Source organism: Meriones unguiculatus, chromosome 7, assembly GCF_030254825.1.
Source record: "Meriones unguiculatus strain TT.TT164.6M chromosome 7, Bangor_MerUng_6.1, whole genome shotgun sequence".
Lineage (NCBI taxonomy): Eukaryota > Metazoa > Chordata > Mammalia > Rodentia > Muridae > Meriones > Meriones unguiculatus.
In genome coordinates, this window is record NC_083355.1 from 4203171 (window position 1) to 4442251 (window position 239081).

Genomic DNA, 239081 nt, shown 5'->3' on the forward strand with positions numbered 1-239081 from the left:
TGGCCTTCAGGGACAAGGCCTGAGTTCCACGCAGAGTCAGGGCCTATCAGGCATAACACACAGCACAGCTGGCCATCTGGGGGAGCATTGCTGCGTGGGTGCGGCCCCAGCGAGCAGTCAGGTACGCAGCGCGCGTGGCCTTGCGGCGCAGCGTGCCAGGTGGTGCGGGAAGCCCGCAGCCGTGCCAGGCTGGGCACAACAAAAGCCGGGGTTCTGGGGAGGGCTGGGCTGCGCGGGCGACGCGGGAGGAGGGCTGCTGGGAGCGCCCGGCCTGCACTGGCCGCCAGCCACCGAGAGGAGGAGCAGAGGATCCTCGGAGCGCAATAAAACGGCGGCTCGGCCCGAGCCCGCAGCAAACACAGCCATAGAAGGCAGCGGAGGAGCCGAGCCGGGCTGCGCTCGCTCGCCGCCCCCAAGCCTCTTTCTTCTCCGCCGGGTGCACTGCCCCGCGCCCTCCCCTCGCCGCTTCCCCCTTTGACAAAGAGGACAGAAAGTTTGCGCGGGGGAGCGGGCCAGGTGAGGAGGGGCGTGCCCGGCCCCCCAGCCCGCGCCACAGCAGCCGGACACAGGCCCCCAGCGCGCCATGGGCGCCGCGGCCCGCAGCCTTCGGCTGGCGCTCGGCCTCCTGCTGCTGACCACGCTGCTGCGCCCGGCCGACGCCTGCAGCTGCTCCCCGGTGCACCCGCAACAGGCGTTTTGCAATGCAGACGTAGGTAAGCGGCTGTACCCGGGTTCGCGCGGCCCACCTCCCTGGCCGCGCGGCTGCCTGGGGCTCCCTCTGGCATCCTGCAGCTGAGCGCCCCGAGAGCACTTTCTCCCGCCCCTGTACCCCTTCCGCACGCTTCTCTCTTTTCTTTCCCTCTCTGAGCTGAGGGAGGCTTGGCGACCTCAAAATTCCACCGAAATTCCGCAGCAGCTCCGGCCCCAGGAAAGGGAGCCAGGGAACGCTTGGGTGTTGGCAGGCGGCCTCCCTGGGATGCCAGCGCTGGGGGCGGGGGAGTGGGGGACACGCGGGGTACGGTGGCCAAAGGACTGGGAACCCCGGGAAGAAACTTCCACAGGTGAGGTGCTGGCTGAGTGGCGAGGGCTTCTCTGCAGCCATTTGGGAGTGTTTGCCTTAAGCAGGGCGGAATGGAAGCCCCCTACGCAGATCCCGTGAGCTCAGAGGGACAGAGGAAGGCAGCTAGAGTCCACTTTCCTGCTGTGCGTGCCCGGGAAGGCCCCACCAACAGAACCAGGAGGGGTTCAGGAGCCTGAGTGTTTGCTGCTGTTGACTTTTTTTTCCAGAATGAACACACACACACACACACACACACACACACACACACACACGGCTACTTGCTGACTATGGGGCCACAGGGCTGTGTGGCTGCTTAGATTGCCCAGCATATGTGCTGCCCTCAGGACTCCTTAACCCAAATGGTGGGCACTGGCGAGCCAGGTAAGGGGAACGTAGAGAGGTACACGGCCCTGGAAAAGCTGGTAGAAGAGGGAGGCTTCCCTCGGAGTTGACCTCGGAAGGCCTCTCCCGCATGGGCAAACGCAGTTACCCAGGAGGTGAGACTCTGGTTCCCAGCCCACCTTCCTGGTCAGTCATCGTCTGGCTTTTCTCTCTCATCTGTCTCTGTACCCTGTGCCCATTGCCCACACAGACCAAAACCACAGTTGCTCAGTTTCTTCAGGTGTCAGAAGTGCCTTCTTGATGCCCTTTCCTGTGTCTCTTTGCCCCACCCTAGTTGGCTCTTTGGAGGGTTTTTAGCTTTGATGCTGCCCAACCCGGCCCACCTGGGCATAGGGTATGGTGAGGGCTTGTGGAGGAGTTTGTGAACACAATCTGATTTGGGGGAAATTAGATCTTTTGTCTAATGCCGCTTTGTGACGGTCAGCAGGATTTGGGGTGGAGGAAGTGGCCCCTTCAGATGAGGGTGTCCTTTGGGAGTACAGGCACCCCTAAGGGCCCTTTGTGGAGAGGCCGTACTTCTGACCAGCAAGTTTGGGGGAACTCAGAGAAAAAGCAGCATGGAGGACTGGGGTTCTGGTTTCCAGGGGTCGGGTGGGAAAGAGCTGGCTTGAGATGCGCACACTGTTAGCTGTGAGTTGGAGGATGCTTAGAAAGACTCTTCTGTCTTTGCCAAGGCAGCACCAGGCTGGGAGCTGCACTGGCCTGGCCTGGATCAGAGGTGGGGCCTCTGGGCGCTTGTCAGTGCCTACAGGCCCCTTTCTGCCTAGATTCCCCGGCACTGGTGGCCGAAGCATTGCATCTAAATCATCACGGAGCCAAGACTTTGAATTCCTCCCAGCACAGGGGCCCGACCCCACAGCACAGCTGTGACTTCTGTGGCTGCCATGGCAGATGACCACGAATGGGTGCCCCAAAGCAGCAGAACCGACTGTCTCATGGTCCAGGCCTTCAGAAGCCTGAAATCCAGGAGCTGGCTTGCTTTTTGGGGGTCTGAGAGAGGGTCTAGCCCAGGCCCCCCACCCAGTTTGGAGGGGGGCGCTCCTGGTACTCTTTAATGCTCTACACACAGCCATGCTCAATCCCCTCTTAGAAGGATACCAGCCATTGGATTCAGTCTCTGCTCAAACCCACTTTGGCCTCCTTACATCATCAGAGACTTCCAAACAGGGTTCCAGTCACCCAGGTTCTGGGTGACCGTGAATTTGGGGGGAGCACTGTTGGACTCAGCACAGCAGGGTGTTCTATCTTAGTTCCACTCACCCCTCCTGGGATTGACCAACTTGACTGGAATATAGCTCCTGGGCGATCTTGCTCTTTGCAGCACGGCCCTGACAGGGGTCTGTTGGATAGGGACTGCGATGAAGCCACCAGGTCTGCCCCAGAGTCCTGTTCTCCTGGAAGTGGTACCAATTTGTGCCTTGCTCAGTGGGGCGTCCTGGTCTGGCCAGGATCAGAACTGTCCATTGCCGTCTCTTAGCTTTCCAGGCAGATCCGGAAGGCCTGAGCCAGACTTGGATAGCTGTAGTTTTCAAAGATTTTGTGCACCCAGAACATGACCCAGGAGCCTGGCAAGGAGTAATGTCTGGGGTTAGTGAAGTCTGGCTTTCCCTGTGGTTACTGCCAACAGGCAGCTTTATTGACTAGCTCAGCCTCTGCCCAGGAATGGATTCCTGGGAGAGATCTGGAGCCACGGTGGGCCAAGAGAATATGACCTTCGGATGGAAGAGATAGGAGATGGCCTGGCCCACTCTTGAAAGGCCCAGGTCTCTGCATTTTCGGGTCAGGACAAGCAGGAAACACATGTCTGCATCCTAGCACTGCTCAGGCATGCTGCTGGTCTGATTCTCTCACCTAATGGAGTCTTTCACCGCCCACTGTAAGCCTCGGGCAGCACCCCATGTGAACGCTGGAGTGACCAAATCCTACTTGGCAGGCCCCAGCTTCTTTGATTGCTATCTGGCATCAAGGGTGTTTGGGAGTAGAGAAAAAAAAAATACACCTTCTCTGCCCAGAAAGTGAGATCTGAAGCCACAGTCAAGTCCCAAAGGGCCAGGTACTGGGTCCCAGGGTGAGCAAGGTGAGGACATACTGGCTTTCAGTGGGGCCTGTTTGTATTTGTGTGTGTGGTGATGGAGACCAGAGAGGTAGGAGTGTCCACTCGAGAAAGCACGCAGCACACGCACAGTAATGAACCTGTGTTTGTTGACCAGTACGAAAAGAGAAGCAAGGCACTAGCAGGCCCTGAGAGCTTTGCAGGGCTTCGGTGGATGGTGTGTCTCTGAAGAAACCAATGGCAGCAGGTGCAGGGAAATCAAACACCAGGGCAGGTCATGGCAGAGGTGGGTTTAAAGGTAGATGTTCAAGGTTAGTTGGCACACGCAGACCCTTGCCAGCTGCCCCCGGATTGCCAGCGGGAGGCATAAAGGAAGTCAGACTTTGTGCGGTTCATGAAAATGATTAACCCAAGTGATAAGCTTGCCAAATTCAAGGGGTAAGCATGTAGCAACTTGGAATGGGTTTGCAAGTTACAAAGGTAAAGATTCTGGCGGCCACTGAGGAGGGGGCTGTAGGAACCCTTTGACTAGTGTCCCAGATGGATGTCTGCTGCTGGAATCTCAGTCGTTGGCAGCTCCCAGGGCTGGAGCTACAGAGGAATGAATAGTGCCAATTTATAGTGCCAATAGAGCAGGGAGGTGTGGACTCTCCCACATCACATGCTGAGCTCAGCGCCAGCCTGGGACCTGCTCAGGCCTCTGACATTCCTATATCCTGGTGGGCTGGTCAGTTTCCCGGCACTGGGCTTCCTCCACCTCACCTCCTGGTCCCCAGGAGGCTCTGAGCAAGAGCTGGAGCCTGGATCTGGCAGGAGACTGCTGATACCTAATGCCTAAGACTGTGGGTGGGTGGACTACTTGCATCAGAATGTACTTGAGAGATGTGTTTCAGGCCCCCGGGAGTCTCAAGGGGTGAGGGGAAACAGCAAAAGAAGAAACGAAGGGAAGAATAAAGATCCAGGCAGGGCTCATGTAGGGGCCCTTCCCAGGCCCCCCTCTGGCTCTAAGGCTTGTGCTGCACGTTCCCTGTGCCCCTGGTACACACACACATGCTACTGGCATGCACACACACAAGCTTCCTGGGACCAAGCTTCCTGTGGCTTTGATGCTATTTCTCCAGAGGGAGGAAGCAAATTGTGGAAGCTAGGCAGAGTGGAGGGCACAGCCAGGGAAGGATTGCCCCAGGCGTGGCTAAGTGCTCACTGAATGCTGTCAAGAGTGAGCATCTTTGGTGGGTGGGCTGGATGGACGTGAGAGAGGTGCACAGTGGCCGAGGAAGGTGGCCCAGGTGCCGCTGCAGACTAGCGTCAAGCCCCTTCACTCTGGGTGGTCACGGGGTCACATGGTGCATCCTGTCCCACAGTGGACGCACAGCAAGCCCCTGAGGACACTCAGGCTGTAGATCAGTGACCCGGATCGTGAACACCTGGAGCCTTGACGCCTGGGTGTGGTCAGTGGGATTTTAAGGCTGCCCAGGCAGTTCTGCTGCTGTTCTGCCTGAGCTGGTGTGGGGCAGTGGGATCCGTAGGACAATGTGACAACAGCAGAGGTTATAGGCGGTGTGATGAGCCAATGATTAATGGCTTCCTCCCTGATGGGAGTGCTTGCCCAGGGTCTTGGTTTGGTTGCCAGATCTGCATGTGAACAGGGGAGCCTGTGAGTGTCCACAGGTGTGGCAGAGGGGAACCCAGCAGGTGAGATACGGTCAAAGGATAGGGAAGAAGATAGGCTTCTAGACTGAGCATGGCCACGATGCTCAGGGTGTCAGGAGAGACTGCGGTGTAGAGCTGGCACCTGCTGTCCTAAACCTCCTAGACTCACTCGACTGAACACCCACCCCGCAAGTCTAAGCAAGCTGGACTCCATACAGCCTGCTGTCCCCGCCTGCTGGGTCTCTGTGGTTGCTCACGTGTGCAGGAGTGGAGGGGGAGAGTCTGAGAACTCCGCACAGTGAGCTGCTCCTGGCGGGCTGGGTCAGATGAGTATCTTAAAGCTGTGGCGTCCCTGATGAGGCAGACTGGGGAGGTTCTCTGCTATGTAAACTGAGGGGTAGCTTTTACAAAGAGGGGGTCTGCGTATGTGACCGCCTTCAGGAAGGGGCCCACCCTTGGTCAGCTGCAGCTGCTTTTCTGCCTAAAGCTCCGGTTTGGAGCGATGAACCTCTGCCCAGTGTGTGGAGGCCAGCTGTGGCTGTGTGGCTTAGACACCTGTGGCCCCAGTGCGGCCTAGACACGTGTGGTCCTGCCCCCATGTGGCTATGTGGCTTAGGCACCCATGGTCCTCCGCCGAGTGACTATGTGGCTTAGCCGCCTGTGGACCCTGTGTGGCTGTGACTTAGACACCTGCTTCTCTTGTGGTTTATTCTTCTAAGCATGTACAATTGAGGAGTTGCATTTGGATTGCTGACTGTACACAGAGTTCTGTGACAGGTGCTCCAGAGAATTTTAAAAGGATGAGTCAGCCCCAGCACCTGCCTTGAGGGAAGTAAAGGCTGGAATATAGCTCCTGGGCGATCTTGCTCTTTGCAGCACGGCCCTGACAGGGGTCTGTTGGATGGAGGGATGATAACAGGCTCTAGGCGATCCTGTGGTGTGGATCTTAGCAGGCCAGATGACCCTGTAGGTCAAGGGGCCTGCAACAGAGAAAGAAGAGCCTGGGGTGATTGCGGTTGAGGCTTACCCTGTGTAGAGCTGCAGGGCCTGCGCTGCGGGTGGGACCCAGGAGGCTTTAGACACTGGAGGAGGATGGGAGCAGTTCCTAGGCAGGAGCCCCACGAGGACACTCTATCAACCAGGGGCCAGTGCCAGCACCTAAACCAGGGTTAACTAGGGAGAAGGGCCTTGCGGCTGCACACCCACACTCTGGAGTAGGCGGGCAGGTGTGTCCTAGCCTGGCCATCTAGTCAGGCGGGACAGGGCTTTGTGAGTTCTGTTGGGCTGTGGGCCTGGGTGGGGAAGTGCCCAGTCAGCTCTTTAGCAGACTGTGGAAAATGTAGGGGGAAGGGGCCTGTGGAAAGAACAGGAAATGGGGGAGGAGCCAGTATGGGTGGGGCGCCTGCATTTACAGGGAAATGTGGCCAGAGGCTGGCTCTGCCCAGAGTGATGGCCAGAGACCAGCGCAATGACCTTGGCTTGAGTCCCCACCTCCCGTCCCATCTCGGAAACGGAGACAGTAACTCACTCTCGTCCCTCAGATTGTGGGCGAAGGAGGAAGGACAGAAGCCAGTGGCTCAGGAGCAGAGCCTACTGGTGGTGGTGGCCAGGACATTAGCTTCTTCTGTGCCCAGCTGGACTTGCCTCTCAGTCCTCATTAACCCTCGGCCAATACTGAGGCTCAATTGCAGGTATCACATATTGGGGGTGTGGGGAGAAGAGAGAGGGACCAGATGTCCTGCTGCCTCCAGAGGGGAACAGCTGCGGTCCTGGGAGGTAGGCCAGGTGACCTCTGAAGGAAGGGAAGACAGGGTGACAGTGACAAAGGCAGCTGTTGGGAAGCATCAGGTGCTCTTCGCCGCCTCATTCTCTTTGTCACCCCCATTCTGCATAGGATAAAATGCAAGGCCCAGGGCTGGCAAAATGGCTCAGTGATAAAGGCTCCTGCCACACTAGCCTGGCAAGCCCCGGGATCCATATAAAAGTAGGAGTAAATGAACTACAGAGTTGTCCTCTGACCTCTGCTTGTGTGCCCACACGCAGTCACACACACACACACACACACACACACACACACACACACACGCACAGTGATAATAAAGATTTTAAAAAAGCAAAAATCCAACCGGGGTGATGAAGGACCCCGCCTCAGGGCCCTGCGGGTAGGAAGGAGGTCTTTGAACAAGAGTGATTCTAGGTTGGTGCCCAGTTTGTACACACATTAACCTGGAGCAGTCCCTGGGAGCATGGGATCCAGGAGTGCCCTGAGGAGGGATGGAATGCCGAGCAGCAGCCGCCTCTGTGAGGTTTGCCTGCCCGTCTGTTGGCAGAGATGAATGTGGACACAGTTCTTAGAGTGAAATAGTCAGCTGCTGTTTGCTGTACAGCAGATTCCCACCTATCCAGAAGGAGGTCCGGAGTGGGTCAGTTTGGCCAGCCCAGGTGCAGCCCGTGTACTAAGCATGATCACTCCCAATTCTTGCCCAGTGTGGGACATGGCCTTAACATGCACATGCTCAGGAGCCGCTTTAGCAACAGTGGACACTCAGATGAGGGAGCCAAAGAGTACAGAAAGTGGGAGGGCGGAGAAGAAGATAGAATACAGGAAACTGGGCCTGGGCGTCTCTGTACAAGCTGTGTCTTCCTCCAAGCCAGTTTATTACAGCATCTTAGGGCCTATTTGTGGGTGTGTGGGGGAATGGGACAGAGTCAGCAGAAAGCTATCATGCAGCGAGACACAGCAGATCAGTGTTGCACAAGGGGAACACGGGACATCACACACAAGCACACAGTGGCCTTGGAACAGTGAATCCAATCTCAGGGTGGGAAGAGTTGGGTTCTTAGGGTCTGAAGCACAGCTCCTCCAGGGCCCTGGCCACAGGCCCTCACTGGCTCTGCCAAACACAGTCCTAGTTTCAGGCTGGGAACTATGTTCCTTCTCCCTGCAGCAGGGCCACAGGGAATGCCTTGGATCAGCCCAGTCCTCAACAGCCACCACCAAACATGAACCCACCATCAGCTGGTTTCTACCCTTGTTTTCATAGGCAACCACTGGCTTGGTAAACTTGCTGATGATCTCCTGGCTTGTTTCTTTTTTGTTGTTTTTTCTAGACAGGGTTTCTCTGGGTAGCCTTGGCTGTCATGGATTCACTTTGTAGACAAAGCTGGCCTTGAATTCACAGAGATCCATCTGCCTCTGCCACCATGAGTGCTGGGATTACAGGCATGCACCACTTTACCCAGGTGGCTTTTTGTGTGTGTGTACGTGTGTGTGCATGTGTGTGTATGTGTGTGTGTGTGTACATGCGCTATAGTCAGAAGAGACCTTTCAAGAGGTTCATCTTCCTTCCTTCCATCATGTGGGGTTTTAGGCATTACCTTGGGGCTAGTGTATTTTGACTTTGATAAGGGCTCTGCTTGTCGGCATTATTTGTTATTGAGGCCTGACTCATGCTCTGTACAGATCACTCCACTAAAGCGAAAGCTTCGTGGGAGCTGAGGTGATGGCTCAGGGACAAAGAGAGCATACTGTTGTTCCATGGGATCTGAGTTTATTCACAGCATCCAAGTCAGGTGACTCACAAATGACTTGCTCCAGGGGATCCTATGTCCTCTTCTGGCCTCTGTGGGCACTGCACTTACACGCAGTATACAGACATACATGTTTAAAGCATGTGACTTTAATGGCTCTCAAGACCCTTCCAAGATGACCTGTCTAGTTCACAGCACCCAGAGCACCCAGAGGGCCCTCCTCGGAGGCTTCCAGAGCAGCCTTTTCCCAGAGGAACTGGCCCTTCCCTGTATTGCCAGGCACACTGCACATAATCATGTGTGTGACACATCTCGGTGGTGTGACTTGGCCCCACACAGGGCAGCTGACATCTGATATTTCCCTGGCCTCTTTCCCACGGTTGACAAAATCACTCCCATTGCTGGGCAGATGGCCCATTGTAAATAAAGTTTTATTAAGACTGGGCTCCGTCTGTGGCTATATAATGCTTCAGCAGTGGAGGGTTGGCTGAGGATGGCAGAGGCTGTGAAGACCCTTGCAGCCTGAGTCCCTCAGAGGTTCATCCTTTGCAGAAAATCTGTCCTTGGCATCGACGCGGATGTAGCTTTCTGGTTTGTGTTTGGTATGGTAGTTTCATCCCGTTACCTGTAATTTCTAGAAGCAAGCAAGATGACTTGAGAAAGGAAGCCTGTGGGGCTGTTTTCCGAGCTGACCCTGAAACTGCAGTAAGTCCCCCAGACTCCTCCTGGGGTAGTGGTGGGTATGTGCATCTTGCCAAGTCTGGTTCCTTGTGCAGATTTTCCTGTGGGATAGTGCCGGAGGCCTTCTTAGTGTGTCTTCAGGGTGAGCATGTGATTGAGACATTTTGTGCTTTTCCAGCCTGTGGTTGCAGGTGGCTCCGGCTTTCCCGGTGCCCTGTTGGAGTTCACGTACCTTCTGGAGGCGCAGCAGAGCTGACTGTGGCAGAAGCAGCCTCTGCCAGGCACCTGATTATAACAGAGACCTGCTTAGGACACTGGCCCGCTGGTTCTTAGCCAGGGAAGAGGGAGAGGTGTCTGGAGAGAAGGCCCAGCCTTCCATGTGCTGACTGAGACCTACCGTGTGCCTCTTGGGCTGTTTCCTCTTCTCTAGCAACAGGCAGGAGGCTGTCTAACAGACTCCAGTAGTAGAGTAGAGAAGGTGTTGCTGGGTAAAGTTCTGGAAGACGGGGTTATGATGTCCTGAGGGTCCCCACGGGTTGCCAGCATTGCTGTGTCCATTCTAGACCTCTGAACTCCTGGGGCACCTGGGGCTCTGCCCAGGAGCTGTAGGAACAAAGGCTCGGGGTGCCAGGAAAGGCTATCCCCCACCGTGCTGGGATGGAAGCACACAGTGTCCCTCTCTCCTTCAGGGACACCTGAACCCAGCCTGGCTTCTCCCCGTCCCACCCTCGGGAGATGGAGCACAGAGGTCTGTGACTTGTCCAAGTTCATCAGCACAGGGGCAGTGCCAGGAGTGAGACCCCAACAGGAGCAGGCTTCCTAGCTGCTGTATACAAGGGTGCTGTTTTGGGGTAAGAGAAGGCTGGGTGTCCTTCCTTGTGGAGGCTTGGCGACAAAGATGTTTTGTCTCAACGTACGCCTTCTGGAGTCTCCCATGGGAGTGCTGGCAGAAGCACTCAGGATTACAAAAATAAGCCCGTATCCAGGAATTTTTTTTTTTCCCTGAGAGAATTGGTAACAGACACCACTGAGCATTTGGTCACAAGTTTATTCAGTCTTGCTTTCACGGGGGGGGGGGGCGAGGGGGGGCTAGAAGCACCTCCTTATGCAGTACCTGGGGCCGTAAGTGAATGCCCTGCAGGTATGACATCAGTCATGTGGTGCTGGGATGAACTCAGGACCTCCTACACCATGGCAGGCTAACACTGAGCATCCTTTCCACAGCTCGGTGTGGATATTTTAAATTAAAATGTAAAAGTGAGGACATATAGGAAATCAGGCTCCTGTTGGCAAGTGCATCCTTTTTTCCTAAAATGGACTTGAATTATACTTTGTTTTAAAGTTAGTACTTCTCATGATTACCTAATAACACAGAGCCACCAACCTTGTACCCTCTAGACTTGGCTGGTCTTGGCCAGTGTGGCCTGTATTGTTTAGTACAGTGGATGTTTGGGTTTCTGTTTGTTTGTTTGTTTCATTATTGTTGTTTGAGACAGGGTCTCATGTAGCCCAGGGTAACCTCGAACTATCCTGACTCTCCTGCCTCTGTTTCCTGAATGCTGGGATTACAGGCATAGTGCTACCACACCCAGCTTGGCGGTGTGGATTCATTTTGTATGTTTGCATGTTTACGTGTGTGTGCCAGTGTGCATATGTATAGAAGCCAGAGATCAATCTATAGTATCATTCCGTCCAAGCCATACAGGTTGTTTTTGTTTTGTTTGTTTGTTCTTTGAGACAGTGTCTCTCACTGGCATGAGCCTTATAGAATAGGCTAAACTAGCTGGACACAGAGTCCCGGTGATCCCCAGTGTCCACCTGCCCAGCGCTGGGCTTACATGAGCTCTCCACTCTTGGCCTAGCTCCTCTTTGTGTGTGTGTCTGCTTCTGTATACATGCATATGTACCTGTGCCTGTGGGAGCTAGCCACCTTACTTTTAGAGCTAGGTCTCTTGCTGGGACCTGGGCCTCATTGGTTAGTCGAGGCTGGCTAGTCAGTGACCCTCATGGGGTCTACTCGTTGTCTGGACTTCTCAGCACAGGGATTACAAACATGTACCCCACCCCCAAAGTTTCCAAAGCTTTTTACATGTTGCTCAAGATCACATTTAGGCCCTCATGCTAACCCCGCACCAGGCTGGCCCTGCAAGCACTTTGTCAAATTGAGCCATCATCTCTCCAGCCTGCTGATCAGATTAATAAAGAGCTTGAGACGTGGTGTCAGGAGAGCCAAGGTGTGGCAGGGCTGGGGGTGGCCACATCACCTCCATTCCAGGGCAGACTCAGAGAGACAGTGATGGAAACTGGCAGCAGTTAGTGGTTCGGGGCAGACTGCAAGTACGACCTGCCAAAGGGCCAATGTATCCTAGACACCTCTGTCCAGGAACTTTTCTCTGGGTGAAGGGCTGATATAAGTAAGACCAGGAGGAAAGAGAAAGAGACACGAAGGTCAGTCCCAGGGCTGTATTTGCACCCAAGCAGAGAAAGAATGCGTACATTTTCTGGGTTCTCAAGCTTAGGCATAGTGGCTCAAGAAGTCTGATTCAAAGATGACCATGTCCAGAAACAGCTCCAGATTAGCCAGCTTGCCGAGTCCCTCAGCTCAGTTAAGTTGACAAAGAAAATAAACCATCATGAGTATGAGAAAAGGGACCAGAATGATGGAGGAAGATTTGATAGAGAAACTTTCTCCTGTAGTAACTCACATATGCTGGCCCAAGACAGTGGGCTCTCCCAAAACTCACCCAACCCAGCCAAAGCCCTTGGCTCCAGGCTCAGCTCTCCTGATCCTGTGTTCTCCCGCACCTCGGCCTGTTCTGCAGTCCACTTTTCCTCATTGGGAGAAACTTCGTAATCAAGTTGCTCTGACTCTTAAAAAAGGCAGCTTCCCCAAACTAAACCTCTCAGTGGTCTTATTGTAAAATGATCCTAGAAGCAGGGTCAGGCATGGCTGGATCTGGGTTCTAGGCAGGCATAGGAGTGGCAGAGGGCCAGGAGCTAGGATTCGTTCTGCCTCAATCAGATTCCGAGAGGTGTTGGGAAGAGGCCCGTACCCTCGGCCCCCATCCAGCCAGCTGCTGCCTCTGCAGGAGAAGGGGAGGGCAGTGTCTATCAAGAATGTCCTTTTAATGTTCTGACAGCTGGGGCAGACAGCACCGTCTGAGGAGGTCATAATGCTGCCAGGCGGGGCAGGGAGGATGTCCTCCGCACAGTGGCTGTGACCTAAGGCTTCCTCATTTCATGGCCTCTGCTTATCAACACCTCTTCAAACAGGCACGTTCAAGAAGCTCACGGCCGTGGGCCCCGTCACTTGAAACAAACTGCTTTTCTCACCTTCACGGCCCTACTGCTTTTCTCACCTGGAAGTTTGTCCTCTGACTGGCCGGTCTCTGTCCTTGACCTCACGCCTGAGGTGATGTCACAGCACAACAGCTCTGCTGTTCCCATGACAACGGCCTCTCATAGTTAACCAGCCAGGGCAGACAGGACTGCTGGCAGAAGTGGGAGGATTCCAGCTCACCTGGGTCAGTGGTCCCTGAGGCCCCACGTGGACCACCTTAGGACAAAATTGTGGTGTCTGGCCCTTCTCCTCTGGGAGGGGGGTTCTTTTTGTGCCCCTGGTGTGGGGGGGCATGTGTCTGGGCCACATGTTCTGATACAGATTTAAAAGTCCATCTTATAAAGAGGGTGGGGGTCGAGGAGACTGTAGCTGCTTTAGGAGGTGTCGGGGGTCATTAACAGAACAAGAGAAGCAGCTGGGCGCCCCTGACTGGGCTAGGAGCTTGGAAAGCAGGTGATGAGCAGCACCCCTATATTTAGTAAGGCACCAGTTGGATCAGCTGCAAGTGCCCCTCCTGGTTGGTGGAAGCCGGGATCCTGAGGTCAGAGGTCAGCTTGCTACAAGGTCTGTCTTGGGAAATCCAAGCTTGTTCCTCATCCCGTCAGCTGGCTGCCCTGCTTTCTTAACTTGGTAGAGCCCACCCCGCCCAGGGGGAGCATGGGAAGATGGCCAAATGTTAGTAAGAAGCCCCACCCCCAGGATCTGGGTGAAAACCAGCCTGTGTGTGTGTGTGTGTGTGTGTGTGTGTGTGTGTGTGTGTGTGTCTCGTAGAGAATGGTTTTTAGAAGCTAGAACTCAAGAGAAATGGGGTTAAAACATTTCTGATGTTTATTTCACCTGGGCATGGCTTGGATGCCTCCAGTGATGGGTGTCTCACTACCCGCCCGATGATTTCGAGACAGCCCTGTACAAAGTGCTTCCTTTCACCAGGCCAACCTTTGCCTCCCTGTAATGTGTCCTCGATAGCCTGGCCCAGTCATCTGGAGACACACACAGTAAGTACAACCCTCACCCACCCCCATGACTTGCCTCACATTGGGGTGGTCCTCACGGTATGGGAGAGGCTGCCGTCACCCCCTTCACAGATGAGGGACTGAGGCAGCACGGTTCAGCACCTTTCTCTGGGTGCACAACATGCCCCCCGCACTCCTCCAGCCCTCCAGACACCGCTGGCTTTTGTCCTTGTCCTTCTCAGGGCATTGCTGGCATCCCTTCTCCCTGTCCTCTTTCCTCCTTTCCCAGAACCCTCTGGGAAGAAAGTCTTTACATGTCTGGCCAGCTCACCTCAGCTCCTGTCCATTTCCCACTATCCAGTGTATTCCTAACCATTTCAACGCTTAAATTGTGCTTTTCTTCCTCCCCCACCCCCTGAGACAGGGTTTCTCTGTGTAGTCCTGGCCATCCTGAAACTCACTCTGTAGACCAGGCCAGCTTCCAATTCAGAGATCCTGCTGCCTCTGCCTCCGGAGTGCTGGGACTAAAGAGCTGAGCCACCGGGCGTGGCTCTCAGTATGCTTTTCATTTGTTTGCTGGGTTTGTGTATGCCACATCAAGTTTCTTCCTCCCTTGCCTTCTACCATATATTCTGAGACAGGGTCTCTCACTAAGAGCTCTTTGGAGACACTGGCTGGCCAGTGAGCTCCAAGAATCCAGTCCCTGCCTTCCTACACTGGGATCACAGGCATGAGCTGCTGGGCCCAGCGATTTTACATGGGTGCTGGAGGTCTGTTTCCAGGTCCTCATGTTTACATAGCAAGAGCTTTACTGACTGAGCCATCTCCTCAGCCCGTCAGTGTGCCTTTAAAACAATTATCTTGTAACCTTGTCACATGGCTATCCACAGACCCACGTCTGCCCAACAGCTTTTGGACCCTGACTATTGCCTTTACTGTAGATGTTGGCTGAGCTCCCTTTGAGCCGGGTGCCATTCTCACTGACGGGGGCCATCTTACCTGCTGCTAGGGCAAACTGGCTGTGGAGACAGGGTGCAGTGGCCCTATCGCTGCACTGTCCCTCTTTTCCTGTGGGCCCAGGCTATCCAGGCCATCCACCACAGGGTTCAGTCCTTCTCTGACTACAGATAGAAATTAAACTGGTGCTTTGGGTGGCCATGTGGCTCCCAGCCACAGGCCGTGCTTTGGTCCCCCAAACCTCCATGTTCTCAATTGCTGGATTTGGTGAGATTTGTATGTGTTCCTGTTCGTTTTGCCTGGGAATCCAAGCTGTTGAAAAGTCTTGTGATCTAGGCCTGATGGCACTGGAGGGGCATAGGCAGGAGGACCACAAGCCGTAGGCTGGCCTATGGTGAAACCCAATTTCAAAAAAGCCACACAAGAGTGGTCCAAGCCGGAGCCTTGCAGCTGATTACCTGTCTTCCTTGGAATCATCAGTACCCTGTGAGTGTTGTGTTTCAGGGTGCGTGAGCTTGGAGTCAGATGGCACCGGCCAGGCCCGCCGGCCCCTGTGCTCCTGTTTGCTCTTAGGTCGGATTCAGTTGTTGCACATACACTCCTGTGGTGCCAGGCCACAGAAGTTTAAGTGGACAGGTCGCTGTCACGGAAACGGGGGACAGTTACAGCCAGTTAGGAGAATGCAGGCAGCTATGCAGAGTTGACTGACATTTGGGAGTCAGTTTAAGAAAACCTTGTTCTGTGTACCTTAAGAGCCCTTGGGGGTCCCCTGTATTGTCCCAAAGAACGAAAAAGAAAACACAGAGCATTGCCAGGTGAAGGGTGAACTGTGTGTGCCATGTGCCAGGCACTCTTGTGAGACAGTGTCAGAGAGCTTGCATAAGAGTGCAAGGCTGAGCTGCATAGAAGGGCTCCCTCCGGCTGAGGTCACTAAGCCTTAACTGTCTGTGTATGCTTCAAAAACAGTGCTGGTGTCTGAGTCCTGAGTGTACAAGCCATTGAAGAGCCACTGTTGTGGAGTGGCGGGGAGGGGCGGGGCAGGAGTCTGCAGATACAGATGGAGAACCCACATGGGCACAGTTAAGGCTCTGGGCAGCAGTGGGCCCTGGGGCAGGAGCCAGCAGGAGCTGACGGGCAGCATGGCCTGACCCTGCTGCCATCCCACAGGCTGAGATTGGACCTCCCTAGCGTGGAGCCCTGAAAATTGCTAGTGTTTCAGGGGTGCGATGCTGCTGCCTGCGGATGGTATTGGAGAATGGCTGGCGAGGACAGCGGTGGGGGGTTAGAGGTTGCCTCGGGTGTACTGTACTGAGGAGGTTGCAGGCAGAGAGGTGCAGGGGTGGGAGATGGGGAGCCTGTAAGCAGTCCTACAGGCTCAGCTGCTGTTGGGGGGAAGGAGTGAGAGCTACGTGTTGAGAGGGAGCAGGTGGAACATCTGGGGAACCCAGCGGCCCAACTGTAGCCTGGGTAAATACCCAGAATGCACGCTGGCTGGACTCAAGCCTCAGCGGCAACCAGAAGACAGGCCCAGCCGAGACCACAGCTGATGCGCCTCCTGGAAGTAGCCTCCAGCCCTGGCCCCCGTCTGCGGGTTAGGAAGCTAGATGAGGGTCTTCCTGCTGAGATTTGAGACCTTGGCACTTGCTGGGTCAGGGCTGGATGGCCTTAGGCAAGTTACTTCTCTGCTCTGCATCATGGTGCACCTCCAGACAGACGAGGGGATGTGTGTGAAGCCTGGGAGTGACAGGAAGTCCACCTGCTCTGTGGCCAGCCTGGCTTTGTGGTTATCTTTGCTGAGTCCACCCAGCTAGCCCCACTTGGCTCTGTCTTCACAACTACCGCCTGGCTAGGGCTAAGCGTCTGTATAAGAGCACACGCTTCTGGGATGCCCCTGGTATCCCTAGAGGTGGTAGCACTCACTGGTGCTGACCTGTGTCTGGGGAGGGCAGTGGCATCTGCTGTGCTCATTGTCTAGTGAATGTTCAGGTCACAGTGATGGTCAACCACAGTGGGTTTATCCCTGTGGGCACCATGTACCTGGCAGCAGGGGCGTGTGGCAGCAAGGTCACAACAGACCCCAGCAAGTAGAGGGTCTGGTGGCCGCTATCTGGCTGTGTGACTTTCCTCGTGGACAGACCTGGGCATCTACGTGAGGTGGACACCAGGATGACATTCTGCCCTAGTGAGGCAGAACCCACACAGGTCAGCTGCCGGACCCCATAGCCTGCTTCTTGGACCTGGCTGGCGTGAGCCCATTTTCTGGCTCCTTGTGTGGCTTCTAACCGTATGGCTCTGGACCCTGATTTCACAGGGGCAGGCACTAGACATTTCCTCTACCCAAATGCTCAAAGGCACGGGGATGTCCTTTGAGGTGGGGGGTGGGGCTGAGGGTCTTCCTGTTTGGCTCAGGTGTATGTGCTACTGGTGGCTGTGGATGACATTTGGTGTCATGCTGGTGAGGACATCATGTGAGCAGGCGCCTCTCCTCAGCAATCTCAAGCTCAGCGGGGATCCTCCCCAAGTCAGAGTGAAACCCTCTGGTCACAAGATAGAATGGGGGAGGGGCACAGGAAAAAGGAGAAAGACACTGAAGACATGGCTGGGACTCGCCGTGGGGACACGTGTTCCTAAACTGTGGCGTTAGCTATAATTTCCCCAACTTTAGCCCAAAGATTTCTCCATGAGGATGACAGTTACTGCCTGAGATGGGGACACTTCTGGGTGGCAGAGATGCGGCAGGTCTCAGAGATTGTCACCTGTGAGAAAGGATGGGAACCACCGGCTTCAGGCTCAGAAAAGACTTTACAACTTTGGAGGGATTGGTATCATCAGAGAGACAGCCACAATAACACAGTTGTGACCATCTGTAGCAACAGCCCTGTGGCTATTCCCCGTGTGGGTAAGCTTGGACCTCTGTGTGAGAGGCACGTTCACACGCACTGCCCTGGGGTCTGAATTACTCTTTCCTCTGAGCTTCCATTTGTCCTGGCTACAGACATATCTGTGCTCATTCCCAGTCACTCAGCAAGTCTATGGCCAGACAGAGCACCTTGCCCTGTTTCACACGCCCGCCATCAGGGTGCAGAGTTTGTGTCCCTGCCTCCTCCTGATCCACAGCCATTCTTGAGTGTGTGAGGCAGACACACTGCAGCTCCAGCCTGCCTTTCTCTGGTGAACATGGCCCTCAACCATCTTCTCATGTGCTGTCTTAGCCATGCATCTGTCTTCTTTGGTGAACTGTGTCTTTTTCTTTAAAAAAATATTTTTAATTATGTTGTAGTTGGGATGGAAGGGGTGGGGATGGGGATGGGTGGTGGGGGTGGGGTGAGATGGGGGAATGAGTGTGTAGTTGATGGGTGTAGGGGCAGGGCCATGGGATGTGCACATGAGTGTGACACCCATGGAGGCCAGAGGTGTCAGATCCCTTGGAACTAGAGTTACAGGCTACTGTGAGCCATGCCAGTGTGAGGGCTGGGAGGTGAACCCAGGTCCTCTGGAAGGTGCTATGCCACCTCTCCGGTTCTCTTTGTGTCTTTTTAAAAAACATTGATTACATGATTTTTTGTGTGCATATCCTGGTCGAAACATGTGTAGGAGGGAGAGGACAGCTTCCAGCTGCTGGTTCCTCCTTCACAGGACCCTGGGGACTGAACTCAAGTCACCAGGCCTGCACGGCTTTACCTGCTGAGCCGTCTGGCTGGCCTCTGTTCTTTAGCCAGTTTTACAGTCAGCTTGTCTTCTCGTGGCGTTGTGTAAGTGTTAAGGACTGGAGTCACTCACAGCATCTGTTGTCTTGAACGTTTGGCATCTGCAGACGCTCAGAATTTCCCTCCGACGGCATTCATCTGTCTGCAGAAGCACAGGCTTTCCTTCTGACGGCATTCGTCTGTCTGTTTCTCTTTTAGCTGTTTGGTTTTTCCTATTACATCTAAGACATCTTCGCCTAATCAGGGCCATGAGTATATATACAGGTTTCCTTCTAAACGCTAATAGTTTTAGACCTGACAATAGGTCTATAAAGGATCAACTGTGAGTTGATATATTTTTTTTAATATGGTGTGAACAAGGGTCTGGGTTCCTCCTCTTTGAGTGTGGGTACCTAACTGTCAGAGAACCATTTTGTTAAAAACAAAAAACCCAAGGGGTGGGGGAGAACAGGATTCTTTTCCATCCTGGATTGCCGTTCCTTTGAAAGAAAACCTCAGTTCCTGAGGTGAGGGTCCTGACTTCCTCTGGTGCTCTCCTTTTGGCCGCCATGCTGGTTGGTAGGCTGGTAGGTGTAATAGCTGCTGCTGTTTTAAGAACATGGTTCTAATTGCCTGGTGTGGCGCAAGGAGCTCTTGCAAGGACATATGCATCCACATCAGCGATGGTGTGACTAGCAGTGGCTGGTCAAAGGCCTTGGTGGTCTACCCCGTCAGAGAGGGCCTGCTGACCTCTTTCTAGGTATGTAATCTGGCTCCAGTGTTCCCCTGGCTCCTTGCCTCAGCTTCCCCATCTGTGAACCTTGGGTGGTAATAGCACTTTTCCTCCCAGGGCTGTTCAGGAAAAAAAAAAAAATCTGTGCTGTAAATGGCTGTACATGCCTACAAGCTCAGCCCTCCAGGGGTTGAGACAGGAAGATTCCAAGTTCCAGACCAACCTGGGTACTTAGGGCGAGCCCCAGCTCAAAAAAGGAAACCAGCACGATGGCTGCCTGGTGCACAGAGGAGCCTGAACTGTGACGTTAGCAGTATGGGACATGCTGAGCTGCTTTCTGATGGCTGTGGCTGACACTGGCTTAAGCTGCTCAGCCTGCTTCTGTTCGGACTGAAGGAAAGGGCAGTTGGGGGCTCTCCTTGCAGGTGTGACTCTATCCCCTTGAGAAGCGCAGCTTCTCTAGGAAGGTCTGGGCAATGCTCAGGCCCTTCTGGTGTCACAGAGATACCCAGCCCCCTGATAATATCAGTGGCAAGCTGAGCTTTGTGAGGTAGCATAATGCCTCCTCCTCTCTGTCTGGTGTGTATGAGATCTGTGAAGCAAGCACGGGCTCCCTCCCACACACCTGCCTGCTTATGTACCCTGTTCTTATAGACAGGCACACAGACGTGTATGTGGCTGCATCTCTGTGTGGTTTTTACTGATTTCATGTGGCAAGAATGCATGTATGTACATACCCCTTCATGCACACCCCTGCTCTTAGACAGACAGGTATGTGACACAGATGTAACTCATAAGCATGCATCCGTATACACAGGCCCCTGCGTACACCCTGCCTGCAGCTTCTTCTGCCCCTTCATCCTTCACCTACAAGCAGCTCTGTCAGCACAGGCCAGGCTACCCTGCTCTTATTCCCACCTATCCTTCCCCTGGTTTGTTCTCAGCTGCTCCTTTGTGGACTGCCCCCCACACACACACCTAAGTCCTAACCTTGCCTCCTGGGGTGCAGGGTTCTTAGTCGCGGGGCCACCCTGTGCCTTTCTGGATGTTTAGTAGCATCCCTGGCTTGTCCCCAGCTGCAGATTGCAATGTAGCACCGCCTATGATGTGATGACAAAAATCATCTCCAGACATTACCAGATGCCCTCTGCAGTCATACCCTGTGAAACATGCATACCAGGAGTCAGGGAGAGGGTGCCAGTGGGCAGAGGTGGGGGACAGATCTGGTGGTCGTGTTTTTTAGTGTATCCCACGCTGAGAGTCCCATGTACACTTGTCTCCGAGGCCTTGCCCACTTTTCCCTCCAGCTGTCCGAAGTGGCCCGTGCCCTCCTGGCTTTGTAGGTTTGCCTTGAATCTCTCGCCTTTCTGTGGGTGCCCCAGGCCCTGCAGCTTCTGCTGCTGGCCACAGCCGCCTTTGCTTACAAGTGTGTCTGCAAAACTCACAGAAATGCAGAGAGACACGGAGCAAGCATCCCTGCCAAGTTCCTCCTCTGAGGAAGGCTTGGTTTTGAGGCAGAAGCCCACGACGATGCAAGTCCGGGACAAGGGCGACGTCACCCTGCAGCAGTGGAAAGAGCAGCAGCTGCAACGCCTGGCTGAAGAGCTGAAGGCAGAGTGGCAGGGGGCCCGGCTGCACGAGGTCAGAGACATGGAGCGCCTCTACGTAGCCCATCTGTTGGATGAAGCAACAGGGAGGGCCCTGGGACACGACCTCAACTCGGACGAACTCTACCAGAGAAGAACAGCAAGACATATGAGGGCTAAGGAGAGAAGCAGAGCAGCCTTTAGAGGGGAGAAGGGCCGCAGGGAAGAGCACCCCAGGCACCACCACAAGTCTCGGAAAAAAGCAACGTGCTCACAGAGACGGGGTTCTACCAAAGCCCGGCGCCCAAACTCCAGTGAGAAGGGTAAAGGGAAGCGGGTATCTTCAAGTAAGAGCAACGGTGGCTACCAGCCCTTGGGCCCTCGGGCCAGCAGAGCGGCAGACCTGGCAAAGCTCAACCCACTATTAAGTAGTGCTGAGGAAATTGAGTGCATGGAGGAAGTACAGAAGGAAATATCCCGGGAGGGGAGGCGACTCATAGGAAGGGAAACATCACGCTTTACTCAGATCATAAACTACAACTCCAAGGACCGGTATCTGAGGGACAAAACACCTGACCTGGAAGAGCCCCTCAGCTCCACCTTCAAGCAGGAGGCCACACCCCAGGTGTCTCAATGCAAATGCGGCGGTAAGAATCAGTGGCACAAAGAGATTGAGTCTGCCTTCGAAGAATTGTTTAACACAAACAGAAAGCTGAAGAAACAACTGAATTTACACCTTGTACAGAGGCTCAAGGCAAACTGGAATCCAGACGAACAGCAGAGCTACTTAGATACTCAGGGTGAGAACAGCGACACCCTGAAAGAGGAAAGAGCAGTGGAGACAGAAACTGTTGATTCTGGGAGCCCAGTGGAGCCGAAGGTCCGTGAGACATGGTCCAAAAACAGTCTGAAAGAGTTGCTAAGTGAGGTCGAGTACCCCAGGTACCAACAAATGGCAAAGTACCCATTAAAGAGTGAGAGCATGATGGTGCCTGTTCCCAAGGCAGAACCACCCGGCGAACAAGATGACTTGTTCTCAGGAAGCCCACTGTCAGAACAGGAGCCGCCCAAGCCAGCCGAAGTGGAGGAGAAACCGGTAGACTCTGTAGCAAGCTGGATAGCTTTGAGGAGGAAGAAGGCAGAGCTGGAGCAGAGAAGGCAGAAGACACTGCTGGAGATGACAGAACACCCGGACATGAGCTTGGAGATCCACTACCACCCGGAGCTGGAGGAAGAACGCAGGGAGCGCCGGAGGATGCGCTTGGCCATCCTCAAGTCTTACTCCACTGGGGCCCAGCCCCCAGGCTCTAACCACAACATTTCCCTGGACAGCTGCCTTCTTGATGAGGAAAAACAGAACCAGATGATCCACGACCTTCAGCAGCACATTTTAGAGCAAAGCAATTTACACAAGCAGTTTTTGGAAAAAGCCAGGAAGCGCTTGCAGGAGTTTCAGAAAACATTTTAAAGGCAGACCCACCCGTGATAAATACATCCCTGAAGGCCGATTTGCCTGCACCATGCCTGTGTCTCCTAAGTCTGTTTGTTCGCGATCTCGGCAGACTCCTGCCTCAGAAGCAGCAGGATCCTTGTGGTCCTGAGAATGTGTCTAGCTTGTGTTCTGCAGACAGAGTCTGTTTTTATGGGCTGTGGGTACTCATGGAAACCCCAGGTAAAATGGTCTCTTCAGATGGTTTAGCCAAACACTGGGCTTTTAAGGGCATTCGGGGTCAGATAGGCATGGTTTCAAAAGATACGTCATTGGTTGCCTGGCCTCTAGCTGAGACAATGTCAGAGCCATTAGCTAAAACCTCTCTCCTTTAGGAGAACAAAAACAAACACAAAAGCAACAGTGTTTAACAGTATGTGCATTCTTAGAACCTTTACTGGTAGGGGGCAGGCAAGCCCAACCCTGCTGGGTGACTCCATCTGGAGCCAGTGCTGATGTGGGGTCTCTGTGGGAGAGGAGAGACCCGGGTGTTGAGTTCCCTGATCGTAGCTTTTCAGACTCTGAACCAGCAGCCCTGGCTGTGGGAAACACATGCCGGCTAGGTGGGGATCAACAGACTTTCTCTGCAGGGCGTAGAGGGTGAATGCCCTCGCTTGGCCAGCTGGCGTCTGGCCACCACCCAACTCTCCTTCTGCGGCCTCAGAGCAGCTGAGGAAGGGCTAGGCTGTGGCCTAGAGGAGGCGCATAGAATGCTCCATAGGATGCATGAGGCCCCACGTTCAATCTCCAACACTACAGTTGGGGGTAGCGGTGGGGTGGGGTGGGGGTGTACCACGGAGGATGTACCCAGGAGTGGGCATGGCCAAGAACGACAAGACCTGACTTCCTGAGGCAGTAGCTGCTGGCTGTGGCTCCTAGTTAGTTTCTGAGCCTTTTCTCATCTCTCCCCTCCCTCCATCTTACTTTCACTGCCTTCTTCCAGATACCTTGATGGATCATATTTGATGGTGATGCATTAGTAATATAGGCCTATAAATGGCCATAGTTAACTCTTATGTGTATTTTGTAGATAATATCAACAGCTTTAAGTATGCCAGCCGAATCCATGACCCTAGGGGAAGGAGAGCTAAAAACAGGACCTCTGCCGTGTGTTGATTTTCATAAACCCGTTTCCTCCTCAGACACACACCTGCCGAACCCTTCAGCACATAGTTGTGCACTAAACATGGTTGGTCATGGGTGGGTTTCCTCGGGGTAGAAGCTCCTCTTCCCTGCTGTGGTCTCAGCCTCCTGACATTCAGCCACAAACACAGAGCGTGCGCTCACTCGTGTTCATCTTGGCATGATGATCCCATGGGGCTGTCAAAGCCCGCCTTCCAGGATCCCAGCTGTGTCTGTGCCTCTTTCTGAAAAGAGAGTTATGCAGCCAGTGCCTTTGGATCAGGGGTCTGGTGCCGAGAAGAGTTTTCACAGTCTAACCCCAGCTTTGGCACCAGCTCTTGTTTAAAACGCTTTTGGAAGCTGCAAATGAAAACGTGCAGCTGGGACGTAGGTGGGAGGGCTCCGTTTACCACCCCTCCGCTTCCCGTTTGCACCATTTCTCCTGAAAGAGATCCATCTGCTTTTCTGATATTTTTCATTTATACCGGGTGCCAAACCCTGTCCCTGACCCTATCCATAACTCTGTCCCTCAGGAGGTAAGCAGTGAACAGGCACGTGAGGGCTGTAGAAGATGCAGCAATGAGGAGCCCGTGTGAGGAGGGTTGCCAAGGGGCTTGGCCAACAGCAAGATGAGACACTGGCCCTGTGGATGGTTCTGAGCACCCTGGGCCCAGAGAGCTCATACTACCATGCCACTCATTTGGCTGGACCCTAATAGCATCCCACGGGGGTTTGAATTTGCCTCATATTTCTCAATCACCAGACCCTGTTCCCTCTCGATGCCTGCCTGTCAGTCGATGCTCAGGGCTGCATGACACGGGACACCCTGCAGTGTCACCTCTGTCCAGGAGAACTGAGTGGGTGCGGCACCCCTTGGCCTGACCCTGTGGTCACGGTTGGACCTCACATGGCATCACTGGGCCTCCTGACTTAGCTGGAAGCCACAACCCGTCAAGCTGACACAGCTTCCCGGAGCACACTGTTTTTGTTTCCATTTACAAAAATGGTATTTGTGGCCCATGCTCTGAGCAAGAAGTCACTCCTCTTGGCTACACTGAGCTAAAAGCAGGTGTAGGGATGGGCACTAAGTCCTGAAGGAGGATGACTCATGTCTGCCCGGACAGTAGCACCTACACTGTCTCTTGGCAGCAAGGGTAAGGAAACACCCTGCCCTCTCCCACCTGTCTTAGAGAAGGGGGATGGGCTAGTCCTGACCCCGGCCAGTGGTGTAGGTAGTAAATGCAATCCCTAGGAGCTCCTCCCCCTAAAAAGATGGCTTCCCCAGTCATGCCCTAAGGAAATATCATGGCTGCCTTCCCGTCTCATCCTCAGAGGTTCAGAAGTTTGTATAGACCCTGTTTTCACTCTCTTGGTTACACTGAGACACCTGAGTGGCAATGCAGAGGCCTTGGGTGTAACCTGGAGCCTCCTAGGTCCCTGCTCTCTTCTTAACCATCAGCCTCCACAGAAGCCAGTGCACCATGGTGGGAAAAATAAAGGCTGTGCCACTCCAGGTGCCAAACAAGGGAGGGGTCAATGCTCTGACCTTCCCCAGTCCTGACACTCCACCACCTCCCTCATACCAGCCAACTCTGCGATCGGCGTCCACATTCTTGACACAAGTATTCGTAAGGGGACACTTTTGGTTCCTGCTGGTACCACTCAAATCCCTCCTGATGCATTGGTTACACAGACAGCTTCTCCCTAGCTTGTGTTTCTGTATCCACATGGTGTAGGGGGCAGAATTCCTGCTACATACTGAGTTGATCAGAATCCTGATGGTCAAGCTGCTTCCCATGTGTTTTCTCTGAAGCACCTGGACTCAGAAGACTCCCCGGGGCCAACCGCTCGGTGGGCAGCCCTCTGCTGAAGAGGTTTGCAGGGCAATAGGAGTATCACTGTTGGGGCGGAGTGCCCAGCAGGTGAGAGATCCAAGTGCAGTGAAACCCCCTGCCTGCACTGCACACTGTCACATGGGCTAAGCCAGTCAGTCGTGCCCATAACGATCCAGTCGAGGCACACCTGGTGCAGTCCCCAAGCCACCTACCCATGTGCGTAGCCAGCACATGTGCACATGCCAAGAGTGTACAGACAGCAGCCTCCAGGATCACACACCTGTGAGGGGATGGGTGTTGAAAAGGGGCATGATGTTGGGAGTGGGGGCAGGAACCTTCTTTAACCTTTACTGTCCCTCCAACAAGTAGAAAATGGCAAGAGGTCAATTCAGACCTCTGGGGCCACATGGGCCAGCCTCTAGCCAGTCTTCAGAGGATCCAGACTGGGACAGCTGTAGGCCCTGAACTGTCTGGCTGGAGACTTGAGGACTGTCCTGGATGTTTGTCCACACTCCATGTCTTGGGGAAGGGGCTGTACTGAAGAGGGGCTAGGGCATAGGAGCCGGCAACCTGCTGTGTCCCTTCAAACATGGTGTGTGGATGCTGCTCACAGCCTTAGTGTCCCCTCTTGTGGACCAGAGGCTGTCAGTGCTGAGCAGACACCTAGGGTCCAGACACTCTGGGTTTGCTCCTGGAAACCAGTATGAAGAAAGATGACCTCCTGCTGTCTGTCCGCAGCAGCAGCAGCAGCAGCAACAGGGGAATTGGAGGAGATCCTGTCTGCCTGTTGTCATGTCTCTCAGCCCCTTCCTCAGTGCTGTGCGTAGAGGGCTTACAGGGGTTGGCAGAGTCCTGGGGACCTTTCTAGGCTTTCTCTGCCTCCTGCTCTGCCCTGCCCTGCCCTACTACTACCCAGCTTGCCTGGCTTCAGGATTTACTGGGCTGAGCTTGGCTGCACTGAGGCCCTCCGCTTCTTGGCGGAGAAATTGCCGAGCAGCCGCCGCCTCCACAAAGCCACACTGTTCTCAGCAAACCCTCCCAGGAGCGGGACGCATGTTTTTCAAATGATTCAGCAGCACGTGAATGGGAAGGGCCGCCCTTAAGGCCCTGACATGAGATCCTGCTGGCCCACAGCTGGAGAGGAAGGGTGGTAGGGTGTGGGCTTGGCTCCACCAGGCCTGAAAGGGTAGAGCTGGGGTCCGGGGGGCACGAGGCAGCTGGAGGGTTGGGCCAAGACTGCTGCAGCTTTCTTCTGCTCATGTAGATGTGCCGTCGCCCTCCCCATGAAGTGCCAAAGCAATGGGCAGGAAATGGAGATGGGAAAGCTGGTCTCCATGGAGACGGGCATCTAGCGGACAGCCGCCCTCCTATGCGTGTGAGCACACTAGAATCTGAGCGGTGGGCAGGGAGCCTGCTGCTAGGCAGGCCTGGCACATTCCCAGCCACCAGTCCACAGTGTGGCCCACAGCTGAATGCTGTGCAGTCCCCTGGTCAGAGCCTTGGAACCCCCTCCCCCTCCCATCCTCACCCCCAGCCACACCCATCCACTCGCCTTGGCCTGAGCTGTTATAGATTAATAGGTTTTGACCTCATCCTGAGTAGGCTTAGCCCTACCCCAAGGCCAAGACCCTGTTTGGTTTCACACTCCCTGAAAAGCCCCGTTGCTGCCTATGAGGGAACAGGTCATCAGATTTGGGGGTGTCTGTGGGAGGGGCGGGTCTCACCTGCTGATGCAGGGAGGTAGTGCTGAATCCTGCTCCCCAGCTCTGGACTGTTTCTAATTACTGAATGACAGCCCCCTTTTCCTTTTTAGGGAAGTGAGAGAAAAATAATTTGGAGGAGGTCTTTTTCCACTAACTAGAGTGGCTGGGTATGGGGGGAAAGACGAGGCAGAGCTCAGTAGACCATCTCAACCACCAACAGAGGGCACTTTGAGGTGGCAGAAGCGGGAAGGGTAGTCACCATGAGGCCAGAGACATCAGGTAGAGCTGGAATCCTTGGAACCTGAGGCCGAACCTGCCTTTCATCCCTTGGGACATCCTGGCTGCTCACCCATGCCTGTATCCCCGAAGGCTGAATTGTGTGGCCTCAAGACCTGGGAACAAGAGCAGATCTTAGGGCCCTAGAGCAAACCCCCTCTGTTGGTCAGCATCCACCATTCCTGGCATCCACCAGCTCCTCCAGCCAGTGAGGTCCGCCGTTGTAAGGAACAAGGGAGATCCGCCAAGGGGTCTTTCCCATGCCCTCCACAGCCCTGCTCAGGTCCCAGAGCTCTCCACAGACGGCACCTGATGACAGTTGTCGTGGGACAAAGCCAGGAACCATGTGGCTGGTCTTACACCCCAGCGGAGGCTGTAGAATTGGGACACTGGGGTACACCTTCTTCCCTGACTTTCAGAGTTAAAGACAAATTAATTCAGGTTCAAAGGTCAGGCAGCCTTTGTCATGTGAGCACATATGGGTACCATGATGTCCACTCTAAAGGGACAAGAGACTGACCCCAAGTGGCAGCCACAGGATCTAGCTGTGGGTAGAATTGGAAATGAGGGCGTAAATGAGAATTGAAGGTAGAGCTGAATTGAGGTATGAGTGAGAAGGCCATGGCACAGTGTTTTCCCGGGAGCTTAATAAAGAGACTTTATGACACCCCCCCCCCCCCCCGACAGACTGGAGAAGACCATCAGAGACTCCCAGGCTGGGTTTACTCTGGAGAGCATATGTTTCTTTTATGGTCCCTCTGAACTGGTTGGCATGAACTCTGCCAAGAAAAAAGCAATGGAGCAGCTGACCTCAAGAGGACATTTGCAGGGGGGCCTGAAGTTACTACATTTGCATCTCTGGGATGAGGGGGGTCTTTCTGTGGGAGATCCCCCTACCTTGATGCCAGTGGCCTTGAAACAGCGTATCTCTGTCTTCAGTTGACCCCAGTCTAGCTGCAGCACTGGGGAGTCCCCCAACCCTGAATGATTTGGGCTGGCAGGGTCTCAGCAGACACAGAGCGAGGCTACCGTTCCCTCTCCCAGCTCTGAGGAGGAGGAAGCGCTCTGAACTAGCTTTCTATGTTTTCTGTGGGGCCGTGCTGGCCTCATGTCACAGCAGATCCCTGACAGGTAGGGCGGCCTGGCTGTGACCCTCTGGTGATGCTGAGTAGATCTTTTCAGCCTCAGAAGACGGGTTTTGAGGCCTCCAGGTTCAGTTGTGCTCGGTGTGGGAAGCCCAAACCAAAGAGAGGGCGCGAAGCGGGAGCCGTCCGTAGGATGTAAATATTCACGTGGCGTGTGGAATTGTCCCAATAACAGTCAGTGCACAGCAAGGAAGACTCTTGCAGGCAGCCTTCCTTCACCTTATGACCCTTCGGTGGCCTGTGGGTGTGGTGCGGTTTCCTACAATGTTGTTATGGATACTAGAAAATTCAAAAGTTGTTGGCAAGCTGGGTGTGATGGCACGCCTTTAATCCCACCCGGCACTTGGGAGGCAGAAGCAGGTGGAGCTTCTGTGAGTTCAAGGCTAGCCTAGTTTACATAGTGAGTTCCAGGGCAGCCAAAGCTCCATAATGAGAGCTCCTCTGTATACACTCGAATAAATGTTGGATTCGTGAATGGGTCCTTAGGGCTCAGTGGACCATGTAATGGTGACCCCGGGGTCAGACAGGTGGGAGGGAGAACTGTGGTTCTGTACGCCACAGTTGGGATCTGTAGGGAGGGTAGAATGCTCCAGTGGCCTTTAGCTGTGGCCGTGGCCTCCAGGGTTTCTAGCAGTCCCCTCACAGAGAGGATGGTAGCGGGACAGCCCAGCCTCTGTTGGCTTTCCTGGGCAGTTGTGATTCCATCTTCGGCTCATGATCAGTGACCTTGACCTTCCACCCACCTAGCTCTTCTCCATTCCCTTCTGGCTGGGTGCACTGGGATTGTTTCTGCAGGCTCCTCTAGGGGGAAGTGACATCATGGTGTCCTCAGCTGGAGGGATGGGGGTAAGGGCTCTGCGGTTGTGTGTGCTTTGAATTAAGTCAGAGCTTGTGCATTCCAGTAGCATCTGGCAATGAATTTGTCGGCCAGTGCAGTGCTCTCAATGGCAAACCCAGATGTTGGGTTAGCTGAAGGAAAAGAGGAAGAAGCAAATTTTGAGCTGCAGGGGCCAGTGACAGTGGTTGGGGCACAGAGCAGTTAAACAGCGCTCTCCTGCAGCCATGTCCAGCTCCTTGGGTAGGTAGCAGGACAGGGCCGGATGTGGCTGGTCCCGCATGGTGTCTGCCCCCAGCCTAGCATATAAGTATCCAGTCAATAGTCACCCATGCCTCGCTCAGATTCCTTGAGCCTCTGCACTTTTCTGTCCTTCAAATGTCCCAGGAAGGTTGTCCATTCCTTGATGTGGTTTTCCTTTTTCTACTGCCCCAGAGGTCACAGTGATGACCACTGCTGTGTGTAGGGGTTATACTTCTAGAGAATTGTCTAGTTCCTGTCCTTTCCTGTCTGTCTGTCTGCCTGATGCCTAGAGCAGAGCACTCCCCCCCCAAGTGGGGCTGTGAAGGCTTTTACTGGCAAGCCCTCCCCATTCCCCTTCTCCCCCAGGCTGTTGTCACCTGGTAACGGGCATCAGTCAACAGTGATGGCCCTGTCTTGCAACGGGAACACTATGTGAGAGGGGAGTGTCCATCCAGCCCTTAACCCAGATCTGTGGTCAGGGTCTCCCTGGCTAGCCAGAAACAGCCCAGTTGTCAATGGAGATTGGGCCACCTCTGCCCCTCCCCATCTCTATAAACATCCCTGGCCTGCCTTCCCCCAAGTTAAGTTTCTGTCCTGAAAACATGTGTCTACTGTAGACTCTCAATTCATCCATCTCTTCTTTTCTGAAATTTTCAAAAAAGAAAGTGTATATCCCACAGCCCTACCCTTCTCTCTCTGCCACACTGTCCCTAGCACTCTACCCAGTCACTAACCCTCCCCGTTGCCGTCACCTTATGATGCAGGTGGCGTCTGTGTTAGATGTGAGGTCAAGTGGCCTTGGAGACCACAGTGGTCAGGCTCACCAGCACCTTTCATAGACACTTTCACCCCTGATTACTTCTCAGCCTCTTGGGCTCATGCCAGGGAATCGGGAAGTCGGAGGCATCCTCGGTGCTGTGGGAGAGTATGAGACCTTTTGGCTGTTTGGAAGTCACTGGGCTTATTTTCTGATTGCCAAGTGGGTGGTGCATTTAGGGAACTTTCATTGTTTTGTGTTGAGGCATGGCCTCAAGTAGCCCAGGCTAGCCTCAAACTCTATAGTAGTTCAAGGGAATGCTAAGATTCCAAGCATGTGCCATGTCCGGTTGTATATGGTGGCACTTGAGCTAAGGGCTTTGTGGATGCCACATAAACCCTCCACCGACTGAGCAACAGTCCCAGCCCTTGGCGAACACTTTGGAGCAGCAAGCATTGTGCAGGATAGTGGGCGGCTTCTGAGAAGCAAGGCTAGGACATTCGTTAGACAGGTAGAGTTGGGCCGCTCCTTTGGGTCCCCTGCCCTCTCTTGTCTCTGAATGCTGTACGGAGAGCAAACACTGGACAGTGTCTGCTTGTCATACTCACATATTTGCAGAAGCGTGTGACGATGGCTGTATAGATGAATGTAGGCTGCCATCCCGAGGCAGTCAGGGTCAGCCCAGTTCCCTCGGTAGATGTTTTCTGAGCCCCAGCTGTTCGGTGGCAGAACCTCTACCTGTTAGGACCTCTCAGAAGACGGGTGCACGCGCGCTTGCGGCAGAATGTGTGGGAGATGAGCAGCCACTGCGGGGGGAAGACAGGAGAGGGCTGTGTCTGAAGGCTGAGACCTGGAGGTGGCATCCTGGGTACGAGATTTGTTCTGTTCTGAGGCAGGACACATCTGGGTATCGGAGCTCGTGGGGGCCAGGGAGCATGATAGATTAGGAAAAAGGATAAGCCAAGTGCAGATGCTGTAGCCCTGGCTGTCCTGGAACTAGCTGTGTAACCAGGCTGGCCTCGAACTCGGAGATCCGCCTGCGCCTGCCTCCCAAGTGCTGGGATTAAAGGTCTGGACCACCTGGATGAAATTTTAAGTGAAGGTGTGTTTTTGCAGGAAATGTTTATGGGAAGGTCCAGAACAGGAGAGAGAGCTTTCTGTTCTGGGGTGGCCTGCCAGGTGTTTTTCCCCAGGTTGTGGCTGTTTAAAGTGAGGCTTTAGGCTGGGGAAACAGGAACCCGTGGCCAGGCCAGCAGTGACTCAGATGCAGAGAAGGACCCAAGGACCGATGTTAATGGGCCTCAGAGTAGGGTGGGGCCTGGGCTGCGGTGTGGGACAGTGGGGAGGGAGCTGGAGTGTGCTGGGGTCTGAGGAGCAGATGGCACTCCCACGTGCCCAGACCTCCCTGCCTCTGTGGGAAACAGTCCTGGCCAGAAGTTTCCAAGACTCAAGCCGACCACTGGAGACTCTGAGCCGGCACTGTCTGCTCCTTGTCTCTGTCTAGCGCGTGTGCTCAGTGACAGAGGCTCGCCCAGAGTGACCCCACACCACTGTCATTTGAAGGGCAAAGCTTTTAAAGCCATTAAAACAGGCCCCGACCCAGGTAATAACCTCAAAGTAAAGAAAAGGAGGGACCCTGCCCATGCCAGGATCTGCTGATCCTCGGAGGAAGGGTTTCCAGGGAGGGACCAGGGACTTAATTCCTAATAGAAAAGTCCTGTTAGACATGACCAGGCTTCAGAATATTCTGGAACTTTCCTGGGCTTTCTCTCCCTACCATTTCCATGCCTGTCACCTGGGATGCAGTTCCGGCAGGACCTGCTTCCTTGCCATCTGTGTCTAAGGCTTTTCCGGCCACACTAGCATTAGTAACCAGATCCATAGCCTGCATAGTGTACCTCCCAACTCCATGCCTGTCACACCTCTCATACAATAAGCGTTACAGAAAGCCATGTGTGGGGGCACGCACTGGTAATCCCAGCACTGGGAAGATGACAGGAGGAACCCAGAGGCTTGCTGGCCAGCCAGTCAGGCCTACCGAGTGAGCTCTGGGCCACTGAGAGACCCTGTCTCAAAAAGCAAGGCAGAGAGCCAGTGAGATACCTCTGTGTATAAAGGTGCTGCCTGCAAAGCCTGCTGAGTTCTGTCCCTGGGACCACGTGATGGGACGAGAATGGACTCCCACAAGCTGTCCTCTGACTTTGACGTATTGCCTGCAGCATGCAAACCCTGACCACCACCAATAAATAAAAATGTAAAAAAAAAAATTACCCCCCCCAAAAGGCAGATGTCACCTGAGAAATGAAGTTGACCTCTGACCATCACATGCAAGTCCAGTCGGACATTCTACATGGAAACTTCTTTTTTCTGTTTTGCTAGGGAGGGAACCTAGGCCCTCTTGCATGCTAGGCATGTGCCCTGCCCTGAGCTGTACCCACAGGGCACTCCCCAGATCTGGATAAACCAGGCTCCTTGCAGGTAGATGACTGCCCAGCTTCTCTAGCTCCCGAAGTCTTTTGAGGATGAAGTGATGGAATGCCAAAGCCCTTCACTGCGCATCACCAGCATTACCTGAAGGAGCAGGATTGCATGCCAGGCTGTTTGCCACCACTAAGTTTCTCTGGCCACCGTAAGGAGGAAGAACCAGCCCCGAGGCCACAGCCTGCCGCTCGCAGCCGCCTAGGGGAGGACTCCAAGCCTCTGCATTTGTCCGCGTCAGCACAGGATCCATTTGGGGACTTGGTTTTGGTTGGTCTGTTTTGTTTGAGACAAGGTCTCACTTTGTAGGCCTTGCTGACCTGGAACTCCCTATGTAAACCAGGCTTGCCTTGAACTCACAGAGATCCACTTGCCTCTGAGCCCCGCCAAGTGCTGGAATTAAAGGCATGTGTCACAACAGCTGTTTGGTTTTCAGTTCTGTCTTTTGAGACAAGGTCTCATTAGCCCAGGCTGGCCCTCCTGACTCTACCTCCTAAGGGCTGGTAAGTGTGTATCACCATGCCCGGTTTTATATGGTGCTCGGTGCTAGAGACTGAACACAGGCCTTGTGCAGGCCAGGCAAGCACATACTGACTGAGCCATATCCCAGGCATAGTGAAGAGCTCTTGCTGACAACCCCACCATGACAAGTAGAGGGGCCTCCTCTCCTTGCTGTGCCAGGCCATGAGTCCCCTGCCCACCCCCCGACCCCCCGCCAGGTTACATACAGCAGGTGTGCACTAGGCTCCCTTCTCCTAGCACCCCCACAGGGCAGAGCCTGGATCCTGGCCCCCGAGGCTCTGCTCACGTGTGTCTCTTTGTTTTGCAGTGATCAGGGCTAAAGCAGTGAGCGAGAAGGAGGTGGACTCCGGGAATGACATCTATGGCAACCCCATCAAGAGGATTCAGTATGAGATCAAGCAGATAAAGGTGGGCTCTGAATGCACGGGAAGCAGGGCTGGGCCCCAGAACCCCACTCAGTCACCCCTAGGCCGGAAAGCCGTGGGGCAGGCACAAACAAGTCCAGTTCTCGAACATGAGAAGCCCAGCAGAAATTTTAAGATCTCGATTGTCTTAATCACTGTCCTCTGTTGTGAAGAGACACCAGGACCAAGGCAACTCTTGTAAAAGAAAGTATTTAACTCTTATAAAAGAAAGTATTTACAGTTTCGGGGGTTTAGTCCATGATCATTGTGGTGGAAAGCAGACAATGGTGGCACTGAGGCAGTAGCTGAGAGTGTTACATCCCCATGCACAGGGAGCAGGCAGAGCAAGAGAGACATTGGGCCTAGCATGGGCTTTTGAAACCTCAAAGATCACCCCTACTGACACACCCCTTCTGACAAGGCCATACCTCCTAATCCTTCCCAAACAGTTCCACCAGCTGGGGCCCAGGCGTTTAAAATACCTGAGTCTATGGGACCATTTTCATTCAAACCAGCACACTTTAAGAGGCTTAGTCTGACAGGCAGGGATGGTCAGCGGTTGCTTTCCTGACTGTCTGGGCCACTTACTGAGGAGCTGTCTCCTCCGATGGACAGAACTGAAGTCAGAGAGACTGCAGATGGCAACCAGGATGGCTGTGGTAGTATCTGCTTTTGTTTCCAGAGTACTTTCCACATCAGGACAGATGGGAAGAAGCTCACGTTTGGGTGGGGAGGGGTTAAGGGAGAGACTGGGGGTGTGGCTCAGTTGGTAGAATGCTCACCTAGCCTGCTTTGAAGTTCTGAGTTCCATCCCTGGCATTGCAAAACTGGGTGTGGTGGTGCATGCCTGCTGTGATGGTTGACGATTCTGACTTGTTGTTCAAACAGAGACAGCTGGTTCCTCCAGCGTTAGGGACAGCTTTGTAGTGGTTGTGTCACCTCAAGGGGATGACCAGCCTCTCAACGCCAAGGCCTCTTTATGAGGCAGAGAAGAAGGTAGCCTTTCATAACATCCTCATTGCTTAATGCCCAGGAAGTCACTCTGGCCCCTTGGAGTGGCCTCATTTGAGACACATGAGTAGACGGTCACCCTTGTAACGTTTCTTCCTGAGGGTTAGGGAAGCTCCTCAAAGCCACTGTGTCTTAACGTTTTCATTGTCTAGGAGGGGGACAGGAGGCCGAGGGCTCCGTGGTTAAGGGGGCTTGCTGCTCTTCCAGAGTCTAGGTCCTCGCACCCGTGTCAGACAGCTGGCAGGAGGGCTACAGCGCCCTCTTCTGGCTTCCGAGGGCACCTGCACACACATGGCAGCAGATACACAGACACCTGTGGATAGAAATAAGAATTAATCTGTAAAACCAAAGGAAGGAAAAAGGAAGAGAGAAAGGAGGAAAGAAGGGAGGAAAAGACACAAGAAAAGCCTCTTTCCGGAGAGTTGGGATAGGTAGGAGTAAAAGAGGAAAAAGTGTGGGAAACCCCCCCCCACACACACACACACACTCAGGTGCTGGAAACCGTCTTCCTCAGTGGGACAGCAGGTGTATCTTGAAGAGCTGAAGTGGGTAAGGCATGGAGAAGCCAAGCCCTCCCATGACGCTGTGGTTTGTTCTGGCTCCAGGGGCCATCTTTCCTGCCTTCATTGTCATAGGTAGCCAGTGCTTCGCCCAAATCCCCGGAAATAAACAGGGTGGTGTAGTTCAAGCCTGTAAAGCCACCTCCCTGGCTGAGACAGGGGAGTGGAGAATTCGAGGCCTAGCCCTGGCTACCAAGTGAGAGTTTAGTCTCGGGGTGGGGGAAAATTCTGGAAGTAGAGCTGGGGTGTAAATTATTGGGCTCAAGGCCCCAGGTTTAATCCAGAAATGGGGGAGGGGAGTGGGAAAAAGAAGATTAAAAGAAAAATCCACAGCAAACAAATTAACCCAGTTCCTGGGAACAGACAAAGATGTGTGACCCACTCAGGAGTGCTCGCCTGAGAGCCCTGCCCTCGGCGGCAGGGCCACCCAGAACACCTTCGAAAAAGCAGAGGTGGCTTGTGAATCCGTGTGGCATTCCCGTTTAGCCCTCTGTGCACCGCCGGGGGGTGAGGGGCACGCCTGTGTGCAGCCGGGCATCCCTGTTCCCGTCATGCTCTGCTTGGGAGCCATACCTCTGCTTACACCTGCCCTCCTGTGTTTTGCAGATGTTCAAAGGACCTGACAAAGACATCGAGTTTATTTACACGGCCCCCTCCTCAGCAGTGTGCGGGGTCTCGCTGGATGTCGGCGGGAAGAAGGAATATCTGATCGCAGGTGTGTGGGAGCTCAGCCTTGCCCCCTGGGTGCTGGATCCAAGTTCCCCAGCACAGGCTCAGAATTCCTGGTCCCTAAGGAACAAGCTTCCCACACTGCCCTCTAGGGGCGAACCGGCCAAATTGCATTGAGCCAGGGACTGCTGATAGCCCTTGTCCTCTAGGGAAGTGCCTTTGTCTTGCCAGTACCTACCAGAGCCACCAGCCAAGTCCTCGCCTGTACAGACGCTGTCTGTGTTAAAGCCCTCTCTAGCAGCCACATTCCTGGGAAGGCCAGCAGCAGGTCCTTCCCTGGGAACTGGCTGGGAGATAGGGAGGGGACTTCCCCTTTTTCCACAGAGATTGCACAGATCCTCTGCCTTGCTGTTAGGGGGATGTTTCCGTGATGTGAACCCCCAGTGCAGATTTGGGTTTGCCTTGGGCACAGTGATTAGCATGGGCTCCACTTGCAGCACCCCGCAAGAGCCAGCGGTCATGGGCTGATTGGTATCATATTGGCAGCTTAAAAGCAGCCAGAGTAGGGGCATTTCTGGCACAGAAATCGTCAGCTACTGCGGAGAGAGCCTTTTTCTCCTGGGAGAGCTGGTAGATCGCCCTCAGCACCCCTGCTGGCTCTACCCAGCCTTTAAAACAGGATTTATGTCTGTGTATATGGCTACTTTGCTTCCCTACCCCCCGGGATTCTCTGCAGCCAGGTGCCCAGGCTGTGCCCAGGCCAAGTCAAGGAGCATCTAGGGCTGGAGCCTCCCCCTGGTGGAATCCATGTGTGGTCCCAGCTAAGAGCCCATTTCTAACCAGAACCTTCCCTGACAAAGGCCGGAAGTTGACAATAGCTGGCTGGTGCGTCCTGGGAAACAGGCATGGCCATCTCTCGTGCACATGGACACTGGGACTGTTCTTTACCTCCTGGGGCCAGACCTGTCAGGCCTGCTTATTTCTTGGCTGTCCCAAGCACAGGCACTGCTTTCTGTTCCATGAGATGGAAACCAGCCTGCTGGACCTTTAAGGGGCTCCTGGGTAGGCATGATAACTGGGTAAGCCATGCTTTGCTGTGAGGAACCCTGGCACAGTGACTGCCACAAACTCCTGCTGCATGCCGAGTACCCTGGTCACGTGAGGGAGCTGCAGGATGACTGAGCAGAAGGGAGGGCGGGGACTTCGGGGCAGCAGTCTGATGATCATTGCAGGGGGCTGCAGTGTATACTTGGGGGCCCTCTTCTGCAAGAGCCAGGATCTGGGTCCACACGAAGCCTGGGGAATCAGTCCGCAGGAGGCCAGGTAACTTCAGTGACACCACAGGTTCTGTGGTGCTGAATCCCTGTCATCCACCCTGGCCGTCACAGCTTTCCCACATGCGCCATCTGTCTTGTGCTCTCCACACCCCATCCCCAGGCCTGTCCTCTCCTCTTCTGCCTTAGAAGACTGCCACACAGACAGCATAACCCAGGTTTTCTAGGCCTGCTGAGACCTGACTCCACTGTAGCGCCAGGTACAATGCAGATTAAAAGCCCCCAACGTCAGCCAGGAACCATGTGCCTGTCATCTTAGACTGCATCACACTTGCTGCCCCAGACACATGGACACATTTTAGTCTCCTGACTGACCCCAGAGCACAAAGTCAACAAGACACTTTTAAATAGGTCGCATACTGTTTTAAAAACTGCACTAGTGACGTTGGGTATGGTGGCACAAATCTTTAATCCTGGCACTTGGGACGCAGGGGCAGGCAGATCTCTGTAAGCTCAAGGACGGCCAGGTCCTATACAGTGAGACTTTATCTCCAAACAAACAAACAAACAAACAAACACAAACCACCACAAAACTGCAGTGTCTGGGCCAGCTAGACAGCTCGGTGGGCAAAGGCACTGGCCGGTAAGCCTGACAACCCCAGTTTGACCCGCAGGACCTACATGGTAGAAAAAGAAAAATAACTCTTAAGTTGTCTTTTGACCAACACACATACACACACACACTCATCCATACACACAAAATAAGTGGAAGTAACAAAGACCACAGAAGATATGTAAAAGGTAGCGCGCCTCTATAACTGTGCCGAGCAGAGGACTCAATGGCACTAAATCTCTTCACAGTAGTTTGTAGCTGTTGACATCTGTTCGGGGACTGTGTCATCTTCCCAAACTACGTCCCCCCCTCGGGCCCTGTCTTGCCCTGGGTCCCGGCCCCCACCTTCTACTCTCAGTTTCTCTGAACTTGCCCGTTCTAGGTACCTCAGGGTTCTAGAGGTGTGTATCCTTTTGTGGCAGCTTATTTTACTAAGCATGATGTCAGGTTCCATTCGTGTTATAGCAGGTGTAAGACTTGCCTCCCTTTTTACATATGTACACACACACATATCTACACATACACATACGTGCATACAAACATAAAATATACGCATATATAAATCATAAACACATGTGCACACACACATGTACATACCAGTTTACATACATACACACATGCATACAAACACACATAATATACACATAGACATGCATATACACATATACACACCCATATACACATACCCATATATACATATACACATACACACATACATACATACATGCGATGCCAGGGCTCTAGTACTGAGTTTTATGCTCACCCCCTGTTCGGCTGTGAAAATTTTTTTATGTGATGTTCTTTCCCGTTGAATTTGACAAGCGATGTCCTATTTTTGATGTTTCCATTAGCTTTCCAACTCAGATGTCACGTCATATCTGAAGCTGAAGCCCCGAGGGCTTTCGTGGTGAAGGGGAATTGATGACACCGTTGCTTATTTCACTTATACGTGCCTAGATGCATGCCTGTGGTGGCATATGAGTGGCAGTGGTGGACAACTTGAGGGTGTTGGCATCCACTGTCTACGCTGCAGGTCTCAGGGGTTGAACCCATGTCCACATGTTTGGTAGCAAGTGTTCTTCCACACTGAGCTCTCTCATTGGCCCGGTGGAGGGAATGAAAGATGCCAAGAAGTCTCCGTGCTTTGTACACAGAGAACAAACTAGTATAGTGAAAAGGCAGCAGGTGTGCCATGTGCCCAGGTGTCACCTCTGAAACACACCTGCTTGGGTTTGAACTGGTGGCCAGCACCTGACAAGCCAGCGCCCTCGGCCCAGTGGCCTGAGTCATCCTTGCCTCCCTGACCTGTAGTGGGGCACTTGTTGTCATGTGGAAGCGAGAGATGGCCGAGACCCTGGGCACCTTTACCAGGGCTTATGCCACAGTCATGAATAAGTGTGTTTCATAAGTGCAAGGTCGCAGGCATCTGTGTGTGTCATGATGAATGAAAGCCAACGAGTTAGTTAGGTGGTGTCCCAGTTGTGAACAGGTTAGCCACGCAGCAGGACAAGGACGAAGAGTCTACAGAGGACCTCAGTAGGAAGCCACCCTCAGGCCAGGTGTGCTGGCGCATGCCTGTAATCCCAGCACAAGCAAGCAGATCTCTGAGAGTTCAAGGCCAAGCCTGGTCTACAGAGTGAGTTCCAGGACACCAGGGCTACACGGAGGAACCCTGTCAAAGAAAAGAAAAAGAAAGCCACTCTGTGGGACTGGGGAGATAGTCCCCTGGCAGAGGGCTGAAGTTCACTCCTCAGGACCCCCATGAATTGAGAGATCCCAAATTGAGAGAGGTCTCTCAGTGAGAGACCGGGTCTCAAAAAAGATGGTAAGCAATTAGAGAACACGGCCAACATGGACATCCAGCCTACTTGAACATACACACTATATACACAAACACATACGAACATGTACACATGCACACAAACACACACTGCACACTCATGCACCGCACGTACACACACACACACACACACACACACACACACACACACACACGCACACACAGCCATTCTTAGACTGCTTACAGGTGGCAGTGTGCTGCTTAGGACAACCAGAGTGAGCCATGTGAGCCTGGCCAAGTGTGATTCTGCTAAAGGGACCTCTTTTTTATTGGTGTTCACTGATTATACAAATAGTTACGGGCCTTCAAGATGGCTCAGCTGGTAAGGGCACTTGCCAAAGAAGCCTAGTGACGTGAGCTCAGCGCTCAAGCCGGTGTGAAGAGCAGACAGTACAAGGTTGCTCACTGTCTTCCACCTGTACTCTGGTGTGTAGAGTGCCCATAGCCATGTAAACATCATACACACAGTGACTATTTAAAAAAGAGTCCCTGTGACAGCTTCCTGCGTGGATGTGCTGTGCTTTGATCTGGGGCTGGAGTGATGGCTCAGCCATTAAGAGTGATTGCTGTGCAACCGTGAGAATCTGAGTTCAGATCCCAGCACCCATGTAAAAATCCAGGCATGCCCTCACATGTGGACGGGTGTGGCAGCTGCAGATGAGGGAGTGGGGAGCCCTGTCCCCTTCATTGTTACGCTCATAAATTTTCTTCACTGAGTGCTAATTTAGTTTCATTTGTGTTGTGATAAAATGCCCTAACAAACTCGGGTGTGGTACGTTGTAATAATTTTTAAAATGGCTGTTATTAGCCCTGTGATTATCACAGTGGTATTGTCTAACCCGCTATCACAAATAATAAGACACAGACACCTGTCAGGTTTTATAACTGCCTTATATACCTTAGGCCAAGCAGATATTCCTACCTACCTGGTCTGAATCATCTCGCCATCCATTTCCCAGCCCCCATCCAATGCCATCCCCTTTACCATCCTATCTTCCACCCATAATCTTATAAATATTTGCTTTTATTCTTCATCTGGACCTTTTCATGCCATTAGTGGAGTCCTTCCTCCCAACCCCATGTGGTTTCTTCTCCAGGCTAACCCCTCTAGGCATCCTCATTCTTCCTGTCTTCCTCTCCATCTATCTCTCATGATCCTCTCTGTCCTCCGAAACTCGGGAACCTTAGCCATGCCTACCCCATCCTGCCCTGCCCAGATTTAGGCTGTTTAATGACCCAATCAGGTGTAATGACTTAGGCAGGTTTACAGAATGAGAATGGGTATAAGCAAATCTTGAGGGTCGGCATTAGAACAACCCCCAACAGTGGGGGTGCACACCTTTAGTCCCAGCACTCAGGAGGCAGAGGCAGGCGGATCTATGTGAGTTTGAGGCCAGCCTGGTCTACAGAGTGAGTTTCAGAACAGCCAAGGCTACACAAAGAAACCCTCTCTGGAAAACAAACAAACAAATCAACTTAGAGGAGGAAGGGTTTATTTTAACACATAGTTCCAGATCATAGTCTCTCAGTGAGGAAAAGTCAAGGCAGGAACTTGAAGCAACTAGTCAGGAGCAGAGAGGGAATAAATACATGCCTGCTTACCTGCTTGATTCGCTTATATAGCTCAGGACCCCTGTCTAGGGAATGATGCCACCCACTATGGGCTGGGTCTTTCACCATGGGTTAATTAAGACAGTTCCCCACAGACAGGTCCACCTGCCAACCCAGTGCAGACAATCCTTCATTGAGACTGTCTGCCCAAGTGACTCCAGATTAGTTCAAATTGCAATTAAAGCTAGCTACTATAAGCTAGCTTTAATGTTCTCCCCTTTGTCTTTTGTTTTTGTTTGTTTTGTTTTCAGACTTGGTCTTCAATTCATGATCCTCTTGCTTTTACCACTTTGTACCCCACCACACCAGGCTCAAACATGCATTGTTCTTTATTTTAAAAATTGGCACATGCCTTTAATCCCAACATTCAGGAGGCAGAGGCAGGTGGGTCTCTCTGAGTTCGAAGCCGGCCTGGCCTACAAAATGAGTCCAGGACAGCCAGGGCTACACAGAGAAACCCCCTTCTCAAACAAACAAACAAACAAACAAACAAAAATGGGGGGGTGTTGTTTTGGTACGAGCTCAGGAATAGCCGCACACTGACCACTGAGCCACCAGACTCAGATTGATGGAAGTTTATTGAATGTTAAACAAAAGCTGGCTGGTCAGGGCCATGATGTGGACTTGGGAGCCAGACAATGATGTTGCTGTTTCTAAGGCAGGTTTTCATACAAAAGTAACCAGGTGTAGGAATTAGGGGCGGGGGCAGCATTTCATCATTTTGACTAGCTAAACAATTGATTTTGTTCCAAATGCATTATGTTATGTCTCAGTAGCCAGATAAAGCACTTTAAGCTGATTGGCTGGGATTCAGGGTAGGGGTGGGGCCTTTCCAGCTTTCTGGGAGTAAGGAGCATAGCAGGATGTTTTGATCTTTAACTCAGGCAGAACAAGCATTTATCATCTATTGTTTGATTTTAAGCAGCAAGTATGGAACTATGGAATTGTGTCCTGGTTTCAGGCACATAGGCCTGAGAGCTTGAACTTAATTTTACCTTATGATCAAAATGGACACTTGGAGGCAAAATGGCTTCTGATATACTTAAGGCTAGAGCAGGTGTTAACAGAAGAGTCATAGTTATGCTAAGAACTAAAGTAGGTCTCTACAGAGGGGCTACAGAGTTTAAGGAGGCTACAGCAGTTTCACTTTATGTATGTGAGAATGAGGATGAGCTGGGGGGGTGGTTTGCAGTGCCCACAGGGGCTAGGAAAGGGTATCATCCCTGAAGTTGGAGCTGGATGCTGGGAACTGAACTCTGGTTCTCTGGAAAAGCAGCCAACGCTCTCAACCACTGGCAGTCTCTCCAGCCCCAAAATGAGTTATTTTAAAACTCAGAAGAGCTAGACAGTGGTGGTGCACGCCTTTAATCCTAGCACTCGGGAGGCAGAGGCAGGCCGATCTCTGAGTTCAAGGTCAGCCTGGTCTAGAAAGGGAGTTTGAGGACAGCCAGGGCTACACAGAGAAACCCTGTCCCTTTTTCCCAGAGCTGAGGACTGAACCCAGGGCCTTTTGCTTACTAGGCAAATGCTAGCTAAATCCCCAACCCCTGAGAAACTCTGTCTCAAAAAACAAAAACAAAAGCAAACAAACAAAGGAAAACCTCAGAGCAGTCCAACCATGGTGTTATCAGAGCTGTATGAAAATGCAGGAGGAGACCTGTCCCTCACACGAACCTGTGACTCTCCCCACAGGAAAGGCAGAAGGAGACGGCAAGATGCACATTACGCTCTGTGACTTCATTGTGCCCTGGGACACGCTGAGCACCACCCAGAAGAAGAGCCTGAACCACAGGTACCAGATGGGCTGTGAGTGCAAGGTGAGCAGCTTCTGTGTCCTCACCCCCAACCCGGCTCGGCCATCCCCCAACACACACCCCTGCTTTGCCATCCCAAGGTGTTCAGGCAAAAGACTGGGGCGGGGTCACTCTCCAGCTCCTCAGGAGAGTGGGACCTAGCTTTGAAATGAACTCTGGGAAGGTCTTGGCTACAAAGCCTTTGGTCCCAGGTCCCCAGAAAACTGTGTGTTTTGTCCCTGACACGGAAAATGTGGAAGATAAGGGGATGTGGAGTGAAACAAAGTGTATAACTCAGTCCACGTGACTGGACGCTTCTAAGAAGGAAAGCTCCTGGAACAGGAGATCTTTGTGGGGAGAACAAAGCCCTGGAGATGTTTTCCTGCTGTGGACAGGTGTAAACATTGTATGTCCAAGAGTGTAGGTGTAGTTCCCAACATCCTAGACTTCCATGCACGCGTCTCCGTGAACGTGGCATTGAGAATTCTGGGGGCATTTGCCTGTCACCTGAGAATCTGCCCAGAGGTGGGGCTAGCAGAGTTGTAGACACACACATGCTTAGACGTGACCAAAAAGGGTGAGATCGATTCCCAGATTTGGGGTTGTGTCAAGTGCGAGGCACTGCCATGTCCATGGTCCCAAGGCCTTTTCCCTCACCACTGGTTGGCCAGCGTCTGTCCCTTCCTGCTACCAGGAGTGAGTCTGGGACTGGGAGCTGCCAGGAGAGTTCTATCCGATGGGTCTGTGGTAGCTGATGCTTTTTTTTTTTTTTTAATGGTGCCGCCTTCCCTTCTGGCTGGTGCTACCCATCAGTTGGTTACCAATGATGTGATTCCAAGCACGGAATGTGTGCAGACAAATACATGCCAAGCGTGGCTCCTCTGTTCCTGGACCTTCAAAAGCAAATACTCATTGGGCATGCTTATACACCACATTTGGGAAGCTGAGACAGGTGGATTACTGAGTTTGAAATCAACATGAACCGAAGAGTGAGCTCCTTGCCAGAGTGAGAAAAAGAAAAATGGTCTCAGAAAAAAAGAAAAATGGGCTGGGAAGTAGCTCAGTTGACAGGCTGCTCGCAAGAACACATGAAACCTGGGTTGTCCCTAGCACCACCTAAGCCAGGCGTGGCGGCACATTTCTGAAATCTTAGCATTTTGGGGGCGGGCACAGTCAGTCACAGGTTGTCTTCTGCTACACAGCAACTTCTAGGCCAGCCCAGGATACATGGGACTGACTCAAGAACAAACCAAAACCCAAGCTTCTTTCTTCATCTCCGTGTGGCTCGAGGTGGACACTTGAAGCTCCACCACAATCTTCCGTCAAAAAACCAGTGACCTGTTGACCTGACCAGATGCTTTATAACAAGCATGGGAATTCTAATCTGTCTTCCAATGTAAGCCGCTTGTGGCGACAATACTTTCATGAGGGACTAAGCTGAAACTATCCCCTAAAAAAAAAAAAAAGTGGACCATGTGGCCCAAAGCAGAAGCGCAGCTGTCACACCAGGGTTAGGGAAGTAGGTACAGAGGCCATGGCATGCACACGCTTCCCCCGGGCCTGTTGTGTACGGGCACAGGGTACTCAGCAGGACCAGTATCCTTGAACACCTTCAGTGGGTTGTGTTCTGGAGGAGTACCAGGTGCTCTTGGCCCTGCCTGTTCCTTGCTCCAAACTAAACCTCCCTGCACGTTTCTCCCCAGATCACACGCTGTCCCATGATCCCGTGCTACATCTCCTCCCCGGATGAGTGCCTCTGGATGGACTGGGTCACAGAGAAGAGCATCAACGGGCACCAGGCCAAGTTCTTTGCCTGCATCAAGAGAAGCGATGGCTCCTGTGCGTGGTACCGCGGGGCGGCACCCCCCAAGCAGGAGTTTCTTGACATCGAGGATCCGTAAGCGGGCTTGACAGAGCCCCTGCGGCCAACTGAAAAGCCTCTGAGGGTTTAGACTGGTCCAGCTCTGACATCCCTTCCTGGAAACAGCATGAATAAAACATCAATCATCCAAGTGGGTTCACGCTAGTGTGATTCTGCACCACCCCCCTATTTTCCCTAAACATAGTAGTGGGCCTGGAGGGACGGCAGGTCAGGGTCCTGCACCCCCTCCCTCTGCCAGCCTGAGCACTGTGTGCCTCAGTCTTTGATCCTTGGCATTGTCATGTACAGCAGACAGGTGGAATTTGAGGGTCCCCTAGCCCTGAGGGAGAGCCTGGGAATGTGCATTTTGCAGAAACTCTTGAAGGTTGTTGTAAGACTGTGTAGCCGGCCTACCAGGTCCTTTTCATCCTGAGAGGGACATGTCCCTCATTTTCTGCAGTGGCCACCCCTTGGCCCAAGATCTTGGGCCCTTGCAAGTGCCCCTGCTCCCCCTCCCCAATCTCTCCTGCACCTGGTATGGACTCCCAGCAGCGGGGACGCCCTTAGGTCCAAGGGTAGTCCTCCGGCCAGTTTTGTTTGTCTGGGAGTCTCAATCAGCCCCATGAATCCACAGACTTCAGTGAATGGGAGCCCACCCTGAGCCGTGTTTCTGGCTTCAGCCAAGTCATTTCTGCCCTCCCCTCCCCCGCCCCTACTCCTTCCTTGGTAGGGATCTGTGAGGTTTCATGCTAGGGGCAGGAGTCTGTGGTGAGGGGTGTTTGCTGTCCTTGTAGTCACTCCTAAACTTCTTACAGGCTTCAGGCGTCAGGGTTGAGCAGCAGGGCTTCCTGCTCTCTGTAGCATCACGCCATGCCACTGTTGGGGTGCGGGCAGCGTTCCCGTTTTTTTTGCACAAACTGAAGATGTAAAAGGCCAGTCCTTCTAGGCCCCAACAGAAAAGTTCTGGCGTGATCTCCCTGATAGACTGGCAGGCGCTGCTGCGTGTGGACTTGTGTTAAGTGTTACTAAGCACAAGAATTCCCGGGGTAGGGAAGACCGGGAGGCGGGCGCTCTTCTTGCCACGCCCCCAGGATGATTTGGCTTGCTTTTCGAGCCAGCTCATTTCCCTAAAGGTGAACATAAGGCCGAGAGGCAAGAGTACTCAGCTCCGCTTCTGTCTCTTAATGTCACTTACAGACCTTATAGGGAACTGGGGCACCTACTTGCTCCCTAAAAAAATTGATTTTCGGATGCCAACAGGATGGGGGTTAAGACAGGCAGATTTTTGTCACTAACAGTATAGATAGTTGCTCTTCCTCCTACCCATGTCTTAAAAATAAGCTGTCCCGAGGACACGCATGTATATTATCCAAACATGCACGCATATGCTCACACAGACTCTGAAGTCTGCCGCCTGCGAATGGTCCTTTTGTAAAATGCTTCCAGAAACCTCTCTCCTCCAACCTGCCCCTACCATCAGAAACCCCAAAGAACCTGTTAAGGACTGTCCGCCAGCCCCCCCTCCCTACCCACGCCCCCACACCAGGACCTGGCCAGCCCTAGGACGCCCAGGAATCAGTCTGCCCGCCGAGGCCACTGTCATGGTGTGCAGTGATGTCGTCCTGGGATGCTGTCGTGGACCAGCCCACCAGACGCTGCAGTCTAGCCCAGCCTGCCTGCTCGCTTCCTGTGCGGTGGTATCATATGTAACAATGCCCATTTCTGCTGACTTCTTGACATGTTCTGGTTTGTCTCTGCCGTTCGCTGTGAGCATTTTTGTGCTGTGTTTATGCCCTTGGTAGCATTAGACTTTGCACTTTTTTGGAAACAAAAATGTTTCAGCATCAAGGAAGCATTTGACCCAGAGTGGAAAGCATGGCATGGTGGCTGGCGTGGGACCGAGGAGCCCTTCTAATCTTTCTTTGAGTTCTTTGAACATCTGTTTTTCCAGCCTCCTGTCTTTTGTGTCTGGTTCGAATTATTATGAAGGAAAGACTCGAAGTAGATTGGTTCTAAAAGGTGGCCTTTACACTTCCTACTCGTGATGGTTGTCCTAGCCGGACCAGGCGGATGAGAGGAGAGCAAACAAACTATTGGGACAAAGTGCCAGACGGCAGCTGAGCAGCGGCCACGCAAATGCCTTCGCAGCAAATCAGTTGCAATATATGGTTTAAGGTGTTGTTTAACTTCTGTTCTAAGCACTGGGCTTTCCTCCTTCTCTTCCCATCATGCCGGAAAATCGAGGTACTTCAGGTGACGTTTACATGTGGTTATTTCCAAATCTCTGCTTGATGCATATTAAGACATATCTGTGAGCTTGCTGCGTAACCTAAAGCTTTGTTGGCATTGTTTCTGTTTGAACTGTTGGTTACTGGGGGGGAAGCGCCGCGTTCATGCTGGAATGTGAAGTCTGAGACTTACGCTTCCCCCCCCTCCCCGGCAACGCATGAGCTGTTGAAGGTCAACAAGCCAACTGCGCGTGTTTCTGATGCTTTGTATCAGTTTTTATTTTTATTTTTATGAGTGATTGCTCTGTCAATGGACAATAAACCGTATTATCAAAGAGAAGGTTGACTCCCCGCGTGGCTCTTTCTGTTTTAGCTGAGGGATGAGGGCCGGGCCCCTGCTAGCTAGAGGGAGGGGAGTCACAGAGGGAAATGAAGGTCAGAAGGCATTAGAGTTTTGAGCCACCATGTAAGTGTTGAGAGCCAAACCTGGGTCCTCTGCAAGAGCAGCCAGTGCTCTTAACTGCTGAGCCGCCTCTTCAGCCCCTACTTGTGCTCTCTTTAATAACTGAGAGGAAGAGTACTGCCCAATAAAAATCACATTCAGCATGACTGACACGATGGCTCAGCTGGTGAAATCAAAGTGTTCGCTGCCAAGCCTGGTGGTCTGAGTCCGACCTCTGGAACCCTCATGGTCAGAGGAGAGACCCTACTCCCACAAGCTGACCTCTGACCTCCACATGTACACACATGAGTATACATACATACAAATAAATCCGTGTGATTATAGTTTTTAAAATGTGAGCCCTGCAGATGTGCTGCTGTGCAGGTAGAATTCTGGCTCTTGAGAAGCTGGGACATGAGAATCGTGAATTTGAGGGTAAGTTGGACTATATAGCCAGACTGCCTCAAGAAAAAAAAAAAAAAGATGGTAAATGAAAATCTGAATTGACGGAAAGATGGGGTGTGGGTTGGCAGCACAGGAGTACTTCTGTAGGCATTGCCTAGAAATCAAACTGACTGCTAAATTCTACTGGTGGGTCAACCACTGTGTCTCATCTTGTCCCTTTTAAGGGAAGTCACAAGGAAACCAGGCACAATGTTCAAAAGTCCTGTGTGTTGTGGGACTTCTCCTGGGTAGATGTGAACAGATTTTTATTCACTCTGGATGGAAAACCAATGGCAAACCATAGAAACAGCCCACCAAACCCACTATGATGGAGGCTGAAGGTGTGGCCCAGCAGGCCGTGAGGCCCTGGATTAGATACACCTGGTATAGAGGCACATGACCATAATCCTGGCATTCAAGAGGTAGAGAGGCATGAGGATCGGGAGCTCAGAGCCACCTTCAGCTACATAGTGAGTTCCAGGATAGCCTAGGCTACCCAGGACTCTAAAAACACAAACAAAAGCCCAGCAGTCACTTGAGGACCCAGTGAGCTTATCGGGATTATTTACAGGGGCACGGATGACTCAAAGGCAGCTGCATCACCGGGAAGGGCGCCCCACCCTAGCTGGTGCTGCACCCCTGGAAACCCCTGCTCAGTCTGAAGGCAAGGTCACCAGATTCTCCTCTCCCCAAAGACTGCTTACTTCTTATATCACCCGGGGAAGTTGGGGTATTGTGAGTCTTCTCACTGAGGCTTTGGAGCCTCCTCCTAGCTCTAGGGGGGAACATGTCCGCTCAGAGCTGTCTGGAGGTGGTGGGGTATTCTTAATGCCCCAGCAATGAGCTCTTAAGCCTAGCCCCCACCCCTGCAAAACCCAGGCAGGTAATAAATCTCCCAGGAAATGTGGTGTCCAGCGTTTATAGTCTCCCACTTCCTGGCAAGTATTTCCTACTTTCTAAATTCAGTTGTCAGTTCATCTTGAAGTTATCTGAAGAAAATAAGCCCACTGGGTTATGGTGGTTTGATCCTATGCTTTAATCCCAGCACTCGGGGATTGAGGCAGCCTGAGTCTGAGGCCAGCCTGGCCTGTGTAAGTGAGTTTCAGGTGAGCCAAGACTGCACAGTGAGAGCCTGTCTCAAAAACAGAAAATGAAAAAAACAAGCCCAGAGTCAAAGAATAAGGAGGGGAGGGGAGGGAAGAAAGAGAAGAGATATAGGTGGAGAGTGCTACAAGGGGGATACCTGTTGCCCTCCTTCTGTCTTTGCACCCGTACACTTGTGTGCATATACATTAGACACACATACAAGACCACCAAATCAGATTGAAAATCATGACTCTCAGGTAATCTTGGGTACACATTTGTGAAGGGTTCTGGAGAACCTCAGGCAAGCTATGCAGACATTCCTGCCTTGCCTGGTCTGTGTCCAGATGATCTTCTCTTCAACTTCTAGAGAGAGCTGGCCCCTCCTGTCCTGGCTCCTGGGCCTCTGTCTGGCCCTCCCTCTGCAACCCTCTTCCTTGTTCTCCTTGCTCTTGCTCTTCATTCCCTGCTCAGGTTCTTAAGGAAAGCGCCACACTTGCCGAAGGTGGCTAAAGTGTGCCTGTCCCCTGTAGGCCTCATTGTGAACACTGGATCATCCCAGTAACTGGGATGCATTTAGGACCCATGGGGGAGGGTGAAGGAGTTGACCAGACATGGGATGTGGGAACAAGAAATATGCTTAGTGCCATGGATGGGGCTGTTGGGAAGGGTGTGGCTCAGTGTCATAGGGGCTGAGGTCATTGGGAAGGGGTGTGGTCTCAGGAGAGTATGAAGGCCATAGGTCAAAGGCCTGGGACCTTCTGAGGAATGGAAGAGGCTACAGACTCAGGGTTGGGATCCTCTCAGCAAGTTTCCCATAACACCTGTAGGTCCTACTGAGGATGAATATTGGAGTACATGGGAGAGGTGTGTAAGGGCAAAAGAGCACAGGGCTTGGGCCAGGATCGTAACTCTAGCTACTTAGGAGGCTGAGGCAAAAGGACAGAAAAGTCCAAACTAGCCTGTGCAACTTAGCAAGATCCTGTCTCAAAGAGTGAACCCCCCCCCCCGACACCCTCACCCCAGCAGTGGGCAAAGAGACATCTTGTTGGTGGTGGTGTTGTATATCAAGTCGGGGGCAGAGACATGGCAGTCCTTTGTTTACCCTGGCTTGGTGGCCAAAGCCGTTGTATGCCTTAGACGCATAAAAATCAAATCAAACCCAGGCAGCACAGCCATGGGCGGGCCATAGACACACAGAGCCCTGCCTACCACCCACAGCAAAGCAGGGGAGGAGGAAGACAGACAAAGACCTGCCCGAGGGAAGGCATAGATACCCACTTGCTGGAGGGTGTCTCCCAGAGGCTCAACAGCCTCATGGCCATCCTTCAGCAGAAGCACCACAGAGTATGTGCTGGACAGATGGGAGAGAAAGGGAATTGGAGCAGCTGGAGCAGTATGAACGGAGATGGAACTGCAGGCTGAAGAGGAGCAGCCTGTTGTGAGTGGCCAGCCTAGCCACCCGGGGCCATAGTGAGGCCCCAGCCTGAGCTGCTGCTGAGGGCCGTGTCTGGGTCTTTGGCTATACAGTGGCAGGAGTTGGTGTTAATCTCTGCGGCTCATATTACCCGTAGAGAACGTGGGGATGTCCCTGGTTGGGGCCTCACGGGTGTCCAGGAGCTGTGCAGAACTGGCCAAGCCCCTCATTGGCTCTGGGGTTCTGGAGAGCCGGCCCCACCTCTCACCTGTGATAACACTCCGGCTCTGCACCTTGCCCAGGCAGCCCAGGAGAGCTGGCCGTAGTGGGGGGTGGGGGTGAGCCGGCCCCAAGGCGTGAGTGTGGGAGAGCTGACTCCACCACTCATCTGCCGTGAGCACGTGAGTGTAGTATAGGAGTTCCCATGAGTGTGTGTGAGCAGAGTGCTGAGAAATTGAGTGCACGGAACATACGGCGGTGAGTACTGGCGGGGGGTGGTGGTGGTGGTAATTATTCCAGACATATGAAGGTTGTGTGCATGTGTAGGTCTGGGCGGCAGCAATCCCTGGGGACCACATATGTATGGAGAGTCCTTCACTCAGGGGAAGGACCCTGCCAGCCTGGGCACAAGCTGGCTAGGGGCCCAGAGAAGTTCCAAGGGACAAGCTAAGGACCTGGGAGCCCAGGGGGTTCCTGTCTAAAACACTGGCCGCTTGTAGTCTCACTCAGGCCTGGGGGTGGCTGATGTATCCCAAAGATACATCCCAAAGGGAGCCCCACATGACTGAAGCTAGGATTCCCAACCGCCACTGCGGGAGGCATTAAATAGACACACCTTGCTAGCACAAAACAAAACGTGAAAATATGAGCAGCCTTGCCCTGGCTGTGTGGAAGACCCCACAACAGTCTCTGGGCTTGCTGAGGTCCTCAGGGACTCCATCCTGGCCTCTGCGGTGAAGGAATGTGTTTCCTGCATTTCATTGTTGCTGTTGTTACAAGGCTGCTGAGCGCCTGGGTGAGGTGTTCACTTCTGGTACCAACCAGTGACAGTGGCATAGGAAAGGTTTTCCCCAAGTGATTGAGCCTAGCAGTGTGGGTTTTTATTTGTCTTAGTCAGACTTCTGGAACAGCAACCCTAATGGGCAAGAGACAACCACCCTGAACCTGGCCCTGTCTGCACAGGTAGGGACGGTGACACACAGCACCGTTGTCCCTGAGGACCTGAGGCTCTGAGGACTGTGCAAGTGAGGACACTCTTTGTCAGAGGCCCATGGCCCAGACTGTCAGTGCGCGTCATGCCCTCTGACGCCTGGCTGTTATAGAGAACAGGCTCTGCGCTGAAAACCCCATCTGAATGGCTGTGGAGCTCGGGCGGCACCCCGGATGGAACACAGGCTCAGCAGAGGTGAGTCCCACCGTCAGCACAAGGCAGGTTGTGCCTGGTTGGCACCATTGCCCATGAATGACAATTTCAGGGCAGCGGAAGGTCAAATGGATGATTCTGCATCCTAGAAGATCAGTTGCTATGGAAACTCAGGAACAAGGTGCCCCCTTAGCCTGCTAGGGCTGCAGGGAGCCTACAGCTAAGCTGGCAGAATTAATGCAATTTGGAATAGCCATCTCACATGCAGAGATAACAGCAGTGCTCAGGATGGGGGAGGGAGGGTCTTACTTTCTTTTCTACTGATGTGAAGAGACACCACAATATATAAAAGGAAAAAGCATTTGAGTTAGGAACTCTCAGTTCCAGAGGATTGGAGTCCGTTACCATGTATGGCTGCACACAGGCAGCCCTGGTGCTGGGGCAGCACCAGAGAGCTTCCATCTGAGCCACAAGCAGGAGGCATAGGGAGAACTAACTAGGAATAGCATGGGCTTTCGAAACTGCCAACACAGAGCTCACATCCTAATCCTCCCCAAAGAGTTCCACCAACGGCGTGGGGAGGAGACATTCAAATATATGAGCCCATGGGGATCATTCTCATTCAAACTGTCACAGGTGGTGTTAGGTTTTGCATTTTTTTAAATTTATTTTCGTGTGGTGTGGGGTGTGTGTGTGTGTGTGTGTGTGTGTGTGTGTGTGTACACTCACCTGTAAAGGCCAGAGGTTAACATCAGGGTGTCTTCCTCAGTTGCTTCTCTACCTTATATTTTGAGGCCAGGGCTCTCTCTGAACCTGGAGCTTGTATTTCAGTTAAACCAGGGAGCCCCTAGGAGCTGCCTGTCTCCCCTCCCCAGTTCTCAGGTTATAGATGTGCACAACAATCTCAGGGTTGTAGATGATTGCTTGGGTTCCTGCAATCAGCTTCTCATGCTTACCCAACAAGCACTTTACCCGCTGAGGCATTGCCCCAATTCCTGTCCTGGTGTATGGAGACATCGTACAATATCCAGGAGCTGGGAAGTTGTGTGTATGTGTGTGTGTGTGGGGGGGGGGGGACTGAGTCCATTTTGCCCTGATCTCCAAGGCAGGGAGCAGACCAAGTAACTATTGAGCAACAAAGTTACTACTCTAATAACGCATCTTTTCCCCAAGTAAAATCTAATTCCATTAATTTAGGGTATATCTTCAAAACAAAGGTGCCCTGCTAGGCATAGTTCGTCATGCCTTTAATCCCAGCTCTCAGGCAGGCAGATCTCTGTGAGTTCAAGGCCAGCCTGGTCTGCAGAGCAGGGCTTCACAGTGAGAAAAACAACAACAAAGCATGCTCCTTCCTTTTCAGCATCTCTCTTGTTTTCTCTCTTAAGATTCAGAGATTGTTCAGTTGTCTTATCTGAAAGTATCTTGCTTTGCATTTTGTCTCCTCCAAAGACATTTATCCACAGTGTGTCCAGAGACATCGTGGTCTCTGGCTCTTGGGAGTTATGGTAGGGACAGAGGAGAGGTTCACAAAATAGTCCAAAAGAATGGCAGGGAAGGAAGGAATCCAGGGAGACTTGAAGAAGGAGGCAGTGCCTGAGCCAAGGGTTGAGAGGCAATGGGAAAGGGGATTCCTGGCCAAGACCAGCTTGAGCCTGGAGCAGGGATTTCTGGTTGGGGCAGAGATGGAGTATCTGGATTTGGCTGTGAAGAATCCAGAATTCAATGTCTTGAGGTTGAGGTCAGCTTGCGAGGCAGGAGGCAGTTAAGAGGCTCACTCAGCTTCTCAGTCAGTGCCAGGGCTCAGGGAGCAGTTTCAGTCAGGGGGGACATGCATGAAGCTAGACCAGGCTGGCCTTGGATTAGCCATGTAAGTGCTGATGACCCTGAACTCCTGATCCTCTACTTTTGAATGCTGGGATTGAGTTAACGGCTACTGCCATACCCTGCTTAACTATGTGGTTCCATTTGACACTGGAGCAATGCGTTTGGCTGTTCTACTGATATTGATGAAGATGGTGAGGGACTTTTCTTTTTTAGAAGATACTTGTTTTTATTTCATGTATATGGATAATTTGCCTGCATGTATGTCTGTGCACCAGTGTGCATGCTTGATGCTGCAGAGGCCGGAAGGGTGCCCTGGAACTGTAGTTACAGTTGTTAGGATTGATTAAATTTATTACCTGCCAAATGAGCTACTGACCCTGTCTCCCACCACCACCACCACCACACATACACACACACAGATGAGAAACCAAGCCCTGGGTAAGAGAAATGCCCACAGTAACAGAGTAATTAGGGTGAAGTCTCACGCTGGGTGCCAGGAAACATGGTGAGACACTGAATTAGCCAGGGATTGCATCAGGCTTGGGCTAGCGAAAGCAGCTCATTGTCTCCAACCTAGAAGAATGGGTTTATAGAGCCAACTCCAGCCAGGGCAGGAATAGTGGTCAGGGGACAGGAGAGTTAGTCTAAATAACTCTCTGGAGGGTTGGGGACTAGAGTGATGGCGCAACAGTTAATAGCCCACACTTCTCTTACAGAGTTCGCCTGGCAGTGATGGTGTACGCCTTTGATCCCAGCACTTGGGAGGCAGAGGCAGACGGATCTGGGTAAGTTCAAGGCCAGCCTGGCCTACATACAGAGTGAGTTCCAGGACAGCCAAGGTTACAGAGAAACCCTGAGGAACAAACAATAGCAGCAACAACAAAAGAGTACCAGAGTCTGGTTCCCAGCCCTCACCTTGGGAGCCCACAATTTAGAGCTGCCTCTAATTCCAGCTCTAAGAGGGGGTGGGACACCTCTGGCCTCCATAGGCCCTGCACTCAGGTAGATATACCACCATACAGACATAATTAAAAAGAATAAAATATTTTAAAAAATTAAGGTAACATTTTTCTTTTTACTTTTCATGTATGTTCATCTGTGAGCGTATGCCACGCGTGGAGGAGTTACAGATGGTGGACGACCACGTGTGGGTGCTGGGAAGGCCTTGGCAAGAACAGTAAACCCTCTTCACCTCCGAGCCTTGTCTGTCTCTAAAAGGGGCACTTTTTACATACTACACATGTAAGCTGACAGGATTTGGGCTTTGTCACCACTATTTCCGCCACCACACAGACACTTTTTAGTGTTCTTCTATGTGGTCCAGGATAACACATTCCCCAGGATCCTCCAGCCACAGCCACTTATATTAGGGGGTGAAGTGGCTCTTGTTTTGTCTATAGACGAAATCCATGTATCCCACGGATGACTCTTAAGTTCTGGCCATCCCCCCCTCCACTCTTCAGAGTTGCAGTAACTGCTTTCTTGTGCCACCAAGCCTGGCTCATGTAGTGATGGATGAAACCCAGGGCCTCATCCAAGCCCCGCTTGCCGGCTTTTTCAAAAAGACACCAGCAGCCAAGAAATTAACGAAGGGTGAAATCTTCATAGCCTGGGTCCCTGGACGGCCAGGCTATGTACTGTGCCTGCGCCCATCGCAGGCTCACAGACCCAGCGCCACTCCGCTCAGTCCTGAGCCCTGAGCTCACTGGGCCTGCGCACTCCAGGTGTCCGGCACGCCGGCGGAAGTGACGCAACCCTACGTACTCGCGGGAACCGCGCCAGGACACAGCGGGGTCTCTGCGCTCCCGGATGCTTCCGGAGCTTTTAGCTCTGCGCGCTTGCGTCATCGCGCAGACTGGAGGGAGAGGTGACGTAGGCGTCGCGAATTGCAGAGAAGGGCGGGTCCAGGGAACCGATTCAGATGAGCTCCTCCTCTTAAAGCTAGCAGGGAATCTCACGCGGTCTCAGGGACCGCTCCGCAGTGCGGCTCCTTTAAGCGAGGTGGTGACACGTGTGTGAGGCTCCGGAGGCCCGGATGGTGCGCGTGCAGGCCCGGCCCGGAGCGGACGCTATTGCTGCGCGGGCCTTCCGCGGGCCGCTGAGAGGCCTGGGAGGCTGAGGTCGGGCGCGGCGGAGCGCAGGTGCCTCCGCGGGGTTTGGCACGAGGCAGGGCCGGAGGTGCGCGCTCCTGCCCGCGGGGTTTGGGGACTCCACGAAGGCTGACAGGTGCGTGGCCGGCGCCCGCGAACGCGGGGAGAAGAGGGGACGCGCGGGACTGGGATCCCGGGGAGGACAGGGCACGCGAGGGGTGTAGGGAACACTGGAGAGGGTTGGGGTGCGAGAGGCCTGGAGGATCAAGGGATGCCAGGGACCCCCAGGAAGGGACAAGTGCTGCGACGGGTGCCTGCGAGCCCTAGCGTGGCCAGGGAATTGCGTCAGTCTCGCTCCATCCCAGGATGCTTCTGGAATCAGGGGTCGCAGGGATCCGGGTGACCCCGCGGTTGCTCTCTCGGAGCGGCTGTTCCTTTGACGGTTCCCGGGGTTGCGCGTCTGGGCGGAGGCAGAGCCGTAGTCCAGCATGCAGTCTAGGGCTGGGTCCATCCCTTGACGCGGATCCATCCACGCCGAAATGTCACATAGCAGGACAGCATTCTAACCGAAACGTCCATTGCTTCTGGTGTGTGTGAGCCTACCTGCGTCTGTGGCGTGACCCTTGGTGGCGGGGATGGTTAAAGAGCATCCTAAAACAGGGAGGGATGTACCCCAACAACGTGCGTGGTCTAGCTTAGCAATGGATGCCAGAGAGTCGTGTGCTTCAGCTGTTCCCGGCCCGGAATGCTCTGCTGTGGGAACGTTGGAGACCCCAGCTCTGTCTGCCTCCGTCACCAGCTTAAAGTGATCCTGGGAGTCTTCGGTAAGGTTTTCTTGGAAACCAGTTTAAAGAGAGGAGGGAAACACTGTGTTTAAATGGTGTTTGTCAGAAGGGAGTGTCCTAGTCCTGAAGAGACCTGGGTAGGAGAGAGCATCCCTCAGTCACACGTGTGCTGCGCGTGTGTGCGTCAGAGGGCTTGCTGGGAATTACAAGAGCATTTTTCTTGCTCCTGCATCACACAGCTATATCTTTCAGGTAGAATTGTAGAGACTTTTCTGCCATAACTTCAAAAATTATCCTGACTGAATGAGCCTGACTTAAGTGTAAGGCCATGTGGCGAATGACTTTGGGTTAACGCTCCCATTTGGTCATCCTGGGCCCATGTTAGGCCAGGACATAGTTCTCAACCTCCCCACAGGCAGGTGTGACTGATGTGTGGCCAGGGTCACTTTCAGAAGACAGGGATCAGAAGACAGGCTGCGTCCCATCTGTGTCCTCTTGGTGGAGGCATTGGAGGGATGGAGTGAGAGTTCTGGGGCATGCTGCAAGGGAACCTGGGAATAGGGAGGTGAATCAGGATTGGTCAGACAGTTGCTGAAGCCTCAGTTGTGTCAGCTGTGCTGTCCTTTGCGTTTGTGTGTGTTTGAATAGATGCAAACCTCACGGGATTGAGTCGATCATAGATGGGAACTGAAGAAAAGGTTTATACTTGGAATTTCATAATTATTGAGAGAAACAAAAGCCCCTTACTGGCTAATGAAAAAAAGAAGTTTGAGATTTTTTTTTTCCTTATTATTGCCTCATATCTTTGGACATGATATTCAGACTGGAGTTGCCCCATGGGTGTGGGGAGTGTGCAGAGTGTGACGGAGAGTAGAGGGCCATGTGTGCATGTCATAAATTCAGTATCTGTTAGCACAACTGCCCTCTGGATCAGTGTGAATTCAGCATAGAGATTCCTTTTTTCTTTTCTTTTTTTTTTTAAGACAAAGTCTCGCTACGTAACCCAGGCTGGTCTTGAATGCTTGATCCTGCTGCCTCAGCTTCTTGAATGTTGGGGTTACAGGCGTGCATCTCTGTGCCTGGCTTTTAACCTCACTGATGCTGTTTTCCTGATAGAAGGTCACAGTTCACACAAAAAAGCAACTGAAGAGGTAGCTGGAGAAGCCAGCCGTGGGTGACAGTCTCCTTGCTCATCCTCCAGGTGCTGGTGCCTGTTCTGGACTCTACACTGGGCAGTGTTGGTGACTAAGCAGGCCGAAGTCCAGGTGGAGCCAGGACAGCTCCACCCCCCACCTTGAGAACCCGGTTCCCTTCCCTGCTGCGGAGAGAAGCAGCTACCAGGCTCAGGCACCCCAGGTAAGGCCTGGAGGGGTCCTTGTCTCTTCATTTCTTCCTGGGGGTGAAAGTCTTGCTGGGTCCCATCACAGAAGGACTTGCCATTCTTGTGCCAGAGGCCTGGTGCTTGCTTCGTTCTGTTTTTGTTTTTTGATTTTATTTATTTGGGGGTGTAGCAATTTTAGGGGTACATGTGTAGCTGAGTCTTGGGTCGTCAGGGTAGTGGGGCTCATCTGTCTGGTGTGAGTGAGCAGGTTCAGGAGCGGATGGTCGCCAGGTGGGTTGAGAGTTTGGAGGCAGGCGGGGTGGTACGAGTGTAGCAGTCAGGTGTCGGGCTCCTCTTTGGGACGGTTTCTGTGCTGTTGTCCTGGTGGACCGTGCCTCTGTTAGGGACTACTGTGAACTAGGCATCCTGGCTAATCAGTTTTGCTATAGCCACCTTCCCAGTTATTTTGCTCTGTTTTACAGTCCAAGAATGAGGGCTGTGTGAAAATAAGTCACTTTGTCCCTGGAGCTGTAGCAAGGGGACACAGGTCTGCCTGTGTTGGGTTCTATGTTCCTGCTGCCTACTTAGCTTTTCTTAAGTTCTTCAGTCAGGTTTAGATCGTGTGTGTATGTGTGTGTCTGTCTGTCTGTCTGTCTGTCCATCTGTCTAATTGAGACATGGTCATACTCTGTAGCCCAGGCTGGTCTGGAATTCGAAGCACTCCCCCTGTCTCAGCCTCCCATGTGGTTGGAGTAAGCCAGCACTGAGCAGCCATGCCCAGCTGAGAGAGACAATCTGTATATGCACTGCCTAGTATAAACAGAATGGCCAAATGTAAGGTCAAAGTTCACAACAGCTACATGAGAGACGTAAAAAGGTAAAATTGATTTTTGTAATATATTTTATGTGAACCAGAATAGGTAAGATACTGTCATTTCATCATGTGCCAGTTGTGAAGCTGAGGTGCTCTGTGTTGTTTTCTTAAAGTAACCATGGAAACCTGATGGTGACTTCTTTATTGCTCTCAGCCTGGACAGGCAGGTGTGTTCCATGTGTCAGTAGTGAATGTTCCCCCTGGCCTCTGTAGAACACAGAGACCTGTGTAGACACGCCTGGCCATCTGAACTGTGTGTGTGTACAAATTACTGTTTTATTTCTTTGTTTTAAGAGGGGGTCTTGCTGTGCTTTCCAGCTGGCCTGGAACTCTGTTAGGCAGGCTGCCCTCCTCACTGAAATCCACCTGGAACTCCTCCCAAGTTTGGGACTAATGGTGTGTGGACTACTCCTTGGCAAGACTTCGTTCCTTTCATTTTCAATTATACATATGTGTGTTTGTATACATGTGAGTCCAAGTGCCTGTGGATCCTGGAAGAGGGTAGTGGATGCCCTTCAGCTGGCTGTGCATGGTTGTGCGCTGCCTGACATGGTCCTCTGTAAGAGTGGTATGTGCACCGAGCCTCTCCACCACCATCCCTCACTACTCATCTTTCACATTTGTTGTGGAATCCTCGTGTGTGAGAATTAGCCGTCCACCATTTTTAAATAGCTGCTGGAAATAATGCCGATTGCCACATGTAGAGTTGCTTGCTGTGCGTTTAGCTGCCCCTGTGCATTTTGGGTAGCTGTCCTGATGGCTGCTGTGCACGGTGAGCAAGCGGGAGGAAGCCATGTGCTTAGTCCAAGATGTAGCTGTTCATGGCTCCGGGGTCTTCCCCACCCCACAGGAATGCGCCATGCCAATCGTTGATAAGCTGAAGGAGGCGCTCAAGCCTGGCCGCAAGGACTCGGCAGAGGATGGGGACCTGGGCAAGCTGCTGGCCGCCTCTGCCAAGAAGGTCCTTTTGCAGAGGATTGAGTTCGAACCAGCCAGCAAGAGCTTCTCTTACCAGTTGGAGTCCTTGAAGAGCAAATATGTGCTGCTGAATGCGAGGGCTGAGGAAGCTGGCCGCCACAGGAATGGAGATGAGCCCCAGGCCAGGAGAGCAGGTACTGGGGCCAGGTGCTGACCAGTGTGCAGCTGTTTTGGTGACTGGAGTAGTTCTGGGTTTCCAGGGCTCAGTGGGCTGTAGTAATAGATGCCATGACACAGGGCGAGTGGAAGGAAGTCTGTGTACTTGGACGTTCCTTGAGTGTGGCCTGCATCTTTAATGAGGTCAGAAAGTAGGTCCTGAGAAATGGCATGGCCGGTGAAAGCCCATGAGAGCTGAGAGCCTAGCCACTCAGAGTCCGCAGCTTGAACCCACGTAAATGGCCAGACTTGTGTGCTACAGTATACCTGTGGCCCCAGCACACCTAGTGAGCTGCAAAGGGAGACAGGACAATTGCCAGGAAGTCATGGACTGCTAGCCTGGAGCGTGCAGCCAGCAGGAAGAAGGATAGGACACACTTGGCCTCACCGTGGGAGGGGAAGAATTGACTCCCCCAACACACATGCCATCTTCCACTCATGGATATACCCATAATTAATTTGAGGAGAAAAGAAAATGGGAGTTGAAAATCTAGAAGTTGGGTAGGTTCTCGGTGCATAAGAGTGGTGCAGAGCTAGTACCTGCTGCTTCTTCTTGCCCACAGGGTTCTTGAGCTCTGGACTAGGCAATCTGGTGGGCTCCTGGGACGGCCTGGTCTCCTTTGTTCTCTCATTTCCTTCTCGTCTAGGCACTGAGCGCGTGTCTGGAGGTGATGGAGTCCCTGCCCCACAGAAGGTGCTCTTCCCCGTGGAACGGCTCTCCCTAAGGTGGGAGCGTGTTTTCCGTGTTGGCGCAGGGCTGCACAACCTGGGTAACACCTGCTTCCTGAACTCCACCATTCAGTGCTTGACCTACACACCGCCTCTGGCCAACTACTTGCTCTCCAAGGAGCATGCGCGGAGCTGTGAGTGGGGCTTACGGTGGGGCTGTGCTGTGAGTCATTGGGCCAGATGCTCTCCTAACTAACACCAGCTAGATGAACCCGCTGTTCTTTCTGTGTGACATGTAGCGTGAAGTTAATGGGACTCCATGGGAATTTTGCCCATTCTAGGATGGGCCATTCACGGGTCCCGCTCAGGCAGGAGCGGGCTCTCTAGAGAGGGGTTTCAGAAGTACCTCTGCACTGTGTCTGCTCAGCTGTCTTATGTGTGTAATGAACCAGAATATTTAATATACACTGCAAAACATGCCCCAAAGTAGAAATTAAAGTTGGGTGAAAAGGCTGGCGCAGTGGCTTAGCAGCTTAGCAGCTGTCAACGTCTTGCCCCAGCTGAGGGCCCCGATCTGATTCTGGTGTCTACACGGTTTCTCACACGGTCTGTTCTTATCTGATGGCCTGTCTGTCCTCTCTGAGCACCAAACATGCATGTGCACATCTGTGCTTGAAGACCCAGTACTTACTCCTGTAAATAAAGCTTTCTAAGAAATTGGGATGGAGAGATGGGTCAGCGCCTAAGAGCATGTACTGTTCTTGCAGAGGGCCTGAGTTCAACTCCTAGCGCCCAGACTAAGTGGCTTCAGCTCCAGGGATGACATCCTTTCCTGACCTCTGTGGGCATGTGTACTCAGTCGTGTGCACATGCCCACCACACAGACACATAATTAAAATAAAGGGCTGGAGAGATGCTTTGGTGGTTAAGAGCATTGGCTACTCTTCCAAAGGCCCAGGGTTCAGTTTCCAGCACACACGATGACTCACAAGTGTCTGTAGGTCCAGTTCCAGGGGACCTGTCACCCTTCAGGTGATGGTACACAGTGGGCGCAGACACATGCATGCAGACAAAATCCCTATGCCCATGAAATAATTAAAATCTTACATAGGAAATAAAAGTAATAAATGTTTAAAAGTTGGGTGAAGTAAACTATAATATCAAAACTAAATAAAATAGATGTGAATAATAGTGCTCACTAATAAGGAGTGTAATGCTGGGGTTGGGAGATAGCTCAGGTGGGAGTGTGCTCATGGTGCATTGCTGGGAGGCAGAGGCAGGCCCATGCCTGCGGTTCAAGCCAGTTAGGGCCCTGTCTCAAAAGTTGGACCACTCCTGAGGAGCAAAGCACACACACAAGAAAGGTGGGCAGTGGATAAAAGCCCTTTGAGATGGGAGCAGCGAGACTCCACAAACTGGGATGATTTTATCAGAAGAGAGTTGTGAGACTTAGCAGGAGCTAGCTCATGACTTCAGCTGCAGTTCCAATGAACAGAAAAAGAACACTCAGTAGTTTACGCTGTAGGGGTTCTTAAACCTAGAGACAGGCAATATGAGAAAGAAGACCGCTGTCCCACCTTACTAATGGACTTGTTAAAGCCCAAGCGGCTTGGGCAGCTGTAGCAATTGTTTAGAGAAGCTTGGGTGCCTGCGGAGAGTGCAGGCTTACTGTAGGAAAGCCTCCAGCAGATGCTGTGGGCTCAGCGTGCTGAGAGGGCCTCCCGCCTGTCTGTGGCCCAGTTCTGCAGCTAAGCAGCTGTGTCTTTACAGTGTCCTATGACTCTCTTCTGCCTGCTGTTCCTGCTTTACAGAATCTTCCATACAGAATTATAAGGATGAAGTGAACTCTGTCAGGGGCTTGCTGTTGTATCACTTGGCACAGGGATGTCTGTAAAAAGTGGCTTGTTTTCCTCTCTGGGTGGTCAGGTAGTTGCTGTATTGGTGGAGTTAAACAGTCACCTGAAAAAGAGGCCTCCCTGAAAATGGTGGCGATGACGACAAAACTCAGGGTAGTGACAGAGAGCTTTTCTTTTCTGATCGCGAGCAAAGGGACCAGCATTACCGACAGTAACCTTAGAAGTGTGTGCTGTGAAGTACAGAGGCATGTGGGTGGCCAACCACCCGCCACCTCTGTGCAAGACTGTGCTAGCACAGAACTTTGGTTTGGTTTGCTGTTTGTTTTACGAGACAGGGTTTCTCTTTGTAGGCTTGGATGTCCTCGAACTCACTTTGTAGACCAGGCTGCCCTCAAACTCACAGACATCCATCTGCCTCTGCCTCCTGAGTGCTGGGATTACAGGCGTGTGCCACCATACCCATCTGAGAACAACATTCTTTTTTTTAAGATTTATTTTTTTTTTTTATTTTATGTGCATTGGCGTTTTGCCTGCATGTATATCAGTGAAGGTGCCAGATGTCCTGGAACTGGAGTTTCAGACAGTTGTGACCTGCTATGTGGGTGCTGGGAATTGAACCCGGATTTTCTGGAAGAGCAGCCAGTGCTCTTAACCACTGAGCCATCTCTCCAGCCCTGAGAACAACATTCTTGTGCTCTGAAAACAGTATTCTGACCAGGAGCAGCAGCAAGGTCTTTTCCTCCCAACTCTCAGGAGACAGAGGCAGATCTCTGTGAGTTCCAGGCCAGCCAGGACTATATTGTAAAATTCTGTCTCAAAAAAAAAAGGGAAAAAAAAGGTATTCCTACATAGGTCACTAAACCCACATACATGTACATAGGTTTTTTTAAGGAAAAAGTTTTATCTAGCAAAAAAACAGCAACACCACCAGCCCACCTTCAACTGGAGCGTAAGTAGTCTTGTGTAAGGGGGCTCAGTGGTTAGAGCACAGGCAGTTCTTGAGAGGATCTGGCAATTCCCAGGACTTATGGTGACTCACAACCATGTATAACTTGATTTCCAGGGGATTTGATGCCCTCTTCTGACATCTGAGGGCAACAGGCATACACACGGTGCACAGACATACATGTAGGCCAAATATCTATTACACATAAAACAAAAGTAAATAAATGTTAAACAAACAGTACACATAAGTATAGTGGCTTCTGAACGAATCTTGCTAATATGATGTCCAGAGGGTAAGAAGGTGAGAGAGTGTGCATGCATGTGTGTTTGTGTGTTCACATGCATGAACTGATACCAACACAGGCAGAGGAGCAGAGGAGTATGTTGATTGTCCATCATGTTGTTTGCTCACTGAAGCAGGATCTCTCTGGGCTAGGATGACAGGTCAGCAAGCTCCTGGGATCAGTCTGCATGTCACCACGCTGGGATTATAGCCATAGGACATGAGTGTTGGGGTGTGAAACCAGGGCCTCTTGCTTTCGCAGCAGGTGCTCTTACCCAGCTCACAGATAATGAAACTTTAGAGAAAAATGAGAGGCTGACAGTCATAGGGAGGGAGGTGCTTAAATAGCAGGCAGGGCCAGAGGCAAGTGGGGAATACAGGGACGGGGTAGCAGGAAGCTGGACTTCAGGGGCACTCTTCCTGAGAAGAGTGAGTGTGGCAAGGGCAGCATCCTTGTCCAGCATGTGTGGGGCCTAGAGCTCCCTCCGAGGGCTGCTGAGAGTGTCCATAGCTGAGGAGAGGCTGGAGGTGCTGTAAGAGTCCTCAGGCCTTGTGGTCTCGGTAGAAGATTCTCCTATCCAAGTTCAGCAGCGCCTCTGCTTTTTCTTGTCCTTTCTTTTCCTGTAGAGCTCTCTTCCATTTTTGATTTTGCTCCATGGGAATCTTGCTTGTTTGTTTCTTTGTTTTGAGACAGGGTTTCTCTGTATAGCCCTGGAACTTGCTCTGTAGACTGTTGCTGTACTTTTTTATTTATATTTCTTATTTTTTTTTCTCCCTACTACACCTCAATCCCTCCATCACCCCAACATCAGGTGGAGAGAGAAAGGGTTAGTGGGAGAGGGGCCCCAGTTCTCTTAGCTGCTTCCTCTGGTCAGGGTTGTTGGGTTCCTTAGAGCCAGTCAATCTTTGCAACCAGGAGCAGCATTGTTCTTTATGGGTTCTGGCACTTATTCTCTCTCCAGAGCCCTCAGATTTAAACTATCTACAGCTGGCAAAGAGCTCCTCTCAGAGCCTGCACGAGGCAAATAGTCTGCTGCTGTGGACCATCTGAATCAGTCCCATATCCTCCATCTGGAATCAAAACAAAAACATGTTTACATCCACAGCAGTAGACCAGGCTGGCCTCGAACTCACAAGAGATCTGCCTGCCTTTACCTTCAGAGTGCTGGGATTTAAGGCATGCACCACCTCCGCCCAGCCTCCACAGGAGTCTTTTTGAGCCATTTGTCAGCTTTGTGGATTGATTTAGTTAAATGTTGACATAACTGAATCCTGTTCACTTGGCACAGGTGTGAGTGTTGGCAGCTCTGGGCCTGTCCTGTCCACCTGGGAGCCCAGGGTTGTGGTGGGCTGTTGATGAACCGTCTCCGGTGCTGAGGAGAAATCACTGGGTTGGGTTGAATTTTGTGTGACAAGATTGTCGTGTACAGGGCTGTCTCTAGCAGCTAACCTGTGCCAGGTAACCAGTATTCAGAGTTATAGCATCGTTTTAACTAAAGCAGTCCTCACCAAGCTGATGAATTCCTTTGGTCCCAGAACTTGTAGGTTGATCCCCTGGTGTACAAGGAGGCAGGCGTTAGGAAAGCAGACTGCAGGTTTGTCGGATAGCCAGCATGCCTTGCTGAGCCCATTTACCCTGGCTGTGGTGGTGTGCAGATGGTAGAGTGAGCACGCAGATTGGATCAGACAGGCCTGCTGCAAGGTCAAGGACTTCATGAAGGATAGTGGGGAGTTTGACCACAGTATCGGTGTGTCACTTAACAGACTGCCCGAAGCTTGGCGGAGAAGGGTTGGGTCGTATTCCTTCTACATTCCTATTTAAAATAGTCACAGTTTAAAGGCAGGAATGTACCCCTTCTGGTGTAGTGTCTAATGAGAAAGTAGCCCATTCATAAAGAGCAGGAGGCAGGCCATCTGGCTCTTGGCTTGCTAGTCAGTAAGCTTCCGTTGAACTTCTCTAGGCTGTCACACATATTCTGTGTTGCTTTTACCCTGCAATCGGAGTAGGGATGTCACTGTGCATTCTCTGGAAATTGCTTGCCCTGAAGTTGCTTCTTACCCACTGCAGGTCACCAAGGAAGCTTCTGCATGCTGTGTGTCATGCAGAACCACATGGTCCAGGCCTTTGCCAACAGCGGCAACGCCATCAAGCCTGTCTCCTTCATCAGAGACCTGAAAAGTAAGAATGGATATTTGGTTGAACATCTGCCAAGTGCTTCCTCTGCAGTTGGAGGAAGGAGGAGAAAAGCCATGACGGAAGTCTCAGCAATGAGCATGTGTGGAAGGTTCCATGCAGCAGCATGGACACTTGGGCCCAGGGTTTCACTGAAGGGAGGCTTTCTGCCAGGCACCACTTGGAAGAATAGTTAGGTTTTAGCCAGGTGGTAGGCTGTGTTTGAAATCAAAGACAGGTGGCTGAGCACAAGAGCTGGGCAGTCGGGATGTGAATGTGGAAGGGCATCAGAGGGGCCAGCTGCTGTGTGCTGTGGAGACCCTGCTTTCTAGTAACAGAAGGGCTGAGCTTCCTGTCACTATAAGCTGTAGCACTGTGCCTTGATGTGTTGGCTCTTGGAAAAGTGGCCTCTGGCTGTTGACCACACAAAGTCATAACCCTTCTGTATCCCTTTCTTCTTCCTCCAGAGATTGCCCGGCACTTCCGATTTGGGAACCAAGAGGATGCACATGAATTCCTGCGGTACACCATCGACGCGATGCAGAAGGCCTGCCTGAATGGCTATGCTAAGTATGTGCCTCAGTTCCCCACACGCTCTCTGCCGAGGACACCTTTTCTACGCTGGGGGCAGCACCACATTCTCATGCTCACAGCCTTACATCTCTAGGCTGTCTGAGATTGCGGGAGTGTTGGCATCCAGGCTCCTGACTCTTGCTGCCCTGGGACCTGGACCACTTGGTTCTAGAAGCCAAGTTGAGGGAAGGGCTCTAGACTATCTTTAAAAGTTTATCTGTGAGCCAGGCATGGTGGATCACTGTGAGGCCAGCTTGGACTACAAAGTGAATCCAGGACAGCCAAGGCTACACAGAGAAACTCTCTCTGGAAAAAAGCAGAATTCCAGACGTGCACAGCACCTCACATGCACTGACTTCCCACGTGAGAGAGTGGGCCGGGCCACTTCCCAGTGGTTACTCTTTGCAGCTGCATGGATGGGCTGCTGGTCATTCACAGAAGGTGGCCTTGGCCTATGAACTGGCCCTGCACTGGCGTCCTTCTGGAGTCTCTGTGGAAGGGGATCCGGCTGCTGGAGGTGGCTTCACCCGCCACCTTCTGCTGCCTCTCATCTCCAGGGTGCAGTTCTGTGGTGTTGACTCTGCTCTGACATTTTCCCACAGTTCTGGTCTCTGGTTGTTTTGTCTGTAGGCCCAGGCCAAGCCTTACTTGATCTGCTCTCTGAACACATTCTCCATCCTAGAAGGTTGTTCCTTTGTTTCTTTCTGCACTTCTTTTCTTCTTAGACAGGGTAATGGGTAGCCAAGACTGGTCTTGAACTCTTGATCCTTTTGCCTGTGCTGGGATTATAGTGTGCACCTCCATGCCCAGATCCAGCTTTCTTGGGTGTTTTTTGTTTTTCTCTTTCTTTCCTTTTTAAGGTTTCTTTTTTATCATTTTTATGCCTGTGGCAGGGGGTGGAGTTCCCCTGGAGGCCAGAGGAGTGTGTCAGGAGGGTGTCAGATTCCCTGGAGCTGGAGTTGTGAGCCACATGACATGGGTGCTGGGGACTGAACCAAGGTCAAGAGCAGCCAAGCTCTTCTAACCACTTAGCCCTCTTACAAACCAAAATGAGATGCATGTTTATCTTATTTTGTTGTTAGCACATGTTTGTTTATTTGAAGTTTTCCGTCAGGACATTTTTTCTGTCTCTAAGTGTCTCAAGCTGTTTAGTTCAATTTAGACTTGGTTGTCTCTCTTCTCTTCAGTGCTTGCATCTGGGGAGGGTTTCACCTGAGGTGCGCCCCTTCTGGTTTGTTGCCATTTTTTATATAGACTACCTGTGCATAGATTGAGCTGCCTGCGATTCTTCACTCCAGAGGCCACCTGACCTCCACCAGTGATGTGCACCTTCTTGCGTTGGTGGCTTTCTCTGGAGTGGCGTACCTGTCACTGCTCAGGGTCTTAGGTTTAGGGGGATGACCCTTCCACTTTCGCCTTCTTCCTATGTTTCTGCAGGCTGACTAGCGGCCTCCTCCAGTTCTCACAGCCCCTGCCCCTGGGCTGGTGGGAGCTGCGTCTGTGTCCCTGCCCTTGTCCCTGAGCAGTGGCCCTGTGGATCTGCCTACTCTTGCCTTTCACTATGGCAACCTTTCACAGGGTTGTAGCCTTGCAGGTTTGGGGAGTTGAATTGTCCCGTTTCTTGGTCAATAGTGGTGGTTGTTTTTTTTTGTTTGTTTGTTTTGTTTTTCATCACCTGTCATTGCACAGCAAAACTTTGTTCTAAATGTTTTGGGATCGGCATCTAAGGCTCACAGTAAGGCCTGGTGCCATCATCCACTCGGGGCGCAGTGAACTATTCAGCATGGGATCAGCATGATGTCGGCACAGGAGATGGCCATGGGGGTCTCCACATGTAGCACGCACAGCAGCAGTGAGGCTGTCCGGCCAAACCAATAATAGTGCCTTCAGGGTGCAGGCCACACCCTAGCATTGCTGCAGTCGTCTAGTGAATGCTGCAGGGCCATAACTAGTCCCAGAGTGGAGTGGGTCAGGGTCAGTCAAGTGGACTGCTGAACAGGAGGAGCTGCTCCTGGCCCAGCAAGGAGGGCGCTGTTAGTGTGCCTAAGCCCAGGTCTTGCTCAGGAGGGAGCTCAGGAAATGGGTGGTAGGTGGGGGAAGGATCTCCTGATCACTGTCAGCTGGTCTGGTGTTGGCGGGAGGGTTGAGGGTGCTGGCTGTGAGCAGCACCTTGCCCTGTGCCTCCTCTTCATGGCTGTGGCCTCCTTTCAGGTTGGATCGGCAGACTCAGGCTACTACCCTGGTGCATCAGATCTTTGGTGGCCATCTCAGATCCCGAGGTAAGCAGATGTGTTCTCCACCCTGCCAAACAGCTTTGCATGTGGAGCCAAGAGGTCGTCAGCCCTCTCTGACAGATAGGCCATCCCCCTCGCCATGAGAACCTGAGCACATGGTGGGAGCTGGAAGGCACAGGCCCCATCTTTCTGCCTGGCTGTCCTCGCCGCTGTAGGACTGTGCCCTGAGGGAGCTGAAGAAGCATGGATGTGAGGTGATTGTGGAGCTTTGAGAGCTCCTTGGTCCTCTGCATGAGGCCTGTGATCTGCCGCTGCCAGAACCTTTCCCACTGGAAAGCAGTGGCCAGTCAGGCAGGCCTGATGACACACCTGGCATGACCTGTGTCCGAGCCTCCAGTTGATGGGTCAGTCACTTTTTGTGAGAGCTGGGTTGAACATTCTAGACCTGAGGTTCAAGGTTTGGGGCTGGGTGGTGCCCTTGGCTCGCGATGCCCACTGCCTCTGTTCTGTTGCAGTGAAGTGCTCTGTGTGCAAGAGTGTCTCAGACACATATGATCCCTACCTGGACATAGCGCTGGAGATTCGGGTACGCCTGGGCAGTGGTCTGTGCTCCTGGGGGCAGCACGAAAGGGAGGGTGTAGGACTCAATAGTGAGAACTGTGAGTCAGAATAGACACCGAGGGCTGCTCGGCTCTCCTGCAGCCTGCTTGGCTCTCCTGCAGCCTGCTCGCTGCAGTGGTGCCTCTGCCGCACACAGCGTGGAGAAGCCAACGTTTGCCTCTGTCCAGCCTTTTTCCTAAGCAAATGCCTTTCAGTTACAGTAGAGCTGAGTTTTGTGTGGTCTGAGGCACAGAGACAGTGCCTCGCACTGGGGCTTGCAGAGAAGGGGTACCCTTTGGAGCAGGCTCTTCTCTGCTGTCACTCTTCTGCTGTCAGCCTGCCCTTGCCTTTGCTGGGACCTTGAGTTTCTGAGCCAACCCAGCTGCAGTCACGGCACAAGTGCCTGACTCACGGGAAAGACCTCACATGGCTGTCACCTGTCACCTCTAAAGAAGGGCACTGTCTGCTCCTATGGTGGGGTGGGGGTGGCTTAGCAGGCCAATTTTTATGCAAGTCAGGTTTTATCACTTGCTGCCTCAGCTTGAAAAAACCTTAAATCTAGGACTTCTGGAGTCAGGCTTTTTTATCTGCTCATTCTGTTCCATTTTTGTCCTCCTCAGCAAGCTGCAAATATCGTGCGTGCTCTGGAACTTTTTGTGAAGCCAGATGTCCTGAGCGGAGAGAATGCTTATATGTGTGCTAAGTAAGTGTCATCTGCTTGCAAGAAAGTGGTCATCCAGAACACCATAAGTTCTGCCCGACCCTCCTTCAGGGTGACCCCCCAGCAGCCTGAGTGGCAGGAAGTGCTGAGGTCCATAGCTACTGCTCAGCCAGCACCTGTCCCTGTGACGAAGGCTCCGCTTGTTGGAGAACAGTGTGTTCTCCCTGTTGTCTGGGGTAGAAACTGAGTCAGAGGCAAAGGGTCTGGCCTGACATGCCAAGACCCCGCCCCTGCTGTCTTCATCTTAAATGAGACTTGTCTGCAGCTCCTGCTTCTGTCTCAGCACAGACCGTTGTCCTTAGGAGGCACATCCTAGGTGGGTGTTGGCATGGAAGTCGTTTCAAAGCTGCACCACTAAGAGCACATCCACCCCACTTCGCAGCGTTCTCCTGCCACAGCACTGGTGGTTTGTGTTTGTTTTTTGCTTTGTTTTTGAGGCAGGGTCTCCCTGTGTAGCCCAGGCTGGCATCACACTCATAGATTGATCTGCCCTACCTCCTGGGTGCTGAGATTAAAGGCCAGCACAACTGCATTGGTCATTTGTTTTATTTTTGTTTTCTTTTGAGACTGGGTCTTGCAAAGTAGTCCTGGCACTCACTTATATAAACCAGGCTGGCCTTGAATTCACAGAGATCCTCCTGCTTCTGCCTCCCAACTGCTGGGATTAAAGGTGCAGACCACCACGACTACATTGGACTTTTGTTGTTGTTTTTATCCCTCTTTAAATTTGCTTCCCCTGGCTTGGGAGAGTTTGTCTCTTGTCTCAGCTTCTGCCCATTTCTTATGTGGCTCTGTGTGTATGACCACATCTTCCCCATGTTACCCCAAGTCAGTCTTCTGCACCCGTCACATTGGCTGCTGGCTGAGGGCGTCATTTGCTTCGGGACTTCTGAATGTCTCTAGCCTTTGCTTCCTTCGGGTGTTCTCTTTACTTCGGAGCGTGTGGCTTTTGGGTTCCCGTGCCCATTGGTGCAAACTTCCTTTATTAATGCTGCAGGATAGCACACTGTAGAGCATAGCACTAGCTTTCCACTCACTCCTGTAGGTGTAAGAAGAAGGTTCCAGCAAGCAAGCGCTTCACCATCCATAGAACGTCCAACGTCCTAACTCTGTCCCTCAAACGCTTTGCCAACTTCAGTGGGGGGAAGATCACCAAGGTGAGTGAACCCCGCCTGTTGAGACCTCTCCCCTGCTCTGTCACAAGAGCAGTCCTTGGGAATCTGCATTTCTTTCTTTTAAATTTTCTTTTCTTTTATGTGTGTAAGTGTTTTGCACGTTTATCTGTGCATTACTTTTAAACCTGCTTTCAGAGGCCAGAGAGAACATTAGATCCCTGGAACTGGTTACAGACGGGAAGTGCTGAGAATTGAACCTGGGTCCTCTGCAACAGCAGCCACTGCTCTTAGCTCTCTCCAGCCCCCCCTTAAAGACAGGGTTTTGAGAGAGGGTCTCTCTGTGTAGCCCTGGCTGTGCTGGAACTTGTTCTGTAGACCACAATGGTCTTGAATTTAGAGATCCACCTGCCTCTGCCTCCCGAGTGCTGGGATTAAAGGTGTGCACCACCACTGCCCAGCTATATTTTTTTGTCCGTGTATACATCTGTGTATACATCTGTGTATACATCTGTGTACATCTGTGTGCCATGTGTATACATCTGTGTATACATCTGTGTATACATCTGTGTACATCTGTGTGCCATGTGTTTGCCAGAACCTGCAAAGGCCAGAAGAGGGCGTCCTCTCCGAAGCTGGGATTTTTGGGTGCTTGTGAGTGCCCACCTGAATTCTGGGAACTGAACTGGGTCTTTGGGAAGAGCAGTAAGTGCTCTTAACTCATTAAGCATCTTTCTGACCCCACACATAATGCATTCTTACTGGTGTTCCTCTAGCTTCTGCCTACCTATTCTTGGGGTTCCTTTAATAAGTGAGGTGAGGGCTGGAGAGATGACTCACCTGCTCTTCCAGAGGACGTGGGTTCAGTTCCCAGATGGCAGCTCACAACTGTCTGTAGCTCCTGTTCCAGGGAATATGACACTCTTATACAGACATACATGCAGGCAAAATAGCAATGTACATAAAAAATAACAACAAATTATTAAGAAAAAGAGGAAGAAACCAGGCAGTGGTGGCACACAGCTTTACTCCGAGTGCTCAGACTGGTCAAAGCAAACCTTTCTAAGGACAATAACCCGCATTCCCGAGTGGGTGCTACTTGCCTTTCCTTCTCTAAACAGGATGTCGGCTATCCCGAGTTCCTGAACATGCGTCCCTACATGTCGCAGAGCAGTGGTGACCCTGTCATGTATGGGCTCTATGCTGTCCTGGTGCACTCAGGCTACAGCTGCCATGCTGGACACTACTACTGCTATGTGAAGGTGAGTGGCGACCTGGCTGAGCGCTCAGCCGCGCGGCAGGCAAAGGTGAGCGGCGACCTGGCTGAGCGCTCAGCCGCGCGGCAGGCAAAGGTGAGCGGCGACCTGGCTGAGCGCTCAGCCACGCGGCAGGCAAGCACACTGCCTTCTGCTCTGTGGAAGGGCTCACTCAGCAGGTGGGTGTGGTCACGGCTGCCACACGCAAGCCTCGTCCGCCAAGTTCCCTCCCAGTACACAAGGTGGAAGAGCAGAGCTGACTCCTGCCAGCCATCCCCTGACCTCCACACTAGCATGGTGGACATGCACATGCCTCCCCCCATAGATAGATAGATAGATAGATAGATAGATAGATAGATAGATAGATAGATAGATAGATTGCACATGCCTCCCCCTTGAGAGAGAGAGACAGATAAATGTAAATTGTGAAGGTTTGTTTTTAATTTAGCGCTTTGGTAAACCATGCCTTTGTAACTTCAGTATTCTGGAATTGAGAATTTGAGCTCAGCTTGTGGCCCACTTCTTGATCGCTGTCTCTTGCTATAAATATGTTGATATCTCTCACTCTGCTGCTCAGGCCAGCAATGGACAGTGGTACCAGATGAATGACTCCTTGGTCCATTCCAGCAACGTCAAGGTGGTTCTGAACCAGCAGGCCTACGTGCTCTTCTATCTGAGGTAAGGAACCCCCACGCTCCCTAGAACTGACTATGCCGGCCTGAGCCTGGGATTGTCCGAAGCCCTTTGCTGTCTCTATGCTCCTGGGAATTTGCTAGAGGGGAAATATTTGGGCTCCTGTAAGGAGCTTGTCCTCTGGGAAGAACCTTCCAGCCAAGCCCTCTGAAAGCCCAGTGTTTTTGTGGCGGGGGAGTAAAGAGGTGGTGCTGAGGGGCAGGGCTCCAACTACCTACAGCAGTGGGTGGGCAACTGTTATGCTGTTGCCTTAGTACAACCTTTGGCTTTGTGTGGCAAGCATTTCTCTGGTGAAGTGACACCGCACACTGACTAGATGGGCACGCCAGATCTTAGGGAGCCACCGACAGAGATCCTCTGTCCCTGAGGCATTCTTGTCACACGGTGCCCAGTCTTGGTCAGGCTTTGGCACTCTCTGGCTTGCTTGCTCCTTGAGGATGTGCTCTGGAAGGGCTCTGTGCACTCCCATGTCTGAGGCTTCTCTCCAGTATGTAGAAGGCAGAGGGTCAAGGCAGGGGTTCTGAGCCTGCCTGAGATACTAGGGCCTCGGATGCTCTTCTTTTCCTGGTCACTTAGAAACAAGCACAACCTGAGTTTCTATTACTCTGAGCTTGTTTGCATCACATTCTTGGCATAAGTGAAGAAATCTCTTGACTCCTTTCTTTCCTCTGCAGGATTCCAGGCTCTAAGAAAAGTCCTGAGGGCCCTGTCTCCAGGGTGGGCTCCACTCTTCCTAGCCGTCCCCATGTCATCCCAGATCACCCCAAGAAGAGCCCTGGCAATGGGATCGTTTCCTCCCCGCTGATGGCAAAGGTACTGTGTAAGTGGAAGAGCTGGCCAGCCCACCCTTCTTCCAGCACTTCAGAATTACAGGCTCTCCTCTGAGGACCTTGCCGTGTGGAGGAAGCTGTCGGCTGGCCACTATACCAACTGTATTTCTTAAGTTGGTCATCAGCTGTCTCGGAAAGGGAAGGGTGGGGCTGTGGGTGCTCAGGGCTCAGCCACTGCCCAGGAGAGCTGGACCAGCTTGGCAGGCTGACTGAGCACGGGGCTTCTGGGGAAACACCTCACTGTGTTAAAGCTGATGTCCTTGCTTTATTCAAGACCTGGTGTTTCTTTATAGTTCATTGGTGCTAGACACAGACATGCCTGTGAGTTAAAGGATGTGATGTCTGTAGTATAGGCAAATGATTCAGAATAGAAATGTGTGTGTATATATATATACACACACACACACATACATGCACAACAATAAACTCATCTGTGAACTTCTGGGTCTCTCCCCTAACTTCCCCAAAAAAGCTATACAGAGAAACCCTGTCTGGGAAAGAAAAAGTAAAATTAAAAAAAAAAAAAAAATTGTTTGTGGTAGGGGCTGGGAGGGGTGTTGCCCAGTGGTCAGTGTGTGCTCAGCTTGTGAGGCCTGAGGTCCCAGCTCTGCTCATGTCTGTGCAAACAGAACATGCTCACCTCATGGTTACAAAGATGTGAGGCCTTAGAAAGCAGCTCCGCTTGTGTCTGTGCAAGCAAAGAACACACTGATGGTTACTGTGGAGGGCAAGGGATGACCCAGTGAGGACCACGGCAGTGTTTGGAAGTAGACATATGTTTCCAGTACAAGAGAAAATGCAGTTTGTCCACAGGAGTTGAAGTTAACGAGATAATCCACAGCCCAGGAATTGCGTTTTCAATAAATTGTTGGCAGGCCTGCTAAGTACAGACAAGATTGTAGTCTTTTAAGTGCTGATTGTGTGAGACATTGCATGAGCCACGAGGACCATGGTACCTGAGGAGGAGATGCCGGGAGATGTGTTCAGGCAGGAGGTGGCCATCGGGAAAGGGTTACAGATAGTCAGGTAGTAGATTATATAGTAGATTGTGTGTAATGGCCTTGACTTCAGGATGCCAGAGGGCCAGCACATTTTTAGTTCCTGGAGTAAAGGTGTGTCAGAAAGCAGGTTTTGACTTGGAGAGTGCTGCACAGGGCAGGACCCCCTTCCAGTGATGTATGTAGCTTCCCGGGAGACTCTGCTCAGTTCTTCAACCAGGGGTAGTGAGAGAAGCCCTTGGAGGTGTGCTGTGGTGCATTCTGCACCTCAGTTCTTTGAGATGGGCAGACGAAGACGTAGCCAAAAAAAATGGCTCCCTTTTTAAAAAAGATTTACTTATATTTTATGTATATGGGTGGTTTGTGGCCATAGCTGTCTGTACATGTACATGCAGTACCCACAGAGGCCAGAAGAGGGTGTTGCATTCCTCAGAACTGGAGTTAGAGTTGGTTGTGAGCCACCTGTGTATGCTTGGAACTGAACCCAGGTCCTCTGGAAGAGCAGTCAGTGTTCTTAACCACTAGGCCAAATTCCTCCCCCCACCCCAAGACTCACTCCCTCTGACTTACAGAAGTGTGAAACTTGCTTCTAAAATATCAAATGTATTTTTCTTTGTTGGCAGATATAAAAGCTTAGAAAGAAGTTTGTGTTTTGTTATTGTTTGTTTCACTGCTGCAGGGGGAATGCAGCAGGAAACCATCAAGAGGCTCATGAGTGCCGGGGTGAGACCGTAAACAGGAAGGGAGTCCCCTGTGTGGAGGGCTTGAGACAGGTGTGAAGAGGCCTTCTGGGGACAGTGTTTACACAGTGGGCCTTGTTTTAGCCTCCCCTTGTGCATTCTCAAGTCCTGGTGAGATCCTGCTACTTTGGTAGTAAGGACGGTAATAAAGTGCAGCCTGCTTTCTATCCAAGTACCAGAGAGTCTCCCGTTAGCCGGAGTCCAGTTTGCTCCCAGTTCTCCTGCTGAGAGAGCCTGTGTTGGCTCACCATGTTCACTGGCCAGTGCCCCCTGGGCTCTGATGACTTTCTGTCTTGGTCTTCTTTAGCGACAGGACTCTGTGATGATGAAGAAGCTGCAGGCCCCTGAGGAGGTGGGAGTGCCTGTGTCCAGGAATGGCTCTGTTCCTGGTCTCAAGTTACAGAACGGATGTGTTCCTGCAAAGACACCTGCCGGGTCCCCTTCCCCGAGACTCACCCCAACACCCACACACACGCCCACCATTCTGGACGAGCCTGGAAAGAAGGTGAAGAAGTCAGCCCCACAGCAGTCCCTGAGCGCATCCCCGACCACTTCTCAGGGCTCTCCTGGGACCAGCGAATCCAAGAGCCAGCGGCCTGGTTCCTGGGCAAGCAGGGACACCATCTTCTCTACCTCACCAAAGCTCCTGGCCAAAGCCATTACTAATGGGCACAGGCTGAAGGGGGAAGGCAATGGTGTGGACCTGGAGAAGGCAGCCTCAAGCAGCTCGAGCCCCGAGCACTCTGCCAGCAGTGACCCTGCCAAGACCCCACAGACCCCAGAGGGCAGAGCTGTGCATTTCTGTGACTCTCAGGGAACAAACTGTCCCACCCCTGGCCATTCCAAAGCGCTGTTGAATGGGGTAGATCCCAAGATGGTGAAGCTGAAGTCGCCTGCCCTGAGCAGCACCACCGAGCCCACAAGCCTCATGTCTCCTCCACCAGCCAAAAAGCTGGCCCTGTCGGCCAAGAAGGTGGGTGTGTGGGGGTCTGCTCTCTGGAAGTGCCCTGGGACTGGACGAGTGAGGGCAGGAGGACAGGGAATCATGGTAGACGATGGCGCTTCCGCGCCTTCAGGGGACCTATAGGCCTATTGGCCCAACAGTGTGCAAGTTGCAAAAGGGCTGTTTAAGGTGGAGATGGTTTTGAGGAGACCCCAGTTATCTGGTCCCCTCAGGTTGCTGGTGGTCTAGGCTGAGAGAACTAACCAGTGTTCTATAGATGGAGTCTCCTAGTTGAGCCAAAGGAAGAGCTGTGGGCCAGCAGGCTGCTCTGAGCGGAAGGACAGCTGATCCTCCTGGAGGAGGGGAAGGGGAGGCTGGGGAGCCCCCACTCAGCTTGTGTGGGCAGTGAGTGATGTGTGGGTACTTTGCGGGCTAGTTGTTTAAATGTCTTTCCTTTTCCTTTTTATTTCTAACCAACAACATTCTCTGGTTCTTCTTCTGCCATCCCCTCTCTCCACCCCCTCCCCTTTTTTTATTCTGTCCCTTCATTCATCTTTCTGGGATCTTTTATTTATTTTTATTTCTTTTTCAATTTTATTTTACCTCTTCACTCACGGAAACCTTTTTTAGACCACCAAGTTTTTATTTATGTCAATAACTGCAGGCCAGCACCCTACGGAGGGCGACCGGCAATGACATCCGTTCACCTCCCCCCTCAGCACTCTCCGACCTCACCTACCCCATGAAAGCCACCCACCCCGTCGTTGCCTCCACTGGGCCTGTCAGTAAAACCAGGTGAGCTTGGGCACATGCCGCTGGGTGCTGACTCCTGTCCTGCTGTGGTTACGTGTATGTGGCTGGTGAAGATTAGAGGGCAGAGGCCCCTTTCCACCTCGTCTGCTATGAGACTCAGCTGGGCAGAGCTGGTTCAGTCTTCCCGGCTCCAAGTCTGGCGTTTTCACCTGCCTGCCTGCCACAGCACACTGTAACCTGGAGTGCTGCGCACTGTCCTGGCTGGTAGCCCCTTAGAAAGTCACAGGGTCCCCTGTGATCATGGGACCCCTGCAGTGACATCTTTCCTGCTAGGGTCATCCTTCAGCCCCTGGCTGCTGATTGCAGGCCAGTCCTTGAAGAGGGAGACTGGGTTCTCAGGTGCTGTAGAATTCCTCAGGTCCTTTAACATCATCCATGGATGATCTTCCTGCCCCAGTGAGGTGCTAGAACCCGTGGTGCTTGTGTCCCTTAGGAGTGCTGACAAATCTGATACACGGTCATCTGTGCTCATGGGGACCCACATGCCTTGGCAGCTGGGAGATAAGACCTAAGAGAAAGTGAAAGTGAGGTTCTATGGCCCTCCTCCAATCTCACTCTTACCGTCAGCCTGTTCCACAATGCCCTGAGGGTGACATCTCCATTGCTGCCCACACCCAACATGCATATATATGGTCCAGCATAACATTTGTGGGGTGTCCTTAAATGTTAACGTTCCCAAGTGCTGAGACATTGGGGGGAGTTGTTTCCTTGTGTTCTTTGTCTGAGCGGGGTCTGACCATGTAGACTACATATATAGTCTGAGGCTGGCTTCAGACTCGGACCCTCCGCCATCTGCCTCCTCAGTGCTGGGTTAAAGCTCCGCACCACCACACCTGGCATAAACTAGTATGTTCTAATTGTTTTTTAGATCTGTGTGTGAATGTTTTTCCTGCATGTATTCTGTGCACCATGTGTGTACCTGGTGCCCACAGAGGTCAAAAAGGGGGAACTAGGCACAGGTGGATGTGAGCCTCCTTGTGAGGGCTGGAACCTGAATCTGGGTCCTCTGCAAGAGCAACAAGTGCTCTTAACTGCTGAGCCATCTTTCTAACTTCAATGTAATGTGTTTTGGGGGTTTAAGGTTTTTCCTTTTTTGTTTGTTTGCTTGCGTGCTTTTGGGTTTTCTGTGTAATCGCCCTGCCTGTCCTGGAACTTTATAGACCAGGATGGCCTTGAACTCAGAGATCCTGGAGTGCTAGGATTAAAGTTGGGTGTCAGTACGCCTGGCTACTGAGAATATTTTTTAAAGCTCTAGCAGACAGCACTCTAGAGTGACGCTAGTACAGGGGGCACAGCAAGTTTGTTTTGGTTTGAATGATGGCAAGGACGGTCTCCATGAATTCACTAAACCTTTGAGGTGACCACCCAGGCATGCTTTGTGTGCTCATCCCTGCCTTACTCCTAAAAGTAAGTAATGAAATTGGGTTCCCAGTCTGCACTCCCAGATTCACAGGAACATAGTCATGGATGATGTTTGGCTTGTTTCACTGTTCTTGGAGTGCTCAGTCCACAGGGATACTGTGGCCTCTGGCTAGTGGAAGATAAATCTGGACAGGTGTTCTTTGTTTCATTTTGTTTTGTTTTTGCTTAGTGATATTTCACCTCTTAACACATTTGAGTTGAAAACTGAAACATTAAGATTCGGTTGCTTGTTTTGTTTTTTGTGTTATTGTTTACTTTGTTTTGAAAGAAGGGTTTTTTTTGTTTTGGTTTTGAGACAGGGTCTTGCTTAATATAGCCCTGGCTGGCTTGGATGCACAGATCCACCTGTCTCTGCCTCCCGAGTGCTGGGATTGAGGCCTGCTGGGTTTGGAAACGTTCCTTGTAGCCCAGGCGGGACTCAGGTGCATGTTGGACAACAACCTGAACTTCTGATTGTCCATCCTCTATTTCCTTGTTCTGGGATCACAAGCAAGTGCTGCCACACACATTTTCGTGCACTGCCTGGGCCTTGTGCATGTTAAACAGATGTTTCTTTGTGTTTGTTTTTTGTCTGTTTTAAGACAGGCTGCCATGTGGTTCAGGCTGGTCTTCAGTTCATTTAGTAGTCAAGGCTGGCCTTGAATGCCTAATTGTCTCGCCTCCATCTCTCAAGGACTAGGATTGCAGGTATTTACCATCATGCCTGAATAAGAAAAAACTGGAATTGATTATCCTCTGATCTGTGCTGGATGGTAGCCCAGTACATTGCTTCCTTGGCTGCCTAAGGTTTTCGGTTCAATTTTCAGCACTACTTAAAAAAAAAAAAAGCCTCATTGAGAGACATATATTGCTTTTATTAACTCTGATTTTATGTAGACTGAATTTTGTTAGCCCACCTTCAAAAAATGTGGAGTATGTGTGTGTCTAAGAATTACAGAGAAAAAGTAACCTTTTAAAATTTGATAGTGAGCTGGGAATGGTGGACCTCACCTTTAATCCCAGCACTTGGGGGGCAGAGGCAAGCAGGTCTGAGCTGGAGGCCAGCCTGGTCTACAGAGCAAACAACCAGAGCTACACAGACCTTGTCTCAAACCCACCTCCCTACCCAACTTTCAGGTGTGGAGGGAGGCGGGGTGAGGTCAGCAGAAGAGTGGCTTTGATCAATTCTCCATAATGACTCTCCCTGTGCCCCTTGTCCACAGGGCTGTTGCACCTGCCCCCGAACCATCTGTCCTCCTGAAGCATCCTGTCCGCCCCCACTCTGCATCACTGTCCAGTAGTAGCGCCAAGCCCTTAGGGACATCCGAGCCACAGAGCGGCTGCTCCTCTGCCTGGACCCCCCTGCCTCAGGTCAATGGACACTTCATGCCCCAGTTACACCAGCTGCCAGAGGCCAGCCAGGCCCTGCACAGCCCCTGCAAAAAGAGGAAAAAGACCCCCGATGGAGATCCCCAGAGACTGAGCACAGACACGCACCTCCCACAGTGCCCCAGGGGAGCCCCTACAGCAGCACGCAGGAAGAGAAGAAAGAAGAAGTGCCTGGAGGACGTGGCTGCCACAGCTCCCCAGCAGAAAGGTCAGCCGCAGGACCAGCCTGGGAGTGCCAGGGGCCGGAAGGAAGAGGGCACACAGCCCCAGGTAAATGGCCATCAACTGAGTCACATCCTGGACAGTCACCATGTGAGCAGCAGGAAGAGGAGGAAGAGGAAGAGATCAGAAGGACTCAGCCAGGAAGCCACCCTGTCCCAGGCTCTACTACAGCATGGGTAAGGGCTGGGATGCGCCTGTGGCCTTCCCAACTGGTGTGGGTATAGAGCTGGCCTGGACGTGTGGAATGTGTCAGTGGGTGCCAGTTTCCTTCAACGGTGGAAGAGGACATCCACAGCTAGGCCATGGCCATCATTGCATAAGGAAGGCCAAGCACACGGGGCCAGGGTTCCCCAGGACAGGCTGTGGGATGAGGTGGAGTTGCAGGAGCGTCCTTTATGTGTGGTGTACCTGGGCTGGGTAGAGCAAGAGGGACCATGTAGCGTCATGCTAAGTGTGTCACTGTGGACAGCAAGCTTCACACAGCACAGCCAGCTCCTCAGCTCAGTGTGGAATGAGTCACCATCACACAGCGCTGCCAGCAGTCCTCAGGAATGTTGAGGCACAGCTTTGGTTTTTATTTATTTGTTTGCTTATATACATCGCTGTGAGGGTGTCACATCCCTGGAACTGGAGTTATAGGTAGTTGTGAACTTCCACATGGATGCTGGGAGTTGAACCAAGGTCTTCTGGAAGAACAGCCAGCTCTTAACTACTAAGCCATCTCTCCAGCCCTATTTAGTTGTTTTTTTCTATTTTTTTTAATTTTAATTTGTGTGTGTGTATACATGCATTTGTGTGTAAGTCAGAAGACAACTTGTAGGTAGGTCTTAATTCCCTCCTTCCACCATGTATATTCTAGGGATCAAACTCAAGTTATCAGCCTTGATGGCACTTTTACCCACTGAGCCATGTCAAAAAAAATTTTTTTTAATAATTATTTGTTTGTGTGTGTGTGTGTGTGTGTGTGTGCGCGCGTGCACGCGCGCGCGCATGTGAGCATGGTTACATAACATGGGTCATATGGAGTGGATAACTTGAGAGAATAGTGATCAAACTCAGGTCAGCAGGTGTGGTGCCAAGTGCCTTTAATAGCTGGGCTGTCTCATAGGCTTGTGGCTAGAGCCCCAGCCTTGCCTTGGTGTCTATGCAAGGCTGACTGGCTCCCTCCCCTGGTTCCCCACAGCTGCTCTCCTGCAGACCACTGTGAGCCCGAGGCCAGGACAGAGTTGCAGAGAAAGAAGAAAAGAAAAAGAAAGCACGAGGCACCACAGGAGGAAGAAGAAAATGAGCACCCAGAAAGCCATTGGAGTCTGAAGCCCAGTGTCAACCCAGTCCCTGAACTGAGCATGAATGGCCATCCTTCTGGTGACCGCCTGGGTGAGGACTCCTGCTGACAACCACAGTGGTGCTTCTTACTGTTCCTTATGGCAGGCCACTGGGAACACTAGCCACAAACACCTGAGATGTAGTTGGGCATGGTGGCAAAAGCCCGGGAGGCAGGCAGGCAGGCAGGCAGGCAGGCGGGGCTCCAGTCTAGGATCCAGACACCTCACACTTCTGGGCCTGTGGGGCAGCTCATCACTATGGTACACACAGGGAAAAGTGCTCACGGACGGTTTGGAGGCCAGAGAGAGCAGAAGGGTGGCCTTGGTCCTGCTCTTCGCCGGGAGGATGAGCGCCCAGTGACCTGAAGACCTCCAGCAATGCCTGCCTTCTAGAGTCTAGGCCTCCAGAGCTTGGGCCTGTAGGGGACTTTGTTTGTTTTTGTCATTTTCTTTTCTCATGAGTGGACAAGATTATCGCTATAAATCAAGTACCTGGGGTGCCATTACCAGGATGTGTGCTTGTTTCTTCGGTGGTCTGATTTTAGCTTGTCCTCTGCCTTCAGGGCTGGTGCAAGCGCCTCTCGTCGCCTGGAACAGAGATAAAGAACCCGATGTGGTCCAGGAGTTGCTCCGGGACTCATGTGATAAAGCTTATGGGAAAAAAGGTATGGCTCTGAGGCAGGGCGTGCACTTCCAAGAGAGTGGGTCGGGGAAGGGAGTGGGTCCCAGTGTGTTGTGAGATGTGGGAGACTGCACTGCCTAGGCTTAAAACTCCAGCTGGTGTTGCATATGCTGTAACCTGGCCCCTACTGTGGCACAAAGGCAGGTTGTGTTCACAAATAAAAGATCTGAGGCCCAAGAGCAGGACAAAGTGGGGAGCACAAACCCCAGGCCAGCTGAGCAGAGTATCCGGTCCCCAGTCCAGAAGCGCAGGGTGCCAAAGCCCCGGCAGCACTGTTAGCGGTCCTGCTGCTGGCCGTGTTCACCGGCAGACTTGGAGCATGAACAAAGACGCTCTTTGTCTGACGTGAGAGCAGGTCACAGAGGGTTTGCGGTGAATGGGAGCACACAGTGGTCACCCCCTTGGGTTGTGTGTCCCCTTTTGGGTTTGACTGTTTCTCCGTAGTTCGAATAGCTGGGCCCTGAGAAGAGTCTGCAGGGTGACTGGGACCCACAGGCACTGACAGGGTGTCTTGTACAGTTTTGACCTGGGAAGGCGAGCCTTCAGCCGTCAGTCAGGACGCCATCAAAGACAGCAGACTGGCCAGGATGCACACCGTGGTGGACGACTGGGATGAAGAGTTTGATCGAGGGAAGGTACAGTGGTGGCTGGGACATGGGCTTGGGGCAGCGGGTGCCGGTCTGCACGCGCTCCGACAACAGTTCCCAGTGCAATCATGCTCAGGGCAACTGAGGCCAGCTGGGGTCAGCCTTCTGGGCGCCCTCCCTGCTGGGCTGTTTCTCCTCGTGCACCTGGTACACTGGGCAGCCATGGAGTGGGGATGGGGGAGCCGTGGGTGCCATATGTGGCATGGTAACTGCATCTGTGTCTAGGAGGCACATGCCATGTGTGCAGTGAGAAACCTCTGAGGCCTGGAGGAGCCCTCTCTGGGTACTATGACACTGTGATTCTTGATGTAGGAGAAGAAAATTAAGAAGTTCAAGAGAGAAAAGAAGAGAAACCTCAATGCCTTCCAGAAGCTTCAGAGTCGACGGAACTTTTGGTCTGTGACTCATCCTGCTAAGGTCACCAGCCTCAGCTATCGTCGCTGAGCTTGATGAGGTTGTTAGAGGTCAGCCTGGGTGTGTCTATCTGCTGTGTGTAGTGGCGGGCTGTGTATGTGTCTGTCTGTGGTGTGTATCTGTATATTTGGTGTATGTGCCTCTGTATTGTATGTCTGTGTCTGTGTTGGCTTATATGTGTGTATCTGTTGTATTTATCTGGTATGTGTGTGGTTTATGGTGTATGTGTTTATCTGTAGAATTTATGGGGTTAGTAGGGACCTTTTCCAGCACCTACCCTAGCTCCCAAATAATGACACAGACACCTATTAATTAGGCTTTTTCAGCAAGCCTTAAACTCTTAACTGGGCAGGTACTCCTTACTTGTGCTGGTCTGGCTGCTCCCAGCATGAGCCCTTTGTCCTCTCCCTCTTCTCTCTTCCTCCTCAGACCCCTATCTGAGACCCCCCAGACTGGGAGTGGAAGTCCCTCCTGCTCTCTCTCTGCCCAGTCATTGGCTGTTCAGTTTCTTTATTAACCAATCAAAGATAATTGGGGAGTAATTTTTACACAACATTGAGACCAGAATTTCTTCATAGAAATGCCCATATGCAGACAGATCTGGGACACAGAAATCAGCATCTGAACATATCATGCACAAGAAGATCTCCCAGCATTGATTTGTGGGTTTGTCTTGTGTGGCTGTGGTGTGTATATGTTATATATCTGTCCATAGTGTCCATGTCTAATATGTATGTGGCATGTGTGTATGGTGTCTGTGAACATTGCTATATGTGTTGTCTGGTGTGTGTTTGTGGTGTATGTGATGTATGTGTGTTTGGTGTCTTGTGTGACTGGTGCAAGAGTTTTTGGGGTGTGTGTGTATCTCGTGTCTGGCATGTACTAGTTATTTGTAGGTGTGACTATGTCTTAAAGGGTCTGTGGCTCTAAGAGTTGTCATGGTCTCTTTTCTCACCAGTCTCACCAGGAAGACCAGTGTGCCTGTGCCACAGCATCCCAGAGCTGTCCACTTGGATCTGAGGCGTGACCTTGTACAGACTCCTGCCCTGTGAGCCTGCCATGTGGAGGCTCCTGGTCCCCCTGTTTACAGATAGCCAGCGCAGCAGCCCTGGCGCTTCAGCTCAGGGCATCTGGTGGTTTCGTAACGAACCTCACAAGAGAAAGCCTGACCTGCGGAGACATCCTCCGGTAGACCCTGGGGTCCAGGCAGGAAGACCACCTGTTCTGGTCTGGGTCTGTCAGAGACAAGGGACCGAGGCCAGCATCTCCGAGCACGTCCTTCACTCAGAATGGTGGCATGGTGGTGGTGTCTCTTCTGGAGACCTCCTCTGCTCTCCGAAGCTGGAGCTATCCTGTGGCTCTCCCCTCAGAGGGGCCTCTGTGTGACTGACTGTCAGCCGCAACAAGGAGTAACCCTGGTGACTGCACTGCCCCCACCTCCAACCCCGAGTGCTTCTCCTCCTAGAAAGCAGCAGCTGCTGGGGCTGGGGGAGCCATGAAATGTGTGCCAGCCCCTCTGCCTCTAGGGCTGCCATCCCTGCCTGGGAGACTTTTCTGAGCTTCTACATTTGCCATAACCTGTGGGTCTCTGTCAAGGTGGTGGTCTCTGGAGACGAATCCTCCATTATTTTACTACTTATGATAAAGCGTTTATTTTTGACCAGGCCTGTGGCTACCAGTAGCCATATGTTCACCTGATATGCAAATACTGGCTGCATTTGCTCATTTTTGTGAGTGCTTTGAAATCGATAATGATTGCCTTCCCTGTCTTGCTCAAGCTGTCCCTGCGACTTAGGGTTTAATAAATAAGACTTCTCTGTGAGGGCAGTATTTCAGTATTCTCAGTGAGGGAAGACGGCACCCAGGAGGTGGAAGGTGCCGGAAGGTTCTTGGTTCCTAGTAGGCTGTTTGGGGATGCCCTCTCAGTCTGGGCCCCTGGGGAGGGGTGGGGGCTGCCTTGTCAGTTCCATGTGTAGCATTTTGCTCAATTGCCAGCTCAGGGCCTCACTTGCTGCAGATGTGGAAAAAAAGTTGTTGCCTCCTTGGCACGGAGGTAAGGTCATGTTTCTATGTGGATGTTTCCTTCCTGTTTGTTTCTTTCCCTTTAGAAATAAAGGGAGGAACAGCAGTTCCATGGTGGGCCTGCTGGGTGAGTCTTCCAGCTGAATGTGCTCTGTCTCTGTGTGGGTGGGGGATCTCATGTCCAGGAGCACTGTGGGCTCCATGTATTGTCTTGCAGGGAGTCAGGCCCCTTCATGGGCAGGGATTGTCATTTCTCTTGAGGTGTGTCATTGCTTCCTATAGCAGCTGCTTCTGGGGCAGTAGATGTCTTCCTTTTCCTGTGACGTTCTCTAGTTGAAAGGTGTAGCTCTGTCAGTACAGAACTGACCTGTCTCCGCGTTTCCTCTAGATGGGTTCCTTCTTTTGTCTGCTAGATTATACATTGTGAAGTCTCTTCCAGGGGAGTGACCCGCTGCCTCTTGGGCAGTCCCAGCGCCCGCCTGCCATCCTGATCTGGCAGCGAGTTGCTGTCAGTGAGGACAAGTCCTTTCCTTAGACGCAGTTAGAAGCAGGCCTGGGGCATAGTGCGTTCTTGGTGAGGTAATAACTAAAGCTTTTCTGAAAGTGGTCACTTTGTTGGATCAGATCAAATCAGTTTGCACTTGGCAGGAGAGGTGGTTTAGGCCCACTTGCAGAGGGCCAGCTCCCTGGTGCCTCTGTTCTCGCTCACCTGCCTGTTGTTAGGGGCTGTTACATCCTACATTCTTGTGTGGCTGCATCTGTATGTGTAGGGGATCCCCATTCTCTTCCACTTCCTCTTCAGGGCCCCCAGATATTGCCAAGATTTTGGTGCAATAAAGTAATGCAATTTTTTGAGAGTCCTTTCTGTGTCTGCCTTTTTCTTTCCTTTTTAAAAAGGTGCATCCCAGCAATGGCCAGGCTGCCTCCCCAGGTCAGGGGGACTGTTTTCATGCTGTGCTCTCAGGTGACATCCACAGCGGGGCTGGGGAGCACCATTGCTCGAACCTAAAAGTAAGGGCCATTTTGAACAATGTACTGAGATCCCGTCTCAAATTTTTATTTTTAAATAAAAGGTTTAAAGAGGTTTATTTAAACTTATCTCATAGCTGTATTTGTTTAAAGGTTCTGTAAACCTTGGGGGTGATTTGAAATGCATACTGGATTGCACAGACCCAAATCAGGCTTACTCCACCAAGCAGAGCTGCTCTGTTTTACTCAGGGTGTGAGGTTGCCTCGTGGATGGCGGGATGAGGATTGGGATCTGAATTTGACTTACATACTGGTGGAGAACTGTCAACATCTGTTGTCAGACACAGACATAAAGAACATTAGGCAAACTGTAGAAGTGCACCAGAGTTCTACTGTGGGGCCAGTTAGTTTATTGGGTTCACCTGCGGAACGTGAGTGACTCCAAGGCAGAAGACTGCAGGCCTGGATGATGGCTTCCGGCCCCCCTGCAGACCCTCTACGGCCTACGTACTCCAGCAACCCCTGAAACCACAAGTCCATGTGCAGTTATGGCAAAATGCCATGCAGCCTGGTAGGCACAGGGGCAGGTAATGGGCATAGGTGAGAATCGGCGATGCCCCATGGGGGGCCCACCAGTGGGGTCGTCAGCTGCCACTGACCGGTTTTGAGGGTCTTGTACCCCAGCTCTAACAGTGGCTGTTATGTTCTAAGGATGCTGCCGTACCATGCAGTTCACATCAGCAGTCTCCCTTCTGACCTGGTGGTGGCACAGCATGCCAGCGGCTTGCCCAGCCGTAGGTTGAAGGCATAGTGACAATACACTTGTGTTTTGTGTGGGCTTGGGGTTTCCTCATTGACACAGGACTTTGTTAAGTGTGTATGGAAATGGCCACGTCCATCTCGACCTCAGTGGTTTTGCTCAGCAGAGCATCTGTCCCGGAAGTTGGGAACAGATAGGTCTTTCTGAGGGTGCCTATGGTGGGAGGTTCCAGTTAGAAAGCCGCCCTTCTGAATCCATGGCTCAGGTCTGGACAGGTCCTGGGCAACTTCTGATATAGTGGCTTTAGGGACTTCAGAAAGCTCCTGGTCTGCCAGGTACAGGGAGTTTGGTCTTTGGCGTAATCTTCTCAGCTATTTATCCAGACAAGATAAGGACAGACAAGTGTGTGTGAGATGAGGCCAGTGCTGGCCACAAAGCAGAGGAACCAGGCTGCCCAGGCAGTGGTCAGTAGCCTGACACTGCTGAGCAACAGTGGTGATGAAGGTGCTAGAACCACCTTTTTAGTGCCACTTTTACAAATCCTGGCTGGCTCTGGTATATCCAGTCTACCGGAAGTCAAGCAGATAACTTGCTGGCAACAGGGGGTTCTAGTCTATGGTGGATGGAGAAAGGTGTGGCCAGTTCTACTGGAAATGCCCGGGAAAAGGGTAGTGTGAGTGTTGACATGAGGTCAGCCTGGGCTCCTGGGATCACTCCAGGCAGTGATAAAGGTGACCTAGGCAGGCAGGACTGGCTAACCTGGTCTGACTGGCCTCTGACACCCAAGTTGACAGTGTCTGCACCTGGGAAGGGATGGGGTATGAAGGATGGCCAGGCCTGTGAGAGGCCTAGAAGGCTCCCAGGCGAGAGACCCACATACGGTACTCATTACTTGTGACGAAGTGCTGACAACAGTGACTTAAGAAAGGGTTTGACACTGTTTGAGCTTACAGTTCAGCCTGACAGGGAATGGTGGTGACAGGAGCATGCATGAGGCAGCTGGTCATGCTGTATCTCCACTCAGGAAACAGAAATGCCAGGGCTCAACTGGCAGTTTCTTTTTATACAACCCAGGGCCTCAGCCTTTGGAATATTGCTTCCCACAGGGTGGACCATCTCACCTCAGTAAACCTGTCGCTGTCACTGGCCTGCCTGCATATGTGTCTCCTGGTTGATTTTGGATCCTGTCAGGCTGGCAGTATTAACCACTGCATGGGTGACATGGTATGGGCACCATGGTTCTCCAGCCTCTCTCTGCAAGTGCCATGGTCTGCAGCCATAAGAAGAGGTGCCTCTCTGGGATGGGTTAGGCCCCTGCTTTGTCTCCCATCCAGGAGTGGACCTTGCTCCCGTCATGCCCTGCCCGCCTCCCGGCTCTCTCCTATGCTCAGAAGACCCCGTCTCACGGTCTCATACTCTCTTCCACACCCAGCTCCCTTGACCATCTAGTAAGCCTCAGCTTCTTCCTCTGTGTTCCCCTCTTTTTTCTGCTTTGCCCTCCTCACTCCGTTTGTGGCCCCATTCACTTCCCGGCTGTGGTGTGTGTCTGCCCCAGGCTTTTCTCAGGATCTCCTGTCATTCCCAGTTCCTCTCATCCACCATTCAGGGAGAGCCAGTGGGCACTCATACAGATCTCACACCACTGGGGTGGCTCCCTGGGACACCCTGCTGGCAGGTGTGTGGTCCCCTTTAATTGTGTGTGCTCTGCCTCGGACCACAGTCCCTGACTTCAGCCAGGCGCCTCAGGTCAGGGGCCAGCTCCTCAGCTGACCAGCCAGAGACAAGTTGCTTAGGCCCGATGCTCTCCAAAGAGAGCTGCTTCACCTGGTTCCAGCTTTGCCGAGGTTAAGGTCAGGTTCAGCTGGGGGAGGGGTCTTTTGTTTTCTTTTGAGACAAGGTTTCTCTGTGTAGCTCTGGAACTCACTCTGCATGTAGACCAGACTGCCCTAGAACTCAGAGATCTGCCTGCCTCTGCCTCCCTGGTACTGGGTTAAAGATGTGTGCCACAACACCATCTCTCCTGCCCCTCATGACTGTGTCTTCAAATGAATCTAAACCTTCATCACTCCGTGCTAAAAGGGAACATTGTTAAAATAGACCTTGCATGGTTTGGCTTCTGTTTTTTAATTACAAGTATTTATTTTGTGGGGTGCAGACACACACCACAGGGCACTCATCAAGGTCAGACGGCGTGTGGGAGTCAGTTCTTTCCTTCCGTGGGTTCAGGGTGGAACTCGGCCGCCTCACCCCTACATATGATCCTTTTGTTCATATGATATTAGAAGCAATCCCTTTAAGGGAATGCCCGCACACCTTGATGAGTGAGCCTGGCACTTTCTGTCATATGTGGTTGCAGTTAAGTTGTTCCCGTTGTCAGGGACAGGTTTACTGTCTTTAGCCAGGACCTAGCTGGTAAGATTTGTTCACCGAGGGAACTGGAAAAGCTAGTGGAAGAAGCATGACTGTGAACGTGCTCTACGCTGCTCAGGAAACAGGCAGCCCTTCCCCCAGCACCAACGCACTCTTGCAGAGCCAGGGCTCCAGTGCCTCTTTCACCCATTTGGCTTTCCTGTGCCTTCCCAGGGCCCCACCCCGGCCTCTTTGTCTTTCTCACACTTGAAAACATTTTGGTGAAATCAAGCTGGAAGCAGAGCAGTAATTCTTCTCTCTGAAGTGAACGCCCCAACATACGTGGCACGCGGCCAGCTGCCTTCTGGGGGGCACAGGGACAGTTGGTGACAGCTGGATACAATCAAGTTCCATTACAAACACATTTTAAGTGCCATTCACACACAGGAGAAACTGCACACTTTAGCAAAATAAAATCTGGGGTTTTCAAGGCAAGACAATGCCCAACTGGGCCTGCGCAGCCTTTTCATGTATGAGCACCTCTTCTGAGGCCCACAACTGGCATGTGCAGCCCACAGTGGCTCCTGGCTAAGCTTTGGGGTCCCTAGTCCTGAGTGAGAGGCCTGTTCACACATCCCACCAAGGTGGGAGAGGCCAAAGGCTGGCCTCCAGGAAAGCTTACCTTGCCTCAGCTCAGGCACTTCCTTGAGTCTCAGGGAGCATGAAGGACCCCTGACAGGGTCAGGCACAGCACTTGTTCGTTTGATTATGAAGCAGGTGTCTTGATGGAGTCTCAGGCCTTGCCAGCCCTCTCCAAAACCTCTGGCAGTCCATCTTGGGCTGCTGCCCAGTAGGCAAAGGTTGGTCACACTTGTGTGAATGTAGCCATCTGGCTTCCTCATCTGCCTCCACTGGCACCTGCGCTCACGTGCCTGAACCTCCACACACACACATAAAAATTAAAAATTGACATTTGAAAAGATGGAATAATTCATCTGTGTGCACGGATGTGTATGCCTGCATGAGTACATGTACCAAGTGTGTATAGGAGTCTGGGTCAGAGTCATTGGAACTAGAGTTACAGGCAGTTATGCACAGCCCAATGTGGATGCTGGGACCTGAACTTGGTTCCCCTGGATGGAAGAGCAGCAAGTGCTCCTAACCGCTGAGCCATGTTGCCAGCTCCCAAATAAATGTTAAAACCACAGAAACACAGGGAGCATGCCTAAAACTGGACGGCTTAAAACAATGGGAATGTGTTCTCCGGTTCTGAAGGGCAGGTGTGGACCTGCAGCGATGCCTTCTCTCCGGAGTTGCTGGGGGAGGATCCTTTCAGCCTCTTCCGGTTGTCCCACGTGATCCTCCGGCTGGCGTCACCCAGGCCTCTGTACCTCTTCACACGCTTCTCTCGACTGCCTGTGACGCACAGTCCCGGAGGACTAGGGTTCACTCTAATGGCCTTCTCTTGATCACATCTACCAAGCCATGGCCACGTAGAAAGGCTCTACCAGGGAGCCCACAGGGCAGGACCTAGCAGAAACTCTGCTCATGCGCAGCTGTGACCCCACTGTGCGCTTAGAAGGAACCTATGTGGAATGATTGGCTGTATGCGAGCAAATGTTGTGTATGTGTATTTTGATGAAGGATGTCCGATTGCTATTTTGTTTTTTATTTTTTTTCCACTTCCTACAGCTTAGAAATCATCTGCTATCACTAAACAGAAATCTGCCCCAATCCTTTTTTTATATGTAAACATAGTAAAGCCACTTAATGCTCTTACACATAGAAAATGTTATTTAATGTGCATATGTGTGTGCCGGAGTACACCATATGCATACAGGTGTCAAAAGAGGGTGTCAGATCTCCTTAATCTAGCATAACAGGCAGCTGTGGACTGCTGATGTAGGTGCTGAGAACTGAACCTGGTTCCTCTACAAAGGCAGTGAGTGCTCTTGACAGCTAACCATTTTCCCAACCCACTTCTTTGCTATTCAAATCAAAGAAACAAACCCCAACACTACCACAAGAATATTTTGGGCTATTGTTGCTAAGTAAATTATTTCTCAACTCTATTTTTTGAAATTATAATGAAAGGCGGAGGTTGATGGAAGGGTGGTAGACTGTATACTTTTAAAAATTATCAGCTAGTAGCTTCAAATCTTCAGGTCTGTGTATATAGCCTGGAATAACTGCAGAAACCAGGAACGTAAAAAGGGGGTGATTGAGGGGTGCGGTGGGAAAGGAACAATAGGGGAATACCAGGGTACTCGTGACATGAAGGAGGAAATAGGAAAAATGGAGGTTTCTAATCAGAGACAGGGGAAATACAGAAGAAAGATGGAGAAGGGTAAAATAACAGTAAGGATGTCTGAAGAAGTCATAAGGCCTACTACTGCTACTAACTTATACATATAAGTCAGTGTATAGTTTCAATAAAATCTCCCATCTGGGCTGACAATTCTCCCCCTCTGAAAGCCATAGACTAACAAAAGAAAAGAAAATCAGGCATAAGACGTTGAGTTTTGAGTTGCCATGGTTGTCCAAGAGGCTGCCAAAACATTCTAGGCAGTTAATCTTAGCTACCCGCCCCCAAGATAGTAAGTCCCTGAAGAAATCACACACTTCAGACCCCAGAGGCCCAAGGCTGGAACCAACCTCAAAGCCACCTCAAGGATGAGCTTTCAGAGTACCGGAAAGCACCGTGCAAGCTTCCAAAGGAGAAGAACAACCAACAGTCCTACCTACCTATGACACCTATGAACCACAACACGACCAGTATGGCAGATGAACCAAGAGTGCAGTAGTAGCACAAATGTTGGTGGTGACCAAATGCTCTAATCAGACTTGATACAAGAGGAAATCATGCCTGAAACTAAAAACCAAGTCCCCAGTGCTTGTGAAGTCATGCATCTTAGAGGAGAACCCACAATTGTCACTTTACTAAACCAGCATAATTCCTAACTACATTCTACATCTTTTTAAAAATGTATATGGGTGTTCTATCTGCACATATGCCTGCATGACAGAAGAGGGCATCAGATCTCACTATAGATGGCTGTGAGCCACCATGTGGTTGCTGGGAATTGAACTCAGGACCTTTGAAAGAGCAGACAGTGCTCTTAACTGTTGAGTCATCTTTCCAGCCCTCTAATTACATTCTAAACAGTTGTCCTTATATCCACAGGTAAGTGTAGTTCTTATTTCTAATCAGGGATATGAGTTTTGGTTTTCCTTGCAACAGATGGAGACCATTACAGAAAACCACAACTGATCAAAATGTAGAGTTGTGGAGCCCAGGCCCAGCTGATAATCAGAAATCCTACACCTGAGCCTCAGGAAAGAGCAGGTGGAAAGATCACCAAGACCCAGAAGACTGGGGAGTTTGCTGTAAGATTGTGTCCCCTAGAAAGGTCAGAATTTAATCTATGAAGCCTCACCAACACAAATGTCTAAACACAACCCAATCAAGGACACCACCAATTGATGGGAGAAGGAAAGCTCAGAAGGCCTCAACCCTAGTGAAGGAAATTACAGGTAATTAAGGATTGCTGAAAATGGGACAGAGTCTTCTCAGGAGAAGAGCACATTTACTGGTTGTCCAATACCAAATGGTCAGCCCTAAAAACACACAGACAAGTAACTATGCAGAACGAGCAGGTTGTTTTTATATAGTTAGGAACAGAAACACACACACGTAAGAACAAAAGGGTCATGAATTTGAAAGAGAGCAATGGGGGAATACATGGGTGAATTTGGAGGGAAATGGGAAATGATTTAATAATATTAGAATCCTAAAAGATGTTTTTAAAAGAGTGACATTTCCAAGAGGGAGGCCTGTGGTAAGGATATATAGGGAAACAAGAGGGTGATATGGGTAAACTTTTTTTTGTTTTTGAGACAGGGTCTCTCTTTATAGTCTTGGCTGTCCTGGAACTCACTATGTAGACCAGGCTGGCCTTGAAATTCAGAGATCTTCCTGCTTCTGCCTCTTGAGTGTTGGGCTTAAAGGTGTGTGCCACCACCCCACCATGATAGATAAACTATATGTTTCTGGCTTTTCTTTTTGCTTTTGTTTTTCTAATGTTCCTAGCATAAGCAAATAAAGTCATCAGAGGCAGATACGGTGGGTGTCCTTATTGGGAGAATGAGATGAACAGGAACCAAAGGTGTGAATCACACGCCACCCAAATAGTGAACTACATGTGAAGGTTGCAGAAGATTTAAAAAGGGGGTGGGGGTGGGGATGGACCGGGGACAAGGACTTGAACCTGGGAAGAGTAAGGCAGGCACGCGAGAAGTCAGCATGGAAACTGGCAGAGTGAGTCGGATTTCTAGCAAACTACAGCGTTTTGTAGAAGCATATGGTAAAGTGTGAAAAGTGCTAAGCATTCTACAGACATACAAAGATGTGGACAGACACATTAAATGAAAACTTGTCAATTGGAACAACCAGCAAAGAGCACTCCATAGTGAGAGGTCGAAAGAGGCCAAACCTATTTTTTTTAATTAAATTTATTACTTTGTGTGTGGGCATTTTGTGCGCATGTGTGGCTGTACACCATATGCTTGTGGTGCCCTAGAAACCAGAAGAGGGCATTGGGTCCTCTGGAGCTAGAATTATGGACGGTTGTGAGCCACCATATGGTTGCTGGGAATCAAACGTGGGTCTTCTGCAAGAACAAGTGCTCTTATTGGCTGCACCATCTCTCCAGCCTCTTCAAACCTATTTTAATATTCTCAAAAAGAAAATAAAAAAAGAAAGAGATTTGTTTATTATTTTACGTGTGTTTGTCTGTCTGCATGTGTACCACACACTTACCCAGTGCCTTTGGGGGCCAGAAAAAAGGTATTCAGTCACCTGGAACCAGAGTTACTACAGTGGGCTGCCATGTGGGTGCTGGGCTCTGACCCTGGGGCCTCTGCCAGAACAGGAAGTGTTCTTAACTGCTGAGCCATTCTCCAACCCCATCTTTTTATTTTTGTTGCTATTTATTTTGTGTACGGAAGTGTACCCATCTCGGGCAGCTTCCAACCACCTATATCTCCAGCTCCAAGGAATCTGGTGCCCTCTTCTGAACTCCATGGATACCTTCACACACATATGCATACACACAGAAGCATTCACACACACACTTATGAAAGTCTTTAATATGCCCTGCCTTCTCCACCTCCCCTTTAATCTCTATCTCCGCCCCCGCCCCCATCCTTGCGGGGAAGTACGCACAGACTCACTTCAGCACAGCACAGGGCCAAGCATGAGGCAGTGCAGTGTGTGTGTGTTGGGGGTCTCAATGCAGTGAAGCGGCACAGAGATTTTGAGCAATTACAGAGTAGGCTGACACACCTAGAGGAGAAAGGAGGCCGTAGCAGAGAACATGGACTGGGAGAGAAGGACCCACAAGGAAAGACCCGACTCCCCTTCCTCACCTGTGGTTGGTCTCACCCCTTCATGCCCCTCAGAAGTCCAGAGGGTCCCACGAAGCTTTCTGAAGCTTTCCCGGCAGTAATTTGCAGAGAAGGGGGAGCTGCGGAGGGAGAAGGCTAGTTCTGGGGAGCTACCCTTCTGCAGTCTTTGTTTCAATGAGGAAGACGCACCCCCAAACTTCCCACTGTCTCCTTCAGTCCCTTTTTACATTCTTTTGACATACTTTGAGGTTCAGTCTATGTTGTCCTCCTGCCTCAGCTTCCAGGCAAGCTGGACTAATAGGCATGCAACAAGCATGTACCACTACTCAGGCCTTTCTGAATATTATTATTATTATTATTTTGAGGCAGGGTTTCTCTGTGTAGCCCTGGCTGTCCTGGATTTACTTTGTAGACCAGGCTGGCCTGGAACTCAAAGATCCACCTACCTTCTCGAGTGCTGGGATCACAGGCATGCGCCAGCTTACCGGCTGTGGAATTCTTTTTAAATGGCCATGCAGGGCCTTGATGGGGTAAGGAGTGTTTGCACGGTGTACTGGGGGACATCCTGGACAGGGACCACCACCTGGAGAGGCCCCGGCCCATGTCGCGACGTTCTCTGAGATGCAGCCTAGGGCTTCTCACATGCTAGGCAAGTGCTCTGTCACTGAGCCGCAGTCCCTACCCTAAGTGACACTTGTGTAGAGTTCACAGGGCAGGGTGTTCCCAAGGGCCTTTCCAGATCGTTAGCTGGTACTTCCCCTGATTAATTCTGAAGAGACCTCCTGCTGAATAAATGCCATAACCTTCACAGGAGCAGCCCCTGGCCAGCACTGCACAGGAGGATCAACTCGTCCTCACAGTACAGGCTAAAGAAAGCAGTGGAGCCTGAGTTGAGGATTCTAAGGGAGTGAAGCCTGCGGTCGTCCTCTGAAACTGGACCCAGGTCGGAAGTATAAGCAACGAACTCGGATAAGATTAGGTAACTTCCTCCTCGACAATCTGGAGTCCGAGGTGGATTCAGCTAGGGCCACCTACCCTTCCGTGGCACCCATGACCTTGGGCCTCTGTAATCACCGGGGTAGCTGGACTGTGGGCCAGGCCAGCACGTCCTGCCCGCGGCCTACGCACAATTGTGAAACTCGAAACCCGAAACTCTGCCCCGCCCCGTGGCGAGTAGGGGGTGGTAGGGGGCGGTACTTAAAGGCGAAGGCGTGGTTTGGGGCGGGGTCATACAGGCTGCGCGTGCGCAGATACCAGCCAAAGGCTGCAAGCTGTGGGGGGCGCTGAGAGGGCGTTTGCGCACGCGCGCTTTTGTTGTGGGCGGGACCTTGTACCGGGGGCGGGGTCTCGGGAGGCGCGTGCGCAGGCGTGTGCTGGGCAGTGCGGGCGCGGTGCGGGGGGCGGGGCTCCGGGGCTCAGAGCTTGTCTGAGGCAAGCTAGTGTCGGACGGGAATCGAGCTGTGGGAGGTCAGTGGCGGTCGTGGGGCCGGAGCCGGTCGCCGGCACCATGGAGGACGACGACAGCTATGGTGAGTGGGGCCGGTCCGCAGCCCCTTTCGCGCGCTTCCGCTGGCGCCCGGTGTCCCTGGGATGGGGCTCTGGGCGCGGGGCGCGGAGCTCTGGACGGCGGCAGTGCGAGGGCCCGGGGCTGACTTGCCAGGCGCTCACAGGCCTGAGGGTCGCCGGGGCTGAGGGTCACCTGGGCCTGAGGGTCGCCGGGAACTAACTGATGGTCATCCGGGCCTGAGGGTCGCCGGGAACTGAGTGTCACCTGGGCCTGAGGGTCGTCGAGGCTGAGGGTCACCAGGCCTGGGTGGTCGGGGGCAGGGGTCGCCGTGGCTGAGGGCACCCAGGGGGCCGGTGGTGTTAAACCGGGTCCGAAGGTCTTCGGGACCGGGGTTACTCGGGCCTGAGGGTCGCTGGGGCTGAAGGTTTTCGAGTCTGAAGATCCCCGGGAGGGCTGTCACCGAGGTTAGAGGGTCTTCGGGGCCGGGGTAACCGGAGCGATGAGGGTCGCCAGGATCATCAGGACGCAGAGGAGGCCCGGGGCGGCGAGGGGTGCCAGGGCCGGCTGACCGTGGTTGGAGTCTCTGAGAGTCGCCTGGAGTCGCCTGCTGCTTGTCACCCACTTGGCAGGCGCCGCGAGCAGCCACACGCCCGGCCTGCGTTCCCTAGGAGTTTCCGGCTCTCCGGGGTGTTAGAAGTTACGTGCCCCATCCAGTTCTTTGTTTGGAGATGAACACAGGTGGCCTGACCGGGGCCTTTGAGCCGGGGGACGTCGGCCAGGTTCATGCTACTATCGCATTGTGAATTAGCTCAGGTCCCCACGGCTGTCAGTTAGGACCTGAGCACACTTGGCAAGGAGTTTGAGCTGTTTGCCTGAAGGTAGACGGAGGGTAATGACACCAGTCCACAGCCTCCATCATGACAGAAGCGATTCAGATTCTCTGGCTAACCTTGGTGTTCGTAGTTAGCCAGGGCTCTGGTCCCTCAGATGGTCTGCAATCTCAGGAGTTGTAGAAGGTTATTTGGAATGCTTTACGTGGTTGTTAGTATTGTTTCCAAAGAGAATGGAAGAAAGAGTGGCAGGCAGAGCAAGTGGCGAACTTTTCTGGTTTGGCAGGGAAGTACAGATCAGGAACTTAGCATGCGTATGGGGTTTAATAGAACCAAATTCTAGTTTATTGCCTCACAGGCAGCATTGCCGCCTTATACTCTGCCAAGGAATATTAAAATGCCCAAAGGGAAGCATGTTAGGTCTTTGTAGGTAAGCCCTTAGAGAGCTCTGACCTGGTGAAGTCAGGAGGCTTGACTCTGGGCTTGGGATGTGTGGATGCTGTGTTTCCCCGAATGTTAGAGGTGTGTGCCTGTTCAGTGGAAGAAAGGCCAGCCAGCCTTTGCTGCCTTCCAGGTAAGAGCAATGTGTGCCTTCCTTTGTGATTGAAAAGCTATCACCTGCTGGCAGCCCCCCAAGAGATTGTTCAGCCTCTTTGGACCCTCTGGGTTTTCTTCTGCTGGAAACTTTCGCAGGCCTTACCCACTGGTCTTTTCTCTCCCTCCTGTCATTTGTTGCCCCTGGGTGCGGGGGTTCTGCCATGCTTTGTTCTTGCCCTTCCCTGGTGTTACTGCCTGCTGGATGAGGCAAGAGGCTACTGTTCTGCTTGGTTTTAATAGTGACTGCTTTGACTCAGGCATGATTTGTATTTGGAAGGGAAAATGGAAGCCGAGTGTTTTTTAGTTCCTGTTACTGCCGGGAATGGAGGACTCAAACACAAATTTACCTTATAGTTCTGGAGATCAGAAGTCCAAATTAGGTCACACTGGGCTGACACCAATATTTTGTTTGGGCATAATTCCTTGCAGAGGCAGGAGGGAAAAGTCAGCTTCTTTGCCTTTCTTAGCTCTTGAGGATGCTTGTTTCCCTGGGTCTTGAAAGCCGGTGAGTGGATAGCATTTCTCCACTTTGTCTGCTGGCTGTCCTTTCACGATGAGTGTCGTCACCAGGATAACCCAGGATAAGTCTTGTAGACATCCACAACTTCAGCCTGCCTTTTGTCATATGAGGACATACTTTTAAAGGTTTGAGGATTAGGGGGTTCACATCTTTAAGATATTTAAAATTATATTTATTTATTTATTGTGTGTGGAGGTCAGAGGGCATCTTACAGGAGTTGGTTCTCTGCTTCCACTCTGCCTGTCCTGGGAGAGGCAAACTCTCTCACTCTCCCAGATGTGGGCATATTTGCAAGCCATTGTTAGGAGAACTGCACAGGGTGATGAAAAGGAAATTTATTGTCCACTTTATAAGCTTTTACATCTTTTTATTTGGGAGGAGCTAGAGGGATTAAATACAATAAAATTCGTTGAGTATCATATAGTATAAAATGATCATGTGAAGGCTGAGAGTAGCTCGCTCTCTTTCTCTTCTTCTCTCCTTGCTTCCTCTCCTTGGCTTTCTTCCTCTCTCCTTCCATCCCCTCCTCGTGTCTTGTCTTCTCTCTTTGCCCCCTTCTCTTATTCTCCTCTGTACTTCTTGAATTGAGGGATCATTTCTCTGTGATGCCTGGAATAGCCTCAAACTCCTAGGTTTATGTGATCCTCCTGCCTCAGCCTTGTGAATAGCTGGCACAATAGGTGTGTTGCCTCCGTGTCCCTCTGTGTCTAGCCAAGCCTGCCAGTTTGGTTTGGAGTACAGAACTACCAGTTCCCCTTGGAGGATTTACTTGGACCAGTTTCCACATGTTAGGAGGAAACACTTGCTGAGGATTCATGAAGCATACAGGCATGCTCAGAACCTCTGTTGTTTTCTTCCACACAAACTTCTTAAGCCATAATATTTGGTTTTTAAACTAATAAGAGACTTTTCATGTGGCTTTGACAGTTTTACACACAAATGTTTTAGCCAGGTTTGCCCTGCATTTGCTCCTGTCTGCCTTTGTGTTGGCCTTGGGCCTTTATCACTGTTCTGTGGGGAAATGCATTTGGATTACAGAGCTATCTGTTTGGTATTAAAAATAAAACCTTTGGCACCCAACTCAGTTATAGTATGCTGAAGATGGAGCGTGCATACTTAGAGGGTCTTAGAGGGTTGCTGTTCAGTTATAGGGACTTTCAGAAGCAAACAGTGAGGACTTTCTTGACTGCAGGCCTTTAGTATTTCCTAGGCAGAGATCATTGGACAACTACACCTGTGTGGGCTGTGCCTTTCCTGGTTCTAAAAGGAACTCTGGGATGGCACCTTGGAGTTCTGCCAGACTGTACTGTTGGCTTCTGGCACAACTGTTTATGTTCAGGTGTAAAGTTAGGATTTATATGCACCTTGTTTGGGACACAGGCACTGGGCCTGACTGGAATCAGATAGGGTTCTGTGTAATACTGCACAGGGTTGTGAACATAGCCATGTGAGGCCTCCCCAGAGGCCTTTTTCACCCTGCTGCACAGTCATGGTCATCAAATCGGGGCTAATTCCTGGATTCTGTTAACTTTTTTAAAAAAGTTTTTGAAGCAAGGTCTCATGTAGGCCATGCTCACCACAGAGTCACTATGTCTCTCAGATGTCCGCCTCCTAAGTACTGGACTCCGAGGGTGCACATGCCCAGCTCAAACGCTGTCTTAAGGATCATGTCCATGTCCATCTAATTCTGTTTTTATTTTGTGAGTGTTTTGCCTTCATGTATATATGCATACTATGTGTGTGCCTGGTCAAAGGAAGCGTCAGGTCCCCTGGAACTAGAGTTACAGAGGGTTGTGAGCCACCGTGTGTGTGCTAAGAATCAAAACAGAGCAGCCAGTGCTTTTAAGGGCTGAGCCAACTCTCTAGCTGCCTTCCGTACCCCCACATATGTTTTGTTTGTGTAGCCCTGGCTAGCCTACAACTTGTTAGGTAGACCAGGCTGGCCTTGAAATTACAGAAATCTTGGCTTTTCCAGCACTTAGATTAAAGGTGTGCACCACAGTGCCTGTCTTCACCATATAGAAATTTAAGAGGAGAGCCCTTGGAATCTCTCCCTCACCATAGTAAACACGTTAGACACCTTATTTCTACTGTCAACACGCAATTGATCTTTATGTTTAGGAGAGCTTTTAAGTGAACCGGAAGCTTATCTTTTCCAGAGGTCTGCCAGGAGCCCTGCACGCATCCTGCTCCGGAAGTGCTGTCATGTAATCTTCATATTGAGCTCTTAGATCCAATGCAAGCAAAGTAGAACCAATTTTTAGTTACATTATCAGTATATAAGAAGAGTTGAGAAAAGCTGGGTTTCAGTTTCTTGGCAGAGCGTGAGAAGTGAGGTAGAACACACAAGAGAACAGTTGATTTGCATAGCATGTGGAGATTGCTGAAGCGCAGCTGCATGTGTGCTGTCTCTGGCTTTGGCTCATGAGGGACGTGTGCAGAGGATACTCAGCTCCAGGATGGTGAGATAAAAACAGTTGTAGCACCGAAGGCTTTCAGGATTGCCTCTCATCTGTCCCTTTGTCCATCCTTGCCCCATTGCTATGATCACTGAAGACCTCCAGGATCTGACCTGGTTTCTGTGACCTGGTTTCTTCAGGTGTGGTGCCTAAAGTACAGGAGTGCCCCAGGACAAGAGCGCTGTGGTCTGTGGACACAGAGCTGTCCTGAACTGTGGGAGCCTTGCCACGGGAGAAGCAGGGCAGGTGTGGAGGATGCAAATGGTGGTCTGTGGTGAAAGCAAGGCCTCTGGCCAGCTGTAACAATTTTATTTTATTTTTAAAAAAAATTTATTCATTTATTATTTATATAGTACTCTTCCTGCATGTATGCATACACACCAGAAGAGGGCGCTAGATCTCATTGTAGATGGTCACTGGGAATTGAACTCAGGACCTTTGGAAGAGCAGACAGTGCTTTTAACCACTGAGCCATTTCTCAAGCACCTGTAACCTAATTTTATGAGCCCAGGGCCCTTGTAGGTTCTTCAGGAAATGGACTGAAAAGAGAGTTGTCTCTGGTTTTTGGTGGAAAGGGTTGTAGAGTAGAAATAATCACTATCTACAAGAGGAAATCTATGTGTTGTACTACAGCGGAAAGGAGAATTTATATCCAGATGTAGAAAGACTGACCATGCTACACAGTTAACAATGGAGATTCATGTGTAGGGGTGTCCAGAAGACTGGAAAGCAATATCTATCTATCTATCTATCTATCTATCTATCTATCTGTGTGCATATATATATATATATATATATATATATATAAAATCTTGTGAGTGATTTTAAAAATCAGCTTTGAAAGAGATAGGATTAGTGATTTTCTAAAATGCCGATGTTTTAAGAATGGTGTTCATGTTTCTCACCATTGGTTGATCTCCTAGTCTCTCTGAACACTCAAACAATTGGCTTTTTTGTCTCAGGGAGTCTTATTACTTCTTTACTCATCAGCGTACACCCTCAGTTTCCAGTTCTCAGGCTCGAAAGCGAGAGTTGTTTTTGCCTTCATAGGGTCCCTACACAAGACAAGACTGACTTGAAGATTTTGTTTCTTCTTCTTGCCTTCTGACCTCAAGCCTTGTAACCTGATTTTCTGTGTCCAGGGCTACTCACAGACTGTGTGTAACAGCCTCTGAGTGAGTATTTTACGAGGATCTTAACTAACTCAGGATCTCTCCATATTCCTCTTGGGATAGACTCTGAGAGAGTGACAGGGATATCCAGGGAGACTTCCCCAGTAGTCATGATTTTGCATCAGAACCCTGGCAGGATGAGTACCCTCCATGGCTGGTCTTTAGGTAGAGCATGACATTTCCTCAGCCATCGCTTGGGGCAGCTCCTGCTGGAGCTCTTGGTTCTCACTGGCTTCAGACTTTTTCCCACAAGAGGGAAGAGATGGACCTTAGCAAGTAGAGATGGGGTCTGTACGGCTTGTCTTTGCTCTCTGTAGACAGTGAGGTGCAAGGTATTCTGGACAGGACAGGGAGCATGTGGCATTTGGAAGAGAACTGGTTTTGTGTGTGTATGTACGTGTGTGTGTGTGTCTCTAAAACAAGCTGTGGGGCCTAGGGTCTCCTATAGGCTGCTTAGCAAGCAACCTTAATGTGCAAAGTTTGAGGTTTGCTTTCATTCTCCATCCCAAACAGGAACACTGAATCTCCTGGGCGTGTTTGACCATATATAGAACCACGTTTCTTTGTTCTTCCATGATCTGAATAACTTTCATTGTTTTCAAATTTAGTTACACACTAACAATTTGGCTTGAAAAGAGCAGTTATTCAAATTGAAGGCTTTCTTGGAAACATAAGGCTACCATAGTTACACATTCCTGGGGCGATGTTAGCATGTCAGGGAGTATAAATATATTTAGAATAGTTAGAGTTCTTGATGCATGGTGCCAATTTTCTTTTCAAAAGGACTGTGCCAGTATGCCCCATTTCTAGCCCTGTGGTTGCGTGTGCACATAAGTATAAATAAGCCTGGGAGGAGGGTCAGCATCTGAAAGCTTTTCAATAAGAACTGATGTAGTGGTCCTCAAATGATACCTCAAACATCTGTTGATTCCTAGCAAAGTTGTAATATTTGTGTATTATGAGCTGGCTATAGGATGATGGTGCCCTAACCAATATGAACTCTTTTTAATGGCCTCTGTCAAATCAACTGATTTACATATTTTGCTCACTTTGATATTTTAAGCACGGGAAAAGTAGGTGTCAGTTTTGATGGGAGCTTGAGTCAGATTTTGGTCAATTTTAGTTGCTTTGAACCTGCCACTGATTTTGCTCCTAAAATTAAATTTGTTCTACCTTATATGAGTCTCTGAAAAAGTTCAGGAGCTTGCCTCTAGAGCAATGGTTCTCAACCTGTGGGTCACGGCCCCATTGTGGTTCAAAAGACTCTTTCATAGAGTTGTTCAGTTCATCATTTTGTTCCTCAGAAAACACAGATATTATGATTCATAATAGTAGCAAAATTTCAGTTACGAAGTAGCAACCAAGATAATTTTGTGGTTGGAGGTCACCACAACATGAGGACCTGTATTGCAAGGTTGCAGCATTAGGAAGGGTGAGAACCACTGCTCTGGGGGAAACACTGCCAATTGAATGGGCAGGGGTCTGGTTTGTGATGACAGACAGCTCTGTTGGGTTTGGAGGCACTGGACTCTCTCCTTTCTGAATATTGCATGAGTCACAGGAAACACTTTTGTCAGGTAGACTTTTGTCTTCTCTGGAGCAGTACCCGTGACCAGGAAGACACTTACTCTCCAGTCTAAACCAAATTGTCTTTTTGTTTCAAGGGCGCAGAACCAGATGAGAGGTCACTTAGGGGCAGGGCAGCCCTGACCAGCAAGCTTCAGAGGTTGGAGAGCCGATAGATCTCTGCTTTGTGCCCCTGGCCAGGCTTCCTGCCACACCCAGGCCCCAAGATGAAAGTTCTGCAGAGTGGGCTTCCAAAGAAAGTTCTTGCCTGAACGTGTCCGCACTTCATCACCAGCTACGGCTTGGTTGTCTAATTATTGCTGCTTAGTTTCAGTTGCAATAATAGAGGCCTGGAGGAGGTGGAGAAGCATTTAGAGATGTTCAAGTGAATCCCACATCCTTTGAAACTGCTGGTGATGGTGTTTTGCTTCTTTTTGCCCCAGGAGCCAAGGGCAGTGGGGATTTTACCGGGGGGGGGGGGGGGAGGGTGATGCCAGACTTCCTGCCACAGTTGACTGGGGCTTGTAGCATTGTGACAGTACCTTCCTGCTTGCGGCGTGCTTGTGTGTACCCCCTTATTTTTCTTAGGAGTCATGTTTAAGGTCCCTGTTGATTTTTGGTGCTGTTGTTGTGAAGGGGGTGTTGTTGAGAGCTTTCCTGGTGACATCACTGGCCTGGTTTCCAGGAGCTGGTCCTAACTCTGTGTTCAGTCAGCAGGTAGTAGTCACTGCTCTGCTCCATGCAGCCCAGTGTCAGGGGGGCTTTGGACATTAGAGAAGGACATGGGCATAAAGCAAACCATGAAGGAGCATGTCAGAGTGGATGACAGGCATTAGACGGGAAACTGTCCCCGAGGAGCTGGACTGATTTGGAAAGGCCAGACGGGGTTAAGTGATGAATGTGGCAAACACAGCAGGCAGAGGGAGAGCCAGGCCCGGTGGCCTAAGCTCCAGGTATGCTGTGGGCCTGGCAAAAGGTGGAGGGAGGAGGCCTAAGTGGCCAAGAAGGAGCAGGAGCTGTGTGTGTGTGTGTGTGTGTGTGTGCGTGTGCGTGTGCGTGTGCGTGTGCGTGTGAGTGTGAGTGTGCGCGCGCGCACGCGTGCATGCATGAGTGCATGTGTCACAGGAAACCCTTTGTCAGGTAGACTTTTGTATTCTCTGGAGCAGTACCCGTGACCAGGAGGACACTTACTCTCCAGTCTAAACCAGGTGATTGTCTTTTTGTTTCAAGGGCGTAGAACCAGATGAGAGGTCACTTAAGGGCAGGGCAGCCCTGACCAGCATTTCATTATACTCAGTGTACCATCATTTCATTATACTTAGCATGTATTCTAAAAAGATCTGTGAGTTAGTCCGGCGCTGAAGGCACAACCTTCCATGTGGATCATGGTGAGGGCCTAACTTGGGGCAGTGGAAGTACAGGAGAGAATAAGTGTAGTAATGGGCAGGAAGCGGACATAATTAGTTATTAGTGCAAGGGGGGGCACAGCATTGAAAAGGTGCTCCAGTTCCTAACTCTGAGTGACTGCTTGGAGAACAGCTGGATGCAGGAATGAACATACTGCAGGAGTCTTTGGAACTTTAGAGACAGCTGGATTGGAATGAAAACTGAGACAGCGTACATGAGTGATGTTAGGAGCTGATGAGAAGAGGGCCAGTGGTGGCATCTTGGGCACAGTCCTGCTGACAGGCTGGAGAGAGGCAGAGGACTAGAAGAAGGCTGAGGTAAAGCACAGCCCTTCTCAAGCTACTAGACCGTAAATGGAGAGAGCAAGAGGGAGGCGAAGGTGTACCAGGAGCATGCTCGGTAGCTGGGAGGTGATGCAGAGTGGAGAACACTTTTTGCTTTTAATTTGTAGTCCAGGTGGGCTTGAGCCCCCTCTGTCGCCAAGGGTGACCTTGAACCTCATCCTCTGCTTGCTAAGTGCTAGAATTACAGGTATGTACCACTATGCCGGGCTATGGTGCTGGGACGGAGCCCAGAGCTCTGTGCATGCCAGCTAAGCGCTCTACCAACTGAGCCACAGCCTCTGCCTTTACCAGAATTAAAAAATGGCCATTTGGTAGTTGTTGTAGGCCAGTTTTGAGTTAGACAGTGTGCCTTTGTGCTGGACAGTAGGGGTGGGCTCAGGTTTCACTTCTCCTGTGTCCTGTGTGTGGCAGCTGCACACTGCATGTGCTTCTGGAATCTGTTCAGCATAAGTTACTTTCTCTTGAATTCTTTGAGCCCCTGAAATATAATCTCCAACAGCCCTAATGACTGAAAGCAGGAGCACATGTTGAATTTTAGTGAATGCTGGCGGTTTCAGCACTGACCAGACGCCCTTGTCATCTAAAGTCATCAAGGTAGCTCATGCCCTCTCCATTCTGGAATTCCCTCGATACACCACGAACATTTTTTCTTTTGTCACCATTCATTTGCCATTCTAGTAATACAGGCTTGAAATCATAAGATCTCTCCCCCCCTTTCTTCCTCTTTCCCTCCTTTCTTCCCTCCTTCCTTCCTTCTCCTTCTGTGTCACTCTACCCCCCTCTCTCTCTGGTGTCATCCTCAGAAATGCCATCCATCTACCTTCTTTGACGTAGAGGGTTCTTTTATTGGCCTGTAGGTCATCAATTAGGCTAGGCTGGCTGGCCAGTGAACCCCAAGGATTCACCTGCTTCTGCCTCCCAGCCCTGGGATTACCAGCACAGACCACGACTCCCATGGGTCCTGGGGATCAAACTGAGGCTCTCTCTCTTTCTTGTTTGTTTGTTTGTTTGTTTGTTTGTTTGTTTGAGACAGGGTTTCTCTGTGTAGCTCTGGCTGTCCTGGAACTAGCTCTGTAGACCAAGCTGGCCTCGAATTCAGAAATCCATCTTCCTCTGACCCTTGAGTGCTGGGATTAAAAGTGTGCACCACCACTGCCTGTCTGGGAAAATTATTATTTTATTATTTGATATGTATGGTGTTTTGTCTACATATATGTGGAGACCAGAAGAGGCAAACAGATCTCCTGAAACTGGGATTACAGATGGTTGTGAGCTGTCACGTGGGTGCTGGGAATCAAACCCAGGTGCTTTGGATGAGCAGTCAGAGCCAGTGCTCTTAACCACTGAGCAAGCTCTCAGCCTTTTTCCTCTCCTTTTTTTTTTTTTGTGTGTGTGTGCTCTAAATTATTTTCTATCTGTCTGTGCACTTGTCCTTATAAGTCATCTTAAATAAATAAATATCTTCTCTGTATTAGAATACTTGCTTTGAGAACTTAAAAAACAGAGGTCCAGTTTTCAAAAAACTCGTAGGATGGTTGGAGAGTTGACTATTTTCAAGAATGTCTGAGAGTTGTGATGTTGCCTGGCACAGACTGTGGGGCCTCCAGGCACCTGGTTTCCATCATGTTCTGGGTTGAGGTGGGAACTTCCCTCATCGGGGTTACCTTATGGACTGCTTCTGCCATGGTAAACTGCTGCCACTGGGCACTTGCTGTTTAATCACCACTGTGAGGGCCTTCCCCCTCCTCTCCTTCGTACTCCTAGGTCTTCTTCCTCCTCTCCATGCTCCTTCTGCTCACCTTGCTCTTGCCCCTGCTACCTTTCCTTTTCCCTGCTGGTATCACCAGGACCTTGGACCTCACTCTCTCTAACTCAAAGCCACTCTTCCAGGGGACTTCCTTCTGCCCTTGGCTTCTTCACCTGCCCACACCTGTTAGTACACACTTTATTTATTCTTTTTATCCACATTTTAAACTTTTTAATTTTCCCTCATAACTGGGCACAATTCCATGTCTCAGCATGGCCTGTGTTGCAGGTTACTGAATCATTTATATTGATAGAGCTGTCTTGCCTCTAAGGTTTGTGGTGTTTGTGGGGTCACAGGGAAGGGTACTTTCTGTCTCCTGAGCTTCCTGGTAGTAGTAATTTGGATGAGCCCATGTCCTTTCAGGTGCCACCAAACAGGTTGTTGGGGTGGCACCAGGGTCATGCAGCCTGGTCTTTGATTCCTGGGACACTACAGGTGGGGGGGAGGTTGGGCATCTAAAGCTTAGGAGAGGTTCAGATGCCCAGCTCCATAGACTGCCTGTGACAAGTCTGCTCTGTCTGCCTCACAGGCACCTAGCCTTGCCGTGGCTGAAGATAGAGGCTGCCCATGGGAGAAACAGAGCAGAACCAGGTAGTTACCATCCTAGAGTCTGTGTCGCTGAGCGTTGACTGCCCAGCTTCCAGAGGAGAAGCAGGTTTTGGTCAGGGTCATCAGTAATCCAGAGAGCTCAAACACTGCAGGCTAAGGATGAACTTTGGGGCTCAGGTCCAGAACTGTTAAGTAAGGATGCTGCCTTTGATGGACTTTTGCAAAATCAGATTTGCCTGTTTCCTAGGCTCAGGTGTGGACTGAGGGTCTCAGGAGCATGTCCAGGTGCCCTGGGAACACCGATGCCTTGTGTGGCTGCCTCTCTTATGAGGGTGACTGCCTGACAGTGACACTGGGTGGATGCAGCTCTGGATACCCTTCTCGTGCTCTAATCGTTACCTGCCTTCTCTGATTTTGGCTGACATGTTAAAGAGCAGTTTCTTCTTTACCTGGTTTCTAACTACCACAGAGACATAGGTCTCTCTGTTCAGACTGCAGTGACAAAGCACGGAGGGGGTGAGACTCTGTAAAGTTCACCAGGGTTAGACTTGCCAGGTTTCCTATACAGCAAGTGACCGTCTGGCCTCCTGGCCTAGGCTCTGCCTCCAAAGGAAGCAGCACTTTAGGAGTGCACCACAGGGCAGCAGGAAGGCTCCTCTGTGTCTGGGATGTTGCACAGAGGCCCAGCTGCAGTGACTTCTGACCCTGCTAGCCCCACTCAATAAACAGGACTTCCTCTCTGTTATCTGATCCAACCTACATGCTTAGGGCTCAGCACATTGGCTCTAAGGTTGTTGACTAGATCCTAAAATCTGAATCAACATAGGCGCTAAAGTCACAGGATTGCTCATAGCAGTTGTGAGTCCCACTTGGAACCAGAGCCCTTGTGTCTCATGCACGTGACTTACTTTCCCCTTCTGTGGGGCTGTGCTCTCTTTGGAGGTCTGGTTCCCCACAGCTGCTGTGGGGCAAAACAGTTAAGTCTCTCACTGTTGCTTGTTGGGAGAGTGAGGAGACGCTTTATGCTTTTGACTTTCTTTCTTCCGTCTTTCCTTCCTTCCTTCCTTCCTTCCTTCCTTCCTTCTTTTCTTTCCTTTTCTTTTCTTCTTTTTTCTTTTTTTGAGACAAGGTCTAACTATGTAGCCTCTACTTGATATGTAGATCAGGGGTGGTCTTGATCTGCCTCCCTCTGCCTCCTGAATGCTGAGAGTAAAGGTGTGTGTGCCCCGGATCATTTTGTGCCTTTGAGATTTCAGTACAATTTTTTTAAAATGGGCATTGCTTGAAAAATATAATTATTCTGTACTTGAAAGATGAGGGTACCAAATATATTATTTAAGAGGTCTAATATAACCCATGGAAGGTGGAATAATTTCAGAAACATCATGTTTAATCCCTTAAAAAGGAATTAAAAATTAATAGTTGAGTTTTTAAATTTAAATTTATTTTTTATAATTTATTCACTTTACATCCCAATTATAGCCCCTCCCTCGTCTCTTCCCAGTCCTGCTCCTTTATTCCCCTTTATTTCCCTCCACTATTTCTCAGAAAGGGAGGGCCCTCCTCCCCTACTATCTTATTCCAGCCTATCAAGTCTCATCAGACTGCCTGCATCTTTTTACTTTGTAGCCTGGCATTGCCCCCTCCCCCCACTAGGGGGAAGTGATCAAAGAGCAGACAACAGAGTCCATGTCAGAGACAGCCCCTGCTCCCCTTACTACGAAACCCACATGAAGATGGAACTGTTATTGGAGCTGTCTATTGGCTACATCTGAGCAGGGGGTCAAGAGTTGAGTTTCTGTGTGTGTGATTTTTAAAACCTCAAGAACACAGCTAGGTGGACATCTAATGAAATGATGCTTTAACTAGGGGGTCTTTTGGGCATGTAGAAGGAAACCAAAGTAAATGCTCCATGTGTCAGCTTCTCACTGCTGTCACAAGTGGTGACAGTGGCCTGTCATTTTATGCCTTTGAAGGCAAAAGTCTAGTCTCATGGGTAAAATAGCAGCCCAGCATGTCCTGGTCTTTTCTCATCGAAGAGGATGGTTCCTGGTAAAGGCCAGTGTATCCTGACTCTCAGCCCCTCCCTCCACTTCAGAGCCTGCAGAGGCCAGTGGAATCATCCTTGCATCCTGTCATCGACAGGACCTTTGTTCATCTCCTTTTATGAGACTTGCGCCCTAGGTGACTGAAGATCACCCCCTCTTCTGTGGGCAGTTTCAAGTCTCCTGCTGCCTCTCTGGGTCCCCAGGATCAGGATGTAGACATCTGTAGGTTGTTGTTCTGTATGCCAAGTATGTCTTGCTGTTTTTGTCCTGGGTGTTACCTGAGGGCAGGCAGTGCCACAGCAACACCGAGTATTGTTGGATTGATCTTGTCTAACTTTCCTAAGCATTTCTACTTTTAGAAACACATTCCCAATTTAAGGGGAAGGGCAGCATGATCCTTACGGCCTGCACTCTAGAGCTCATCAGAGTGCAGGGCCACAAGGCTGTGTTGTCATTGCCCTCTTCCAGAATACATTTGGTTCTCTTCTGTTTTCAGATAGCGGAAATGTGTCTGAACAATGGGCCTGATAAGAAAGGGAGTTCCTTATTCTGTAAGGAACTATTGGCAGGACATTGTTCCGTGATTGTTTCCTCAGATGTCTGTGCTTTTCCCACATTGAGTGGGCACATTGTGGAGGAGGCAGGGGAGTTGCTTTTGGTCTTCCGTGGAGTTGTGTTATTACCTTCTGCTCTGAATAGATGAAAGGCCAAGTTTCTATCTACATATTGTTGTCCTTCCCTTTCTGGCCATTGTCTTAACCTTCCATTTTCTCAAGCATACAAACCTGTGTGCATAGCGTTGTAATAAGGGGAGTGTAAACATATGCCCTTAAAAAGTATGTAATATGCCCTTAAAAGTCAACAGAGAAATGTGGTTCATAGCAGTGTGGTTCTGAAAGGGTTCTAGTCAGTTTGAGGAATCACAATCACTTTAGTTTCTTGTGTTATCATATCCGTAGGTCAGCTGTTTTCCACACCAAAACAGGTCAGGAAAGACAGAAAGAAAAAGAACAGATCCTAGAAGGAGAACTTATCTCCCTTGCAGAAGGCAAGGACTTTAGTAGTTTGGATTCAAAGGTGGGAAGTGCTGGGATACATGCCTGGAGGAGCCATACAAGGTGTTAGTCCAGGTTCTTCCTAGAGAGTGTTAGGTGTGTTTTGGAGCGTATGTTGCTGAGTGGAAAGCAATCTTTAAAGTCGTACCATTGAGAAAATGACCATATCCACTTATACTTGTGTCTACACTGAAACATTTTTCTTCTTAAAAATATACCAGGTGCCAGGCATGGTGTTGGACACCTTTAATCCCATCATTTGGGAGACAGAGGCAGGTGAATCTCCGTGAGTTTGAGACCAGCCTGGTTTACAGAGTATATTCTGGGACAGCCAAGGCTATAACATAGGGAAACCCTGTCCTGAAAAACAAGCAAACAAACACACAACATATATGTGTGTGTATGTATGTGTGTATGGTGGCACACACCTTTAATCTCAGCATTTAGGAGGCAGAGGAAAGTGGATCTCTCTGAGTTCCCTGACAGTCTGGTATATATTGCAAGTTCCAGGAAAATCATGGCTACATAGAGAGAGACCCTGTCTCAAAAAACAAAACAAAACAAAAAGCAGGGGAGAGGAGCAGTGTAGATTAAGAGCACATACTACTTTTGCAGAAGACCCAAGTATGGTTTCCAGCACCCATATCTGGCAAATTACAACTGCCTATAACTCTAGCTCTAGGGATCTTGTAGCTTCTTCTGGCTCCTTGGGCACCCATGCTCATAACCATTATGCACATAATTAAAAATAAAATAAGAATATATATTTTTAAAAAGCAATTCATCCTAGCTTTTCAGTCTAACCATATCTAATAAACCAAGTTAATTCAGGCTTGGATCTAGGAATGACTGAACACACACACAGATATAAATACATGTATATAGTTATATACTTTTAAGGCTTGACATTTTGGAGAACCTAGATAGAGCACCCAACCCCAGGAACCTGAGAGTATTCTGCTCAAGGCCCTGTGACTGGCTGCATAGGCTTCAATGGCATGGGCTGGCCAGCCTTCATTACACACAGAGATTGTATTGAACGAAGGCAGGAAGGCTTTTGTGCCCATCTCTGCTGCACAGGGCGGCTGTGCAGCCAGCCACTCTCCCGCTGTAACTCTCTAGTCTGATTTCTGTGGTGTTGCTCTGGGCCACTCAGAATTCCCCTTAGAGAGTTTTAAGTTTTCAGAGGTTCTTAAGAAGAGATTCAGCAGATCAAAGGAGCAAAAAAATAACCAAGCCTGGCTGCCTTTACTCCTTTATTATAATTACCAAGTTTAACTGCCTACCTACTTTGGCTTCCTGAGTGCCTTTGTGTGGTTTTTTGTTTTGTTTCTTTGAAGAGATATCTTCCTTATATGCCACTGCTGTTGCTAGGCAGCCCCTGGATCAGTGCCAGCTGTGCTAGGCAAGGGCCCTGGTCTGTGCATCAGAGGGGAAGTGTCCCCCAGGACCCCTCTACCTGATCTGCTTGGGTAAGGGAAGTGCTTAATACTGCGTGCCAGGCACAGGAGACCTTGAGAAGATCGAGGCCAAGTTGTTTGCTGTTGGGGTCTTCTGGGTGGCAGTTTGTATTTTTGTAGGGTCAAGCAGGTGGTGTGTCTTACTTGGCAATAATTGTGCCTTCTTTACTGTGGCACTTGGGTAAATTCTGAAACATTATTATAGAAGTATCCAAAATAAGCAAAAATAGAAGAGTGTGTGATCTGCATTTGGCTCTGTTAGCGCTGGATATGATCATCTTTCAGGTTTTCTCTTGTGCATATTCCTACCTGTTCACTCTCTTAAGTCTTTTCTAGAAAATATGGGATGTTTTGTGGCTTGAACTTTAAAAAAACATATTTTTTACACATGTGTGTATGTGTGTTAGTGTATATGTGTATGTATGTGTGTCTGTACTGAACTGTGTCCTTTTGAACACAAGTGCTCTTAATCCTGAGCTATTCCACAGAACCCCCCTTTGAAATATAACATTTATTTATTTATTGTAACATTGCCTTAATGTAGCTCTTTTTATTTTTTAAGATTTATTTATTTTATGTCTGAGTGCTCTACCTGCATGTGTAGCTGCCTGCCAGAAGAGGGCATCAGATCCCTGTATAGATAGTTGTGAGCCACCATGTAATTGCTGGGAATTGAACCCAGGTCCTCTGGAAGAGCAGACAGTGCTCTTAACTGCTGAGCCATCTCTCCAGCCCCTTGATGTAGTTCTTAAAAATCTTTTTTAAAATCTCAGTATTGGTGGGGATTAACTTTGTTCTATAAATCTTGCTTTGTGTCTCTATCAGTCAAAATTATAGCTGTTTCTTTCCAAAGTTGTGTGTGTTTGTGATATGTCTGTGTGATTATATGATTATGGAGGTCAGAGGTTGACGTTGGATGTGTTTCTCTGTTTTTCTCTACCTCTGTTGTTGTTTTGAGATAAGGTCTCACTGTGTGGCCCTGGCTGGACTTAGAACTTGTTATAAAAATCAAAGGCATCAAAGGTTGGCCTTTGCCTCAGGCTCCCAAGTGCTGGCATTGAAGGTATGTGCCACCACTTCCAGCTTCACCTCATTTTTTGGAATAGCGTCTCTCACTGAGCTCTGCCAGACAGCCTGACCCAAACAATGCACTCCAGGAATCTAGCTGTCTTCCTTCCTAGTGCTCATGCTGCTCAGCAGGCTCCTGCTGCTGCACTGGCTGTTTCCACGGTGCTAGGGATCCTAACTCGGGTCCTCATCCTCAGGCGGCAAGCGCTTTATTGACTGAGCCATCTCCCTAGCTCTACCAGGTCATTTTTCAGCCCACTGTCTCAGCAGGTATCTCTTAGACACCTTGTTACAGAACCCTTTCCCTGTGGAAAGTGTACCTTCTCCTTATAGAGCACAGATGAAAAACCACAGCACAAACCCACCAAAATTTAACCTAGACAGCCCGTGAGTTTATCAGGCTTACTTCCAGAGGACGGGTGAAGGCTTACTTACGGGAGATGCGTGACAAAGTGACCACAGCACTCAGAAAGTCTTATCCAGCATGGACAGCTTCACCATGGCTGTATAGACAGAGTCCTCCCTCCAGTTAATCTTCCTTCTTCTGCTTCCTTTAGCACATACCAAGACTGTGAGACCCTGGGACCTAGAGTAGAGTTGCATAGAGATGTCCAGGATATGCAGGGGGAGTGGCCAGAGTCACGTGACATTCCAGTGGCCTCCCCTACCCTTCCCTCAGTGAGGGAACATCAGTGGATGGCAGGCCAGTCTTGGTGCTCTCTTGCAAGAAGTCACAGTGGCTATGATGAAGATGACAGCTGTTTTGTTCAGGGGACCATGCTCACAACCTGCTGTTTTGGGTGTGCTTCACAGGCATCAGACGACTGTCTTCAGAGAGGCTGCATTCTAGTTAGATAAAAGAACAGGTGTGGAGTCCTTCCTCAGCCTCGGTGATTTGAGCAGCTGGAGTGACAAGAGAAAGAAGAAAAGGCAAATGCGCAGACACACAGAAAAGCTGGGGTTGGCAGGGCTCCCTTCAGAGAAGTCTGTTCCCGTGGACCCTCAGCATATTATTATATAGCATTGAGCAAGGAAACTGAGGTTGGGCTACTGCATACAGCATACAGCTGAACGGGGAGTCAGGCTTAGCTAGATAAAAGCAGTGATCAGGCTGTAAACATCTGGTGGGGAGGAAAGCTACAGTGACGTTTTGTGTTGGACACACTTTCAACATTTGGACTGGGAGGGAAGACCATTTCCCCGTGGGTCAGAGGCAGGGTCCTTCATATGGCCAGCTCATGCCAACTACACACATCCATTCAGGATTTCACACACCCAGGGTTCTTGTGTTCCCCATGGCTGGGGACATTTAGCCAAGGGAAGGTGATGGATTCCATAGAGGGGACTGTTTAATCAGCAGCATATGGAGTTGTTGAACTCAGATGAGTGTTTCTTAATGGTTAAAACCAGGGTGACATGATGTCTGCCTTTCTACCCCTGTGACTAATCCTCATCTGCATTTTGCTGGGCTTGTTGAGCACAGGCCTGTGGTTGAACTTTTCCTACCTTGTCAGCATTCTTGTGTTCCTTTGTGACTGACAAGGCATATTTTATAGAGGCTGTGTCCTCCCCAATGTGCTAAAGGCTTTTGAAAGGTTGTCTGCTAAAGTCATTATTTCGTGTTTGGTAAGGAAAGCATTGCCTGTTGAGGAGCAGCCAGTTGAGAGAAGCTCAGATAGCTGGGATTGTAGCCCAGTAGTGGAGCACTTGCCCGACACGCATGACAGGGTTTTGCCTTCAGCTTCATGAAAATAAATGGCACCTCCTTGGTAGTTCTGTGTCCATGACATGTGTGACACAGCACAGCATAGCTTCTGGTGGTCATTTGACCCTTTACACCTAAGGAAAATAGGAACCTCTCCTGTCGTCAGGTGGCCTTGGCAACCAGCAAGTCACACATAATCACTACTCAGTCATTAATATTATAGTGTGTGTGTGTGTGTGTGTGTGTGTGTGTGTGTGTGTTGTGGGGATAGAACCTGGGGTCTCAAGCATGCAAGGCAATTGCTCTGACACAGCTTTGCCCCAGCCCTAGAGGAAGTCTTTCTAAAACTCACTGAGAACAGCTCCACTGTTTAGGGGGATTATTTAGTGTTGGGACTGCCAGGTAGATGAATGATCTTCTGCTTTGGAACGAAGTTTTTAATTATAGGTTATTCTGAGAGTTAGTGATTTGTATCCCTGATGAGTTGGATGGCAATAATTATATTTAAGTAATTATCCTAATTTAAATTTTGGAGAAATTGGTCCTTTAATAACTGCAGTATGGCAGATTGTCATTATATACTGTTTTCTGTCTAATTGTTATTATTGCTTAATTAATGTTGTGATCTGCTAGATTCCCCAAGGTCAGTTTGTAAGCCCTGTGGTTAACTAGGGGAACTAGTAGTCATCTGACTGTCATTTTTAGTCCATCAGCTTCATTCTCACATTCTTGGTGTCACCCAGTGTCTTCTGCTTCAGACACACACTTTAAGTCTCTGGGAAGTAGAGTGTGGTGACACTACCTCAAGTCCCAGCACTACAGAGCTCAAGGCAGGAAGATCTTGAGTCTAAGGCCAGCCCAAGCTCCATAGTAAGAACCAGGTTCAAACAAAGAGGGCTTGGCTGTGGCTCAGTGGCTGAACACCTGTGTTTCATAAGGTACTGGGTCCTCTCTACAGCACTAAAACACTAAGATACTTGCCTTGATAGCAAGAGAACGATAGTTTTTCCCCTTCCCTCCCAAGCTCTGAATTTCCTAGAAGCATAGGACAAGAACTCAGACAATGGCAGTTAAACTATCAGCCCTATAACTCTGGGAAAGGGAAAAGGCATTCCACCTAGCTTTAGGCATCTGGGAAATAAGCTACGGATTTGTAAAATTCTCTGTTTCTTCCACAAGATATAATCTTAGATATAATCTTTGAACCAGATTCCTTAGAGCTAAATATCTGATGGGCTTAGAAAGAAAGCCCAGTGGGTAAAGATGCTGCTGAGACTGATGACAAGACTTCAGTCCCCAGAACTCAAGTGGCAGAATGAGAGGATAACTTTAAGTTACCGTCTCCAAGGTAACCCCAAGTTATCTTCTGATCTCCACATGGGTACCGCAGTACGTTCTTAATCAGACTTGCACATACATAGACGCTCTCTCTCGCTCTCTGAATTTGTTAGTGTGAAATAGAATGAAATAACTGATAGCCACACGTGCTCCCCGTGCTTTTGATGTCTCCCAGAGTGTTGATGTCAGGGTAAAGTGGGCTCTTAGAGCAGTCTCTGCATGGACACAGGGCTGTGAAGAGCTCAGGATGCCAGCGAGCCCATTTCATGGCACTGTGAAACAAGGTGGCAGATGTCAGCTGTCACCCCAGAAACACATGTCTTTATGTGACCCAATAGAATCACAGTTTTGACATTTTTGCTGATATTTAAATGGCTTGCCAACAAGTGCTAAATTGCTCTAGAGCTGTGTGCTGGAGTGTGGTGCTGTTGGGACACGGGACAGCACTTGTTTCTTTGGTTAATGGTAGCTTCTCTGATTTGCTTCTAAATCTCATGGGCATATCTTTGGAACGGGAAGGTTTTTGTTCCTGTTGCTATTATTTGTTTTAAACAAGGATTTAAACAGTGGACTAAGTAAAATGTTGGAGAACTTTATGAGTAGTCATTTAAGAAATAGATTTAGAGGTGTTTTGTTTTGTTTTGTTCTTGTTCTTGAACCAGCTGCTGTTTTCTAAAGCAATAGTTAGACCAAACGGGGCTATAGGCTCTGTTTAACATCCATGACCAGTGTCAAGGGGCTGCTGGCCTGGCTGACCTCAGTGGGACTGTTTGGAGCTCCATGGCTCATTGCCTGCCTCTGACTGGGAGGATGGGTGGAGTGCATCATTTTGTAACATTGGTCTTGTGGTTTTACAAAGAAGGGACTCTGTGATTAGACTGAAGAAGAGGGAGGAAACAAGAAGGGGACATGTGCTACTGTAATCGGAAGCGACACAGCAGAGACCCCACCCAGCCAGCCATACTGCTCTGAGCTGCCAGCAAACTGATTTCATAAGGGAGCTTAAATTTTGCACCATAACCAGCTTTTATGATGATGGCTAAAAAAAAATTGTCTTAAAACCCCTAAAGGAGTTTGGTTTAGACATGCAGAGAAAAACATGAAGCATTTTAATAATCTCCCTCTTCCCCTTCTTATGTCCTGCATTCTCTGGGTACTAAAAGTACCAGGAAGATCACTCTAGGAACTAAAAGCTACTTTTAAAACACACTGCAGGTGCCCGTACTGTTTTACCGTTAATCCAGCCACGGAACAGATTTCTCTGTGTCCTGACCATAAGTGTTCCTGTAGTAACTACCTTGTTGAAACATTTGTTCCCTGGTGGCATGGTCAGCACCTCGACCAACCCGATGATATACTTGCTGGGTGGCACCTAAGTCACAGACGCTGTTCAGTGGAGAACAGTGCTTGTAAGTCACAAAAACAAAATGCTTAGAGGTGAAGCTCAGAAATCTAGGCCAGAACTCTGTTTCCTTTGTGTGGTCATGGTTGACAGACGGCTGAGAGAGGAGCCTCTGGAGTAGACTTTGAAGGATAGTAGGATCCAGAAAAGCAGAAAACACTGATCAAAGTGGTAGACACAAAAATTAAAGATTATGAATCATATGGAGACATTGATGAATACTCAACAGCAGAACCAAACAGAAGAGCCAAAAAATGCAAAGAGCCTAAAATCCCATCAACAGGTCAGTAGGGAGAAAGAGGGCAGTATGCCTGTCTAACGAGGATTATTGAGCCATTAAAGTCATGAAAAAATTTAGAGTGGCTGAACCTTGAAGAGAGATCAGTGATAAAATCAGCCACAAAAGGCCACATGTACACAGCAGACCTGACCAGACAGAAAGGCCAGTTGGTAGTTTCCAGAGCTAGGGTGATAGGAGTGTGCATGGGGCTTCCTTTTAGGGGAATGGTGCTGGGAACCAAACAAACCCAGTTCTCTGTAAGAGCAGCTGGTGTTCTAAGGGCTGAACCATCCCCTAGTGCCCCGGTTTTAAATGTTACTATAAGGCTGTTCAACGCTAATACAATTCTCAGGTTAAAGTTCTTTTCAATTATTGTTAGATCTTTGTATAGCGGAACCCATAGTATTCATTCCAGTGTTCTGCTCTTCCCAAATATGATAGAAGGTTACGAGGACCACATGGTCTCTGTCTGTCCTCTGTAGCCTTTCCTGGAACTACTGATTGCATCTCGGGATTTGTTTGTTTGTTTATGTATTTATTCACCACCTCTGCACCTTTTCTGCCCAGCTGCAGTGTTTTCTGCCTGCTCCCCACCTCCTGGCAGGCAGTCCTTCCCCTGGATGATCCCACAGTCTTTCTTCTCAAGATTGGCTCTGTGAGCATGGTGACACACACCTTTAATCCCAGCACTTGGGTGGCAGAGACAGTCAAATCTCTGTGAGTTCAAGGCCAGCCTGGTCTAGAAAGTGAGTTCCAGGACAGCTAGGGCTACACAGAGAAACCCTGTCTCAAAAAGCCAGAAAAAGAAAAGAAGAAAATCAAGAGTGGTTTTTCTGAGAACTTTGTGTTTTGACTTCCCTCCTGAAGTGTCCTGGAACCATGCCACCTTCTGTGTGGGATCACATTCAGGAGCTGACGATCCCTTGTCTTTCCTGTTTTAGGTGTCAGTGATATTCTCAGAACTCTCTAAAAGTTCCCCAGCAAAGGGTGTGTGAGAGACTTGCGTTCAAGTTTCCATGTTAGAAATTGCCTCTGAATCTGCAGGGTTTTGTTTTTTTTTTAAGTGAAAAGTCTACTGATTTGAAGGGTTTGTGTGTGTGAATATAATGCTCAGGGGCTTCCTATGCTGCGGTTTTGTTTGCCAACATACCAGAGTTTAGAAACCTCGGCTGTACTTTTGATGGACTTTTGGACAGCTTCCAGTGTTGCTGTGAATGCTACAAGAATGTGACGCTCCTGTCTGGTAGTGCGCATCATTTATGCAGAAACGAATCCTTTCGCCTCTGGTCACATGCCATCCTCATCACCTGTTAAGAGTTTTATCTGGAGAGATATTCTGAGCTCTGTGTCCTGTGCCAGCACTGTGACACCCCAACCCCCAAGACACTGGGTTATGGTTTGCAGTGTCACTGAACCTGGGGTTCACTGAGGGAAACTGGCCCCCTTAGTGTGCTTCAGCCTTCTATGTGTGAGCTCAGCTCCTTTCAGCTTCTTTACAAAGTCTTTCAGTAAGATTTTAGATATTTTTTTTCTTGTAAAAGTTTTTGCACGCTGTGATAAATTTACTCCTGGGCACAAGTTACTGATGGTGGGCATCCTTCATTTTCTCTAGTCTTTTATTAAAGATTTTTTTTAATATATATATTTATATGGGTGTTTTGTGTGCATGTACATTTGCACATCAGAAGAGGTCATTGGATCTCATGGGACTATAGTTAGAGATGGTTGTGAGCCATCATGTGGATGCTGGGAATTGAACTCAGGACCTCAGGAAGAGCAGCCAGTGCTCTTAACCACTGAGCCATCTCTAAAGCCACCATTTTCTCCAATATTTTTTAAAAAATATTTTTTAGTGATTTATTTATTTTTAGTTCATGTGCATTGGTGTTTGGCCTGTATGTATGTCTGTGTGAGTGTGTCAGATCCCCTGGAACTGGAATTCCAGACAATTGTGAGCTGCTATGTGGGTGTTGTGAATTGAACTTAGGACCTCTGGAAGAACAGCCAGCATTCTTAACTACTGAGCTATCTCTCCAGCCCCCATTTTCTCCAGTTTTAAAGGGAAAGTTTATATATATATGCACGCACACACACACACACAAACACAAACACATATTTCAAAGCCAGGTATATGGTCCATGCCTGTAATTCTAAGTAAAGACAGGAAGATCCTGAATTTGAGGTCAGCTTGGGCTATATAGAGAAGGTTTGTGACTAAAAGAAAGAAGAGGAAAGAAGAGAGGAAGGGAAGGCAGATAGTAGTTATTTTAAGAAGATAGATAGATAGATAGATAATTATTGTAAGACTTTCTTGGTTTTGGTTTTCCAAAAGATTTTTTCTCATTCATAAATAGACATTCAGCTTTTTAAATACTTTTCTACTCGTACGTATATCATATTTTAAAAATATATACAACTAAATCAATTAAATTGTCTGGTGAGCCCTATCTTACATGACAGATATTATTTAGCACTTGAAGTATATAACACACATACAAAATATCTTCATTTTTATATTGATTACATGTTGAAATACTTTTTCGGCTATGGGAGTGAGGTGCAGGGGAAAACACGATGGAAGGGCACCCAGGGCAGGTGGCTCTGAACTCCTTTCACTCCTGAGCTTGCTTTATCTTTAGGTAGAGATGATGATGGTGGTGGCAAGGATGAGGTGACCGAAGAGCGCCTGCTGTGCTTTGGTTATAGCTCAAAGAGATCAAGAAGTCCTGCAGAAGTTTCTTTGTATTTCTTTGCAAACTGGTCCATGTATTTAAAACTTACCAATGGATTCTCATACTGCAGCTCCTGGCCCTTTAGCTAGTGTAACAGAGCTTGCCACCCACCTGGCAGTGTCATGACGGGGTTTCCTGATAGGACTTCCCATCCTGTCTCTCAGTTTGTCTTGCCTCCATCCCTGCTTCTTATAACCCACTCTCTGGAGTAGGTTCCTTGCCTGAGAAGAGAATGAGGTTTGTTCTGACTGTGCACATGGTTGTTTTCAAAGAATACAATAATGAAGAGAGGCGGGAGGTAGAGTGGAGGGTTGAGAGCCAGGCATGCTGCATCTTGAAGGGCTTCCTGTCCTCTGCAGCTCTGTCTGAAACTGTCCTTGCTGCCATAGGGGCCTCCTCACCCCAAAGGTTAGATAGGTATTTTGAGATGGTGAGCTTTGTGCAGTATTTATTGTCTCTAGATCGCCTGTGAAGTAAATCCCAGATGTTGCCAAATTCTTGGTTTTTTCAAAAAGTGCTTTTTGTTTTCCTTCTCCAATTGCTTCACTGTTCCTATGGGGGCAATTTACTTTGTATTCTTCCTTGGAGCTTGGCGTTCCCTGAGCATCAGAACCCAGTCCTTAACTGCTGTGTGGTCATCTGTTTTAGTGCTGCCATCCTTGTGTCCTTCAGTAAACTCCACACTTGAGCATGTGGTGACAAAGTGGCAGACAGAATCACTCTTGAAGGCTCAGCAGTTTGCTGAATCAGTGCAGAGCATTCTGGGAATACTTGACTGTAGTTATCCTGGGCAAGGGGACACCTGCCGGACAACGGGTAACCCTAAAGACCCAGGGAAGGTGGCATGGTGGTGTAAACCTGTGCCAGCATTGGAATGCAGGGGCAGCAGTGACTTCAAGGCTGTCCTGGTCTACATAGTGGATTTGAGGCCGGCCAGGGCTACATGAGATCCTGTCTCAAAGCATCAAGGGTGAACAAACAGAAAACCCCAATGGACTCTGTTGCGTGCTTTTTGAGCACTTTCCTCTAGTGGAGCTACCTTGCCGTGCCACAGGGTAAGAGGATGCACTCAGTCCTGATGCAACTTGGTATGCTGGGGGGGTGGGGCTCGCCTTCTCTGAGGAGTAGGGGAAGGGAATAGGGGAAACAGTCAGGGACGGTGGGGGGTGGGGACCGGGAGAAGAGGAGGGAGGGGACCACGACTGGGAGGTAAAATGAATGCATTAAAATTGAAATTGAAAATTAAATTAAATTAAATTTAAATTGAAGAAAAACAAGAAAAAAGAAGAGCGAAGCTTAAAACTGCCACATAGTGACAAAGTGTAATTCCTAGGTTATGGTTGCACTGAACACATCAAAGGTAAGGTAACAGACGTGTTAGCAACAGTGCATTCATTTTGCCAGCAGAGGGCAGCATAGATTACCTCTCTAGTACAGTGGGTGTTTTTTCTTTTTTAAACTTAATTATTTTTTATTTGTTTTACTTAAAAGATATTAAACGTACCATAGCATCCGTGTTGATGTGTGGTGTGAAGATTAATTCAGCCTTAGCTTTATCATTCTTCCCTGTGGCTCATACTGTGTGTTCTCGGCCATGGAGGAAAGTGTCTCCTCAGCACCAGGAGCATGTCAGGGAAGTCTGCAGGACGCCTCTTCCAGCGTCTCTGGACTGTGGTCAGCTGGGGCCTTGTGTCATTGCCTCCAGAGAGTCACTGTAGCTGTGAGTCTTCCTGCTGTCTGGACCTCGCTGTGCCCCAGGAGAACTGTGATCCTCCCTGAGAGCATGTGGCAGGGCTGTCCTCGGTACAGAAAGGGAGCCTGGGCCACACAGTGCTCGCTCTGGGACACTCTGTGGTGCCGATAGTGGACTGTCTTCCGAGTCAGAGCAATCTCGGTCGATTTACTGCACCACACCTTTCTGTATCTTACTTCTTCTTGAAAATGTCAGTTGCCCTTCTTAGAAAAATAAAACAAGGGCTGTTCTTGGTGGCACACCCTTGTAATCCTAGCACTTAGGAAGTTGAGTTTCTTGGGATGTGAGTTCAAAGCCAGGCTAGACAAGTGAGAACCTGAAGAAGGGGGAGGGCCAGGCAACATATAACATAGATAAGGGCACGCATTAGGTTTGTGTTCATTTTGACACGCTTTGACTCTTTATTTTGATAATCAAAGTCCTACAATTCTGCCTCATAAAGGCTTGTCCTGCCAGCCATGAGAACGCCACAGGTGGCCAGGTACCAGAGAGGCCTGTCAAGGAATGGGCTTTGGGTCCCTTATCCTTCATCTTCTTCCCTGGAGGGCACAGTTCTTGGTATGCTTGACCCTATCGGTGCTATTTTATGCTGCAGTAGAGTTTGACAATTAATCAGGGACAGACATAGGACAGGAAAAAGTGACCCTCTTGCCACTGTGGTAATTTCATCCAGAGCATATTCTGTAGGCAATGTTTATTATTTTTATTTTTGGTCGTGAGCCTATCCTTTAACAGCTGAGCCATCTCTCCAACCCATTTATTTATTTTTAAATGCTAAGTAGTGGTTTCATAAAAGATGTATGTGTAGATATACTCATGAGTAGACCTGTGGAAAAGCTAAGCCATAACCTTTGAGCCAGGCAGGAAGTGTGCTCGAGTTGGCGAATTAAGCATGGTAGTGGAAGCACAGACTCTAATAAACTATCCACAGCCAGAGTCATGGCAAGTTGGCCTGTGTTGGGTATCCTCACGGTATCCATTTCAGGTAGGTAGGAGTAAAGAGTTAAATATGTCTAAGGAACTTAATTATTTGGAACCATCTTGAGTCTAGAGCCCTTCATCAGCGTGAGGTATCAGTCACGATAGCTTCAACTCGCTATGAAGACAGCTAAGTAGTGTGCTGTGTGGGATGCAGGAAGGATGAGTGAAGTCTTGCCCCCCCCCCCCGCCATGGGAACACAAGAGTAAATAAATATGAAAGATGACACCATACCAACCTTTCTGCTGCTTACATGTCTTCCAGAATACCATGTTGTATGCCTTAAGTATGCGCAGTAAAACTTATTTTAAACACAAATAAACTTGCATAGGAATGCCCTGACACATTATTTGAGTATGAGTAGCTTTCAAATGTCTTCTTCTACTTGGCTGCTTTCATACTCATTATAGGGCCTTCCCCAGACCCTGTATCTCCATGTCATCTGAAGCGCCATTCAGATTATTATCAATTATCAATTATCAATTATCGTTGATAATTGGTCTGCTTTTGTTGTGTCAAGATGTACACAGGGACTTTCCCACAGTTCCCAGTCAGGTGCCTGCACAGCGACCTTTCCAGGAGGCTGCATTGCACAGGCTGTAGACAGGCCTGATATGTGTGAGGCTTCTGTACTCCAGCGCGATGCACAGGCCCTGCTATGTTAGCTAGGTGCTGTAACTGCGCAGACTGGGCTGGCCATGAACTAAGAGATCCACTTAACTCTGCCTCCCAAGTGCTGGGATTGAAGATGTGTGCCGCCACGCCCAGCTAGGATGCTGGAACAGCCTTCAGGTTCACAGTTCCAGTTTGGAAGATAGATTACTGTGTTGTTTGTTTGGGCATTGTGTCGGATAAAACCTGGCATAAGCTAGAGGAATCCTCTTTCACTGATCTACCTTCCTGTTTATGTAGACTCCTGATAAGCTACTTAGTTTGGCCCTGAATGTACTTGGTAGCATGGGAATTAGGCTTGAATTAGTCCTTTTCTCTCAGCCTTTTAAGTAGTTACTATTACAGGCCTGTGCTGCTGGGACCATGGATGTCGTTGTTTAGACTTTGAGATAGGTAGTCTTGCTGTGAAGACCTCAGGTGGGCCTCTAGCTCATGATCCCCCTGCCTCAGGCTTCTGAGTTCTGGGATTACAGGGGTAAACTGCATGCCTTGTCTAGTAAGGATACTAAATTATGTGCTCATCTTCCTGAGCCCAAAGCCAGTGCTTTGGGAGTTAATGTCTGTTTTGAGAACTTAAGGCAGATTTCTTAATTTCCTTTTTTAGTTAACAGAGTTAATGTGCAGTAGTTTTAGGAAAGCAGAAATGAAGCAGAGGGCAGCGTGGAATGGTCAGGGGGTTTCTATTGTGTTGGTTTGTAGGGCAGCTTTTCTGCTCAGGCTCACAGAAGCTAGGACTTAGGCTCGTCCCCTGGACTACCAGAAGACTCACGATGAGCCCAAGTAAGGACAGTAGCTGTTGTATGAGAATTATACTAACAATGGATCATTGAATGGTGCAGGTGAAAGTTGTGAAGTCCCAAAACCAGGGACTGTGGGACAGGGCTGTAAGGAGCCATAGAGCAGGGGCAAAGAGTAGGGGTGTGAAGTTCTCATTTGCAGAGGATGTGGAGTCACAGGGACCCAAGCGATAAGGCTGTGAGATCCTGAGAAACAGGACTATAAGGGTTCACGGGGGCGGGGGGGGGGGTTAAGGGAGAACTGAGGGAGGACTGAGGGAGGACTGGGAGGCAGGAGCTGTGGATCTGCCTGTAGCCTGCCACTCAGAATATGGAGTTTCGTATTTTTAGCTCCTCAGGCCTTGACACTTCACACTTCCATGGAGTCTGAGGAGGCCCTGGCACTACCTTGGATGTAAGTAGAACAGGAATTTGACCCTTTATTGCTTAGCTGTCCTTCTCTCATGGCAGCTTCTCAGGTCACACTCTTCTACCTGGGCTGCTTGCAGTCTGTGCTCTTGCCAGCACCCAGGGTGGTCTGTCACAAAGGAAGTCAGATGTGTCTGCTCTCTCCAGAACGTGACAGCGCTCATTCATTTCACCCAGAACAGAAACTGCCATCTTTAAAACAGCCCAAGGCCCCCTGTAGCCCTTCAAAGGCCTCTGCCCTCTGACCTCACCCCCTTGCAGTCTTTCCTGCTCCCCACTGAACTTGACACTCTCTAGAGCTCTAGAGCATATGTCCAGGAGTGGCAGCCACTCTGCTTTTGTATGTTCCCTCATCTTCCTCGTCCCACACAGTGGAAATGCTGTGGCCATTCAGTCCTTGATGCTTGATGTCTCTGCAGCCCCCACCTACTGTGCTCAGGGACCCTTAGTGGGTGAAACAGTAGAAAGGAAAGCTTATAAATTTGATTGATTTTTAAAAAGTGTAAAACTGAAGATAAAAGTGGAGTTAAAAAATAAGTGGCAGATTACATTATACATTATAAATGTTCTATTCAGGCCTACAAACTAGTAGGAAGGATGGCAGTACAAAACAGAGCACAAGGTATGGGCAGCAGCTCACAGAACAGAGGTGTTCTCACACTGCAGAGGTCAGCAGTGGGAATGTCCCTCCCTGTCAGTGCAGGTCAGCGTGGGCCTGTCTGGACACACTGAACACCAGGAAGCCAGACATGTGCTGTCCCAGTGCCAGGACACAGGAAACAGACATACCCTGTTGCTTCCAAGTCAGGGCCATCTGGGAATCAGACCTGAAGCCAAAGGTAGAGACAGGGTTAGGAACCAGTAAACAGGTTTGAAATGGAGCAAAATGGAACAATACAGGATTCTTCGAGGGCTGAGGTTGGAGAGGACACACACCCCACCGAGGGTTTGGGGATTAGACAAGGCAGGCCATATCACAGAGAGAAGACTTAGTGAAAGCCACCAGTGCTGCTGCTGCTGCTTCTTCTTCTTTCTTTCTTTCTTTCCTTTCTTTCTTTTTTTTTTTTTTTTTTTTTTTTTTAGAGACAGAGTTTCTCTGTGTAGTCCTGGCTGTCCTGGATCTCACTCTGTAGACCAGGCTGGGCTTGAACTCACAGAGATCTGCCTGCCTCTGCCTCCCAATGTACTGCTTAATTTTAGCTGTCAACTTGACACAGCCTGGAATCAACTGTGAGAGGAGGGAATTGAGAATTAAGGGCTTGCCTAGATCGGGCCGGCTGATGGGGGCATGTCTGTGGGGATCTCTTGTTTTTTAGTTAATTGATGTAAGAGTTCATGGCCCACTGTGGTATACCATCTCATGGGCTGGGCCCTAAAGCTAGCTGAGAAAAAAGTGAGCAGACAGCTTGGGCATATCCATTCCTCTCTGCTCTAGGCTCTGGATGGGATATGACTAGCTGTTTGAGTTCCTGCCTTGGCTTCCCTGAATTGAGGGCCTGGATCCTAGAATCTTAAGCCAAATACACCCTTTTTCCCCAGAGTTGCTTTTAATAGGGGTATTTGTCACATTAACAGAAATGAAACTGGGACACCACCCAGTGATGTCATGGTAGTACTTTGTGGCTGTTCCGTTTTAACTTGTTATTACAGATAGCTGGCCTAGGAGCCTCACCGCCTACCCCAGGAACACAGGGAAGGATTTTCTGAATCAAGGAACTCTACATGTAAGCAAGTCTTACTGGGAGAACGAGAGCTGTACCCACAGCATGTGCACAGGGCACTGAGATCAGGCCTTGCTTAAAGAAGACACATGACACCCTTTACAGTCCTGGAAAAAATAGGGCTACAGGGATGGCCCAATTGGTAAGGTGTCATGTAAACACGAGACTCTTCATTCCATCCCAGCTCCCCTGTACAGTCAAGTGTGTAATTCCATTGCGGGCAGAGCTGCAGCCAGGAGGATCCCAGGGGCTCTCTGACCAGCCAGTCTGGCTGAATCAGTGCACTCCAATGGCTCAGTGAGAGACCCAGTCCCAAAAATAAGGTGAAGAGCTGGGCATGGTGGTGCACACCTTTAGCCCCAGCACTCAGGAGACAGGGGCAGGCAGGACTCTGTGAGTTTGAGGCCAGCCTGGTCTACATAGTAAATTCTAAGACAGCTGGGACTATGTAGAGAGACCCTGTACCCCCCCCCAAAAAAAAAGAAGAAAAGAAAAAAAGTGAAAATCAACTGAGGAAATAGGTGCCCCACTCGACGTATGCGCCTGTGAACACACAGGCACGCACACTCACCAACTAAAATGAGGGGTCTGTAAACAGCATGCAACACAGCTGTTAACCTTGCGCTGTGTGCACGTGTGTGTGTGCGATGAGGGACAGTATAAACAATGCATATTGTGTATACAAGAAGGCAGGCCAAACCTTACAGGGCCATCGGTGGTTATCACTGCGGGAGGGGCAGACTGCCTGCTGCTGTTTCCTGCTTTCGTCTGTAAGTGTGCGTCATGAACATCATCAAGAACATGCAGGAAAGAACATCTTGATGTGAAGCACCAGTAACTAGGAAGGGGCAGTAGTAAAAGTCAAAAAGTCCCTAATGGCCATTGCAACCCTGAATGAAATGAACACAGCTAGAGGGAGGCATCCTAACACCTGATTTCAACACACACTGCAAAGCAACAGTAAGCCAAACAGCACAATATTGTCACACAGATGGTGAAACAGAAATGAGAACCCAGCAGTCACATATTTGCAGCTGTCTGACTTTCAGCAAAGGCACCCAGCAAAACTGGGCATCCACAGGTAGAAGAATGAAACCTGATGCTGTCTCACCACCACAGTCAACTCCAGGTGATCGAAGACTTGAACCAGATTAGAAACTACAAAACCACTGAAAAAGCAGGGCAGCACTGTTAAGATAGTGACACTATGGATAAGATCCCCAAACAAAAGCAAAAATAGACCAGTAGAGCTTTATCAAACAAAAAAGCTTTTGAGAAAAATATGTGTACTGTGTAGAATTTAATATCCAGAATATATAGGGAACCGAAACCACATAGAAGGAGAAACCTAATTAAGGACAAGCCAGTGTCTGGGCATGGTGGCACATGCCTGTGTCTAGCACTTGGGAGGAGGAGCAGGAAGATGAAAAGTTGAGGTCAGCTATCTTTGAGTTTGAGGCCAGCAAACTCAGACTGCATGAGGCTGCCTGAAACAAAGAGACGTAAAGACAGAAAAACAAAGAGCAGGAGATTGAAATAGGCCTCTCTTTAAAAAGCGATACAAACAGCCGCAGGTACCCTCGGCATGGTGACATAGGCCTGTATGCAATTCTAGAACTCCACAGTCTTAGGCAGGGGTTGAGAGCTCAAGGCCGGTCTGGGCTACAAGGCGCACCTCGGTCTCAGACAAGCAAACAAACAGAAATCTCAAAGCCTGGCAACCACAAAGACAAAAATATTTAAAATGCTCACTATCACTCGATCATCAAGAATGATGACCATCAAGGGTGATGACGGCAAAAAGCAGCAGGCACAGAGGTAAATTAGTGCAGGCATTGCAATAAATACTGCGGAGGAAACGGAACAGCCTATGTGCCAAGCTCTTTACTATGGAGCCATTTGGCTGACCTGCTTATTTATTTATTTACTTACTTACTTATTTTGGTTTTCGAGACAGGGTTTCTCTCTGTAGCCCTGGCTGTCCTGGAACTCCCTCTGTAGACCAGGCTGGCCCCGGACTCACAGAGATCCTCCTGCCTCTGCTTCCTGAGTGCTGGGATTAAAGGCGTGCACCACCACATGTGCCTTTCTGATTATTATTATTATTATTACTGTTATTTACATTGATTGACTGATTGCTGGGGTTGGGGGTTTATCCGTGCCATCACTGGAATGTGGAGGTCAAAAGACAACTTGTGGAAGTTGGTTGTCTCCTTCAGCCTTTACATGCATTCTGGGGGATCATCAGGCTGTGTCAAGCTCTTTATCCACTGGGCCTTCTTGCCAGTCCCACATTTTATGATGAGAAGAGTTGGAAGTTTCCCAACACACAAGATATAATTTAAGAGCAAGGAAATGCATTATTCATCCTAATTTAGGAGCTAAACATTGTGTGTATGGAGTTATAGGAACCTCATAAACACGCTAAAACTACAGAGATCAGAAAAGGGTTGCAATCGACCTCAGTGTGACTGGGAGTGCGCCTGTCAGTTTTCTCATCTCCGGGCCTTCTGTTTTTAGCTGGAACTTAATAGCGTGCTGTGGTGATTGCCATCCTTGTCTTGTCCTGTGGATGTTAATGTGCTGCTTTCTCACTGGGAGATGACCTGGTTTTAGGTGCTTCTGTCCCTGGGAAGACAGGAGGTGAGGCAGAAAGTAGCAGCTGCTGCATCCTTGCACGGGTGGGTGAGGACAGGGTGGGCCCGCTGCTGAGCTGGGTGATGACTCAGTGCCGTTTAACAAGCTGGAAGGTGCTTGTGCCTCTTCAGGAACTGGGTGGTGGCAGGGACTGCTGTGACGCTTGCAGAGGCTGCAGGCTAATTGGTCCCTGTGCCACTAGCCATTCCTCTTGTAGTCCGGAAGCAGCTGTGAGCTGTCCTAGTGGCTGGACAGCTCCCTGGTAGGTGTTCTCAGCTACACCCAAGCACAGCCCAGGCAACTTTGCTCAGGACACTTTGCTGCGTGAGGTGGCGGCAGCTCTCCTTTGTCCCCAAGCCCAGCAAGCCTGTCCTGTTCTGAGAAGCCAAACAATGGTTCTTAAAGAAGGAGAAGGGGAGGATGGTGAGTCCCAGCCACAGACTAGGAGGTCTGGGGTGGTGGGGTGGTCTCTTTGGTCTGAAGGTCTCTTTGGACTCGGGCACAGTTAGAGTGTGGTTTTTATCCTGTTTATTTCTGAAGAGCTGCAATGTGCTGAGCAAGATTCTGGGGGTATGTGTGCATGTGCGTGCATGTGTGCATGCTATGTGTGTGTGTGGTGTGTGTATGTGAATAGATATGAGGTTCTAGGTGGGGTAACAGGAGTCACCCAGGCGTTCTTCCAGCCCTGGCTCTACCCTGAGCTCTGTGCACCACAGTACACATTCCTGGCAGCATGCCACCTTCAGCTTGCTGACCATTTACTGCACCTGAGGAGCAGCTGGGTCCCAGCTTTGCGGTTATGCTGTCAAGACTCAGCATCAACAGTTTTTGCTTTTCCTAAATGAAGTGTAGCAAGGAGAGGCTTCCTCTTTCTTTACTGGTGAAGACTGAAGTCTCATGGTGTCTGTTGTACTTCCCTCGTCTTCCCCAGCCCGCGCTGTGAATGGTGGAGCTGTGACTCAGGAGCCCAGACTCTGGGCAGTCCCCTTGCTGTGCCTGGCTTGGCTCAACTGCAGTGCTTCAGCCCTGAGGCCAAAAAGGGCGAGTGTGTCCAGCTGCAGCTAGGTTGGGTACTAGAGTAACCCTGACATGGCGATGAGTGCTGCCAGGAACCCTGGTCGTCTCTGACTTCTGTCTCCTGGCTTGTGAGCATACACTTGAAGGCCCACCTCTAGCTGTCCCTGGCATAGGGCTGCTTGGATAATTCTATTGTGGATATAACTCCTGGGTGAGAAGGATATGGCATCTTTATTGTAGTACCTTTGCTGTCAAAGAGGGGGACAGTAATGGGGACTGTGGCCTGGCTGGGGTGAGCTGCCAGCTGGGAGCTTTTGTTTTTGAAAGGTGAGTCCACATTAGCCCAGGTATTGAGCTTTGAGAGCAGAAGAGGACACAGAATAAAATACTAGAATAATCAGAGTGCAACTGACTGGCCAGGCCAGGCCAGCACTGGCTGCTATGCCACATCTTCGTGGTTTCTGGCTGCTAGTCCTTCTCCCAGCTTTACACTTTACACTCAGGCTCACTTTAAGCCGGAGGAGTCATGGCTGTAATGTGTAGCATCAGATGCCCTCAGTGTGGGTGCATGCCTAAATCCAGGGCTGGGGTTGTGGGCCTGGGGCAGGGATCAAATCAGCTCTGCTTTGAATGAACACTGAAGAGCCAGTGCCTCTGTTTTCCAACCCCTCCCTAGTGTTTCCTACTTGCGACAAAAGGGAAGGAGCATTGCCCTTTTAACCATTGTTAAAATACATTCTCAAGATGTAGTCACAGAAGCAGGACGGCATTTAGGTGGGTGTAAAAGGAAAGGGAACAAGTGGAGTTTCCTGTGGCAAGCCCCAAAGGTCCCCACGGAAGGGAGTGGGTGCTTCTCACAAAGCCCCTACTGCTTTCTAGAAGCCCCTGCTTCTTTCTAGAAAGAAGATCTACTCTTCTTTCTAGAGTCTATGGCTGCTCTCACCCTTCTTGGTACTTGGCCCCTTCCCTGTCTCTCCAAGATTCACTGCCCCAAGTGCGTGTCTGCTCAGTGATGAGGGCTTTGGACAGACAGGCATTCAGAAGTCAGGTACTTCCGGTGCACACTTCAGCCTTGCAGCTTTCACCTCCTTTTCTGTGCCATTATCTATTTATGTGCCTGCATGTATGTCTAGTGTCCTGGGTTAACAGAAGAGGGTATTGGATCCCCTGGAGATGGGGTTATAAATGGTTGTGAGCTGAGGGTCAAACCTGGGTTCTCTGGAAGAGCATCAAGTGCTCTAAACCACTGGGTCATCCCTTCAGCCCTTTACCTCCTTTCTTATGTATACTAGTAATGGGTTGTTCTCCAGCATTGTGTATTTATTTGCCTGTGTGAGAGTTACCAGTATAATTAGCTGGGCACTGTTTTCTTAACTGCCCTAAGTAGATTGGCTGTTTGAACTTATCTGTGTATGTGGAGTCCCCTTGATTTGCTTCCGAGCCTTCTCTTCAGGATGGAGTCCAGACTCCTTAATGTGAGCCCGTTTCCCTCCATAGCACGCACTACGGATTCTTCCTGGGGCTCTCTGGTCTATTCTGCCCCAGGCCCTGACCTATAGTGTGCCCACTATCCTTAAGTCTTCTTACCTTACTTGGGGTTCACCATTCTCTCAGCTTCTCCATTTGGGGATTGTCATTAAGTCCTAGATCTAGCTGGCCCCTATGTAGCATCTCAGCATGTCCTGGGCATGCACAGATGCTGTGCCAGGTTGTTGCTGCCACAGGCTTGCCTGCCTCTCCCTACTGGCAAGGCTGGGTCTGGAGCTATTTAAGTCCCAGCTCCAAGCACAGGCTGCGCCCATGGCAGATGCTCAGCAAATGCTAGCTGAATGAGTCTGTAGGTTTCAATCGGAGAATAAATTGCTAAGGACCAGTCAGGGGTCAGGAGTGTGAACTGGGATGTAGGTGTTGGAGCAGTTCACCATCAGGGAGCAGTTCAGACCTAAGCTTGATTGTCAAGTTAAAAAAAAAAAATTCCCAAAACATCTGAAGCTGTAAGTACCACAAGGGCACAAAGCAGTGCTATTTACAGGAAAGCACACCAAGTAGAGTTCGTGAGCTCCTCTCCGGCAGAACACTAGGCTAAACTGCTCACCTTGATCTTAGCTTGGCATCTGCCCTGCTTGCTCGCTTGCTGCATCCCTGTGACCTGTGTCCTGGCTTTGGAAAAGCTGCTTGCTGGTGTTAGAAGGGAGCCCTAAGGTGCTGGTGCTGTGGATGAACACCTCAGATGCTTCTCAGAGCAGTGTGTGCTCTCACCCAGTTTTCAAGCAGGAGCATGTTTGACATTGTGCAAAGCACACATCAAAGCAAGAAGCCCTTGTCACCATCTGCCATGACAGTGTTGAAGGGCTCTGCTCTGGTTTGAGCTTTACCGGCCTCCCTGTTGAGCATAGCAGCCTCGAACGCACACAGCAGCCTTGCACCTTTCTTCTCAGCAAAGGAACAGGACAGAAGCGAAGCCATGCACTCTGCTTGATGACAGTCAGCCTTCCCCACTGCCTGAGGCCTTCTGCCACCCCACATTTCCTCATGTAAAAAATGAAAGCTAGGCTAGCTGCAGATACCCAGGACCCACAGACCAGTTAGAAACGAAGCTTGGGAGGCAGAAAGTGGAATTAGATTCTAAGAGTCCATTATTGAAGGGAAGAAAAGTAGGCTTGAATCTGGAGTATCCAGAGCCCTGTAGGCTTGCAGAGTGATCAGCAAGGACAAAGCCGGGAACTGCAGAGGGAGTGAGCAGGGTAGCTCAGAGGCAGCACCCTCCAGTGTCCAGCCAGTCCTCCCACAGCCCACAAAAACATGCTGAAATGGGGGCGGGAGATTTCAAATAGTGTGCTGTTGGCTACATCAAAGATGGAGAGTTAGACCTTCTGGAAATATCTGGGAGTTTCCACCTCTCATTTTCCCTTTGGACCTTGACAACCTTCCAAAAGCAACTTCACTGAACAGTGTTCTGTTCTGCTGTCTGCTCTCCCATCTGTCTGCTGCTCAGCTGTGCTTTCCTCTTAGGACAGACTCTAGTGAACACTACTTCCCTTGCCCAGCCTCCCAGGGTCCTCAGCCTGCAGGGGTCTGTGTGGCTCCAGCTCAGAGCCAGGTGTCACCAGCAGCTGTGTAGTCAGATGTCCAGAGCTGGGAAGTGCCTTTGCAGTTATCCAGCCAGTCCCTGGTCAGCTCTGAAGTAAGAGCGATGGCCTTGGCTCCCAGGAGAGGAGACCTCTGATCACTGAGCCCCTAACAGCCAAGAATCAGCTGGTCTGCCCCTGCTGATGTGAGCCTCTTCTGTCTGTGGAAGTTATCAGCTGTCTTTTTGTTTTTCCTGCTTTCGTGTGGCAGGGACCATGGGGGCAGGAAATTGAGTCCTGCTGCCCTGCAGATGGGCTGTTGTGGGAGGGCCCACCCAGCACGTCCCTTCATTTCTTGAGAAGATAAGGAAGTCATGTTTCCCCTAGGCCTGGTTTCTTCATAGTTTATATGGAAGCAGATCTCAAGAGAGATCTACTCTTCTTTCTAGAGTCTATGGCTGCTCTCACCCTTCTTGGTACTTGGCCCCTTCCCTGTCTTCCTCTTTGTCAGGAATCTGAGCAGTGAGTCCACATGCAAGGCCATCAGTGCCACCACAGCAGTGTCGCCAAATGGGACACTGATAGTGGACCAGTGCTCAAGAATGTGTCTAACACTGAGGAAGGGCTCAGGCTCTGTCTGGGCAGAGTTGCTGGAGGAATTTCTGCATCGTCTCTGAGGAAAAGCCTCAGCAGCAAAGATTGCATTTCCTGTGAACCAACTTACAGAACAATAGCAAAGGAGGAATCAGAGCTTACCCTTTTCCATGAGCCACCTTTACGTGCTGGCTGCTGATGGTGGCACTCACAGATGTCCACCAAGCACACATCACATATAAGGAGGACTCTTGACAGTGCTGCCTGGGGCCACCATGGGTCATTGCTACATTTATAGAGTCCCTCACTTTCTAGCCACCATATACAGTACTGAAAATTTTTCAGTTTTTACAGTCTTGATGCTGTAGCCGTCAGGAAAATTCTCTCACACAAATTAAGAATCCAAGTTTAGTTCAGGAAGCAGACTCGGATTTCTAGATGGAAAGATCTGTGTGTTTGAGGTGCTACAGAAAGATGCCCCACCTGTCCACATGGCTGGGAGCGCAGAGAGGCAGGTAGTTGTGCTTTTGTTAGCATTTCTAGGATAAGTGAGCCTGAGCATCCTTTTGTGTTCAGTTTCTTGTGCTTCTTCTTGAATCTGCCACTTATATCCCTTGGAGACACAAGGCCTTGCTTCTCTTCCTGTCCCTCCTCCCACCCCAGCTCTCTTGGGCCTCCCTTGCTACATGCAGTCTCTATCCTGTCCAGCTGCCACCTCTGCACAGGGCAGGAGGTAGATGCTTGCTGGGAAGGGAAGAGATGAAACCTGCTACCCCGACCCCCGACTCCCTACCCCACACTGCTCTGGCACCTGAAGCAGAGGCTAGATGCCTGAGCCTCCATGGTTACTCCCCAGTCTTGGCCTACTGCTAAACAGCAGTGACTGCAGTGGGGTCAGCCGTTGGACTTGCTCTGAAACTGGGGCTCCACATAGTGTCTTCAGTTGTTGCCACTGGGACCAAGGACAACTCTAAAGAGTGGGATCACTCTACTGTGATGTGCCAGCTGGGTCTTTTCAACTTGGCACAAGTTAAGTCATCTAGGAAGAAGGACCCTCAACTGAGAAAATGGTTCTATCAGATAGGCTGGCAGGCAAGTCCATGGGACATGTTCTTGATTAATGATTGATGTGGGAGGGCCATGGTGATGGTACCACCTGTGCACATGTGGTCCTAGCGTATATAAGAAAGTAAACTCAGCACCCCCAGGGACAAGCCAGTAAGCAGCATTTCCACCATGGCCTTTGCGTCAGTTCTTGCCCTAGGTTCCTGCCTGGCTTCTCTTCATGGTGGACTAGAAGCTGAAATAAACCCCTTTCTCCCCAAGTTACTTTTGGTCATGGTGTTTATCACAGCTATAGAAACCTAATGAAGGCATGTGAGGTAAGGGTGGATATGGCCCCTCTCAACTTTCTGACCCTCGTTGAACAAGAGTAGATAGCAGTCGGTGGCTTCTTTGAAAAAGCATCTCTGTAGTTTCTATTCTTACTGAAGAGGCCCAACGCATTTTTAAGTATTAAGAAATTCAGAACCCCCAAGATCAAGAGGTTGAGGGTCACGGCTGGGCAGAGACTCTGTGTCCATTGTGTTCCTAGGGCCTTGTGTGTAGAGAGAGCCTGCAGTGAGGCAGGAGAGAGGGACGGGCTAGCGGTGTGTTTGGAGGTTTAGGATCAGGTAAGGATGGCGGCTGAAGCCACCAGCAGCAGCAGGTGGGGAAGCACCTTCTCTTCACTGCATTTGGAGTTTCAGCCATCTGTCCCTGTTCTTACCTCCTCAAACTGGAATGTCTCCAGGCCCTTTACTTCCCAGGCGCCTCCTTGCCGCTTTCACTCTTCCGGAGTGTTTCTCTCTTTATCTCAGCTCAGCTCAGCAACAGTGGAACCAGCTGTCTAAGTTAGAGTCAAAGACACCAGCCCAATTCCAGCTTGCCTTCCAGACTTTTCCCACTCGGGCCACCCTTCTGCCTCTGTTCTCCCCTCCCAGCCTGGGCCCTCTTTCCTTCCTGGTGAACCCTACAGCTCAACAGCAGTTTTGGCTCTTTTATAGGGTCACTTTAGACTGATGTATGCCACCATTCTCTGTCATCCAGCCTATAGCATCTTTTTGTAAGAGAAATAGTGAAGTGAGATCTATTTGAGGGTGGAGCCCCATCTCGCCAGCTTTGTGTCTTCTTCCATGGTCACAATAGGTCCCTGATTGATGTGTTGGATTATTAGTCTAAAACCTTTCATTTTCTCCTTTGGGATCCCTGCTCTGTGAGCAGGTTTTTCCTTTGTTTTTTTGTTGTTGACTATGCTTTCATAAACTTGGTTGTACATTGACTTATTTTAGCATCTTGTTTTCTTTTGATATGGGAGTGGCTTTGTTTGCAGCTTTTCCGTCTACTTCTGGTCTGCTGGCTCCCTGTACCTTACTGTTTGTACCTAGGGCTGTGCTCATACAAGCTTTTGCGACCAGCTTCATTTAGCATGGTCACATGTGCTGTGACTAAAGCCAGCAGAAGGTCCACTAAGCATTTGTATTGGAAGTGGCCACATGAGGGAGAGCCATGCGAGCTTTGCATGTTACAGCTGAGCATATGTGGAAAGGATAGGTCAGGATTCACTTAGGTGTGTGTACACCTAAGAATCTGTCACCTCAACAAGATGGATGTAGCCCTTGGAACTGTGAGAAGAGCTGCAGATATGTTCAGTGTAAGGTACCACCTGGAGGTGAGCATGCGAGGGAGTCATGGCTTGTGCCATGCAAACAAATCTGCAGATGCTGAGTCGAGATGCTATTGGGCTAATGCTAATGCACATGGACTAAGCAAGGAGGTGCCCAGGTAATCAGGGAGTCTCCCTGGAAGAAGTGGGCATGCACAGTGTTGGATTGAGCCTCCAAACAAGAAGAAACAAGGAAGACTGGACTTCTCGGATCTGGCAGAGCAGAGAGGGTAGAATCTCCAGACATGAGAGGCAGGGGAGACAGGAGTCCAATAGATGCAGCCAGCAAGATTCTCTGCTCACATTTTGTTGAAAACCCGAAGGCTTAAGGCAGAAATGTTCCAAGTGCTTTTAAGATTTTTTTAAAGAAGTACCATCATTTTGGCACTAGCTGGTCGTGTAGTTATGGCTGTTTTCAGAAGGCATGGGCTGGAATGGAGCACACTGGAGTGGGGTCCAGTCTGGAGACACTGCTGTAATGATGCGGGTGCCTGTCAGCACTCTCTGTCCACATTCTCCAGCTGGGTGAGCCCTGCACAGGGGACAGCTGTGGCTAGAAGGGTGGCCTCAGATGGTCATTCTCTAGTGCAAGAGACTAGAAGGAAGAGAGTCCTGGGATGGGGATCCCCTTTGTTACATATCTGGAGTCACAGTTATTAACCAGGGCTGTTCCTGGGACTCTTAGCAATTTCTAGAGACATTTTGGTAGTCACACCTGGCTGAGAGAGGCTTGCTGTGGCATCTAGCTAGAAGAGGCCATGGGTACTTATTCTTGTCCCTCTTGGCTTCTCACCTTTTGTCTCCTTGGTGCCTCAGCACTCCAGAGCACATAAGGATAAGCACTGAGTGATGTGCTCTGAACAGCCACAGGGCTCAGAATCAAGTGTGCGCTGGCCTAGTGCAGGGTGTACTTTCTGTTTTCTCTCCTTGCTGATCTGGGGCTTGTTTAAAAGCCACCTCTTCCCTTCATAGTCCCAAGCAGTGTTTCTGGGTGTGTCAGCAGTCCCTTTGTAGCCCCTTGACATTAGGCCTGAATCTGTGGAATTTTTATCCTGGGCCCTGGGATCCCAGTTGGCTTACGTAATGGGTCTCCAGCCTTGTGACCCTTGCCATCCTTGAAGAATCAGAGACACTGCTTGTGTCTAGGATGTAGCGGTGTTTCTTGTCATCTTCCATCTTATATAGTCATCCCCAGAAGTAGTCTACCTGGCCCTGCTACTCAGGGCACTTGGCACACATGGTTCACGTCTGGTAAAGAGCACATGGGTGCCAGCATACATGCACAGCAGAAGGTAAAACGGCTTTGATATCCCACGTGGAAGGAAGAGATCCTCCAGGGGTGGGTCTTGTAGGATGCTGCCTCCTAAAACCCTCCCAAATGGCGTATCAGGGAGAGCAGGCTGCGCTGATCTAGAACTAGTGCAAGGACTGAGGTTATGCCACATAGGTGACAGATGTTTAAGCCCCAGATCCAGTCTCTTGTTTGAGAAGGCATTGCAAGTATGGTTTACCCTCTTTCTGGAGAGAACAACCATCAAGCTTTGCTTCTAAGGGGGAACAAGAAAGCAAATGCAGCCTTATGAGCAAATGCTAGCAGTGCCTCCCCTCCCCCAGGAGGCCAGGAAGAGGGTAGTAGGAGGGGCGGTGTGATTACATTCATGGAAATGAGCCTGCTAGGAGAGGAGCCGCACACCGAGTGTCAGCTGCTGCTGCAGCTCCGTGCACCCTTCCCCATCCCCGGGGCTGCGCCAGCCTTCCCCACCAGGCTCTGCTCACTCCCGCCCGCTGTTTGGCCATTCGGCTTTTGTCTCCTCTGGACGCCTCCTCCCCTGCCCTTGTGTGCTGGCACACAAATGCTGTCCTTGCTCCAGCTCTCCCTGCACCCAGAGCTGGGAGAGCTCCGGGGAGCCTGGGCCTGTGGGATTGCTGTACAGATCCACCATGGCCTCTGACATGGAGAACTGCGGACCAGCTGAGGCTTTGATGGCGCTGCTCAGGGCTTGACAGGACACTGGGGCCACAGGAGAAGGGACACGCCACTGGTAAGAGCCAGGTGGATGGCACATGGAGTGGGTTTGCAGTTCCCCCTTGTTCTGCCTAGATGCAGCCTCTCCCACCCTGCACCCCATACCCTGCAGCAGGCAGAAGGAGCTGACGTGCTCCGCTGACTCTGCATGTCTGTCCTTGGGTTTCCATCCTCTGCTCGCTCCTCTCAGGGATTTTCCACGGTGCTTCCGGATAAGTATCCAGTGATTTGTTGTTGTGTCTTCTTGTCTTGAGACTTAAGAGCAAGCCAATAACCAATTCCCAACTCTGGGTTTGATTAGGTTAAAAAAAAAAAAAAAAAGGGTAGCAGAGAGCCAAGGGGCAGATTCACAGCCGGGCTCTCCCCTCTAGATCTGCCGACCACTTGGGGCTTCTGCTGACTCTGGACTTTTGGACCTTCCTAGTCAGGGGCAGCCGGGGTTCCAACACACAGAGAAGAGCAAGGTTAGATCCTTACCAGCTGCTAGACAGAGAAAAAGCTTAAGTATGCAGAAAAATTCAAGGTGTGTAAAGGACTTGTGTGTAAATAATATTTAAAGAAGAGGTAAAATGACAGAGAAGTGACTTCTGAGAACCCCCACTCTTCTTCTGTTTGGGATGAACAGGGGGTGTGGTGGCCCGGCTGTGCAGTGTGATGGTGACTGTAGCTGGCAGGCACCAGAATGGCAGTGCTTCACCCAAAAGACAGTGTCCTCTGACCCCCAGAGGAGGGTGAGCCGAATGATCTGGGTTTCTGGTGGAATAGGGAACTCTCCAGCTGCCCCAAGAGCTAAGGACCCAGGGCTGTCTCAGAAGGGTTCCAGAGGCTCTTCCTCATGGAGGGGATCCCAGCTTTGTCCTGCGTAGAGAATGCAGGAAGCTGCTATGCATCCTGGCAGTGTCACTGCCCCTGCCAGGTGTTAAGAAGGGGTAAGGGTCTCTCAGCTGCATGTTTGTTTTAATAAAGCTGCATTCTTAGGATAAAATTTGATGACTTAGTTCCTGTTACTACCTTGAAATTTGACCTCATTTCCTTTTAGTGAGCTGCTTAAATCATAGCATGCAATGCAGTCTCTAGGATTTATTGGATTAATTGCGTTGATTCTTTTCTCTAAATCATAGTACACATTCCTGTTCCATGTCTACTCATGAGGAAACTGGGGAGAGGAGAGGTCGTGTTTTGCCCAAGGTCACAAAGAAGACAGGGAAGTCCTGGCTGGTCCTGAACCTGCCTCCTTCCTCCTTCCCTTCTTTTCCTCCCTTCCTCCTTCCCTTCCTTTCCTCCTTCCTTCCTTTCCTCCCTTCCATCCCTGAGCAGTGTCCCCTTCTGAATTCACCAGGCAAGGCTGAGGCAGAGGCTGTTGTTAAGGTATTCATCAGAGGAGCTGTCCCTAAGCCTTAAGAACAGCACCAGTCTTCCCTCCAAACGCAGTCTTTAAAGGACTTACTTCTAGGCAGAGGTCTGGTGGGTTTGTCTGGAAAGAATGTAAACTAGAGCGTATAAATGTCCACATTGGCAGTTTGCCCACAGCATCTGTGTCGAGGGTCATTTGTGCTTGCTGCATGAGAATTTAACAGGCTTTGGTCCTGTAAGTATGTGAATTTCCTTTAAAACTCTTATACTGCAGGAGGGTAGTGAGACAGAGTAGTCTTTTAAGGGCCAAATCATAGTTAAAAGGATCTGAAGTAGAATAAAGAAGATGAAATGTTGCCATTAAATGTTCTGTTTATGCTGGGTGCAGTGGTGCATGCCTGTAATCTCAGCACTTGTGAGTTCAAGGCCAGCCTGGTCTACAAAGAGAGTCCAGGACAGCCAAGGCTACACAGAAAAAAAATTCTGTCTTGAAAAAAACAAACAAAATTTTCTGTTTATTTTTAATGATTGCAAAATTCATATAACATAAACATTACCATCTTAACCATTTGAAGTAGTTAATGGTGCTGAGCATATTTAAATGTGATGTACATATCCCCAGAACCATGCAACCCTAAACAATTGCTACTCCGTCCCTATTAATCTTCTCAACTGACCTTCACTTCCCAAAACCCTCACTACTTTCTCTCTCTATGAGTGTGACCCAAGGACCCTTGAGTAAGGGAAATCCCACAATGTCCTTCTTGTGACTGGCTGTCCCGCTATCTTCAGGGTTCATCCAGACTGTAGCATCATCAGAATTTTCTTCCTTTTAAACCCCTGATGGTACATTAAATTTTAGGAAGGACTGCAAAGGTTTTGACCCAATAGGAAAGAAATGGCATTGGTTCTCCATCATTGAAAGATTCCGTAAAGGTGATGGGAGCGTAATATGCTGCTGGCACCAAGTGGGTTACTAGGCCTCTGAGTATGATCATACCCCTTTCCTGGGTCCACCTTCCTCATTCTTGGACCCTGATGACTCTCCTGAGGACTGGAAACAACTTCTGGCTTGCTGTGGAGCCTGTAGCATCAGGCTTTGTGTTTTTCATCTTTTGCTGTTATCTGAAAGATGCTTGGAAGGTAAGTTACATTCTTAGTCCTTCTGAATGACTCAATCCCATCACTTGTGAATGAAGAGTTCTTTAAGTGTGGGAAAACAGACTCCCCAGGCCAGTATGGCAGTGATCAGTAAGAACTTGGTCCTGTCTTTGAATCTGCAGTTGCTTGCTTCTGTGCCAGCCCCTCCTGCCCTGCTCTGCTTCCGTGCAGTTTCTGACTTACCGCAAGGCACAGGGCTTAGGGCTCTCACTCTCCCACTCTGGTGTGAGAGCCATGCTCCACCTCAGAGCATTGCTTCAGGAAGCATCCTGTCAGCTTATTCTTTGCTGAGGGGAACACATTGATGAGAAGCTTGCCGAGGGTCACACAGCTGATGAATATGGACTACAGGTAACCCAGCAGCCCTGCTCAGTCCCTCAGGGTTGCAGTGGCCTGTAGACATGGCCCTCATTAACATGCACTCCTAAACTTGTCCATGGCCTCATTCAGGTCTCCTCTAGGACTGCTGCTCTTCCAGTCAAGGAGAGTCTGCCACTCAGCTGCAAGGCAGCAGAAGCTGTAGGTTGGGTGAGCATCTGTAGTATGTAGGCAAGTGAGGAGGAAAGTGAGCTAGACCTGCAGGTGAAGGGACCTGGCTCAGGACAGGGTGCCCACTGAACCAGCTATCCTGTTTCCTGAGCCTGATGGGTACATTGATGGGTGGGTAGTTCCCTCTTACAGAGATAAACTGCTGCTGAGCACTGCTGTGGCTGCAACATCTAGGTTTTTTCCAGTACTTTGAAAGTTTTCAAAGTGTAAGTCACTGGGAGACAAAGTGATATGAGCCTCTGGAGGGGACAGACCCTGGCCTTGTTGCTAAGGTCATACTGGTCAGGTCTGTTGGAGGGCAGGCAGTTGTTGCCTGGTACTGTGGAGGTGCTGCCTTCAGGGCTCTTCACACTGTGGTCCCTGTGGGCCTCAACGGAAGTTCCAACAGCAGCTTCCTGTATCTGTGCTCTTGGAACTTGGAATATCACTCTTCTCTCAGAGTGGGTGCTGGCTCTGTGGGGTTATAGGGAAACTTGGCTTCATCTGAGGACCTCTGCAGTTCTGGGCTGTGCTTAGGTTTGTTGGAGGTGAGCAAGAGGTAGGGAAAGGATGGGGAGGAGAGAAAGGAAATACCCATATGCACTCTCAGTGTTCAGGAAACTGTCCAGGTCCAGGATAGGAAAGGGTGGCTTAGAAGGAGGCTATTTGGAAATATGGGGAACCTTAAGCCTGGGCTGGGGGTATTGCCATGGTAGCTATGCTTTATATTTATCTGCCTCATGGCAAGGAGAATGTAGATGTTCCAAGAAGGCTCAGTTCTTGGTTACTCTTAAATGCCTCCCTGTTTCTACTGTATTAAATGTAGACCCGTTTTATCCACTGAGAGGCCGGGGCTCTGTGAATATTGGTTAATAAGTATGAAGGAGGTGGGAAAGACAAGACAGGTTGTGTGTTTTCAAGCCAGACAGAGGAGCAAGAAGACCTGAAAAAGCAACAAGAAGGAAATCTCCATTCCAAAGCATGCCTGGACCCCTCTGATTTCACAGCACCCACTAGGGTTGGTTAAGCGCCATGCATTTGAGCAGTAGCTGCTGAATGGAACCTGATGTCACAGGAGCTACATTTTCAATGGGACCTCATGGCACACCACTGGCAGCTGTCATGGGACAGAGAGGGGATTGCAGGGCGTTAGACCGGCGCCTGCCATCCTGTGCACATTTTCTGGTCCTTGGCTTGAAAAGAAGGTGCCGTCCCTTTAAGACAGTCCTCCTTTGTATGTGCTGGCTGGACCATGTTTCAGCTCTGGGTTTCTGCCTACAGTTAAAATCTGCAAAGCAACATTTAAATAAATAAATGAAAGCTTCCCTTGTGTGGCTTCTGCATTCACAACTCGGCACAATGGCTCCTTGTTGTTTGGCCACTTTAATCCCCTTCATTAAATCGGAACCTGGGAAAGGATGGATGGTAAGGAGACCAGTGCTGGACTGTGTCCTCTGCCTCCCGCAGGACACCTTACAAATTAACCTTAGAGCATGGGCTGCTCCAGCATTGGCAAGGGTGAGTGATGTTGTGACAGGAGGGCTCCTCCGATCTGTCTCCATTGTCTCAGACTGTGGTGAGGACAACCTGCTGTCCTGCCCAGTGGCCTTTCTTTTAGAGAAAAGGCTTTAGCCGCCTCCTGGCACAGAAGCGTCGCTGTAGCACGTGGCAGTGGGGGAGGGGGAAATTGTTTGTTGTTCTGCCATCTGGCCTGCCAGAGAATGCTTTTATGCAGTTTAACCCCGGCGGTCCACAGGGTTAGATAGCCTTCCCTGTTGGTGCCCCCAGGTCCAGTAGATCGGGTCACCCAGTACCCCTCATCCTTCTCTCCCTTGTCCTCAGCATGGCTCTGTTACTCATAGCATCTCTGTCATCAGCCAGGGTCACAGGAACCTCCACACCTCCAGCACCCAGCAATCATTTAGATTCTTTGAGGTAAATGGAGCAATTGCTGGCATTTGTTTTTTTTCTATGTCACAAAGGCTTGAGCCAAAGGTTTGGTGTGCTGGTGGGGTTTGGTGTTGCACTGATGAGGCTTAGTGCTATGTTGCTGAGTTTCTGCAGAGGAAAGTCCTCTCTAAAATATTAAATTCCCTTATCATAGAGCAAAATTCCAGGAAAATAAAAAGAGATCTAGATTCTTCTCCTCCTCTTCCTCATCTTTCTTCTCCTTCTCTTCCTCTTCAATTCTTAGTTCTTCTTTGAACCAAAATGGAAGAAGCATTGACTTCAGGTTATTAAATATTACAGAAGAAGTAACTTAGAGATCACATGATTAGTGTTATCAGGAGACTGGATCAAAATAAATGACAACAAATGTCACATTTTTATGTTTTATTTTTAATATCTTTATTATAACTGCGAGCTGGCTAGAAAACATTTGTGTCTGGATGCAAGGACACAGGCCTTTCCCCTGGAAGCGCTGGGTTAGTGTGTCACACATGTGACATGTGAACATTCATGGTAGTCCCATCGCTCTAATCTCAGACCTAAAGCTCCTTGGTGTCAGTTGGTGCCGCCTGGGTTTTCAGTGTTGGTTACTGTGACAGAGCTGGAGATGAACCCCTGGCCTCCTCTGTGACAGACAGAGGCCTTAGTTCGCCCTCTCTTCTTCTGAGTGGCTTGCTGTGCCTTTTCGTTCTTTTACTTTACCTTTGCAAATCCCAGAAGTGTGTCTGCACTGTGGACTTCTCATCCCTGGTCTCCACCCGGGCTCTTGCTTCCTTTGTCCTTCTATGTCTGCAGTGGGGAGCTTGCCTGTCAGGTGGCCCCATCCTGTCACACCTGTTTCATCCTTCATGGTACCACTGTCACCATGATAACAGCTATTCTTCATCCTTGGTGAGCATTTTACACTTTGCAAACAGGCTGATTCTGAAGGAAAGCTAACAAACAGCAAGTAGCACAGGGGCAAGAATTCAGACCCTGAGTGAGCTGCTCCAGAACCCCTGGCTACCCACACCCCCACTCACCTCCCCCACAAGGACTGTGTCCAGATGTGTTTGTTTTTTGTTTGTTTTTCTTTTTGCAAGAACTTTTCATTTTTTTAAGAGAAGGTAGCATGGTGCCTTCCCATTTTACAAACATTCCCTAGTATCCCTTGCTGGGATTGTAGACATGTACCACATACGCTCCACATTCTTTTATTTGCAGTCTGTTTTGTTCTTTGTGATACCCTCTCCGCAGTCCACAGCTGGCATGCCAACCTGTTCTACGTGCTCTCTGCCCCACGCCAGCTGAGTTGTTTGCCATCCTTAGGCTCCTGAGTTGGCCCTGTCCCATGTCCTTCACTGTGTTCCTCTTGACACCACTTTTAGACCATGTGGCCAGGAGTCTGGCTCTCCGCTACTTGGCCATAAAATGACTCTGGCTTGTCCCCCTCTTGGCTGGGGATTGGGGGTCCAGTCATTTTCATTTTGAATTTGAAGACCTTTGCAGTCCTCATTGGAGTTTGTAGATCTCTTCAGCTGTGGCTGATGAACCCCACTACTGCCCTGTAGAGAGGTCTTTGCCCATCTTGAGGACGTGAGTGCCCTGCACCAACACTTTGCCCACTAAATACCAGGCAGAGCTTGAGGCATCTTAGTTACAACCATTACCCATCACCAGCTGCAGCCCAAAGTATCAAATGGAAAATTCCAGAAACAAACAATTCATAAGCATTCACTTGCGTGCCATTCTGAGTAACAGGATGAATTTTGTACTGTCCTGCTCTACCCTTCTCTGTCTGTGACCCTCTGTAATGGGGAGAAACTCTTAACTTGTTTTGTTGCTTGCTGTACCTCAGGTTGCCAAAGGTTTGGCTACAGTGTAGGATTGTTTCTGGGCCAGACAGAAAAATCTTCCAATGTGGATGTACGTGTAGATAAAACCAGTCTGTCTGTGGGTCTAGAAGCCTGCTGGGGGTGTGCCCCTGAGAGAAAGGGAACACATCTCTATTGCACTTCCTTCTCAAGTCAGCCACAAAGTCGAACAGCATGTGGCCGAATGAATGGTTTATGTAGTCTGTCTGGAGTGGTAGGGACTTGGGGTGGGGAGCTGTGTTGGGGGAGGACTGGAGATGTGGGGAGAGGGACACTTTGTTGGTTCTAGTGCTTATTGTTCTTCTGACAGAGGCATGCTCAGATGAGGAACAGTCATTGGGGCCTATGGCAGTGTCTTGATGAGTGTGTCTTGATGGTGGCACGCACTCTGAACATTCAACCCAGGCTGGAAAGAGTCTCAGAATCCTAGCTCCCAGAGTGAAATGTTGTTTTCAGTTTGCTGTGTGCTTTTCTAGATTTTCTTCTCTGTGTGCAAAGAATTCTCACCCCACCAAATGGCACTAAGGTGCTCATGTTGCTTTGCAGTTCTCCTGGCTCCACTTTATGTGCCAGAGGCAGCTCCTGTCACTTCTGACCACCTGGGAACTGAGGGCTGCTCTCGCCCAGCAGGGAGGCAGGAGACTGGCTGGGCAGATATTTAAAGGCCTCTCACTCTCCTCACCACGGCTGGATCACCTGGTGGCATCTTCCTCCTGTTCTCTGTTTGGAGCTGTCTTTGCTCAGCTGGTCTAACTCTCTTCATAAACCCACAGAGTGATTCCTAGCTGCCTGTTATTTCCAAAATTGGCTTCTGGCTTCCTTCACAGTCACAGTCTTTGGAATTTTTGTTAGTTTTTTTGTGAGGGGAATTCATGGTGCCATTTCTGTCTTTGCAGTTCCCAGTGACCTGACTGCAGAAGAGCGTCAAGAACTGGAGAACATCCGGCGGAGGAAGCAGGAACTGCTGGCTGACATTCAGGTTGGAGGGCTTTTGGGAGGCTGAATGTGTGTCACAGGATGCTCTGATGGGCTGGTGCTCCCCATAGTTGTGGGCCAAAGTACAGGGATTAGTGGTCGCCCTGACTTACCAGAAGTCCAGTCTCAGAGGGGCTCTCCCTCCTGCCATTTACCGTGGCTAATGTGACTCCTAACTAAGTGTTCCCAGCTGACATGCCAAGAACGCAGGCCTCAGGTTTGTTAGTACCTTCTGTAGGTCCTGACTCTAACCTGCCAACTGAGGGCATGGGGTACAGCTCTAGTTTGGCTTTTTTTTTTTTTTTTTTAAAAACTTCTGTTCCTTCCTGGTCATGGGATGAGAACAACCGCACTTTCACAACTTCCTGTGAGGACCGGATGGTGTCTACAGGGGATGAGATGATTGCTGACTGTAGACAATTATTGTTTCTCCAAGTCTTTCTGTCAAACTGCAGGCTGTCTTGGAAAAGAAAGGTGTAGGAGCCATGTGGTGGGTTATTTTTGCTCTGAGAAGTTGGATGCTGTTCTTCTAAAGCCCTTTGTAAGATTTCAGGGGTGAGAAAAGGAGGGCCCCAAACCGCACAGGGCTGTGAGAGGACAGGCCCGCTTGCCATTGACGACTGGAACTATTACGATGGTTTCCCCGCTTCTCTGGCTCCTGTTTCCCTGGTAACTTCTAGGAACATGGAGGAGCTTTTACCCCACCTGCATGGAGACAGCCCCTCCTGAGTAAAGGAGGAGGCAGTGGCTGGTAGTGAGTGGTCGGCAGACTTTGTGGGACAGTCTCCTGTCCAGTTATGTCAGCGTGAGGCCACAGGCTAGGTCCAGCACAGCCTCTGCGGGCCCAGACAGCCAAATGTGTGGGTGCCTGTATGCTGTGAGCGCCATCACACCTGTGCCTGGAACTGCAGACTGTTCTGAAAGACTGTATCAGAGTGGCTGTTCTTTAGCGAGTACACCTTTTTTTAACACAGTGCTTGGACCTAGCAATCGTCCCTTGCCCAGGAACTCTGGGCTAAGTAACTACCTTCCCACCCTCGCAGTCCTAAAGTGCTTATTATCTGGTGGGAGCCCAACAGGTTGGTAAATACATTCTCCTAATTGACCTCTTTGGGGTTTCTGCGTGTGCTTTGTGCGTGTTGTTCTGCTGTGTTTTGGGGACAGCGTGAAAGGCTTTGGTCTGCAGCTTTCCTCCTGGTAACTCCTTCTGTTTACAGAGGCTAAAGGAAGAGATAGCAGAAGTCGCTAATGAAATTGAAAGCCTGGGATCCACAGAGGAAAGGTAAGTCTGCCCTGCTGCCGGGTGGGCCTTCTGGGTCTAGCTCCCAGTCACCCATCCTTCCCCACATGCCCTGGCACATTCAAGAGAAAGCAGGTTTTGTGCCTTATAGTCCTAGCAGGTACACAGAAGTCTTTATGTCCTGCTCCTGAGCCCTTGCTGCAAGGGTCTGAACATAGGAAACTTTCTTTTTTTTTTTTTTTTTTTTGACACAGTCTTTCTACATAGCTCTGGCTGTCCTGGAAATTACTATGGCGACTAGGCTGACCTTGAGCTCACAGAGATCTGCTTGCCTCTGCCTTTGTTGGTACTAATGGTATGCTCCACCATGCCTGGCCATAGGAAACCTTTTATGTATATAAAACTGAACCAGAAAATTCAAAGGCACTAGAAGAAACTTAAGTCAGTGGTTCTCTGCCTGTGGGTCACAACCCCTTTGAGGGTCAAGTGCCCCTTTCACAGGGGCCACATATCACAGATCCTGCCAATCAGATATTTACATTATCACACACAACGGTAGCAAAATTAGTCATGCCATAGCAGCCAAACAGTTTTATGGTTGGGGTCATCACAGCATGAGGAACTTCATTGGAGGGTCGCAGTGTTAGGAAGGTTGGAACCGCTGGCTAAGAGCTCATAAATTGTGTGTAGATTATTGTAGTTTCCTCTTGTTCTCTACTCTATAAATCTTTTAAGTTTCTGTTACTTTTGTTTAACAGAAAAGCTTAGTAAGCACTGCTAATAGGATTTCTGAAGGCTGGTGTGCCCACCTGTGTGTGGTGTAATGTCAAGTTCATTTGCACCTCTTTATGCTTAAGGGAGAAGAATGTGAAAACAATTACAGTGTAAAATGACAAGATGTCAGTGGCCGGTTCTAACTGGCTCACTTGATAAGCAATCTGCTTTCAGTTCCCTCTGTGTCTGTGTTTGCCTAAGCCTAAGCCTCCCTGTCTGCTTCATAAGGTCCTTTGGTTTGTTATTTTAAACTTGTGTGGGCAGTGCTGTTAGGGATGAAGGGGCTTTGTCCTCCACAGTCAGTCAGACACTGCCAGCCTCTGGGCTGTCATTTAGGGTTGCAGCTTTCTTACTTTCTATTAATTTTTTTTTTTGTAGATTAAAAAATTTGTACGTGTATGAGTGCTTTGCCTGTAAATGTATCTATGCACTACCTGTGTGCCTAGTGCCTTGGGGAGTCAGATGAGCATCAGCTCCCCTGTACCTGATGGGTGGTTATGAGCCATCGTGTGGGTGTTGGCAACTGCACCTGGTCCTCTGCAAGAGGAGCAAGTGCTCTTAATGGCTGAGCCATCTCTGCAGCTCCTTACTGTCTATCTAAAACAAACGTAGAAATCGACAGATTAAGAGTTCGTCTAGACTTAAAACTTCTGCTCTTAGAAAAGACAACATGCCAGGTGTGGTGACACATGCCTTTAATCTCAGCACTTGGAGGCAGAGGCATTAGAATTTCTGTGATTCTGAGGCCAGCATAGTCTACAAAGTGAGTTCAAAGACAGTCAGAGCTAGATAGTTAGACCCCCATCTCAAAAAACAACCCTCCTCAAACAAAACAAAAACACAGGCTAGGGATGTGATTCAGTGCTAGAACACCTGCCTGGCATACGTAAGGCCCTAGATTCAACAGCCCCCATCAGCAGCCCTCCCACCAATGAGTAGGAAGCTGCTAAATGAATACGCAAGTAACAAAGTAGGAGGAAATAGCTATGATATGTATATCTGAGAAAGACTTGTCTAGAATAGACATGCATGTAATGCCCATGCCGTAACATGGACACAGCTCAGAAAGATGGATAGAAGTCCTGAGCAGATCATGTATGCAAGAGGTAGTATATATAATAGATGTATGCATAAAAGAGGCTTAGCACTGTTAGCTACAAGGGCGAGCAATGTAAAACTACTGTATGCTACAGCTCCACATATCCTAGGATGGCTAGAATCAAAAGGCTGGTGGTACCTGGTGTTGGGATTAGTAGCAAGAGTAATATGTCCGCATGCAAGAAAACAGTTTCTTAAGGTACTCAGTATGTGTCCGGTTCTGACACCAGAACACAGGTATTTACTCACGAGGTTGAAAGTACGTCCACAACAGCCAGTCCAGCACTCCTATTAAAATGACCATGCCAGGAGCGTCCCCAGTGTCTCCCAGTAGGTGAACATGGAAGGAGTCTGGGGCCCTGGGCTGTTATTTGGTAGTATCAGAGGAGTGCACTGGTCTACTGCAGTAGCATGTGCAGGCGCCACAAACAGACTAGAGAAGCCACTTGTGCAATGTGTGCTCAGTACCACGTGGACAGAATACATACTTCTGTCATGAAGCTCTGAGACAAAACAAACAAACAAAAAACCAGGATGTACCATCAGAAACGCTAACAGGCTTCAGACAGAGATCTGACCAGAACCTAGCAGGAAGATGGGAGCAGGCCTCATGAGAGTGGTGGTCGCCAGGGCAGGCACACCTGGAAGAACTGTGAGTGGGCACTTGGGCTGCTAGCATTGTACCGAGCAAAACTATCCCTGGATAAAAACAAAAATTATTCCCTTTTTCCTGGTTCTAAGTGGATGTTTTAAATGTTAAAAATCAAATTTATTTATTTACTTACGTATGTATCTATCTATTCATTTATTTAGTGGAAGCAGGCACACCTGTCACAGCACATATGTGGAAGAGAGAACAACTTTCTGGAGCTGCTTCTGTCCTGCCACGTGGGCCCAGGGGATTAAATTTAGATCATCTTCTCGGCTACAAGCCCCTTTACCCGTGGAGCCACCTCACTATCTAGGAATATAGATTTATTGCAGTAAACGGGTAAAAGATGGAAAAGCATGAAGAAAACAGATTTCCTAGAGTCAGCAACCGAGAGAGAACCATGATTAATACCACAGAATACTTCCTTTCTGTGTCTTTGGTGCCTGCATACATACTTGGAATTCAGGATACTGTTTCCTCCATGTCCTATGGGTTATCACAGCCCCAGTGTACTGAAGGCCCCAGCACTGTGAGCAGCTAGGCACTGGGAACACTCAGCTGGTGAGTTTAAGAAAGCCAGCTCTCTGCTCCATGGAGTCCTGATCTGTCCGTCATGCACTAGAGGATCAGGGCTGGTTTGGAGACGTCCTATCTGATTAGACCAGAGGATGCCACAGTTTTGAGTAAACAAGCAACACTGTCATTACGAAACTTAAAGCATGACGAAGCCCCTTCAAGATAACATATAAGGGCTGACAAGATGGCTCAGCACATAAAGAGGCTTGCCTTGCAAGTGTGTTGATCCAAGTTCAACTTTGGAACCTGTATAAAGGTGGAAATAGAGAACTGACTGCACAAAGCTGTCTTTTGACTTCCACACGCATTTGTAGGTGTACACACACAATATTAGTAAATAAAAATGTAAAAAAAGGCAACATAAAGAAAAAACCCTACTTTCATGAGCCATACTTCAGTTATTTATGGTTTAAACTCAGAAGTTTAAGCTGGTTCTCCAGAATTGAAGATCCTGAAAGGGGAGCTAGTCTGCGGATTCTGGGCATCTGTGTAGTCAGACTTTACTCATTCTGGCTTCTCGACAGGTGGTTGCCATGCTTGTAATCCAAGGCCTGATTCACCACTCTGTAGCAGTAACTCCAAACATGGTATAGGAGTAGAGGCAGGATAACACTATGAGATTTACAGGTTTCTCAAGTTGACGTGCTTGATACAGCTGGTGTGTGCACAAGGGAGGCTGCTGAAGCCGGGACAGGACTGACCCATAAGCCCTGATGATGCTAGACAGCCACCTACAGTGACTATCCCAGCCGTCATAAACAGCAGTGCTAGACAGGTAGGGACAGGAGCTGACTCATGGAGAACTGGGAACTTCAGCCAGCCACATCCTGTGAGTATGTCAGGCAGTCATAAGCCGCATCACTGGATGGCTAGTGAGGAGGTGATTCATGAGAAACCAGTGAGGTTAGCCAGTCACCCCTGTGAGCTCTGGGTTCTGGACTTGCCAGAGGCACGGGAAGCTTCCATAAGGGACTAAACTTAAGTCAAAGGATGCCAAGGTCCCTTGTGGATGGTCATGTGCCTTAATGCTGTAGGACCTCCAAGTATTGCACACTCATATAGGAAATCACCCAGCAGCTTTTTTTTTTTCTTTGTTCTTTGAGCAGGGCCTTTCTATGTAGCCCTAACTGTCCTGAAACTCATTCTGTAGACCAAACTGGCCCCGAATTCAGAGATCTGCCTGCTTCTGCCTTCCAAATGCTGGGAGGTATGCATTACTACCATTGGGCTTTCCCAGTAGCTTTTTCTTGTTTGTTTGTTTGTTTGTTTGTTTTTCTTGAAATAGCATTCCTGGATTTGGGGAAAATGTGATTAGATAACCTGAAACTTATTCCAGTTCCAGACCTTAGGCCAGCCTGGCCAAGCATGCTGGCCCATACCTGTAACCCACTTGGGAGGTGGAGGCAAGAGGATTGCTGTGAGTTTCAGGGCAGCCTGAGCTATTGAGTGAAACCCTGTCTCAACCAGGAAAAAGAAAAAAGAAAAGAAAGACTTTCTACCTTTGGGGATTCAGCCAGTGCTGATATGCTCCTTAGACAATAAATAAGTGGTGTTGGAAGTTTAGCTCAGCTTCAGGAGTGGGTTGGGGAGACAATAAGTTATTTGTGAGCAGCTCATTTGTTCAGAAACCATCAAATTACTGTTGCTGTTGTGTCAGTGCTTCCCAAATGCACACCAGATCTACAGGAGGATCAAAAAGGCCATTTAGACTGTAGCCCTAAAACCTCTGAGTCACTCAGTGGCCCAGAACCTGTAACTCAGCTCATCTGTGGTCGGCAGGAGCCCTGAGCCCTTCACAGATGCACTGGGTAAGAGTTTGCTCTGGCAGGGCCCAGAGCCATGTGTGTGAGTGAGAGCTCTCCCTCTGTGTCTGACTCACTCTCCAGCCGTCTCAGAACCACAACCTGAGACTCATGGTGAGAATCATTTGTTCAGTCTGATACACCGTTCAGAATACTACTGCTTGTTTGTACAGCATCTTAAAAAGTTAAATATAAAAGTACTACATGACATGTCTAGAACAACCTTGACCCTTCTGCCCAAAACAAAGGAGAGCATGTCCACATAGGGTGGACACATACTGATAGCAGCCTGTGCCTGATGACCCCACACTGGACTCTGCATTTTTCATCTGAAAAGCCAACGGAAGGTGGACATGTAGAAATAGAAAGGAGTGTTGAACCGATGAACTGTGACGACAATGTGCTAAGCAAAAGAAGCCCAGAACAAAAGTCCAGTTATACCATGATTCTGTATGTATGAAAAGTCCTGAATTAGGCAGATCTGTGCTCACAAGGTAAACTGAGAGTTCTCCAGGGTTGAAATAGGAATGTGGATGAACTGGAAATGGGAGTGGGGAATTTTGTCAGACTGATGAAAGTGTTCTAAAACTAGTTATGGTAATGGATGGTTGTACAACTGAGTAACCTTACTAAAAGCCTTTCAGGCCTACACTTAAAGTAGGCAGATTCTACAATAGTTAGACAACGACGTTTAAAGAAAAAAACATTCTAAGAGAATCCATGAATGTAGAGAAAAAGAGGCAAGTGAGCATGAGCCTGGACCAGGGCTTCATCTGACCTTGCTTAGTTGGACCAAATTGCTTCAGTACCCTTCTAGACTAATCTTCCCAAACTGTCAGTGGCTGCACGTGAGGACAGCTCCAGCCTCCCAGAACTTCCTGCTGCCAGGGCACTAATGGCTACACTTGTCTTTCAGGAAAAACATGCAGAGGAACAAACAGGTAGCCATGGGCAGGAAGAAATTTAACATGGATCCTAAAAAGGTGAGCAGAAAAGGAAGTGACAGAAGCCCAGAGTCTTAAGGTGGGGCTTAGTGATCAGGTAGAAACCAGAGGTGGTTTTTTTGTTTTGTTTTGTTTTTCTAAGCTGCTTTTTCTGAAGTAAATGTTGACTTGAATCTGGGGCTCTGGTTCCTAACCTTGAAATGTCTCCATCCCTTGTGTTCACTTGTGTTGTTTATTGGACACAGGCTCCAGGGCCACACTCACTGAGGCCTTTGCCCTCCCTCCATTTCCAGCCATTGCAGGCCAGCATCACTCACTGGCTCTTTCTGGTCTTTCTGCAGGGGATCCAGTTCTTAATAGAGAATGACCTGCTGAAGAACACTTGTGAAGATATTGCCCAGTTCCTGTACAAAGGGGAGGGGCTCAACAAAACAGCCATTGGTGACTACCTGGGGGAGAGGTGAGGCATTCAGAGAGGGTGGTTAGAATCATGGGAAGAAATAAGCTCCCTTAGGAGCGAAGTTCATGGGATGGGTGACCGAGTATGAGGGCAGCAGTAGCCATAATGGTATCAACTTACCTGTCTAGGGCACGGAGGTGCCTTGCTTGTTTAGTTAGCAAGGGGAGCCAGTCTGATGTCCTCCTGACCGTGGATGGCCAGGCTTGAGAGGCCTGATGGCCGGGAACTCTGGGAATACCATCCGCTTGGTGTCAGGGGTCTGACGTTTGTTCCCTCCATCTCCCATCTGTTCTCTGGCAGAGATGAGTTCAGCATCCAGGTCCTGCACGCCTTTGTGGAGCTGCACGAGTTCACGGACCTGAACCTCGTTCAAGCCTTGCGGTGGGTGTTGTCAGCCTGGCACCTTGGGCGAGAGCGTGTCCTTCCTCTGCGCTGTGTGATCGGGGTCCTGTCGCTGGAGGCGGTTGTGACTGTCCTAGGGAAGCCGTGTACATGCCTTCGAGTGGGGAGGCAGTTGTTAGGACTGTTTCTCAGTCTTGGGGGTGAAAGGACTGTTCAGTGTTTAAATATTGAAATTATTTCTGCTGTTCAGAATAGAAAACCCTTTAAGTTCTTAAAATAGACTAGGTAGCTTTGTCTTTCATAAAAAAGAAAAAAATCAGCTTTAATTTTGTTTTGTTGTTTTGGTTTTTCAAGATAGGGTTTCTCTTTGTAGCCGTGGCTGTCCTGGACCTGGCTCAACTTTATTTTATTTTATCATTTATTTATTTATTTATGTATCTATCTATTTATTTATTTATCTGTCTGTTTATCTCTTTATCTGTCTACTTATTTAAGTTTTTCTAGACAGGGTTTCTCTGCGTAGTCTTGGCTGGCCTGTAACTCGATCTCACAGAAATCCGCCCTCCTCTACCTCCCGAGTGCCGGGATTAAAGGTGTGCACCACTACCTATCTCTACTTTACTTTTTAACCAAGTTTATTTTGTGCCTTTAAAAGACATTGTCTTTTTCATTTTCTCTGCTGTGGTATAACTTCTAAGATTATTTTTGAGCTATGATTTTAGTAGATTAAGTATTGTAGAACTAAACTGTGGCTGTGGGCCCATGTAACTTCTTACAGGGTTCCATTGTGATGAATCCTTACCTGAGAGTTCATTTTAAGTGATTGACATCTTTTAAAATTCTGTTGTTACTCTGAAGAAGGGCCTGTTCTTTGGAATAGGAAAATCTCGGCATCTCAGTTCAGTTAAGGCCACAGTGATAGGTATGGCTAAACTTGCTTTGGTTCAATTTCTGTAAAAGTGGACTGAAGCCCCTCACCTTCCTTTACCCTCTGATAGTAAAGGTCCCAGCAGCAGAACAGGTCAAAGCAATGCTCCTTCTTCACCTTCAGGCAGTTCCTGTGGAGCTTCCGGCTCCCCGGAGAGGCTCAGAAGATTGACCGGATGATGGAGGCCTTTGCCCAGCGGTACTGTCAGTGCAATAATGGAGTGTTCCAGTCCACAGGTAAGTGAGGGGAGCCTGTGTGTGTGCACGCACGTGTGCGCACAGGGGGCTTTTCCATGAGGGTCTCTTCTTGACAGTGGAGGATGGCTAAGTCAAGAGGCCGAGTCCATGCCAAGAACAGTTACTAAATGGTGTATGTAGCAGTGAGTTGGAAACATCCAGAAAACCACCACTGAGGTGCAATAAACGCCCAGTGTGACTTAGTGGTAGAGTACTTGCCTCATGTGCAGGAGGCCCTGGATTCAGAATTACAAAACATGTAACTATTAAACATGTCTCTAGAAGCTGGCTGCTGTGTAGCATGTGTCTGTCATTCTAGCTGTTCAGGAGGCAGAAGTAGAATTATGAATGTAGTTAGCTAGGCTACTTAAGCAAGACCTTGTCTTTAAAAGAAAAAATATCTCGTTCTTACGAAGATGTTGGCATGGGAAAATTAAAAGGTTAACAAAAAAAAAGCATATGTATGTGTGTGTATATGTATATACCTGTCGCCTATGTATGTATATATCCTGTATGTATGTGTGTATATATGTGTTCCTATCCCCTCTGTATGTATGTGTATATGTATGTACCTAAACCCTATGTATGTACTTTCCTATGTGTACATATGTATATGTATATAGCTATCTCCTATGTATGTATCTATCCCATGTGTATGTCTGTGTCTCCTATGTATCTATTCCATGTGTATGTGTGTATATGTATGTACCTTTCCTCTCTATATGTATCTATCTTCTGTGTATGTATAAATATGTACTTATTCCCTTATGTAAGTATCTATCCCATGTGTAATTTCAGGGGATAGTCTGTAAAGTGATTTTTATGCTCACGTTTGTTTAGAAAAAATAAAGCAGGACAAATATTACTAAATAGAATTGTGGGTAATTTTTATCCTTTTGTAGGTTATATTGGTTTGGGGTTTTGTTGTGTATCCCTAGCTGGCCTTTTATAGAGCAGACTGTACTGGAACTCACAAGAGATCTGCCTCTTGAGTCTGAGAGTAAAGGCCTGCTCTACCATGCGCAGCCATTCTATTGTCTGCCTGTCCTTTATGTCTGAAAGCATGAGTGTCTTCAGAGCTCTCATGTGCCTTGCCCCTGGGGATGTGTGGACACTTGGCTCACCCACTTGTCCTGCCCATGGTTTTGTATTCCTGGTCTTACTTGGTGTCTCCTGCCATGGAGAGATATTTCCTTTGCTCTCACGCGCTGTCCTTCTCTTCTCTAGACACTTGCTATGTCCTCTCCTTTGCAATCATAATGCTGAACACCAGCCTACACAACCCTAACGTCAAAGACAAGCCTACGGTGGAGAGGTTCATTGCCATGAATCGCGGCATCAATGATGGAGGAGACCTGCCCGAGGAGTTGCTCCGGGTGAGCAGGGCCAGAGCAGCTTCATTTCAGCTGGCAAAGCATTCACTTAGAACAGGATCATTTTTGTAGGAGAAGAAACAGAAGGATAACTTGCTGAGTGCTCTCTTAATTCACTTAAAATGTGAATTTCACAAAGGCCAGCTGAGAAATCAGGAAGGGGAAGTGGTTCTAAATCTGAAACTAAAAGCTTGAGCAGGCTCCAAGCTGCTATTTTTTTTCCTCTTAATTATCTACCAGGCATCTTATTTTTGTCCCTGTGAGCTGCTGGAGAGTAGAAAATGGCCATGTTCTTCTCTAGTTCCTGTGCCTTACTCCAGGCTCACAGTGAACGCCTGTGAAATGAGTAGAGAGAGAGGGAGGGCAGATAGGTACTTCTGGAATCAGACATGCCATGTCGTCTTTTATCCCAGAATCTCTATGAGAGCATAAAAAATGAACCCTTTAAAATCCCAGAAGATGATGGGAACGACCTCACTCACACGTTCTTCAATCCAGACCGAGAAGGTTGGCTGTTGAAACTCGGTAAGTCACCTCTCCCGGCTTGGGGACCCTGCAACAAAGCTCAGGAAGGAAGACTGTATGCTCACAGGCTTGGGGGGTGAAGAAGGGGGCAGGCTACAGAGACTCCTGGACACAGAGTCTGTCCTTATACACATTGTTCACATGTATCTGGGCCCTATATGTCCACTCCCAAATAGATAGATGACCATATTCTGACCATATTCTTTGAGGCACTTTCCAGGGACCTGGTCCATCCCCGTCTCTGCCCCCCTTACTCTTGGGAGGCTGACCAGCCATATCCATCTCTTTACTTCCCATCCCAGATTTATCCCTGGCACTCCTGCCCACCCAGTGCATCATCACTTCCCTCTGCATCTGGCTCCCACAGGCAGTGTGCATGGCAAACCTAGAGCCCTTGGCTGCAGCGCAATCCACGGCACTCTTCCTCATGCTCTGGCAGTGGGCCCCTTTCCAGTCCCAATCAGCCACATTGATGATTGTGTCATTCAGAAAGGCCGCAGGTGCATTTCTTGTCCTTCTGCCAGAAGTGAGCCTGCATGGTTAAGATTTATGGTCATGCCTTGCCAGGAAGGTGACAGAGTAACCAAACAGAGAAAAAAAAAATGGGTTCTCATGCACATTTATGTCTACCTGTGATTGCTTTACTGATTCTCAGACAGAGAAAGGTCGATAGAGAGCATGCTCCAGTTTCCTTCTACCTTGGCCTTGATGCTCTGAATCCCATATCAGTAGGGCAGACGCCATTAGGGCCACTCCTCTTTCATCTGTGCTACTTGCCCTGTGATCAGTGGTCATCTCACTCTTGGCCATTACTGACAGCATCCAGTAGATCTAAGATGACACACCCTCTGTGGTTAACTTGTCCAGAAAGCTTAGGCTTGACATTTCCTTTCAAAGGCCCAAAGCCTGTGTTTATACATGACGGTGCATAAATTCCCTTCAAGCACCGCTTCACTGATTAGAGCCTTGCAGGGTCTGGACGTGGCCGTAAGTCAGTAATCTCTAAGCAGAAGGTCTGAAGAAAAGGCTCTGAAACGTTTAACCCACAGGCGACCTTCTGCTCCACATTCTTCTTGCCCAGCAGAGAGAGTGAAGGGGAAATGTGCTGGAAATTTCAAAAGTGTGTTTAAGTGTAGATTTACTTCCCCCTCCAGGGAAATTTGTTTCCATGTGAATGCTAAGTGTTAGCTTTGACAGCTGAGATACTAAAATTAGAACAGAGATTATCTTGGTTCTTGTACCAGGATGACATGCAAATTCATGAGGCATCCTATATTTTTTAAAAATCAAAAATTTAAGCTGAGTGCAATGGTGCACACCTGTAGTCCCAGACACTTAGGAGACAGAGCAGGAGACTCCCTAGAGCCAAGAAATTGGGGCCAGCTTGTTGGTAGAGCAAGGCCTCATCCCAGAAAATAAAGGTTTGACAGTATGCGACTCATTCATTGTGGGGCCATTGCTTCACTTTTTCTAACCTCCTAGACTCTTGGTAAGGTGTTTCCATTGTGGCACACTGAGGTTCAGTCCTGTGTGTCTGTGTGCTGCACAGGGTAGGGCTTTGTGCCATCTGTAGTTGTCTGTATATGTCCCTGTATGCAGAGAGCCATAAGCATGTGTGTTCTTGTGTACACACATACATGTATCTGTGGGTGTACGTGTGTGCATACGTGTGTGCATCCTTGCACACATTTCCAAAAGTGATGGGTGTCTTAAAAAGGACATTTACTTTCACAAAAGTGCACACCCCCCTCTTAGCTCTGGATTGTGAAGAGTCTGGCAAACACTGGCCTTACAAAAATGGATTTGCAGCACTGTTAGGCCAGATGTGGGTAATGCCTCCAGTCTTGCCGTACACGTGGTGGTCCCTTACTCATCAGTGTTTTCAGGTCTGCCTCCCTCTCCAGGCATACATAAATATGACTGGTACGCTGCACTTTAAGATTAAGGAATCGGGTTTGATTTCTTTGTTTTAATTTTCTTTTCTCCCTCATTTATATGTTTCCATGATTTTGGCTCTCCTTTTCCTTGCCCCAAACTCCAGGAGGTATGTAACCCTGCAACCTGCTCGCTCACTCTGCCCAGGCCACTGTCATTGCTGCAGCGTTTTTTTAATTTTGTTATTTTTGGTTATTTTGTTTTTTAATTGCTGGTAGTAGTGTTAATGCTGCTTCTAACTTACTGTACAGTCCCTAGGGAACTGGCCAGGATAGGGGTTTGGGCAGTGTTCACATTTCCTCTTGGTGGAGGAGAAAGGAGTACTGCAGCTGCCAGGTCAGAGGTCAAGGAGAACTGCAAGTAGCCATGCAGTCCTAGCCCAGAGCTAGCCAAAGAAGGCAGAGAAGCACTGGCTACAAGCTCATGGGAATTGTTGAATTCAAATTGACATCCATGCATCAACCTGATCAAAAGCAATTTCTGAAGTGAGGAAGCAAAGAAGAGGGTGATACCTTGTAACTGCCCAAAGCCATATGCTTCTGACACCATGGCTGACAAAGAAGTTAGAATACGATTAAAGAGATGACACTTGGGGCATTTGCCTTTCCATGAAAAAGAGAAGTGTTGTCTTCTAAACTCACAAGTGGAAAATTTAAAACCTCAAACCCAGAAACCCCTACCTGCAGTCCTTGGATTCCATTTCTTGGGTAACAGGGCAAGCCTCACAGCCTGGATCCTCTGTCTATGTTTCTTCTGGTGCAAACCCTCCTGTTTCAAAGATTCAACCTTAAAACCCAAATTGGCCTCTTAGTTCTCTGGTTGCCAATATGGGGAACCATTTGGAGGAACCAGAGTGCTCCTCGGCCTGTGCGTGAGCATGGCTGGAGCAGAGCCGCCTTAAGAGAACAGACACAGGCATTCCTTCAGTGCCAGGCCAGGGGCCAGACTGCTGCGGCAGTGCCAGCTGTTCTGTCTAAGGGAGGCATGAGAGGCCCTGCATGGGGGTGGGGGTGGGGGTCCTGTGAGTTCCACAGGGACTGTCCTAGGCGCACATCGATCTGTCTGCTTGTCCCATGTCTGTTTTTCTTTCCACGTGGAATTGTTCTCCGTGGGCCCACAGCAATGCTTTCTGGTAGAGGGCTCTGTGGGGCAGCCAACTGTCCAGGGGACATAATGAAGCTTTTCCCAGACAGATCTTCCCAGCTTTGCTTTTCTTCCTTGATTTCCTGCCATCTTGTTTCTTTTGGTATCTAACTCACTCTCTCCATCATTTTCTAAATCCCACTATCACCTGGGGTAGTCCTGTGACAGAGCGCATGGGAGGTCAGCATGGGTTGACCATCCTTGTGTACCAAGCCCTGTGTGGAAAGTGGGTTCCCTAAGAGGCTGGAGGCTAGATGCTCTCAAACTCAGAGATGGGAAAGGGTCTGCTCTAAGACCAGCTGCCTTCAGTTTTGAACACATTCCTTGTCTTCCCTCTCATTTTTCCTAATTCTTCCTAGTTCTCCCTGTCATCATCATACATGTCTATTACTCCTACATCTTTCTCATTCATGCCACTTAACCTTGGGGTGCTTCCATGAAACTTACAGACCACCGTGAGGGAGAGTGCCTCACTACTGTACCACACAGGAGGGGTGGTGGTTGGCACATGATTACTTGTGGCACACCCCACCTGGGAACCTAGTTCTCAGTCACTTAGAATCACGTATTTAAGGATGACTGCTTACATGTATTTTTCCACGCCTCCAGCTCAGACATGCAGGCAGAGCTGTGAAATAGCCCAGAGAAGTCTAGGCTCTGGCCTGTTCTGCTGGGCCTCCCATTTCAGGGACGAGGCAGCAGGCAGACACTGGCATTGGAAACAGTCACTGTAACATGACCCTGCTCTGCATGTCTGTTAGCAATAGGGCAGGGGAGAAGGTTTGGCAGGTCCCTCACTTCCCTGCCCTCTGTGGAGACTAGAGAAGTGGTACTCTCCATAGTTGGGCTCTAGCAAAGGGCAAGTGCTAAGGATCAGGGGCAGAGTGTGCTTATGCAATGCCATGTGTGTATCATCATGGGAAGGCCCTGGGTAATTCTGAGTGGTTCGTGTCAAGACAGTGTTTCCCTGACCCGAGGTAAGTGGGGGAAAGTGGGGATCCTGAGCATGATGCAAGCGAGGATGTAGCTTCCCTCAAAGTGGGCACAGTTGAGCACACCCACCCACCCCTAACCCCGTACCAATGCGGGATAGCTTCATGGACCCTGCGCTTTGCTACTGAAATCTTATTACCATTGAAGAGAACTGAGGAAGGCTGGAGCAGCTGCTAATCACCACCTCCTAGCTGTTGGGGCTGTCTCTTCTAGTAACTTAGATTTAAGGAGTCACATGCGTCCACCTGAGCCATGAGCCCAGGTGGACAAGCCAGTCCTTTCCTGGTGAAGGAATCCTGCTTTGATTCGCACCCAGAGCTCTGGGGACATGACTTTCAGGACACTAACTGAGGGGGCTAAAGCCAGTATGGAACTTCACTACATGTAGCTGGGGGAGGGGAAGCTATGGGTTTGGTTGTAAGGGGCTCACAGTACCTCACTTTCTGTATCTTCTCTCCTGTCACTTCCATGGAACCCCTGAGGTGCCCATGCCACCTGCATCAGGATGCTGGCCCCTCCCTTCCTCCTTTCTTTGCCTGTCTCTATCACACAGGCTGTGGCTGGCTTCTCCAGCCTAAGGTACACTTGCATTGCACCATCATCGCCCTGGGTCTTCCTCCCTAGCCCATGCTCTCATCTTGCTGTCCAGGACATCTCAGGGTGTCACCTGGACACGCTTGCTCTGCTTGTACCATAGACTTTCACTCTGTGAAAGATGCTTCTGTCTTGGCTGTGTCTTGTCACTGATGTAATTTTTGCCATGGTCTAAATGTTCTCCTGATACCCTGCCCCACCCCACCCACTTCCTGGGAAGAGAGCTGTGTGTGTGTGCGTGTGTGTGTGTGTGTGTGTGTGTGTGTGTGTGTGTGTGTGTGTGTAGCATGCACCTGCCTGGGTGTCTCTTGTCAAAAGCATCTCCTTTTTGCTCTCAGGTGGCAGGGTGAAGACCTGGAAGAGGCGCTGGTTCATTCTGACTGACAACTGCCTTTACTACTTTGAATACACCACGGTGAGCATCTGCTGGTCCGCCGGGGGGAGGCCAGACCAGTCCTCTGCTTCCCAACACTCCAGCCGAGCACAGCTAGAGGAGACCCTGGGGAGATGGTCAGAGCTGCCCTTCTACTTCCATGGGGGCAGGGAGGAGCTAAATCTCAGAGTAGAACACCCTCACAAGGATGTGGAGGGGCTGGCCAGGAGGGTGGCCCAGAGCCAGCCCCCAGTTCTAGACACGACAGGAGGCACAAGTCTTAGAACAAGTCTGTGAACAGTGTTGGGGGCTTGTTGGGAACTAGGCTGGAAACATGGAATTTGGGTCATTTGCTAAGAACCTAGTGAAAGGGATAAGAGTTGTGACTTGGTGAACTCAGATTTTCTATGGTCTCAGAAATGCTGAAGGATTTGATTCAGAAGAAATAGTTCAGTGGTAAGAAATAGAGGAAAAGGAGCAAAACAAAAGGGGAAGGAACGGTTCACTTGAGAGAATCTGGAGGTTTGGGAAACTGACATTTCCTTACACCATGGAAGTTCTGTTGGTGTCTGTTCACTGGGACAAGACTTCCCTGTAGGAGTGCGTCACATACAGGTGCCCTTTGTTGTCATGGGGTAAAGAGTACACAGTAAAACTCCTCTGGACGTCCTGTGGGAGAGCACCCAGAAAGCAACAAGCTGTTGGTGCTCAGACCATGACCTCCACTGGTGGCATGGTGCGGCAGTGTTCCTGCAAGCAGAGGCAGTTCTTCTCACATTCGGGTTAGACTTAGGTCTCCAACTAGGTCAGTAGAGGTAATTTAGCTGGATCTTTAATGAGCAAGTTATTGATCCCACTGAGAAAAAGGGTCGAAGCCTCCTCTGTGGTAGAGGTGGAACAAAATGGTGTTTAATAACAATTTAAAAAAATCAACAGGAGGATTACCACAAGTTTGAGGCCACCTTGATCCACATAGTGAGTTCCAGGCTAGTTTCGTCGAGTTACAAGTTCAGTTCAGTGATTCATGCTGAGGACATGATGGGAAGCTGTTCTCAAGGCGTTGCTCCTTAGGGCCCCACTCATGGCACCCAAGTTCTGCAACTAGCTTTGCTTTTTTGTACTTAAAGCCTTTTCAAACACCAGAGCAGTACTTTAAATACATAAAAAACTGTAAGAAAGCATCTCTCTGTTTCGTTCCCAGAGTGTTATGGACAGAAGGCTCAATAGTTTCCTTCCGGGGCTCCCCACCCTTCCAAGCCCTTCCTTGATGTGGCTTTATAGTGTCTAGAGTTTTCCTAGCACAGGCTTTCACACAACCCTAGTGAAACTGAGTGTTTGGGGCTGAGGACAGCCAGACCAGGAAACGGCACAGCTGGTTTGGTCATGTGCCATCTGGCAGTGGGAAGAAAAGAACAGCTGGAGTTGCAGAGTGCCTGCAGCCTGGGCATGAGATCAGCCCACTCCACCCTTTGGCCTGGAGGAAGACGCAGGCTGATGCAAGTAGAAGCAGAGTGGTGAGAGGAAAGAAAGTCTGCTTCACACGAGCTCCCTCCAGTTCCCTGAGGACACTATGGAAAGCACAGACTGTCAAACACCAGCCCTCAGAGACTCCAGGAAGATAGCATGGAGTCACTTGAATAGGGACCAGAGTGATCGAGGCAGAACAGGACTTCAGCTCATGAGAGCCAAAGCTGTGTGTTTCTGAATCACTATAGGGTTGTGGTGTTGTTGCTCATTCTTCAGCAATTCTGTGTAAACTTTAAGGGGTAAGGCGCATTAACTAATGATGTCCTCACTTCCTGCAGGGAGAGCAAATGCCATAAAGTTAGGTGCTAGGGACAGGAGATAATTTCAGTGCCAGTGACTTCTACAAAGTCAAATTTTCGATGTATTGGTTGGATTCTTCCCAGGATGTAGAGGGTTGGGGGGTGCAAGTAGGAGAGCTGGATGCTGACCTCCTTCACTTAAACCTGAAACACAAGTGCTGAGCTCAGCAGGCCAAGAATGCTGACAGAAGGTGCAGTGCTGAAGTGTACAGGTGGGAGAGCTGCAGCATCAGACACTGAGCTGGGGCACTAAAGCAAGACTCCCAAAGTGTGGGCCTTGTGCTGAGGCTGCTGCCAGCCACACTGCAAAGCAGGGCCAGTGCTGAAGTGCTCTTAAACGTAGAACTCACAGCGTTCCCAGGTACAAATGGATGCTTGAAGAGACCTGGAACTCAGACATACTTACCTGATGCTAAGGCAGCCGGAGCACGGAAGCAGTGTGGACACACAGGGTCGACACTGAACTGTGCCAACACTGGGACCCTGTGTCTGTGGCACAGGCTGGGGCATTAGAAACCTGGAAAGTATCAAATGAAGTTAGTGATGACAGGTTAGTGAGGACAGTTACTTCGTAAGCAGTAGGAAGAATACTTCATTTCAAACTGTCAAAGCTGAATCACATGACACCTTTAAAAACAGAGTGACTAAACACCTAGCAGTTTTTATAAAGCTGCTCCAAGAATGGTCTTTGTGGCAAGAAAATATTTACCTTGAAATTCTGTATTTTTCCAATTCTGCTTCAATTTTTTTCCCTTTTTAAAAGATTTTTATTTATTTATTTTTGTTTGTTTGTTGAGACAGGGTTTCTCTGTGTAGCCCTGGTTGTCCTGGAACTTGCTGTTTAGACCAGGCTGGCCTCAAACTCAGAGATCTGCCTGCCGCTGTTTCTCCTGTGCTGGGATTAAAGGCGTGCACCACCACACCCAGCTTTGATTTTTTTTTTTTCTTAATAGCACATCTTTTATGAAAATACTATGTGAAATAGCCTGTCCTCACAGACCTGTTTCTTTCTCTCCAACGCATTAGCCCTCAGCCTCTTGCCCATGTGGTCATCATTAGTGATCTCTCATTTGGAATGTTTTTAAACTTTCCTTTATTCATTTTTGCAGTATTTTAAGTTTCTTTTTTATAATGAGCAGGTCATATTTTTGCAACAATAGCAGTACTTGCTCTAAGAAATCATATAGGCCAAAGCCATCAGTGCTGGTTATATCTGTCCTTGTGGGAAACGCCAATTATTTGTGGTAAGGTGTGCCAGAGTCTACCTAAATTGGTGTAGAATCCTTTGCTTATTTTACTTTTGGTGCTTGGGATGTGACCCAGGTCCTCCTGCTGAGCTGTTCTTTGAGCCACTGGACATCCACATGCCACAGAATGAAAGTCCTCCACAGGGACCCCATTTCATATTTTGGACTTGACATTGTTAGCCAGGAACATACTCTCAATGTTGGGATCCAGGATTCTTAGTGCTCTCCAGCTTCTGTGGCATGCACAGAGGTGAGCGTGCTGGCTTGCCTCCGCCACTGTCAGCCTGCAGAACAAATTCGGGGAAGTTAGCAGAGGCCCAGTGGTCTCCCTGGCTGGTCCCAGGGCCTCCTGAGCTGGTTCTCACTCCTGCTCAGAAGATGGTATAAACCCTTTGGTTATAGCCACACACTCAGAGCACGGATCATGTGCCATACACATGTAGCTCACTCCCTCAGACCCCTGCAGTCTAAGAGATTAAAGAAGCCACAGCTTCCTAAGGGTCTGCATCAGGATGGCTTGACTCAGCCCACTCAACATCACACCACTTAAGAGTTCAGGCATTGTGAGGCCTGGAGATGACAGTAGAGAGGACAGAAAGAGGAGCGGGGAAGTGGGCTGGCTGGGAACTGTTGAGGAAACCCAGTGGTCACTCTCCCAGTAGCAGTCTAGAGACTTCTCCTGTAGATAGGGGAATACCGTGAGTCTCTGGACCAAGGGATCCGCTTAGCACCGCTAAGGCTAGGGTATTGTATGTGCGTAGGAGGGCTAGGGAGACTGTGGGTGAATGTGCTATCTTCCCTCCTGTAACTGCCATTGTGAGTGACTGATGCCCCTGAAGAGGGCTGTAAGGGTCTCAGGCAGGCTCTGTGGTTAGCCCTGTGAGAGGAACCTCCTGAGAAGAACCTGCAGTCCACAGCTTACTCTTATTCTGCTTAGTCCACTGTAGTGACAATTTAGGAATTTTGGTTTCTTTAAACAACACAGAAATATTATAAGAATATGTTTTTGTTTTAATCCCAGGTGTGGGGATCTGGGGCAGCTTCAGACTGTCTGCAGCAGCTGACTGTGGTTTGCTCTAGCAGAGGCATGGTTTTGCCAGCTGCAAATAGTTTCTGCAGTGATGTGATGTTTGGAATTCTGGGAACTTTTCAGAGGGTTTATAAATGCTAGTGCCCCAAGAGGCAAGGTTGGTAGTTCCAAGGGGTTGGTTACAGCGCTCAAAGAGGAAAGGAATTCAATTCAGGGATCTCTCTCTCTCTCTCCCTCCTAGATCCTTCTCTCTCTAGTGATAGAGGTGAAACTGGGGGAGGGAGGATAATGGGAAAAAGAAGAACCTAAAAAGTAGCAAAGAATAGCTGCAAGCAAAGAAGAAAGAAATTAGATACAGGGGTTTCTCTCCCCGTCCCTGATCCTTCTTTCTCTCCTATCTAGTAATGGGATGAAACCGGCAAAGGGGGGGGGGGATAAAGAGTGGGAAAAAGAAGAACTCACAAAGTAGCAAAAGATCAGCTACAGTCCACCACTCTCCAGTGACACAAATGGTAGGCTCAGATGGCTAAGAGGGCTTCTGACTGAGAGCAGGAGGAGACCAAAGCAGGTGGGAGGAATGCCATGTGGGGAGCTTGCTACTATTCTCCTAGAGATGCCCATGGCAGCTGGGAGCCAGGAACAGGGACACAGTGAGACCAAGTACAGACATGCTCTGGAAAATGAAACACGTCAGTCATCAGTGCAGAAGGCTGGAAGGAAACATAAAGGTTTCCTAGAACGAGTACAAGGACACAGGAAATGATACTGGAGACAAGAGCTAGCCCAAGAGGTCCCATGTGACCCAGAGAGGATGGCAGCATTGAGAAGGTAACTTCAAATCGTCCCCAAGTGGAGAATGTGCTTCTAGGCTTAAATAGATGGTCACCAAATCCATGTCCTTACTGAGTCTCTGTACCTAGAGGACAAAGAGAAAAGCTTCAGGCAACAGAAAAACTTAGTACAGCCTAGCCCCAAGAACTGAAGGAGGTCCATGTGTTACAGTCTGGAGGATGCTCTCTACCCACACTGCTAGATCCAGCCAAGCCCTCAGGTGAAAACCTTCCCAAACAGGGAGATTTTAACAGGGTTCTCTGCCTTTCATACCCTTCCTTAGAATGCTGGTGGAAGACGAACCCTGTCGAATGACAGTTTTCCCCAGCAAAATGGGGAAAATCTTCTCTGTGGGAAGTGGACTCAGGCACTGGAATAGTGGACAGCTGCAAACTCCGGGACATGTCACCAAGCCTGGAGGCCACCTGGCTGTGGGAGGGATGTTACCACAGAGTTAAGATTAGGGGACTACTCAATGTGAATTAGCCCGAGAAAGGAGACTTTGACAAAACGAAGCACATGCAATTGATTTTGGTACCATTTTGATGGAAAAATAAGCACACACACTGCCCAATTAGATGATTTTTGAGTTGAGGGAAAGAGAGCAAAGGTGGAATAGGTTCCCTGGTGCAGACTAGCTGCTGTGTGGCACAGCCTGAGGAGCAGAGTGGTGCTGACAAGAGGCCAGCATACCTTAGCTCAGGCAAGAGGAGCTTATTCCCTGTAGGTGAACCTCAGATAGTGTGACCTAAACTCAGTACTAAACAGTTGGCAAGAGGAGGATAACTGTTCCCACAGAATTTGGGGAAATATCTAAAAGACATACCTGTTTGTTTTTATACAGTTATAGAACTGGGTTTGTTTGGTTAGTTGGTGGGTTATTTGTTTGTTATTGAACATTGTACAGGTGTAACTCTGATTAGTATGTTTGAAAAGCAACAGGGCTTGACCAAGGTTAGCTAGCTGGTAGGATAGAAATATGTCCATGGTAAGGGCCTTGGCTGGTGAGATAGACAGTACCTGAGAGTGCCAGTTGAGATGGAGGGAGGTGTCAAGGTCTGTCCAGACCTGGGTTCAGGCACCTCTGTGGATCTTGGAGCAGCTGTCCAAAAGACAGTGTTACCCTAATAATAATACACTAATAATGATGATGATGACACATCAAATATCAAATTCAGGTGATATGCAGTGAGCAGGAGGAAATTTGACACTCAGTTGGAGCCCCTTCATCAGACGCGGGCAGGGGTGCCTAGACCTAGGTTGGGAAAGGCTTCCAAGAGTTAGTGGAACAGAACCAAGGCTAGGAAAAGGGAAAGGAACACCAGACAAAGACATGGAGGAGGGGAGGCTCTTTCTTAGGTAGCTGTTTTCCAGCTTGAGGCCTCATGGGTCATTGACTGTCAGGTACACTTTGATGACACCTGCTGAGCCCCTGGCCTTTTTATCGGCAAAAGGCTTTGAATTTTCCCAGCCATGCTACACTCTCCTGACCCCGGACCTATTGTACAACCCAAATGAGGTCTGGAGCTAATCTGGGAGCTTTATGCCTGAGAGGGAGGAGTCAGAACGGGCTGAGGGAGGAAGAACAGGGGTTTCCTCAATGGGGAGTCAAGTCTCTCTGCTGCCCCTGCCCAGGATAAAGAGCCCCGTGGGATCATCCCCCTGGAGAATCTGAGTATCCGAGAGGTGGAAGACTCCAAAAAGCCGGTGAGTATCCCTGCTACTGTGCCCAGGGCCAGCAGGGATGGCGATAACCCACCCTGAATAGAGGGGCCTAAGACAGACCCGAGAGCCTGAAAAACAAAGCCCTGTTGTTACCTCCCACTGTTTTGCTTATCCTCAGTTTTCAAGTGAAAGAGAAGACAGGTAGCCTGATAGTTCTGTCTGCTGCAGTGGCGCTCACTGACTTTGAGACTGCCTCTCCTGACAGCTCAGCCAGCTGTGACATCGCAGCTTGCTGCTGATCTGTTAATTCTGGAGCACTATCTGGCTTGGGGGCAACTGAGCCACAGCCGTAGACATGCTCCTGTCTGTCAGGAGTGGAGCCGGATGGCTCCAGGCCAGCATCTTAGCCAGCACGGTTGACACCCTGCAGTGGCCTCTTCTGAGCTACTTTCTCCATAGGAAAAATTGTGTACATGTGCCCATTTGCACAGGTGCATGTGTGTGTGTGCAATGTGTGTTCACTTATGCCCGTAAGGTCAACCTTAGGTGTCATTCCTCAGGAGCTGTCCACCTTGTTTCCTGAGACAGGGTGTCAAGCTGGCTAGGTGGGCTGGTGGGGAAAGTGTGACACAAATTCTGGCACAAGAACCAGAGTGCGGATCATGTGTGTCTGTAATCCCAGTGCTCGTACAGTGAGGAGCTGGAGAAAGGAGGATTTCCCGAAGCCATGGGTTTGCTCACTGAGTGTGTGCAGGGAAAAACAACAAGGAGACCCTGTCTCAGACAAGGCACAAGACAAGGTTTCCACCGGAGGCCGTCCTCTGAGGTCCATGCCCACACGTGTACTCACACTTACACACACACACATGAATATTTGTTTTGAGACTGCATGGCCCTGGCTAACCTACAGTTCTCTGTAGACAAGGCTGGCCTCAAACTCAGAGATTTGCTTGCCCCTGCCTCCTTGAGTGCTAGGTTTAAAGGTGTGCACCACCATGCCTTGCTTTTTCTCTTTGCTTCTTTTTCTTCTTTTTAATGAATTCTTAAAAAAAGAGAGTCCCTGTACTCCGTGCGCCAGAGTGCCTGGAGTACATGACACCAAGCATGAAGAGAGCCTGCTTGACCTCTGGCCTCTACATTTATCCTGCATATGTTTGCCCACATTTACACATATGCACACAATGAGAAAGACACACACAGACGAAGAACAAGGTGTTTTATTGGAAGCTGGGGTTTGCCTGTTGGCCTAGGCTAGCCAGCCCTAGAGTCCCAGTGATCTGCTAGTTTCTACCTCCCGTTGTTGACACTTCAAGTGCATATGTGTGCCAGCACACTGGGATTTTTGTTTGTTTTTGGTTTTCAAGACAGGGTTTCTCTATGTGGCCGTGGCTGTCCTGGACCTAGCTTTGTAGACCAGCTGGCCTTGAACTCAGGGATACACCTGCCTCTGCCTCTCGAGTGCTGAGACTAACGGTGTATGTCACCACTCTGGGTCCACACCTGGCTTTTTAAATGCAGGATCAAACTCAGGTCCTCATCCTTCTTTAGCAAGTATTTGCCAACTGACTTATGTCTTCCACCCTAAGAAAACACATTTTCTGAAGGTATTCTCTGATAAACGTTCCTTGAAAGTAAGAGTAAAGAGTGTTTGGGAAAATAAATAACATTTTCTTTGGTCAGCAGCTTCCTAAAACCTGACTGTCACCTTCTCATTTTCTTCCCAGAACTGTTTTGAACTTTATATCCCTGACAATAAAGACCAAGTGATTAAGGCCTGTAAGACGGAGGCTGACGGCCGCGTGGTGGAGGGGAACCACACTGTGTACCGCATCTCGGCGCCCACTCCTGAGGAGAAGGACGAGTGGATGAAGTGCATCAAGTAGGTGCTTCCTCGCTCAGGATGGCTGGTCACGGCTCCTCTCCTTGCAGCCCCGTCCTCCCAGCTCTGCCGGTGTGCAGGGAGGTTCCCAGCTTGCTTCCCAGCAGGCCTTTGGATTCCTGTGTCTCAGAGCATTAGTAGGCTGTGCCTTCAGCTAGGCACCCAGAGTAGGGACAAGTGGCACCTCCCTGCACTGTGAGGGGGCCACATCTCTTCCTGGGCCAGCTTAGTGTGAATAGCACTTGGCTTTAGTCAACCTTTTCATCCAGTGAGACCATTCTCTTCATTATAGATACAGAAACTAAGGACCAGGGGGGCTGGAGAGATGGCTCAGAGGTTAAGAACACTCTTTGTTCTTCCAAAGGTCCTGAGTTCGATTCCCAGCAACCACATGATGGTTCCTAACCATCTATAGTAAGATCTGGTGTGCAGGCAGAATGTTGTATAAATAATAAATAAATCTTTAAAAAAAAAAAAAAAGAAACTAAGGACCATAGGTTATGAGTATTGTAGCAGGTCACAGAGCAGTGATGCAAGGTCATGAGGCAGAGCCCCAGCCCTTCACTGAATGAAGGGAGATTCTTGAAGTCCCACAGTTGTGAGCTTTACTTCACGAACAGGGACTTTCCAGTGTGGCATGTGACTGGAAATAGGCTCTGCAAAGCTCATTGACACCGTTATCAGCGTGTTCCCTAGGAGTCACATGAAGCCCGGCTCTTGGGAATCCTTCTTCTTGCCCCAGGAAAACAACCACTGAACACTCTGACTCCCCCACTCTCTCGGCAATGATTTCTTCCAGTAATGGATCCTCAGACATAGTCCTGAGCACTTTGGCCATCAGGAGATATCTTCCTTAGAAAGCTTTCCTTGTCACCTGGGCCTCAGTGACCTGGAGAGTGAGGAAGACATGCCTTCAGGTCCCAGGCTACCTCTGTGTCCTCAGACAAAACATGGCTTCTGCCCAGCTACAACCCTTGCTCAGGACCTGCTCATTGTCTACTGTAGTGTTGAGTACTTCCAGCCAGTGCAGTGCTTTAGATTAGACAGAGGATCAGTAAATGGCCGAAGATTGTGACAGTGTGCTGCTGGGGAAGGGTTGGTGAAGATGCTTGTCAAAGTTCCTAGAGAAAGGAGCAGATGGGTGGGGCTGGGACCCTGTCAGCAGTGGAGTCTTCGGGGAGTATTGCCTGCCTCTTCTCTGTGATTCTGGACTTAGAGGGCTGCTCTGAGGACCTTGGTAGAGCGCTGAGGCCAAGACTCGCTGCCCTGACTTAGGTATTCTCCCCAAGTGACAGCCGTTCTGTCCACAGGTGGGCCAGGCTACAAGTTGCACATGAGGAGGCCCAAAACAGCCTGTCCTCTGAGCATGGCTATGTGTCTGGGAGTGACCAGAGGCCAGGGAACGGAGAGCACAGTGCGTGTCCTGTGCTCTTCATGTCAGCTGTCAGAAGTTCATTCTGCGTGGGTTAGCATGGGAGCTGGGACTGTCCTCTCAGTCCAGGAGCTGTCTGTCTGACCCTGACTCAGTGTTTGCCCTGAGTCATACCACATTCTGCCTGGCCTCAGGCTGGCCTGGGTGGGCCACCACTTTCCCACATTGAACACACACTGCTTCTGTCGTGGAATATGTTTCAGAAGGGGCTCCTTCCCTCAGTGCTCTTTCGAAAGAATTTTTGACTGCTTTTGTACATTTTGACTTTCATATAAGTTTTTGCTGCTGTAGTCAGAAAAATGGAGTATTCTTTAAAGAACTTCTTAGATCCTTGTGGATGCCAGGCCTCCTTCTGGGGCTACCAAGTTCTTGTGACACCCTCCCCAACAAATATTCTTAATGCTTCCCTGGCACTCTGGCTCAGCCTCTGTGGAGGATGTGAAAATGCTGGAAGCCCTGTCCCACAGTCCCTGTGTCCCCAGCCCCAGTAGAGATGGCCAGTGGATCATAAGCCCCACTGCACAGATGAAAGCCTGAGGTACAGCAAAGCTAAGAACATGGACTTGGAGTGGCAGGCTGGGTTCAGCCTGCGTGCTGCCTCAGGAGGATGCTGTGCGCGGCATGGGTGGGAAGCCTTCCTGTGCTCCTGCTGGAGATGAGGAGGGGTAGAACGAGAGCGCAGTGAGGGAAGTAGACTTCCCTGGGGGAAATATATTGTAGAAGGCAGCTCTTTAGTGGTTCCCCGCAGCCTAAGAGAGCTAGTGGCATTGCTTGGGTCCATCTCAACCTGGGTCCAACAGAGTCCAGTCTGCAGGCAGACACTTGGAAAACCAGACTTGCCTGCTGTTAGCCATGGGGAACCTGTGCCTGGCAGGTGAGGAGAGGTGTGATTTCCAGCTCTGAGACTCTAGTAGGCCAAGATCTCAGCACAGCGATGAAGAGGGACTTAAACATGGAACATAGTGTCTGGTGCCAACCCAGTTCTTACCACCATTTCATGGCATATTTTCATCTGGGCACATGGGTACTGCTGTACAGGGCCAAGCAACCTACCAGAGGGGTTAGCCACCCCACACAAGCCAAGGCGGAATCCCCTACACCGTGAAAATGAGAGACCTTCTGACTAGCACTATTCCTTTGGAGGCTGAGCCCTGTGGTGGTGAGTCAGCTCACCACACATGCACACACACACACACACACACACACACACACACACACACACACACACGAGCAGGGAGAGGAGGGAGAAAGCAAGCACTTGCATGTATGTGCTCTGGAGGCTCCAGGTCACTGGTGACCCACTAGAACTAATTATCACACAGATTCTGCTTCCCTAGAACAAGCACCACCACTGCCTGTGCTCGCCCCTCTCCACGCTGGGGAGGCAGCCTGGCTGGTTCCCTGTCATCCACATGGAGCTGGAGTGCATAGTCCCTGTGCAGCCCATGCCAGCCTCTCAAACACCGTGTATGCAGTGACCTGTGGCATCTGTTACAACAGGGCACTCAGGGCCGCAGAGGGCAGTCACCAAATCCCCACCCTTGGGACTCAGCTGAGGGATGTGTAATGGCTGTGCTCTCAAATGTTAAGTAGCATTTGAGAAACCCTACAGTTACTTTGTTACATGTCCCCTCTCTGTCCACCTTGAGCTGCCATGTGGGCAGAGTGGGGGCAGAGTGGGGGTGGGTGTCCTGGTGACAGCTGGCAGCACCGGCTCCTGGGACAGCACAGGCTGGTCTGCCCCTCATGCCTGCTCTCTCCCTTTTCTGTGCTCCAGAGCTGCCATCAGCAGAGACCCTTTCTACGAGATGCTTGCTGCACGGAAAAAGAAGGTTTCCTCCACAAAGAGACACTGAGGGGGCACCAGGGCACGGAGACGCCGCGGCCCTTTCTCCTGCCTCCCCCAGAAGGCACGGTGGAGCCAAGCAGAGGAGAGCAGAGCGCTCTTCTGCCAGTCCCTGCCCACTCCTAGAGACGCGCTTCAGCTTTTGCAGTTTTTTGAGTGGGAGAAGGGCGGGCAGTGAGGGCTGCGGCTGGAGACTGCTGCCGCTACTCGTGGGCTCTGGAGCCGCTCAGAACCGCTGCTAGCAGCAGAGCAGCGCTGTGTTGCGCCTCAGTTCCGCAGGGCTGATGGCAGCACACCGAGTGCTCTTTACCTCGAAGTGTTCCTGGCCAAGGGCCTTCACCTCTGCTCCATAAATGCCTGTGAGGATGTACTCGTATGTACTAAGGAGACAGGAGGAAAGGAAGAGAAGCCACGCACTGTAAAGCTTTATTTTTGTTTTTAACGCAGAAGTGAACGTAGCACTGCACTCGGCCCTCCTGCGCCCTGCTCGTGGAGCTTCCCAGGAAAGGGGCTCTGGGGATGCTGGCACCCCAGGCTGCTGCCTCGTGACTGTGTGGGCAAAAGGGGCAAAAGCAGGGCTGCTGGCAGGGCCCAGCAGACATGGGGAGGCCTTCAGACCCCGGTAGGGCAGCAGGCAGTGTGGGCAGCTCCTGCCCAGTGCCTGTAGGGCAGGGTGAAGGTGGTTAGCTCCTTGCCTGGCCCTCAGTACCCAGGCCCACTGCGCTTTAAAGTGGAAAGTCCGCATTTTCCTAAGAACCAAAACTGTGAGGGGGTCACCCATGGTGCCGGGTGACGACTGTTTCATAGCTGGTTTTTCTTTCTCCTCCCCAAGAGCTCCACTCCTCGTTCTAGAGGAAGGAGCAGGTTTTACCTGATCCCCTTGGGGCCTCAGCCTTTTCTGCCTCAAAAGCCGCCCCAGCTGGACTATTCTGGTGCACTCTGTGGTGTCCTCCAGGAGCAGGGGCCTTGCTCAGCAGGGTGCAGTGTAGTCAGGCAAGGTGAGGTGGCCTTTCTGTCCCCTTGCCCTCTATGGCATGGCATGCCACAGCACATGTATGAGTCAGCCCTGGCCTCCTAACTCAGTGTGAAGGGAGCCATGAAACGCAGCATCTCCTGCCGTTCTCTCAGGGACTCTCAAGGGCAGCTCCTGCTCCTTGGCCAGGGCCAGCATGCCAGTCCAGGCAGAGCAGGTGGCAGGCGGTGTCTTGGCACACTCCTCCACGTGGCCAAGGCCTTGGTGGCAGAATGCTGCCTCCAGGCAGGTGGAGGAGCCATGGGTCCCGCTGGGCTGCGTGAGCTCAGCTCCTCTGATCTCAGAAGGAGGTCAGCATCTCTGGAAATAGCTCTGCAGAGAAGGGTCAGTGTGGGGCAGCACTCTGGCCCCTTCCTATGGATCTGGCATCAAGTGGCTTCAGGTGCTCCATGCTGGAGTGTGTGAAGGTGACTGTAGCGAAGAGGGTCCAGGCTGGAGACCTGAGCTTCCTGGTACAGAACCAGTCAGTGCCAGCCCAGGTTGTGGGGGAGTCGGGCCAGTGCCAGAGCCCCTCCTGCACACCAGTTCTCACAGGTGTGTCCTGGGCAGACCAGCACCTGGCTCAGTATCAGTCTATTTATCAGAGGTGTAAATAATCCATACCTAGTTTTTCTCCTTTTAGATTATTTTGTATTTGTTTAAAAAAAAAAAAGATTTGTCAAAATACAAAGAAATGACTGAAAGTTGTTGACAGGGTTTTTTAAAAATATTATTATTATTCCAATTGTTTTTTGTTTGTTTTTGCCTTGTAAACTAGCTCCAAGGAACTGCAGCAAATAAACTCCAAACCTGCCCAAACCACTCTCATTGTCCGCTCCACTGTGGATGTCGTTTGTGGTTAAGCCTGGGGTTGGGGCTGGTGTGTTCCTGTGCATGGGTATGGGTCCATCCTAAGTGGGGGTAATTAAAACCGCAAGTTGGGAAGGGGCTGTTTTCTGCTGTGGATGGCATAACAACACAAGAATGGCCTTAACCTTTGCCCCTCTGTCTGGGGAAGAAACTCAGCTTCAAGGAAAAGTGACCACAAGAGCCAGCTGTCTGCAGCATGGCACAGCATAGCCCTGCCAGGCAATTGAGCAGGGCCAGGAAACAAAAAGTTGCTGGGTACATGATTAACTGGCTCTGAACCTCTCTGCTTCCTTGCTTCTTTCTCTCTCTTTTTTTTCCATTAAAAAAAAAAATATGTATTTATTTTGAGACAGGATCTCTTGTATCTCAGGCTGGCCTTAAGTGCAGCTGAGAATGACCTTGAACTTCTGATCTTCCTGCCTCCATCTCTAGTACTAGGATTATATTCATAGAGATCTACCTGTGTCTGCCTCCCTAGCACTGGGATTAAAAATATGCACCACCACACCAGGCTGTATCATCTTAATATTAAATCTCACTCTCCAAACATGAGATTTTTGTTTAGGGCTTCTTTGGTGCCTTTCAGTGAGGTTTCATAATTATCAGTATGTCTTACACCTTGCAAACATGAACCATGCCCAGTATATGCAGTGCTGGGGGTTGCTCCCACAGCTTCCTGCATGTAAAATACGCACTCTGCCAGCCTGAAAATCAACTGTTTTCAATGCGTTAGCAATGAACAACACAAGAAAGGAAATGAAGAGAACCGTTTGGGGCTAGAGAGACGGCTCAGTGATTAAGATCACAGGGTCCTCTTTCAGAGGACCTAAGTTAGATCCCCAACACCCACATGGTAGCTTACAACCACCAGTAACCCCAGTCCCAGAGGACCCAACACTCTTTTTTAGCCTTCATGGGCACTGCACATGTGTGGTACACAGACATACATGTAGATAAATTATACACAAAAAATAATAAAAAATAATAATTTCACTTATTACCAGAAAGAATAGAATGCTCAGTGTTTTCAAAGTGTCAGACATACCATTATAAAACATCATTGAAAGGCACCAAAGAAGACCTAGACGAAAATCTTGTTCAGAGAGCAAGATTTAATATTAAGATAATACAGCCAGGTGTGGTGCTCACACCTTTAGTGTCAGCACTAGGGAAGCAGAGGCAGGCGGATCTCTTGTGAGTTCTAGGCCAGCCTGGTCTACAGTGAGTTCCAGGACAGCCAGGGCTACACAGTGAGACCTCATCAAGGAAGGAAGGAAGGAAGGACATCCACAACTTAAAAACACACACACCCCTCACACATACAGGATAATGTTGAAAATGACAGGATACTTCTGTGGCTCAGGTCTCACCCCCTCCAAAACCCAGCTTGAAACCGAGTCACCTGCTGTTGAGCCTTAAAGATGGGCTCAGTGAACGGTGTTTCACGTCTCTATTAGGGTGAGAAGTAAGTGTGCTCCGCCTGCCCTTTCTCTTGTGTTTCCTAACCTGGTCCTAAGGTTTGCTTGAGAAGCATTCCTCCAGAGCTCATGCCCTAGCTTGGTGTCTAGCTATTGTGAAAGGTTCTAGAGACTGAGAGGCGGGACTTTGAGGAAGCAGGTCAGGGAGGACATAGTTTCAGAGACTGTATCTTGTCCTCTCTCCCTGCCTCCCATGTGCCATGAGGCGAGCAGCCTTTGCCATGTGGTCCTGCTGTCATGATGCTTCACCTTACCATATTGGGATCACCAAAGACCCTGTGCCGAAACCTCTGAAGCCCTGAGCCAAGTGAACAGTATCCCTGTTCGTTACAGGTATTCAGGCCATGTCCGGGGAGAGCTAACAGCCTGGTTAATTCCATGCTCAGCGAACAGACCACTTACCTGCCACTTGATCAGGGATGACATTGTAAGAATCAAAGGTGTTGTACCCTTGGTAGCCGAAGATGTGTCCTGACAGACAAGAAGCAGGCACATGCCAGAACTGCCCCAGCAGGGACATTATTCTTATCCCCTTTAATCCAGGACTCTGACTCTCATTCCTTGACATTTGATGACATTTGCTTGTCTCCTCTCGGTTTAAATTTTTGTACATATTTGATCAAGACGAATCTGCTGATGTGTTTCACATGGCTCTTGCTGCATGGCTGCATCCTGTTCATTTAGCATGAAGTCAGTATTAGCAGAACCCCCCGTCTCTATGGTCACCTTAGCTCTGGGCTCTGTCCCTCCATCTCCTCACATTTAACTCTTTCTGCTCCATGAGATGGGCTCAAGCCCTTGGCTGAGATTTTTCCTTGGTCTGAGAGCCAGAGTTGCAGTGTCTTCTGCTGCAGTCGGTCAAAAATGCTCTGTCCCAGAGCTCTTCTCTCCTTAAAGCGGTCGTACCACTCTTCACTGAACTTCTTCCACGCATCCATTCAACGAACACCACCCAGGGTCTGCTGACTAGGAGGCCAACTACTATGTCCAGGACTTCAATCCAAAAGGTTGTTTTCTACTGACAAGAAGGCCTGAGGCCCCTGTGGCAGAAATAGAGCAACCTCAGGAGAGCACAGCAGCTGTGCTGGGGCCCAGGGCAGGAACGGCAAGGCTATACAGTTTAGGGCAGCCATGTTGGGCAAACATGCTTGAGGCTCCCGACTCTTCTCTTCCTGAGCAGCCCAGAGGAGCAGACTGTTGAACAGTGATCACTTTTTTTATTTTTTTATTTTTTAAGTGTTACTCATAGGCAGTGACACAGAGTGGCTTAAGCAGAAGCAACGCTTTCGGAAGGTAGGTGACATGGATGGCTCCCTTTTGCTGTGCTGGCCACAGGAGGTGACATCACTGTTGGGCAGCGTTTTGCTCTGTCTGGAGGCCCTCCAAGGCTCCAGCCTCTCAGCCTCTCAGGCTGTGTATCCCTGCATGGCTTGTTTGCCAGCTTTGAGCCTCTCTCCACAGTACTGTGTATGTGGCCCTGAGCGTGACAGCCACACTCAGTGTTAGAGGCTCTTGGGCCCAGTAGAAGATAAATGCAAAAGCGTACCCATTGGGACCAGCTTTCTCTGAAACTAGCCAATGTGAAAGGATGCCCAGAGGAGGGCCATGGGAGGGCCCAGCTCAGGTCATCTCAGTGTTCATTTGCCCGTCTCATCTATGGTTCTGGTCCTTCTGGTTAGAGGCTGTCTTAGTGAAGAAGGAAAACCAGTGCTTGGAAAATGAGGTTGGTCCTCCCAGCATCCAATGCTTAGCAACCCGGGGCAAAGTGGTGGGCCTTTTAGCCTGATTCTGAGGCTAAGAGCTGTCTCAGGCTGGAGCAGGAATGTGGGGTGCTGGAGTACAGGTAGCAGAGGAGCACCAGCACCCTGTCTCCATCCCAGATCGCTTCATCACATCAGAATGTGGCACAAACCTCTCAGGTATGTATGTGGGAACTTAGCAGGACTCAGGCCAACAGGGCCAGTCATGGGTATGTCATTGTTTATTCTACCGTTCTCTGCATTCTTGATGTGCGAGTGTGTCCACTCAGACTAAAGCTTGGCTCTTTTCGCCTTGTTTGTTTTGTTTGTGTGTGTTTGGCTCTGGTTTTAGTTTGGGTTTTGTTCTTTTAAGACAGGCTCCCTGTGTAGCTCTCACAGGTTCCCTATGCAAACCAGGCTGATCGTGGACTTGAGCAGAGCAATCCTCCTGCCTCTTAAATCCCAAAATCTGGGCTAACAAGCCAGTGCCACTATACCCAGCCTTGGTCCTGTCTGTTGGCTCTTTGCTAATTAAGAATCTCACTTTAAGGAACAAGAGGAGAAACATCTCGGAGTTACCAAATCGGAAGGAAGCCGATTGCTGGAGCTCCTGAGACTGAGCCCTCCCTTGTTGGGAGAGGGGGGAAGAAGAAGGTCAAGGGACTGAGGGAACATCCCTGACAACTAGACACAGTCACACCTGTGGGAAGTGAGGACATGGTGCCTTCCTTCAAGGCTTTCACAGCCAGGTGAGTGAAAGCATAGGTGACAGTGAGAGAGGCAACGGTGTTGACAGAATGCCATCCTGATGCTGTAAGCCTGTACTCCTGAAGTCTGACAGAGTCTGTGAGAGCAGGTGTCCAAAACTCAGCTGCAGTCTTCCAAGGGGTGGATTTACATCCTGGGCTTGATAAGTCAACAGCCACGCCATGCCAGCTATGTTATTAGAAGTCCCAGGGACTCGGCTGGTCATGCCAGTCCTGCCCACTCAAGGCTGCCCTGATGAAATGAACCCACTCATGGAGAGGCTAGCCTTGTCCTCGGTCAGGCCCCTCTTCTACACGCGTGTGTGGCATATGCCCTGGAACTGCCACACCACGGAGTGACACGACCTTGCAAGAGCCATGCTCTGCAGTTCCCTGTGGGTTACCACCTTGTCCCTCCTGCCGTCTCTTCCCTCTGATGCCCTCCCGTGGGGCATCCACCTGGCACACACACGGTATTCTGCTATTGGTGAGACCCTCGGGCCGGCTCGAGAGCTCCGTCCTGGTGAGCACCTTGGGCCAGGGCTCTGCAACAGTGCCCAAATCATTCGTTTGTTTTTATTGCTTTGTTTGTTTTTTGTTTGTGGTGGGCTCTCAGCTTTTGTACCCTTTCCTTTATTAGACAGGGCACAGTGCATAATTGCCTAAACAATGCAAATTGTGAAAAATATCCGTCAGTCTAGCTGACATAGCTAAGCTTCAGTGAGGAAATGTCTTCCAAATGAAGAAAGAATTTTTTAAAATTCACTTTTGTTTTATGTGTATGAGTGTTTTGTCTGCATATATGTGTACCACGTGTTCCTGGTACCCATGGAGACCAGAAGGGTGTTAGATCCCCTGGAACTATAGTTCCAGATGATGATTAGCTGCTATGTGGGTGCTAGGAATTGAACCCAGGTCCTCTGCAAGAGCAGCAAGTACTCTGGGCCATCTTTCCAGCCCCAGAATTTTTCTTTACAAAAGCTACATATGGTGTTGAACATGGGAATTAAATATTACTATGCAAGTGAAACTGACCTAAGGTCAGTATCAGATCCCCCAGAACTGGGGTTACAGATAATTGTGAGCACCTATCATGTGGTGCTGGGAACTGAACCCTGGTCCTCTGGAAAAGCAGCCAGTGCTCTTAGCCACTAAGCCATCTCTCTAGCCTCCCACAATCCTTGCCGTGAGATGAGAGGACGTGGTCAGAGAGTCAGTCAGAACACACGCAGGTGGAGCGCAGATAAGCGCCAGGCGCCCCTTCTGCTCCAACCACAAGAGGATAATTGGTACCAGCTTCGCTTTCAAGAGGCAGGGCAGAGGGACGAGATGGTGACACCAGGAACTAGACAAGGCAGGGACTGTGATTCGGAGAGTAGGAAAGCCCTGAGCTGATGCAGCCCAGTGCCCTGGCATGGAAGCATTTTGGCGCCACTGTTTTGAAAGGTGAAGCCAGGGACAGGGGTATTCTTAACAGTCTGAGGCAGGAACATCCAGAGTCCTGTCTGCACATGGGCTGAAATTTTCAGTCTGAGTCATAAAGAAAAGGATGTGGTTTGGCAGGCTGCAAGGGTCCTTGCTGTATATCTGTTCGAGGTCTGAGCTATGAGCTGTGCAGGGGCCAGCAGAGGTGTATGGGGTCCTGGGGAGCCAGTGTGCTGCTGGAGGTCTAGATATTCCAGAAAGGGTAGGCTTCCCAGCTGCCCAGTGGAGAGGCCTTGCATCAGGTATGACCCCAAAAATCTGCCCCAGGTCTTCCCAAGACCATGTTCAAGCCCACAGTGGAGCTCCCAAATAAAGAAGAGAGGAAGTCCAATGAGATCACATGCCAGCTCTTTACAGGAAGGCAGCCTAGCCTAGAGCCTATCCTGTCATCCACACTGCAGCGCGTTAAAAACAACGAGACAGGCTCAGAGCTGGGATCATGCAGCTGAAAGACAGGAAAAACAGCAAACAGACTGCTCAGTAATCTAAGGATGAAATCTATTATTACACAGCGCCCAATAAAATCACCAGGACAATCTAGTAGGGACAGCAAAGCCTTTTCAACAAGAAGCATGGGAACCAACCGTGTAAGCTCCAAAATATTTCAAGACAGAGTGTGACTTAATCTCCAACATAAAGCCAAGACACTTGTAAATGAAAACATAAACGAGCATGTTTATGACCATGGAGTCAGCAAAGGTTTCTTGAAGGTGGAGCTAGGCTGGACCACTTTCTGACATCAGCGACCAAGGCAGGTGCTTGGCCTGCCTTTCTCGTGGGTTCCGGATCGTGGTGCTTGCTGCCGAGAGGAAAGCCATGGCACCCTCCCAGGCAGACATGCATATTTAGTCCTGCTACGACTACCCAATGAAGGTGTTAAGTTCAAGAAAAACTGAGATGTGTGCAAGAGAGGCCGGCCCCCAGACAAGACAGGCCCCCCAACAGATTCCCAGAAGCCAGTACAAAACGGAAATGGAACAGGAAAACGCTGCTGTCTGCCGCTTCCTTGGGGAAAGTTAGAACTCGTTACATGAGACTGAACAATGGATGTTGAGATCCATTCAAAACAAAACTCATTACACGAGAAATACTGAATAATGAACCTTGAGTCTTGTGTTTACAAACCAGGAAGCTGAGAACAAGGAAGGGGACCCTAGATCCCCCCAGCTGGTGCAGTGAGGAACCAGGCCTGTTGAAATAACTTGCCTTGTGTTACAAGAATCGTCTGAGAAACCTAATGTGTATTTATGAAGCCGAAAGGGTTTTAGAACTGAACAAAACTGCCAGGGCAGCTTAGTGCCCCCTGCTCGCCTGTAGGATGAGGAGACTGAGACCTCTGAGGTGGAGGTCCCTGCACCAGGTCACCTGGCAGCCTGGCTCAGCGTTAGGAAGGGTGGACTGTACTGGGAAAGCGAACCTTGCAGTCCTGTGCTGTGCTGAGAGACGCCTGCTGAGATCACTGTTTTTTGTTTCGCTGGCTAAATTATGCAGACGTAAAAGGAATCATCTGTGGTAATATGCCTTACTTTAACAACAAATTATTCTAAACTAATGACTCATGTGGCTTCCCGCTACAGTGGCTTTGGCTTTCCTTGCATCTCAAGTTAGTGAGGGGTGTCCTTTCCTTTCAAAGTACAGGGCTCCTCCTGGGGTGCTGTGGCCCTTGGTTAAGCCCTCGTGTTGGGGTTCTCAGAAGCCATCTTAGTCTGCTATCATTGGCTGCGCTAGAAGCAAGGATATATGGTAGGTCAGCATGCCCTGCATGTGCTGCTCCAAGGCTTCAGGGCCCAGCCAACCTGCCCACACTGCCTCCTGTCCGTCCTCCTGTCTGTCAGCCTGTTAGTCTCACACCAAGCTCTTCTCTCACCCCTGATGTCCCCAGCCTCGCCGTTGTAGCCCTGGCGTCCCTCTTGACCCTAAAGCCCATCCTCATTGCAGCACGTCAGCAGCTTGGAGACTTCACTGCGGGCCCATCGCCCTGCCATCCACAGAGCGCTGGCTCCCACATCAGCACTAGCTGGTGTTTCCTAGAATAGGACCTGAAGTGTGGCCCATTCCCACTGTACTGTGTAGCAGCTTGCTAAAATACAGGTCTCAGCCCGTTCCTGCTTCTATAACAAATGGTACTAGAGTCTGGATGATCTATAAATGACAGAAATGGATTGCTCACAATTCTGGAGTCCAGGGGTTGAGGGGTCCAAGGTCAAGGCCAGCACTAGAGCCCTGACGGCTCAGTTTCCGAGATGGCACCTTGCTGCTGTGCTCTCGTGTGTTGGAAGGTCAACGGCTCCTCTGCCCCTCTTTCATCTCGTTTGAAAGAGTGGTCCCTCCAACCTACTTACCCCAAAAAGGGCCCACCTTTTCACACTACCACGCTAGGGATTCAGTTCCAACCAATTCTGTAGAGATGTCACCTCAGAGCACGGCGATGTGAGAGGTATACTGAGACAAACATGTGACGGGCACACATGTTTAGAATGTCGTGGTGGTGATTGAGAGATCCTGGGACCCAAGCCTAGACAGTGAGCTGCTCAGAGTGGGGACCAGCCACAGCTGGATGGGTTTCAGGCAGCAGGCCGTGGGATGCCAAGGAGAGGAAGCCGGGTCTGCTGGGTCATAAAATGGAAACTTCACAGATCAGTTTCCTCTCCAGAGACATCTCAGAGACAGAATTTTGGACAGGATGAAGTGTCATTCTGATGCATCTTGAAGGAGAGAAAAGAAAAACAAACAAACAAACAGATATTTGAGGGGCAAATTGTCCAGATACAAGGAACTGAAAACTGACCGTGTAAGCTCCAACCGTGTAAGCTCCAAAATATTTGTTGTTTTTGTTTGTTTGTTTGTTTGTTTTAAGCCAGCTTTTTAAAAGTCCTTCTGTTGAAACCCTGCTTTACATTTGGCTGGTTGAACTCTGCATTGAAGGTAGACAGAGTGCTTAGCTGTGAAGGACATTTGAGTCTTTGCCCTGGCTCTCAAATCAAGATGGCTGAAGCACAGAGGGGCGGGACTCGGGAGATGGCTCTGTGAGTAAAGTGTGTGCAGTACAAGCATGAGGACCCGAGTTCAATTCCCTGGAGCCCACACAATGCCAGATACGGCAGTACACCCCTGTAACCTCAACCCTCCTATGGCAAGAAGGAGGTGGAGACAGGAGAATACTTGGGAGTTCTGGAGCCAGCAGCCTGGAGTACGATGCAGTAAGTAACAAAAGACCCTGTCTCAGAGGGGGTGGAGGGTGAGGACCAACCCCCAAGGCCGCCTCCCCCCCACACCCAGTCTTTACACGAGTGCCATGACACATGATACGCTTGTACATGGCACCCACACCACCCCCACACAGAGAAGTTGTTCAAGTTCACGGAAGTGAGAGAACGGAGGAGAACTTCACGGGGAGTGGGAACTGAACTGGTCCCTGCTGAGCCTGGCAGCCCTTCCCTTTCCTGCAGGCCTGTGGTGGCCTCCTAAACACCCACTCACTCTCGGCCAGCACCTGTCTGCACAGCTGCACTCTGGTGAGCGTCCTCGAGGCTCTACGTGTCTGTCTGTCCACCCCCTTCAGGCAGCACTGGATGGACCTAGTGCAACCCGGAGCACAGGACCATTCACAGTGCTCTCGGCAGACCGCAGTCCAAGACGCATGTGGTGTGTTCCCTCCCGTCTCACCCTCTGGTGCACGTCTTGGGCCTGTATGTAATCGCTGTTTAGCTTTCCACGACTGAGAGCTTTGTGGGGGGGGGGGCAAAGGGTGTTGCCAGCCGGTCCCTGCTGGTCTACGAATTAAATCCGGTCATGTCATGTAAAACGTAGTTAAGCAAAACCAACACAAAGACCTAAAAATGTAGGTGATTGGGATTCATTGCACTCTGCAGCCAGGCTGTTGTACAATAATGCGTATAATAAGAGTGTAATAATACATGGTATTATTAATGTAATAATCATATAGAACAATGTGTACTAACCAGCGCAAACAACTTTCAGGTCTGCACATGTGCTCAGCACATACACTGTTGGTCCACCTGTCTCTGCTATCCCACCTCCCATGAAACATTAGCTCCTCACCTGCCCCCAGCCCCTGCTGATCCTGACCCCCGTGGTCCCCGTGAACCGACCGCTCGAGGGACCTCACAGATGGCAACAGATGATTCTTGGCTTTCGGGACTAGCACGTTGCACTCTGCAGGCACCATCACGCTTCGTCTTGCTGTTTTGGGCATCGGTGGTGCTTTATTGATGGGTTCAGTGTCAGCTTCTTCAGAGGTGCCCAGGAGAGAGGACTCGCTGTTCCAGGCCGCCACCAGGCAGAGCCTACGTGGAAACCTGCCACCTTCTGCACTACCAGGTTCCTCTGGATTCGAGGCCTGGAGGCCCCGTGTCTTCCAGGACCTACGTTGACCTTAGCCTGGCTCTCCCGGTCCCCCCACGGTGCTGCTCACCTCCAGGACTGCGGCCTCGCCTTTGCCCTACATCTAAACAACATGTTTCCTTTCCTGCCAGCGGCCTTTGAGGGCATTCCCATGACTTCCGACTGAAGACCTCCAGCTTCCTTTGCCTCGCTGACCTTCAGCACCCCAGGCTTCCCCTTGGGACCAGGTTCTGCCTGTGGGGTTACTCGCCACCTTGTTTCCCTCACAAATTACAAGGACCACGGGGAGCCCTGCTCCTGGCACTCAGAGCACCGAGCACAGTGAGCATGGCCTGCCCCTTCCTATCTCAGGTGCAGCCAGCCCCGGGTGGGTGTTTTCACACACTCACAATACTTGTTTGTGTGCGCTGACGTCACCATAGGCACTGCAGTGTTGTGTGAGTGATTGGAAGTCACTCAGAGGACGTCCCTACACACAGATCCCTCATCTTTACAAAGAAGGGACCGGAGCTCCTCCGGGCTTTGGTGGACTTTGTGGAGCTGGTGTCCTGTGGTTTCTACACGACACCTAGATTCGCGTGAGTTCAATCATCTTTTTGTCACTCAGATTGGACTTCCTAGTAAATTGCATCCTCCGCCCACAGTGATGTTTTGGTCCCTGCCTTAACCACAGAGCACATTTGCAGCAATGCCCTGTGCCCTGTGCTACCAACACGTGCATTTTATAATGTTAAGTTTCATTGTTTCTATGGTTTGCTAATAAGTTTAATTTCTTTTTAATTGAGCAGGGTCAATGTTTTTTTTCAAATACCTCTCAATATTGAAGTGATCGTGTGGTTTCCCAACTTAATTTACCCATTGATGACTCTCGGGCATTGAACCATCCTTGCACTCTGAAAGGAGCCCAGCGGGATGCAGCATCAGTTCTGAAGCAGATGAGTTCTGCCTGTGGCCAGGAGAGTCTGGGATCTTGGGCTTCTCAGGGCCTCAGACCCTTACTTTTCTTCCCTCTCTTGTTTAGGCTTTGCCACAGCCATGCGCTAGATCTAGAAGTATGCCCTGCTCAGGTCCTGTGTGTCGTCATAAAAACGTGGACATTGCCTGTGCCCAGGAGGTTTGTCAGAGCCTGGAATTCCAGAGGCCCCACATCAGAGTAAGGCTTCTGCCCAGTGGCTCCTCTGGGGTACTCCAGGCCTCTCCTGACCTCTGACGTGGCTGTTGCTTCTGTTGCCTAAGCTCCGTCTGCATATTTGCGGTGTCCTCCTGCCCACATTTTCCCTTGTGTAAAGATGCCAGTCAGCTGGATCTGGGCCCACCGACTCCAGCATGACCTCATCTTAGTGCTGACACTACTCGCAGATACGGTGGTCTGCTAGCACTGAAGCCTGCGGGGGTGGGGGGCACAGTAGAACCAGGCAGCAGGTGGGGACAGGCTTCATGATGCCTCATGATCCCTGGGATGGCTGCTTGCTTCACACTCCCGCCTCCCTGAGGCCCGGTGTTCTGTGGTCCGGCAGCACACAGCATCAGGGTGCACAGGCGTCTGGGAAGGGCTGGTAATGTGTGCAAGGTCCAAGAGGAGGGGTGGCTCCGCGTCCCCAGAGCACCTGGAGGGCTCTAGGCACACTCGTGGGAAGATGTGTTGGTGACAGCATAGAATAAGCAGCTATTACGTGGAGGAGTCCGTTCAGATCTGTATCTTCCAGTCTGCATATTTGTAATCATATTTACATCCTCAGTCCTAATTATTATTGTTACTCGTGCTTCTATCTAGACCTGTCTCTTAGCCATTTGTTTGTTTTGTTGGGTTTTTTTTCTTTTTTTCTTGAGACAGGAGCTCACACCCAGGCTGCTCTCAAAGTCAGGACACCTCCCACCTGAGTGCTGGTCCACAGACGGGCACCACTGTGTCCAGCTGCTGAGCTTCTATTTTCTTTTAAGGTTTATATACTTTTAACTGTGTGTGTACATGCGAATGTATGCCATGTAAGTGCAATGCCCGCAGAGGCCAAATGAGGGCATTAGACTTCCCAGGACTGGGGTTAAGGCAGGTGTGAGCTACCCAGTCCGGGTTCTGGATACCAAACTGTCCTCTGTAAGAGGCGGTATGTGCTCGTAACCTCGGAGCCATCTCTTCGGCCCCCTCCGTCTTTCAAATGGCTGGATTCTGTGTGTTTCAGATGTGGGCTGTGTTGTCCCTGGGGCCAGGAGGACTGTTCCACGGTTGCTCTTCCTTACCTGCAGCCTAGCTTCCCTGGGGTGCTTGGTTAGGGCTCGGCTCTGGCACAGGCTTGGCTTGTGTGCTGCATTTCTCTGATTTACGCTGGGTGTGAATCCACCTTTCCCAGCCAGCTGTGCGCAAACGTGAAGCTCTATTTTAATGCTTCCTCGGCTCTTTTGACAGTGCCTCTCTCCTTCTTAGCAACGAGAAAACCAAACCAAACTTAACTTAACCTGTAAACAGGCCTGTCAGGCATACTCCCCCTTCCCCACCTTGCTGATAACCAACTGGATTAACTTGGTTGCTCTCTGATAAACATCAGCCCCTGTTTAAGTCCTAGGCCCACAGCTTCTGGCTGGCAGGAGTTCTGCTGCTCCCGGGGTTGTCTGTCCCCTCCTAAGAGCCACAGCTGCCTGCTGGCTGTCTGGCCGTGGTGAAGGGATGGAGCAGGGAGGCCTCTGTAGCTGTCACTCTGGTGGCAAGGGGCTGCGGCACACTGGAAGGTTCGGTAGGTCATCCCCTCCTAGTCTCCCAGGGTTAGCTTCCTACAGATGTGGCTGCTCATTGCCCATCTGCTTCCTCGATCAGAGAGCCCTCCCAGCCCACGAGCCCTGCAGGACAGTCCTGTGGTTGCCTCCTGTGGCCTCTCTCCCCAGAGGAATCTGGTGACTTATTGCTCCCTCACTTGGGCAGGTGGAGGCAAGCCCCTGTGTCCCCACCTACTCACTCACCCGCCACTAGTGCGTGTCATGCCCCAAGCGTAGACATGGGATGCATGCTGCTGTCTGAGCTCAGGGTCCTGGAACATAGAGAGACTACCTGGCGGCCGTTTGGGGCTGGGGAGCTGCTGGAGGAGGACAGAGTGACAGCAAAGCTGCAGGTCTTCCTTGCTTTGATTTGCAAATCTATTATAGACAGGCTCAGAGAACCCTAACCTGCTCAAGGTCGGAAGATGTTTGGGGACAGAGAAGGACAGGAAGGAAGCAAGGAGGGACAGTAGTGCTGGCTGCAGCTTGCCTTTGCCTTTGAACAGCTCATGGAATGACTGGCCACAGCCAGTTACAGCTTGCCTGTGACCTGGCTGCTTGTCCCAGGAGCACAGTCCTGGCTAGGCTCTCTGCAGATGTGCACCGCACCTTAGGACGTGCTTCCTCACACGCGGAGCCCTGGGCAGGAGCATCTTCGGGCAACTTGGCTTAACACACTTGTTCTCTGCATTCTTCACATGGTTTACGTCGTAGCGTTCAGTGATCTGGTGGCTGAGCTCCTGGGTGGGACCTAGTTCCTAGTTCCCAGTATGACCTAGTTCCTTTTGTTCAGCCGCTTTTCTCCTTTGGAGGTCCTGGGCTTCCAAAGCATCAGAAGAAAATCCAGTCAGTGGGCAGCAGACTGCTTTCTGTTGGGCTGTTTGTTTTTGATACAGATTTTTCACGTGACCCAGGCTAGCCTTAAACTCACTGTGTAGCCGAGGGTGATCTTAAGCTTCCAGTCCTCCTGTCTCCACCTCCAAGTGCCAGCCACCACTGTCAGTGTTGTGTAGCACTGAGGACTGAATCCAAGGCTAGGAACGTGTTCTGCCTACGTCCCCAGCCCCAGAGGAGGATCCTCCCATTCTTAACACCTGTAACGGTGTCTGCAGTGGGACCCCAGATTCAGCGTTGTTCAAAGTTGCTGCGGTGGCTCATACGCTGAGCTCAGGAAAAGGGTTACCTATGTGGTGGCCAGCTGGCCAGATGTCCCCACTGGCAAGAGCCACACAAGCAGCAAGGCCCCTCCAGGGAGAAAGTGGGAGAGTAACAGGCAGGCAACCGCCAGGTAAGGAAATGCTTCCAGACAGACATTCATGCCTGGTGACTGACTGGCTCTGCCAGTCCTGGGAGCCCCCCAAGGTGATGGTATGCCAACTCTAGCCTGTAGGGTCAGGCCAGGGAAAGGGTTCCAAGCATCAGCCTGGCAGGCCCCATCAAGACCACAGCTAATGCAAGTTACCTTCTGCCAAGGGGAACCAGATGGCTGACGGGGTCTCGGCAGCCTTAGGTCCAGGGTGGCCATGCTCAGCCTGAGTCTCCATCCCAGCCCCAGTCCTCGTCAGAGGCCTGATCTGGCCAGGGCTGGGAGTAGCAGTGTCTCACTAGGAGTCACCTGGCTGGGCCGGGACTTCAGTAATTTATGCGGCCATTCCTGGAACATTCTATCACACACCTGTAGCTGGTTTTGGTGTCTCTCACCTCTCTTTGGAGTTGAAGGACAGCAGTTGGCTGTGTTCCGGGTATCCCCAGGCATGTTTTACACTAGCCAGTGAGGTATAAACCACCGGAGTCATGGGCTGACTGCAGCGTGGCAGAGCTGGCTTTCTCTGGCTTTTGATGCACTGCCAGGCTTACATAGTGTCTTAGTTCCTGCCAAATCCACACTTCCCTTGTGGGTGTTCAGGTCTGTTGTCACCTTCTCAAGCAGGGAGGGTGCTGGGACCAGCCAGTGCTGCCCCACCCAAATGTTTCCCACTCTGTGCCTTGCTGTGGCAGCAGGGAGTACTGTGCAGAGAAGGCGAGGCATGCTCGCTGTAAGCTTGTGAAACCCACTGCTGAGGCTGGAGAGGTGGCTCAGCGGTTAAGAGCACTGGCTGCTCTTCCAGAGGTCCTGAGTTCAATTCCCAGCAACCACATGGTGGCTCACAACCATCTATAGTGAGATTTGGTGTCCCTTTCTAGCATGTTGGCCTATATGCAGACAGAACACTGTATATGCTATAAAAAGAAAGGAAGGAAGGAAGGAAGGAAGGAAGGAAGGAAGGAAGGAAGGAAGGAAGGAAGGAAGGAATTGCTGCCATAAGGACCCCAGGACATGAAGGAGGAATGTGGCTGGCTGGGACGGGCCAACCCTTGCTCAGCTCAGACCCGTTCCTGCCTCACACTGGTCTACCAAAGCCCTGAAGGTAGTAGCTCAAACTGACAGCATTTTGGGTCTCTTTGTACCGCTGAGAACTCAGACACCCTGTCAAAACATGGGTGTAGATGTGAGTGTCTGTTTTCCTCCAAGGTTCAGGTGATAGCAAACCCCAAGGTGGCAGCATGAGGGGCTCTGGGGGAAGGGATTAAGCCCCAGGCTCTGGCTCCTGATGGAGGCGGCTTAGAGAGCCATTAGGAAGGAGAGTGGAGAGAACACCTTGGTGCCTTCTGCTCTTCAAGATGTCTGCAGTTTCTGCCTCTTTCTCCTTCCACTGTGTGATGCTCCGGGAGGGACCCTCGGCGGGTATTATGTGAGGCGAGGGTTGGCTGGGTATCGTGCCAGGCTCCGGGAGGAACCCTCACTGGGTATTGTCAGCCAGCACCTGGATCTTGGACTCCCACCTCCAGAGCTGTGTGAACAGTCTAAGGCTGGGATTGGGAGTCTTGTCCTGTGTGTGGCTCTGAGCATCTCGGGTCCCCTCAGCAGGGCCGGCTCCCCTGTGTGTTCTTCTGTTCCTCGCTTCAATGTTCGCCAGGTCTTGACATCTTTCGATGTCCATGCAGTTTTCTCCTACAACATGTTGTTTTAGAGTCCCTGAGATCAGCCAGAGCGACTGTCTTAGCTGGGGTTTTATGGCTGTGAAGAGGTACCATGAGCACAGCAGCTCTCGTAAAGGAAAACATTTAGTTGGGGCTGGCTTACAGTTTCAGAGGTTTAGTCCATCATCATCATGGCGGGAAGCATGGCAGCCTGCAGGTAGACAAGGTGCTGGAGAAAGAGCTGAAATTCTACATCTTCACCTACAAGCAGCAGGAAGAGACTATGTTCTAGACTGGGCAGGGCTTGATTACAAAGCTCAAAGCCCATCCCCACAGTGACACACTTCCCCCAACAAGGCCACACCTCCTAATAGCATTGGTCAATGGGCCAAGCACTGAAACAGGAGAGTCTATGGGGACCATACCTACTCCAATTACCACAGGGACTCATAGCTAACGTCTGTTATCATGACTCAGATGCCCAAGGGGGCAAGAAGGAAAAAAGACACACGTGCTCCAGAGAAATCCATGCTCCAGAGAAATCCTCTTTATTCCCTACCCCTTATAGAAGGGGCGACCAGCCTCATCCTCAGCGAGAAATTCAGGAACATGCATGAAACGAGGCAGAGAACATTGGATCCGCAGCCCTGTCGCACAGAGCCTGCTGCCTGGGGCAGCTCCCATGGCCCACCAAAGCCTTGCCATGTGGGTCCACCTGGCTCTCCAAGCTGCTTTTGCACAGTTTTTGTGTGACTGAACATTGGCCAGCAGTCTAGTCACTGGCCTTCCAGCAAGCCACCCAGGAGGGGGAGGTGGTAAATATTGACTGGGGAGGATTTCTGACTTGTGTCCGTGGGGGCATGCCGCAGTTGTGTCCCCAGTGCGCTGGTGTTCTGCTGGCGGGTCCTTTAAGAGATGAGGCCTCCAGCTTTGGAGGTGGCTCAGCAGGTGAAGATGCTTGCCATTAGGCCTGAGATGGCCCGACTGTGATCCCTGGGCCCCATGCTGTAGAAGGAGAGAAACAACTCCCAAAGGCTGCCCTCTGACCTCCACATACAGGCTGTGGCACCCATAACTAAATATAATAACGAATTTTAAAAGAAGAAACGAGGCGTCATGAGAGGTGATTGGGTCCCTGGGGTGCTACCTTCAGGGTGAGTTGAGGTAATTCTCAGGGGACCCTCACTTCTCACAAGAGGTAACAGAGTGAGCCAGGACCCTCCCCGCGCACAGGCTTCCTGGCCCATGTGTGGTTAGCTCAAACGTGCTCCCCTGTGCTCCTCCTGCCTCCACCTTCCAGCAGAATGGCCTTCGCTATCAGACTCTCACGATTCAGAGCTCTTTCTTCTAGAGGCCATCCTTAAGTGCCTCGTGATACCCACGAAGAGACTCATACGGGGCCATCTAGCCTACCCTGAGGTTGAAAGTGTGACTCAGAAACAGACTCTATCAGAGGCGACCAGACCACCCATTATGTAACCCCTAAGTTTGCGTATTTCCTTGACATGCAGAAAAAGGCCCTGTAGACCTAAGAGCATTAGGCAAGGGATGTTGTGAGATTGTGAAATGTGCCTGCTGCATGTCACTAAATCAAAGCCAAGTCTGAAAGTGTGGGGTGCAGTCCCAGCGGGGAAGTCCCTTCTGAAAGGTAGACTTGACCATGAGCACTATCCTTTTTTCTCTGCATATAGCCCTGGCTGTCCTGGAACTCGCTCTGTAGACCAGGCTGGCCTCAAACTCAGAAATCTGCCTGCCTCTGCCTCCTGAGTGCTTTAAAGGCCTGCACCACTGGCTTTCTTTCTTTCCTTCTTTCCTTCTTTCCTTCTTTCCTTCTTTCCTTCCTTCTTTCTTTCTTTCTTTCTTTCTTTCTTTCTTTCTTTCTTCCTTCCTTTATTCCAGACACTGTCTCATGAAACTCACTCTGTAGCTTAGGTCGGAAGCTCACAATCCCTCATCCTCTGCCTCTGCCTCCCAAGTACAGGGATTGCAGGTAACACCAAGCCTGACTGGAGCCATTGACTTTGAATATTGCTGCACTCAGAAGCATCTGTGGGGCCCCAGGGATGCAGGATGTGGTCATGCCAGTCATGCCAGGAGTGCCTGCCATCTCTCCATCTCCAACCTCTCAGGGCAGGACAGAGGGTGCTGTCTGGATGAAGGTGGAGAGGGGCGGGATGGGTGCCTAAGGCCAGACCCTGAGTCCCGTTACTCCATGTCAGCTCCTCTGCATCCCACTGTCTATAGCAAATCACAAGGCCAGGCCACATGCATGGGACAGATGCCCACCTCCTACAGGAAGTCACCCCGGGGCACGTGGTTGCGGTGCTTGCATCTGAACTTCCGCTGTGGACCTCCTGTTTCTTGCTTCCCCTTGGGGAATTTATGTCCACCCCGCTTCTCAGACAAGAGGCGACTCCAAGTCCTTGGTGTGAAATGCTTCCCGGTGCCACCCGTACCTGCTCGCTGTGTTCCTCCTTGGGCCCCATTTATTCCCTGACCACTGTCAACACCCGCTATTTCAGTAACGCCCAAAGCGCTGTGCCCACAGCAGTCCTGGGGCTCCCTCTGGCGATGGCCACCCACCCTTCCTGCCTTTCTCCTCCTGCCTGCTGTGTGCAACCCACCCCATTCTGAAGGCTGCCCTCCCGCTGCCTTGCTCCAACCTCCTCTGGCACTCTGCCCTCTGCTGCCTATGTTAGCTTCCAGTTTGATGTTTGCTTCCTGTGAGGGCCTCAATCTGGTGATCTCGAGTGGCAAATTCACAGGGGCGCCGCCGGGCAGACGTGCACAGGGAATTCTGATGGCCGAAGCTGGGGCAACGGTGACAGGGCCTGGAGCCCACAGAGTGTGATACATGGACATGTGTGTCACTCAGGACACCATGCTCCTGTGAGAAGCAGGAGAGGAATCTCAGCATCACGGGGACCACAGCCTCCTTGCGGTGTGTGCTGACGGAAGAGGGAGGGAGCTGCGGTGAGTCAGGCAGAGCCGCTCCTCCAGTCACGTGTCCCCTGTCCAGAAGACTGCTCCAGTGTGCAGCCCCGGGAGCGCAGGGGTGTGGTCAGTCACTGCACACCACAGCTGGAGTCTCCGGTGCTTCAGAAAGTTTATTTTCATTCCTGTGTGCACACATGTGTACGTAGGTGGGTTCACATATCCTGTTGCACATGTGAAGATCAGAGGACAGCTTAGGGTAGCCCGTTTTCTCCTTCCATCACCTGGGTCCTCCGGATCAAATTCAGGTCATCCGTCAGAGCAGCAGGTAGCTCTACCCACTGAACCATCTCGCTGGTCCACTCTTACACTTCTGAGACCATGTCTCATGTGGCTCAGGCTGGCTTCAGGCTCACTGAGTAGCCGAGGAGGACCTTGAACATCTAATCCCCTCTCCTCTACCTCCCAAGTGCTGGGATGACAGCCATGTCCCAACCGCCCAGGGCCTGGGGTGCTGAGGTTAACAAACCCAGAGAGCTAAGAGCACTAGGCAAAGGCTTGTGAGATGGCTCAGAGGTTAAGAGCACTGGCTGCTCTTCCAGAGGTCCTGACTCCCAGCAACCACACGGTGGCTCACAGCCATCTAGAATGTGATCTGGCGCCCTCTTCTGGTGAGCAGGTGCACGTGCAGACAGAACACTGTATATGTAATAAATCTTTGAAGAGTACTAGGCAAGCATTCTGCACTGGGATGTCTCCAGCCCTAAGAACGACTCAGAGGGTGACAAGCCTGCCTTCCAGCACATGTTGACTCACTTGGTTCCTGAGGGGGCTGCCTTGCCAGCTCCCAGCCTCACACGCAGGTCACATGTACAGCTAACATGCGGTTGGTTAAGGAAGGAAGGGTTTCTCTGGGCTCATACTTGGAGGGCACAGTCCATCTTGGTGGGGAGGACTTGGAGGCAGGAGCACAAGGCAGCTGGTCACATTGCACCTGAGGGCAGGAAGCAGAGAGGCAAGTGCTGGTCATCAGCTCAATCGATTCAGTGCAAGACCCCTGCCCAGGGGTGGCGAGGCCACATCCAGGGTGGACCCTCCCTCCTTAGTCAAACCTTCTCGTCTGAGCTTATCCACAAGGCTGCGCAGTAATAGTTATCCCTAGAAACACCAGGGGACACAACCAGAGCTGTGTTTCCAGAGAGCGTCTAAGTCCAGTGAAGTTGACCATAAAGATGGGCAGTCACGGTGCCTCAGCAAGGTCCGCAGAGAACGGGGTTGGAGTCAGAGGAACCAGCCTCTGGACTAGGCTTGGCCACTTGCTTTGTGGACTGCACTGGAGGGCGATCCTCTCTGGGAGCTTGCTTACAGGGGTGGGGAGTGTTCAGATACCCCCTGGAAGGTCACTGGAAGATTATCAACTTGACACAAGCTAGAATAACAGGCCTCAGATCTTAGCACAACTGACTCCATGATGGAAGTACCATTCGGGCCAAAAAACTCAGCATGTAGACAGCACCACCTGCCAAAACAAAAACAAAGACCTACTCCCTTAAAGTCCGAAGTTCTGGGAAAGTCTATATTCTAACTGTGCTTTTTTTTTTGCTCCTGTGGTTCCACTTCTGGCTAACTGTTCTTATTAACTGAAGAAGTATGTCATTCAGGATGTGATTTTGTACTTAAAAGTTTACCCTGAGAAAGTCCAAGGACTGCACTAGGACCTCAAACACCTATTGCAGTCGCTGGCTGGCTAATGAAGACTTCCTATGGTGCTGGTTCCCAGCCTTCTTAATGCTGGGACCTCTAATGCAAGTTCTCATGTTGTAGTGACGCTAACCAAAATTATTGTCTTTGTTAGTTCATAACTGTAATTTTGCTATCATTATGAATCATGACATAAATATCCGATATGCAAGATACCTGAAATAGGGCCCCTGTGAAAAGGTCGTGCAACCCCTCAAAGGGGTCTTGACCCACAGGTTGAGAACCTTTGTTCTATTGGCTTAAACCTGTATCTAAGCAGTCTTTTCTGGTGGATGCCACTCAATGTTTCTGGAAAAGTTTCTCTTAGTTGAGAAAATGTGTCCTTAAGAATGGCCTACAGGCAAATCTGTTGGACATGTTCTTGATAAATGATTGATGGGGAAGGGCTGAGCCCACTGCAGTGGGCCTGGCTTCTGTAAGAAAGCAGGCTGGGCAAGCCAGTAAGCAGCGCCCCTCCATGGCCTCTGCTTCAGTCCCACCTCCAGGCTCCTGCCTTGAGCTCCTGCCCTTACTTCCCGAGGGCTGTAAGCTGAAACAAAGCCTGACCTCTGTTTTAGGCTCTCTGTAGCTCTAACAAAACACCATAACCCAAAGCAACTTGGGATTAGTGCTCAGCCTGCCTTCTGAAGACCAGTCAGAAGCAAAAAGGGAAGCCCTCGTGAAAGGCAAGCCTAGCTGCTTTATCAACTAGCGACTTTTTATTTTAACAGTGTATTCTCATCAATAAACAAAGATTCCACCCAGGACAATAGCCTTTGGGAACAGGGGAGCACATGGTTCCTGCCCAGAGGGATCTTGGAAGGCAGAGCTTTCTGCCACCCATGAAGCTCAGCCAGAGACGAGGAAGGTTCGCTGTTAACTGGGCAAGGTGTGGAGGAGGAGGCCCCATGAGTCCCACAAACCTAATGGTGCAGACAAGCTGGGGAGTCGTTAATCTTGTTGCAATTAGCAGCTCCCCAGCAGCAGCAGCAGCAGCGCACCCGTGGCTTTCTCTGTGTGGTGTTGATGTGGAAAGGGAAGGATGCAGAAGAAGCAGGAACACAGAGGGCTGCCTTCCCAGAGGCCCATCAACGTCACCGAGCAAACCAGGAAATGGAGGCAGGGGATTGTCACAGATGGCCTGGCTACGCTCTCTCAGGATGCCCAGTCTCTCCCACCAGAGAGCCTTCTCCACACCCTGGCTCTCTGCAGCTGCCAGTCATAGCCCATCACTGTCCCCCGGTGTGATGGCATTCTTGATTGTCAACTCGACTACACCTGGCATCAACTAGCGCAAGTGGCTGGGCACACCTGCGAGGATTTTAAGTCATTTCAAGTGTGAAGACCCTCGTTCAACACATCACGCGCACGTCCTTGGAATCTGTCCAGAGGCAGACGGACCCAGCTGAGCCCAGCTGCGTACTGCATGGCTTTTGTCTTGGGCTCAGGTATATCCCGATTTCTAGTTTGCTTTATTAACAGTTTCCAAACCAAAGGGCCAAAACGCAACTCTGTGGGGCCTTGGCTCTCCTGGACCAGGATGTCCCCACTTGCCTGTACTTAGACCCTGTGGGAAATATAACAAATTCATGAGGCTGGTGAAAATACAGCAGTTTTGAATATACTGTTATATCGAAAGGGTTGCCAGCAGAGAGAGGGCAAAAATGGCTGGAGTGCTGCTTTGGTGCAAGACAGGGGTTTCCATAGTTACGGGATCCTGAGACAGTCCTGTCACATTTTCCCTAGGCCAGGATTGCCCCTCCCCAAACTCCCCATCGCACTGGTTCACCGGTCTTACCTCTCAGAGCTCCTGTCATGCCAGTGGCTAGCCCTCAGAGTGCCCGGCCTTGCTCCCTCAACCCCAAGGTCTGTTTTCATCCCAACATTTGTGAGCCCTTTCCCTCACTCCTGCTTCAACCCACACTGGCGTTTTGAAAGCTTCGCTTCTGTCTATCTAACCCCATTAGTTCCGGAAGCTTCCCAGGGGCCTCTCAAGGGTAGAAGTTCTTGATCTATCCTCAGCAAGTCAGTGAAAATTACAAAATATCTTCTATCTCATAAAAGCAGATTGCAGGCACCATGGTTCTTGGACCTGACAAGACACAGAGTGAGGGTGTGGGAGAGGGGAGGAGACAGCCTGGGCCTCGGCTGGGGAGCTGAGAACTGAGCTGGGCCATCCTCCACAGGTACCCCCAGGTACCTCAGCCAGCTTCTCACAGATACAGACGGGGAGCTGGAGAGAGAGCAGGCTCGGGGGCAGTCATGTCTCTAGTCCCAGGAGCCTGATGCAAGGGCTCCCATGGACCTGAAGGTGCTAATGCTAGCCGTGCTGAGAGCAGACCACACCCTCTGCCAGATCCCTGAGGACAACCCTTCCTGCCCACCCCCCAGCTCAGACCCCTGCTGTTACACAGTAGACAAGGCTCTCCTTATCCAGCCTTCCGTAACCACAGCCCCTCCAGGACCTTGTCCTGGGCCTGCTGGAGCAGGGTGACAAGGAGTCCTGCTGTCTCCCTCCCCCGCCCCCCGCCCTCCATGTTTCATGGAGTTTGAATGTGAAATGTCCCCCGTCGGCTTCTGTATCTGAACACAGATCACCATCTGGTGGTGGGCCCAGGAGCCCGCTTCCTTGCTGCTCTCGGCTTCTTGACTGCAGCCACGGTGTGGCTGACCACCTGCTGCCGTGCCTTGCCCACCATGGTGGACTTGCCCTCAGACTATGAACATGGATAATCCATCTCCTTAAAGGCCTCTGATCAGATTTTTGATCAAACAGAAAAGTAACTAATGCAGACCTACCCCCCCCAGGGGCAGCCACACAGGACTCGGCCCCTCTCCTCTGGGTAGGCTGGGCAAGGCCCTCACACTGATCTGTTGGGGGAACTGCCTGTAGAGACCCCAACTGAGGAAGGTCCCCAAGACTGCAGAGCCAGGGCATGCTGTGGTCCTGGACACCGGCCAGGTTGGGGTGTCCTTGAGGTCACACTGTCCTGCCTGGCCACTTAGAGTGTGGCTCTTCCTTTCTACTCAGAACTGGGGCAAGGACACCTCACTTCAGGCGGGGGGAGTGTCCTTTGCCCTCGCTGTCCTCAGCATGAGGACATGCCACCAGGCCAACACAGATGCAGGGGGGCCTGGCAGACCCAGATGGCCATTCCCCAATCTCCAGCCCCTGCGTTTCCGCCTCCCCCCACCCCTTCCTCAGCACTGCAAGCATCCCACACAGGGCAAGGCTCTGCTGTCTGAGTTAATGGCGGGTGAGTCTCCCTTTGGGAGGGGAGGGGCGTCAGACCACAAGCAGAGCTTTTCAGCTCCCGTCCTCCACCCCACATGGAAGGGGGAGGGCGGATTTCTCAGCTGGTGGCCCTGGCACAAGGACACCATTGCTGTGCCCATCCATCTCCAGCTAGGGGAGAGATGGTGTGGCCTCACACATGCCACTCTGGCCTCTTCTCCCAGCTTGGCGTGAGGCAGACAGCACGCATGCGTGGAAGGCCAGAGGCCCCCACTTGATCTAAGATATGGCACTGGAGGCAAATCTGTGCCATTATGAGTCGGGGCCATGCAGAGCCATGGAGTAAAGATCCTGTTGTTCCCCCCACCCCAGAGTGTCCTTTGGCATCTTTTTTTAAATAATTTAATTAATTTTTCTTTAAGAAATGTGGATTGGAGTCAATCCCTTGGAACTGGAGCTGCTGTATGGGTGCTGGGACTTGAACCTGGGTCCTGTGGAAGAGCAGACAGTACTCTAATCCACTGAGCCATCTCTCCAGCCCTTTGGTGTCTTTTATTTTTCATTTTGTGTATGGACATGGTACCACACTGTTGCAAGAGCAGAACAGCCATCTTCGTAGGCCCAGCTGTGCCTGCTCGCAAAGGGTCACCGCAGCTGGGCTCATTGATTGACACTCCCTCACCAAAAGAGGGGGTGGGGTGGGGGTCAGAGGACCCTCAGCTGAGTAGCCAGCCCTTGCCAGCAGTGGTAAGCAATTCTGCTCTAATTGCCCACAGCCTGGGGAGGAGTTAAGTTGGGGGAAGACTAGGGGAAGGAGGCGGCTGGCCGGTTGGCCGAGGTGCTGTGCGAAGCCATGCTCTCTTCTGCCTGAGGACCCTCCACTGTGGTTGCTTTGGCATCCCTCATCTCCAGTCACCCCTCGCCTGTGCGCCATGGCGAGTTCAGTAAGCTCATTGGTTGCCCCGGCTGTGATGAGAGGGCGCTCTGGTTTGGTGTCAGCACTGTGGAGGAGGGGGAGACATTGCCCACTCCCTATGAAGGAGAAAAGTCTTGCAATGGTGGGCGGTGGTTGGAGGGCATCTGTGTTCACGTGTGTATGCCCAGGGAGGTCAGAGGTCATCATGAGGTGCCGTTCCCCCTGGCTCTCCACCTTGTCTTTGGAATCAGGGTCTGTCTCACTGAATGGAGCGTGTTGATTCAGCTAGACGGACTGGCCAGGGGCTCCGGCAACCCTCCTGTCTGCCCCCACCACATCGAAAAGATAAGTGTGTGGCACCATATCTAGCCCTTTCCCCTGGGCTCTGGGGATCAATCTCAGGTCCTCATACCTGCCCTACAAGTATTTAGCCAGCTGAGAGCCAACTCCCCCGCCCTGTCTGGCTTTGGAGCCCGGAGCCCCACGGAAGCTGGATTTGGGAAGAAGTTGGTCTGGCTGCAAGTTTGGTCTCTTGCTCCCAGGAGTCAGAGACAGAGCTGCAAGGGAGGGGGTCTGGAGGCCCAGGGAGTTTGGGGGACACTGGGATGGGTGAGGTTTGACAGCTGTCTTTACAGCAGGACGTCTCAGAGCCTGTCCTTTCAGGGATATTATCAGGGCCTGCTCTGGCCCAGGCGCAGTGCCAGACCCTGGAGTGTCTGTGCCTATCACCAGGAATTAGGGAGGACGGCAACTCGGGCTGATTGTGAGGTCGGCAAATTGTAGCACTTCTGGATGAGAGCCCAGGAAGTGGAACGCATGGGAGGAGGGGCTGCAGAGGCCTGGTGAGCTCAGCTGCGGCCCTAAGGAGGGGGGCGGCCTTCATCCTAAAAATGGGAAGTTGGCGATGTCAACTTTAAAATAGCCATGACAGATATTTTAAAGATGCTGGCGGAGTGTGCTCCTGTGTGACAAGACCAGATGGAAGTAACCAAATGAGGCCTGTCCTGGGCCCAGGGAGGACAAGAGGGTCTTAAATGAAGAGGGCCACGGACAGAACTGGATATGCTGGAGGCTCAGCACTGAGCCAAGGTGTGTGTGCGATGCTGAGGAGACAGAGCTAGGCTCTGGACTGAGTTTAGAGGCTTTCACAGTCGCCTTGAGCTCTGAGGAGGAATCTGGACCAGAGTAGGAGAAACTGGCATCTCATCCATCGATCGCTTTCATCTGTTTGCTTAGCTAACTTTCTGAATCTAAGAGGGCACATGGATGCCAGCCAGAAACTACATCTCCCAGCCTCCCTTGCAGCTAGCCGGGACCATGTAAGTAGCCACAGCTCAAAGGAATCTCAAAAGAGTACCATGAGTAAGTAACAAAACTGGGCTAAGTCACCAAACTGTCATCTTCCTCCAAGGTCACTCATTCAGGGACTGGTCTAGGGGATGGTAAGGAAGCCAGATAAGAATTGTTTTCTGAATTCACCACCATGGTGGTCATTGCTAGTATATAGAATAATGGATTCTTAGACATCAGTCTTGGATCTAGCTGGCCATGGTGGCAATGTCTTCAGCTCCGGCAACTTAGGCTCACTTGGGCACAGGAGGCCAAGGCCAGCCTGCACAAACTAGCAAGAAATCATCTGAAGCACATAAAGGAAGATAAAATCCTGGTGGCTTGCTGGCCTCCTCAGGCAGGCTTTGTTAACTCAGGATTTCTTGGATAGCATCGCTGTGAGGGGCGGGTTTCTTCTTTCTGATTCCTTTTCTTGCTTGACTCATGGCTGGCTCTAGCACATGAGTGGTGACAGCCGGCCTCCTGGGTCTTGCCCCTGCTCTGGGGTTGGCGGTGGAGAGCTCCGAGTGCCAGGAACACCCTTCAGGAAATGAAGGTCCAGCCTTTACTCTGCCACTCACGCATCTTCCAGAAGGTGCCACTAGAGGTGGAATGTGGTTGATGGAGGAAGACGCTCGCTCAGAGTGTAGGAAGCAAACAGAACGAATGTGATGGAGGCAGAGGTGCATGGAGGTGCAAACTGGCCAGCTTAAGACAACTCAAGTACTATGGCTTTGGTAAAATTTCATGTGTTGGAATGGGTCCCCAGGAGAGCAGGGTCACAGCACAGTAAGGAGGCCTGGGCAGATCCTGAGTGCCAGGCTGCAGACAGTGAGATTAAATACACTTCTCTTACTTTTAATAATTGAAAATGTTGCTATTATGTGTACACATGATACCCGGGTGGCTTAGGGCACGTGCCCAGCTGAGTCATTTTACTGGCTGAAACCTTTGTTCTTTATCATTTAGCCAACCTGTGGCATTCAGTGACAGTAACAGAAAACAGTGAGAACTCGGGACACAGAAGTATGGGTGAGAATTAAGAAGTCAAAGTGCCCAGCATGTGCAGAAGGCAGTGAATCTTCTGACTGCTGACTGAGAAGCAAATGCGTATGAAAATCACGGCAATGGACTACGAGGCTCCCAAGTCTGGTTAAAGTGGTCATTCTGCAGAGGAAAACTGGACTTGGCTCTCTGTCCTGACAGGGTTAGCACCTTCTGCTGTCTGCGGGCCCTGAGCCCAGACCTTCCCTGCGTCTGTGAGATCGCTGGGCCAGCCATCTGCTGCACGACCTACATAGCCAAGAGAAGGTTCTAGAATTTCCAGGTTCTTGAGGACACTCCAGAAGTTCTGTGGCAGTTGGAGCCTCTCGAGGAAAGAGGCCATTTCTTTTCGTCGCTGGGGAAGGACTCCCTGACTCTTTGACAGAAGCACGCACTTGTGTGAATTTGGTGAGCAACCGTGAACCAGGTTAGGGTGTTGGGGAAGAGTGGAGGAGCCTTGGCACACAGGGTAGGGCCCTGGTCCTGACTGGCAACAGACTAACCTCTCACCAAGCTCTGTCCCTGTTCAGGCTTGGAACTGACCTTCAGGTCAGCAAGCTGGCTGCCATGACCCCACTCCTTCCTCACTCAGGCTTCCTGGTACCCTCCCCGTAGCCCCTGAGCCAGCCCAGCCGCAAGCCTGCCAGTCTCGGGGACAGGTCTGAGAAGCACTTCATGGCTCAGTGCTGGAAACTGCCACCTCCTGGCCAGCACCCCAGGAAGTGGTGCTGCGGATTTGAGATGAGGCTGGCTGTGAAACCCCAAATTTACAAAATCTGTAAACCAGAGGGGGTGCTCCTGCAACCTCAACTTAGCAAGCCTCGGAGGAGGACACCCCTAAACACATTCCAGTGCCTACTCTCAAATCATGTCATGGTGCTAGGAGGGCCTAATTCAGCCATGGGTACTCCACACACATCATTTCAGGGATCCCCTACATCATTCTGCTTGTTCACACATGGGCCCAAATCAGGTGTGGCTCACACCACTGTGTTTCTCTCTCTCCCCTCTCCCACTTCTTCTCCCTCCCCACCCCTCCCCTGTCCTCTTTCTCACTTTGTATATCGATCTTGCACCCTGTCACAGAGAAGCCGTAGGCTCCCGGAAAGGCCTGGGTCACTGAGTGCTTCACAGCACCTTTCTGCTCGGGTGGGGCCGGGGCTGAGCGCCAGCTGCGGTGTGGGATAACGGCTTTGAGGATAACGTCTACAGCTTAGAGCCTTGGCTTTGCCTGCAAAGGCCGACACTGGCAATGGCCAGTTCTAGCACAGGCTGAGACCTGCCCACAAAAGATCCGAGCAGCCCGCACTTGTGTGCACGTGTGTTTAGGTGCACATGCACAAACATGGAGGCCAGAGGTGGATCTCGGTACCCTTCCTCCTCTTCAGCTTGCCCCATCCCTCTTCCCTTCTGCCTGACCCACTCCCACACTGATGCACTCTCTTCTCTTTTCCCCCAGTATCCTTCTCTGTCTCTTCCAGCTTAACTTTATGGTCACAATAACACAATCGCACATCCTTTACTTGATGGGCCCACACCAGGGCAGGAAGAGGCACAGATAAAAACTACAAAGGTCCCTGAGCCCCTTCCACTGGCTCGTTTAGGATGGGGAGTCTGTGGGGTTCTGGAAGCCCGGCAGCAAGCTGCTATCTTTTTTTTTTTTTTTTTTTTTTTTTTTTTTTTTTTTGTTCTGCAGAGGGCTGTGGTATAAGGAATAAACAATACGACAATGATAACAGACCCCAGACTGGAGTATCTGGAGACTGTGTCATCTATGCTCCTCAAGTTCAAGATAGACAAGTGGAGCAAACTGATTGGAGCGGAGGAGAACATAGCCCTGTTCACAGAATTCTTTGACAAAGCGGACAACCTCATCCTGGTGCTGACACTAAATCCCTCTGGCATGATCATCCCCTGCCTGGGCTTCCCTGAGTCCCTCAAGTCCAAAGGGGTGTACTTCATCAAGAAAAAGCCAGAGAACATCACCAAGGACAACTTCAAGGCCCGCCTCATCTATGGAGACATCAGCCCCACGCCTGTGGAGCAGCTGATTGCTGTAGTGGAAGAGGTGTGTGTGCCTAGCCTGGGGGTGGGGGGAGCTGAAGGGGCCCCAAGGCCTTGCAGTGCACCAGTGGCCTCACCTAAGAGCCGCTTGGAAACGCAGACAGACCCGCTCTTGGGAGGCGGCAGGGGTTCAGCAGCCATGCCCTCTTGCCAGCATTGGAGTCCCCCTCTCCCACTGGCGGTAGTCTATGCCACGTCTCTGCAGCCCCAGCCTGGGCCACCCAAGGGCCAGTAGATGGTTTCCTTATCTCTGAGACTGTTGAGTTAAAAAGGGCAAATAGCACTATGTTTTCTCTACCTCTGTGCTACTACCCTGCCCTCATGCTCACCCTTAGCAGATACAATGGGAGGACCCTGGTGGGTCCTCCCAGCCATCACAGAACAAGGACCTGGCACCCTGCCTGTGCCTATTCAAAATGAAATGTGATGTCAGGAGGCTGCTCAGCAGGGCCTAGAAGCCAAGACTGGGAAGCCTGGTGGGCCATGGTCAACTCAGCTGCCATTTGTAATCCCAGATGCTTTTGAAGCTGGAAGCCCAAGGTTGGGGGTCAGCTGGCCCCCTCCCACAACACTCTGTCCTTGGCTTGTAGGTGGCCACCTTTCCCTGGTTTCTCTCGGAGCGGATTTTTGTGTCCTCATCGCTACGAGAACCCAAGTCCCGCTGGGTTAGGGCCCAGACTGCTTATTTACCTTATGCCTCCTTAAAGACCATGTTCAGCTGGACAGAGATGGCTCAGTGGGCAGAGGGCTTGCTGCACCAACACAGGGTGGACATTCCTATCTGTAGCACCATCTAGAAAGCGAGGTGTGGCACGGTATCTTGTAATCACAGAGCCTGGAGGCAGGAGACAGGGGGATCCCATTGACATGCTGACCAGCTAGTCCAGGCGATAAACACTGCAGGTTCAGCAAGAGACCTTGCTTTGGAAAACGAGGTGGAAACACACTGGCCTGTGACCTCTCTACAGGTTCACGTATGCTCGTGTGACATATGCACACACGACTGTTTCCAGCTGTTGTTACATGTAAGGTACACGCGTGGGACTATTCAGGTCACTTGGGGACATAACCCAGCCTACCTTAGCCCTTGTCCTAAACTTCCTGCCAGGTGTGTGGCCGTGTGCTACAGCTACAAGCTGCGGGGTGCTGACAGTTCAGACACTGAGGTGGCTGGGCCATCCCTGCTCCAAGACCTCTTCAAAGGACAGGTTTAGCTTGCTCATCGTTACGGCCACAGAGGCCTCAGACTCCACCAGGGGAGAGCCAGCTCCTCAAGGCGGCCGAGCCAGGCCGACACCGTCCCGTCTCCTTCCAGGTCCTCTATTCTGTGCTAAACCAGACTGAGAACATGGACGGCTGGCCTCGGGTGGTCTCGGAAGACATTGTCAAGCAAGTCCACAGGCTGAAGAACGAGATGTTTGTGATGGGAGGGAAGATCAAGGGGAAAACCCTGCTGCCAATCCCGGAGCACCTGGGCAGCCTGGACGGCACGCTGGAATCCATGGAGAGGTGGGTGGCAGCCGGAGCAGGGAGGACCGGAGCCAGGGCAGTGAACTACAGATGGGCTACGGACAGGTTCTGTGCCTTGACAGGCTTGAGGTGCCCAGCTGCATGCAGGATGGCACGTGAGGTGGCACCAAATCCGCAGTCAGGCACAACACAGCGGAGTACATACCGGGCCCCTCGGAGCCCCAGCTCCAATCACCCAGCAGCATCTGTACGCAGGAAAGGGCCCACCACACCGATTCTTCCTCTCCTAACCCCTGCACAGCTCCAGGGCACAATCCCACACGCTGGCTGTAAGTCGCTGAAAGACTATGGAGGGAGTTGGCAGGGATGGTTGACAGAAGGTGCGAGTCAAGGAATAGCAGCTGTGCCATCCAGAGGCCAAGGAGCTTAAACTGCCCTGGCATGTGAGACTCTGAAAACACAGCTCTGTGAACTTGTCTACACACACACACACACACACACACACACACACACACACACACACACACCCTTATTGAATGACGGCTCCTAAGTTCCATCCCGACTGGTCCTCTAGGAACTGTCCATTAAGCCCCAACATAGGCTATGTTGTGTGGGCTCTATCCTGGCCTCTGGCCCCTGGCCCTGGGGCATCTCTGAAAGCTCTCATTCCTCATTCCCTGGGGATGGAGAAAAAGCTTCAGCCTCCCTCAGGTGGTGGGAATGGGCCAGGGACAGGAGATCAGACGTGATGCTGGTGGCGGCGGCAGCGGTTGCGGTGGTGGTGGTGATGGTGACGGTGACTCTGGTTGTGTCAGTAGCAGTGGCTATGGTAGCTTGGAGTTTATTGCTGGCAGGCTGCTTGTGGTGCTCGGTGTGTGTGTGTGTGTGTGTGTTTCCTTCCAGTGGTGAGGCAGCCCACATGTGTGTGGCCACAGGTGAGGCAGCCCACGTGTGTGTGGCCACAGGAACATCACCCTGACCTTGCGCTTGACAGGATCCCCTCCTCCCTGGACAACTCGCTGCTGCACTCCATCGAGACCATCATCATCGACTGGTCCCATCAGATCCGGGATGTACTCAGCAAGGACTCAGCTCAGGCCCTGCTGGACGGCCTGCACCCGCTGCCCCGAGTGGAATTCGAGTTCTGGGACGCCCGGCTCATGAACCTGCAGTGCATCCACGAGCAGGTAGGGCCTCACTCCACCCAGCAGCCGAGCCCTCGCTCTCCCACTTGGACAGTGGTCGGCTGGGTGCTGCCCTCCCAGGGTCCCCAGGATACATTCCTGGCCTGTTCCACAGCCCTGTCAGCACCAGGTCAGTCAGCCCTCAGGTGAGGACAGTCAGGTGAGGGCTGACTGAATGCCGGGGCTCTTCTGTCCTCAGCTAAACAGGCCCAAGGTGAACAAGATAGTTGAGATCCTGGAGAAAGCCAAAAGCTGCTACTGGCCGGCCCTGCAGAACGTGTACATGAACGTCACCCAAGGTGAGCCAGAAGTCATCCGCGGAGCACTGGGCCCTGAGGGAGGGCTCCGTGGACTGTCGTAACGCTGGGCAGTTATGCCCCCCATCGACAGCAGTCTCCCGGCCCACACCCGGGCAGGCCCCCGAAACCCCCTAGAGCTGCCCACTTTTCACCAGCTCGCCCCTCAGCACTGCCCCTTGTCCCTCACGCTTAGGCCTGAAGGAAGCCAACGACATCGTCCTGTACCTGAAGCCCCTACGCATCCTGCTGGAAGAGATGGAGCAGGCAGACTTCACCTTGGTGCGTTGACAAGGGAAGGCCAGCTGGGCAGTTGGGGGAGGCGAGCACGAGAGTCCAGCTTCCCCGGGGAGCCCTCAACTGGAGGCCCCGGGTGCCCTGTGGAGACGCGGCAGCCCAGGCCAGCCCCCTCCAGCAACCCGGGCCCTCTCTCCCAGCTCCCCAGCTTCATTGTCAAGGTGCTGAGCACTATCTGCTTCATCTGGGCCACCTCAGAGCACTACAACACGCCCTCCAGGGTCATCGTCATCCTCCGGGAGTTCTGCAACCAGATCATCGAGATGGTGACACCTGTCCCCAGCCCGGCCCTCCCCCACGCTCCAGTCCTCCCAGGTCCCCAGCCAGAGCGAAGCCTGTGGGGGCGGGGGTCATCTCCCAGACGTTTTCCCAGTGTGCCTTGCTAGCCGGTACCCCGTCAGGAACAAGGAGGAAAGGAAGGGGAGGAGGATGCTTGCTTCCTGCTCCCACCATCCCAGGATCCTGCCTTCGGGCTCCTCAAAGATGTCTTAGGATGCCCGTCTCTTCCTCCTCCTAGACTAGAGCCTACCTGAGCCCAGATGAGGTGCTGAAGGGCCTGCAGGGTGAGATAGAGGAGGTCCTGGTGGGCATCTCGATGTCTGTGGGTGTCCTGAAGGAGCTCTTCCATGCCTACGACTTCTGCTGCACGAACATGAAGATCTTCTTTAAGGTACCGGCACCCGATGGAGCCTGGGCCTCGGCACCCCACAGGTGGGTGGGTGGGAAAAGCAGAAGCAGCTCTGGCCTCCTCTCTCCCTCACCTCCCGTCCCCCTCTTTCCTCTAAAGGACAGGCCTCCGGTGCCGTGGGAATTTCCGTCGTCGCTCACCTTCTCCCGCATGAATGCCTTCTTCCACCGGGTGCAGACCATCGAGGTAAAGCTGGAATTCCAGTCCTTTTAGCCTTCAAGCTCCCCCAGCAGAGGCTCCTGGGGCTGGGGTCAGCGATAGAGCCCCTACCTATCATGCACAGGACCTCCTAACTTTGGACTTCATCACCTGGAGGGGGAGATCCACAATCATCTCCTAGTTAGGAAAATCTCAGCGTGGCCTTCGTGCCTAAACCTGGCGGCTTCTCCCTGGGTCCAGCCGTGTGTGGGCGTGGAGTGACAGGCAGCAAATGAAAATTGAAGAATGGGAGTGAGGGGTGGAGGGCTCCAGCTGGGTAGGACAAGGGAGCCTTGGTGTAATTTAACACACGTGTGTGTTGTGAGCACACACGTGAACAGGTGCGTGTGCCTGGGTAGAGGCCGGGAGACACCGGGCGTCCTGCTCTATCCTGCTCTTAGTCACATGAGGCAGGGCCTCTCTGAACCCGGAGCATGAGCGTTTGCCTGCGTGCGTGTGTGCGCGCCCCTCGAGCACCAGGTGCCCACAGAGCCAGAGGAGGGCATCAGATCCCCTTGGAACTGGCATCAAGGACGGCCTCAAGCTGCCATGAGGGTACTGGGAATCAGGTACTTTGTAAAGAGCAGCAAGTGCCCCCCCCAGCCATCTCTCGAGCACCCCACACGTGCCCAGATTTCTGTGTAGGTGCCACGGGTTTGAACTCAAGTCTTTGTGTTCGTGCAGCTGAGCTCTCTCCTCACCCCACACCGCCTTGCTCTTTCATGATATGATCCTCTGTGTGGGGTGATTGGTGTTTAGGCTCTCCTGTGTGGTCCTTGATCTGTTAGAAAGAGGGCAAGCCACAAATGTTGCTGATAGAGTGCCCGCCTGGCACGCCCAGGGCCCAGAGTCTGGCTCCAACAGGGACAGAGTGTAGCTGCACACCCATGCAGTCCCAGCATTTGGGGAGCTGGGGTAGGAGGATCCGGAGTTCAAAGGTCATCAAGTATACAGTAAGCTTGAGGCCAGCCTGAACTACATGAGAGCCAAGAGTCAAAAAGATGACAGGGTCGGGGAGGAAGGGGATGAAGGACAGAAGTAGCCCATAATGCTCATTGTCCTCAAGAACTACGGGGGACCTTGTTGGGGAAACAGTGTCACAAGCAGGGCCGGAGAGATGGCTCAGAGGTCAAGAGCACTGTCTGCTCTTCCAAAGGAAACTGAGTTCAATCCCCAGCACCCTCATGGCTCACAACCATCTATAGTGAGATCTGGTGTCCTCTGCTGTCCTGCAGGCACACATGGAGGCAGAACACTGTATAAATAATAAATCTTAAAAAAAAAAAAAAGTGTCACAAGCATTAACCGATGGGGGAGGAGCAAATATGAAGATCACGACCTTGAAGCCTCCATCTTCTGGGAAGGAATTGCCGTGGGCCATCATAGCCAGGGAAATCTTTGCAATGGGGGCTCCTCCTGGGAGAGCCCCTGCGCTGGGTGCCGGTGTCCACCCGTGCTGCATGCTTTCCAGGGGACACAGCCCAGGGCTCAGCTGCCTTCCCAGCACCTTCCAGTCCTGAGGAGGTAGAGCTTGGAGCGAGCACCTAGAGAGGCCAGCCAGCTTGGGGTCTAGACCAGATCCCAGGCTTCATTCCCCCCACCCCCGAACACCCAGCTTCCCCTGATGCAGAAGTGACTCCTGAAGGAGCCCCACCCCCACCCCCACGCCCATGCCCATGCCATCCTTTCACTTCTTCTAGAAATGGCTGTGCTGAATGGGCACTGAAGAGCACAGCCCACACATGACCCTCGCACGCCCCGTGTTCAGCTCCTCGTGGCACCCCTGGCCACACTGCTGGAGCTCTCCTCAATGGTCCACTGAAGGTCCCCAGACCCTTGACTTCCTCCCTGGAGACCATGGAGCAAAGCTGATGGTTCTTGCTCTCCCTTCCCATGCTAGGACCTTTACAAAACGGCCATTGAATTTCTAAAGCTGGAGAAGATCGAGCTTGGGGGCGTGCGAGGCAATATCCTGGGAAACCTGGTGAACCAGATCTACGATGAGGTCTTTGAGCTGGTGAAGGTCTTCGCCGAATGCAAATATGACCCTTTGGACCCCGGAGACTCGGTGAGTCCACAGCAGGGACTGGCACTGGCCCAAGGAGTAATGATGGGGGGAGTGTGGGTGCCGGGCAGCCCCCAGGAGTCAAGGGCTTTAATAAGCTGTCGCTGAAGGTGTGGAAGCTGCCGTCCCTAGGCCAATCCATAGGATGTGGGGCCAGGGAGGGGGAGCTCCCGGCCTGGGGCCGCCATCCGCCCCTGAGCTGTGCAGTTGGCCCCATGCTCACCTGGCCTCGAGTCCTCCCAGCCTGGTGATGGTTTCCAGCTACCCGCTCTGCTGCCTAACGACCCCACCTCGTTTTCCTGTAGAGCTTTGATGATGACTACAGTGACTTCGAGACTAAAATCCAAGACCTGGACAGGAGGCTGGCCACCATGTTCTGTCAAGCCTTTGATGACTGCACCTCCATTGAGTCGGCTGCCAAGGTGGGTGACCGCCATGCGTGGCTGCGGGGCCAGCCCCCTAGGGAAGGAAACGCCGAGCCGGGTGGAGAGCCTGCACGTCAGCACACGTCAGTGAACACCCCCAGGGACGGCCTTCAGAGCGGCCTGGGCACCTCAGGCCAATGGACACCTTTCTGTTCAGGGCTGGGTTTCCTGGGCCTCAGCAGGGCACTCAGGAAGTTCTCACACTGGAACACCAGGGTCTCTCGAGTAGAACTGGGTGCACCCCACCCGAGCAGGAGCATTGAGAGGCCTTCAAGAGCTGGTTGCTGGTGCAGTGGGGGGTGGTGTCAGGTTGCTTAGCTCTGGACTTGGGGTGAAGTAGCAATGAATGCTGATTAAGGCCGTGTCTCCACAACCGTGGTAAATTATTCAGTGACACTCGTTAAAGCAGGAGGGAAACTTCATGTGGTTCTGCAGTGGGGTGGGAGGTGTCGTGGGAGAGGGTGACAGCTCTCTCCCCCACTGCCACTCGCTCCACTGCCGATTCAGCCCAGGCAAGTGGGAGCCAGAGGCGAGGAAGAGGTGTGGCAATTGCCTAGAAATGACCAGGTATAGCACGGTTTCTGGAAAGGTCTGGATGAAACATCAGGCGTGTGCCTCATTATTTCTTTGGGCGTCTCTGTCGGCAACCCGCCCCCCCAGTAGGAGGCCGTGGTCGAGTTGACAACCAAGAGCAATGATCACACGTGCCTCAGGGAAAACGGGCTCAGAAAAACAGAGAAGCTGAGTATCTGGTCGGCTGACCAAGGCATGAAGAGGTGCTATAGGTGCCACTTACTCCAAATGATGAAGCTGGCCTAGCCTGGGCTTCCTTCCTCACAAGAACTCAGATTCTCACTTTACAGTGACCTGAGTGAGACAGACCAGTCTGGGGCGGGGAGACCCTCAGGAATCGCCTCCTGCCATCCCTGTGTGTCCCTGACACTGGGTCTGGCTGGCACCAGCGTGTCATTCACAACCTGGAAAGTTCTAGAGCCTGGTCTTTGTGACCGCCTCCTTGCAGAAGATAAAGGGAGTTTCCTTCCCTGCAACCAGAGGCCAAAACATGTGCAGGAAAAGACTAGAAACTGGAAAAGAGCAAAGACAAGGGAGGGTCCTACGCCCATTTCCCCAGCTGTCACTCATCAGCCTCATAAAAGGAAACATGGCTCTGAGTGACCACAGAGGGAGGGAGGGAGGGTCTGCGACAGTGCCCAGCTTCTGCTTCCTCTGCAGAACCACACCACTCCATTCTATTTTCAGAGGGGACCGAAATTTCCCTTCCCTTCCTCGATGTCACATTGAGTCTTCAGAGGTCATTTTTAGTGAGGGTTGCATTTTCCAAGCCAAAACCTGAAGCCAGTCTAAGCCCCACATGAGCCTGTGAGCTCCTGCTAGGGAGAAGTTAGGAGCTGGGGAACCCTGAGTGTGAACCCCAGACACCTGGGGAATTCAGCCACTAGGCCCCTCCTAGCCTCCTCCCTGTGGACAGCCCCTCCTCCTGTGTGTATACGAGTGTGTATAGATACAGATGTGTGCACGCACTCACATGCATGCATGCCAAGTAGCTGCCAAGTAGCTGCTGTCCCCATGCAGCCACCACCTCGGCCTGAGGATGAGTTTTTATGAGTGCAGCCATTTTCCCTCTGGCTATCGGAGCCCCCACACGCATCCGGATGCAGCCTGGGGCTGTTCCACGGATGAGTTGGAAAGTGCTCACACCTCCTTTCTTCCGGGTCTGGAACAAATCCTCCGGAGCCCTGGCCTTTGCGGTCTTTGCCAGTTTCCAGGTCGGTGCCCCCACATCAGGCATCGTGGGATCACACAGGCTCTGTCTAACAGCAGCCACGCTGAGAAAGTCTCCCCCGGAGTCCCTGTTTCAATAAGGCCCAAGTCTCCTCAGTCCTTACGTTTGTCACTTCCCCGGCAGGCCAGGGCCGGAAGCAGGGACCCTGGCGGCGGCTGGTGCAGCCCCTCTGTGTCTCTGCAGCTCCTGTACATGTGCGGGGGCCTCCTGGAGCGGCCCCTGATCCTGAGTGAGGTGGTGCCCAGGTACTCGGTCATGCTGGAGCTGTTCAACACGGAGCTGGACAACGCCAAGCTCATGTACGACGCCCAGATGGCGGCCTCCGCCGACGGCCAGATCCCGCCCATCCACAAGAACATGCCGCCGGTCGCGGGGCAGCTCAAGTGGAGCCTGGAGCTGCAGGAGCGGCTCGAGGTGTCCATGAAACACCTGAAGCACATCGACCACCCGTGAGTCCCTCGCCAGGCTGGGAGGGAGGAGAGGAGCGAGGAGGTCCACCCTGAGCCTTCCCACCGCTAGAGCAAAGCAGCCCTAGGCCTGCGCTGGGGGTTTCTGAGCAAGCTGTGGAGGGAGAGGCGCTCCGTGGACTGCTGCAGCTGAGCACTGGCAGAGGCTGCTGCTGGGAAGCAGACACTCTGGGGTGCCCCCCCCCCCGCATGCTGGCTTGGCTGCAGTCTAGTCTGTCCCAAGTTGAGAAGGAAGCTGAGTTGCAAACAGAGCTGTGAGTGGCTGGGGCTCCTGCACTGCGGCCTCCTGAGGTGTTTGTTTCAGCCGCGGGGCTGTGCTGATGGGCTGAGAACGCTTCCTTTTTTAAAGACGTCTGCCTTTCGTGGATGGCCCGGGCATCACCTGGCAGTACATTCACCGGGAGGAACAGGTAGCCTGCCTCAGCACCCTGAGGTCTGGCGGCACCTGATGGGAGCACTGAAAAGACCGGAGGATAGTGCCGGAGGATAGTGTCGGTGAACGCCTAAAGCTCCTCACCGCTCTGCCCGCCTCTGACTAGGGTCATGTCTGGTGTGGAGGCCAAGCTGGTCTACGAGAAATACGACGAGATGATGGAGCTGCTGAAAGGCTACCGGGAGAAGATCTACCATCAGTGGGTGGGAGGCGTGGACCAGGACTGCCACTTCAACCTGGGCCAGCCACTCATCCAGCGTGACCCCTTCTCCAACCTCATCCAAGTCAACTTCAGCAAGGCGGTGGGTCCCCGGCTGATGCTGGGGAGGGAGGGAGGGGGGTGGGAAAGGGAGGAAAAAGCCCCAGGCTCACCATGCTGGAGGCTGACTCCACCAGCACCAGGGAGCAGTTAAGGTTGCTGTGTGTGCTACTGGCTGGAGTATAGTTCAATGGTGGAGCCCTTGCCTGCTCCACAAGAGGCCCATGAGGCTTACTGGGGGCGGGGGTACCCCGGGAAACCTCCTAAGGAAACCTTTCCATGATGACATCATCCGCCCACGATGATGATGTCACACTTTGTCCGGCTTACCCATCCAGTCCCTGGCCGGGACAAGCCTGGGGCAGTGGGTCCCACGCTGTGGGGTCACCTTGTGACGGGTCCCCTGCTCGTCCTGGCCTTTAGCTGGTGGCGGTCCTGCGAGAAGTCAAGTACCTGAACTTCCAGCAGCAGCAGGACATACCAAGCAGTGCAGAGAAGCTCTTCTCGGACAACGAAACCTTCCGGAAGTTCGTGGGCAACCTGGAGCTCATTGTCGGCTGGTACAATGAGGTGAGTGAGCTGGCGCTGCCTCAGGCGGGACCTCTGCGCATTCAAATATGTCCTTCGTTATTCATGACTGGAAGCTCCGCCTCTGCCTGGCTCTGGCTAACTCGCCCAGCTCTTACACCATCCTACCTCACTTCCACTACTTTGTTCAAGTCGGGAAGGGGCACCTTCTGGAATGACGGGTCTCCCAGCTGGTGGTGGGGACGCTGCGTGAGGAGAGAATCCAGCACCCTCATCTTTGTGGTTCAAGAACTCCTTGACTCCCCGATCCCACTGATCTGGGGACCTGGCACAGCCATCACGCACAAATAGAGTCCCCCGCTCCCTCCCCCCTCCCCCCCCCCCCCCCCCCGGCATTGATTGGCCTTGAGGATGCTCCGCTTTGGCAGCAGAAACAGCCTGTGGGTGAACCACGGTCCTGGGGCAAAGCTGCCCATTTCATATGCCTGCCCACTCCTGCATTCTACCCTTAGACCGGGAAAGGCAGTGGTACAGTCTGGCCGGGTATCGGAGGCTCAGTCCCCATTCTGCGGCATTGTTGGATGGGGTGGCACCATCAGGAGGTGGGAGTTAGGACACTGGTGACAATACTGGGGCTCCAGCTCCTCCCTCTGTGGTTCTCTGGTCACCATGAGGTGACCTCTGCTTCACATTCCCACCCCCGTGACGCGTCCTCCCTCACCACAGGGCCCCAAAACAATTACGCCAGCCTCAGAATGAAACTTCAGAAGCCATGAGCTAAACCTCTAAGATGATTTTTTTTCAGGTTTATATCTGTCTGGAACAAGCAATCCCAGGTACTGTGGCCCCCTGGCCAAAGGGCAGTGGGCCAGACCGGGTACTGGCAGGCTCCCCATGGCCCCTCTGACCTAGAGCCACACTCCAGGCAGTCCAGGACAGGACAACACAGACCTATGTCTTCCCTCCTGAGCTCAGAAGTGTGTAACGTGTTCCCCACAGAGGTGCTGAGGGGCACGGGTGCTGTTCATTGGGCCTGTCCAGCTTCTGAAGGCCACTGCTGTCCTTGGCTAATGCCTGAGTGCTGCCAGGGCTCTCCAGGTTCATCACGAGGATCGGCTGAACAGTTATGGAGACTGGAAGGGCCACAGTGCACCACCTGCTAGCTGTCAACCAGGAAGGGACCCTGCGGTAACCCAGTCCAGAGACTGAGGGCCAGGGTGGCTGGCGGTGTAAACACAAGACCAGGAGGAGACCAAATGCCCCAAGCAGTGAGCCAGGAGAAGGGGGCAAATTCCTCCCATCTCAACCTCCGTCCTGCCGATGACATCAAAGCTTAGGGAAGCCCCCCCTCACTGGGAAGACCCTGATGGGCCCACCCTTATCTGGCTGGCCCTTGCTGGGTGCCATCTGGGACAGCCTAACAGAGGATGGCGCCGGCAGTACCCCCAGGGACTGGCTACATGCCACACTTCAGTGCCAACCCCCCACACACACACTCCAACCAGCGAAGAATGGGGTCGTGGCTGAACTGTACCTGAAACGAGTCCAGCAGAGCTTAGGCAAGCACAGTGGCACATAGCTGCAATCCAAGCATTTGGAAAGGGACACAGGAGGAAGGTTGTGAGTTAGGGCCAGCTTAGGCCACAGAGCTGATACCATATCTCAAAGGAAAAATAAATAAAACGGTGCCAGGTGCAATGCACACCTGTAGTGCGGGCACTCAGGAGGTGGAGGCAGGAGGATCACTGCGGATGCCAACCTGGGCTGAGGAATGAGATGCTGGCTCAAAAAAAAAAAAAAAGACTGAGGAGATGACCCTGGGTAAAAACAAGAGCTTCTCACCCTATTTCCCGAGTTTGATCCCCAAAGAGCCACTTGGCAGAAGAAATCTGACTCCTGCAAGCTGTCCTATGAGTATGTGTGGACTCACACAGGTGCACGCGCCCCCCCATGCACACATAACAAAAGTTTTAATTTTGACTTGCCGATTGGTACTATAACTTCAAAATACCAGCGTCTGTTTTAAATGAACTGCAACCCCACTTTCTTCATACCCGCGACCTCCCAGCACAGGATGCTTCCTTCCAGGGGCAGAGCACAGAGCTGAGAGAAAATGGAAGCCAGAGGATGGTGTGCCGGCTGGTTTTCTGTCAATCCGACACAAGCTAAACTCCTCTGAGGGGAGGGAGCCTCAGCTGAGAAAACGCCACCATAAGATGAGGCTGCAGGCGGGCCTGTGGGGCCTTTTCTTAGCTAGTGACAGGGCGGTGTCGTCCCTGGGCTCCTGCCTCCAGGTTCCTGCTGTCTGAGTTCCTGTCCTGACTCCCTTCCCTGACGAACAGTGACACGGAAGTGTAGGCCAAGTAAACTCTTTCCCCACAAACCGCTTTTATTCGACGACGTGCCTCACCACAGCAGCAGAAGCGCTAACAGGTAGTGAGCCGAGACAGTCTGCGGACTGCAGCCAGCGCGAGCCCTTTCCACGGAGACGCTGTCCTCGGGACGGAAGACCACTGGGCCCCTCAGCTTCGTCACGGGCACACGAGAAGCCAGCAGTTAGAGCCGGTGTATGCGGCTCCCCCGATGTCCACCCGCCAGCTCTGGTTATAGACACTGATGAGAGGCCCCTGATGAGGTTATCTTGGGGCGCACCCTCCAAGGAAGGATGCTGCCACTGTCCTGTGGTTCACAGGTGAACCCTGACTGATGGTTCCCCCTCCCTTGGTCACTTTTGATTTTTTTTTTTCCCTTTTGTGAACTCACTTTTTCAAGGAGCAGCTGCTTTGTGGGGTACAAGGCAGAGTAGAGCAGAGACAGCAGGCGCTGTTCTGTGGTAAACAGACTTGACTTCTCCCCAGACGTGGCTCCCCACAACGTCGCTGGAGTTCGGAATTTTGATTCCTGGCCCAGAGGAGGTTTTGCAGCCAGAAGCAATTGTTACGCTTCCATTCCCATCATCATCATTTTTTTTCTACCGCATGACGTAGATGAGGAGGAACTGAGCATACATGCGGATCCTTACGGTTAAGGATCATTTGAGAAATCAGAATGGGATACAATTTATTTTAACTTTTAGGATTTTATTTGCAATCGTGTGTGTCCAGCACAGGATGTGTGTGCCCTCAGAGGCCAGGGGTGTCAGATCCGCTGCAGCAGGATCGGCTGTGAGCCACCTGACGTGGGTGCTAGGAATCGAACTTGGGTCCTCTTAGAAGAGTAAACGCACACCCTTAACCGGTGGACTCTGCAGCCCCGGGCATGCAGTTTAGAAATAATTCCCAAGAGAATGATGACAAGTTGTAGCTGGTTTAGTGGCGTCTGTGAAAGGCCCTGAGTGTTGTTAAATTCTAGGCAGTTTAAAAATCAAGATTTGGGGCCAAACTCTTAGCTCCCATGGCATCTCCTGCAGATAAAGACCACAGTGATGGACGTGGAGTTCCCCCTGATCAAGTCGGAACTGGAAGCCATCGACGTGAAGCTGATGAGCGCAGAGACGACATTGTTCTGGAACAGCGAAGGTGCCTAGGCCGTCTGTTCTGGGGGGTCGCTCCCTGCCCTCATGCTCTGGCACAGTCAGGTTTGCCTGCGGGCCTCGGAGAGTTGCCTGAGCTGCTGTCCTCTTGCCCAGGCCATAAAGCCTGCCCACATCATTCACACAACTGGGCAAAGACCCCTGGGAAGCTGCCAAGGGTCCAGCCATTCCCTGAGTGCCCCCTCCCCCAGGCCTGGCCCTCCCCCAGGCCTGGCCCTCCCCCAGGCCTGGCCCTCCCCCAGGCCTGGCCCTCCCCTCCTCCTGTCTGCCTCTTACGCATAGCAAGTCAGGGGAGCACACTTTGCCTCCGCTGTTCAAGGCAGAAGGACCTGCAAACAAGGCTCCGACCCTAGCTGCCCCCGGGTGCCCCCCCGGGTGCCCTCCCATTGCCACTTTCTTCCCACCTCGACCTTGCTGTGCTGTCAGCCACCCTTCCGGCCCCCCGTGCTGCACGTTCTAAACTGGAAGGTGGGACCGACTGTCGCCACGAGGGACCCTAGAGTTTTTCCTGCAGAAAGAGGCTGCATCCCTTCTGCCACTCCCCCGGGCCCTGGGCAGCTTGGTGCCGGTCCCTTGCCGCCGCCTCCCAATCATTGACAGTTGGGAAGGGGCTTCAGTCTCAGGAGCCTGGGGCACGGCAGGAGCCTCACCCTGGCTGAGCAGACCTCGCTCAGTGGTGGCCTAGTGTCACGCCGGGAGTGACTCCTGCGTGTAGAGTAGGGCCCTTCTCGGATGCTGGCCCTCTCTCGGAGCACTGAGGACGCCGAGAAGAGCATGGGCCTGGCCGGGCGCCTGGGCTCAGATGCCTACGCTTGCGTTACAGGCGTGTTTCAGTACATCCAGGAGATGCGAGAGATGCTGTACAACATGCAGAACCGCATGCAGAAGGCCAAGCAGAACATAGAAGGGATCACGCAGGCCATGCAGGTGAGTGAGCTGCCTCGGGCGCTGTGCCAGGCTGTGCCAGGCTTGGCGCTTCATGCACTCGGTGTACACACAGGCAAGCGGACACACACGTACATATAAATAAAGTTTAAAAACACGAGCATTGGAGCAAAGCCGCCACTCACCACTGTTTTGTGTTTTGAATTCAGTTTCCACTTGCATGGCACACTCATGCTCCCTCCTCCCCCAGCCCCTTGGCCCAAGAACTCACCTCAGGAAGTTAGGCACAGGAAGTGCTCACGGTTCCCAGGGTGCACAGGGAGAGCTGGCCGGAGACAGGGAGGCTGGCACCCATGGGAACGTGGAGGAGGGGCGAGACCAAGAGTGCCCTCTCTAAAAGGGCCGGCTTGTGGTCTCCCTCCAGGAGTGGTCGGCTAACCCCCTGTTTGAAAGGAAGGACAACAAGAAGGATGCCCTGCTGGACCTGGACGGGAGGGTGGCCAACCTGAACAAGCGCTACGCTGCTGTCAAGGACGCTGGCGTGAGAATCCAAGCCATGGTTGCGGTAAGGGGACCCCCGCCCCGGGGGGGGGGGGAGAGAGAGAGGAGACCTAGCCGGGCATCTGACTAAAATGACAGGTGACCCAAGAGCAGGGGCTGTCCTGGTGCTTCCAACCTGGTTCCTGTTGTCACATGCCTGTGCTCCAGAGCACAGTGTGGCGTGACCACAGCACCTGCACTAAAGTCCGAGTGTGCTGGTGACATCTTCACCCCCAGCCGACCGGGACAGCCTGCCGTGAGCTTCTGTGTAGCCCCCAAGGGTCCCCCACCCGTGAATGTGGACGTGGACACATGAGGCCTGAGGAGCCCTCGCATGTGTGCATGCGGCATATCACAGCCAGCACGCGTCAGTGGGCAGGTGGGGTACCCACCATTGTGCTGTCTAGAAAGTGGGTGTCTCTGGTAGAAGCGCAGCCAAGGGGGCAGAGCTCACAGACTGAGATGGAGGCCAGGGAGCCGTGAAGAGCCACCTCTCCTGTTCCCGCTTCGCTGAGACCGTGCTGCCTGGTGCCAGGCTTTGCCCAAATCCATCCACTGCCATTTCAGCCACCTGAGCCATCTCTTTCTGCCCCACACTAACATTGCCTGAGCTGTTCTCTTCTCCCTCCTTTGCCTGACAATACAGGCTGAGTTACATTCAGCTTTGTGTTCACCTACAGCCCTCAGTGTCGTAAAGATTCTCCCATTTGTCTTTCCCCCATCGATTACATACTTCATCCATCTATCCTTCCCTTCATCTACCTCTTCATTCATCCCCCACCCACCCACTCAGGTATCCATCTACCCACCCTTTCACCTGTCTACCCATCCACCTGTCCATCCATCTACCCATCACCCATCCACCTATCCATCCAACCATCCATTCATCCATCCATCCATCCATCCAACCAACCAACCAACCAACCAACCAACCACCCACCCATCCATCCATCCAACCAACCAACCATCCACCCATCCATCCATCCATCCATCCATCCATCCATCCAACCAACTATCCATCTATCCATCCATCCATCCATCATCAACATCGTCCATCTGTCCACTCCCTGTGCATTGAGTCTCTGTCCCAGATAATACTGTCAAGTGTCAGAGGTACGGCTGCACAAAGGCTAATCTAAGCTTTTGTCACAAAGCTTATGGTCCTCAAAAGAGAATACAGACCAAAGCTGTCTGAGAGTCCTCACTTGTGCCCCTGGTGACATGCACAACAGGTTGCTAAAGAGAATGTGGCTGGGGCAGGGATAGGAGTCCCAGCCCAGGATGAACAGTGGGCACTCAAGGCCGGCCATTATGAGGAGGGGAGTGCCTGAGCTGAAAGCTAAGAGAGCAGAGACGCACCTTCCAGGGATGTGTGCAGGAGACCTTCTGTGGGGAAAGAGTTCAAAACATCCAAGGGGCTTTAAACGCCTGCTTTGAGCACCTCTGAACCAGACAGAGACAAGGGTGCTGCCGCCTGTCCTGGGATGGGTTAAGAGAGCCAAGGGTGTGCTGGCGAAGCCCCAGCCAACACTGTGCTCTGTGTGCAGGAAAATGCAGAACTCTTCAGAGCAGATACAACCAGCCAGCCCTGGAAGGATTATGTCAATTATATTGACAGCATGGTCTTGGACAAATTTGACAGCTTCATCCGCAAGTCTCTAAATTACCTGATAAACAATATGACGATGGATGTAAGTTATCACGCGTGCACACGTGTGTGTGTGTGTGTGTGTGTAAGTTCTGTGTAGGAGTCTATGCTTCAGATTTGCCTGGTGAAAGAGCAGGATGTCTTATGGATTAGCAGACTTAAGTAAAATGTGGTAACCAGCTTGCCCAGCTTTTAAAACCGAAGCTCCTGCATGGCAGAAAACAGCCAGTCCCCATGCCCCCAGGACAGCTGGTCATGTGACATGTGCCATAACCAAACACACTGTACAGGACCTGAGCAGATGTGAGGAAATGTCCCCACCTTGCTGCCAGGTGATGCTAGGCACTCCTGTCCCCTCCTCGTGAGAATGGGACAGGGGATCCCTCCCTGCAATGGCAGCAGCTAAGCCTCATCACTCGGTATCAAAGGTCCCACTGGCTTGCGTGCTCCAAGGGGACAACCCCTCCCCAGCCTTGTTACAATGCCTGCCCGTCAGCACGCCGCTGCTGTTGGCAAAACACCCGAGAACCTCGAAAGCAACCTCAGAGTGGGGTGAGGGGGCTTAGTTTGGCTCATGGTCTCGACATTCTGGTCACTCCTGGGCTGTGGGGAGCAGAGCCCCAAAGCATGAGTCGCGATGCAGCAAACCCGCTCAGACTGTGGCAGCCAGGAAATAAGGGGGAGCTCCCCTCCATAGCAAGGCCCTCTCCCCAAACACTCTACGCTACAAACCCATCAACAGATTAGTCCGTTCATGAGGTCAGGGTTGTCACGGGCCCATCATCTCCAGACACTGCCACCCCAGGGACGGTTCTGTTCTGCACTGTAATGCAACCGTTCCTCCATGATCCCAAATGCTGCCAGGAAGAGGAGGCAGAGACCCACAGAGCCCAGCAAAGGAAAGGTTGGTGGCATCTCGAGGGCCTAACCCGCAAGCCACAGAGGGCAGCTGGGTCACGTGGGAGCCTGCACACACCTCCAACTCTGCTCAGCAGCTGTCTTGAGTCTGTTTCCGGCTGCTGTAGCAGAACACCTGCAACCGGGTGAGTTGTAGACAGTGGAAGTCCAAGATCGACACGGGGCCCTTCCGGAGCACGTGCTTATGTCGTAGCATTTCATGGAGGACGAGGGAAAGGGCAAATGAGGTACAAGCTCACAGCTCAAGTCCCTGGTGGCCAGAATCCACCCTCCTGACCAGAATTCTGCCCACCACATAGGGCTGTTGGGAGACTCATGTCAACCACAGCCATGACAAACTGCAGACCTAAAATTCTGTGATGCAAGCAGGCACTGCCCCCAACCATTGGTCCATAAGGCAGCCCCACGCTGTTTCCAAGCACCAGAGATAAAGATGACAAGGGAAGTTGCCATCAAAGCCACAAAGGTCCCTCCCTGACACCGCCAGAGTTCCCAGTGGCCCACCGCAGGAGGCAGCCTCAGAGAGGCCTGGCCGTCCTCCGAGATGGCTGACCATCTACACCCTGGAGGCCTCTCAACACCAGCAAACAGCTCTCCTCATCACAGAGAACTAGGGGAAGAGGGGGGAGCTCAGAGCCTGTCAGCCACAGGTCTGACGGGACCCGAGTCTGAGGTGGTCAAAGAAAGGACAGCCTAGCCACTTGCAGGTCATGGCACACACATGAGAGTCACCAGCCTAGCGGGAAGGAGTAAACACTGCATCTCCCGACAGAGTTGGTACCCTGTAGCTTTGCAGCCTCACTGAAGGCCAGGTGGCTGCTGCCTGGCAGCACTGGGCTCAGGGGCCTGCCTCCCACCCCCACCCTCCCCCAGACAGCTCTTGCTGGCCTTGGGGCGGGGGGGTGGGGGGAGCATACCAGCAGGGGCTAGCTATCTGTGCACTAGCTGGAGCTGTCTGGCGCAGCTGGGGTACCGAGCGCCCTGTGACCTGTTTCAGGAAAACATTGCGCCCCTGTTTGAGATCCGCATGGAGCTGGATGAAGAGGGGCTGACCTACAACCCGTCTCTGGAGATGGGTGGAGAGAGCGGCTTCCTGATGCTGATCGAGGGCCTGATCAACGACCTCTACAACGTGGCCAGGCTCATCCCTCGCCTGGCCAAGGGCAGAATCAACTACAAGGTCAGTCTTGCCACCCTTTTGCAGTTCCCTGCTTGGATGCCAGCCGGTGCTGGCCTTAGCTCTGCAAAGTCTGGTGACAAAGGGTTTGCAGTTCCTGTCCCATCGGGTCCCCGGTGGAAGGCCTGATCTCTCTCTGTCTCTCTCACTCTCTCCCCCACCCTCCTCTCTCTTTGAATCTGGCCTTCCCAAATGTCCTCTCCTCAGTGGCTTGCCTGGGTGTTTCTCCTGGTCATGTGCTCAGGCATTCTGACAAGGGGGCCAAGGTTAGTTATTTCCCTCGTGGCTGGGTCAGAACACCTGACAAAAGCCACTTAGAGGAGGGGTTCACAGTTTGGGGGCGTGGTCTACCATGGTGGGCGTGGCTTGGTAATAAGAGAATGAGGTGGCTGGTTACTGGTTACATTGTATCTTCCATGGCAGCTGGGGCTGGTGCCTTCTCCCCCATACTCACTCTGGGAAGGGTGCCCTCTGCGTTTGGGCTGCGTGTTCCCACCGCAGCTCAGGCCCTCCAGACGTTTTCACAGCCATACCCGGAGGTGATGCTAAACCTGGTCAAGCTGGAGCTTAGTTCTTGGAGAAATTCCCTGCTGCCTCCCCACAGGCCTGATCTGAGTGCAATGGGTGCCGGGTCTGCTCGGGTTCAGGGTGCAGAGCCCAGAGCGGGGGGAGCAGGCATGCTGCTAGCGCATTTGTTTGTACAGTAAAAAAAATACAAATTGGAGAGAGTTTCGGTGTCCGCCCCAGACTAGGGCTGTCTGATAGTGTCTGTCCCCAATTACGTCTGACAAGCCAGGCCGGGAAGCCATCCTGATTAGCGCATACCTGTGAGGCTGGTTTCTAGTGCGTTCTCTTGATTTAAACAGACAGAAACCAGTCTTTCTGTGAGTGTGTCCTGGTGGCAGCCAGGGCTAGGGCAGGGGGGATACGATGATGACAGGCCCATGCGGGGACGTCCTGTGACTTTTCCTGAGGAGACATGAACAAATGTCTGTTCACCTTAGAGGGGCAGTAACACAGAGAGCCTACCCCACCCAGCTTAGCTTAGGGAGCCAGTGAGTTTACTGCGGTTACTGACAAGGCTGTGGGTTGCTCAAAGGCAGCTACGTCGCTGAAAAGCCTTCCCGATGTGAGTGAGGACTCACAAAAGCTCACCCCTGGCGCTACCAGCAGGGATCTCAGGCAGCCCCGCCACAGTATCCTCTTGCCCGCAGTTACTGCTCATATGACCTGGTGGCTAGCTTTGTGAACCCTGTGTCAGGAGTTTCCTGGCCCTTGTGAGTTTCCTTCCTTCCTGAGTCCTGTGGGAGCCTTCTTGGAGAACAGCTTTCTGGAGAATAGCTACACAACATGGAGGAGTTTCTTTTGTTTCATTTAAACAGACAGACTGGTTTCTGTTTAAATCAAGAGAACACACTGGAAACCAAATCACAGGTATGCACCAATCAGGATGGCTTCCCTGTTTTTTGTTTTTTCGAGAGCTGTGTCCCGTGAGACACTGGTGGATCAGACCTGAGGAGCTAGGAATCCGGAAAATGAGGGGTTAGGGTATGTGATGTCATCAGAGCAGAGGACACGCTATGATCCAGGGCACAGGAAGCTGGGGGATTGGCTGGCCTTTCAGGAAAGCCCTGGGAGAAAAGGCCCCAGGCAGTGGCCTTACCACATGCTGCTCAGCCCACCATGACTCTGCCACGGATGTGAAAACAGAAGGGGAAACTATTTCCCGGCAGCTCCTAGAACTGACCACATCCCGGGACCAGAAGTGCCTGTGTTAGCTTGACACGCTGGCCAGGCTGAAGGGTTCATGCCAATGTGCTGGAGCAGCAACCCGGATGCTTCTGTTCCCCACGGCTCACTCAGAAGGGTCTGGACCAGACAGGCTGACAGTGCTGGTCCTTCTCACCTCTGTGCCCCCCACAGCTGCAGGCCTTCCTCTCTCTGTCCCTTCAGTGCCCCCAGAGCCAACCCTGGATGCACAGACAGCAGCCCCCGTGGCCATGTATCTGGCGCCTGGTTTGGGTATTGGAACATGGTTCCTTTTCTCTGACAGTTAAAGAAAAGGCAGGAAAGAACAGCCTGAGATCTTGGGGAGTCCCAGTTGCCCCCTCTTGGGGCTCTTAAGTCTCATTAATAAAGGAATTTAAGAACAACAGAAACAGAAGCTGAGGGCAAAGAACAGAATCAAACATGTTCCAGGGCAATGTGCTGGGGTTAGAAAGGAAACTTTCCTCAGGGCAGGCGGCCTGTGACTTGTGCAGCTGCCTGGAGGATGGAGAAGAGGAAAAGTAGCTGGGGAGGGGAGGAGGATAGGCACCAGACTGTCGTAGCTCAGCTCCTGGAGACCCCCACAGGAGAGGCAGCAATTCTAGGAGGCGTGGCCCCCAGCCAGGCCCTGACCTGCCCCCACTGGATTAGCCTTTAACAAGGCAAGTCTCCACCTGGAGGTGGACTCCATTCTTCACAGGACGGAGCAAAGCTGGGTGAGGGGTCCTGGTGGCAGAGCCACTCCCAAGCAGCCACCCATCTGCTCTGCACCCATGGGACTGTGGTGCCTGAGCCTTGGCATAGAGGAGCAGATGGTTCGTCAACCTTAGAACCAAGATACACTGCATGCAAGCACACAGGGGCTCTGAGAAGGACACAGGAGCAAGCAAACTTGCTGGGTGCCTTCCTGTGCTGGGTATGGCTTCCGTGATGGGACAGAGCCACACACCCACACCCAAACCCACAAAGAAGTGAGAAATAAAATCTTTTTAAAAAGATCAAAACCAAAAACCAACTTCGGTAGCCCGAAAGAGTTCTGCCCCTCCCAGAGCCATCAGGCTCCTCGGGGCAGCCAAGGGCTCTGTCGGAGTCAGCCCTTTGCTGACGGACTGACCCATCCTGAATCTGGGCCCCTTAACCTCCCCCCCCCAATCAAATCAAGGTGTTGATTCTGTGATTGCTCCCCTCCCCCTAATCTTTATTAGAAGATTTAAATTTACACAGTGAGAACTAATGAAGGATGAAAGGCATCAAGATCAAACTAAAAATGAAACTCAACAGAAATCAGTAAACACAGAGAAAGATACCGAAAGAGACTAGCCTTCCTGTAGCAGTAACTAGCCAGAAGTGGGCAGGCCTGCATCTGGAAGGGAATTTGAATTGCAGGTCTTCACAAAACACACTGAGGAATTTGAAAGGCCAGGTTGCAGATACGGTCGGTTTTCTTAAGCCATCGATAACATTTACTAGGGAGTAACTTTCTGGGTTTGTTACTCTCTGACAAGTGTCCAGCTCCACTTCAAGCAGCCCATGTGAGCCAGGCCTGTGTCCCCACTGTACAGCCCGGCGCACGGCCCAGGCCTGTGCAAACGCAGAACGGGTGAGCTGGCACCCAAGTCACCCTGGGGTTGGACAGACCACAGCTGCCCTTGGCCAGTCTTCTCCCCAGAGGGCGCTGCACGCCGGCCATCCCCGCTTCCCGGGCAGATTGCTGGGCAGTGCTCTCACCCATGGGGAGCCGCTCCCTCGGCAGGGGCAGATCTGCCACGCAGGAAAGGCACGCCACGCCTCACCCTCTGTCCCTGCCCCCACTCCTGCAGACCGACCTGGAGGATATGACAGACCTCATAGAGATGCGCGACGAACTGTCCAGCCTGGTCATCGGGGCCATGAAGGTGGCCGAGGAGTACCAGGACTCCTTCGAGAGGTACTCGTACCTCTGGGTGGATGACCTCCAGGAGTTTATGAAGAACTTCCTCTACTTTGGCCACGCGCCCACCCCTGAGGAGCTGGACACCCGGGTAGACTCCTCCGCACCCCCCAAGTCACCACCTACCCTGGCTCAGTTCCAGCTGCAGGTGCGTACGGCCCTCGCTCTCCCCTGCGTCGCCTTCCCCTGCGTCCTCAGGTGAATGACCTCAGGGCCTAATTTGAAACCCAGGTGGCCTGGTTAAGACATAGGTTTTACAGTTGCCCTCGGTGAGGCCAGGAGGACAGGCATGCCATACCGCAGCACACCACACGGGGGAGCACCGGCGTTGCGGGAGGCTGAGTCGGCAGGATTGACCAGGCTGGCCGTGTGAATGACCTCCGTTAGCTCTAGCTCGTTAGCTCTGGTGAGGGCAGGGCTCTGTGCTGGGCTGGCTGCTGTCCCAAGCTGGCTGCTGGCCTGTCCTGCGGTGGCTAGGACAGGGGACTACTGATCCTGAGCATAAGACTGCGAGAGCCCAAGGAGAGGCGGCTGGGAGCCATACCACACTCAGCTGGGCTCCGGGTCAGTGTGCAGGAAGGTGGGCAAACGCCCAGGTGTCAGAGTGCCAGGGGTCTGAAAAAGTGAGACAGTCCCTGCACGTCTCCAGAGTGGTCGAGGGCACAACGAGGAAGGGCCCTCCCGCTCCCTCTCAAGGATGGGGTGGCCCAAAGTGGGCAAGCACTCCTGTCAGTTGAGGGGTGCTCTTTGGGGGTCCTCTACTGCTCCAACCCCATCCCCTTCTGACTGACTGTCCGCCTTCTGGCGAGGGGGGGGCAGTAGTAGCTCTGGGGTGCTTGGCAGACCGTGGTCTTGGCCTCTCCCAAGCTGGACCCTGGGCCTTGAGGCTGCCCCTCACAGCCAGGTGGAGAGCAGCCCTGGCTCCCGTGGGCCGGGGGGAAGAGCGGCCGTGGCTGATGGAGCCCCGTGGCTGTGTCGGGCAGATCGACTCCTACGAGAAGCTGTACGAGGAGGTGTCCAGGTGTGAGAACACCAAAGTCTTCCACGGCTGGCTGCAGTGCGACTGCCGTCCCTTCAAGCAGGCCTTGCTCAACACCATCAAGCGCTGGAGCCTCCTGTTCAAGCGGCACCTGAGCAACCATGTCATCAACAGGTGAGCCTGCTGCCGAGACAGCGGGGCCCGCCCAGGACGCCAAGGTCGCAGCCTTCCGCAGTGCAGGGCAGGCAGGAGTGTGAAGCCGAGGGGGGAGGTGAAGCAAGCACCCACCCACACCCACACACACACACACACACACACACACACACACACACTGTGCTCTGTCCCGAAGGAAAGCGGGTGTTCGGCCCGGTAGTTGTAGCATCCAATGAGTGTGCTGTCCAGCTGAGCCCATCTGGGAGGCCCACTGGCTGGCCGCGCTGACCTCGCTGTCCTGGGCCTTTGGGATAGGGTTCAAGGGCCAGCCTGGTCTACACTGACAGAATCTAGGCTGAGGGGGCCATGTGGGGACAGTGGCTGCTCCCCTCTGGGTGGTGCCTTGCATGGCGGTCGCTCCAGGATCGTGGCTAAGCTGATGCTGAGGCGGATCCCGAGGAGGACTGAGCCCCTCACGGCGTCCCCTGGTCCTGCAGTCTCGACGATCTGGAAAAATTCATGGGTGTCACCCGCTCGGGCCTGAAGAGGCCGCTGAAGGAGGGAGACTACGATGGGCTGGTGGAGGTGATGGGCCACCTGATGAAGGTCAAGGAGAGGCAGGTGGCCACCGACAACATGTTCGAGCCCCTGAAGCAAACCATCGAGCTGCTCAAGACCTACGGGGAGGAGATGCCGGAGGAGACCTACCTGAAGCTGCAGGTGGGTCCCCTCGCCACCAGGACAGCGCTGCCATGCCCGGGGCCACAGCCGAGACACCTGCTAGGCTCTGGGTCCCCAGGGCTGTTGACGCAGGAGAACCTTCCCGGAGCCCACGGCCAAGGTGGTCCCGAGGCTGGGGAGCGCTTACTGGTGGTTTCTTGGAATTAAAACCACCTCCTGAGCATGGCAGATGCTCCAACAGACATGAAAGCTCATGGAGACTGGGGCAGAGAGAGAGAGAGAGAGAGAAAGGCCCCGGAGGTTAGTGAGTAAAGAAGCGGCCAGAGGCTGCCTATGCTCAGCCATTCACTGCTCCGTGATGTCCACTGCCAACAGGAAAGGCCTACACTGGCTATAGCTGAATAGGATGGGGAAGTCCCTCTAGGGGGTCTCCAAGGTGACAGCACTCTCTACCCTTGCTGACTCCTCATTTTCCCATCTCCTCCTAAGCTCCTGTCTTTCCTCCCTCCTCCTCCCCCTCTCTCCCTCCTGTCTATCTCCTCTCTCCCCACCTCCATCCCTCCCACTTTCCAGCCACACCAGGTCCATTCCCCTGTCCGTGTGAGCCAGCTCTAGCCACTGTCCAGACCCATGGCTCAGTGGGAACAAGGACACGGAGCCACCGGCCCATGGCCCCACCATGCAGTCAGCCTGGGTAGCCCCATACTGCTGAGGACCCACCCCTGACCTTAAGCAACAGGCCAGTTGAAGCCAAAGAGTTTTGAAGCATGTAGCCAGTCCTTAGGGGCCCCCAGGCCGTGCGGGGGGTGGGAGGGGGAGCGGCTGGGGTATAAGGATCTCTTCCACATAGGGCAGGTTGTGCCAGAATGTCTGGTTGTGCTCAGGGAGGTTCAGTGGCATGGATGTGGCTGCTTGTTTTCTTTAAATATTTTCTGCTCTTGATGTACAGGCACACGTGCACAAATGTACACACAGGCGCTCCTACGCCCTCATGCATACAGGCACTTAGTCAGGCACACACATGAACACACGTGTATACGCATGCACCCTTAGGCACTCACATGCACCCTTCTGCATATGCACATCACAGGCATGTATACCCAGTGTGCACACATGGACAGGCTCAGGCAGATGAACACTATGAACAGGAGACAGGGTTCTGGCTACAGAACACAGCAGCTCCTGGTTTCCCATTCCGGGGCTGACTGGGGGCGATGTGAGCTCTCCGTGCTACTTTAAGAGTCTGTACCGGGCCTGCAGTTAGCTCACGCAGAGCGTTTAAAAAGCGGGGAGAGGAGGGGCTGGGGAGGACCTGGGTTCGGTTCCCAGACCCACATGGCAGCTCACGGCTGTCTGTGACTCCAGTTTCAGGGGGTCCGATGCCCTCTCTGGCCTCCCTGGGCACTGCACACACGTGGTGCACATATCTACATGCAGACAAACACTCAGACACGTTAAGTCCCTAAATAAATAAATACACAATAACCCCAAAGGCAGAAAAATGGAAGAGAGACCTCCCTGGCCTTTGCCTCCCACAGGAGCTGCCAGAGAAGTGGACCAACACCAAGAAACTGGCCATTCAGGTGAAGCAGAATGTGGCGCCCCTCCAGGCCAACGAGGTCAACATCCTCCGGCGCAAGTGCCAGCAGTTTGAGGTAGGCTGGCAGGTGGCCAGGTGGGGCTGGGCGGGCACCTGGCGGGTGCAGCAGGCTGGGGTGCTCTGCGCCGACCGCCACCCCCTGTTCTCTCGCAGCTCAAGCAGCACGAATTCAGGGAGAAGTTCAGACAAGAAGCCCCGTTCTCCTTCAGTGACCCCGACCCCTACAAGTCCCTGAATAAGGTACTCCACCCTGCGCTGCTGGTCATTACCCCCCCCCAAATGGAAGCTTGGGAGGGGCTGCCAGGAGCCAGACCCTGGGGGCCTCAGCCCGCTGGGCAGATGCCAACCCCACAAGGTCCTTCTAGCCACCTCCCATTTCCCCTGCCCTGAGCGCCCGTCCTTAGAGTCACGTCTCTCCTTTTTCTTCCTGGCCTTTTCACATGCCACTCCCCTGAGCCACGATCCATATGCCCACTTGTGTTTCTTTCCTTAAAGCAACCCTGTGCTGAGTTTTGGCATTTCTAGTATGGTGAAGATGTGGTATGGAAGCAATGGGTGTTGGAAGATGAACCTAGCATGGCACATGCAGCCCCAGCAGGCTGTGGCGGTTCACAGCGGTCACCTCAGCTCCTGGGAGATATAGCCAGGAGGGTCAGGTGTTCAGGGACAGCTTCAGCTTTGTAGAAAGTTTAGGCTGTCCTGGGCTACTTGAGACCCAACCTCAAAAACAAATTAACGATAAAAGAGTCAGTCAGCCTAGACATGCGGAGACTTACACAGCCTAGGGGGTGATGTAGCTGGGGCTACACCCGGACAGAAAGGTTGGGATCAGGTGGGCTGTGCCCTCGGATGACAACACAGAAGCCCAGAAAAACACATGTGTAAACTGAGGAGGCAGGTTTTTTGTACACAATTGAATGAGGAGATTGGTTTAAGCTCATGTCCAGAGAGGGACTCTGTAGGTGAGCAGTCTGTGAACATCTATGAGGAGGGAAGAGGAGGCTGGGAGAAAGGAGGGAGGAGAAAGGAGGGGAAAGGGAGCTGGGAGAAAGGAGGAGGGAGCTGGGAGGAGGGGGGAAGACAGAGGCGTGGCGGCTAATGTTTTCCGCACACTGTACCCCACATGGACCAGGGAGGCTTGTCATCTCCCTGAGCCCAACCTGGAAAAAGGCCTTGCTTGCCACGCCCACGGGTCTGACGTCCTGGGGTTCTTGTCATGGCTGTGCCCATGCCAACAACACAGATGCCCTCAGGACGTCATCGACCCCCATACAGACATGAATCTGTAGAAACGAGCCCTCCTCTTGCTACATCCCAGAGTGCTGGGCATCACAGAGGGCTGCTGCCATCTTGGCTGGAGCGTTGGTCTTCATCAGGGGATGGGAAGGTGGTGCTAGAGGGCAGAGCAGAGGATTTATTGGGGCCTGGTGGGAGAAAAGAAACCAAGAAGGCAGGAGAGCAGGCACACGGGCTGGGGGAACCCACTGATGTCCCATCCCACCCCAGCAACAAAAGAGCATCGCTGCCATGGAGAGCGTCATGGAAGCACTGTGCAAGTCCGCAGGCCTGTTTGAGGTCACGGTGCCGGACTACAAGCAGCTGAAGGCCTGCCACAAGGAGGTCCGCCTGCTGAAGGAACTCTGGGACATGATCGTCATGGTGAGCCAGGCCCTGTGGGGTGGGGCTGGGGACCCTATGTGTGGCCGTAGAGCCCCAAGGGGGGACCTCTGGTTGTAAGAGTGCAGCTTCCCAGGGACCCATCAGCCCTGTGCAGTATCGGCCTCCTTCCATCTGTGACCTCCCTCCTGTGCTGCCTCTCTCCTCTCTGTCTCCTCCTCTGCCTCTCATCTTTTCTTGCATCTCTCCTCTCTTAAATGTTATTCATTCCCTCATTTTCTTCTTATCCCCCTTAGACTCGCTCCAACTCATTCTTCTCAATAAGGTTCCTCCTGCTTTTGTGTCTTTTTGTTGGTTTGGTTGGTTGGTTTTGGTGGCCCATTGAGTTTAATTCTGGTTGCTTGCCTGACCATAGCTGTGAGGTTTACTTACTCCAGAAAGGACAACTTAACCAGTGGCCAAATCACGCCCCACGAGGAATTGGTGAAAGGCCAAGTCTCATGTGGTTCTTGCGTGCCGTGAGCTCATGAGTGCAGCAGCCATGTCATGTCTGGAAGACAGGTGTGGTGGCATGCACCAGCCATCCCAGCACCAGGGAGGCAGGAAGTTCGAGGCAGGGTCAGCCAGCGTGACAAGGCAGGCTCTAAGCCAGCCAAAGCCATGCACACAAGAGTCGGTTAGAGCTTCGGCAGCTCTGGAGGCTCGTAGCTCATGGTAGCCATTCTTAGCACTTAGACCTGGACAGTCCAAAACTGATGCAGACATTTGCGTCAGATGAGAGCGGCGTCTCCCTTAACAGAAATCACTAAAGGGGGCCTGGCCCCGGAGAGGCCATGCGCACGGGTAGGCAGGGTGGCCCAGGAAAAGACACGGACGGCCAACCAGCCAGGACACTGCAAGATGGCGAGCCGCAGGGCACACTCGAACCTGCTGGCGAGTCAGGGCCACTGAGTCCTGTGCAGGTGAGGGTGTCGGGCCTCCTGTGCTCATCCTGAAGACACTGCAGTTGGGTCTGCCTGAGTCACGCATGCTTGCCGGGTCCAGGCCCCTCCTCCTGGAGCACCTGTGTGGATAGTCTGATCCTGTCAATGACTAGCAGCTTCCAGCTTTGCAGCCTTTTCCAACACACCCCGGATGGAGGGACACGGGCTCTCAGCGTCCTCTGTTTCTGCTCTGGGTCCAATTTTTTTTCAGGTGGCTTATCTTTTTCTTATTGTCAGAAATGAAGTTTCTTCAATGATTTTATTAGTGAGTATAAGCTGAGTTATCAAGCAGTAACAAATACCTCTATATGTTTTGAACAACAACAACAAAATGCTTTCCTCACGCTCTTGTTCCAGGCAGCAGTCCACCAAAGGTAACTCAGTAGTCCAGGCTGTGTACCAGTGTGATTGACAAGGCAGGCAGAGAGCACGCCCAGCAAGTATTAGCAGTCAGGGCTCCTGCCGAGAAGTCTGGGCCTGGCCCATGTGTCCTGGCTGAGGCAAGTTAGCGGTCATTCCCATAGGGAGAGCGCACCAAAGCTTGCCAGCCGCCAGCAAGGCCCAGCATAGGCCCACCAACAGACATTTCACCCTCCATCTTCTATTAAACTGTGGCTTCTACGGCACAGTGGTTGGGTCGCTCTTTTCACTCAAGTCTTTAGATTTCAATTCCAAATGTTTCCCCCACTGGGCACTGCTCCCTGTGAGAAATAGGTCTGGGGTCCCTCTCTCTCTCTCTCTCTCTCTCTCTCTCTCTCTCTCTCTCTCACACGCACGCACGCACGCACACACACACGCAACAAATGACCACACAATGTAAATCATTTCAGCAAGGCAAATGTTTGAACATGTAGATGCAACAGGCAGGCACACCTACCTAGCGAGATCAGGTGCTGGCTTCCCTCTGAGTGGTCAGAGCTCGTTCTCTTCAGGCGGACTGACTGATTTAAAGTGTCACAGTTGATAAGCAGAATGCGACTGTGCTCACCTAGGGCAGCCATGAGCATATATTTTGATTTCAAGAAATGCTGCTCCTGGAGGAATTTGAATTTCTGCCGAGTAGCTCTTTTACAGTTAAAAAAAAAAAGGTACATTGCCTGTCACTGTCCCCACGCTCTCCCACAGCACATGGAGCAGGGAGGGAGGTGACACAGGCTCTCCCGCAGGTCAACACGAGCATCGACGACTGGAAGACCACCAAGTGGAAGGACATCAACGTGGAGCAGATGGACATCGACTGCAAGAAGTTCGCCAAGGACGTGAGGACACTGGACAAGGAGATGAAAACCTGGGACGCCTTCGTGGGGCTGGACAACACGGTGAAGAACATGATCACGTCCCTGCGGGCCGTGAGCGAGCTGCAGAACCCCGCCATCCGCGACCGCCACTGGCAACAGCTCATGCAAGCCACCCAGGTACCCCGGCGGGGGGTGGGCGAAGGGGGAGGGGGGCTAGCCTGAACTGCCTGAGTGCTGGAGATGGGGTGCCGGTTCCCGAAGCTGGTGACGCTGGGTGTGGGCTCGGAGGTCAAAGAGCCCGTGCTTGTCTTCAGCTCTGCTGGGGTCTCTGGTGACGTTATACAGGTCTACAATGCACTCTGGTCACTTTCATCCTCCACACTGTCATCCTTCCTCCCCTCCTCCCACTGAACCCTTTCTTCTCCCCCAGACCCCCCTTAATTTTCACGCCTTTTTGTTTGCTTGTTGTATTTGTCGTAGCTCACTGCATTTAGTTGGGGGTGAGGGGTATGTGTCTACAAGCACTGGTTGGGTTATTGAACACGAGCAAAAGCAACTCAGCAGTGGCCATAGCACTGAAGAAAGTGGCTCGCCTCCCACCAGCAATCGCCAGTGAGCACATCCTGTGTGGTAGCTTGGCACTTTCTGCCCAAAACTCAATCACCTTCAGAGGCCCTGTGTGTTCATTTCACCCAGGCCCTGAGAATGCGTAGCCAGTTCTGACTGTCACCGGATGTACCTACAGCACAGGAAGGCTGGAGGTGATGAAGGTGCTCCTTGTTGGAGCACCCTTTCATCCCAGTTCAATTCTGAGCACCTCAAAACTTCCAAGGATGTGTATGCCCGAGGCATCGCTCCTGGCCTTCGCACCCACGGGAGGCAGGCAAGACCTCAGCCTCAAAGCCTGCCCAACAGGCCAGCTGCTCTGCATCGCCCTGCAGGCCAGCAATGCACAGATAGAAAACCTGGCCCCTGGCCCCCAGCAGCGAGGAAGAGAAGAATAGCATTGAAGTTGAAGAGGAGGAATGTTTTCTTCTCCCTTTACCTGCCTTAGCCCGGCTGCCCAGAACCTGGCAGGAAGGAACCCTGGGGGTGGAGGGTGGGGAAGGTCACGAACTATCTCAGCAGCACATTTGGAGAAGTTCTGAGACCACAGAGCAGGACCTGGGGTGATGTGGGGAGGCTTGCCAGATTCAGGGACAGAGTGGGTGAAACCAGGTGCCTCCCCTAGACTCCTCCCATGGCCTTGCTGGGAGAGTGAGGTCCCCAGGGACCCAGGACACCTCGGTAGATCGATATCCTGCTTTGAGGCAAACAACCAAGGGCAGAGAGCTTTTTCAAAATTTTCTTCTTGGAAGCTTTCAGACCGTCACTGTACCAAGGACAAGTGTGTGAGGCTCTGCAAAAAGAAAGGCACTAGCTATGAACCTGCCTGGGCTTGCTTTTGCAGCTAGCCATCCAGCAAGACACAAGGACAAGGACTGGCTGACGGCTGTGGGCTCGGGTGGATGGAGGAAACATGGGGGCGGGGCTGGGGGAGCAGAGAACTTTAAAGCAAAACTTTAAAGCAGGCAGGAGGCGCGGTAGGTGGGACCAAATACCTGCCCTCCTCCAAGAGGCCCCAGCAGTCCTTCAGGTGTCCTAGAAGGGTCCTATCCAGGCCTCCGAATGCCGGCCTGCCCCCATACTGGGTGTCTCCTGGGCACGAAGACCCCACATTTTCCAGGCTCGCACACCCCACACAAGCGTGCTGGGAGGGGTCCCAGGGGCTCTGACAAGCAACCTTGAGTCTGTTCTGTGACCTATGCCTGCAATTCCAGTGCTGGAGAGGCTGAGGCAAGGGGATTAAGAGTCCAAGGCCAGCCTGGGTTGTGTAATGACATTCTATCTCAAAAAGAACAAAAGTGAAAGATCAAGTGTCCCCCACTGAAAGATGGGTGGTTCAACACCTAAGGGCATTGTGGGGTGTGGAGGGTATCCCCTAAACGTGATTATAGGTGTCAGATCCGCCAGCGGGCAGGCAAGCGTTGGTTTCTGGGCTCAGAAAGAGCAGACATCTTTGTGAAAGAGAATGTGAACTTGGGAGTGTGACAGTGAGCAGAGAACAGGGTAGGCCGTGTCAGCATTCTCTGCTGTGACAAAGCACCTGAGGTCACCAACAGAAAGCAGAAAAGGTTTGGTTTGTCTCACAGTTGCCATCTTGGTCCTGAAGCTTTGGGACTGTGCTGGCGTTGTCCACGGTAGGGGACGCAGGATGACCGAGGCTGCTCACGTCCTGTGGCCTGGAAGCAGCAAGAGAGGAAGGAGCCAGAATGTCAGCGTCCCTTCCAGGGCGCACCCTGGGCTTCTGGTGGTGGTGGCAGTGGGGTGATGGCAGCAGGTTGTCCTGTTGTTGGAGAATCAATACCGTGCCTGTTACCCAGAAGCCCCCTATGGGACGGACTCGTCCCCTGGGCTGCCGTGACAGCATGGACAGCTTCAGCCACAGAGCCACGCTCTCACCCAGCTCTGAGAAGCTCAGTAAGGAGGGTCCAGGGTCTTTCCTGCCTCTCTCAGCCTCCCGGCTCTGTGAGTTCCCCGGTCTGGCTCCATGTCTCCTGTCTCCTTCAGCTGTGTGTGACTCAAAGCCTCACTTCTTTGTCCATGAGAGCGCCTGTCACCAGATTTAGTGTAGAAATCCAGAACAACCTGGTCCTGAGGTCCTAAACGCCTGCAGGTCAAGCCCTGAGGTCCTAAGTCAGTATTTCTCAACCTGCGGGTTGTGACCCCTTTGGGAGGGGTCGAATGACACTTTTCACAGAGGTCGCCTAAGACCATTGGAAAACAGATACAGTACAGTTCATAACAGCAGCAAAGTAGCAAGGCAAATAATTTCCTCTGGGGAAAGTGCCCTAAAGGGGCCAGGGCTGCTCTCAGGGTCCTGCTGCCCGCCGCTGGGTGCCTGGCCCCCTGCAAAGCGCACTTGTCCCCACCCCAGGTGAAGTTTGAAATGTCGGAGGAGACCACCCTGGCGGACCTGCTGCAGCTGAACCTCCACAAGTACGAGGACGAGGTCCGAAACATCGTGGACAAGGCCGTGAAGGAGTCAGGGATGGAGAAGGTGGGCCCGGGGCCGTCCACGTGGCTCTTCTGCCCCCAGGGATCCCGGGACTGGCTGACCTCAGACAGGCTCCGGGGGAGTGGGGTGGTGGATGGGGGTAGTCTAGCATCCTGCATTCCTTCGCCAGCTCAGGACAGAAAAGTCAGCGGAACCGAGCATCTTTGAACCACGCTTTTGCAGAGCCCAAGGCCTGCATCTGCAGTGGAGCATGAGAAATGCTCTGCGTTCCCTAAGACCCAACTGTCTGTCTGCCCTCCTGTGGGCTGGGCTCTGGGCTGCTGTGGCGCCTCAGCTCAGAACAATATGGGCGCCAGCACCCTAGTTTTGTTCCGTGTCCCGGGAGCTTTGAGCCAGCCTCCCTAAGCCCTCCGCCCTAATTCATGCTTATGCATTAGTTACCTTGGTCTCTGCCGTGACAGTGGCAACAGACCTGACAAGCAACATCATGGTGGAAGGAAGGGCCTGTTGGGGCATCCGAGGGATGGGGGGGTGCTCTCCCTCACAGGGGAAGGCTTGACAGCAGGCTGGAGGGAAGCTGCTGGCCACAGTGACTCCACAGTGAGGCAGAAAGCAAGCGGGCAACGAGGTGGTTCTATAACCCCTCAGGTGACCCACTCCCTCCACTTCTGAGGGGTCCACAACCTGGCAGCACCAGGCAGCAACAGCACTGAGATGGGCCGTGGGTGACGCCCCCATCACCCGTTCCCCTGACAGGTCCTGAGAACTCTGGACAGCACCTGGACCACCATGGAGTTTGAGCACGAGCCCCATCCCCGGACGGGAACCATGATGCTCAAGTCGGACGAGGTGCTGGTGGAGACGCTGGAGGACAACCAGGTGCAGCTGCAGACCCTGATGATGTCCAAGTACCTGTCCCACTTCCTGAAGGAGGTGACCAGCTGGCAGCAGAAGCTGTCCACCGCCGACTCCGTCATCTCCATCTGGTTCGAAGTCCAGAGGACCTGGAGCCACCTGGAGAGCATCTTCATCGGCTCCGAAGACATCCGCGCCCAGCTGCCGGAGGACTCCAAGCGCTTCGACGTCATCGACCAGGAATTCAA

The 239081-nt window shown here is 51.3% G+C and overlaps 4 protein-coding genes, 2 long non-coding RNA genes and 1 pseudogene across 15 annotated transcripts; 6 read left to right on the forward strand and 1 right to left on the reverse strand.

Annotated features, from left to right (window-relative positions):
• The first annotated feature begins 202 nt into the window (after positions 1-202).
• Timp2 (TIMP metallopeptidase inhibitor 2) lies at positions 203-47244 on the forward strand. Its single transcript, XM_021639990.2, has 5 exons — positions 203-713; positions 33348-33448; positions 35622-35730; positions 42715-42839; positions 44519-47244. Exons 1-5 carry the CDS (start codon positions 584-586, stop codon positions 44714-44716), a joined length of 663 nt encoding a protein of 220 aa, XP_021495665.1. The 5' UTR covers positions 203-583; the 3' UTR covers positions 44717-47244.
• Cep295nl (CEP295 N-terminal like) lies at positions 17992-22865 on the forward strand. Its single transcript, XM_021639974.2, has one exon. It carries the CDS (start codon positions 20160-20162, stop codon positions 22101-22103), a length of 1944 nt encoding a protein of 647 aa, XP_021495649.2. The 5' UTR covers positions 17992-20159; the 3' UTR covers positions 22104-22865.
• An 8322-nt stretch (positions 47245-55566) lies between the features above and the next one.
• Positions 55567-86082, forward strand: Usp36 (ubiquitin specific peptidase 36). 5 transcript variants are annotated; one of them, XM_060386308.1, is made up of 22 exons: positions 55567-55703; positions 57554-57708; positions 58368-58550; positions 59398-59659; positions 60329-60544; positions 65503-65613; positions 66075-66177; positions 68392-68459; positions 68930-69000; positions 69635-69717; positions 70781-70892; positions 71969-72109; positions 72681-72781; positions 73471-73609; positions 75672-76337; positions 76972-77102; positions 79745-80308; positions 81316-81509; positions 82021-82122; positions 82659-82774; positions 83099-83250; positions 84159-86082. In XM_060386308.1, exons 4-21 carry the CDS (start codon positions 59407-59409, stop codon positions 83228-83230), a joined length of 3303 nt encoding a protein of 1100 aa, XP_060242291.1. In that variant the 5' UTR covers positions 55567-55703; positions 57554-57708; positions 58368-58550; positions 59398-59406; the 3' UTR covers positions 83231-83250; positions 84159-86082. The 5 variants fall into 5 exon arrangements, with proteins under 5 accessions (XP_060242291.1, XP_060242289.1, XP_021495683.1 ...); XM_060386306.1 differs by lacking the exon at positions 58368-58550 and adding an exon at positions 58866-58943; XM_021640008.2 differs by lacking the exon at positions 58368-58550 and adding an exon at positions 58866-58943 and having other exon boundaries at positions 83099-83240.
• A 7713-nt stretch (positions 86083-93795) lies between these two features.
• On the reverse strand, positions 93796-95877 carry LOC110550578 (uncharacterized). Of its 3 annotated transcripts, none has more exons than XR_009592685.1 (3): positions 95742-95877; positions 94728-94825; positions 93796-94036 (listed from the first exon to the last, which is right to left on the reverse strand). It is a non-coding gene; the product is annotated as an uncharacterized LOC110550578 (long non-coding RNA). The 3 variants fall into 3 exon arrangements; XR_002476531.2 differs by having other exon boundaries at positions 93797-94023; XR_009592686.1 differs by lacking the exon at positions 95742-95877 and adding an exon at positions 95153-95735 and having other exon boundaries at positions 93797-94023.
• A 205-nt stretch (positions 95878-96082) lies between these two features.
• Cyth1 (cytohesin 1) lies at positions 96083-176326 on the forward strand. 3 transcript variants are annotated; one of them, XM_021640058.2, is made up of 13 exons: positions 96083-96235; positions 146670-146752; positions 147966-148030; positions 153807-153873; positions 154176-154294; positions 154595-154675; positions 155688-155800; positions 157028-157176; positions 157587-157698; positions 162702-162778; positions 169306-169377; positions 171060-171214; positions 174424-176326. In XM_021640058.2, exons 1-13 carry the CDS (start codon positions 96214-96216, stop codon positions 174500-174502), a joined length of 1194 nt encoding a protein of 397 aa, XP_021495733.1. In that variant the 5' UTR covers positions 96083-96213; the 3' UTR covers positions 174503-176326. The 3 variants fall into 3 exon arrangements, with proteins under 3 accessions (XP_021495733.1, XP_021495723.1, XP_021495741.1); XM_021640048.2 differs by lacking the exon at positions 96083-96235 and adding an exon at positions 129788-129942; XM_021640066.2 differs by lacking the exon at positions 96083-96235 and adding an exon at positions 138567-138944 and having other exon boundaries at positions 157587-157699; positions 162700-162778.
• On the forward strand, positions 158884-158978 carry LOC132655531 (U6 spliceosomal RNA; annotated as a pseudogene).
• A 6789-nt stretch (positions 176327-183115) lies between the features above and the next one.
• Positions 183116-186927, forward strand: LOC132655088 (uncharacterized). Of its 2 annotated transcripts, none has more exons than XR_009592687.1 (3): positions 183116-185022; positions 185166-185511; positions 185804-186927. It is a non-coding gene; the product is annotated as an uncharacterized LOC132655088 (long non-coding RNA). The 2 variants fall into 2 exon arrangements; XR_009592688.1 differs by having other exon boundaries at positions 185166-185337.
• The last annotated feature ends 52154 nt before the right edge of the window (positions 186928-239081 follow it).

Coding starts and splice junctions, on each gene's coding strand:
- Timp2 (XM_021639990.2), top strand. CDS start 584: ATGGGCGCCGCGGCCCGCAGCCTTCGGCTGGCGCTCGGCCTCCTGCTG. Junction 714..33,347: donor GTTTTGCAATGCAGACGTAG/GTAAGCGGCTGT, acceptor TTTGTTTTGCAG/TGATCAGGGCTAAAGCAGTG. Junction 33,449..35,621: donor ATGAGATCAAGCAGATAAAG/GTGGGCTCTGAA, acceptor TGTGTTTTGCAG/ATGTTCAAAGGACCTGACAA.
- Cep295nl (XM_021639974.2), top strand. CDS start 20,160: ATGACAAAAATCATCTCCAGACATTACCAGATGCCCTCTGCAGTCATA.
- Usp36 (XM_060386306.1), top strand. Junction 70,893..71,968: donor GTGGGGGGAAGATCACCAAG/GTGAGTGAACCC, acceptor TTCTCTAAACAG/GATGTCGGCTATCCCGAGTT. Junction 72,782..73,470: donor TACGTGCTCTTCTATCTGAG/GTAAGGAACCCC, acceptor TTTCCTCTGCAG/GATTCCAGGCTCTAAGAAAA.
- Cyth1 (XM_021640048.2), top strand. CDS start 129,912: ATGGTTCTTAAAGAAGGAGAAGGGGAGGATG. Junction 129,943..146,669: donor AGAAGGAGAAGGGGAGGATG/GTGAGTCCCAGC, acceptor CTGTCTTTGCAG/TTCCCAGTGACCTGACTGCA. Junction 157,177..157,586: donor TGCCCGAGGAGTTGCTCCGG/GTGAGCAGGGCC, acceptor CTTTTATCCCAG/AATCTCTATGAGAGCATAAA.